Source organism: Heloderma suspectum, chromosome 5, assembly GCF_057233095.1.
Source record: "Heloderma suspectum isolate Gila_16-S chromosome 5, 16-S_ref, whole genome shotgun sequence".
NCBI classification, from domain to species: Eukaryota; Metazoa; Chordata; class Lepidosauria; order Squamata; family Helodermatidae; genus Heloderma; species Heloderma suspectum.
This window is the reverse complement of record NC_139462.1, coordinates 97,852,276-98,103,355: the sequence shown is the minus strand read 5'-3', so window position 1 is coordinate 98,103,355 and position 251,080 is coordinate 97,852,276. Positions and strand designations below refer to the sequence as shown.

At 43.4% G+C, this 251,080-nt stretch overlaps 1 protein-coding gene across 1 annotated transcript; it reads right to left on the bottom strand.

The window, feature by feature from the left end:
- Positions 1–31,857: 31,857 nt before the first annotated feature.
- CORIN (corin, serine peptidase) lies at positions 31,858–231,807 on the bottom strand. The gene is made up of 24 exons (XM_084860315.1): positions 231,723–231,807; positions 230,849–230,878; positions 207,392–207,539; positions 206,086–206,230; positions 195,739–196,173; positions 169,736–169,946; positions 139,314–139,495; positions 126,746–126,859; positions 115,914–116,021; positions 114,029–114,139; positions 113,504–113,620; positions 104,291–104,398; positions 100,523–100,754; positions 94,841–94,986; positions 93,144–93,251; positions 87,471–87,584; positions 78,615–78,725; positions 76,500–76,629; positions 47,619–47,741; positions 45,708–45,757; positions 43,800–43,974; positions 41,183–41,454; positions 33,935–34,068; positions 31,858–32,040 (listed from the first exon to the last, which is right to left on the bottom strand). The coding sequence occupies exons 3-24, from the start codon at positions 207,425–207,427 to the stop codon at positions 31,858–31,860; spliced, it is 3,345 nt and encodes a 1,114-aa protein (XP_084716441.1). The 5' UTR covers positions 207,428–207,539; positions 230,849–230,878; positions 231,723–231,807.
- Between the last annotated feature and the right edge of the window lie 19,273 nt (positions 231,808–251,080).

Genomic DNA, 251,080 nt, shown 5'->3' with positions numbered 1-251,080 from the left:
TCTAGAGTCTCAGACTGAAGCCTTTCCCGTCAGCTGCTACCTCTTCCTTATAACATAGGAGCAGAGAATGTCTCCCCCCGCCCCAATTGTTTGCTGTTTTCCCAGCTTTTGTACAGTTTTCCCCCATTCTAAAGGGTTGAAATGCTTCTCCTAAGGCTCAGTTACTGACGATAAGAGCTTTAAGCCAGAAGACATAACATCAGAAGTGCCATAGTGGATCAGACCAAGGGTACATCTAGTCCAGCATTCAGTTCACACAGTACAGTGGCCAGCCAGCTGCCCATGGGAAACCCACACGCAGAACATGGGTGCATCAGCACCCTCCCACCTATGTTCCACAGCAACTGGTGCACATCGTCATACTTCCTTTAATCCTGGAAGTAGTGTCTAGCCATCTGGACTAGTACCCACTGATAGCCTTCTCCTCAAGGACTTTGTCTAACCACCTTTTAAAGAAATCCAAATTGGTGGCCATCACTCATTACACTCCTTGGGGGTGGGGAAATAAAAACTACTCCGTACAGCATGGGTTGAAAACAAAATATACGACACTTTTTATTTACGATCTCTGACTCCGAACTATCTACATTCCAGCGACTGGCTGGCCTCACTGCTGCTGGTCCTGAGGTGGGGCCCTCTCCCACTCCAGGGCCTCCAGTCTCTGCCTCATTTCCTTGTCTGTGGAAGGAACGAACATGAAGCCTCTTACTTGCATGTCAGGATGACATGGAGAACACAAACACACACAGTAACACACAGTCCGTATTACTGCTGGTGACATCTTCTGACTACGTTTCCCTTTTATCTTTAATTTGGCTAATAATATGATCATGCTCATACAGTTCCTGCATCTTAACAACATATCATGCAAGAACCTGGGCAGCAGAGTCAATGCCATTGCATCAACCCTTGGACACCCATGCACCAGCAGCCCCTTCCCTGTGTACAGTAAAAGATGTAAAGTGAGACTTAACTTTCACAACTCAGGCACTCCACTTTCTTGGCGAGTGCCACCAAACCCTGCTGCCAGCCGCCGGTGTGTCACTGCTGGTGGCTCTTACAGGACGCAGGGGTTGGCTGGTGTAGCTTCTGGCGTTGTCATGGGCAGGGGTGAGCCAGCTTCCACTCTATCTTCTAGTGGTGCATACTCCAAGATGACCCATATAGTAAACCCCAGTAGGGCGGAATTGGTCTGTGGATGACTGTAAAAGTCACCCAGTGCCAGCGACTGATGTTGCGTCATCAACAAAGGAACAACCATAAACTGTCCCCAGAGTAATATCCAGTTTGACCCTTAACCCTCTGTAGGTGGCTTACTACTTGGATTTCCTATGGGAAATATGGGTAACATAGTCAGGAGAGGAACTTCGCCAAAGAAGTCCAGCACCGTTGGTCTATATAACTGTGCTGTGGCTATGCAGCTGCAGCAAACCATGTTCTGGTGTACACATGACAGCTATACATAATATACAGGTCACTGGTACTGCTTACATCTACAGATTCTTTTAGGAACCACTCCTGCCTTGGGAAACACAGTACCTGCACTCAGGGACACGTTTATTTGAAAACCAAATGCCATGAATGAAGCACGCTTTCAACATTGTCTGCAGCAGCATTACGCATCAGGACAGTGAATTCTAATTTCATCCATACCTTTGATCTTAATGGAGCCAACTGTCAGGTCTGGCATGGGCAGCAGGTGTCCTTGGTGAGAACACCAACCAGGAGGGATGGAGGTAGGTGGAGAACAGAGGTTCCCTGCACAAGGGTCAGACCCAAACAAGGTGTGGCAGAGCCAGAGGCAAAAGCAGAGTCCAAACAGACAGGTGTCAAGAGCCAGCAAAGCAAAGCAAAAGCAAAAGCAAAAGCAAAAGCAAAAGCAAAAGCAAAAGCAAAAGCAAAAGCAAAAGCAAAAGCAAAAGCAAAAGCAAAAGCAAAAGCAAAAGCAAAAGCAAAAGCAAAAGCAAAAGCAAAAGCAAAAGCAAAAGCAAAAGCAAAAGCAAAAGCAAAAGCAAAAGCAAAAGCAAAAGCAAAAGCAAAAGCATAGCATAGCATAGCATAGCATAGCATAGCATAGCATAGCATAGCATAGCATAGCATAGCATAGCATAGCATAGCATAGCATAGCAAAAACCAAGAATGAGCAACTGCATACGGGGCTGCTACCACAATGACTCATGTTGCTGTGGCAAGGTTTGAAAGGCAGAGGAAGCTGTTTATAGGACTTCCTGAGGCTCCCAGCTGGTCTGCATTAGAGGACCTAGGAGCACCTGCAGGGCCAGGGCCTAATCCTGCAAATACCGTGAGCCAGGCTGCCTTCTATGTCTGGCCCCCAGGTGGAGCTGCAGAGCTTCCCAGACTGAGCAGATCCTGACACCAACACTGCATCAATGGACACAAATCCGCTACAGTTATCTAAGTTCCCTGATGCATTAGCAGCAGGTCAGTCTGTCTGACTGTGCATCATGATTAATAGCACAACACCACCAGGGTGGGTGGCCCGCACTGTAACTTCATGCCACATGTGGAGCTTGGGGTGGGCCTGGCAGGAGTGGCTCAATATTTGGCAGGGGGGGGCTGCAGGTTCTTTTTTGCACTTGGTTGTACATCCCCAACTATTGCCTAACATTTCTTAAACGAAGAAGAAATTAAAATTTTTCTTTTGTCACATAACTATCATTTCTTTATTTATTACCTTTCCAGACTGCCCAATAGCCAATACTGTCTGGGCATTTCAGGAAAAGTACAACCGCAGGTATAGCCTAAAAGAGTATAAAATATCAAACAAACAAACATGAAAACATCTACCTGGCATCTGGCATCGATGAAAGCATGGTATACCAGCCGCCACCCAGATGTGCTGTACTCGCCTATAAAATGGAGGAGCATTTTCGGGAATCTCTTGCCCTCTGGAGCAGTCCAAGCCCAGGTGGAAGTAGTCGGCCTTTATCCTCTTCCACCTGGACTTCAGCTAATCAGTGGTCCTCCGATAGCCACTCCTAGCCATGCTGCTCTGGATGGTCAGCCAGTATTTGTTGCTCCGGCAGGAGCTACTTCCCACTAATAGAGCCACTGTTGAGCTCCTCCTAATATTGATGAGGAGAGCTTTCACTTCCACCTCTTCCCACATACGACAGCTGGGCACTTCTGACCCTGCTAATTTGCCCCAAATCAGGCATTTATTTTGCGCAAATTTTCAGAATATGGGAAGGTTGTCTTCTGCGCAAATGAGGAATTGCCATATGTGGATACTTAGTTTTGGGTAGTCACCCTCACTTTCCACATCCTTTCCCTTCTGTGCCCTCCCTGCCTTCCCTGTGTACCTGCCCAGCCACACAGGACAGTCAGCAACAGGCAGGCAGTAGCCAGTGCTGGAAATGGGAAAAACCAGATGTCCGCATTTCCCCAAATGTGATTTTCTTTGGAACAACCATTTTGACCATTTCTCAATCACTACAGTATTCTTTGCTTATTGGGTTGAAAGATGATGAGAAAGTAAGATCCACTTGCTCAGCAATCAAGCAGTACTGTTCATCTGAGAAGTGAGGGCAATCGTCACCTCTCCTTTGGTTTAATAATGCATTGACATGACAAGGGACCCTCCGGGGACCAGGCAGTTCACTTTTGTCTGAGAGTCCGCCATTCATTCTCTTGCAGACTGCTGGGGGAGGAGAAGGTTGATCAGTCACATCCGTTCTTCATCATCATCATCACCATGTTCGGCTGTTGAAGGGCAGGGGACTGACTGAGCTGCTTGCTTTCTGTATGTCAGTAGGGATGTACAAAAGTCACTTACCTGTTCGCGGATGTTGATGGTGGGGGGGAGGCATTCCGTCCCTCCCCCCGGAATCCTGGCCAGCCGGCTCCGCTCCGCAGGGATTCCGCTCCGCAGGGACATCCGGCCGCTGGCTAGCAGGGACGCAAATGGCGGCGGCTGTAGCCGCCGCCGTTTGCGTCCCTGCAGTCAGCTGTGATAGGCTACGTAAATGTTTATGTAGCCAATCACGTCTGACTTAAAACAACAACAACAACGCGCGTACGCAAATGGCACGTCTCAAGATTTACGTAGACTAAGATGGCGAAAATAAGGGGAACGCAAATAGCGTAGCGGAATAAGGGGAATTCACTGGCATTCGGCCTCCCCGAGATCCGTGGCGGAATTCTATGACATCCCTATATGTCAGACAGACTGCTTATCTGAATGGAACAGGTTCCTTTTGTTTTGTATACCAAAACACCCCTGCTTAAGAATGTTAAACTGAACCCTTAACTTCTTGCTTTCATCGTTCTTGACTCTAGTGTTGTCTCCAGAACACTGTGACTTCACTGTAGTCATGGATTTCAATGGAGAAATACACAATTTTGAACACTGTTGGCCTTGCCCTTGACTCTGTGTGTGTGCGCGCTGCTCTCTAATTTTAGAGAAATAAAGGGGCAGGAAAAGACAATGTGGCTGTGGCTACCATTCTTAATTATTTCCTCCGGTATGAAACCAAACCAACACAACTAAGCTATTTGCGTTCCCCTTTATTTACGTAGACTAAGACAGCAAAAAATAAGAAACGCAAATGGCGGCTGCCGTAGCCGCCGCCATTTGCGTACGTGTTTTTTTTTTTAACCCAGACGTGATAGGCTACGTAAGTCTTTACGTAGCCTATCATGGTGGAATACAGGGATGCAAACAGCGGCGGCTACAGCAGCTGCCATTTGCGACCCTGCTACCCAGCGGCCAGATGTCCGGCTGCTGGCGGAGCTGGCCGGCGGCTCTGCGGAATCCCCGCGGAGCAGAGCCGGCCAGGCAGGACTCCGGGGGGAGGGATGGAGCACCTCCCCCCCTGTCGAGGATTCCGGGGGGAGGGACGGAGCACCTCCCCTGCCACCGCGAAGCAGATCCGCGAAACAGTAAGTAACTTTCGAACGTCCCTAGTGGTTGCATCTGTGCTGACACGCAATGCTGTAGCAGCGGAGCGGGGGAATTCCAAGCACTGGGAAAAGAACTGAGGCATAACATTGGGCAGGGTTGTCCTCTTGTCCCAGTTCCTGCCTTTCATTCTTGCCCTGGCTCAGCAAGGCTCTGTTCAAGTACTGAGTTGTCTGTGTGCTGCTTATGCTCTTTTAGTTGTAAGTGAATTGCCTATTCCCCATTCAGTTGCTGATATGTTTTCTCTGAATTTGTTGCTCCACAGCACCTCACTTGAACTTACCTAAATTGCAGTAAATTGGGCAGTCTGATTTCATTTATGCAGGGGAGGTCCAATTTCCATGCTGCATTTAGAGTCAGACAATTTCACCACTGGTTCTCTGGGTGGGGCAGAGGGTCCCCCTGGACTTGTGTGATTCTCTTCCCCTGTACCCCTCATTATCCCATCTTCCCCTGATCGGGCAACATGGTTGCACGCATGATAGAGTGTCGTCCTCCAGGGCACTTAGTAATAAGAGCACTTTGGGAGGGCAAATGTAAAATCCTGTACTTTCAGAGCTATGCAGATAGAAGCTTTATTTGCACAATTGAATATTGGTGCAAAAAGTTTATTGGGGAGGAGCTTGCCCATTGAAGTTTGCAGGACCATTACTCCCTTAGCACAACTACCCTTTCTGCCTCTGTGTGTTTCTCTGTAGGTCTCCCTTTCGCACTCTCTCTCCCACTTTGTCATGTTGAGTAGCAGTCCTGTTCTTTCTCCTCTTAAAGCAGATTTTTGGGGGGTTCATTCAGGTATGTACAGTCATAATTGAATAATGATGTCTTTTGTTGCTTACCCCTTTCATTTGGCCCCATACATTGTCGACAGCAACTTTCCATGGGAATAACACCAAAAATCAAGGGCACACCCTGCTCAGGGTGGGTTGGGGGATACAGGATGTTTTTTCACTGGTTGTGGCTCTGTTTTCCTATGTGACCTGCAGCACATTTTCCACTTGAACTACCAAGGGCTCTTCTTCGCATATATTCTTTGCTTTGTTCTTAAGAAACACGTCTCTTTTTTTTTTGCAGCTGCATCACCGCTGACTGAAGCATCTGATTGACTTCCATACTTCTCCTTATGTGTTCTACTGCAATAATCACTTGCAATGTCCTTTATCCCAGCACAAGAAATATATTTCAGTGTGGCCTCATATCCAAATTCTAGCATTGTAGTAGTGAATATTGACATTGTTTCAATGCCCCTTTATTTTGAGCATAAGATCTGCAAAAAGGGACGAGAAAGCTTAGCAATGCCATCAGCAACGCCTACCTTCGCCTCGTCCACATTATGCAAGAGATATTCTTAGCTCCTCCTTCCAAAACCAATTTTTGCCTTGGGGCAGGCAGCCCTAGCGCCAACTACATTCCACAGATAACCGTTCTCTTGCTGTCGTTCAGTCTTTCCTACTCTATCTGTCTCTTGTCTCCTTTTAAAGAACTGGCATTGCTGAGAACTAAGGATATGTTAAAGGGATGCTACGGAGAAGAAGCGCAGCAATCAAGTATGTCTTAATGTTGTATGGTCAAGCAAAGCATGCATGCTTGTAGCAGCTGTTATACTTTGATCTCACACATCAGCACCTCCCTTTTTATGCAAATGAGGAAAGGGGGGTGGATGGGGGACTGGCGCTAGGGGAGAGCAGGGCTAGGGTAAGAAAATGAGCCCAATTCTCCCTGTATGCACCAACCCCACATCCACTCCGCCTCTTTTCTCATTTGCATAAGAAGGTGAGCTGTTGATGTGAGAGATCAAAGTATGACTGTGATACCTATTGTTCTGAACACATATTCGTTGTTCAGTAGGTCTGTACGGTTGTGAAGTGGCACAGAAATGTATTCATAATCTTTAAAAAAAAACACTTACATTAGGACTGGGGTGGAAAATGAGCAGCCCATAGGCCACATGCAGCTCCTGCAGCCCCCCAGTGCGACCTCTACCACCCCCCAAAAATTCAGGGAGACCTCCCCCAAAGTCTATAGAAACCTCTTTTCACACAAAAAAGGGCTGCTGGGACAAGCTAATTTTTACCCTTTGGATGCTTTGGAGCAGCTCTGGATGCTATTTTGGTTTTATTTAATTTTCCTTATTTTCAGCACCTGCAGGGCAGGGAGCAATCTGGGGGTGGGGTGGGGGCAAAAATAGCCCCTGGACCTCTCAAACTCCTGAATTAGATGGAACTCCAGCCATCTGGCTCAGAGGTTTCCCCGACCATTTCAGGAAACTTTAGTAACTGGACCATTTTGATACTGTTTTGGAATCCCACCTGAGAAATCCTTGAAGCTCAAATCCCATCATATTTTGGTTAGAAGAAACATGGCATTTCCAGCTCTCCATACTGCCAATCCAGCCTGCTGGATTGTTTCTGAATTTATTTGCATTTTTAAGAAAGCTGCTATTGTTTGACATAATTGACCTGATTGTTGTCATAGGTGCCACTGGGATTGAAGATTGCTTGCAAGATGGTGTTCCTGAAAGCATAGAGGCACTCCGAAAAGCAGGGATTAGCATCTGGATGCTGACAGGCGATAAACGTGAGACAGCCGTCAATATGGAATGTTCCTGTAAATTACTGGACCCAACTGACAAAGTCTTCACCCTCGTGTCTGATAGTCTGGTGCGTGTGACATTCAGTTTTTCCACAGCAGGATTTTACCACAAGAATGTGTTTGTGATATGAATGAAGGGCAGAAGGTGACAGACTTGGCCGTGGCTAGGAGACGGTCCTCGTTGCACCAGAAAACGCCAAGAACAAACATGTCCACTGTGCCATTCCAGTTGCTTCAGATAAATTCATTTTGTAGTTGAGGGAAGCTGCAACCCTCCGCATCCCACCCCACTGCTGCTGCCCCGTTTTTTCGTGACCAAAGCCTCCACATTGGGCTGTTCAGTTTTGGGGCTGGGTTCATTTTGCTATATTGAACCCTAACACCAGCCTTTATTTTTTGTAGGATGAACTTCATAAATTAATATTTCACACATGCACCTTACATTAGTAAAACAGTTAATGAATGTGACAGCTATTGTAACATAGAGGCAACAGTTTTGGATTCTTCCTAAGGCAAATAGGAGCCTTTAACATACCGTGTGTGGCAGCGCAGGGCGAGTCCCTTTAGGGCAAGACAAGGAGGTGGGAAAATAAATTCAGACATAGACTTGGATGGGTTAAATAACTGGCCGCAACTTTAGTGGTCCAGCTTGGAATAGAGTTGGCGGGGGCATAAGGCGTGGATCCATTAATCGGACTACCCACCTGCAGTCCAGTACCATCAACCTGGCCTGCCTGCCAGGTAGGGATGGGGGAGAATTTCTCCCCGAAACTTCGGGAGCCGAGTGCCAACGTGTTCGGCCCCCCGAAGTAGTTTCGGGGAGAAATTCTCTGCACCCCCCCTGCACCCCCTGCCCGGGACGGGACTTACCTTTCCCGAATGTCCCTCCCGGTGGCGGGTCCCGGTGGCGGTTCGTCAGGTCTTCAACAGGGGCAGAGGCGGCAGCCGGTCTTTCGACCGGCTGCCACCACCGCCATTCCAATAAAAGTAAAAAAAAAAAAAACGCCCCCATGAGAGGCTACGTGACGATTAATGTAGCCTATCACGGCTAGATTTGCAAAGTCAGCCGTGATAGGCTACGTAAATCGTCATATAGCCTATCACGGGTGACTTTAAAAAAAAAAGCGCGTACGGCTAATGGCGGCCCCCATAGGGAGCCGCCATTCACGTTCCTTATTTGGTCGCTGTAGTCTACGTAAAGATTATGTAGACTACGGCGAAAATAAGGGCAATGCTATTTGCGTTGCCCTTATTTTCGCCGCAGTCTACGTAAAGATTTACGTAGACTACAGCGACCAAATAAGGAACGCGAATGGCGGCTCCCTATGGGGGCCGCCGTTTGCGTACGCGCTTTTTTTTTTTTTAAGTCACCCGTGATAAGCTATATGATGATTTTGCAGATCTAGACTTTGCAGATCTAGCTGTGATAGGCTACGTTAATCGTCACGTAGCCTATCACGGGGGCGTTTTTTTTTTAACTTTTTATTTCGCGGCCGGGCGAGGCGAGGTGCCTCCTCCCCGGCCTGAATTTCGGGGGGAGCAGCGAAGCGCCTCTCCCCCACCGCGAAGCAAGCTGCGAGACCAGGTAAGTGGCTTTCGTGCACTCCTACTGCCAGGTGCCTCATTGGGGGACAGGCGTCAGAGGCACACCCCATGGCACAGACCATTGAAGTGAGCCCCTTTCTGCCTCGCTGGGGTGTGGTCCAGATTGCAGCCCCACGCTGAGCTTGGTCTTAATACCACACACACACCCCACGGTCCCTTAAGGGGACCCCCTCCTTAAGGGGAAAAGGGGATGCCCAGTCCTTTTCCCCTTTCCAATGGATCCATCCCAATGCCTTTCATGCCTACGAAGTTGTAACTTAGAACTGAAAGTTTTATAACCAACCTTACAGTTATACTTGTCAAGCCAGACAAATCCAGATAACGCTGAGTTAATATTTTTGCAATGGGGAAGGCGAAAACCCTGCACCACGGTGCCAATCTGTGTGCAGCTAAAATTCCTTCCCAGCCCCGTTTGCCAGCGATGAACCATAATCCATAGTTCCCCGGGGGGGGGGGGGTGTCGGTAAACAGGAAGCCCCACTCTTAACAGCCTCTGGCGGACTAGAGGGAGGGAAGTTTTCGCTCCAGTCCGCCAACAAAGCCCTCTTCCCCTCCAGACAATTTAGTCCTGATTGGCTCCCCGCCTCCCACGTGGGCGCACACTTGGCGCCGCTGCTGTGCCTCAGCTGCCCCCTCCCGCCCCCCCCCCCATTGGGGCCATGCATCACTACATTGCTCCCCAGGTGAGCCGGGAGCTGCATTTTTTTTTGTTGCCAAAAATGGAATGTTACTTTTTCACATCCAAAACTGGGAGATGGCTACATTTTAAACTATCTTTCTCCCTGACTTTTCCTTTTCATATCATACATAAACACAATCCACTTAAAAAAAAAAAAAGTATTTGCAATGATTTACTCAAGAAATAAGCAGGCATTATGCATTCTTGAAATACTCCCCAAACCCAACCCCTCTGTCTCTTGCCCCATGATGGAGAAATCATATGAGAATTCATTGAAAATGACACAGAAGAGATGATAGTGAAGCCTGGCCAGGCAGGGAGGCTGTTGGGCTTACTGAATTTTGAAAGAATTTTATTCTTGCTACTATTACTATTATGGCCGTTTCTGGGACAATGTCAGAGCAGCTCTCTCTAACAAGGTGCACAGTAGTTCCCTCTGCAAAGAGCTGTGCAAAACCTATAGCTTAATCACTTTTATAATAAGCAGCGTTTGTAATTCTTGATGAAGCAAGATTCATACACAAAATATGGCATATTCAGAGCCATTTCTCTGGAGAATAAACCAGCAGAGGATGTGGGGCAGACAGATCTCTACTCATGTACAGCATTTTGTATATATTTACGATGATTATGTGAATGTAAGAAACACTGCCAATGCTTTTATTTATGTAAGAAATAGTATTACATTTGTTCGTTTCCAAATAGATGTTTATATTATAACATTTGCTGAGTTATAGTAGTAATATACTACCTACTGTGGTGTGGCCCCTCCTCTCTGTTTCTGTAAAAAGATGTGTTTTGAGACAGCAGACCTATCGGTACCTGCTTGAAAGGAGGCTCCATCAATACCAATGTAAACGTGTTTAGGATTGGGGTCTTGGCATACAGCTCAACTAGGTATGCAGCTAAACTGGGAATGTTCTGAATTCATTTACATATGCCTCCTTCTGTGTCAGGCATTGCCTCACGCCTTCAGTAATAAAAAAAAATTCTAAAAAATATTACGGGTTAGATCCTCTTCAGGCTCTCCTACATCGTATCTTGTATCTTACAAGGAAGGTACTCATTTAGTCCACACACCAGCCACTCCACAATCCCATTCAATGTCCATCCTTATTTATACCTCAGAGTTTTGTTTTTTCGTAGTCAACTGTGATTGCCATCATCTGAAGCCCTTTATAACTAAAAGATGGCTTTCTTCCAGATGACTTTCAGGGGGCAAGTGAGGACTCATTCCTAAAAGGGTTTCTAGCTCGCCTTGCCACAGCTCTATAGTCATCTCTGTTGAGTATGCAGCTGTGGTTACAGGTTGTTGTGACCTGATTTTGTGCCACTGTGGCCAATTCAAATATGCTGTTTCTGATATGGTACAGTCCTCTTACATGACTGAGTATATCCTCTCACAAATAAGGCAGAGATCTCAAAACATCTGACAACACTGATTTTTACTAGGGATGGCGCAGGTGCCCGATTCCATCCAGGAATCCAGTGGAAACCCCTGTGCCCGCATCCCCGAGGCCTGCTTGCTGAGACTGTGCCTCTGCTCACCCCCTGCCCATGCTCAGCAAGTGGCCCGCACTCACCCCAGTGGCCTCATTGAGCTCTGCAGTCGCCATTTTGAAAAATAAAATGGTAACGCCAAAAATGCATATATTTGTGTATGCGCATGTTTGCATATGCAAAAATGCGCATTTTGAAAAGAATTGCATTGTCAAAAATGCACAAATTAGTGCAGATGCAAATATACACATTTTTGCAGTCGCCATTTTCTTTTTCAAAAGATGGTGACTGTGGAGCTTGCTGGTGTGAATGTGGGCTGCTCGACAAGCACGGGAGGGGCTGGAGGGCAGTCCAGGGACTGGCGAGCGGAGCAGGGGCTGGCGGGCACCCAGATGCGGGTGGGTTCAGACATCCCTAACTTTTACAGAACAAACGTTACCAATGTTATTCTAATCACCAATGTTATTCTTTAGCCTAGTTACTTATAGGCCAGGAGCCACTTTGCTTGTTATATTACTTACACAGAACACACCTCTGCAATGTGAAGCCCATGTTAAGGATTGCACACAATTATTTATTGGAAAATCATGAGGTTCATGCCTCCCCCCATCCCTGCACTGTCCATATGTTGAAGAAAGTGTGAGGGGTTTTGCGAGGCCGCACAGGCCCACCCATTGATGTGCAAAAACACTTCCCTGACATCCATATGTTTGAACAGCATGGGAAAAGGCCCTCCATGGGTACTGACACATAAACATAGAGCTCCTCCATATGAAGACGGACTCTGGAGGCATCAGGGCTCCGGCTCCTCCTCACAGGATTGCTATTGGGCTTCCCAGAGCTTTGCAGGGATGGCCACCAGAGTTTAGTGGTAGGCAAGGTGAAGTAAATGCCATGAGGTAGCGCAGAACTCTGATGGCCAGCCATGAAATGGCAGAAACAGAGGGGAAACACAGGCAGGGAAAACACTGGAGAAACAGTCCTTGACCAGGGTCAGTGAGGTGAAAGACACACCCCTGTGCAGGGCTTTCATGCTGGAGTAAATGCAGAGGGTGGTGCACACCACAACAGAAGCACAGACAAGCCAAATTAAGGAAAACAATTGGACTAAAAGTAGTCTCAGAAGAACCAGGTTTTGGGCACGAAACTCTGGAGTGGCTGCGAGATGCCCATGACGTCATGCACCTCAGAACACAGCAACCTCACAGTAAATTGCTTGTGGACATGCACGCACGCACCCCCGATGGTGCATTCTGGAAAGCCAGATGTTTCATATAAAAGTTGCTAGGAACAAAATCCATTATCCTATCATCATCCAGTTGTTTTCATGTCATCATCCAAGCCCATGGTGGGAGCTTGATTTTGGGACTTCAGCACAGTTTATAGGAGGGGGAATTGCATATATATACACACATACATGTCTACCAATAAATAAGTAAATACTGACATCATTTTAATTGTTCTGTTTTTATTTGCTTGCAAAATGCCAAGGGTTAGGGGTGTGTGTGTGTGTGTGTGTGTTTTAAACAGATACCCTTTTAGAAGAGACAAAGAGTGCTCCTTCCTTTAAAATGCTGCAAGCAGTGTGTTCCAGGAGTATAGTTACAGACTTCTTAAGGAATTTAAACCCTGTGAGGTTTCTGAGGAGCACTCTCAAACTGATGCTGAAGTCCATAGAAAGTTTGATCCACACATAGTAGTCTCTTTGGCTTTAATCTAACTAAACCAGTTGAAACAGCTTGAACTTTCGTCACAACTAACTAGTCCTGTTGCTTACGGTGGGACTTACAGAGCAATCTCTTTCTCCCCCATCCCTCCCCATGGCTGAGGACCTACTCGTCATCAACAACAGGCAACCACGCTCTGATGGAACTGCCATTTTAATTTCTCAGTGCCATAGTGTCACTCTGGGGCAAGTCATGCAACTAGGGCTGGACCTCAGGGCTGAAATCCAGGGCCCCCAAATGACCACCCAGAGAGTGTCCAGTGATGGGGGCTGCAGCAAACAGGCCTGGTCACAGCACCCAGGCGAGCATGGGCATGCCGAGGTCCACTGGGGCTGACTCCGCTTGCCACAGCTTTTCTTCTAAGTTTTCAAAACATTTTATAGTCCAGGGCAGCCAAGTACATGGTTAAAGATGCTAAAGTTATTATTTTAACTTTACAAGGACATTATCCTTCCACACAATAAATTGATGCTTATTCCCAAGTAAATGTGTTTAGCATCAGGGCAGCAGAAGCAAATTCCATTTTAGTCCAGTAGTCAGGTTGGTGCTGTGATTTCAGTAAGTTTAAAATGCAAAGCTGCACATGCTCTGAGTATTTCCTTAAAAAAAAAGTATGAATCTTCAGGACCCTGATCCACTCCATCAAGGCTACTGATGATACTATGATTGTGAATGAACACTGCAGTTGTTCTCAGTTTTCTATTATGGAACTAAGTGCCCTACACATTTCAGTTCTACAGCTGTAAGATGACCAATGTCAACAAGAAGAAAACAATTACTAACACAAAATGGCTTTACAATTGCATCCCCACTGTTGGTTCGTTAATATTTTCCTTAAATAACACTTAAAAAAAAAAGAAGAATCTGCATTTATAATTTCAGGGACATTTTGTCCCTTTATAAAGCATTTTAGCAACTGTAGAAGCACTTCAATCAATTTTGTACAGATTCATTTCCTGGAGAAATAGGTATATGTAGTCAGCCTCAAATGCCGTGATCACAGTGATGTTGGACTGAAAAAAATATTCTGAACCATCCCTAGTTACATTAACTTAAACTTTTAACTTTTGCTTAATCACTGTGTTCAAGGATGTTCTTTCCAGTGTGCCACAAAAACACACATTCTAACAGATGTAAGTAAAGTTAAATCAATTGTGAAATTCTGCATATGTGTAACTGAAACCACAAAGAAGCTGGAAGCATTTTTAGTTAATGTGCTGAAGTTATGCCACATCAATAGAATGACCAAATAAAATTAAAAATACATATTTATATACTGCTGAAATGTAGAAGAAAAGGCAACTGGCTTAGACTAACATAATAGACATAGTAAACAAATGGAATACTTGGCTTCATTTGTGACTATTGTATGTTTACAATGAGATTCTACATGGCCTTGTATAATGATCTAGGCAACCAGTACAAGAAAGGACAAATTAATTAAAGAACACTGAAACTGGCCAGCATTCACCACTCCAGCCCTACGTTTATCCACCATTTTAAGGGTTCATCGGCATTGCTGTTCCTTTGAGCAGACTGTTGTGTCACTGACTGTTCAACAGAGGTATGTAATGCAATAGTTCCACCTATTGACCATTGAGGAAATAACTATACAGTACACTTTAGTGCTGTTTGCTTGATGCGAAGGTATCTTTGAAATGGATCCGTTAGCTGTTGTGATAATAAGGTGTAAATAAGATCTCTTTGACAGGAATAACCATTCCACAATATATATTTGCATTACAAAAATCACCATACTTTCATGGATCCTAGATATTATTACTACTCCCAGGTCCTCACACACTTCACCTTCACCAGGGTAGTAGCCATACCTTGACTGAGGGTGCTTCCAGACCAGGCTGTTCTTGTACAAACACCCTGCTTCAAATACAGAATTTTACAGGGGAACCAGATGACCTTATATTCTCTTTGTAAACCTCCCATGTTTTCCCACAGCTTCTCTCATCTTTTTTCTTACCATGAAAAATCTGTTAAGAAGGAAAAGACAGAATAGGCACACAATGTGTTTTGACTGGTAGCACTAGATGCCCTTTGTCTGGAAGTATCCTGAGTTTTAAAAAAAACAACTAATTCCTTCTCTTCCTGCCCTAATAGTTAATCAGCGCAATGGAAAACTTGCTCAAAACCCCTATTCAGAGGGATCTGCTAGTACAAGGGTGGGAGTGGAAACTATTTTTGTTCACAGATATATATATATTTAAAAAATAAATACATGCATTTTTGCTCAATATGGGTTGAAATAAAAACAGACTCGTTTGTTGATATGACAAGGGTTGCACATGCTGCTTCACTGGTGGCAGTAAAACAATATTGGAGCATGAATCCTATCAAAGAAAGGGGACTCCCCTCTTACCATTATTGAATACAATGGATTGTTTATGTACGATCACCCATGTGGAGAAAAACTACTGCATCAGAAAGCTGACATCTGGTACTTTAAAACCCACATAAAGTATTTGCATGAACATACATAGAAAAAAACAGTATAAAATACAGGTGCTATATATAGAAATATATTTTCTCTTCAAGAACGTTGTGGAGGAAATTGCTGGGAAATGTACTGTTTTTTGCAGCAAAGCATGTCAAACCTCAACACACAGTTTTCTAGACAAAGTGATAGCGAAGATATAGAGCTAAAAAACAGAACTGCCAAAAAGACAGAGAGGCGGGCGGGGCGAGGGGGATCTCACACACAGTAGCGTAGCGGCAAATTCAGAAGTGCAGGGTCCCTTCATGACAGTCACAGCCACGCCCACTTCTAAGATTATACAACTGTGTAAGATATACAGCCTTCAACTGGGATCCAAAAACAGTGCAGCTGAGAGTAAGGCAGTGGACATCTGAGAAAACATGCAGGGGTGTTAAAATCTCTTTCACGCACTCCCTCACTCAAACACAAACATTTTAGGTTTTCAAAATATGATACTCTCTGGAAGCTTCACCCTCTCAACTTAGCCCTTATGGAAAGATCCCTTCTCATTTAAACAGCCCCCTTGCACACTCCCTTAGCACCCCAACATTACCCATTAGCCTTTCCTAGGCTCCTTCATTATATCTCCCCCCCTCCCTCTCCAACAGAAACATCCACACACGGAGCTGGATTGAACTACACACACACACACACACAAACACACACACACACACACCTTCTTTCTCCCCTCCTCCCAGCTGATTTTTTTCTGTTTCCCTCCCCTTCCCCAGGGTTTGTTTGCCCGGCGGGTACATGCCAACCTTGTACCAAAAAGTGTAGCTGACAGAGCAGATTGCATCTGGCAATTTCACTTACTGTAGAAATTAATGTTCAAGAACTAACAGTGCAATCCAATGGGTGTTTATTTTGAATTACATGTACAGAGAATTTGGGAATGCAGCTAAGGCTGCAGTCCTATGCACACTTACCTGGGAGAAAGCCCAATTGGCAACTGAATATAGTGGGGCTGACTTCTGAGTAAACACACATAGGACTGTTTGAGAAATCCTAAAAACTGGCACAAACCAACTCTTACAGTGAATATCAATAATTCCGTAGCTGAACAAGACATCATCTTGCTTCCCATTTGCACCACCCATCTGCTTCCCTCTTTTTCATGTACATTAAGATGTGAAACTTTTCCATAACATTTCTCCACCCCCCTTGTAAAGCACAAAAAGGCACCAATCCTAAACACACTTACTGAGGGAGCTGGTGTATTGCTGTGGCCCTGTTCTCCTTTCCTGCCCTGGGATTGTGGGAGTGGGATAGGATGGTGCTGTAGCTGGCTCTGGCTGCTGGTACTGGGGTATAGTTTGGAGAACTGCTAAGAACAAGTTTAAGCATCAGGAGTTTTAAGGGTGATGCAGTAATGAGACCCCCCCCCCATAAACAAACCTCAGTTAAGGGTATGTAAATCAGCTTTATGTGTGTTTTTTAATAAAAGGTGCAAAACAACAGGAGCATATTTTCAAGAGAAGGACAAGGGCCATTCACATCTCCACACCTTTGCTTCCTAAAGGCATATTATATCTAATGGTGTGAGGGAAAAGGAGAACATAATAATAATGATAATAATAATAGTTTGTATAATCAAAAATTAAGTTTCAAACAGCTATGTAACTTTATATTACAAATTAAATTTAAATTTTAAGCTTCTAGGGGCAGAGACCTGACTTTTTTGCTTATGATTCTCTGTAAAGTACCACTTATATTATAAACACAAAAGTCTGTGCATCTTCTGGAAGCAGCTGAAGACATGTTTTATTCAAACTGTCTTTTGGTGACCAACAACAGGGAAAGATAAAGTATATTGATTAGCGTATTGTTACCAGTCCTGAGTAGGGATGTACGAAACACCTACCTGGTTTCGCGCTGAGGCATCCACAGTGGTGGGGAGGCGCTCCGTCCCTCCCCCCAGAATCCTCCCTGGCCGGCTTCGCTCTGTGGCAGGTCCGCAGAGCTGCCAGCCAGGGCCAGCCGCAGCTGGAGTTCCAGCCGTGGCTGGGCCGCTGCGGCTGCAAATGGCGGCCGTCGTAGCGGCTGCCATTTGTGTCCTTCCAGGCTGCCGTGATAGGCTACATAAGTATTTACGTAGCCTATCACGGCAAAGAGCAGGCACGCAAACGGCGGCCACTACGCCATTTGCGCACCTGCTCTTTGCCGTGATAGGCTATGTAAGTATTTACATAGCCTATCACAGTAAAGGCAGCTATGCAAACGGTGGCCATTTGCGTGGCTACCTTTACCGTGATAGGCTACGTAAATACTTACGTAGCCTATCACGGCAAAGAGCAGGGGCACAAATGGCGTAGCGGCCGCCGTTTGCGCCCCTGCTCTTTGCTGTGATAGGCTATGTAAATACTTACGATAGGCTACGTAAATACTTACATAGCTTATCACGGCAGCCTGGAAGGACGCAAATGGCGGCCGCTACGACGGCCGCCATTTGTAGCCGCAGCAGCCGGCCGAGACCAGCCACCGCCGCCGCCGCCCCCCCAAGTAAGCTTCATCCTGGGGGGATTCCGCGGGGGGGCGGGGGGGAGGCCATTCTGCCACAGGTTTCAGGGGCCCGAATGCCAGTGCATTCGGCCTCACTGAAAACCGTGGTGGAATTTTCCACCATCCCTAGTCCTGAGCCATTGGGATGAAGTAGACTACACAATCAATTAATTAAATAAATAATACATCAGATATGGACAACAATGATGATGTGTGTGTTTTTCTGCCTCAGATAAAATAGTGGCCCTATTATATAGATAGAATAAAGTCTCATGGTCATGGGGCTTACTCTCAATTATGGGGACTTACTCTCAAGTAAGCACAAAGCAAATATATGGAGGAAATTAGTGTGTGCGTGCATGTGTGTGGAGAGGGAGAACAAGAGAAAAGCTGCTTTACTTAACAAATTTATTTAAAGACCATTAGTGGTTGCTGGTAATGTGCACTTTAGGCCATCACCCTCTGCAGGAACAGCCAAGAAGAAATGCAGCAGGCTGCAGCCTTCCCCAACCTGGCACCCTCCAGATTTGCTGGACGACAACTCCCATCAGCTCCAAGCAGCATATTGCTTGGCATAGCCATAGCATATTGGCTATGTGGGGGCAGGTTGATAGTATTTGCAGACCAATACATCTGGAGGGCACAGGGTTGGGAAAGGCTGGGTGAGAGATGCGATGGAAAAGTTCTACAGCCCCTGCCCAGGGCTGTGCGGCAACAGGCAAGGCAGCCGCTGCGTTGGGGCTCCCAATATCCACATACATGTCTTCTCAGAAGTAAGCATATAGGTTTCAGTGGGGTTTATTCCCAGGTATTTTGTATCCTTTTAATTTCATTTACAAAATTTATTTTCATTTGTTTTTCACTCATATAGACATCCTCCTCCTTCTGTCTGCCCTCCCCTCACCCCACTGCCTTTTTTGACTCCCGCCGCCATTACCACCCAACCAACTGACTGAGCTGACTCAGTCTGATGTTGGCCAGCGTGTTCTCAGGTGCGTTGTGTTTGCGTGCTGGGTTGCCGCCACTCTTCAACTGGCTGGGCTTGCTGGGGGCACAGGACGGATGATCAGGATCAGTGTCTCCAGCAAGCAACTTTGCCTGGCCCATGTGCTCCCATCCTTCCCCGAAACTGGGTGGCGATGTCTCAGGTGCAGGTGTGGCAGGCAGCTCCTCCATCTCTCCATCTCTCCATCTCGGAGGGAGGGAAGGCAGGCTGCAAGAGAGGGTAAATAAACCCTTTGCCTGGGCAAGGCTGCCTTGCCCAGGTGGGCTCTCTGGATGGGGGAGGGGCAAATTCACCACTCTTCCTGCCCCATGCCTGGCACTTTGGGGAGAGTAGCTGCTGCAATAGCAACGCCCGCTCACAACAGCATCTCAGGCTCTTCCAGCTGCCTGCCCCACAGCAGTAGGCTGGGAGTGGGAGGGACCCGGCTGAGACCTGGCTCTAAAAAAAGTCCCAGGTTTTCAACCCAGTGAGACCCCCACCACCACTGCACCTCTGCTCACAGAGGGCCAAGGGACAGGAGTACCTGTGAACTATGGGCAGTGAGTGAGTGAAGGCTGGGGAACTGTGCACCAGGGGAGCAAAAAGGCAATTGGGTTAGGGGAGGACTGGATTTGCCTACATGTCCCCTTATCTTTGTCTGCATATCCCTTTAGTTTATTTTAATTCAGCTGCTTTTTACTGTAATCCTACATCCTCTACCTGGGAGTAAGTCCTACTGAATTCAGTGGAACTTACTTCTGAGTAGACATGCAAAGGATATGAGGCCCTTGCATCACAAATTAAAATGGTTCATAGGATATTGATGTAGAGCCTCCATGGCTCACAATTTTCAGTCTGATGCACAAGTAAGTTCAAGCAATCTATTTAGGTCTGAGAGAGGACTGAAATGAAATCTTACACAGATTCAGAATTAATGAAGCCATTGAGAAGTCTGTTTCCCGCCTCCCAGCTGAGCAGAGCATCGCAGAGCAAGCTGCTCCAGCTGGTCCAGGGACTACAGAAGCAGGCAAGCTCCCAGAGAGCGAGCGAACAGAGCGAGCGAACAGGGGGAGCAAACAGGAGTTGGCCAGGGGAGTTGCAGTGGTTGAAGAGACAAAGGAGACAAAGGAGACAGAGGCTAAGAGGTAAGTGGGTTGCAGGAAGCCCAGGGGGCTGCCCTTTATCCTTCTGATTGGCTGTGAGCTCACCAGGTGCTTCGGAGAGCTCCAACTGAATTGGAGGGGTGTGGCCTGAGTACTCCCAGCAGCTGACTGGGCGGGAAGCTTCAGTCTGTTTCCCGCCTCCCAGCTGAGCAGAGCAGAGCAGAGCAAGCTGCTCCAGCTGGTCCAGGGACTACAGAAGCAGGCAAGCTCCCAGAGAGCGAGCGACCAGAGCGAGCAGACAGGGGGAGCAAACAGGAGTTGGCCAGGGGAGTTCGGCAGGGGAGGTCAAGGGGGAGGCCCCTAACATTTTTTTTTAATTATTTTTATTTTTTATTTTAACTAACTTTTTTCCATTTATTTGTCTTGTAACACACGCTTTCACACCAGTGGGACTCTGCTTTTAACCTCTACTGAGTAGAGGAGCAGGCACAGGCTAGTCTAGAACAATCACAAAGCTAGACACAAAAAGGGAAAAGAGGCTATGGAAGGACAAGACTCTCCAGTGGTGGTGACCTGCAAGGTGTGTGCAATGTTTGTTTTCTTGCCTGAGAACAACATGGCCTACACCTGCAACAAGTGCAAGTTGATCACGCTGCTGGAGGAAAAAGTAAGTGGACTGGAGCGGCGACTGTTGACCCTCCGGGGAATAAGAGAACACGAGAGTTCTTGGACAGAATGGGGGAACTACAGCAGCAAAGGGCAGACCAGAAGCTTGAAGAGCAACAGCGAGATGAGGCAGTGGGATATGCTGAGGTGAAGAAAAATGGAATAGAGGATACTCCTTGGAAAAGGGTGACAGTTAGGAGAAGAAGAACTAGTCGCCACTCTGCACCAGTGGAAGCAGTGGAGCTGTGGAACCGATTCCAGGTACTTACGGATGAGACTGGAGGACAGCCTGCAGAGGAAGAATCACAGGGGAACCTGCATGAGAGTGAGCAAGAGGCTGAAGGTCAGTCAAGCAGAGGCGATGAAACCCAGGCCTACAAGAACAAGAAGAGAAGAGTGGTAGTAGTGGGAGACTCCTTGCTGCGTGGGATCGAGACCCAAGTATGTCGCGAAGACCCATGGACTCGCCAGGTATGTTGTCTCCCGGGAGGACAGATTAGAGACGTGACTGAAAGGTTGCCTGCACGCATAAAGCCCACTGACAGGTATCCCTTTCTTCTCATCCATGTGGGAACAAATGATACCGCCAAGCGGAGCTACGAAGAGATCACGTCAGACTTGAAGCTTTGGGAAGGAAACTCAAGAACTTTGGGGCCCAGATAGTTTTCTCATCCATCCTTCCAGTAGTTAGAAGAAGGATAGAAAGGGAACGAAAAATACTCCGGGTGAATGACTGGCTACGAAGGTGGTGCCGATGAGAGATTTGGATTCTGGGACCATGGGCTATACTTCCTGGAAGATGGACTGTTGGCTAGGGATGGGTTGCACCTCACAAAGGATGGGAAGAATGTGTTTGGCCACAGCATGAAGAACTTCATCAGGAGGGCTTTAAACTGAATCCCACGGGGAAGGGAGATGTAATGTTGGGGGTAACAATGGACGTAGGCGCATGCACTGCAATGGAGAGAACAGCTCTGATAGCGCCCAATAATAGTCTTCAGACACATGTAGGAAGAAAGCCAGACTATGAAGCACATGGTCTTCGATGTCTATATACTAATGCCCAGAGTATGGGAAACAAACAGAACGAACTTGAACTCTTAATACAAGAGGGAAATTATGACCTGATAGGTATAACTGAGACTTGGTGGGATGACTCTCATGACTGGAATACAGCAATTGAAGGATATAACTTGTTCAAAAAGAACAGGAAGAACAGAAAGGGAGGTGGGGTTGCACTGTATGTGAAAAATACATATCTCTGCACAGATATACAGGAGGAGGAGCTTGGTAGCCCCATCGAGAGCATCTGGGTTGAAATAAATGGAGCAAAGAATAAAAGGAACCTGGTGGTCGGAGCCTACTACTGGCCACCCAATCAAGGAGAAGACGAGGATGAAACTTTTGAAAAGCAAATAGCCAATGTTTTAAGGAAGCATGATGTAGTAGTAATGGGGGACTTCAATTTCCCCGATATTTGTTGGGAGACACATTCTGCAAAACATGGCCCCTCCAGGAAATTCCTGACTTGTGTGGCGGATAACTTCCTCCTACAGAAAGTAGAGGAAGGAACTAGAGGATCGGCTATCCTTGACTTGATCCTAACCAACAGAGATGACTTAGTGGATCAAGTAGCAGTTACAGGAACTCTGGGGGAAAGCGACCATGTTGTACTTGAGTTCTTGGTTCTAAGGGAAGCAAAAGCCGAGTGTAGTCAAACGCGTACCCTGGATTTTAGGAAAGCTGATTTTCATAAACTCAGAACAATGATCAGTAAGGTCCCATGGCAAGCGATGCTAGCGAGAAACGGAGTCCAAGATGGGTGGGAGCTTTTAAAAAAGGAAATTCTCAAGGCACAATCACAAGCAATTCCAACAAGAAGAAAAGGTGGAAGACAACAGAAGAAGCCAATGTGGCTTCACAAAAAGCTTAGGGATGACCTGAAAACAAAAAAGGACACATATAGGAAGTGGAAAGAAGGCCAAGTAACAAAGGAAGAGTACAAGCAGATAGCACAGAATTGCAGGGATGGTGTCAGGAAGGCTAAAGCTGAGAATGAGCTGAGGTTAGCAAGGGATGTTAAAAACAACAAAAAGGCTTTCTTCAGCTATGTGCATAGTAAAAGGCAGAGGAAAGAAATGGTGGTTCAGCTATTAAATAAGGATGGCAAAACGATAACAGATGACAAAGAAAAGGCAGAGGTGCTCAATTCCTACTTTGGCTCAGTCTTCTCCCAAAAGAGGGTCTATGACCCCCCTGGCAAAGGCGAAGTACAGGCTGAAGGGGCAGGATTGCAGCTTGAGATTGACAGGCATATGGTCAAGGAACACCTCATTACTTTGAATGAGTTCAAATCTCCAGGGCCAAATGAACTGCATCCTAGAGTCATAAAGGAACTGGCAGAAGAACTCTCAGAACCGCTGTCTATTCTCTTTGAGAAATCATGGAGGACGGGGGAAGTGCCAGATGACTGGAGGAGGGCTAATGTTGTCCCTATCTTCAAAAAGGGTAAAAAGGAGGAACCTGGGAACTACAGACCAGTCAGTCTGACATCAATCCCTGGGAAAATTCTGGAGCAGATCATAAAGCAATCCATCTGGAAGCACCTTGACAACAATGCCGTGATTACTCGAAGCCAACATGGATTTGTCAAAAACAAGTCCTGCCAGACAAATCTGATCTCATTTTTTGATCAAGTAACCTCCCTTGTAGACCGTGGGAATGCTGTAGACATCATATACCTCGACTTCAGCAAAGCTTTCGACAAAGTGCCCCATGATATCCTGATGAGCAAACTAGCTCAAAGTGGGCTAGATGAAACAACGATCCGGTGGATCCACAGTTGGCTACAGAATCGGACTCAAAGAGTGCTTATCAATGGGACCTTCTCAAACTGGGGAGAGGTAACAAGTGGGGTACTGCAGGGCTCAGTCCTGGGCCCAGTGCTCTTCAACATTTTTATTAATGACTTGGAGGAGGAGGTGCAGGGAATGCTGATCAAATTTGCAGATGACACAAAATTGGGCGGGATAGCTAATACTTTGGAAGACAGAAACAAAATTCAAAGTGATCTGGAGCGCTGGGCAGAAAACAACAGAATGGCATTTAATAGGGACAAATGCCAAATTCTGCACCTAGGAAAAAGAAACCAAATGCACAGTTACAAGATGGGGGATACGTGGCTCAACCACACTACAAGTGAGAAGGATCTTGGAATTGTTGTCGATCACAAGCTGAATATGAGCCAACAATGTGATGCGGCTGCAAAAAAGGCAAATGCTATTTTGGGCTGCATTCATAGAAGCATTGCTTCCAAATCCCGGGAAGTACTAGTTCCCCTCTACTCAGCACTGGTTAGGCCTCATCTGGAGTACTGTGTCCAGTTCTGGGCACCACACTTTAAGAAGGATGCAGACAAACTGGAGAGGGTTCAGAGGAGGGCAACAAAGATGATCAGGGGACTGGAAACCAAGCCCTATGAAGAGAGACTGAAAGAACTGGGCATGTTTAGCCTTGAGAAGAGAAGACTGAGGGGAGATATGATAGCACTCTTCAAGTACTTGAAAGGTTGTCACAGAGAAGAAGGCCAGGATCTCTTCTTGATCATCCCAGAGTGCAAGACACGGAATAATGGGCTCAAGTTACAGGAAGCCAGATTCCAGCTGAACATCAGGAAAAACTTCCTGAGTGTCAGAGCAATACGACAATGGAACCAATTACCTGGGGAGGTGGTGGGCTCTCCCACACTGGAGGCCTTCAAGACGAGGCTGGACAGCCATTTGTCAGGGATGCTCTGACATGGATTCCTGCATTGAGCAGGGGGTTGGTCTCGATGGCCTTGTAGGCCCCTTCCAACCCTACTATTCAATGATTCAATGATTCAGTGAGAATGTGAATATTACTTTCGGAATTATGAAAATTATGAGCACTTTTAGATTTAGCTTTTAAATATGTCCTTGAGAAATAACTTTAAAAATAATTAAAATCTTACATTTTGTTTATAGAGGTTAAGGTTATAAAGAATATTAAATATCTTGTTAGATTCCATTTTAAAGTTAAAAAAGAAATGAAAAGAAATCCAGACCAATTAGTATCCATAACTGGGAATTCTGAGGGGGAAATTTCAAATGAAGCAAATGTGCATTTTTGCATGGAAATCTGAATTAGGAGAAATTGCCCAAGAATTCCACCCTCCACCTTAGGGATGTCGGAGAATTTCTCCACGAATCTCCAGGAGGTCGAATGCCAACGCATTTGGCCCCCCAAAATTGGTGGGGAAATTCTCCGCCCCCCCGCCCTCCCCTGGGATGGGACTTACCTCGTGCGAATGTCCCTCTTGGCGGCGGGTCCCGGCAGCGGGGCGGCGGCAGCGGCCGGTCTTCTGACTGGCTGCCGCTGCCACCATTTCCAAGTAAAGTAAAAACAAAAACAAAAAACGTGATAGGCTACGTAAAGATTTACGTAGCCTATCACGGGTAGATTTTCAAAGTCAGCCGTGATAGGCTACGTAAATCTTTACGTAGCCTACCATGTTGTTGTTGTTGTTTTTACATAACTTTTTTCTTTCGCGGCCGGAGAGGCGGGGCACTCCCCCCCCGGCCAGAATTTCGGCGGGGAGGGATGGGGCGTCTCTCTCCCGGACAGAATTTTGGTGGGGAGGAACAGGGCACCTCCCCACCCACCAAGAATTTAGGGGGGAGAAACAGAGCACCTCCCCCCCCCGAAAACAGCTGCGGGACCAGGTAAGGGACTTTCGTCCATCCCTACACCCAGTCCCCAGTTCATTTCAGCTCTAATTCATTCTCACTGCAATCCAGGGGACACAATTCACACTTTGGGAATTTACCTGTCACTTCATTTAGCTAGGGGTTTTCCTTCCGTACATATGACAGATTGATCTGCCCCAAACTGGCCAGTACACATATGATAAAATATGTAGACATCCTCACACTACAGGCATACTAGTATTTTGTGCTCTTTGGTGGCTCCATGCACATGAGAAAAGTGCCACGCATACATTCAATCCTTGCTGGAAGAAAAATCCGCTACCATTGCTGCTACCGTAGTTTAAATAATATTGCAATTAGCCTGTTTTGTATGACTGTATTCACAGGCACATGACTGTGTGGAGAATAGTTAACATGAAATGAGCCATTTTCCATGAACGTGGCCATATTTTTTCTGGCAGCTGAAATCATGAAGGTGGTCACCATAGACAGTTTTCTTTATGCAGTAGTGTACCACATACATAGTCACATGGAGGCATTTGTCAGTGCACAACTTTCTATTGAAATGTAATATTATCTTTGAAGTCCAGGGAAGAAATTTGCACAGTTTTGCTGTCCCTCAGTCCCACAGTTCAAACACAAACATATAAAGGCTTAGGGTTACTTTTTTGTTGAGAAAATGAGAAACAATGCTGAATCACTTACAGTTTTTCAATCCACATAAATAGTAACATTTAGCAATACAGTGGACATTGTCTATTACACACTGCATAAGGTGCATCAGAAGAGAAGAACACAGTTACAAGTCCTACTCTAACAGTAGTCTGGACTATGTGGCAAGGTCCAGCAAAGTATGACCCAGCAATAAAATTCCAAACTTGTCCCGCAGCTTTATTGTTTCAAAGCCCTTTTCAGCTTTGAAAAATATGTTTCTGATCTCTAGGTATGAAGCCTATGAAAGGCTGTCAGGAGCACCCTAGCTGCCTCTTTCAGTCTACTCCGGTAGCTAACTCAAGACACAGACAAAAGGATTCTTTTCAAGGCTTTAATCCTTTTACAACTTAATGACGCTTTCAGATGCTAATCACCAGCGACTAAGCAAGGACCAGCAGAGTAGCCTATGCTCCAGGTTAGGCAGTTGGTCCCCGTTTGAAGGAGAATCATGGGAAGACCCTGAACTTATGGGCTAGGAAGAGATCCTCCCTCTTTCCCTTGGGTCCTCGGGACGCGACCATTGCTTGCGCGCCAAACGAGCGCTACGCCTCCTTTCCGCGCCCTCCAACTGTCGTCGCTCCCGGCATCGAGCATCCAGCAAGCCCCCTCCAGCACTCTCTCGCTGCCAGGGTCACTATCTCTCTCAGGAATGCTGGCAGGAGGAATCTCTGCCAGCTGCTGTGCCTGTGAGAGATAAGCGCGTTCCTCTCCCATGGACTGCTGTTCCTCCTCAGAATCAGAACTGCTCTGGGGTTCTATTGGCTCAGTTTCCACCCTGACAAAGGCATTACTGGGCTGTGTTTGCAGGGCAGGCCCTCTGTGGATGTAGAAGAGAGGACTGCAAAATGGTCAACTGTCTCGTTATTGTTTCAGGTGCCACTCCTCAAGATGGGCTGTATCAAAGCAGTGTAAGGATGGGACAAATTACGGTGAAGACGGTACTGAGTCAGTGAAGGTTTCATGGCAGCCTCCAGAATGGAGCAAATCAATTTAGTCTGGAACCAAATGCAGCCAGGTGAGGCAAGGGTTGGTTTACCCTATAATGCCCGCAAAGGAATGATGGCAAAGTGGCTGCCCTGCATAGCCTCACCAGGAAGCTGCTGCTCTGTTGTACAGTGAACTTTAACCTGTCTTGGGGAGAAGCCCCAGAAGCCTTATAGCCTTTCATTTTGCATGAACTTTGTTAAAAGCCTTGCTGGAGTCACTCCCACCACTGCAGACTAGCTTATAGTCAAAAGCTGTCCTGCTTGTCTGCCATTGGTGTTTCTCTTCTGACAAGACAATTGTCTCCTGCCAGGTCAAAAGGGTAACAAGGTAATAAAGTATCCTGATATAGGTGTTCATGAAAGGATAGAGATGGAAGTGTGCCCATAGTATGATCTTGATACTTGAAACAATGGATCCTTGATGACTAGAGAGTATGTTGATCTTGACTGATCTCTTTTGTTTTCACTGTCAATCAAGGGCATCAGTCTGAACTCCCTGACTAAAGACAGAATAATCTTGTACATCCCTGAGTGCAAGATAATTTCCAAGTGCCGTATGGACTGGACTCATTAGAAAGGATTCTTCTTCCATTTGATCAAGAAGCCATGTCCAATGAGGCAGCCTGCTATTGTGAATGTATTGTGCATTGCTTACTCTCATGATATGATCCTAGTCATGAATAAGAATAAATCCATACCTCCTGCTCCCACAGTAGAACCATCATTGTAATTAACACTTTGTGAATGTCCTGAGTGAGGTGGAGAGCCCAAATGGCAAGACCAAATATTGTTAATGCAGCTTATTGAAACAAAAGCAAAAAAAACCCTCCTATATGATACTCATTGGCACATGGAAGCAGGCATCCTTCAGATCTTTTCATACCATGATACATTGTTGTATCACAGCTAATGTGATTAGGATTTCCGTGCAAAAGGATTTAAATATCACATACTTGCTTGGATTTTCAGACCAGAATAAGCCTAGCATCTAATTCCATCATGGGGACCAAATAAATTATTGAATACATAGCCATGCTTCTGACCTAGCAGAACTGTCTCTAGGTGTGGGTACAGGAACTGAATTATGGCCATGTCCTCTGGGGGTTTTGCCATGTCTTCTGGGATACAGAATGCAACAAACATTTGCGGGGGGGGGATCTACAAATTCTATGATATAACTCTTGGAGATGGTCTCTATGACCCTTCCGCCCTGGGACACACTCAGGAGAACTGAGCCTCCCACCATGTGGAGGAAAGGCCGACACCAAATCAATTGTATTTCTTCTGTGGATGCTGGGAAGTATTGGACTTCTCATTCTAGTCCCATAGCAGTCTCACAGAACAAAGCTGCACCACATACCTTGAATATGGTGAACATGTCTTAATTTCCCAGATGCAAAAAGGAGTAGCGCTTGTGAATTGTGTTATTAACTCCTAGGGACCTACATTTTTCCATCCATTCAATCCATAATAACTGTTAAAAAAAAAAAAGGCATCCAAGAGGTACAGCTAGCCTAATTCCTGGTGGTTAGCTGTCAATGTGTATCTGTGAGGAATAAACAGTAAAGGATTGGTCTGCTGGGGGCACAACTAGCCCCAGGGTACTAAAAACATAAACATTCTATCCAGATAACAAGGAGACTGGGGAAGCGGTACCTGCACACTCACCCAGCACTTGCAGGAGCTCCTGCAAGAGCCGGACAAGTGAGCTTCATTCATCCTTTTCCTTCTTAACATGGGGAAGGCGAAGGATGAGCGAAGTCGGACTGAGTGAAGTTTGGCCTGCCCTGCACTCTCTCCCCAGTGGGAGAAGGTGCAGAGCAAGTGAAGCAGCTTTGCTGCATGTGGGCCTTCTCCAATCGGAGAAGCCCTGTGCACAGCAAAGTTGGTTCTCGGAGGTTGCATCAGGAGGATCATCCTTTGAATGCATCCATTTGGAACCAAATCACACCCCTTTGACATCATTCAGCCTGTAGAGGGTTTGGTGAGGGGGTCATTCGGCCTCCCACCCAATTTTGGTTGCCTTGCCTTACAAGCACCCCATAAGGTAAGTCAGTATTATTATCCCCCACAATGCAGATGGATGGGGGGACCGAGGCTGAGAAAGAATGCCTTTCCTGATGCTACCTCATGAGCTCATGGCAGAGGCAACATTCAAACCAGGGACTTCCTGATCTGTAATCCAGTCTCTTAGCCATTACATTGCCCACCTTGAAGTCAAAGGAGAGCACAGGTATTCCTTCAGTGGCTGGAGTAGTAGAGGCTCTGGTGTTCGAGCAGGTGCTTTGCCCTATTGGGAAGCTCCTGGCAGGAAGGGGATGCCAGGAGTTTCTTCAAGATGAGGAGACTGCCCTCTTCCTTGGCTAGGTCTTGCATTTGAGGAGGGGGTGTAATCTCTGCTAATCTCATGAGTAATCCTCAATTTCAGAATCCCCATAATCAAAGAATATGTGGTCCATGAGGTTTGTTCTGCTGCTTCATGAAGAGTATCCCTTTTCCCACTGAACCCAGCACATGATTTGATGGAAGTGTGCCAAGGCCTGATTATATGCTTGTGGTTTTAATGTTCTATATATTTTAAATTGTTTTATTGTGTGTTGTTTGGTTTTAATTTTTGTGAACCGCCCAGAGAGCTTCGGCTATTGGGCGGTATAGAAATGAAATAAATAAATAAATAAAATATGCTCGAGGCCCCTAAAATAGTTGCAAGGAGAGCATCTGATTGAAGGTGTGACTGACTGTTTCACACAAAGAGTGGACAGCTACCTCCATGCCTGCCTATTTTTCTCCCTCTACAGCTGTGTCCTTTTCTATAGTTTAGGCCTGGTTGCTGTACTTTAGCATAGTTTTAAAGCTTTAGCCCCTGTGGGAAAGACAACAGACTGAAGGAACTGCAGGTCACGGTGGGGGTTACCTTGGCTTCTGCTGTCCTAGTCAGTAGTCAGCCCCTGTAAAGATGGTCTTGGGGTGCTTCCAGATGGAGGGCTCCTAGCACAAGCAATCAAAAGGCATTGTGCAACCTATTCTGTCTATCCTTCCTTAATGGATTTTTTTTTCTGGTAAGAAAAACAATGGAAGAAGTGGTGGGAAAAAACAGGATGGATATATATTGAAGACAACATAAATTGAAGATGTAAACTTCCATGAGATAGTTCAATTACATAATAAAAGCATTGTCTGGAAGAACCCATGATGTGCTGCACTGATTCTCTAGGGTTGGGTGTGAGGCACAACAGCAGAAACAGGATGCAATATATGAGGGAGAAAAGGCAACTCTAAGGGGACTGCATGGTGTCATCTCCGTGTCATAAGATCATGAGGTGAGCACTGGCTGGGAGTATGAGGGTTTGCTCTTGCAGAATACTGCTGATGTGAACTGGATGAATCTTTTCTGCCTCTTGCTGGAAATTTGTTGCTAAGCCTTGAAGTCTGCTAAGTGAAACAGAAATATTTAACTCAGTGTTGTGACAGAAGAAATTTGGGAGGCTGCAGAAAGGGGCACGGTGTTCCTAAAGACAATCTCCAATCAATTTATGTCTACACTTTGCCTCCTGCTGGCAACAGAGGAATGTAGTCCATTTTGTGGAGTGGTACTGCACCTGAGACAATCTGGATAAACTGCGTTTCAGCATAATTGTATATGTGCCATGTCTAGAGGGTTGAAAATTGTCTGCATTGCCTACTAGAATACTTCCCTTGAAACTCTGCAGGAGGTAAATTCCTGTCATATATTTTAAGCAAGACAGCTTCCTGGATTATGAAGCGCAAGATTTATTCTCTACTAGAGGTTAGAGATTTGTATATAGCCTGTAAAGTGTTGGTATTATTCTTAGCAGCTGTAAAATTGCATGGAAATGGTTTAATCTAGTATTGTGGATTACACTGGTGATTCTTAATTTAAAATCTGTTAGTCATTTTGATGGTAATCCTTATTTTAAAATGATTGGTTTATTGTTGCCATAGTAATCAGGCTTACTTGGTTTGTATTAAGTTGTTTTCCCTTGAAGAGAAAGAGAGATGGTCATTGGATTAAACAATAATCTGTATCCAATATATGCATAATTCATATGCTCATCTAAAGCACCCAATTCTGTTAAAGTGAGTGAACACAAAGTCCAGCACATGAAAATCAGGTTGACCAGAGACGGGGCAAGCTGAAGTTTTAAAAAGGGCTATGTTGAATCCATGTGCCCATCACTTTTGCAAATGTACAGATTCTTCATTGCAAGAGATGGAAGCTGAATATATATATATATATATATATATATATATATATATATATATATTTATATAAATTCCTTGATGTTTTAGGAAGTTAATACTTCTGCAGAACCCCTAATTTTAAGTGTCTGAAAGATATCATATTACATTAGAAACTGGTTGACTCTTCCTTTAAGCATTTTGTTGTGCATATACGTGAAAGGCAACACAACACAGCTAAAGAAAAAAGTCAGAAAATCATTACAAAAATATTTGATCGTTACCCAGAAGCACCTTTGGCACCAGAGGATGTACAAATTCTTTTACGTTGTTCCATTGTCTGCCATCTCCAACCCACAGAAGCTATAATTCACCAGATTTCTTCAGTGCAGTATCTCCATTGTTCCGGTGCTCTTGGACTTTGCCTTTTGTCAGTCAGCAGAGCATTTCTATCCTGAAGAATCAGCGGAGCAGAAATGTGTGGATGTAGATTTGCCTTTCAATCCATTCAACAAAGTGAGAAACATTGCTGTAAACTCCAGGTCCCAATACTTTGGAAAAGCAAACAGAGCCCCAAGAAGTTAAACCAAACAAAGTCCAGCGTCCAGCAGGCTGCTCACACACAAGAGGTCCTCCACTGTCACCCTGTAATGACATAGAGATTATTTCACAGCAGAAGGCTACTCATGCAAGGGAATGTCAAAGGTGGCCGAACTAAAAGTGTTACTGTGGTTGTTGAATGAATCCTATAAGCTGGAAGAAGTGGGACGCTTGTAATTGATGATGGTCTGGCATCTCCAGTGAAGGGGGTACAGTCAGGTAACAATCCTGACCATTGGCCAAAGGATTACCAACAGTGCTGGGAGCTTACTTCCCCTCTGCCCCAGCAAAAGGACTCCATCAGCGATAGGTGGGTGGTGGCAGTGTATGGCCCAAAGTGTTCCATAGAAAAATTCAGGAAAAGCACTCTGTATCAGAATCAGACTGAGACTCCCAGAAAGTGGGCAACTACCCTGGGAAAAGGGAGAGAAGTGCTCAGGGAAAGGAGATCTTTGGTTGTGGCACAGTGGCACTGCTGCTGCTCCTCTAGTCAAGGGTGGGGAGGCAGCAAAGATGCCAAGAGTATCCACAGGAGGCAGAGCTAGTAGGGATGAAACTTCTTCCCTTTCACAGGGCAGGTGGGACATGTTAGAATAGAGTGCGCTGGCAGCAGCGGGAAGTGCAATGCAAATGGCAGAAGGAAGAGAAAAACCCAGCAAAAGGAAGGCTAGCCTGACATTTGGACCCATCCAACTCTTCCTGTTTCCACTTTGGCACTGGTGGATCCCAACTTGAATGAGCACAGTGCAAACTGGTGAGATGGCGTAGAAGGTCCAAGGAGGGAGTCCAGCCAAGAGTGTTGAACCAGCTAGAGGGAGAGGACTTTGCCTTTTAAGTCGAACTGTGACTTTTTGTGCTGGGGCATAGTAAAACCTCAGCAGGTATAGAACAAAGGTTATACAGGCAGGCAGCTTGTCAAACAACTGCAGACATTCCATCCACCTCTCTTCGAAGTACGAAACTAGAATTGGGTGTCTGGCACATAAAATACATAACACTCTTGCTCCATTTTTTTTCCTTTTCCTGTCTGTTTTCTAACTGCAAATATTTATGAAAGCCACCCAGGGCCTTAGAGACAGGGCAAAATTCAAACCTAAATTGAGAAATGAACAGATTTGGGAGCCAGGGGTCCTCATACTTGAAAGGTATGAGTACTGGACAAAGGCTAGGTTTTTACAGAACAATCTAATACAGTATTTATTCATTTTATTTATATTTGCCTTTCCTCCATGGAGCTCAGAGTGGAAGCTTAGCCTCAAAGCTACACTGTGAAGTAGGTTAGACTAAGAGACAGTGACTCTCCTAAGGTCACTTAATGAAAGATTCTTCACTAGGGATGTTGCAGGCACCTGATACGGGGGTGGAGTCCAACAGACCCCCCGCCCCCCACTCGGCCCCCCGTTTGCGGGCTGCACAGTACTCACTAGACCCATCCATGAGCACTGCACAGTCCGCAAGCATCCAGCAGCCCACCCATTTCTTCCCCGGAACTGCCCATTCCTGCCAGGAATGTTGCTTAGATCACCCTTTACGGCTGCAATCTACGCAACATTCTCTTCCTGGAAATGCCTGAGCTGCCATTGTTGTGCAAGGAGCAGGCGGACCCCTGGGGCTTATCAGTTGCTCGGCGAGCACTCAAGGAGCTTGTATGGCACGGTGCACGGGCAGAGGCTTGGCAAGTGACTGACGGCCTGTATGGAGGTGAGTCCATCCATCCTTATTCATAACTGAGCAAAAATTTGAACTTGGGGCTTAAACCTAACAAAATAGCCACTGCATCACATTCGTTTCAGATCATGTGATCTAGCTGCTTTTTGTACTATTGTGCTAATTTAGGCAAATAGCAATAAGCTATGGCTATGATTTTTATACACCTTGTCTATGTATGTGTGTGTGTTTTAAACACACACACTTCTTTTTTTCTGCAGAACTGGCTTACCATGCAAGAGTCCACAGTGCCAGATTCATAGCCTGCGCACAACATCCTGGCAGTGATGGTCTTCATATCAAAGTACGACTGGCACTGTTCTAAGGAAATGATACGAACCTCTCCCTCCTGAAGTTTGAAAGGCACTAAACAAGGGAAAAAGACACAACTTCTGTCAAATCATACAACTGTATAAACACAGTTATCCTAGCTATGCTGTTCTGTTGTGCGAAGGAAAGAGGTGATCACCTCTCTCTAAGCTTTAGTATAGCTTAATAGCTAGCTTTCACTCTGCATAACAAACACTCTCTTCCAACAACCTAAGAGATGACTTTATACATGGACTTCACCAGACGGTTGACACCAAAATCAGATTGACTACATCCTTTGTAGCCAAAGGTGGCGGACATCTATGCAGTTGGTAAAAACAAGACCTGGAGCTGATTGTAGTTCAGATCATGAACTTCTTATTGCACAATTTAGAATCAGACTAAAGAAAATAGGGAAGACCAACAGATTAGTTAGATATGAGCTCACTAATATTCCTCATGAATATGCAGTGGAGGTGAAGAATAGATTTAAGGGGCTAGATTTAGTAGATAGGGTCCCAGAAGAACTATGGACAGAAGTTCGCAACATTGTTCAGGAGGTGGCAACAAAAAACATCCCAAAGAAAAAGAAAACCAAGAAGGCAAGATGGCTGTCTGCTGAGACACTGGAAGCAGCCCAAGAAAGAAGGAAAGCAAAAGGCAACAGTGAAAGGGGGAGATATGTCCAATTAAATGCAAAATTCCAGAGGTTAGCCAGAAGAGATCAGGAATTATTTTTAAACAAGCAATGCGCGGAAACGGAAGAAGATAATAGAATAGGAAGGACAAGAGACCTCTTCCAGAAAATTAGAAACATCGGAGGTAAATTCCAAAAATGGATATGATCAAAAACAAAGGTGGCAAGGACCTAACAGAAGCAGAAGAGATCAAGAAAAGGTGGCAAGATTATACGGAAGATCTGTATAGGAAGGATAATAATATCGGGGATAGATTTGACGGTGTGGTCAGTGAGCTAGAGCCAGACATCCTGAAGAGTGAGGTTGAATGGGCCAAAAGAAGCATTGCTAATAACAAGGCAGCAGGAAATGATGGTATCCCAGCTGAACTGTTTAAAATCTTGCAAGATGATGCTGTCAAGGTGATGCATGCCATATGCCAGCAAATTTGGAAAACACAAGAATGGCCAACAGATTGGAAAAAATCAACTTATATCCCCATACCAAAAAAGGGAAGCACCAAAGAATGTTCAAACTATCGAAGAGTGGCACTTATTTCACATGCCAGTAAGCCAATGCTCAAGATCTTGCAAGGTAGACTCCAGCAATTCATGGAACGAGAATTGCCAGATGTACAAGCTGGGTTTAGAAAAGGCAGAGGAACTAGAGACCAAATTGCCAATATCCGCTGGATAATGGAGAAAGCCAGGGAGTTTCAGAAAAACATCTATTTCTGTTTTATTGACTATTCTAAAGCCTTTGACTGTGTGGATCATAACAAATTGTGTAAAGTTCTTGGTGGTATGGGGATACCAAGTCATCTTGTCTGCCTCCTGAGGAATCTGTATAACGACCAAGTAGCAATGGTAAGAACAGCAGACCACGGAACAATGGACTGGTTTAAGATTGGGAAAGGAGTATGGCAGGGTTGTATACTCTCACCCTACCTATTCAACCTGTACGCAGAACACCTTACGCAGTACGTGCTGGGCTTGATGAAGCCAAGGCTGGAGTTAAAATTGCTGGAAGAAACATTAACAAACTCAGATATGCAGATGATACCACTTTGATGGCTGAAAGCGAGGAGGAGCTGAGGAACCTCATGATGAAGGTGAAAGAAGAAAGTGCAAAAGCTGGGTTGCACTTAAACCTCAAAAAAACCAAGATTATGGCAACCAGCTTGATTGATCACTGGCAAATAGAGGGAGAAAACGTGGAGGCAGTGACAGACTTTGTCTTTCTAGGCGCAAAGATTACTGCAGACGCTGACTGCAGCCAGGAAATCAGAAGATGTTTACTTGTTGGGAGGACAGCAATGGCAAATCTTGATAAAATAGTTAAGAGCAGAGACATCACACTGACAACAAAGGTCTGCATAGTTAAAGCAATGGTATTCCCCATAGTAACCTATGGCTGCGAGAGCTGGACCATAAGGAAGTCTGAGCAAAGGAAGATAGATGCTTTTGAACTGTGGTGCTGGAGGAAAATTCTGAGAGTGCCTTGGACTGCAAGAAGATCAAACCAGTCCATACTCCAGGAAATAAAGCCAGACTGCTCACTTGAGGGAATGATATGAAAGGCAAAACTGAAGTACTTTGGCCACATAATGAGAAAACAGGATACCCTGGAGAAGATGCTGATGCTAGGGAAAGTGGAAGGCAAAAGGAAGAGGGCTCGACCAAGGGCAAGATGGATGGATTATATTCTGGAGGTGACGGACTCGACCTCGGGGGAGCTGGGGGTGGCGATGGCCAACAGGAAGCTCTGGCGTGGGTTGATCCATGAAGTCATGAAGAGTCGGAAGTGACTGACCGAATAAACAACAATAGCTAGCTTGGTCTGTCAATGTTCCGAGAGCCTGGTCTTCTGCCAAACTGGAATCTGAGACCATAGTTTTGCCAGGGACTCTGCACACCAAAAGAGAGGGAAAGCAGTTGTTTTCAATATGGCCAGAGAGAAACAAACAGGTTTTTTTTCTGAGAAACAGCTTTGAGAGGCTGCAAGTTTATGCGGCTGCTTTTGTGGGGACTGACGCTACTTTGGTAATATCTGTCCATGTGCCTGCTTGTTTACCACTTGCTCAGAAACAAATATTTTCTCATATTAAATGTACAAAATTTCCTGTGAGAGATATATTCCATTGGAAGATTTTAGGAAGAGGCTGGACAAGCATCTGTCATGGATTTTTCAGGTGTCATTTCTTGCATCAAGGTAGGGTTTATGGACTAAATGCCCCCACAGTTCCTTTCATCTACATTTTATTGTAATTATGTGACTAGCTGATAATAAACCAAAAAAGCCACAGAAAAAGCATTCAGTTTTCTCCATAGACAACATAGTATATAGACATACGCATTTCAAAAACCTTACTCATCACTTAAAGCATTGTTTAGGCTCTAAACTTTAGAATTCCAGTTGAACACATTCAAGAGATATTGTAGATGTTCATTTCTTCTCCAAATCTCCTGGTCTTTCTAGACACGTCAGTGGCAGTATGGGCTGCCCCCAAACCCCACTTTCAAACAGGTGCCTTGCCATCATGTATGCAAATGGCTAACCACAGGACTGGTTCAAGACATTTTGCCACTCCATATGGCTGTACCACACAGTCTAATAGAGGGATCCCTTCCACTGTCACTACACATTGGGATGTGTTTCTCAGCTGACAAGACACTTGTTGTTGTTCAGTCGTTCAGTCGTGTCAGACTCTTCGTGACCCCATGGACCATAGCACGCCAGGCCTTCCTGTCCCCTGCTGTCTCCCGCAGTGTGCTCAAGTCCATATTCATTGCATCAGTGATGCTATCTAGCCATCTCATCCTCTGCCGTCCCCTTCTCCTTTTGCCTTCAGTCTTTCCCAGCATCAGGGTCTTTTCCAGAGAGTTTTCTCTTCGCATTAGGTGGCCAAAATATTTGAGCGTAGCTTCAGTATCTGTCCTTCCAATGAACACTCAGGGTTGATTTCCTTTAGGATGGACTGATTTGACCTCCTTGCAGTCCAGGGACTCGTAAGAGTCTTCTCCAGCACCACAGTTTGAAAGCATCAATTCTTCGGCGCTCAGCCTTCCTTATACTCCAGCTCTCACAGCCATACGTTACTACTGGGAAAAACATAGCTTTGATTAGACAGACCTTTGTCGGCAAGGTGATGTCTCTGCTTCTTACTATGCTGTCTAGGTGTGCCATAGCTTTCCTCCCAAGGAGCAAGCGTCTTTTAATTTCATGGCTACAGTCACCGTCTGCGGTGATCTTGGAGCCCAAGAAAATAAAATCTGTCACTGCTTCCATTTCTTCCCCTTCCATATGCCAGGAAGTGATGGGACCAGATGCCATGATCTTCGTTTTTTTAATGTTGAGTTTCAAACCAGCTTTTGCACTCTCCTCTTTCACCCTCAACAAGAGGCTCTTTAGATCCTCTTCGCTTTCTGCCATTAGGGTGGTATCATCTGCGTATCTGAGGTTGTTGATAATTCTCCCAGCAAGCTTAATTCGGACCTGTGATTCATCCAACCCGGCGTTTCTCATGATGGACTCTGCATATTAGTTAAATAAGCAGGGCGACAATATGCAGCCTTGTCGTACTCCTTTCCCAATTTTGAACCAATCGGTTGTTCCATGTCCGGTTCTTACTGCTGCTTCTTGACCCTCGTACAGGTTTCTCAGGAGACAGGTAAGGTGGTCTGGTACTCACATCTCTTTAAGAATTTGCCACAGTTTGTTGTGATCCACACAATCAAAGGCTTTAGCATAGTCAATGAAGCAGAAATAGACGTTTTTCTGGAATTCTCTTGCTTTCTCCATGATCCAGCAAATGTTGGCGATTTGATCTCTAGTTCCTCTGCCTCTTCGAAACCCAGCTTGTACTTCTGGTAGTTCTCGGTTCGCATACTGCTAAAGCCTAGCTTGTAGGATTTTGAGCATAACCTTGCTGGCATGTGAAATGAGCGCAATTGTACGGTAGTTTGAACACTCTTTGACGTTGCCATTCTTTGGAATTGGAATGTAAACTCACCTTTTCCAGTCTTGTGGCCACTGCTGAGTGTTCCAAATTTGTTGGCATATTGAATGCAGCACTTTAACAGCATAATCTTTTAGGATTTTAAATAGCTCAGCTGGAATACTGTCATCTCCACTAGGTTTGTTGTTAGTAATGCTTCCTAAGGCCCACTTGACTTCACTCTCTAGGATGTCCGGCTCATGTTCAGTGACCGCACTATCATGGCTATCAGGGACATTCAGACCTTTCCTGTATAGTTCTTCTGTGTATTCTTGCCACCTCTTCTTAATCTGATCTGCTTCTGTTAGGTCCCTGCCTTCTTTGTCCTTTATCATGCCCATCTTTGCACAAAACGTTCCCTTGAGATCTCCGATTTTCTTGAAGAGATCTCTAGTCTTTCCCATTCTGTTGTTTTCCTCGATTTCTTTGCATTGTTCATTTAAGAAGGCCTTCTTCTCTCTCCTTGCTATTCTCTGGAACTCTGCATTCAGTTGGATATGTCTTCCCCTTTCTCCCTTGCTTTTCACTTCCCTTCTTTCCTCAGCTACTTGTAAAGCCTCCTCAGACAGCCACTTTGCTTTCTTGCATTTCTTTTTCTTTGGGATGGATTGACTTGCTGCCTCCTGAACAATGTTATGGACCTCCGTCCATAGTTCCTCAGGCACTCTGTCTATCAGGTCTAATCCCTTAAATCTATTCCTCACCTCCACTGTATATTCATCAGGGATATGATTTAGGTCATACCTGAATGGTTTAGTGGTTTTCCCTATGTTCTTCAATTTAAGCTGACATTTTGCAAGAAGCAGCTCATGATCTGAGCCACAGTCAGCTCCAGGTCTTGTTTTTACTGACTGTATAGAGCTTCTCCATCTTTGGCTGAAAAGTGCATAATCAATCTGATTTCGATATTGACCATCTGGTGATGCCCATGTGTACGGTCGCCTCTTGTGCTGTTGGAAAAGAGTGTTTGCTATGATCAGTGTGTTCTCTTGGCAAAACTCTTATTAGCTTTTGTCCTGCTTCATTTTGTACACCAAGGCCATGCTTGCCTGTTATCCCAGTGATTTCTTGACTTCCTACTTTAGCATTCCAATCCCCTATGGTGAAGATGACATCTTTTTTTGGTGTTCGTTCTAGAGGGAGCCAGTGTGATGTAGTGGCAAGGGAGTTGGACTAGGAGCTGGGAGATCCGGGTTCTAGTCCCCACTCGGCCATGGAAGCTCACTGGGTGACTTTGGGCCAGTCACAGACTCTCAGCCCAACCAACCTCACAGGGTTGTTGTTGTGAGGATAAAATGGAGAGGAGGAGGATAATGTAAGCCGCCTTGGGTTCCTTGCAAGAGGGAAAAAGGCGGGGTATAAATGCAATAAATAAATAAATAAATACGGTGTTGTAGGTCTTCATAGAACCGATCAACCTCAGCTTCTTCGGCATCAGTGGTTGGGGCATAGACTTGAATTACTGTGATGTTGAATGGTTTGCCTTGGATTCGTACTGAGATCATTCTATCGTTTTTGAGATTGTACCCCAGTACTGCTTTTCCCACCCTTTTGTTGACTATGAGTGCTACTCCATTTCTTCTAAGGGATTCTTGCCCACAGTAGTAGATATGATGGTCACCTGAATTAAATTCGCCCATGCTTGTCCATTTTAGTTCGCTGATTCCCAAGATGTCGATGTTCAATCTTGCCATCTCATGTTTGACCACCTCCAGCTTACCTTGATTCATTGATCTGACATTCCAGGTTCCTAAACAATATTGTTCTTTACAGCATCGGATTTTCTTTTCACCACCAGACACATCCACAGCTGAGTGTCCTTTCGGCTTTGGCCCAGCCGCTTCACTCTTTCTGGTGCTACTTGAAAATACCCTCTGCTCTTTCCCAGTAGTATATTGGACACCTTCCAACCTGAGGGGCTCATCTTCCAGTGACATATCTTTTAGCCTTGTGATACATTCCATGGGGTTTTCTTGGCAAGAATACTGGAGTGGGTTGCCATTTCCTTCTCCAGTGGACCACATTTTGTCAGAACTCTCTGCCATGACCTGTCCATCTTGGGTGGCCCTGCATGGCATAGCTATGGCTTCACTGAGTTACGCAAGCCCCTTCGCCACAACAAGGCAGTGAGCCATGAAGGGGGCAAGTCCCTGTAACGAATAGTCCTTTGGATCCTGATCATGGTATGTATTTACATATCTGCAGTCACCTTTCGCTATAGTCATGAATAGCTATTCGCAAGTCCTTGTAACGAATAGCTATTCATGACTATAGCGAAAGGTGACTGCAAATATGTAAATGCATACCATGATCTGGATCCAAAGAAGGGATCCTGTGCTTTGGCTGGGGTTACTTTACACGTTCTGAGATGTCATGCTCAAGAAAAGTTGTTTCATTATGCTTTGCAATAGTGGATTCCCACTAGAGCCAGATAACTGACCAAGGTTGGCAAAAGGTAAATAAATTAGTATGAGAATATGGAAAACATTTATCTTACTTTTGTTGCCCATGTGTCCCCAGCCAGTGATATAGCAATAGGTATTTGGCTCAACTAGATGCTCCCTGCTGGGTAGGCAAACTGGCCTTACGTAGCTTGTCTCATTGATGTCTTCATTGAGTTCCACAATGCTTATATCATAGTCCACTACAGCACGGTTATAGCGAGGGTGCAGTATAATTGTTTTCACCACGCGGGTCTGCATGAAGACTGAAGGATGATCCAAGTTGTTGATGCCAAATACTACCTTCCATACAGCAGGGTTTTCTCTCCTTGTAAAAAGGAAATAAATAAGATAGGCAGCTCTGAATTTAGTTCTTTACAAGGAGAAACTTACAGCTGTCACTGTAAAAATGACAGTGCTATAAAAATGCTATAAAAATACCAAACCCATAAGTAGAAAGATGGAAACAGGGCTCTTCCAAAAGCAAAAATGAACTAGCTTCAATTAGATAATTACGGGAGCAATCCTATAGGGATAGGTGGCCACCTCTGGAATCAGAGGCGACTGCCTATCCAATGCAGGGCAGGAGCAGCACAGAGGGGACCATCTGCTCTGCACTTCTCCTGCCCTGCATTCACAGCTAGACAGCTGATTTCGGCTATCTAACCACGGGAAGTAAGAGCGGGGGTGGCGGCGGTGGCCGGACAGCACATAGGATGCGTCATACCAGCATTTCCACCCGCCCCCAAGAACTCCCCTTCTACGCCACTCCGCACTGCTCTTATGAGCGTGGGGCCATTCCGTACTGCCTCCTGGGAACCGACCTCAGAGTGCATGCTCCAATGTCGGTTCCCGCCTGGGAACCGACCTATCCTATGGCAGCCTAGCCTCTGACTAGCGGCCATAGGATTGTTCCCTAAGTGAATGAAAATGACAACTACTTCACTTCCTATCTTATGTAAAAATGATGAACACTGCTGTTGATGAACATATCAAGTAATATGTTCTGAACAGAATAATGGGTGGGATCCAGGCTAAGTTAGCCACATTTAGGTCCCATTGAAATCAATGTAAAAAGTTAGTCACAACTAATTTAAATCCCATTGATGACAATGGGACTTAAGAACAACTAACTTTTTTAATCTTATCTAATATGGATGTAATATAATATGTTCAAATATTCTAATGAGATAACAATATCCAAATATAATATCATATAATATCCACTCATTTAGCTGTGACATTTGTATCCTACCCTTCCTCCAAGGAGCTCTGCTATAATTTGAGATACAGGCATTACTGAGACAAACACATGAATGGATCACTTGTCCAACACTAAGTAGAACTGGTGTTTTAAATGCCTTTAAATTGTTTGATTGCAACACGAAAGCTATTATTGACTGATAATGTGACATGCAAAGGCTAGCAATTTAAAGCATAAAGATATTTCTGTTCTCATGAATAGCTTCATCTGTACTGTGTTGTGGTTTTCATTCCTCTGAGAACAAAACAAGGAAATACTTTTTTAAAATTTAAAATGCATATCAAAGGGCCAATAAAAAGTCATAATGTAGAAGTGTTATCTAATAATAGCAAATTAACCATGCGTTTAAAAAATCCAGGCGCCGCATTCTGAGTACTGCATTTCAAACTGATCTATAAAAGTGGTTCATTATAAATTATATAGGAGGCATGTGATGTTTTTATGTGTGAGAACAAACGAACTGTGCTGATTTCTAATCAGGCTACAGCCGAAGGAAAGAAGTGAATCAGGCCTATTCCACTGGCTCTGCTGAGGGATCAGTTGCCTTTGGTTCTGCCTCAACTGTCACCTAGTGGCGGCCTTTCTATCAAGCTACTTGAACTGTTTCCATCTCATCTGATTATTATAAGAACTGTAACTTTAAGAACTGGTGCCAGAATTTGCTTTTTTTCCTCCTCCTTCCCCAACCTTTTTTGTTGTGTGTTTTATTATCATACACTGGAGGACAAGAATGGTCTTGTTTTTGTTGTTGATATGTAAGCTGCTCCGGGAGCCTTTTCAACTGTGAAGTGGGATAAAAAGTGATTTAAATAAATAAATAATCAATCAATCAATCATTCAATCCAGGAATGAGCAGGGAATCCCTAATGCTCTTATTCCAGAGGTTTGCATTAAAAAAAATTACAGAGTCTTTCCCAGGCCAGAAAACAGCTAACCAGTCCTTTCTCTCTCAGTACCTGGTCACAGTGCCTCTCACGCAAGGGTAAGTATACATTGTGCAAAAAGTGGGGCCCTGAATGCCAGGCCTTGTATTTTATTTATTTATTCAAACATATATTCTGCCTTTCTATGCAAATAATACATGTGGCTAACTAATATAATAAATAAGAGTCACATAACCAACATTCACATAATCAGCTGCAAGATTCTAGGAGGTTACTACAGCTCCTGATGGAGATCATGGACATTCTTAACTCTGTGTCTAAACTCCATGTGGAAACTGCTTTGAAATGTCAAAGCAGGCATTAGTCACCACATTATTCAGCACAATCCCCATAACAAGTGCATGTCTTCCAGCCACAGGGCTTAATTCTTGGACCAGCTGAAGGCTGTGGAACATCACAGTTTAGGAACCCTTTCTTGAACTGTCATTGCTACCCAATCAGTAAAGTGTTCTGTGCACTACTCACCCTTCAAAGCAGTGTGCCACTGTCAAGACCCATTTCTTTGCTATAAGAACACAGCCACATATATGCCCACTGGGCTCGCTCTGCAGGGAGCACTGCCATGGCCACCGTCCTGGGCGACTGGTCCTACCACCAAGGATCCTCTTGCTCATGCGAGCTGCAGGGCGACGCCCGCAGTCTATTAAGGAACATGTTATGATAATAAGTACCACAGTATTCAGTGTGCCTGCCTTTTCCTGAAAGCTAGGTACAAGCTCCAAAATTACTTCAAGAGTATCTTTAAGAAGGAAGTAGAGTTACTGAAGATGTGATACTAAGCTAAATTTATGAATTAGAACATAAGAACCACCCTGCTGGAGTAGATCAAAGGTCAGACCCAGCATTACTTGGAAGGACTGTGGGGCATTTGCTGAGGCCCCAGGGCATCAGGAGGGCCCACTAGAAAATCCAACTATGCCCTATCCTTTGCTGGGTGTCCAAGCCCACCCTTCCCATTGCCCCACAAACTGCCAAGTGCCAAATGTCCATCTAGGAGTATCCATTCATTTCCTATGCATTGCAGCTAGGGATGTCAGAATAATCTGCACTGGAACCAAATGATTTTCATGAATCCAACCCACAGATTCCTCAGCAGACCGGCTTTTCCCCTGTTGGGTGTATTCTGTGGACTTGTGAACCAATTTTCTAACTTGCCCAAGTTTTATGCAAATGTCATTGTAGAACAATAGGCACAATAAAAAAAAAACTGGCCCCAAATGCACATTTCTCCCATTTGGGGGAATTTGCACATTTTCACATTGCACAAATGTGAATTTGCTCAAATTTGGAAACAAAAAAATCTGATTCCATCAATGGGGGGATGACAGAACGAAAGGTACCTGACAGTCCATGAAATACAGACAGATTTTACACAATCTGTACATCCCTAATTGCAACCCCATGAAAATCACCCTGTGCCATGACCATTTGGCTTTTTAAAATGGAATAGATCGTGGGGTGGTGAAGGAGAGAGAGGATATGAGCATGTGGAGGGGGTGAGGGAAAGAGAACAGGAATGTGGCGGGGAGGGGGGAGAACAAATGTGTGAGGGAGAGGGGGGAGAGAGAACTGTCTGAATCTACTGCCAATCAGTTTAATTGAATAACCCTGAGTCCTAATATTATAGGAGAGGGAGCAAAATGTCCATCTATCCACTTTTTCCACACCCAAGGGAAGCTTCAGGTTTGCAGAAGTACAACAAATCTTTTGACAAAAAAACAACCAAAACAAAAACAAAACCAAGAGGGCAAAATCAACCAAATGACAACTGTGCATGCTCAGTGGACCATGGAAGGGAAAAAATGGAAAACAGGAGGATGCAAGATGGAATGGAGCACCCTAGAAGGAGGCAGGGTGGAAGAACGGGTGAATTCCACACTGCAACATTTTTTTACAGGTCTCACTTGTCAATAGCTGGTTAGATGGAACCTTCAGGTTCACGGGCAATAAGCTGTTACATAGAAGCTGTGAGAAAGCAACAGCAAGAGAAGGCTACTTTAAGAAGGCTGCCTTTAAACCCTGCTTGTGGGCTCCTTTGAGGCATCTGTTTTCCACTGTGGGAAGCATGATTATGTCCTAAATGGACCTTTGGCCTGATCTAGCAAGGATCCACCTACGTTAAGAACATAAGAAGAGCCATACTGGATCATACCAAGGATCCATCTAGTCCAGCATTCACACAGTTCACACAGAACTAGATGCTGATGGGAAACCCACAAGCAGCACAACAGCATCCTCCTGCACCCTCTCTTACAAAGAATTATCTAGACTCTCAAGTCAGCACATGCATTCTTAGACATGAGTGGGGCTTATTAGTGATTTGAAAGCATCTACCTAATTTCCTCCTTCATGGTTAGATGTTCTGCATCTTACCTTCTTTGGTGCAGAGAAGAGAAACCATACTCCTGCTTCTGCATGGCAATCTGGATGAAGAAATAATAGCTTTTTAAAGGAACAATTGCATCAGTATATATGTGGCTTTTGTTTAGTATGGGTTATGACATGTGAACTGGGGGCCAATCTAAATGGAAACGTTTCGAATTAGCTCTTTCCACAGTAGACACAGTGCTGCATTCCTCCGCTTTTGCGGTGTCTACGGGAACTGAAGCTGCAGTAGTTGGGGTGGGGTCCCACCACAAATAGAAATGTACATCAGCAAATGCGCAGATGCGGGGCAGCCAGTGAGCGGAGGCTTGCTCCCCCTCCCTCATGTGTTCAACAAAGTGCAGTGGAGCACTTGCTTATGAGCAGACATTTATGACAAACCTCACGTACCCCAGATTCACACACACATTTATGTGGCAGGCAGGCAAGCAGGCTGCTGCCGCCTGGAGACTGAGCAGAATGAGCAGGAGAGCAGGAGTGCAAGAGCGCTGAAAGCAGAGAGCGCAGAGCCAGGAAGGAGGGAGAGCGACTGGCACGTTGTCTTTGATGTATATTAACTGCCCTGGCAATCACCCTTTCTTAGCTGAGCAGCTTCAAATCAACAGGCAACCACCATTTCTCAGCTGTGTTCCTTCCTAGCTGCACAGCTTCAAAACAGCAGGGCTGGCTCCCCCCGCTCCACTCCCAAGTCCTATGACTATTTAAAGTGAGAGGCATATTTTTAATTTTTCAAAAACAGTATTTCAGTGCTATGATGGCAAGTCTTCAGACAAGTCTACACAGGCATATTTTTCACTTTTGTCAGCTTTTTAGCACCAAATTACAAGCTGTGGTGATATAACACCACCCCTTCCATGGACACAGACAAAATAGTTATGATGCAGCACAATATTTCTCTACACCAACATCACACCACAGAGCATGATCCTGCAACCTATGGTAGCCCACTACGGTTCCTTTCAAGATGAGAACAAATGGAGGATATGGGTGCTTGCCACTTTGGTACTTCCAAAGAACAGTTGTGGTAACTGAGTTCCTGAAAAAAAGTCCTTCTGGAAGTGTCCTAAAGATATGGACAGCTCAAAATTGAGATTCACTAGTGACACCACAGAATCAGAACAAACTTGTAAACATACTGATCTGATAACTTTTAGTAATGCTTACATAGCTTACATAGCATCATCATATATTAGTAATGCTTACATAGCTTACATAGCATCATCTATGTAAGATGATGCTAAAATTAATCTTTTAGATGAATTCATCACTAAAATTCATTGCTTTTAGTCATAGGCCATTGCAAAACCACAAAGCTTACATACATGGAAAACATTTTATATTTGTATCTTAGCGTGCTTCCAGACAGAGGGGTATTAGCACTAACAACCAGAAGGCATTGTGCAACTATTCTGTATTTTATTTTTTAACGGATTTTCTGCAGAAAAAAGATGGAAGAACCTATGGGCAAATACTGGAGAGTTATAAGACTAAGATGACATCAAGATCCCCTGGAAAATTCTGTGAAATTCGGCAACCGATGGCAAAATAAAAGCCTCGTCTGGAAGCACTGTTTCCGGGTATGATTGTACATGAAATTACACCTTAGACAATGGTTGGGGATGCACATTCCCATTTTCACTGCAATGCAAATGGAAGTGCACACCAAGATTGACACTTCATAGTGCAAAACGTAGATCACATTAGATGCCTCGTATCTGAATGGATATTGCAATGTGGGTATGTACTTGCATCCATCCTTCCCAAGGTTCTTGATCCAGCAAGGTGGTCTATGTGAGAAAGCTACTTTCACAAAGAGATCTCCCACACTGCATCAGGATTGGTAGACTACAAGTTAGTCTACTTACACAGAGCAACAGTAGAAGGGGAGCAATTTCTTACCCTGTCACTAAAAGGCCCTGTAATGTGGATGTGTTTTTGCTCTCCCAGTCAGAGTGTAGATTCAGCCATTTCTCATGATGTGGCTGCTTATAGTCTGGAACCATTTCTGTCACAGGCAGCCCCCTGAAACAAACACACATCCAAGTCGCTTAGTACATTTGTTTTATCAAAACCTGAAACTTTACTGAAAGATTATGCTTCAGTGTCTCAAGTTACAGAAAAAAATATTCCATGTGCATACCAAGGAAAACACTTGCTCATGCTAAGGCTGCATGCAAGGAACACAATGTTTAAAAGCTCTTTACTGTACGCATAGTACTCAGCTGTGAAGAATGCCACTCACCCTGCCCTGCAATGCAGGGCAGGCTAGAACTCACCTCCCTTGACTTACTCACAAGTAGCTGCCACCATTCACTTTCATTCATCCTAGGTTTGGGCAAATAAAGAACCCAGAATTGAAGGTCAATTACCTGAGAGGAGGGAAGCAACTCTTAGCAAATTCTCACCTGGCTATATCCAGGCAGAGACCAATCTATGTTTTCCTTTACCTCTCCTTCCCAAGCATGTAGGATGGACAAATGGTCTGGCACATAGGTGGGATTGATTCATTGGCTATGCAAAATATCCAGTTCAAGTTCCCAATTAAAGGTTTATTAAAGCTTAAGATGAGGTGAAAGGAGAAATAAAGAGAGTAGCATAAAAATTAAGCAGTTCTAAATAACCCTATTCTAGACTGACTTTCATAGGATCAGTATTCTTACTTGAAGATGCATGGGTCTCCTCACAATATTTGACAGACAAGATCATAGGCAAAACAGTTCCATCTTAATCTCTGTACTCAAGGGGGTAGGGTTGACATGGAGGTAAGGATTAACCTACCAGGTAAGTGTAGCTATCTTTGAGGGAGGAGTTTGGGATGCTACACTTAAGGCATCGCAATCATCATGTATTATTTATTTATTTATTTATTTATTTATTTCTATACCGCCCAATAGCCGAAGCTCTCTGGGCAGTTCACAAAAATTAAAACCAAACAACACACAATAAAACAATTTAAAATATATAGAACATTAAAACCACATATTCAATTTATAACCTGCCTATATACAAAACAGTCTAGGCAGCAAACAGGGTTAAAAACAAAATTATACACACAAAAAACAAAAACCACAATACAGCCTAGAAATAGTATATAACAATCAGCAAAAAGAAATAAGGATTCTAAAAAGGGAAGGTCTGCCGGAATACTAGAGTCTTTAATTCCCGGCTTTAAAACATTCAAAGAGGACAGTAGGCGCATTTCAACAGGAAGGTCATTCCACAGCGGTGGGGCAGCAAAAGAAAAGGTCCTCTCACATGTGACTGCCAGTCTCACATTAGGCAGCTGCAGCAGATAACCCTCAGAAGACTTTAGTGGTGGACTGGAAGTTAGGGGAGGAGGCGCTCCCTGAGGTACATTGGACCTTGACCATGCAAGGCCTTAAAGGTAAGAACAAACACTTTATATTTTGCCCGGAAACAAATTGGTAGAAGGCCCATGTTAAATGGGTGATCAACCCATAGTAGCCTATCAAAAAGAGGTGTGAAACGGAGCAATCTCCTCTCTATTCCTTGTAGATGGGACCCACCTAGGGGAAACTCCATCCTGTGTATTTGGGATGATACATAACATGATGGAAATCTTGGAATGGAGATCATAATCATGGGGGTAGGGGGCAGGTAGAGAGTCTTAAAGGGACAAGTGTCATGTGCTCAGCATATGCAGGGTTTGCATACTAAAGTTGCTGTCACCAGGGTCTTCCAGCATCGGAAGGCATATGCTACATGCAAAGTGCTTTTAAACGTTACACTCCCCATGTACAATGTCAGCATTAAGGGTTTTCCTGTGGCTCTCACATGGGGTAAATAATTTCTAAGTCAGCTCTTAAACAGGCAACTGAATTATATCCTAGTTCTGTATATGTTTCAGGGAAGGGTTTGCCAAAGTTAGACCAGATAACATTTTATTATATTGTAACAGAGAAAATCCAGGAGAAGGGATTACAGTGGGAAATGGAAATCGCAAGCATTTTCTCTAGTGACTCAAAGCATAGCTCATTTTACTTTACATCTGTCTAATGCATTACTGTTTTGTTATAACGTTAATGATCACATTTAATGTTTGTCTCTCCATGGATTTCTTCTTCCTGGCCATTCTTTTCTTATCCATTATGTGTCAGTCAGTCTAATTCCCATTGCTTTTATAATAAGATTATTATCAGGAGTATTCATAGAGTGGAAGGTTTTATTTTCCTTAAGCTGATCAAGAGAACTATTCAGACAGAAGAATATCTCAGATTGTATTGAAATCAGGATTCTCTTTAAAAAAGCCTCACAAGCAAGTAATCAGATTTGGCAAGTCTGCATGTCCAATTTCTGTCTCCTTTTGCCTTTGGGCAACTAAAATGTAACTTCTGTATTCAAAGCTTTCTGTGACAAGGCCATTCATGCAAACTCTTAAGCCCTAAGGGGTGTTGTTGGTTCATCAGGTACTAAAATTTCATTAACTATTCATTCCCCTTCTATACTCCCCTACTCAATTAATTTACACCTGGAAGAGCAATGAGATTCAGTCTAAAGAACAAACTTTTAGTGTGCAATCCTTTAGACAGAAAAAACTCTCTACAACTCCCAGTATTCTCCAGCCACTGTCTAAACAGATTGCACCCTAAAAGATTTTAGAACATCTTTTGTAGGACAGATACCACAGTTGAATTTACAATAGGAAAAAACAACATAATTTAATGTTGTACTTTGATTCTGTTTACTTCTTTTATTGTTCCACTCACGTATCCTGCTGGACATAGAATGGTATATGAATTTTGTAAATAAATAAATAAGTATCCTGCAAAATTATTTCCATCCCACTCCAGAATATGAAATTACTGTTAATAAAAGAAGCTATATCTGCATTGTCACTGACCTCTTAATCCTCAGTTTGGATGAAGAAAGAACCCTTGGTGCCATATTTCACGTTAAACTTTTAACTGTACACAATATTTTTTTAGCTATGCACATATTTTAGCGTATAACTAAAAATGTAAAATGTAAAACATAGAATATGTTTGCAAACATGTGAATTGAATAGCCTCTGCATAAAATAGTAACCATGCTCACTAAAGAGCTGGGATTGACTACAACTGCCTGTTGAGTGCATTCTTCGTGGAAAATCCCAGGTTTGCCTCTACATACTGTGCAAAATGGCCTTTGCTCTAAGTGCTCAGAAAAAAGTTATGCAAAAGTGTTTCATTTTACTTGGGGCTATCTCCTGCGTCTAGAGGATAGTTTCCCTAAAAATGACAACTTTATTTGGAGTGGAAAGGGGGAAATTATTATTTATCAAGGCAATCAACAGATTAAATATTTCGAGGTGAGCCAATTGTGCACTGCAATCCTAAGCATGCTTACTTAGAAAAAGGCCCCGTGTTCAATTTGGCTTACTTCCAGGTAAATAAGGATAGGATTGCATCCCTAGCTCCTCTAAACTATCCTTCCTCAATCTGGTGCTCTCCACATAATTTGACCGCAACTCCTACTATTCCTAACCATTGGCCATGCTGGATGGGGCTGATGGGAACTGTAGTTCCCATGTGGAGGGCACCAGGTTGGGGAAGGCTATTCTAACCACAGCAGCTGCAACTTAGATATGCATGTGTGCCAGGTTCTTGCAGGTACTGGAGTTCTTTAAGCAATTCTGCATTCAACAGAACTCCATAAGAAACTCTCAGACATGTTTAAACCTGACTTCCTGTTTGGCAGGGGAAGCTGAAGACAAGGCCCAAGCATTAGGATAAGAGAGGGCACACTTTACTGGGATCTAGAGAGCCAGTGGTGCAGCCCAGGCTGCATCTCCATTACTATGAGTGGAAAAATTGAGGCCAACCCAAGGGTAGTGGGAACTAGTGCTGCTGGTAGGATTTACAGGCTCCAAATACATGTGAATAAACATCTAGGGTACAGTGAACACATACTCGCATACACCATACTTCCATGCCTGGCTTTAAATACAAATCATGAGATTGTACGTATGGGATGGGATCATGGTATGTGTGTGGGAGGATACCCATGTTGCAATTTTGTACTGGACCCCCCAAAATGATGCTTGGGCCCTGGCTAAAAAGAGAAAAGGATTTTTATTTTTATTTTTACTGTGGCTTCCTGCTTTCTGTATCTTCTGGAGGGCATTCCAAGAGATTCAAGTTAGCCCCTCCCACTGGCTGACAGGCAGGATCCAGCAGGAGGAACTACCCTTCCTTCCCATACGGGACTGAAAGAGCCAACAGCCCATCAACCTAGAACTCCAAACTAGGAAAATAACGTAACAGGACAAAGAAAACCAAAAACAAGCACAAAGACACCAACTATAATCTTATGAAAATGAGAATGCATTACACAAAATCGACAGGAAAAAACTGACTCCAAAGACCTTATTTACCATCCCCCACATGCAAAGTGGAGATGGAAGCATCATTTTTGGAGGAAACGTAGGTACACTGACTTACCAGGGTGGGTGAAATGTCCTCTAGAAGATACAAAAGATACAGAAAACAAAAACTTCCCTTTCTCCTGTATCTTCTGGAGGGTATTCCAAGAGATTCAGGATGCACCAAAGCAGTCGTTCCCTGGGTGGGATAAACAGTGTACCAATCATTGTATATACACTCTCTGCAGATCCCACCTACCAAAGGCAGCCTCTGCCAATGAGAAACCATAAATTCTATCATGCTTAGCAAAGGTGTGCAAGGAAGCGCAGATGGCCAACTTGCAAATCTCTTCCATCAAGTGGCTGTAGTAGATGCCCCTTTGAGGAGTGAACCATTTTCCCTGAAGGGGGAGACTGCTTCAGAGATTGATAAACCAAGATAAAACACAGCCACCTGGAAACAGCAAAAAAAGAGACCTTCTTACCTTAGGAACTATCCTGATGTGAATCATAGCTTCCACTTGACTAATGGCTCCTGCCCTATCTAGGTAAAAACTGGGGGCCCTATCCAAGTTGTGCCAAGCCTCTTCCTGGAGATTGACTGCAGTAGGCCAAAACAAGGATCTTAAGAGAGCAAGTGGCTAGGGATTCAAAGGAAGAAGCCATAACACCTTAAGCACCCAATTTAAATTCAGCATAGGAAATCCATGAACCACAGGAGGATTAAAAAGTGCTACTCCTCTCAGAAACCTCAACATGGGGATGGCTTGCAAAGTATTCCCACCCCCTGCAGCCCAAGACACTATTCAGAGGTGCAACTTGGTGGCTGAGTGTGCTGGTACCGAGCTACTTTAGCAGACCTGTCTGGAGAAATTCCAAGACCCCTGACAGGTTATCCTCCCACAGTACTCTACTCGGTTTATTGCACCAAGAAAGGAAGACCTTCCAGGTGTTGTTGTGCACCCTGTTAGTGGGCCTGCGTCAAGAAGCCAGAGCTGTTCAGAACTTCTCCAGAGTAGCCAAGGTGGCCGAGCCTCCAGGCTGATAACTGCCTGAGTGGCTACTGACCTTCCAAAGCAGTGAGAAAGGAACTATGAGTGGTCCACACTTTCTCTGTCACCTATTCCAGACATAATGTAGAGGGATGGGGATGTGTATATGTTCCACAGGGAGATGCCTAATCACTCATGCTTCTTCAATAACTAATTTGGTGGAACGCTTGAAACTATGCTCTGTATCTACTTAAACAGACAACTAAAAATGAATTACGATGACACTGCAAAGGGCTGATTCACACATATGTATTCATCTCTTGACAAATGCAGCATCAAATGATGACTTGCATGTACAAATGAGCCACTACAGCTCAAATGCTGCAAGCAGCATATTCATATCACCTCGGACACAATACTTTCCTAGCTCACCCATGCATATATATATTACTTGATTTCCCTACATTTGATAACTGGTAACTGCATATGTGACTTGACTGTATTGAAACTCAGGGCCGATCTACACTTATGGGTTTTTTCACTTCCAATGAGGTTTCACCGCCCGTCTTTCACACTACGCAGTACCCGCCTTGAATTCGGACTGGAATTTCCCGCTTCCATGCTCTCACTTTCAATACCCTGATATCCTGGTATTTGCGAGCGGAGATGGGTTAAAGAAGACACAGACAACAAGCTTGGGTTGAAAATTGGGCCACATTTATTGAAATAGCTGCAAAGGGGTAACTAGGACGGGCATCTAACTGTGTCAGCGGCTAGCTGGCACTTCTTGGGCGAAAACACACCCAGCCTGAGGGGTGGCGGTGATCTCGCCATCCCTCGGGACTGCCCCTTCTGAGGGAGGTAGACCTTCCGGTGTCACCCCCAACCCAGTGCCGCGAAACACCTGGGTGAGTGAGTAGGGTTGGTCTCCCAGGCAACCCTTATCCCCCCGCCGAGGCGCACAACCTGTTCGGGGGGCCTCAGGCGTCACCTGTCACCATAGGGGGCCTCTGCATGCACACCATCCCTACTTTCCTGTTTTTGCCTGTCCTAGCCACCACAGGAGTCACAAGCCTAGAGCTTGTGAAACTCCCCCCACCTGCGCAGAAGAACTTCCCGCAGGCCCCTTTGCAGATCAGACAGAAATATGTTATACACTACATGAGACAGGCGGACACTGTCCGTCCTGTAACGCTCCCTCCATGTCCACAGAATTCCCTGGTGGGTGGTGCATCCATCACCTCGTTCGCATAGGCCATAAGCCATTTCTCTGTGCACTTTCAGACGTGCCCTGCCACTGGCAACGTCATTCCATTCCTTCCCATTGATCCATGGGAGCAGTGAGGGCTGCAATAGGCTACTTCCGGCCAGGTATGCCAGACCACCTGCATCTCAACCAAGGCCTGTTCGATCAGGTCCTCACCTGGCTTACAGCCGAAGTCATTCCTCTCAATGTGCAGCACCTGGACCTGTGGAGGAATATTGATAAACTTTGGTGGAACAGAGTGAGGAGGGGACTCCCACCGTATGCCATGTCTGTGAAGCCACTGGATCTTAATGTGACGGGGTGACAAAAGCTGAAGTCTGAAGATGACATACAAGCCCTTCATGCAGCTCCATACATCATAACGTGCTCATGTAAGAGCACCCCTACCAGCGTACGACGAGTCTGCTGGTCTAAGGAATAAGCACATTAGGGCAAGCAAGGCGAAAATTGTGTCAGGAAGAAGTGGACAACTCGTGAACGCAGGCCGGAATGCTGTGAAGCCCCATTTTCTAACTGCCATAACATGCCTGAAAGAAACCTCCAGCGGCTACCATGGAGACTGCTTCAATGTAACAGTGGGTTCTGACTGTAAATTACCTAGGCCTAGCGGGGTAAAGCTAATGTAGAATCTGCCCAAATTGCCTTTATGTCAACAGTAAGCCGTTGAAGTGATAAAATGTAGGCCCCTCCTCAGACCCGCGGCATTCCCTAAAACTCGTAAGGTGCCGACTGGACATAACTCATTGCCTTGCGTTTGGCCATGGGCCACTGCCGTGCCCTTGCCATACCGATCAGTTTGATCACCAAATACGTAAATGGGTTACACTGGTCCAGACCTGTATCTTGAAGCATATCGAAGGCCCTCCGGGACAAGTCGGCCTTGGGAGCCCAAACCAACACTGAATTCCAAAGGAAACATTTTACTGTAAAGCTCAAATGGAGGGCTGTTACCCCCGGAGCCCGAAAGGGGTATCTGGGGAGAGAGGGTGGCTAATTTACTAAAGCAGGCAACATCTGTGCCCTGTCAGTGAATCCCACCGTTATGGGCCGGAAGGCTAAATGGCCAGCTTGCGACTTATGGACCCAGATAGTCTGTTGTTCCTTAAGGAGGTGCAAAATTGCGGCCAATGATCTATAGATAAGGGCCATGAGTCCTATCGCTGAAGCTTTGTCAAGTGCGCAGCACCCCCTACCTGCTGTGTCGCAGGCGGCTCCTGTACGGAGAGCCATGGAATGCAGGATGGCTTGCCTGGCTTCAGTATCCCAGACTCCCATGGTACTGCAAGGATGGGATTTGGGAAAGGAGCACCCACGAGGCTAAGGCCCGGAAGACGTTGACCTAATTTTCTGACAATTGGGTTTGCCTAACCCGGTACCTGGTGGACCCCGAACCAGATGTTGTAACACCAACTCTGGAGCGCGAACACACTGACACATGACATGACTTTCAAATTTCAGGAGGACAGAGAATGAATAATGAGTTCATGTTGTCATACTGAAAGGGGGGGTGTTACTTACTTGGCTGTAAGGTCATCCAAAATGTGCTTAGTGGCGGCAGCAGCCTCCACTCTACAGGCCGTTACCCATAGCACGATCGGACCTGCCCTAAGAATCTGAAACCCCTTAGGGTAGCGGCGGAACCATGTGAATCCGCAGTCCGGCTTTGAGTAGAGGCTCACGCTTCCGGAAGGAGGTGCCATAAAGCCTTACTAAGTTAAAGCCATGCCTATGGATACATGCACACAGCAGAAGTGACCCTGGTTCGATGGTGTGGTAGCCGCAGTCCCTGCACTGCTCAAACTGAGCCGGCGCGAGAAGGCACGGTCAGGGGCCGCTACCCTAGCAGTGAAAAGAAGATGTCCTACCATATCTTGTATGGCCCCTTAAAGGAAAAAACCCTAGGAAGATGTATAACTGCTTGGAACTGAGCCTAAAGGGCCTGAAAGTTGTCCTGAGGGAGGCGAGAATAACGCCTAAGGGTATCGGATTGGCTTCCCTGAATGTTGATGTGGGAGACAGGCCCTCAGCCTTTTGTGAGCTAAGGAACACCGAGGTAACAGGAAAGGGGAGCAATACTTGCGTTAGGTCAGAACCTTGACCACCATCTTTGGACTCCCTGTAGCAAATGCCCATCAGGGACCCGTGGCCGGGATCCCAGACCAAGACAGCTGCCTCAATGAAGAGGTGTGTCACACTGACCAGAGAAGATCAAGGATCTCGTGATTAACTGACTGACACTCAGGGAAGAGAGGTTACAAATTAGGATAAACTCCCTAGAGGATTTCCTGGGCACCATTTCGAAAAGGGAGATCCCTAGATAACGGGTGTGGAAAAAAGGGGGGTGGCATAACCCTTCTACCATTACTTGCCTTGTTAACCTCTCATGAACCTGTCGACGCCTGGCGAGGAAAATCTTGCTTACGAGGTAAGGATGGCATATGTTGACCTAACAAAGGGGGGAGGGGTCCTAGAACCTAGCATAAAACCGTGTTCCAAGGTAAGATGCGTTCCTCCAGTTGGGGTAGCATCTTAAGCCGGAGTAGCGGCGCCAACCTAACCAGGCATGGCCAACCCGAGCTTCCCACTGCCTCGGCCTTTCCCAGGGGGACTCTACCATCCCCGGGCATTGAACAAGAGGTGCATGAGGGCTGACTACTACAAGGGAGCACCCACGATGGAAACTGCACGTGTCTTGGGAGCATGTGCCCTTGGGGCTGTATTCCCAGCACAAACAGCGGTGCTGAAGCAGCGGACCCACCATAGTCCTAGGGCCAGTGCTGGAGACAGCCAGGTGAATGTGGCCACTGCCAGAACTGACGCCGAACCCGGCCGGGAAGGAGTCAAAATTGGAACAAGAGGTCCTGGTCCAACAGGTCCCTGCGCCGAGAAGGGCAATGGCAGCCCTCCTGCGAAAGGCCTCAACCTAAGCCAGTCACACACCTCCTCAGGTGAAAATCATTACGAGAAGGAGTAGCGCTGGTAACATTACAACTCGCCAACTTAGCATAGGGATCTGATATGCCACTTACTGCAGGTAAGTGGATGCCCGAGTGGGCGGGGGCAGGCAAGGTATCCCAAATTAATCCAGCAAAACCCTGTAAGATGCTGCGTTAAGCGGCTGGGGTTACTGGGGTGTGACTGACGGAGCTGCAGGCGGCAAGGGCGTCGTATAGGGAGATGACATTGGGAGGGACAGCTGCCCCAGGGAGGTAAGCTAAGGTGGCAACCCCACAGCCCTGAAGGTCGCCTGTCTGGACAAGTGGGGCAAAGTGCAGTCATCTCACCCATATCCAGGAGCCAGGGAGACGATGCCACTTGCAGTGCTCCTGACGGAGATGCCCTATGAGGGCGAACCGCCTCCAGCTGTGGTGCGTCGCCTGGGCGAAACCACAAGGAGGAGGAGGATGCTTGGATCATTGCTAACAGAGATGTCGCAGGAAGGTGGAGTGCTGCCATGGTGAACCTGCGAAGCGAGGTGGAAGTAGGGTTGGCGGAGAATTTCTCCTCGAAACTTCGGGGGGCCGAGCGCCAACGTGTTCGGCCCCCCGAACAAGTTTCGGGGAGAAATCCTCCGAACCCCCCCCACCCCCCCCCCGGGACGGGACTTACCTTCGCCGAATGTCCCTCCCGGCGGCGGGTCCAGCCGGCGGTTCGGCGGGTGTTCGAGCGGGGCGGGAGCGGGAGCCGGTCTTTCGACCGGCTGCCGCCGCCGCCATTGCAATCAAAGAAAGAAAAAAAATGCCCCCTTATAGGCTACGTGACCATTCACGTAGCCTATCACGGCTAGATCTGCAAAGTCAGCCGTGATAGGCTACGTCAATCGTCACGTAGCCTATCACGGGTGACTTTAAAAAAAAAAAAAAAGTGTGTACGGATAATGGCCGCCCCCATAGGGAGCCGCCATTCGCGTTCCTTATTTGGTCGCTGTAGTCTACGTAAATGTTTACGTAGACTACGGCGAAAATAAGGGCAACGCTATTTGCGTTGCCCTTATTTTCGCCGTAGTCTACGTAAACATTTACGTAGACTACAGCGACCAAATAAGGAACGCGAATGGCGGCTCCCTATGGGGGCCGCCATTATCCGTACACACTTTTTTTTTTTTAAGTCACCCGTGATAGGCTACGTGACGATTGACGTAGCCTATCACGGCTGACTTTGCAGATCTAGCCGTGATAGGCTACGTGAATGGTCACATAGCCTATCAGGGGGCGTTTTTTTTTTTTTTTTAACTTTCGCGTTCGCGGCCGGGCGAGGCGGGAAGCCTCCTCCCCGGCCTGAATTTCGGCCGGGGCGAGGCGGGAAGCCTCCCCCCCGGCCTGAATTTCAGCCGGGCCGAGGCGGGAAGCCTCCCCCCCCAGCCTGAACTTCGCGGGGGGACCAGCGAAGCGCCTCCCCCCCACCGCGAACGTCCTTTGAGGACAGGTAAGTGACTTTCGTCCACCCCTAGGTGGAAGGCCTCCATGGTGTCCAAGTGTACTGAACCCAGAGACGAGCTGAAATAGAAAGAAGTAGTGAACGTTGGGTCTGCTGTCACGTTCACTTAGGCCGGACCACCAGGGGTTTCTTAGGCCTGGCTGGGGAAGGGATCTCTGAAGAATGCTCAGCAGCTTCCAAACGAGCGAGAATTGACGCCAGAACCGGGTCCGTTTCATCAACAAACTCGGAATCAGGCCTTGGCAGCGATCTGTTGGGAAGGGGAGGTGAGGCCCTACCCCTCTCGTTCTTTCAACCTTGGCCCTTCTTGGGGGGCATGATGTAGAAAGGGAGGTAAGCTTGGCACGACATTGGCAAGAAGAAGCAAGGGCCCAGGACCCCAGACCCAGTCCAACACACCAACTACCACTCATTAAAAGTAATGTGGCAGAGGTCAAAGCACATAGAAGGAGGTTCCCGTGGGCTACTCACTGGGCACCCCAGGCAATAGGCAGCAGTGCCGCTACTACCGCCAGACAGAAGGGGCACCCTCCGTGTCTGGCAGCGGCTAGAGAGTTGAGTGCCAACAACATAGACCCTCTTTATGTATGGCTCTATGTGTTGACATGTAAGACACTGTGTGTCTAGCCATTAACCTTATTAGTTTATAGGGGAGGAGTGGAGAAACTGCCCCCCCCCACTGGCTCTGCCAGGGGTTCAGGTAGGGGTTTCAAGCCCTACCTGGAGATGCCAGGTACTGGACCTGGGATCTTCTGCAAGCCAAGCAGGGGCACAGCCCTAAACTATACCCCTGGAAAGGAGACTAGAACCCGGGTCTCTAACGTCCCAGTCCTGCGGTTGTCGCCTGCCACAAGCCCAGCGCCCTAGAGGTGCAGCAAGGGCCCGCGGCCACAGGAGCCACTCCTGAGCGTGGGCATCCCCAGCCAAGAGCACCCGCGACCCGGGAGCCGTGGTGGGCGGACTACGGGGAGCCTTGGCTGTGGTTTTGTTTGTTTGTTTGAAGGCAAAAGGAGAAGGGGACGGCAGAGGATGAGATGGCTAGATAGCATCACGGATGCAATGAATATGAACTTGAGCACGCTCCGGGAGAGAGCGCAGGACAGGAAGGCCTGGCGTGCTATGGTCCATGGGGTCACGAAGAGTCGGACACGACTGAACGACTGAACAACAACAACAACAATGTATGTATTTATTTGGGGGGATGCACATGCCTCCGCCGTGAGCGCCCCACGCTCACAGGAGGCGGCAAGAGTCAGCACCAAACTGCTTGGCGCCCCAGCCTGCAAGACCGCCAGTGGGGAAAGAAGCGGAGGGGCAGGCACGCCGTCGCCACAAGCGCCGGCACCCCTCAGAGCCAGGAAAAAGGGAGAGAACAAGCCCCTGATCAGTGCAAGGGGCCTGATTCCCTTGCGGGGTCCCATCCAAAATTCTGACCGCGGCTGACCCAGCTTCACTTCCCAGATCAGATAAGGGCTAGCTAGCACCTCTAGCCCTCTGCTGACTGCTCGCAGCCACCGGCGGCCTGCTCGAGCGCACGCTGAAAAAAGGGGGCGCGGGCACTCAGACGCCGCCCCGGCGAGGGAGCGGATCGACAGACGCTGTAAATGGGCGCGCGCCCGTGCAGCCGCCGTCGCTCCCGTCGGGGCGGTGAGCGCCAGCCTAGGGGGGGCGACTCCCGCGCACATGCGCCCCCGCCGCGAGCGCCGGGAAGCCCAAGGCCGTGGCCACGCTGGGTGGGCGCTTGGCCACCACCCTGAGCGCGCACTGGCATAGCTGCGGGCGCTCCATCGGGTGGCAAGCGCCAGCCGAGGGGGCAGCGCCCGCGCACACACGCCTCCGCCGCGAGCGCCATCAACTCCGGGGCTGCCGCGGCGGAGGCGTGCAGCGACTGCCTGAAGAAGAAGCGAGGAGCAGGAGAGGTAGGTTTTGGCGCGTAGATTGCACGCCGAGTCCAGGTGGCTGGCAAACGACGAAGGCGGTCTTCAGGAGGCAGGTGTTTTCTGTGGTTTCCTCTCTAGCTGCGTCAAGCCAGAGAGCTGAGATTGGGAGGGGGAGCTGAGTTTAAGGCAGCTCAGCCTGCCCCTCCCTGCATGTTGGTGCCACTGGGGTGCACCAATCAGAGGCCCCTACGTCTTGTCACCCCACCCGCCCGCAATGCCCCCCCCTTTCAGCCAGACAAGCTGGCGCCGGGGTGAGGGCATTTCCCCTTAACGTGCTCTGATTTTCTGCCTTCGCTACCATATCTGGTCGTAGTCCCCTCCCGTGCCTGTCCATATATGGCGGTGTTTGTATTTCCCTCCTGTCCAATCACAGCTCTCGACGGCCCCATGTCATCTTCCGGCTACCGATAGCATAGCTTCCTCAGCACTCAGTGTTTCCTCAGCAACAAGCAAAGGGCTGGATGTGCGCGAAGCTTTGAATCTTCAAAGATCATGCCTGAATTAGAAAGAAAAAATCACAGAGAAGCCACGATTCTTCGAAGATAATGCCCTAATTAAAAAAAAAAAAAATCCAAAGCGGGCGATAGGATGGGATAAAACTTAATCTCATTTGAAGGGATAGAACAACCTCCTGCTCAATGCAGGAAGCCTGATTCCCAGGCGGTCGCCCATCCAACTACTGACCGGGGCCAACCCTTCTTAGCTTCCAAGATCAGACAAGCGTGCGCACATCCAGCCCCTTGCTTGTTGCTGAGGAAACATTGAGTGCTGAGGAAGCTATGCGATCAGCAGCCAGAAGACGACATGGGGCCATTGAGAGCTGTGGGAGTGGAATCAGCAGAAACAGGAAAAGTTTCTGATCCTCTAATGAGAGTTGCCGTCTTTAAGAACAGGAAAACAGCACAGCACTCGACTGTGAACCAAGCTCGTGCAGTCGATGAAGCACCGCAACGGGGAAAATGGCTGAGTGTGGATAATCACGTTTTAATGCAAGAGTGTTTAACCCAACAGGACACCGAATTCATTGTGAAGGTGGGTGCAATGTAGATCAGCCCTCATTGTGTTTGAAGTGTAATCAAGTTCGATCTGTAGTGTTAGATCTAAGATGGTTCCATTCATGAAAATCATAATTTGATATTGCAGTCATCAAGTGATAAATGTGCATGTGTGAACCAACCCCAAATGTTGGTTAATCAAGTGTTGAGAAATCAAGGGAACTTTGTGTGAATTAAGTTTTAACTATTTTGATACTGGCTTTGTAACTGCAGTAATTATTGACTACAGAATAGAAAGTTATTTGGGATGCTCAAAACATCCCATAAAGAAACATAAGGGGAAAATCCTGAGTAACTAGATTGCTTTTCCCCCATAAAGTTTTTTTAGCTAAAAATTAAAGACATGAGATTTGATCCATGTCAATAGTGAACTTTTTTTTCCCCCAAGGAGCGCTCCTCCACAGCATATTCCATAAATACATTTCTGGAGAATAGTCCTGAGGAAAGAAATCAGAGAATAATGAATAAAATCTCTTTAAACCCTCCAAGTTTCTCAAGAGGCAACTACACCCTAAAGCCCATTGGAGTCTATTTCTTAGTTTTAGCAAGATTCCTTTTAGAATGATTTAAAACAGGTACTAGCCTTTGGCCATACAACTTGCAGATGAATGAACAAAAGTGGTATTTTGGCAAGGCTCATTTGTCAGGGCAGCCAGATGGAAATAATCTCAGTGGACCTAGTAAAATGAACTAGATTCAGGTCATCCCACTGGATGTTACTGACTTCATGGCTTATTCATCATGCATTTCTTTGGTACATTAAAATTATTAGTTCTTCCACGAGCCATCTAACATATTCCACATGCACACGGAAAACTGTTCCTTGCCTTCTGCTGACACGGTGCAGCATGTTTACTTCTGATCTCCACTGGTGATGCTGCCAAAGTTCAGAACTGGGGGGAACTGTAGAGTTTATCCCCAATCCTAGCTCATTACAAGCTGAGCCCAAACTCCAATGAAGTTCTAACCCAGCTCATAATGAGTTCACAATCACGAATTCATGTCCCTACCAAATGATTGCCTTTGTTGTCTTCTCCAAAGACTTACCTGGCAGTGACAATGACAACAGAAGTACCTGCAGGAGGCCTCTGTGTGAGGTCTGAATTCCTTCCTGACATCTGGAACTCTGAACTGCCAACGTCTCAAGAGCCAAGAACTCTGGGAATCTACATTTCCCACAATCCCTATTCATCATAAAACAAACTGGTACAGGGGAGAGCCATTCCATTAGGATTACCATGATTGTCTTGAATAAATTTGCCCACAGGGCATGAAATATAGGAAGACAGATAGGCATAGACTATAGAATATGGGAAGACTAGTCTGAGAAAGGAGCTATACCTTAGAGAACTGTTGTATGCTCTAAAGAAGTAGAGGTACATTAGAAGTGCAACATTTTATTCAAGGCAGCAACTGGGATGCACTCCCTCATCCCATGCCTCTGCAAAAACATACAAAAGAACTTGCCATTTAAATGTGTGTACTATTTTTGTACTACCACATGCGTATTTAACCACAGTAAGTTCTTTTTCATGCAAGACATCAGAAGCATGACAAGATGAAGTGCAAAGCTTGGGCTCAAAGCACACATAAAGCAAAGTTTTATGATTCTTTCCTCCACATTTTTTTAAAATTACCAGAGTAGTAGTAGTAGTTGTAGTATTTATTACATTTCTATACTGCCCAATAGCCAAAGCTCTCTGGGCGGTTTACAAAGATTAAAAACATCAAAAATACAGTATACAGAGATTAAAAGCCATTTACATAAAAACACACAAACAGACAATATACACAAGAGAACAGCATCTAAAACAACTTCAAACAAGCAATCTCAAGCAAACAACCAACCATAAGACAATCCAGGATCAATTAAAGTAAACTGGGGCAGGCTGTTAGTTTATGGTTTAAAGCCTTTAGTAAGAAACTATGGGTTTCATCACACGGTAGCCTTCTTGTGGGTGCAGTTTGTTGTGTTCCATTTTTTTCTTTAAATGCAGAATTTTACAGTATGTACCACACTGCAGACGTTTTCCTCCTGCCCTATGTATATAACGCAATCTCATGTTTGCATACCTACTTTTCACTCCTCCCTGCTGCCACATCTTCCTCACCCCTCCACCACCATTTCCTTCCTCCCACTTCTGGTACCCTCTGTGGGCCGGTGAGCAGGTGAGTCAATTCATCCGTGCACACACCTTTTTTAAAAAAATGAGAAGGAGGAATTGTGCAAGACTGTTATGCTGGAAGTTTGCAAACATGGATTTTTGAAAGAAGGTAATTCCAGAAGTGCGCAAGCACCGCACCATCAAAAGAAAAAAATATGGGGAAACAGCCATGCTTTTACTACACCAATCGGAAATAAAAAGACACAAAGGGGAGTAAAATTGTGCTATATGGACATGCCCATTCAGAAACATCACAGTAAAGGTTCACAAAACAGGGTAGACAGCAGTGGTTCTTTATTGTACTATAGCGCACCAGAAAAAAAATTGACAGCTTTTCCCCGTTGTGAAAAAACACAGGCAAAGCAGGTGGAAATCATGGGGTGGCTGCAGGACCATGGACAGCTCACAAAATCAGGCAAGCAGGGCAAGGTAATAACCTTAAGCACCTCATCTGATTGAGCCCTACATCTATTAGGACTTTGTTATTATTGTTTTCTTCTCAGGGTTATTTCAGGCAAAACCTACACTTGATCTTCGAATTAAGGATATTGATGCACAGTATTCTATGACTGCTACTCATGAAACTTGCTCTCTGGTTCATCTTGGCTTGCCTTTTAATTGTATTAACAATCACTCCAATTATTTGGATAACTTAATGCTTCCAAATATTGGCTGGTCTTTTCTAGGGCTAGGTTTTATTATTTACCCTCTGCCTTACTGGATGGCTGTTCGGGGGGATTTCCTGTCTACTACTACTACTACATTATCTTTGATGGAGCAACAGAAACTTTAATATATGTTTTTTCCTGTATGTAATTTTTATAAAGATAAGCAAAATAATTACTCACTCCTATTTTATTAAAAGACCCAGAAAAGACTTCTGCGTGGTACTTGGTAGTTTTGTTGACTGAACAGAAGCAGTTGCCAATTTCTCTTTTTTGTTGTAAAGACTCATAAAATAATGTTATTAGTTTAAGTGTAGTTTGGGCTTTTTTATCTCAGTACTTAACTACTTTTATTCTGTATATGTATTTATACTTTCACCTTTTTTAATGACAGAGTGCATGTGTTTTGATGCTCTGCTTTGTCTTTTGATAGGTCTGTGACTGTACAATAAACTTTGACTGATTACAATACATCAGGAGTTTCAGTTCTATCACCTGAGGTTTGAATTGGGATAAAGGTTTCTTTTTAATCACATGTGTTAATTAGCTTACTAATGTCAGGATGTCTGTGTTATTACCAACAACTGTTTTGTAAATGACCACCGTCAACTTAATTGTCACTTTCTATACTTTCTGCATTTGATTTCCATCTGACATCAACATGCTCTGACTCTTCAGCATAATGTGGCATGCCGATTTGCTGTTGTTTTACCAGAACCTCTACATTTTGTTGGCCACTGTTTTATCTTAGCCACAGCATTTCAGTCCCAGAAAAAAATGAATTATTTTAGTGCAGTGCCATCTGAGAAATATCAAGGAAAAAGAGGACGGTATTTTGGATTTTATTTCTAACCATTTGTTCTTTCCTGTGGATATATAACTGAACAATACTCTCAGCCCAGCTCACACCCATAGTTAATGGGAAACACACAGGAGCATTGTTTTCCCTAATACCTCCTATAAATTTCTTTCTCCCACCTTAAGAAAAAAAAGTTTTCCAGATTTACCCATTTATAACCTGAATCTTCCTCAGAGACATAAAAGTCATATATTTTCAGACCTTAACAAATGTTTTGAGTAGTTTAAATTTTTATATGTAGAAAATTTACCTAAATGTAATTTTCCTAATAAAGGAAAACAACTTAGAGACCTGTCCTATGGTCCCTAAGCGAGCATCCCAGGGATCATAGCATGGCTCAGAAAACCCCTTCCAAGGTCAGAGACAGTGCTCTGACCACAGAATGGGAAGTCAGAGATCCTACCCCTGCCCCCACCCCCTTCACAGCTGGCACGGAGAGTGAGAGCACCTCACTTAAGTTCGGAAAATTGACCTTGGAGAGGGGGGAAAGGGGGTGTTCCGGTGGGCAAGGAGGGGAGGAGACTGGAGGGGCCAGGATGCAATTTATCCTGAGCTTTCTCCAGCCAACTTCCCTCATGTTCCAAATATAGGAGATCGAAGGACGGGGAGGCAAAGAGCGCATCTGTTCCTTCTGCCTTGCCACTTTCAGCCCAGCAGGGCACAGGACTCTCAGAAGTGTCCAAGTTCAGGGGCTTCCATGCAGCGAGGGTGCAGTCCACAGTATTGCACCCTTATTTATTTCACTGAATATGCATTTTGAAATAAATATTTTGCTCCCCATTCCTCCCAAGCATGGGGAAGTTCAATGATTCCACAAAATCAGCTTTGAGTGAGATAGCACTGGAGACCAATATTATCAAAATGGCCTCTTTATTTACAAATATACTGATCAAGCTGTTATTATGTAGGTACAGAAGTAAGAAAATCCAATGCTAGTTCCCAACAACCCCATGAGCTTTTAGTGTAGAAAAATCCAAACTGCTTCTCCAACTTTTTTCCTGCAAAAGGTCAAGGAGTTCCACCTTCAGCTAACACAATGTCCCATTGATCTGCTTCTCAGAAAAGAAAGAGCGCAGGACCACCAATCTAAGCTATTTTGCCTAGCCATAAAACAAGGATGACTTTTATTGTATTATTTTATTATTTAGGGGTATATTATTTAGAGATGATCTACACATTCATAATAATTCACATGGGACTGTAATAGGACTGCAGAGTGTAGGAACTATATTCCCTGACAGTCTGCTTCTGCACTGTGACCTGGGAAAAGCACTTGTTCTTCTTCCCCTAGGAAAGGAAGAGAGAAGTGAGACTGGAAAGGTAGGATGCAGGCAGAGAGTAGGGGTGGACGAAAGTCCCTTACCTGTTGTCGAAGGATGTTCGCGGTGGGGGGGAGGCGCTTCGCTGCTCCCTCCGCGAAGTTCAGGCCAGGGGGGGGAGGCTTCCTGCCTCGTCCCAGCCGAAAGTCAGGCCGGGGAGGAGGCTTCCTGCCTCGCCCGGCCGCGAACGCGAAAGTTTAAAAAAAAACAAAAAACGCCCCCTGATAGGCTACGTGACCATTCACGTAGCCTATCACGGCTAGATCTGCAAAGTCATCCGTGATAGGCTACGTCAATCGTCACGTAGCCTATCACGGGTGATTTTAAAAAAAAAAAAAGCGCGTACGCTAATGGCGGCCCCCATAGGGAGCCGCCATTCGCATTCCTTATTTAGTCACTGTAGTCTACGTAAATGTTTACGTAGTCTACGGCGAAAATAAGGGCAACGCAAATAGCGTTGCCCTTATTTTCGCCGTAGTCTACGTAAACATTTACGTAGACTACAGAGACCAAAAAAGGAATGGGAATGGCGGCTCCCTATGGGGGCCGCCATTATCCATACGCGCTTTTTTTTTTTTTTTAAGTCACCTGTGATAGGCTACGTGACAATTGATGTAGCCTATCACGGCTGACTTTGCAAATCTAGCCGTGATAGGCTACGTGAATCGTCACGTAGCCTATCAGGGGGCGTTTGTTTTTTTTTTCTTTGATTGCAATGGCGGCGGCGGCAGCCGGTCGAAAGACCGGCTGCCGCTCCCGCCCCGCTCGAACACTCGCCGAACCGCCGGCCGGACCTGCCATCGGGAGGGACATTCGGTGAAGGTAAGTCCCGTCCCGGGGGGGGTGCGGGGGGCGGGGGGGGTTAGGAGGATTTCTCCCCGAAACTTGTTCGGGGGGCCGAACACGTTGGCGCTTGGCCCCCCGAAGTTTCGGGGAGAAATTCTCCGCCATCCCTAGCAGAGAGTAGGCAGAAACTCAGGGAAGACTACAGTCTGAGAGCTGGAATCCTTCCAGACACAGGGCTCCTAGCATCACCAGAGAAAAGCCATTGTACTGCAATTCCATCTTCTTTCCTTAATGGATTTCTGCAGTAAGGAAAAAGATGGAAAACATGGTGGGAAAATATGGGAGGGCTATTACTGGAACATAACAACAAAATCTGTGAATGAGGCAAGGCAATGTCACCATAAAGCTTCATGTGGAAGCACTCCTGGTCTCTGAGAGCAGGTGAAGCATCAGGGGAGCTTCTGGGAACTGGAGAGGAAAGATTTATGCATTTGAAAGATTTTTATCTCACCAAAGGGACTTCTGAGCAATAAGTATCAACAAAAAGAACATTGTAACAAAGCAAAGCTAAAAACAGCTCTGAAACAATAAAACAGCTAAAATCTCACAGCACAATCTTTTACATGTCAACTCAGTAGTAAGTCTCACTGAATTCAATGGGGCTTACTCCCCGGTAAATGGAGTAAGTAAATGAGTACAAGATTGCAGCCTAGAAGAAACAGGCATTAAAATAACAGAATACACTAGGGATGGACGAAAGGGACTTACCTCGTCCCGCAGCTTGCTTCGCGGTGGGGGGGAGGCGGTTCGCTTCTCCCCCCGAAGTTCAGGTGAGGGGGGGGAGGTGCCCCGCCTCGCCCGGCCGAAATTCAGGCCGGGGGGGAAGCGCCCCATCCCTCGCCGGCGAAATTCAGGCTGGGTAGGAGCGCCCCGTCTACCCGGCCGCGAAAAAAAAAGTAAACACACACACACACACACACGACTAGATTTCCAAAGTCAGCCGTGATAGGCTATGTAAATTGTCATGTAGCCTATCACGGGTGACTTTGGAAAAAAAAAAGCGCGTATGCAAATGGCGGCTCCCATGGGGACCGCCATTTGCATTCCTTATTTTGGCACGTCTAGTCTACGTAAAGATTTATGTAGACTACCGCGAAAATAAGGGCAACGCAAATAGCGTTCCCTTATTTTCGCCGTAGTCTACGTAAATGTTTACGTAGATTAGACATGCCAAAATAAGGAATGCAAATGGCTGCGCCCCATCGGCGCCGCCATTTGCGTATGCGCTTTTTTTTTTCAAAGTCACCCGTGATAGGCTATGTGACGATTTACGTAGCCTATCACAGCTGACTTTGGAAATCTAGTCGTGATAGGCTACGTAAATTGTTACGTAACCTATCACGGGTGTGTGGGGTTTTTTTACTTTACTTTTTTTTTTTGCAATGGCGGCGGTGGCGGCCGGTCAGGAGACCGGCCGCTGCCCCCGCCCCCGCCGAACCGCCGCCAAACCGCCGCCGGAACCTGCCGCCGAGAGGGACATTCGCCGAAGTTAAGTCCCATTCCGGGGGGGGGGCAGGTGGCCGGCGGAGAATTTCCCCAACACTTTCAGGGGGCTGAATGCATCGGCACTCGGCCTCCCGAAGATTTGTGGAGAAATTCTCTGCCAACCCTACAATACACTCAGTTAAAACACCAGGTCGAAAAAGAAATTTGTTTTGATTTGGCATATAAAGCTCATAACTGTAGGTGCCAGCCATCCAAACCTGGTGGGGGGATTCCACATAAAAGGTCCATTCTACCCTCCCCAGTCCACCTAGCCTTAGCCAGTGGAGAAATTCAGAGATGGAGCCAAATGGGTAGGGATGTACGAAAGTCACTTACCTGATCCCGAAGCTTGATTCGCGGTGGGGGGGAGGTGCTCCGTCCCTCCCCCCCGAAATTCTGGCCGGGGGGGAGGCGCCCAGTCCCTCCGGCCACAAAATCTCCTCTCCTGCCGGGACACAAATGGCGGCGGCCAAAGCCGCCGCCGTTTGCGTCTCTGCAGTCAGCCGTGATAGGCTACGTAAATGTTTACGTAGCCTATCATGGCTGACTTAAAAAAAAAAAAGTGCGTATGCAAATGGTGGCGCCCATGGGCGCCGCCATTTGCGTACGCGCTTTTTTTTTTTTCAAAGTCAGCCGTGATAGGCTACGTAAACATTTACGTAGCCTATCACGGTGTTTTTTAAAAATCTAACCGTGATAGGCTACGTAAATCTTTACGTAGCCTATCACGTTTGTTTGTTGCTGTTGTTTTTAACTTGGAAATGGCGGTGGCGGCAGCCAGTCGGACGACCGGCCGCCGCCACCGCCGCCACTGAACCGCCGCCGGAGCTGCCACCGCCACCAGGGACATTCGAACAAGGTAAGTCCTGTCCGGGAGGGCAGACCATTTCTCCACCAATTTTGGGGGGCTGAATTCGCTGGCATTCGGCCTCTCCAAGATTCGTGGAGAAATTCTCTGACATCCCTACAAATGGGCAAGTTTTTCATTGAGTTACTCTGGTCCCAAACCACACAGCTTTTAGGTTACAACTAATACTTTGAATTGCACCTGGGAAGCCAGTGAAGCTGTTTCAAAACTGGCAAGATGCATTTGGCATAATGCATAGCTGTCAGCAGCCTCACTGCTACATTTTGAAACAATTGAAGTTTCTGCGAGGTCTTCAAAGATAGCCTCTTTTGCAATGCATTGCAACAGTCAGACCTAAATGCTACTAGGACATGGATAACTGTGGCCAGGCTCCCTCTTTTAGGAGGAGTTGCAGTTGCTGCACCAGTCTATGGGGGTATCTCCACAAGCAATTTACTGCGAGTTTGCTGTCTTTGGAGGTCGTTTGGGGCACATGACATCATGACCATCTTGCAGCCATCCCAGAGATTTCTGCGGAAAAAATGGTTTTTCTGAGTCTACTTTTAGTCCGATGTTTTCCTTAATTTGGCTTGTCTGCGCTTCTGTTGTACCAACCCTCCGCATTTACTTCGGCATGATAGCCCTGCCCAAGGGTGTGTCTTTCACCTGGCTGTGACTTCACTGACCCTGGTCAAGGGGTGTTCCCCCAATGTTTCCCCTCCCTGTGTTTCCCTGATGTTTCTGCCATTTTGCAGCTGGCTATTCAGGAGTTCTGAGCTACCTCGTGGTATTTACTTTGCCTTGCCTACCACTAACCTCTGGCAGCCATCCCCCCAAAAAAACCTATAGGTGTGCTCTGCTACACAGCCTCTATCTTTAAAAAAAAATCTTAAAAGCGCAACGTCAAAATAGCGGATTGCCACTCCATCGCTTTATCACAGTAATGATCTTGCCTTCTCATTGCAAGCAAGGGGAAGGAAAAAGACTTCTTTGTGAAACCAGTCCTCCACAGCTCCCCCACACCCCAGTTCTGCCGCATCCAGCAATCTGCTTCAAATTCATTCTTCAAATTCAGATTCAGCTTGCCCATTTTGGAAGGGATCTCCATATCATCATCATCATCATCTTAAATTTCCTCTTTTTGTTTCTCAGAACTCCTCTGGGAGATATTGGCTGCAATTCTAAACCCACTTACAGGGGAAGAAGCCCCATTGAACACAATGGGGCTTACTTCTGAATAGAGATACATAGGATTGCAATGTTCCCCATTTCTAGCTGCCCCCAATCCAATCTTGCCACATCCCAGCAATCTGCTGCAGAGTTATTGCTTCCCACTCCATTTTTCCCCATGTGTGCACTTTTGCCTACTGCTTCCACCACCCCTTTCTCCCTTCCCCTGTTCGCAATGAGAAGGCAAGATTGTTATGGAAGGCAAGATCATTACTGCGATAAAGCAGAGAAGTGATTTTACATAACAGAGAAACTACAGAACATCGCATTGTGGTCTAAGAGAGTAATGGAGAATGCGAAACAGTGCTTTAGGGTGAGTTACTACAGTTAGCCTTCAACCCTCTCACTGCAGGGGAGTGAGAGTTATTTCTTCCTTCTGAGTAAACATGCACAGAAAGGTGGGAAATGTTAAAGATTGAAAGCAGGCTAACTAAAGTGATTGAGTGTTCCCACTAATGCAGTAATGTGAGGGGTCGCTGCTGTACATTTAGTCTGCTGCTATTGCAATATTGTGGTTTTAGAGGGAAAATAATTTTTTAAAAAATGGATGGGGAGGGTCAGACATAGGTTGGGGAGGGTGGGGGCACTAACACACACATTGGCCAGAGAAAGCAGAAGGGGCAGAACAAGGTGAGAGTGGGAGGGTGGGTTCAGGCTCTCTAAATGATGACATGGACAAGACTGCACCCAGTAGCCACTCAAACAATTCGCAGTAAACTGTGTGTGACCTGTCAAGTGCCCCAGACTAGCTTTGGGATAATCTGGGTTTTTGACCCCCAGGTGTCCCCAGACGGAGCAGATTCAACTCCAGTAAAAGCTGCAACAAAGTGGAGAGTGAACCAAACCCGTCGCTGTGGACATTCCCCTTAAGATGTGAAAAGTGATTCATGCCATCAGTGCCACTTGCGCATCCAAAGTAAGGGCTGGATCTAATGGTGCTCCCAAACTGTGGGCTTGATCCTTAAGAGGGAGCATATTATTTACTAAGTCTTTTCAAATCTAAACATTGTATAATAATTTATTAAATGACACCCTGCCCCGGAGTCTCAATCTAAAAGTTTAGCATGGGGAAAAAATTTTACACCAAGAGCATATATGATTTGATCATTCAAAGATAGCGTGTATATTATCTAAGGATCAGCCTTTCATATCCTGCCAGAGGAAATGTATTTTCTCTGCAAAGAAAAAAGAAGAAACCCCCCCAAACGTCTTGCTTACTTTGAACAGTGGTACACCACAAAACAACCTCATTTACTATAAAAGAGTTTTCTACACTAAATATGACATCTGTGTGCTTTATGCCATAACAAACTATGGTTAAAACAACAACAACATCATATTATTTCAGAAATTCAACTTACAAAGAGAAGAGCAGCTCAAGTTTTATTTTGCAATAAGCAAAATAAGTCTTTATGTCCTCCCAGCTGCTTCAGAGGTCAAGTTTACAAGAAGCATACCATAACTTCAAACATATGGATGAACCTAACATTAGAAGAAACCTTTATTTATGTTGAACATGAATCACTTGCTCACTTCAGCAAACACAACCAAACGAAACCAAACCTAATAATCCAAAGAGAAACTTGGATGGTATTTAAATTCCTGCTTCCAACAAAATTCTCATAAAATCCTAGTTTAAGGATTTTCCCCAACAGAACTGTTAAATGATCAAATAATTTTTAGTTGGTTAATCACCTGCCTTGTAACTGATTGACTGAATTTAGATAAGTTGACTTATTCTAAAACCTCAATGTATATAGCTTCCTGAAATACTGAAGTATGTGTGAGATTACTTACAATTTGATAACCCAAAGCTACCACTCACTGTTAGAAAGAAAAGTTAATATTTTCTTTTTCAATACCTACTGCAATAACATACCAAAACTGCCTCAGAATATAAACAATAGAGCCTTTCATCTGCAGGCTCCCACCAATCAATCAACCACAGTTTAGTCTACTGATCTACTAATTAAAGTATGAAGTACAGCTGTTAAATTTTATGCATTTGTCCTATGGGTACATCCATGAATCTCTGCTGGGTCTATAACCCAGGGTCATCCCATGAAGTGAATGGTGGAAAGTTCTGGACAGATAAAACCAAGTACGTTTTCACAGTGTGCATAGTTAAACTGTAGAATTTGCTACCACAAGATGTAGTTATAGCCACCAGCTTGGATGGCTTTAAAAGAGGATTAGACAAATTCATGGAGGATAACACAATCACTGGGCCTGTTCTCATTAACAGGGAGGGGAAAATAAACCATGGTGGCTTATTTCCCCTGCCGTGCTTGCCAGTCACATGTTGGGGGGATTTGCCTTGCTGGCGTAGCTTGCTGTGTCATGTGAACTTGGCAAAGGTGGCTTGTTGCCATGGTTAACAAGCCACCCCAGAACCCTACAACAGCCCATGGATTCTGTTAACCACGGCAACAAGCCACCCTCTCCAGGTTTGCATGCCAGCAGGGGTAATTACACAAATCCCCCAGCATGTGACCAGCATGCACAGCAGGGGAAATAAGCCACCGTTGCTTATTTTTCCTCTGTGATCATGCGAACCCCATCAATAGCTGGGTTCACATGATCAGCAGGAGAAAATAACCCACCATGGCTTCTTCCCCCGCCCCCACATGGGCTGCTCACATGCCCATCATTTGCCTTATTACCCGCAGCACAGGTTATTATGTTTTCAGAACCCGATGTGGTGCACAGCGGGTGTGGCTTCTAAAGCACCTCACAACCCATGTTTTGTTGTAGGGGTTGTGTGATGGTTTAAAAGCCACCCCCATTGTGCACAGTGCTAGGTTTGGAAAACACGATAACCCACGCTACATCACAAGTAATTAGGCAAATGGCGGGGATGCAAGCAACATGCATAGGGGCAGGGGAAGAAGCCATGGTGGCTTCTTTTTCCCAGCTGATCGCGCAAACCCAATCATTGACTACTAGTCATAATGGCTATATATTATATCTGTTACCTACAGTAACAGAGGAAGAATGTTTCCGAATATCAGTTGCTGCATTATACAAGCATGGGGGTACTCAACTGTGCTTATGTCCTGTTTTGGGGCTTCCCATGGGAATCTGGTTATGCACTGTAGGAACAGAATGTTGGACTAACTAGGCCTTTAGTCTGGTACAGCACAGCTCTAAAAGAAGGTGCAACAGACAAATTTACTTCTGAAATGAGACCAATGTAACCAATAGAATAAGTTCATGGTGTGGTAGAGCTACTTACATGTACCAAGCATTGTAGCAAGATGTATTCAGACCTGAGAATTATTAACATGCTCTTGTGTCACTATATTGTAGTGTGGAAGAAAAGTAACACATGAGCTCTCCTATCTTTTCAGATCTTCTGAGGGCCTAAACTTAGGTCCCTCCTCCCACTAAACAAAATCAATGCAGGCAAGAGACTTGCCTTTCTCAATGATACCTCCAGATGTATAGAACATCCTCTCAGTAGAAGCCCACAGATATCAGACACTTTGACCTTCAGAAATCAAGAACATCATCACTCTATTTCAGTAAGTACATTTTTAAAATATTTTATGTTGGATAGTAGTTGCTTACAATTAAAATTAAATTTGATATATTTTTGGTGATTTTTAATAATGTAAGGAGCCTTGAACTAAATATAATGAAACCTGACACCAAACTTTCCAAAGACTTCTACATTTGTGTGTGTGTGTGTGTGTGTGTGTGTGAGAGAGAGAGAGAGAGAGAGAGAGAGAGAGAGAGAGAATATCATGAATAAACATGTGTGTGTACAGCCTATTACTATACCTGCCATTGCATTTGGCACAGTTGGGTTTGTGGGGAGCAAGACAGTGGCAGAGAATAGGTTTGGTGGGCCAAACAGCTGTCTGGCCCCTTTAAAGAGGATTGTGTCATGGAGATGAAAGTCAAGTACAATCATGTGAACTTCCCCAATTACTGAGATGTTCTGAGGAGGCATTACTTAAGAGTTTTGCACATATCGTAAGATGAGTGGTTGCTTGGAATAGGGCTTCTCTCTGACGCTGATGCTGAGAAATGCACTCCTCAGAGAAGCTTAATAAACTACATTGCTTTATATTTTTATGCAGCTAATAAAAGAAAACGCCTTTGTTTCTCCCGCTTTGGTGGGATATTTAAGTTACTTTTTCTGTCAATATATGTTGTTTGGGTTTTGGGGTACTGTGTTATGGATTTTCTTGTTCGGTGCTGCTGTTTCTAGGATTCATCTTGGCAAATAATACTGTTTTATGCACCCATGTGGAAAAACAGTAAACAATTATTAAAATAAGGAAGAAAACAAACATTTTGACTAGTAAAATGCTGGAATAAAATGAAGGAGCACTCCAGTATCATGTGTAACATAGTAAGCAACTTTAGCAGTGCTAGATCTGTCATATAAGCAAAATTAGACAAATTATTAAGCCACTTTCTCTGATCCTCTAAGCAAATAAGTACTAAGTGTCTAGACAATATGGTAAACTTCTTCAGACTACCATGGCCCTACCATTCCACAAGACTAATAGGCAATGTAGTTCATACAACTGGTTCCCCATACTCACCAGGGAGATTCCTTTTGCTCCCAGTATAATACTGTAGACTTGAACCAGATGCATGGCTAAACCTAACTCCTATGCAACAGTTATTTGACTATATTCTTTGGTATAATCGTCACAGGCAGTTCAATACTTTGCCACTATAGGGATGGTAAGTTAATTGCCCTTTCAATAGCAAATGTCGGTTTGTATTCATATCTGACATATTTATATTTCCCTTGTTCAAATTAATTTTAATATTTGTTTTGATTCTGAAATTCTCTTAAACATTTCTTTGATGGAAGAAGCTTTGCTAGACTACATTTATTGAATGGTTTGAGGAAGACACTAACCAAAGTTGAAGGACAATTCCAGATTCTCAGATCCTCAGTTCTTAAAAGTGATAACCATGGTTTATTATGCAGAGAAACATGAGACAGCAAATGGCACCATATCAGGTAGGTTAACTACTTAAATTTATTGAAGTTAAAGGAAGAAAAATGCAACTGTCTATTTCACAGAAAACAAACTATTTGCTAAATAATCATAGTATCAATAGTACGTGATTCCAGGGGCTCTATTAATGTGGTGAACAAAAGACCCACACACATTACTGAACACATAATATTCAGTTCCAGTTGTGCTATGCTAGCAGAAAGAGGTAGCAAACGAAGGAGATACCATGTTTAGAGATAAAGAAAATGCCACGAATTCAATCCATTCTAATCAAACTCATAGTCACAGGCAGAAAATTTTATCAATGCTACAAACTACTGACCTTACCCTAAACCCATTTGTTTGCATGCCAAATGGCTTAAATTTTCTTCCCATTCATCAGCACATATGTGGTAATTGGTAGCTGACCTGTGAACAGTCAGGAACATCAAGGAGCTCCTGTTTTCAAACAGGGCCACTGTGAAGAAAAAAGGACATGTAACTTTAATATACAAATAGGAGATTAAGGGCTTATTTATTTATTTATTTAAAATATTTATATACCACTCCATATCTAGAACAAATTTCAGAGCAGTGAACACAAAAAATAAAACAGTAAAATAATAAAAAGATTAAAACACCACATTAAAATTATACTTGTTTAAAAAACACAATGCCAATAAAAACCATAACTTGTCAATTAAGGAATGCCTCCTGGAACAGTGCTGTTTTCAGGAAGCTCCACAAACAACACAGTGTTGGTGCCTGCCTGACCTCCAGAGGCAGGGAGTTCCAATGAAAGGGGGCCACCACACTGAAGGCTCTTCTCCTGGTGGACTCCAATCAGGCCATAGATCCATGTGGAACCACCAGGAGCAAGCCCTCTGATGACCTCAGTGACCGGGCAGGTTGGTAAGGGAGAAAGCACTCTCTCAGGTATCCTGAGGCTTAGAAGTGGCTATTTCACTTGATTTCTGATCACTTAAAGATTGGTTTACCAATGTGTGAGCACTGAAAAGCAATGAGGGTGAATATAGTCAACCATTTTACCACACATCAACATGTGATGATACAGGCTGATACAGTGACCCCTACAGAATATTAAACTATCCCAGTGTGAACCCCCTCATGTTGGGGTAGTTTGGCTTGCAGAACATAAAAGAAAGTTAAATCTGCCCATTTTTCAAATATCTGGGTTGTCTGGAAGGGGTCCCAAAAAGAGTCTACAAGACGGTCACGGTCATTGAATTGGGGCTCCAGTCCAGGCCCCAATTGCTAGGCATGCATTAAAAATGTATGTCTTATAGTTTGGTTAATTACCCAAGATGGGTCTCCTTACATATGTTCATGAAGACAAAGAAATGGAACTCAAGAGATGGTTCCATCCATGTTCATGTTGACTACTGCTTTAATTCTAAAGTAGTTTATTGAAATCAGTGAAATATTCTGAAATACATATTTTATGCCACACATCGATTACAACATTTCAGATTTTAAAAATACTAGATCTATATTTATGATTCTTAAATGTCCCAGGAACAAATTGTTCTGTGAAGCCATCACATTAGTTCTGTTTCTGATCAATAATATATGTAGTGACGGAAGAATAACACTGCAAAATTAAGCACTCCACAGTGAGTCATATCTGCATGGCTACGGAAAACGTAAAGAGCCAGGCTTGAAGAACAACTGGTTTCCATCCCTGGAAACTACTATATCAAAATACATGCCAGCCACTGGTTTCCAGAAACGGGCAAAGACAGGAGTCAAAAACTGTTCTGCTTTCCATATATTAGAAGAAAATCATTCTTCCAGCAGGGGGTTTCTCCATCCGTCATTTTTTATTATAAAGGTCAGTTAATATCATCGCCATTGTAGGACAAGAATAGTTTATTTATTTGTTTTCAATAAACCACCAGACAGATATCTATTTTATACTGAAAATAATTTGCCCAGCATCAGACTATAGCAAAGGCTTTATGCAAAGAAATATGTTGGCTTCAATAGCATTCTACGTACAATGGATCCAATTATTCACTAGTGAAGAAAAGAAATATGGATCATGGCACCACCTATTTCAGTACTGTTATGCCCTGTGTGAAATTTATATTTGGGGTCTTGTTTTGTTTTTTACTCTAAGAGCCCTGTGGTGAGAATTTGTTTTAGTGGTGCATATATAAAACTATATATTTTTCTAGACTTATGCATTAAGAGGGGAATGTATCTATGTTCTTCTGTTCACTTGTTCTGTCTATCTGGATACTAGTTCCTTCACAGCCATGGTGGACTCATTTTGTGGTTTTCCTAAAGTCTCTGTTTCCCAGTTTTAGCTTTACATCTATAAAGGCAGAAAGAGGTAAAGGCCTACCTTACAGGAATATAGCACATTTCTTTGCTAATTTCCAGAATCAGCCAATTACTTCAAGCACTGGGTTTTATAATTGCGCAGATGCTAAAACTTACCACAGTTCCATTCATCTGATTTGTCAGCACAGTCTATCTGCCCATCACACCACCACTTACGGGGCACACAGTCATGGTTGGTGCATGTAATCTCATCCTTTTTGCAAAATGCTGCCATGAAAAAAATGAATTGGGAGAAAACAATCTTTAAGAATGAAAAGTAATGCCTTTGATAAAGATGAACAGTACATCTTGAAGGAGATATAGCTTCTTCGCTGAACCTGGAATAGTATTTTCTGAATAGGAGAGCAATAACAGATTATGATCATTGAATTCGCTTAGTTAGAGGTGAACTCTCAGGTGAACTCTTAGATGTAATTCTCACATAAACATCAACCATTGTTTAAAAATGCCCAGAGTTGTTTCAATTTCTGGTTTGTTTACCTGATCAAGGGGCTACTCAAAGTCTGATGCAATTAACTGACAATAAGGAACTGAATACGTAGAGCTTTTTGACTCTGTAATACTTATGTAAACTTGGTCTACACAACTTGTGTCTCAAACTGAATGCACCCCAACAGCCATGTATGATGGCTTTCTATCTTGATATTGCAGCACTAAGAAGGCAGAAAAAAACAGAGGCTTACTGAGCCCCTGTTGGGCCATCATACAGTCAGGGCCAGAAATATTGGAACAAGGATAACTGTTTTGGCAGTTGGACTCTGTACACCACCACATTGAAGTTGAAAGGATTCCACAAAATCAGTTGAAAGGAAACACACCCAGATGGGAGCGAAGTCAGGACTTTCAGCTGTAATTCAAGGGGTTTGACAAAAGTGGGGCACGAACCATTCAGGACGGACAGCCGGTAGTATACACACACACCCATCGTTGGTGGCTCATAAGTAATGGAACAAACCAACATCATTTGAAACTTAAGGATCGCCTTTAATACCTGGATGAAAATCCTTTGCAGTCAATGACTGCCTGAAGTCTGGAACCCATGGACATGACCAAATGCTGAGTTTCCTCCCTCAAGATGCTTTGCCAGGCCTTTACTGCAGCTGCCTTCAGCTGCTGCTTGTTTGTGGGTCTTTCTGCCTTCAGTCTTGTCTTCAGTAAGTGAAAGGCATGCTCTATTGGGTTGAGATCAGGTGACTGACTTGGCCACTGAAGAACATCCCACTTCGTTGCCTTGAGAAACTCTTGGGTAGCTTTTGCTGTATGTTTTGGGTCATTATCCATCTGCAAGATGAAGCGGCGTCCTATCAGTTTGGCAGCATTCGGCTGAATCTGAGCAGAAAGTACAGCCCTATACACTTCAGAATTCATCCTGCTGCTTTTATCAGCAGTGAGGTCATCAATAAAAACCAGTGACCCGGCTCCATGGGCAGCCATACATGCCCATGCCATAACACTGCCTCCACCATGTTTGACAGATGATGTGGTATGCTTGGGATCATGATCTGTTCCTTTCCTTCTCCATACTTTTCTCTTCCCATCATTCGGGTACAAGTTAATCTTGGTTTCATCAGTCTAAGGAATCTTATTCCAGAACTAGGCAGGCTTTTTTAGGTGTTTGCTGGCAAAGGCTAATCTGGCCTGTCTGTTCTTGAGCATTACCAGTGGTTTGCACCTTGTTGTGAAGCCTCCATATTTATATTCATAAAGCCGTCTCTTGACTGTAGATGTTGACAATGGCATTCCTACCTCCTCAAGAGCATTCTTGATCTGGCTAGATGTTGTAAAAGGGTTCCTCTTCACCATGAGCAACATTCTACAGTCATCCACTTTAGTTGTCTTCCGTGGTCTTCCAGGCCTTTTGCTGTTGCTGAGCTTGCCAGTTAATTCCTTCTTTTTCAGGATGTTGCAAACTCTTGTATTGGCCACTCTCAATGTTTTTGCTATCTCTCTGATGGGTTTATTTTGTTTCCTCAGCCTAATGATGGCCTCCTTCACTCGTATGGACACCTCTTTGGACCTCTTGTTGGGAGTTCCAGTGAACAGCTACCAAATGCAGATGTAACACTCAGAACCACCTCCAGGCCTTTTATCTGCTTGACTGGTCATGGGGTACCCAGGAAACAGGCCACACGTGGCCATGCAGCTGTTTGTCAGCCATTCGTTCCATTACTTATGAGCCACCAACGATGGGGGGGGGGTGTATGCCACTGGCTGTCCTTCCTGAATGGTTAGTGCTCCAGTTTTGCCAAACCCCTTGAATTACAGCTGGAAGTCCTGACTTCCCTCCCATCTGGGTGTGTTTCCTTTCAACTTCAATGTGGTGGTGTACAGAGGCCAAAAGAGTTATCCTTGTTCCAATATTTCTGGCCCTGACTGTATATGGCTCATGGGCCGCATGGGCTGCATTGAGCTTGGTGGGTTTCAAGGCCTGAGATACATAATAGCACATGCATGTTCTCAGGTTTGCAGAGATAAATGGGAGTTAACAATTCAGTGCAATCATACCATGAACCACTTAGATATATATTTTTAGATGTCTTGGCATATAAATTGATTAAATAATAAACAAGTAAATAAAGATCTGACAGTGATTGAAAGAGAATGAGATAGTATAGCTAAAAATCCTTTGTGACTCCATGACTACATAAACAAAAGGTTTATTCAGGATAATAACCATGAAATAGTTGGATATTCCAAATTATGTAAAAATGTTCCACCATGAAACCTCTGTATGGTGGGATCCCAGGAGAGGTCTAATGAGGGATAAGTTCTTTGGTCACTGTGAACTAGCCTATTGTTGATTACCCAAAGGGTGTAAGCTGTGCCATCCAAGAAGCATTATACTCCTTCAGACAATGGAGTTCTATGGATCCCCACACTGCAGTGCTGAGTAAAACTGGTGCTTAATAGGGGTGGGAAGAAACTATTCATCTGATTCCTCTCTAGGATTTGTCATGGAAAGGAACAAACAGTTCTGTATTATCTTATGTGCATCTTCACGGCTATGTTTCCAGCATTGTGGAATTCAAATCTTTCAAAAATAAGTAAACACAAGGAAATGAAAGGAAAATGGTGCATAATCTCCCTCCTTCATTTGAATTATTTCTGAAGCATCTAGGCCAGATAGACTGACCACACCATTTTTAAATTTGTTGTTGTTCAGTCGTTAAGTCATGTCCGACTCTTCATGACCCCATGGACCATAGCTCGCCAGGCCTTCCTGTCCTCCGCTCTCTCCCGGAGTGTGCTCAAGTCCATACTCATTGCATCGGTGATGCTATCTAGCCATCTCATCCTCTGCCATCCCATTCTCCTTTTGCCTTCAATCTTTCCCAGCATAAGGGTCTTTTCCAGGGAGTTTTCTCTTTGCGTTAGGTGGCCAAAATATTTAAGCTTCAGCTTCAGTATCTGTCCTTTCAGTGAGCACTCAGGGTTGATTTCCTTTAGGATTGACTGATTTGACCTCCTAGCCTATCACAGTATTTTTTAAAAATCTAGCCATGATAGGCTATGTAAATCTTTACGTAGCCTATCACTTTTTTTGTTTTTTTTGTTTTTTTTACTGGAAATGGTGGTGGTGGCAGCCGGTCAGAAGACTGGCTGCCGCAGCCGCCGCCACCGAACCGCCGCCGAACCGCCACCAGAGCCGCCGCCGCCACCAGGAAGATTCGCCCAAGGTAAGTCCCGTCCCAGGGGGGGCGGGGGGGCAGACCGTTTCGCCACCAATTTCGGGGGGCTGAATGCGCTGGCATTTGGCCTCCCTGAGATTCATGGCGAAATTCTCTGACATCCTAGGATTTTCTTTTCACCACCAGACACATCCACAGCTGAGTGTCCTTTCGGCTTTGGCCCAGCTGCTTCACTCTTTCTGGCTCTACTTGGAAATACCCTCTGCTCTTCCCCAGTAGTATACTGGACACCTTCTGACCTGAGGGGCTCATCTTCCAGCGTCATATCTTTTAGCCTTGTGATACGTTCCATGGGGTTTTCATGGCAAGAATACTGGAGTGGGTTGCTTAGGGATGGCGGAGAATTTCTCCCCAAAACTTCGGGGGGCCGAGCGCCAATGCATTCGGCCCCCCGAAATCGGCGATGAAATTCTCCACCCCCCCGCCCCCCCCGGGATGGGACTTACCTTTGGCGAATGTCCCTCCCGGCGGCGGGTCCCAGTGGCGGTTCATCAGCCTTTCGTTGGGGGCGGGGGCGGCAGCCGGTCTTCCGACCGGCTGCCACCACCGCCATTACAAAGTAAAGTGTAAAAAACAAACAAACCCCATGATAGGCTACGTAACGATTAACGTAGCTTATCATGGCTAGATTTCCAAAGTCAGCCATGATAGGCTACATGAATTGTTACGTAGCCTATCACGGGTGACTTTGAAAAAAAAAAGCGCGTACGCAAATGGCGGCGCTCTATGGGCACCACCATTTGAATTCCTTATTTGGTCCCGGTAGTCTACGTAACGGTAGTCTACGTAAAGATTTATGTAGACTACAGCATAGTCTACGTAAATCTTTACGTAGTCTACCGGGACCAAATAAGGAACGCAAATGGTGGTGCCCATAGGGCGCCGCCATTTGCGTACGCGCTTTTTTTTTTTCAAAGTCACCCGTGATAGGCTACGTAACAATTTACGTAGCCTATCATGGCTGACTTTGGAAATCTAGCCATGATAGGCTACGTTAATCGTTACGTAGCCTATCACGGGGGGGGGGGGGTTGGTTTTTTTTTTACACTTTTTGTTTCACGGCCGGGGAGATGGGGCGCTTCTCCCCGGCCTGAATTTCGGCCGGGCGAGGCGGGACGCTTCCCCCCCCTCGCCTGAACTTCGGGGGGAGAAGCGAACCACCTCCCCCCCACCGCGAAGTACCCCTGCGAAAAGGTAAGTGACTTTCGTACATCCCTAGTTGCCATTTCCTTCTCCAGTGGACCACATTTTGTCAGAACTCTCCACCATGACCTGTCCATCTTGGGTGGCCCTGCATGGCATAGCTTATGGCTTCACTGAGTTACGCAAGCCCCTTCGCCACAACAAGGCAGTGATCCATGAAGTAGGGATGGCGCAGAATTCCGCCATGGATTTCAGTGAGGCCGAATGCAATGGCATTCGGCCCCCCGAAACCTGTGGCGGAACAGCTTCCCACCCCCCACCAACTCGTGGAATAGCCCCAGGACGAAGCTTACCTGGGGCGGATGTTCCGGCGGTGGCGGCTCCAGCGGCGGCTCCGGCAGCTGGTCTTTCGACCGGCTGCCACAGCCGCCATTGTTGTCCTGCTCTTTGCCGTGATAGGCTACGTAAGTATTTACGTAGCCTATCACGGCAAGCCAAAAAAAAAACCCCAAACAAACAGCGTACGCAAATGGCGGCAGCTGCGGCGGCCACCATTTGCGTTCCCTATTTTTTGCCATTTTATCCTACGTAAATATTTACGTAGGCTATTACGGCGAAAAAAAGAGGGAATGCAAGTAGCGTAGTGGGCGCTATTTGCGTTCCTCCCCCCATTTTTTTTTTGCCCTAATAGCCTACGTAAATATTTACATAAGATAAAATGGCAAAAAATAGGGAACGCAAATGGCGGCCGCTGTAGCCACCGCCATTTGCGTATGCTGGTGTGTGTGTTTTTGGCCTGCCGTGATTGGCTACCTAAATACTTACATAGCCTATCATGGCAGCCTGGCTGGACGCAAATGGCGGCTATCATTTGCATCCGCAGCAGCCCGGCTGTGGCCGGAACTCCGGCTGCGGACGGCCCTGACTGGCTGCTCCGAGTAGGGATGGCGGAGAATTTCTCCACGAATCTCTGGGAGGCCGAATGCCAATGCATTCGGCCCCCCGAAATTGGCGGTTAAATTCTCCGCCCCTCCCCCCCCCAGGATGGGACTTACCTCCTTTGAATGTCCCTCTCAGCAGCAGGTCCCGGCGGCAGTTCGGCGGCGGTTCGGCGGGGGCGGGGGCAGGAGCGGCGGCCAGTCTTCCGACCGGCTGCCGCTGCCGCCAATACAAAGTAAATGTAAAAACACACACACACACACACGTGATAGGCTACGTAACGATTTACGTAGCCTATCACGGCTAGATTTCCAAAGTCAGCCGTAATAGGCTACGTAACGATTTACGTAGCCTGTCACGGCTGACTTTGGAAATCTAGCCGTGATAGGCTACGTAAATCGTTACGTAGCCTATCACATGTGTGTGTTTGGGGTTTTTTACATTTACTGTTTTATTTCGCGGCTGGGGAGATGGGGCGCTCCTCCCTGGCCTGAATTTCGGCGGCGAGGGGTAGGGCGCCTCCCCCCCGGCCTGAATTTCGGCCGGGCGAGGCGGGGCGCCTCCCCCCCAGCCTGAACTTTGGGGGGAGAACCGAAGCGCCTCCCCCCCACCGCGAAGCAAGCTGCGGGACCAAGTAAGGGACTTTCGTCCATCCTTAGCTCCGAGGAGCCGCCGCGGAGCGGAGCCAGCTGGGCAGAATTCCGGGGGGGAAAGACCGGATCGCCTCCCTCATGTCGAGGATTCCGGGGGGAGGGACGGAGCTCCTCCCCCCCCACCACGAATCACATCCGCGAAAAGGTAAGTGACTTTCGTACATCCCTACCATGAAGGGGCCATTTTTAAATGCTAACATGCAATTCATCAAATTACCCACAATAAAGGCATTGCAAATGCATGAACTAAGGATGCTTTAAGTGACATATAAAAAGATGCGCAGGGAGACAGAAAGCAAAACCAAAATAAAAAATATAACATCAAACAAAATAACAATTTCAAGACTGGCTTGGAACAGTATCATGAATAAGTGCAAAAGAAATAAATACCAAAAGCATGGGAAAAGACCCCTCTGTTAAAGAATTGTCCTCTTGGAAGCAAAAGAACCAATAATTATATAAAAAATAGACTTAGGTTAGTTTCATAATTGCTGCTTAAATGGAGTTTAGCATTTATGGGATCAGTAGTAAGTAGAATGAAAAAGATACATTGACTAGAATGTTCATTCAATTTACAAAGAGCAGACTTCTATTGCAAAATACATCAGTTGTACATGTGTTCTTAAGGTGGAATCCAAGGGGGTGCTTATGCTCCCGCCGATTCCTTTCCTCCCTGCCAATTCCCTTCCTGCCCATTCCGGTGGGTTCCGCTGATTCCGTTGCGCAAGTGGGACCCACTGCTCACAGAAGAGAGATATAGCACTTCCTTGGGGAAGCTCTGAAATGAGCAGAAATGCTCATTTCTGGAAGGAAGCAGGTTGGCAGAGCTCCCTTGTTTCATGTTGCCCCAGAAGTGCTAAATCACTGTTGAGCAAATGGTGGGGGTCACTTGTGCAGTGCAGTTAGTGGGGCGGAAGTGCCCCATTGGATTTTGCTCTTTGTATCACTTGTGAAAATGACTGTGGTATATCAATGTATTGGGTAGTACCTCCTTAAAAGCATAATGCATTATTCATTTCTAAAAATGCCAAATTTTGTAACTTGAAAACCCAGTTCTGCAACTGGTATAAATTACACAGATGGAATAAATGTACATAAATTAATTATAAGAAACTAAGAAGTGCCCTGATGAATCAGACAAAAGTTCCATCTAGTGTAGCATCCTGTTCCCATCAGTGGCCAAACCAAAGCATCCAGGAAGTCCCCAAAAAGGGCTTGAAGGCAATACCCCTCCCTTGCTGTATTCTACTCAGTAAGTAGAATTCAGAAGCATAATACATTCAGAGGCTTAATATGTTGCTGCCTCTGAATCTGGAGGTTCCACCTTCCTAGCTGGTTTCATGCTTCCTCTGTGTTTGTACAATGTCATGGACACTGTAGTCTTTTTAGTTAAGCCTGATAACACATAGTGTCATCCATGCTGCTGATGATGAACTGTTCTGTTTAATCCACAGCCATAAGTAAAATGTGGGGCTTTCCCTCAAAAACTTCTCTCTCTGTTCTAGAGTCTCAGTGATTTATTGAATATGGCCACTGTTGCTCCCAGAAACCATAATTTGATGAGCTTGTTTATATTAGTGTAAATTTTGCTAGATTATCAGTGTTTAGGGGGATGATACGTTACCCGGTCTGTAATATACATTCTATCTGAGCTTTTGTTATGGTAGTTTTAAATAATCATCCAGAATGAATTAATCTATTGTACAAAATAGGAAATATTTTAAATAGAATGTTGACATTTATTTTAAAGAAAAAGAAAAGGAGGAGAATCCCCCTCCTTCTCTTACTATCCTACTAACCTGTTGAATATGTGAAATAGAACTAACATTAATGGGTGATTGTCAGAAAATAAATAGGAACTTGAGTGCTGTTTGGAACCATTATATGGCCCAATGCATGGTTGACACCCCATTTCCTACTAACAGCACACAGAATGAAGGGGAATTTCCCAAAGATGTACCCATTGGCTTTGGTACAAACATAGACTTAGTACTCTGGAATAAAATCGAACATCTAGAGAACTCTGTTTCCATTTTTCTTCCTCTAAAAAAAAGAAAAGAAGATAAAGCAAAGTTCTAGCCCTCACAGTTAGAAAAAGGCTTGGATATATCTTTGTGCCCTCATATCATGGGGGGAACGGAAACAAAGAATGACAAGAGGAACAGAAAGTCTGTCAGCAGTAATTGATATTCAGATGAAAGTATACCACAAAAGGGAATATCAGGACACAGAGACAGAAAGGATGGCAGAGAAAGAAAAAAGAGGAAGGGAACAAGAATGAGAACAGGACAGAGACATCCAGACAAAAAGTCATTATACGGGACAGAAATGGGGGAAAGGAAGAAAATGTAGCAGAGACAAGTGAAGGTAGAAGGACACCTAATACAAAGGAGGAAATGAAAGGAGCAGAAGGATAAAATGAAAATATTTTGCTAAGAATTTGCATATTTGTCCTTGCCCCTCTTAATGTTAGCTTTTAACTGGTTGCATAAGGATGCAATTCAGGCACTGTGGTATAAAGCACTTACAGCAATTTGTTTCATCCATATTGTCAGGACAGTCTGGAAAACCATCACATATCATTGTATGCTTGATACACAGTTTGCTTGATGGACATTCCCAAAGACCTCTTTCTTTGCAACCTAGAGGCAAGAAATAAAGGGCATTACAGATATGTAGCTTCAATGACAAATCATTCACAATGTCTTACCAAGAATGGCTTAACAACTGAGAGAAAGATTACTAGAATATAAATGCATTAAATATATATCCCTACCGACCTTTGAACAAGGTTATATGTTCTCTTCTTGTTTATATGTGTGTATCTTAAACATACTTATGATAGCACTTCTATCAGTAATGGGGTTTAGTAATGTGCTTAAATAAATTTAGAAAGCACATTTTCAAATATTTTTAATTATGTAGTTAAAATATATTATTAACCAAGTAAAGACCTGAAAAATACAACAGAAAGACTGCTCTAACAGCATAGTCCTATGCATGTTTACTCAGAAGTACGTCCTACTATGTTCAGTGAAGCTCTTATTCCCAGGTAAGTGTGCACAGGATTGGAAGCTCAATCACGCAATTTTATTCACTAAATTGCACCACAACAAATTGGATGTTCTGCATGCTGATAATAATTATTATATACAAACAGCCTAAATAATAGGATTGGAAGAATGAGAGTGTCTGCCTTTGTTGTTTGCTGTGGTTTTATTTGAGTGTATTTATTGTTTTGATGTTGCTGGCCACCCTGGGAGTTTTTCAACCGAATGATGGCATATGAGGACCACAGGATTTGGAAGCTCTCCATAAAATAACTAGTTTGTGCCCAGTTTAATGCTGATAATGAAGTGGATCCAGACTTAGTCTGGATCAAATCCACTAATTTTCTCTTCTAGGTGGTGTGGTGCCAGCAAAGGAAATTGCCATAAAAATAATTTCCCCTGCCCCCATACCTCTACCACAAACACAATTATCTCACAAGATTTCTGTGGAAGTTTCTGCAGGTTCCAGAGGAAAGATTTCCCAGAGCATTTTAAATACTGCAAGAATTTCCTGAAGAAGTTAAAAATACTCTGAGAATTATCAGAATAACTTACCACAGTAGAATACCTTACACTACCTCCTGCAACAAATCATACAGTGAATCCCAAACTAAATGCATGTGTCAAAGCAGACTTTAAAATATGTGATATCTGACCTGAAATTTAAGAAGGCATATGTAAAGAAAGATCCATTGGGTGCTTTAAATTTTCAAAACCCTATGCAGCAAAAGAATCCTTGCTTCCTTGGTAACTGCTATGGAATTTTGCAGAAATTCGGGGCACTGTCTAGCCAAAGTTAAACAGTTCTTATTGATTTCCGTGGGAGAACTGTGCATGTGCTTAATTGTCCCACTGAAATAAATAACATGTGATTTTGTATTAATAAGCCAATCATTCTCGGTATTTCTAATGAAACATCTAGAATGTGTTAAATGAGAAATTTAAAGAGAGAAAAGAAAGGATAGGAGGAAATAACATAGAAACCTGAAGCAACAGATAAGGATGGAGAAACGTACACAGTAAAATTGGAGAAATGTCAGCTTTCTGAGAATGATATGCACCTTTCCAGGGGTTCATCATTATTCAGTGAACACAGCTGCTGTCTCCTCCAAGTGTCTTTACTCAGCTGGACTGGTTTTATAATAAATTCAAGATGAACTCTTGTATAACCATGTCACTCTTTTGGTATTAAATTCTTAGTTTGTCATATGGAGGAAATTAAGGCATAGCACAGTTCTATAAAATATTTATCTTTCTACAGATTGTATGCAGATTGGGGCTTGCAATCATTTTAAAGCAGCTCATTTCAGACTTGAGATGTAGGAATGGGTTGCTTTGCTTAAACAGATCATTGGCAATTGTGTGAAATAAGCATATGGATGGAGAGAGCGAAATGTAAAGTGGCACAACAGCAAAACAGTAAGGAGGTTCTGAATCCACTATGGATGCAGTCAGAGTTAAGTTAAAATATATAAGAAAGATATATACAGAGTAATCTCAAAATATATTTTAAGTGCTAAAGAAAGAGAGGCCCTCAACCATCTTCGAATTAGAAAGGACATATTTATAAAAGCAACTGATAAAGGAGGAGCTGTTGTTGTGAAGAAGGCTGAGGATTATATTTCTGAAGGTCTGAGACAACTAAATGCATTCCAAACTACCACTCTTGGTATCCATTTAACATCACAGCTACTGACGAGGGCAGAAGCCAAAATGTTTAGCTCTAAACATATTTTGAAATTACTCTGTTGTTATTTATATATATATGTACATATATGAAAGATTGACTCACACTACAAATATGACATATAATAACCCAAACATCATTTAATAACTAACAGAGTAGATTGAGAAGACCTGTGATTAAGGTTATTAAGTGCAACTCTCCCCCTGTTGATCAGTATGGGGTGGAAAAGTTTAACCAACCAGAAATCTGATGTTTGCATCTAGGACTGAAAGATTAATTCTGTCCTGTATAGAACTGAAACCTAAAATCTATTCCTGCCATTCAGCTCTTTGAGATATATTTTATAGGCATTTCATGAAGAATGAATATTCCTAAGAAGTAGCAATCATATGATAATTACTATAACTCCTGAGAAAAAAATGGTTGTGTGAATCTGCCTACAGAATCTCATGTCCGGCTGTGTGTAGGGAGTTTTGGACCAAAAGCGGCCTGCTCCTGGGTAGCTACTAGTAAGCAATGGCAGAAAAGTTGCTTGCATGTAAGATTTCTTTGGATAATGCTAAACCATAAATTCAGTCTATAATAGGTTGAATGTTTCACATGCTCACATTTTAATTTCTAATGTATCTTATTCTAAGGGAAGAGAGTGGGTGACAATACAATAAAGTGAACAACACAATAAAGTAGTCATGTAGTACATCATGTTACAGCAACACATGGGCAAACTCATTCAATGTAGTTCCATGGAATCATCTACATTATTAGAATGGACCAACAGATTCTACTGGATTCTGGCAAAATGAAGTTTTTTTCAGAGCCCATTTGGATACCTGTCGTGCCAAGCTGCAGAAAACCTTAATAGCCTCTAGTATGTGTCCAAAATTCATCATCGCCCCCCCCCCACAAATGTGTTGCTTGAGACAGTTGTGTAAGGTGAACCCATCTCAAGATCAGATCAGACTTACTGACAGATATATGTGAAATTAGTTCTATGACAATTCACTAGTAATGAGTGATCCTGTTAAAAAGAAGGCATTATTTACAACACCCTATTAACTGGCCCAATATGAATCAGCAGAATACAGTAGGTTTCTCACTCTGCAATTAAATGCTTAAGGCTACAATTCTATGCCCACTTTCCTGAGAGTAAGTCCCATTGAACTCAATGGCACTTACTTCTCAGCAGCTGTGTATAGAATTGCACTCTAGAGAAAAGCCAGTGCATTAAAATCCCCTTGAAATCAAGGACACTTACTTAATTTCAAGGGGATTTTAGTGCACTGGCTTTTCTCCAGATTGTATCTATCTACACAATGTCAACTACACAAATAAGGCTCAAAGACCTTTGATTGTTGTCCTCTGTTTAGAAAAAGAAAAGAAAGAATGTGAATGAGGACAGAGTAGCTTTCTAGAACTCTGAAAGCATTCCCTTGTTCTTCAGTAATAACATTAGCTCTGGTCAAAGAAATGTCACTCTGACAGCTGTAATTTTCTAGCAGATGCAGTCTCCTATATTTATAGAAGCTGATAATAATTCTGTTGACCATTAGAAATACTTGTCTTGGAGATACAGAGAAAGGAAGGGCAGTTCACTATTAAAGAGTACCTTATGTAGCAAACAGAATTTCATAACTTAAAGCCACGTAGCATTAAATGCTGGAAAAATATGTTACTTAATTGTATTCCCATAAGTATAACAAAAAATCAATTTGCAGAGGAGAAACATTAACTCTTTGAGATGCGGAACAAATTGATAATGTGTTCTTGGTGCTTTTTTCTTTTAAAAAAATTGCAACAAAAAAACAAAGCCTCATCCATTATTTTCTACTCAATTATATATCCCACTATTCATATAATGGGGCATTATCTCATGAATTACACCCAAACTAGATGAGACAATGGGAGATCCATGCAGTTTTTTTCACAGTGAAAAGCAGCCGCAGGTGGCCTTGATTAGGGATGGGTGAGAAATTCATTTGGTTTGCATTTTAATATGAACTTATCAAATTCACACTTCCTGAACCTATACACAAACAAGAATACTTATGCAGCTTTATTTTCACTTTTTAAGATTTTATGATGCAGTTTGTCAATAAAAAATGTGCACAAAAATGTATATGTTCTGGGAAAGTGTTATATATATATATGGAAAGTCTGCACAAAAATGCTTTATTTAAGGGGGAAATTGCTTGCAAGAAATGTGTGTATTTGGAAAAGTGCATGCAAAAGTCCATATATTTTGGGAAGTACATGCAAAAATGTGTATATTTTGGGAAATGTGTATGAAAATATGTACAATTTTCTAAACTACTGATGCAAAAATGGGATGGAATGAACTTAACATGGGTGGGCGGGAAGGGAAGGGAAGGGAAGGGAAGGGAAGGGAAGGGAAGGGAAGAGAAGAGAAGAGAAGAGAAGAGAAGAGAAGAGAAGAGAAGAGAAGAGAAGAGAAGAGAAACTGAGCAAAAATCGAGCTTGAAAGATTCGCCCATCCCTAGCCTTGATTCAGATGAGGGCTGCAGCAAAGGAGGAAAGAGGTTTAAATCTTTCCCACATATCCTTGCCCCCATACCACAGGATAAACAAGCATTTCAGAACCTCTATTTCTATTGGGGAAAAGGGAAAATTGGTTAAACCTCCCATCTTCCTGTACCCATGGCGTGCTGAATTTAGAATGGGGCGGTCTGCTTTGAGATGATAGCTTAGCTATGAAGCTTACTAGGTGGCCTTGGCCAAGTCACTCTCTTAGCCTAGCCTGCTTTAAAAGAGCTATTGTGGGGATAAAAAGGTGGAGGCCCCAAGTATGCTACACTGTGCTCCTTGAAGGAAACATGGGATGCAAATGAGATTTTAAAGGTTTGTCCTTCTGAGTTGAATAGCATCTGGATTATATTTTTACTCCTTCTGCACATCTATCATATTTTCTGCTTTGTCTATATCTATAAAATACATTTTTATTACAAGCAAGGAAAGATACCATAGCATTGGTTAATAACCATTGGCCTGGTTCACACATAATGCTAAGCCATGGTGTAGTTTGTTGAAATTTGGCTTGTTATCTGTGTGAACCCGTCCCTGCAAATAAACCATGGTTTGTTAACCAGCTACAAACTACAAATAGAAGCCATGATTTGTTGTTGGCTTACAAAGTCTGGCTTGTTTACACCATGAACGGACCCAGAACCCTGGCTTATCCATGGCTTGGTTGTGCTGCAGATGCACCCCGCAAGAGCAGCCTGAAAATGAAACCACTCTGAAAGCTGGCAAAATGGGCAGGAGAGAAACAAACAAAAAATAGGGAATACAAGCCATTCTTTAATTACCCTGCAAGACAATTCATGGCTAAAGCAACAAACCATGGTTAACATAAACATGGCTTAGTGTTATTTGCGAATGCAGCCATTGATTGTCCTTGACACCCAACTACTCTGCAGTCAATACAATGTCTTGTTTAGTTCATTTACCACAGTTCTCTTCATCACTATCATCTTCACAGTCTGCCTGCCCATCACATCTTCTGGAGGCCAAGACACACCTCCCTGAACGGCATTTGAAGTGGCTGGGTGAGCACTCTGCCAGGAAAACCACAAAATCCAGTCAGTTAAATTGCTGTCACCATTACAGAGTGAAAAGCGATACAAAAGAAAAAGAGCTCATAGCATGTCCTTTAGCCATGGGGAAAGCCCAGCTTCTTCCTAGTTTGTAACTGAAACGACAGACATGCATACAAGCAATTCGAACTCTGGCTCAGCTGTCAGCTTCGCCTCCCCCCTATTCTTCAAAACAGCTTTCTGCCTTAAAAAAATTAATGTCATATGAGTGTTCATGCATTTATCACCTTATTGATTAAAAAAGAAACACATTTAAAGGGCAAAACAGCCCCAGGGACTTGTAAAAGGAAGGTTCCTTGGTGACATTAGGTGGGTCAGGCTGTGTAAATCAGCACCATGCACAGCCCATATCTGCTGCAAAATCTAATTTTGCATAAATGACCTTTTTCAGGACACTACGCTGAAGAGGAATAGGTATATTTGGAGCTATCTATTTAATTTGAAATGTATAACTGGTGACATAGCACAACAATGCATCAGTGCAGCTAACAAAAATATAAACATAAAAACATAAAATAAATACACATAAAGACCCTCAATAAAACATAATTCAAAAATAAACACATTAAAATTACAATTTTGAATGCTTAAAATATCAGGTTCAAAGCAGCATAATACAGCAAAAACAGGAACAACTAAACATTAACCTCACCCCACCCCAAATACCTTCCAGAATAAAAAGGGAATAAGCTAACCTGTCAGACTTTTCTGGCATGGAACTCCCCAAGTAGGAGAATGACCATTACCTCAATATAGCTTCAGAAAAGGACAGGATTTAGAGCAGCAACTCTTCTGAGGGTCTTAGTGCGTGGTGGTGGACCTTGTTTGGCAAACACGGCTGGGCCAAACCCATTTAGAATAATGAATTAATGGCAGCAACACCATTCTATAAATGTTACATTCAACCATGTACATCTTAGCACTGCTGCCTTAAAAGGTAAGTAACAGGAATAAAACAGATGGCCCTGTCCTGACGCAACGTGAGCCACTGGCGTCAGATAGCAGATTTTGGATACTGCTGAGTAAGAGACAGACAGATCTGACTCATAAGGCATAATTCACCAAAACATTCTCCTTAAGCCCATGCGGTAGTACAACAGATGCACTACAATACCCTTGCATAGCCCCCATTCACTTCACTGAGGCTTTTGATGTGTGAAGAAGGGGAAAGTATTTTACTATTGAAGTAGGCTATTTCTTTGAGTTGTTTTGATTACATTAAATGATATTAACAAACTGCCTGGCAATTTTCCATCCTAAGCAAGTCTTATTCATATTAAAGCAATTTGGCTTTGCTATCCCGTTACTTTTTACTCTGGCTACCATTTGTACTCCTTAAATCCAATAACTTTATCGTCCAGTTAAGAAGGTGGAACTTTAAAAAAATATTCCTATTTTCCCCTTTCACAAATGTGAGAGTCTTCCTATCATTTACTTAATTTACATATAACTTGACTGGAGGAGGAAGTTTAAACATCAAGTACTGAAATGCTTCTCCATAAAACTCAGGTATTCAATATCCCTGTTTCAATATCTGAAAATTAAGTAACCTTCCACATCTTCATCAGGTGTTAGACAAGTTTGGTTGTCTAAGTTTTCTTCTGGGAACTGGGAGCAATCAGTGTCTTCTGGCCATTGTAAACCTACAATTCCAAGAACGGACTCACATCGTTCCTTGGACTGTTCACAAAGTGCCCTGAAAAGATAAAATTGGGTTGGGGGCGGGGTGGGGGGGAAGAGAGAGAGACAGAGAGATGTTGAGTGGATAGCCTTTTTTCCAAACCAGCCATTGCCAATACATACTAAAATTGGTTATGGGAATTAAAATTTAAAAAAACACATAGCAGAAAAATACATTAAAATCTTTGATGGTATATTGACTATACAATCAACAACTCAAACTTAAGATTTTCTGACTTGACATATAATAACTCAGAATGATATATATCAACAGGTGTGCTCCATATGCTTGGAGAGGAATGCACATAGAACTTCTTATGCACATCATTTGATTAGTTCCCCCCCTCTCGTATCAAAACCCATCAGATGGGTTATTTGGGGGCTGCCCATAAGTATCATACAGTGCCAAACACATTGGGTAGTATCCAATTGGGGCCTTGCATGCTGGGCCAACCATGCTGGCCCAGTCTGCATGCAGTTGTGACAGAGCGCTTCCAAGGGCAAGCCCCCAGACAAATGAAAAGGTTGTGTCCCTTCGAGAAACTAGCATATGTGCTCATTTGGGGGCTTGCTCCAGGAAGCTCTATATTGTGGCCACGTGCGGACAGGGGCCAGTGGGGCTGGGTCCGTTGCGACTGGGGCCCAGTGGGCTGACTGCGCATGCAAGACCCCAATTGGATACTATGCATAGATTTCAGTCTGGTTCAGAAGCTTCCTACATCTTCCATGGAGAGAAGAGAGCAATGTGATAGAATGGTGTACTGAGCATCATGCAAATAGGCCCATCAGCATCTACAGCAGGGGTGGGCAACCTGCGGCCCTAGGGCCAGATGCAGCCCTTGGCCTAATTTTATGCGGCACTCACCATGCAATCAATTCAGACCTCTGGCAAGAGTGATTTGTCCCTTCCCAGACAGTCTGCTGGGTGGGAAGGGAGAGAGAGAGAGAGAGAGAGAGAGAGAGAGAAGGGATGGTAGGAAAAGAAAGAAAAAGAGAGAAGGGGGTAGCAGAAAGAGAAAAGGCTCTGGCTCTGCCCATCACTGGCTTTGGCTCTGTTTACCGCTGATGTGCAGCTCCCAACAGATTACACTTGAGGGAGTTTAGCCATCAACAGAAAAATAGTATCCCACCCCGATCTACAGTGTCAGATTACAGCATAGGTCAGCTTAAGCCATGATGCCATTTTATGGAGACCTGAAAATACTTTTATGTAGATGAGAAAGAAAAAGAGATTAAACCAGTATCACGTCTATAACTTTCAACCTTTTAAAATTCCACTTGTTACAAAAACAGCCCTTTTCTTTTGAAAGTCTCCACATGTGGAAGCCTTTGTACATGATTATTTTGATGGTTCTTTATTGAGTCTGTTCTTTGTTCATTATAACTATTTAAAGTGGAGTAACTAGAAACAGAACACACTATATTATAAGAAACAATATGTCATCAGTGCCTATAATGGCTCTAAAACACTTCAACCATTATTTGCCGCAGTTTGTAATTGCAAATCAGACATGCACATGACAAGTATTAGGCCCTAGACAAAACACACATTTGCAGTTTATAATGTCTCATGGGATCTTGCTGATTCCTCTGGAATCACTTGTCAGTGCCAAAGAAATTCAAACCATTATTTAAATTGGACTTGTGACCAAACCTGGATGGGACCAGTCTATTCCTATACAAAGCTGCAATTCACATCCACCAGCAACACTAATTCTAACCATTTCAGGGCAGTGCAGTAGATGTTGGACTTCACGCAGGAAGACCTAGATGCAAATTCCTTCTTGGCCATGACGCTTGATATTGTTGTGAAAATAAAATGGAATAAACCAGTGTTTCTTAAACTGTGGGTTGGGGCCACCAGTGGGTCTCAGTCAACCGTCAGGTGAGTCTCAGTGCTGCAGACTGTCCAGTGCCATAATAGTAATAATAATCACGAATAAAGAGGAAGGGATAAGAGAGGGAAGCTGTAATGGGAGAAAGAGAATGTAAAAGCAGCAGGCTGTAGGGACGAAATAAACTGGCAGTTGGGAATAGGGTACAAGTTATGTGAAAAAAGAAGGGAGAAGAAATTACAGGAGATGGGTAAGAAGACTTTGAGAGGAATGGGGTGGGGGGAAGGAGAAAAACAAAATAAAGTTTTGTCTACTTAGAGGAGGGGCCCCTAATGTTTTTGGGTCAGTGGACATATTTGGAATTTTGCAAGAGTGTCATGAGGTCTCTCACAAAATGGCTGCCATGGAGGGGCTTGCTCATTCATAAAATTGCTGCCCTGGTGGGCATAGCCAATCACAAAATACTCATTTCCCAGAAAGCAAACTGATGAGGCCACTTGAAAAGTTACTAGTCCAAGAACCTAAGTACAACGCAGAGGTGGGGGAATCTGAGCTGCAAAATGCAATACACTCTTTTGAGCCCAAATAAAAAATTTGAACACAGATAAACGGCAGCACATTTCTTTGCAGCATTGCAATCTCCCAATTATTTAAAACAATCTTAAGAAAATAAAATTAAAATCAGGAGAGGCAGGGAGCCTGGTGGGCGCCAAGAGAGACTTCTAGAAACAGAAACCATCGAAATTGTGGTAAAAAGTCTGGATTTACTATCTGAGCTTAGATACCATGTATTGCATGTACTGTCATGCACAAACAGAAGAAACATATTGTTACAGAACAAACTAAAAATCTGCATGCTAATAAGATAATTAAGGGAAAATTATATTTGGATATTCAGTTTCTCTAATACTATGGTTATTTATGATCATACATAGCAGCCTTCCCAACCTTTCATGCTGGGAATTATGGGAGTTGTAACCCAACACATCAGGAGGGCTCCAGGTTGGGAAAGCTGCTATATAAAGCAAGTATCACAGGGGTGCTGAACTGCTTTGTACTCTGGGGCCGGATTGCCCCCCACCAGGCCCACCATGGTCCGGATGATGTCAGAGGGTATGGCTCTGCCTCCTGACCTCATCCCCCCGCTTTCTCCCGTCCATGCTATAAGGAGGCACAGAACTACGGAACCAATGCCCCACCAATTTCTTTCCACCCCACCAATTCCCTTCCACAAGTGGTGGTCCCGCCAGTTCCACTGCACAAGTGGGACCCCCGCTTACACAAGGGAGATTTAGTGCTTCCCTTATCTGAGTTCTGCTGACCTGCCTCCTTCCAGAAACGAGTGATTCTTCTCATTTTGAGCTGTACCCGGAAGCACTAAACTGCAGTTGTGCAAGCTGTGGGGGCTGCCCCATGCCTCCTCCCAGCACAGAGAAAGGGATCCAAGCAACCTCACATCCCCTAACTGAGATCAGAAGTAGCAGTGGGGATGAGGAGCGGTGGGCGGGGGAACATGCCCATGCTGTGGAGAGCGGCTACTCCATGCAGGCAAGTCCCAACACCCAGGCTGCCCTGCATCCCTATTGTACAATAGGGATGAGGGGCGTTGGGATTCACCTGTACCATGGAGAGCAAGCGTTCTTCTGTGTGGGTGGCTCCCAGACTCCCAGTACCCAAGCTGCCCCACTGCTATCTCCAAGCTGATGCACACCAACAGGGTAATCCCCACTGATCTCCAGTCTCAGACGGGAGGTAACAGCAGGGGGACACCCTCCAAGGAAATTCCTCCAGGGAGTGAGGTTTGGAACCTAAGTTCCGCACCCAGGAGGAACCCCCCAGAGGGGTTTTGTTTTACTTGATACAGAAAAAAATGATAGAATCTGAAGCAAGCGACAAGCAAGAAGATGCCGTGCTGCCAATATGTTGCAGGAGCAATGAGCTTAGCAGACTTCAAGCAGAGCTGTGCAACATCTTTATTCTCCAACATCTGAAAGAACTTTTCTAGCACCAAGTCCTAAGAGTGTTGCTTTTTAAGTAACCTATCCAATGATATCATCACTAACGTTACTAACTTTGAATCCTGGAACTAAGAGATTTACAGCAGTGTGAATTGGCAGGATAACAATTTTATTTAAAACACTGTTTCAAAAGTATTTCATTCATCATTCTAAAATATATATATTTCAAAATAGGTTTTTCTAGTTCCCCCCCAAAATTCCATTTTTTTCAATTTCAGGCCTTGGAAATAACAGAAGAAAGGTAGTTTTTTCCCCTTCCGTTTTTCCGGGTTCTCCTCCCTCCCCTCAAACCTTCACAACTTTACCATTAGTAGCAACAAGATGTTCAGTTATAATTCCAAAGAAGAATGAGTTATGTATTATTTCAAACAAGATTACGTGGGCAGGGACTACTCAGTTGCTTTATACTAGCCTAGCTGTATGTGGACAATGGACACAATTCCAGTTTTAGTTAGGGAAAGGATATCCAGATTCATGTCGTCTCAGCATCACACCAGCAGTCAGTTCGCTGGCAATGTAGACATGCTCTAATGGTAATAATATGTCCTACTGAGATGAGGAATGTCTTGGTTACCTTACTAGTTTTCCACAATTCAGAGCTAATTTGACATTAATTCAGCAGACTTCCTCTGTCTGTATTACCAACCTCTGGAAATGTGTGGGCAGCAGTAAGGAACCTGTATCATCGTCATCATTTAAATTTTACCACTGTGCCAGTGTCCCCTATTACAATTGTTTCATTAAACAGAAAGTCAAACACCCACCCACCCCAATCAGTTTACTGATAGTTGTTTACTGGAGTTCCCAAAGCAGAGTATATAGCAGATAAGCAGGAAGGAATACACCATGTCCACATCAGAGAAGGTTCAGGATTAAAGGGATGAAGAAAAATGCCATAAGAGCAGACCACTAAGAATGTAAGAATTGTCTTCCTAAGATTCATTTAATCTAACACTCTGGTTCTGATAGGGGCCAACCAGATGCCACTAAGAGCTCATGGGCAGGGTATGAAGATAATGGCCACCCCCTCTTGTCTGACTCCAGCATTTAGTATTCAGAAGTACACTGCCTCTGAACAGAGAAGTGTATCTGGCTCTCATGACTACAGATAATTGACAGACCTATCTTCCATGAATCTACTTAAAAGACAAGCAATAATATTAGGCCAGGGGTCCTCAAACTTCTTGTCCTGGTGGGTACATTTAGTATTTTGAGAAACTATCATGGGTGCCATCACAAAATAGCTGTGCCATAGAAGGTGTCCACTCACTAAATGGCTGTACCATGGTGGGGACAGCCAGTCACAAAACACTCATTTCAGAAGGGGCATTTGGGGGGAAAGGAAGTGGAGATGGTAGACGGCTACAAGCCATATGCTTTACTTTGTAATTGCTCAAGGTAAAAAGGAAAACCCAAACCCAATTTAAAAAAAAATATGAAAGGGACAGGAAACCTTGGTGGGCACCAAAGGAGGTTCTGTGAATGCACTTGTGCCCACCAGCACCATGGTGGAGGCCCCATCATTAGGCTTTACTGAATATAAACCTAAGAACCAACATGGCTTTGGTTTACAATATTGTAGCAATACTGTATAGAAATACAATATGGATTGTATTGCTACACTCCATGGCACTGTAGGCACAATGAAAGTTGCATTGAAAGGCAGTTAAAAGAAATGCAGGTAGCTATCAAATATTACCTGCATGGTGGGATATGTTGATTTGTTTGAAGATCACATTTTGGCACCAAGATTGTGCAGGCAAAAAACATAAGGTATTTGTAACAGTTAGTCTGAACCAAAGCTGGGAAGAGGGAGGATTCCCAGCTGATGGAGGCTTCCTTCTGTGTCCGATGGCCCAAGTAGTTGGGGTAATTAGTATAATTATAAGGCAGGTTCATACACAGTTCCAGCGTAATTGGTTCACACTGACCTGGTAGAGTAAAAAAGAAATTATGTTTTAAAATACAGAAACAATTGTTTTAGAATTAACTAGTAATCATCACTAGAGTGGATCATATCTTACACAAGGAATTGCCAAAACACAGAAGGATATTTCTTTTTCAAAAACTGAAAATGTATCCATATACAAAACTCAAATTGAAGCAAAAAAAAAAAATCACATTGAAATCATTATGCATACATGCATTTATTTATCAATTACAATCATATTCAAGAGTCTATCTTATTCTAATTCTGAATGGATAAAAACACAATTATGGACAAGATTCCTTCAGAAATTAATAAGAACTCCACCTAGTTCTGAAAGTATCCACTCAGTTCTGGCTTCTCTCAAATTTAGCAGAATAAGCTGGCCTTTCCGAACACGGTGACCTCCAGCGGTTTTCATCCTCAACTCCCATCAGCCCCAGCTATCATGGCTAATGGTCATGAATGCTGGGAGTTGTGATCCAAAACATCTGGAGGGCACCAGGTTGGTAAATGTTGAAATAAGTTATTCCCCCCATTTTAGTTAATTACCAAAGTTTCTTAAACCAGCATTTTAACAAATAAACTTCAGCATCCTTCCGAAGCCATGCTATACATATCCTTGGTACTGCCGAAACTATTAGATAAAGTCACAAGCTTCCTTTTTAATCATTTCTTGAACCTGCCTCAGCAAAAATGCTTGAAGATTTTTTTGACAGATTATATCCAAACATTACATGAAGCATAAAAGGGGTTGATTTGGGGGCAGGCTCATATATTCCTTTTAAACCATAGCTCTTCCAACAGTTACTTTAACTTAAGTGCGGTTTTTTTAAAAAAGTGTGTCATGCCATCTAGAGATCTTTTTAGGGCGAAAAAAGATACTCCATATTATTTGCCAACATCTCTCTCTTTTCCACTGTTTTATTCAGGTAGCTTCCCGAGATCTAATTTCCAATAGGATCTGATAAAACTTTAGATACTCTGCCTTTTACTGCAGGTTTCTCAAGGAACTGCTTTTCAAACAATGAGCTCTTTCTTTAATTAACCAACACCAAAATTCCATGGCTCAACTCCCTTCAACCACGGACTTAATTGCTAGACTCACCCTCCTCTCTCCACCCAGAATCTAAAGCTGTGCTCCTCTTACACCTCTTTTCATTGTCTCCTGTGCTAGTTTTCCTTATCAGTGTACCTCATAAAATATGGCCAATTCATTGCAATCATCTGGAGACTGTCTTGTGTAATAAATAAATAATTCTTATTTAACCACTTGCCACACTGGTCTATCACTTTCACCAGGCTACCACAAACTACCAAGGACTGCCCTGTAAAGGGCATTTGAAGTGCCAGCCCACAATATTTCCATACGTGAGAGATAAAATACAAATTATATCTTCCAACAGTAGAAAATATAATAATAAATCACTGACAACTTACTAACCTGTAATGGAACCCAAAATCTGCTTCTACTTCATTCTGCCTTTGACCTGACCACTGCAAGTACTGATTAGCTGTTAAAAACTGCTGTGAGCTGCAGCATCCTTTAGCTTGGCTGTCTTTCCAACTTGTTGATTTCTTAGGTGGAGGGAGTTGGTTTGTTTCATTTTAATCCAGGGGGCAATTGCCTGCAAGCCTGGTTTATATTTTCATTCGTGTTACCTTTATTTCATACAAAAAAGGATTCCACCATGGAATATACTTGCTAAAAAGTATACCATAATATGAAGCTGTTTCTTAAGTTTAATTATGAGTGAAGAAGCAATTTATGAAAATTTGGCAACCCTAACGAAACATATATAAATAATCCTCACATTATCCTCACAGCCTCACAATATCCTCACAGCCATCTTTAAAAATTATAGACTATATCTTCAATGACATTTTACAGAATGAAGACATATTCAAAAAGTTATTGTTACGGATAAGCATTTTCTAATTGGATTAAAGCTGTTTAAGTGATGCAAATCCTTCAGCTGATTATATTAAACGTTCTTTGAAGACAAAGAAAGGAACTTTTTTAAAAAAATACATCATATGAGGATGTGGTGGTATCTGGAAGCCACTCCTAAGACTGACAAAAGACAATTTTAAGACATAATCTTTTTGCCTTATGTCTTGTTTATTCATCTGTTAACTTTTTATCTTTACCATTTCTCTTGGAATGTTACATTTCTTCCCTTTTTTCACTAATTTTGGACCTACTTCCCATCTCAATCTGACACAAAGGACAGTATCCAAAACCTCCACTGTTCCCCTTGCTTTCGTGATGCAATGGGGCTTTTGCACTTCTAAAAATAACTCTTTCCAAATTGTGGAAATCCTTGTTTCTGAAGCAGAACAGATCAACATGTTCCAGAAATGCATGTTTCCTCTCGTTTCAGGTTATTTTTAGAAGTGTGAAAGCCCCTTTGTATGAGCAGTTGCTCCCACAAGCGCATGGACACAATATGACACTAGCCCAAGTAATGTAGGAACATACTGTGGTCTGGGACCATGACTGAAATAGAAGCACAGGGAGCTGCCTTATACTAGATCAGATCATTAGTCCATCTAGCTCGATACTGTCTATATTAACTGGCAGTTGCTCTCTCAGGTTGTACATGGATGTCTTCCCTAGCCCTATCTGGAGTTGCAAGGATTGAACCTGAGACCTTTTGTGTGCAAAGTATATGCTTTACTACTGAACTACACACCTTCTTACAATCCAGTTCCATACAAAAGTCCACTAAAGACAACTGCAAAGAAGTCACTAACTGGGTTCACACAATACGATAACCCACACTCAAGACAGAGATTGCAATGAGTGTGTTTTTTCTGTTGTTGAACCGTGGGGTGTTGTGTTGTCTGAATCCAGTCACGCTAACAAACCATGGTTTAACTATGAACAACCCATGAAGAGAACACATGGTTTGTTGTTGGGTTGTGAACTTTGGGTTGTTTGTGGTTAACAACCCACATTTCAACAACCCATGGTTCAGCAACAACCCACACTCAACCCATACTCAACCTTGAGTGTGGGTTATTGTGTTGTGTCAACCCAGATGTGCAGTAAAGAAAATGGGCATATAAATCCAGGCCTATGATGCATTCACTTGACTTTGTTTGAACCATGTGTACTTAAATTGAAAACTGCAGACTCATGACCCAGCTCTAGCCCTCTTTCCTTCATGTCTGATTGTTCATGCTTTGTTGCTTTCACAACGTATTTTGAAATGCTGTTACAACAATGAATGCCCAGTTAGAAGAAGAAAAGACATAAAGCATGTGAAGAATAAAAACTTGGAATCAGGAGTCACAAGTAATGTTTATTGCATCTTTAATATGATAATGTATGACTAAATACCTTTCTTTTTGGTTTGGTCTAGTCAAAACTATTTCAGCACTGAAACATATGACCAATAATCATCAAATGTAGCTAAAACAAAAAGATTATTTTCTTCTGACTCCTGAAGTGCACCATCATCAACGCAAAGAACACAGAGATTATTGAAAGCATGCGCAAGAGATATCAAAGGCACAAAGCAATACCCTACTCACTACAGTTTGCTCGGCTATTATTCATATCACAGAGAGGAGAGTGGCTACAGGAATCAGGACAGGAAGTAGAAGTACATTTCTGATCTCCTTCCTGACATGGCGTTTGACCTAGAAGGATAAAATAAAATCTTACAATAATTGCTGAATAGCAAACAGTGCAATAATCAGTGCTAAAAGGTCGTTTCCAATGTTCTATCTCCTTGTTGCACTCCAGCAGTGTGGTGCTAGAGCATGACAGAGAAATAAAAGATCTGGCTTCAGGAAGGAGAAAAATCTGTGATGGCCAGATAGCCACCTGAGCTCCACTGAAGGTGGGGGATAGCTGTGCTGTCCCTCCCTTCCCAGCTGTGATTGTTTCTGACTAGCAATCACAAACATAGGCCATACTCATAACAGCCTGCTCAACAATTTGGCAGGGCATACCTTCCTTCATCTTCAGCTGTACTAAAGAGCATTGACGTAGGAGTAAGGGTGATATGAATAGTGGCAATAGCAGTGATTCTGTAGAAACCTTAACAATGCAACACCATCAGATAATACCGATTGTCAACTTGTATTCCACCTTTCCATAGAAGAACCAAATTATCATAACAGCATTCTTGCCTTGCATATTAACTCAGGTTCATATGTCACTAGAACACGAATGGGGGTTGTATATGTAATATGGCACCCGCAGATGCCGTGGCTCATCATGAGTTAAATAACACACGATGAACCATGGCATGTCATCCAAAACTGGTCACTGTGAACAATTAAAAAATAATAATCTGCTAAGTGTCAGTGTAGTTTAGTTGCAACACTTTACCTCAGGTTTTATCCATGTGCTTGTGAGTTTAAAACCTGCATACTCCCACACCAGAGGCCATCAGAAACTGTACCTCTGAGAATTAGTGTGGTATAATGAATACAGGGCTGATGCAAGGCTTGGGTTGACCTTTGGCATAGTGTCAATGATGCCCCCTCCCCAGTGCTGCCAATGATGCACCTCATGGTGCTGGTGCTTCCGAGGGACCACAGTAATGGCAGGGAGTAGGTGGCCCTGGCAGTTGCCCAAGCATGCCCGGTGCTGACGCTGGGACTGACTGTATCAGCCCGTTCGGCTTGGTGATAGAAAACCTGCATTTACCAGTGATTTCTGCTTAAGGAAACAAGGACAGCTGGCATGGGCAAAAGACCCCTCCTCTTGGGATGGGGAGGCAGTATCCTATTCTTATTTCTGGAGGGGGGGAGCCTCTCCTCAGATGTTTCAGTAGGACATAGGATTCCAAAAAAAGGCAAACTCAAAAACTGAAGAAACTAAGTGAACAAAATCTAACCCATAGAGACCCCAAGCAGAACTGAATGGGAGTCTCTGAGGGGAACTACCCAGGAATGGTAGAAATTCTGTTGTTGTTCAGTCGTTAAGTCGTGTCCGACTCTTCATGACCCCATGGACCATAGCACGCCAGGCCTTCCTGTCCTCTGCTCTCTCCCGGAGTGTGGTCCTCATCTCCTGAAAGTCAGAACCACCACCAAATACGACCACCAAACATTCCCTTGAGGGACAGAATGAAGGGGAAAATGGAGAGAAATTCTGGTGCCCTTTGAAAACAAAACCTACTTGCCTATGTTCATGTAACTGATTATTTGAAACTGAGAAATGGGCCAAAGAATATCCAAAGGAGTGGTAGCAGATGAGGTTGAGGGTAGTGGGTGTCAAAGGATGCAAAAATAACATATGCTGAAGTTTGTAAGTTCCAATTTGTAAGTCACCTCTCTCTTATTATCCTCAATGGAAATTTTCTAGGGAATTCTGTAGGTGCCTGTACTTAAATTTTTAGATGAGGCAGAAGTCCTGTGGATTATCCACTAGTTTCTGCACCATTGTTTAGCTATGTCCATAATTTTACTGTTATTGAATTATTGGAAAATGATCATCTCCCTATTACTATCAAGTATTGATGTACCTTTATGTAAAAAGGATAACCCTTGTATTAATCATAATAATTATTTACTTATAGACATTAAAGGCTTAGGTGAATAGAGGTGGTGCATTAACACATTTCTCAATATTCTTTGATTCTCCTGAAGAATAAATGTAGTGTGTGATCAAGGCTTCTAATATAGATACTGCTTTATCAGCATTTTCTCATATAGGAAATCTTCTTCAGGAGAAATTGTAATCTTATGTTAAATCAAGGACTAGAAATAAAACTACAATTATATAAATATAGATAACATTTATATAATTTAATAAATATAATTATTAAAGTTAGGGAATTTAAATGGAGTGATAGAAGTGTAAGGAGTGACCTAGCTAAGAAACAATGGCAAACAATTTATCACAGGTAGGGATATACGGAGAGTGTAAAATCCGCTCTGTCTGTGCTTTGTGGATTGTCAGGCGCTTTTTGTTCTGTCATCGGGTCATCCACTCTTAGACGGATGTGAATGTGTTCTTTTGCCATGCAGAAAAATACGCAAATAATTTCATAAGAGGTTTTGTAATGATTTATATAATTTACCTTAGTACATAACTTTTAGCATATTGTCCCCCATTCCATTCAACTTTTCCTCAGCAGAAACTTGCATATTTTCCCATGAATAAATACACGTAAATTTTGGGAAAGTAAACAAAAATCCCAAAGTCCACAAATTCCACACGGCCTGAGGGGGTCACTCCACAGTGGATTCCGCAGGTCAGATTCTTAGAAATCTGAGCTCATTTTAGTCCATCTTGAATTTTTCCAGCAGCCCTAATCACAGGTATAGATGAAGTAACTGAAAAGTACCTCTCTGGAATTTTATATGTACACAGATACTATTTTAAGAACTGCTGTCTCAGAAGAAACATAAGGCCCAATAATAAGAGTGGGAAGGTCTTATACATGCCTCTATAGACAATAATTCAACAACTTTCTGGACCGTACTTTCTGGGTCTCTAGGGATTACTCAGTCATGGCTTGCTGTATTATTCAGTCAAGGTCTGGGAAATACAGTTCCATACAATATTTACTGCAGTTGGACAATCTTCTGATTTAAAAGTGCCTTTCACAATGCCTTGAGACCTGCTTTCCTGGGCTCCCATATTAGTACTATGGATTATCCACTAGTTTCTTCACCATTGTTTAGCTATGTCCATACTTTAGTGTTGTTTTATGATTGAAAAGTGATCATTTCCCTATTGTTATTACTTTCTAAGTAAATAGTGAATTCACTCACAGTAAACTCACCCATCACTAGTTACAGTATATCCAATGTTAGTCTAACTTAAGTCCCATTCATTTCAATAGGTCTACTCTAAGTAGGACTAACATTGAATAAAACTTTATACAATGAACCACTTTATACAGTGATCTCCTGTCTAAATTCAGCATGTTCCATACCAAGAATACCTTCAATTCTAGCCTAGGCTTCAAATTTATAGTATAAAAATCATGCATATAGTTTACCAATAATCAACAGAAGACAAACTGGCCTATAATTATTGTGATCTGATCTAAGTCCTTGCTGAAAAATGAGATAACTGTTGCACTACTCCATGTCACAGAAACACAATCTGTTCATGTTATGTGCATAAATAGAATAGCTAGCATAGGAGCTCACCATGATATATTAACCTTTAGGATTTCAGGTAAAACTAAAGAACATAAGAGCCATGCTGGATCAGACCAAGGTCCATCTCGTCCAGCATTCTGTTCACACAGTGGCCAAACTAGCTGCCCACAGGGAACCCACAAGCAGGACATGAGTGCAACAGCACCCTTCCGCCCAAGTTCCCCAGCAGCTGGGGTACATAGACATACTTCCTCTGATACTGAAGGTATCGTATAGCCATCATGACTAGTAGCCATCGATAGCCTTCTCCTCCATGAATTTGTCCAATCGTGTTTTTAAAGCCATCCAAATCAGTGGCTATCACTACATTTCTGAGTAAGCACTCTGTCTACAAGGAAGCAATAATTTATTTATTTTTTTAAATGCTAACTATGTCAAAGACAAATTAACATATTAGCATGTCCCTTTCTTGAGGCATTAACTTCAGAAAATCTGTTGCCATTTTAAAATGTTTTAGCAGTTTGAAGGTCAAACACATACGTGGATGGAGCTTTTATATGTTTTAAAGCAGGATAATTCTCTTTTGGCAAGACGATGGAAGGCAAGCACCTGCTAGAGAACTCGTATCATGTAGGAGCTGAAAGTATAAAGCTGAGCAGTATACAGTCCAAATCTTGCCTCCATCACAAAATAACTAGATGGCCCTAAGCCACTATTCCCTTAATTCATCTGCGTGAGCTCGCATGACAGTTCTCCTTTAATACGAAACCTCATTTTGTGAATACAAGTTTTTGTACATATGCAATATCAAGGTACATCTTGGAAGCTGTAGTTTGGAATCACATAGTGTGGCATGATGTCATGCATCACCACGTTATGTGCCCCCTTTCTGACTGCCTGTGTGATGATGTCATGGGTTTCATATGCAGCTGCTCTGCCAGGATCCTCATGAAAGTTGGATGATACAGAGACAGAAAGATTCTGCCTGTGTGTGTTGAGTATCACTTCCAGGTGAAGCACAGCCTGTGATAGAACCAGACTGTTCTTTTTTTAAGTTAATCAGAAAACCATGCAATAGTATAGAGATCATCTAAGCCAGGGGTCCCCAACCTTTTTGGGGCTGTGGACACATTTCAAAATTTGAGAAATTTCTATGGGTACCACCACAAAATGGCTCCCAGAGAAGATGTGGCTAGTCACATAATGGCTGCCATGGAGCCTGGCTAGTCAAAGGACAAATAATTCACATAAGAACTTGAGTACAAACAGAAGGGTCAGAATCCCAAAGCCAATTCACATTTTTGACCCCACAGAAGCACAACAAATACCATTTAAGGCTGCAACCCTATGCATGCTTAATAGAGAAAGAGCAAGGCTAAGGATCAGGATGGAGGGGAAAACAGCAAGAGAAAGAGCAAAGCTAGAAGGAGGAGAAACAGCAAAGTAAAACAGTGTGTGTGTGTGTGTGTGTGTGTGTAAGAGAGAGGGGGGGGGAGAGAGATAGAGGGAGGGAGGGAGGCTAGCGACTGGGAGGGGAGGAAATAGCAGGAGAAAGAGCAAAGCTAGAAGCTGGGAGGGAGGGAGAAATAGCAAACCAAAGGTATAAGAAGGGAGAGAAAGAGCAAGTCTAGAGGCTGGGAGTGGGGGGGGGAGAGAGAGAGAGAGCAGAGGGCAAAGGTCTATGTGGGTAGAAGAAGATGGGGCAGGACTGAAAGCAACGCTTTCTTTCTCTTCCTGCCTGCTGATCAATGGCAGGTTCAGGAACAGGAAGAAGAACCTGATGGCCTAACACTTTTCAAGTATTTTGTATTAAAAATAAGTTTTTGAAGGGAGCAGCAAGTGGAGAGCTTTGCAGGCACCACTGGAGATCTCCACGCTGGGGACCCATGATCTAAGGAGAGTTTTGATAACACAGGTCACGAGGGGCATCTGAAAAGAAGATTCCCTAGATATGGGTGATGTTTGTGTACTTGCTTATGAATAGGGCCACCAGAGCTCATATTGCAGATGACTTTTTTCCCTGGTGAGTATGATCTCACTATCCCACACACATTGAATTTACCCACTTTGTCCTTTGTGTGAATTTGCCATGGTACTTTCCATTCATACTCTGAAGCTTTCAATACACAATTCCAGTATCAGCCTTCCCCAATCTGGTGCCCTCCAGATTTTGTAATCAAAATATTCAGATCTTCATCTGGGTTGCTATTTCCAACTATGCATCCTGGACCTTGTTTGTTTCTTTGAGAGCATTTCTACTGCAGGCTACAATCCTGCAACTTCACTGGGGCTTTCTGCTTCTGTTTTCTTTGCAGGATTATGACAGGATCATTTAGACAATGAGTATGTGATGTGGAATTGAAAACTTCCTTTCTCAGCAATTCTCTATATGTTCAATGAAACACCATCTAGTAGCTGAATTTAGGGATGTACGAAAGTAACTTACCTTTTCACGAAATGTGATTCGAGGTGGGGGGGAGGCGCTCCGTCCCCCCCCCGAAATTCTGGAAGGGGGGGAGGCGCTCCGTCCCTCCCCTCCCGAAATTCTGGCCGGGGGGGAGGCGCTCCGTCTCTTCCCCCCCGAATCCTGGCCGGCCGGGTCCACAAATGGCGGCGGCCGTAGCCGCCGCCGTTTGCGTCCCTGCAGTCAGCCATGATAGGCTACATAAATGTTTACATAGCCTATCACGGCTGAGTAAAACAAACAAACAAACGCGCGTACGCAAATGGCGGCACCCATGGGCGCCGCCATTTGCGTTCCTTATTTTGGCACGTCTAGTCTATGTAAACATTTACGTAGACTACGGCGAAAATAAGGGGAACGCAAATAGCGTAGACGCTACGCTATTTGCGTTCCCCTTATTTTCGCCGTAGTCTACGTAAATGTTTACGTAGACTAGACGTGCCAAAATAAGGAATGCAAATGGCGGCGCCCATGGGCACCGCCATTTACGTACGCGCGTTTTTTGTTTGTTTGTTTTTTACTCAGCCGTGATAGGCTACGTAAACATTTACGTAGCCTATCACGGTATTTTTAAAAAATCTAGCCATGATAGGCTACGTAAATCTTTACATAGCCTATCTCGTTTTTTTGTTTTCTGGGTTTTTTTATTGGAAATGGCAGCGGCGGCAGCCGGTCGGAAGACCAGCCGCCGCAGCCGCCGCCGCCGCCGCCGCCGAACTGCCGCTGGAGCCGCCGCCACCAGGAAGATTTGCCCAAGGTAAGTCCCATCCGGGGGGGCGGGGGGGCAGACCGTTTCGCCACCGATTTCGGGGGGCCGAATGCGCTGGCATTCAGCCTCCCCGAGATTCGTGGCGAAATTCTCTGACATCCCTAGCTGAATTACAGTGCTACGCTAGCTTTACACACTGGCAACATCCTGCATTTTTTTTTATTCCAGCTTATCTCTGATCCTTTTGAAAGTGGGATAAATGGGGAAAAACACAGGAGACGTCCTGGAGGTTGATGACGTCATGTAAAGGACCCTCAAACTTCCATGAGTGGCCAATCACGAGCTGGCAATAATTCACTCATGTAGAGAACCCCTAAATATATATCGCATAACCCTGGAGTAGTTTGCAATTAATTTTAATTTGGGCAAGCTTTTGTAAGACAGAAGAGTTTTGGAGGTACGCTGTTTTATTTAACAAATATTTCTAAAATTATACTTGTAAGGCAAGTCTCAAGGTATCAGAAGGCTGTAAACTGAAACTCATTTGAAAAATCTCAACTCTGCATTCTCATCCCATATCCCTATGGAAGTTCCCTTCTCAATTCATTATAAAACTAGTATCTGCTAATTATAGCACAACCTAAATAGAATTCCTATAAACACCACATCTTTGGACAACTTTGTACACACACCCATGGGGACCCCTGTACTGGTCTGGGTTTCTATTTCTACAGAATGAATGACGGTAGTCATGTCAGCCTATCCCTAAATTGCATTTCCTTAAGGATCATATGGAAAGGAGACTGTTTCAAATCAGCCATGTGGTGAGCTAATTTCATTTGTAAATTGCACTGACTGAATGCCACAGTACTAAAGGGACTTCTTCCAATTCTGTTCATGGTTTCACATATGCACTGTTTTCTTCCCTGCCATTTCTGAAACTATTGTATTTATATAATTATTTACATTTTCCCCTCTTCAGCTTATCTCATACATTTAGGATGGTTATACTCTTGCATTGATTTAAAACAGGCAAAGCCATCCACTTCTATGGGTAACAATCTGGATTGGGACCATGGCATGTGGGAAAGGTGGATTAACCCTTTCCTTCATGTGGTTGTCTTGCCAAAAATGGCCCTCCCAGAGCTGCTATTTGAAACCCAAGTTAACATTCCAGCAATGGCACCATTTCAGCAAATGCCATCTTTGAGGGCAAGTAGCTTCAGAGCAGGGGGCAAATATGTGGGGAAATGGTGCAGGAGAAGATGGTGATGTTTGTTCAACAAACATCACCATGCGCTGCAGTTCTGATCTGTATCCTCCCCACACCCCCAACTGCTACTTCTAATTTTAAAAAAACAGCCTTGGAAGAGGTGATCATGTGGCCCAAGTATCATCTATTTAGGGCCTAAGCCATCACAGACTGAATACCCCAGATAGAACTTGCATATCATTTTAAATGCAATTCATACATTCAGCTGTAGATTAATTATTGAAAAGCAAATTGATGGGCACACTTGTGTGAAGAGGCTTCCAATGTAGTTCTGTCTCATCTCACAGCTCAGTCATCCACACCAACAGATCTACCCTCTTTAATCCTAGTCCCTAATTAATCATGTAGAAATGCAGAACTAAGATGCCTCTTCTGTTTCATTTTTCTATTAGAAGTGCAGTTAGTTTCATGCATTACACAGTAACAAATGCTTGATAGCAAGTTGTAGCTCATACTGGTTCTCTGACAGATGGTCTTTTATACTACAGATGTTTGTTGCACTTGCACCTAGCATTTGTACATGTGCACTTAAAATGTCTTAGAAATACATCTGAAAAAACCCATGCATAGGTGAGAAGGGATTTGAACCTTCATCCAGACCCAACACTCTAGCCATTGCCCCACACTGGTTCTCAGATGTTTATGGCTGGTTGTTGTTCCTCAGTGATGAATGAGAGAGACATTGGCCCACATCCCCTTCTTCCATCAGATGCAGCAAGACAGAATTCTCAGCTTAAAGGTCATGCTGTTTGTTCCTCCATGGATGGATGGACAGACAGACAGACAGACAGATGTACACATTGTATATGTCTGTCTGTGTGTGTGTGCATGTGTGTTTCTCCACATACATGGAGGAACAAATTTAAAAAACAAAACAAAAATGCACTGCAACACAAAGATATCGTAAGGCTACAATCTCCCTCCCACTGCAGCTAAACAGCTCTCTGTCATAATCCTCATTTAAACATGTCAGAGTTGTGCAATGGGACTGCACAGAAAACACTTCCAGTGGATTGTGCCCTAAGACATGAATGGTCTGACAGAAGTCAAGAGACAGATAGTACTTAGTAGTAATAATAATGGTATTTGGAAGATACAGTGAGTTATTATGCATGAAAGAACTCCACTCTCCCCTAAAATACAGAAATGTAACTATTTATTTACCAAATGAAGGTTTTAGATATTTTCAACTGTAAGTTAAGTAGAGAGTGACATGTGGCCTTCCCTTACTTTGACTGCAGTTCTCTTCATCACTTCCATCCTTACAGTCATTGTCTCCATCACACCGGAAAGCACTGGGAACACATTGTCCATTTCTGCATTCTGCCAGTCCCTGACTGTGGCATGCTGGAAAAAACAAGAAGGTATTTTTAAAAGCTCCCCAATTTATTTATTTATTTATATATATATATATATATAAACACTTATTTATCCATGTATTAGCTATATTTGGATAAACAGATCACAGAAGCTTGATGATTACAATACATTTTAATTTTTAAATACATTGGTTAAAATAATAATGAACATGAGGAAAACAATACAGCAAATTCATACTGTTATTAACATAGTAATACAGTAAATCCCTACTATTATAACATAATAATAAACACTATATTTAATTGCACACTAAATTCCGAATAAGACAATCTCCCAGAAATCAACATATATATTTTCAGTTTTTATTTATAGCAGCACCTTTCTCCACTGCTTTTAAAATACTGATACCGAGACTTACAAAATCAGACAACTTACAACAGTTCGCCTCATCTGATTTGTCTGTACAGTCATGGTCACCATCACACACCCAGTCCATCAATATGCATCTCCCATCTCCACATCGGTGTTGTGTTACTGGATTACAATCTTTATGAGAACAACATTGACCAAAAGGAAGAACCAAGACAATTCTTTGCATTATTCATTTTCTAAATGGGTTGAAATATATTTGGTGCAAAGTGAAAGTTGCTGTTCTTTTGACAGACAGATTTTAATTAAAAATTATGTATGTATGTATCCCAATAGGTGAAGAACACATGCTTGTTTGCTTAATCCTCAGAATGTTGCTGTTGTTGTTAGCAAAATCCTGGGGATTAAGCTGACGTGCATGTGTCTCTCACCTTGTCAGGGTGGACACTGAGCCCATGGAGTCTCAGAGTAGTTCTGATTCTGAGGAAGAGCAGTCGCTCCTGGGAGAGGAGCGCGCTCCTCTTTCCCAGGGCCAACAGCTGACGGAGATTCCTCCCACCAGCATTCCTAGCTTAGAAAGCAGTCCAGGGAGTGACCGAGCGCAGATAGCAGACTTGGTGGATGCGCGACGCCGACGCAGGGAGCAGCGCCAGATGGAGGGCGCGGAAAGGAGGCGGAGTGCCCGGTTGGGGCGCAAACAACGGCTGCGCCCAGAGGATCCAAGGGAAAAGGGGAGGGACTCTCCCTAGTCCTTAAGTTCAGGGGTCTGCCAGTAATTCCCTTTCAAACGGGGACCAACTGTTCCAACTTAGGGCATAGGTACTGTGCTGCTCAGATCTAGTTGCAAACGGTATAGTTGTTAAGTTGTAAAAGAAGAATAAAGCTTTAAAAGGAATCCCTTTGTCTGTGTCTGGACTTGGCTACTGGATTAGACTGAGAGAGGCCTCCAAGGAGCCCTTGACACACCTATTGGGATACATACTAGTCTGCTGGCGGTCTTTGGAGAAATAATAATAAAGACTCCGAAGAAGTTTGGAAGAAATTGTTTCCTTAACTAACTCTAAAATACTTTTTGTAAACTCCTTTCTCTATAAGAAGGAAAATTAATTAAAAACATATGGTGAATACATACTTTGCAATAGAGTTTTTCTTAGCTATAGGGTTGTTAGAAATTGAATTTCCAGTTGACTGTAAAAAAAGAAAAGAAACCCACCTTTGCCCAGCCAGCTTTGGACATCCGGTCACCAATTACCAGACTGGAGAAGAGTAATCCTTTTTTTCCACACCATTTATTTACTGAATGCCACTGAGTAGCGGCAAGGAACTTGTCTGTCTGTCTTGCTCAAGGCAGTGACACAGGCAGCCCATGATGGTGATGAGCAATGGCACTTCGTGCTCATGCTGGCTGCTTGAATCCACTCTCTTGCTACCACCATGATAGCGAGGCGAGCCCACTTGCTCGAGAGACAAGGTCAGTCCAGTGTCGTAATTAGGGTAGCTTCAAATATAATAACTAATATAAAATTCGGTAGCAGTAAAGGTTAAAAGTAAGGAGGCTTGAAGTACTGTGATGGTTATGAGAAATGTTCATTTACAGATTATGGGTTCTTGATGTAGGTGGTTTTGGCTGGCTAAGACTATTCGTGGGAAAAGTCAGCAAGATAGAACACGTAAGGAAGCTGAAATTATGTCAGTGCCTATATAGACGTTTGAGAAGTCTAGAAGTTGGTTTAGCCATGTTAGATGAAATAAGGTAAGTAATAGGTAAGTGTAAGGTGAAAATATTGAATAGTTGATTAACAGGAGTACTGGACCAGCATTGCTACCTGCTCTGCTTGTCTGCCATATGCAGCAACCACCCAGGGTTGGTAGGATGAGTGGTAACAGTGCAGGGGCAGGGGGGGGGGGATTAATCTATTCCATTAGAAAATATATAATATTTTTTATTTACCACAATTCTGTTCATCACTTAGGTCTCCACAGTCATCATACCCATCACAAACAAAGGTGTAATTGAGGCATTTTCCTGTGTTGCAGCGGAAAACTCCTTCACTGCAGTCTGCAAAACAAATATAGTTTAAAACTGTTGCTTAGTTTCACAGCAGCACTATATACCAGAATTTGATTTGAGACAGGCAGGCCTCAGGAAGCCCCAGAAAAGGACTGAATCTTGAAAAGCAAAATATTAAAGGGATTGCAACCTTATTCCAAACTAATCTCCCGGTTAACATTTTAATGGACATAGGTTCTTTGCCAGTTTGCCTTCAGAAGCTCCATAATAAGCAGAAATCAACAAGGGAAGCAATTTCTTGTGTATAACTGCAATAGTAGAAAACAAACACCACCTGTAGATTTCTGCCTATTATGCAACTGTTAAAGGCATAAAGCCTCTGCTCATAGAGAAATGTAGCCACTCTAATCCCATCTCCTACAAGCATCTTTCATGGGAATATTACATAACCTGCAACTGATTGTGACAGTGGTAAACATGTTTTTAAAGGATTATGCAGCTTTAGCCAGGGTTGTGTCTACTCTGAGCTAAAAAGACAAGAAAAACTGAGTGTTATTACCTGTATAAATTAGGCAGTTTAAGCAAATTGAATATAAGTGCTTGTTTTGTGTAATCTATCCTACTTCTGCCAGTTATGTGGAGGAGAAAGGAGCTCTGAAAAGGCTCTGAAATCCCACCCATCAACCATTAGAAATCCCATGGAGTCTTCTTCTGGCTTCAAAGATTTCATCAAACATTGCTTACACATTTTAAACCTATTTGCACAACTATTAGAGCTAGGAACTTGTTTTTTAAAACTAAAACCAAGAAAGCCATCTTGAGGGCCTTTGGGGTGGAAAGACAGAGCAGAAATGGGGAGGGGGACTGCTTAGGATGCTGAATTCTGCATTACTACCACCATGTATGCCTTTTCTACACAGTATACATGCATCCCTATTTTTATTACTATTACTACTTTTTATCTTGTCCTTCCTCAAAGGAACTCAGGATGGTACACCTGTTCTCCCCTCTTTTATCCTCACAACAACCATGTGAGCTATTCTAAACTCAGCTCAAGGACACAGAGTTATCTTCATAGCTCAATAGGGATTTTAACCTAGGAGCTTCTCCACATTAGCAAAAATCCCGCAGCATTACTGTGGCTTTGTCTTCCAGAGTCTTTGCAGGTTTAACATTCAGCACAATACACGTGGTTTCTTTGCCAGTTTCCTTCCCATACGTTTCATTTATACCGCCAGCAGATGGTGCTGTTTTATTGCACGATTTTGATTTAGTACAGCATTTTCAGGATTTTACAGAATGGCAGATTCCCTCCTGAAAACGGTGGAAGATGCATCGGAGGTTGATGACATCGTGAAAAGGACCTGCAAACTTCCATGAGTGAACAATCACACATGATAAATGCCTCGTGTAGAGACACTTGAAGTCTCTCCAGTGAACAGCCAACCAACTTCATAGCCACTATGCCACAATGGCCCTCCAAGGCTCAAGACTGCCTGCAAGTTACACTAGCTGAGCTGGAAGTTCCAGTCCTTGCATCCAGATGATAGGGGTGTCATGGGAAATTTTGAAGTGCAGGTACTCATAGAACTAGTCCCCATAGCCACACCCCCAAGGAGAGTCCAAAAAATGCAGGTAGCTGTGTTGATGCATATCAACAAACCAGTTATAGCAGTTCCCATCTCCACCAGGAGCAGGCCTTTTGTAAAGCTAATGGGTCTTAATTGCCCATTCAAGAACAAGCCACCTAAAATACTTTGCATTGCAACATGGATAGCTCACAGTAATATATTGCTGCTAGGAAAATCCATCCTTCACCCCCCAGCCCAGCTACTGTGAGGATTGCAGCTAAGTTCAGAGGGAACAAGGAAGCTTGAGGGGGTGGCAGATGATGTCATTATCCCTGCTAATCACAACATCCCAGCGCTCTGACTCTGAGAGCCTTGGCCCCACTACAACACTGCCCTGACGTGTGTGGGTTGGCTGTAGTTACTTGGTGCAGAAGACTAGGCCAATGATAATTTTCTATTTACAGTTAGGTTTTAATGCAGGACATCATTATAAAAAACAATTTCCCCATTTGCAATCTGAAATGGTACAGTCCACCCTACCACCTCCTTCTCCAGCATGTGTAGGCCAGACTTCAAGACACATAGGCTGGGTTCACACAACACAATAACCCACCATGGGTTAGTGTGTTGTCTGAAGGCAGCGTGTTTTCTGCAGAGTGGGTTAACATGTTGTCTGAATGCAGTGCATTTTCCACAGGGTGGCTTGTTAACCATGCAGTGTGGTTTATTTTTCTCGAACAAGCCACCTTGAAAACCCATGGCTTGTTGGGTTCTTCGGATGGTTAACAAGCCAGACTGCGTGGTTAATGAGCAACTCTGCAGAAAATGCACTGCATTCAGACAACACAATAACCCACCCTTCAGAAAAAGCACTGTCTTCATACATCACAATAACCCATGGTTCAACAACAACCCATACTTGGGTGGGTTAGCGTGGTGTGTGAACCCAGCCTTTAGTTTTCATGAGCCTTTCTTCATGGAGTGCTTTCTGTATAGGAAGATTATAACGTTCAAAGTAACCCAAAATGAATTTAGGGTAGGAGCTTCAGGCTGCAATCTCATCTGAGAGTAAGCTACCATTGAACCCAGTGAGGCTTACTTCCAAGCAGACATGCATAGGATTGTGCTGTCAATGTACTGTCAAGGAAACAGTTGCAACCCTGGTCTAAAGCCAGGCTCTCCCCTAGTATATTTTTATGCTGTTTTTGTATGGTTCTGGCACATATATTTAAGCTCATTTTTGTGAACTTGTACAAATTCCTTTAGTTTTGGTGGCACAACAAAATAATGACCAGAAAATATGGCATGCAACTCATATTTTCCCCAGTGCTGGCTGGAGATTGCTGGGAGTTGTAGGACTTTTTCTGTCTAAACATGTATATGATTGTGCCCTTAGAAATTTCCTGCTTCAAATCTAACCTCACCATGAGCCTTAGGTAAATCACTCTCTCTCAGCCTCAGCCCTACTTTTCTATCTACAATATGAGGATAATAATGCTAGCCTACCTTATAATAATCCTATGCACACTTATGTAGGAATACGTCCAGTTGAACGTAGTGGGATTTAGTATAGCATTGGACTACACCTTTATTATTAGACTACTGTCCCAAAGTGGCTCAGGGCATCTTAGAAGAGGCTGTCCCATTTTATCCTCAAAGCAACCCTTTAAGGTAACATTGAGTTGAAAGAGAATGAATTGCTCACAGCCACCCAATGAGAGCTTCACTAAACATTACACACAAATGCATGTAACAAAACCCCAGCAGCCACAGTTTTCCTGCTTAAGGAGAACAATTTGGCAAGGATGGAGTGCCCAAGCTGCTCCAAGTAATTTTTGCCCCTACAAGGTCATGGGTTTTCAAGGATAAACACACATTTAGAACCTACTGGGAGTGGGGAGAAATACTATGGGAGAGTGATTTGGAGAAGTGGCTGGCAGTAAAAGGGTTAAGCCACTTCTCCATTCCAAATTACCCCCTCCTGTCAATACCTTCATTATGGCCTGAGCTTCCTGGCTGAGAGGGATTTAAAGCCTTGTCTCCCTAAGTCCAAGGCCAAAATATTATCCAGTAAACTGCATTAAAGCTAACTTCCACTGCTGTTAAAGAGTAAGGAATGGAACGGTTCACACTTTTCTGGTTTTTACAGAATGATCTATATTAAGCTCTGAAAGAACATAAAGAATGAAAGCATAGTAAATACCAAATACATAAAATCCTAAACATTATAAACTGAATGGAAATATGTGTGCTCTGTAGATAGTTTCATACTGAGTAATGCAGCACCCAGCTTAGTTTGAAATTCAGTGTATTGTTTCTCTGAAAACTGTACCAGCATGAGGTATCCTGGCAGTTCTCTATGTTTACCCATCCCTATGTTGTAACAAAGAGACTGCTACTTCTTCATGGTCGGCGTTGGTTTTTCTTTCTTTCCTTTAAAAAAGTCTGTCATTTTTCTCTCACCCTTTGGCTTGTGTGCACACTTTGAATTCTTATTTACAGATATACCTTCAAAAGGGAGGAATAGGGCCAAACTAGAGGCAACGCCTTGCCTCTTGGGTAACAGACATGGACAGATCAAAGCAGGTATCATGTTTCTTTATCCCTAAAAAGATCTTGTAACAGATCACATTGCCACTGAATACATATAAAGGAATCCTTTCCACATCTTCCCCCCATCAATATATACAAAGCAGGGTTGCTCTACATAAGCCACGGGTGGGCAACATGTGGCCTATCAGCTGCATGCACACCCTGCTGCCTCCCCTAGTGCCCCCAAATTCTGTTTAATTCTTTTTTTAAAATGCTGTCTGTAGTAGCTCCAGAGCTCAAAAAGTCAAAATTAGGTTACAAACAAGCTAATTGGCTTGCCGCGTGTTGCCCAACCCTGGTTTATGTAGGGCTTTGTACATATTGAGGAGGAAAGGTGTGGGAAGGATTCCTTTATATTTATTCAGTGGCATGGGGCCCTATTACAAAATCTTGTACGATGCCCTTGAGATTGGTTCTGCCCTCAGAAGTTGCAGCTAGTGCAGAATGAGGCAGCTAGATTGCTCAGTGGAGCTTCTTACATATTATTCCTCTGCTGAAACCTGTGCTTGTTGTTCAGTCATTAAGTCGTGTCCGACTCTTCGTGACCCCATGGACCATAGCACGCCAGGCCTTCCTGTCCTCCGCTCTTTCCTGGACTGTGCTCAAATTCATATTCATTGCATCGGTGACGCTATCTAGCCATCTCATCCTCTGCCGTCCCCTTCTCCTTTTGCCTTCAATCTTTCCCAGCATCAGGGTCTTTTCCAGGGAGTTTTCTCTTCGCATTAGGTAGCCAAAATATTTAAGCTTCAGCTTCAGTATCTGTCCTTTCAATGAGCAGTCAGGGTTGATTTCCTTTAGAATTGACTGATTTGACCTCCTTGCAGTCCAGGGCACTCGTAAGAGTCTTCTCCAGCACCACAGTTCGAAGGCATCAATTCTTCGGCGCTCAGCCTTCCTTATAGTCCAGCTCTCACAGCCATACATTGCTACTAGGAAAACCATAGCTTTGATTAGATGGACCTTTGTCGGCAAGGTGATGTCTCTGCTTCTTACTATACTGTCTAGGTTTGCCATAGCTTTCCTCCCAAGGAGCAAGCGTCTTTTAATTTCATGGCTACAGTCACCGTCTGCGGTGAACTTGGAGCCCAAGAAAATAAAATCTGTCACTGCTTCCATTTCTTCCCCTTCTATATGCCAGGAAGTGATGGGGCCAGAAGCCAGATCTTAGTTTTTTTAATGTTGAGTTTCAAACCAGCTTTTGCACTCTCCACTTTCACCCTCAACAAGAGGCTCTTTAGATCCTCTTCGCTTTCAGCCATTAGGGTGGTATCGTCTGCGTATCTGAGGTTGTTGATAATTCTCCCAGCAAGCTTAATTCTGACCTGTGATGCATCCAACCCGGCGTTTCTCATGATGGACTCTGCATATCAATTAAATAAGCTGGGCGACAATATACAGCCTTGTCGTACTCCTTTCCCAATTTTGAACCAATCGGTTGTTCCATGTCCGGTTCTTACTGTTGCTTCTTGACCTTTGTACAGGTTTCTCAGGAGACAGGTAAGGTGGTCTGGTACTCCCATCTCTTTAAGATTTGCCACAGTTTGTTGTGATCCACACAAAGGCTTTAGCATAGTCAATGAAGCAGAAATAGACGTTTTTCTGGAATTCTCTTGCTTTCTCCATGATCCAGCAAATGTTGGCGATTTGGTCTCTAGTTCCTTCCTCTGCCTCTTCAAAACCCCGCTTGTACTTCCGGTAGTTCTCGGTTCACATGCTGCTGAAGCCTAGCTTGTAGGATTTTGAGCATAACCTTGCTGGCATGTGAAATGAGCGCAATTGTACGGTAGTTTGAACACTCTTTGGCATTGCTCTTCTTTAGAATTGGAATGTAAACTGACCTTTTCCAGTCTTGTGGCCGCTGTTGAGTGTTCCAAATTTGTTGGCATATTGAGTGCAGCTCTTCAACAGCATCATCTTTTAGGATTTTAAATAGCTCAGCTGGAATACTGTCATCTCCGCTAGCTTTGTTGTTAGTAATGCTTCTAAGGCCCACTTGATTTCACTCTCTAGGATGTCCGGCTCAAGTTCAGTGACCGCACTATCATGGCTATCAGGGACATTCAGATCTTTCCTGTATAGTTCTTCTGTGTATTCTTTCCACCTCTTCTTAATCTGATCTGCTTCTGTTAGGTCCCTGCCTTCTTTGTCCTTTATCATGGCCATCTTTGGACAAAACGTTCCCTTGAGATCTCTGATTTTCTTGAAAAGATCTCTATTCTTTCCCATTCTATTGTTTTCCTTGATTTCTTTGCATTGTTCATTTAAGAAGGCCTTCTTGTCTCTCCTTGTTATTCTCTGGAACTCTGCATTCAGTTGGATATATCTTCCCCTTTCTCCCTTGCTTTTCGCTTCCCTTCTTTCCTCAGCTACTTGTAAAGCCTCATCAGACAGCCACTTTGCTTTCTTGCATTTCTTTTTCTTTGGGATGGATTGAGTTGCTGCCTCCTGAACAATGTTACAGACCTCCGTCCATAGTTCCTCAGGCGCTCTGTCTATCAGGTCTAATCCCTTAAATCTATTCCTCACTTCCACTGTATATTCATCAGGGATATGATTTAGGTCATACCTGAATGGTTTAGTGGTTTTCCCTACGTTCTTCAATTTAAGCCGAACTTTTGCAAGAAGCAGCTCATGATCTGAGCCACAGACAGCTCCAGGTCTTGTTTTTACTGACTGTATGGAGCTTCGCCACCTTTGGCTGCATAGGACATAATCAATCTGATTTCGATATTGACCATCTGGTGATGTCCATGTGTACAGTCACCTCTTGTGCTGTTGGAAAAGAGTCTTTGCTATGATCAGCGTGTTCTCTGGGCAAAACTGTATTAGCCTTTGTCCTGCTTCATTTTGTACACCAAGGCCATGGTTGCCTGTTATCCCGGTGATTTCTTGACTTCCTACTTTAGCATTCCAATCCCCTATGATGAAGAGGACATCTTTTTTTGGTGTTAGTTCTAGAAGGTGTTGTAGGTCTTCATAGATCCGATCAGTCTCACCTTCTTCGGCATCAGTGGTTGGGGCATAGACTTGAATTACTGTGATGTTGAATGGTTTGCCTTGGATTCGTACTGAGATCATAGAATCATAGAATCATAGAATCATAGAATAGTAGGGTTGGAAGGGGCTTACAAGGCCATCGAGTCCAACCCCCTGCTCAATGCAGGAATCCAAGTCAGAGCAGCCCTGACAGATGGCTGTCCAGCCTCGTCTTGAACGCCTCCAGTGTGGGAGAGCCCACCACCTCCCTAGGTCATTGGTTCCATTGTCGTATTGCTCTAACAGTCAGGAAGTTTTTCCTGATGTTCAGCTGGAATCTGGCTTCCTGTAACTTGAGCCCATTATTCCGTGTCCTGCACTCTGGGATGATCAAAAAGAGATTCTGGCCTTCCTCTCTGTGACAACCTTTCAAGTACTTGAAGAGCACTATCATATCTCCCCTCAGTCTTCTCTTCTCAAGGCTAAACATGCCCAGTTCTTTCAGTCTCTCTTCAAAGGGCTTGGTTTCCAGTACCCTGATCATCTTTGTTGCTCTCCTCTGAACCCTCTCCAGTTTGTCTGCATCCTTCTTAAAGTGTGGTGCCCAGAACTGGACACAGTACTCCAGATGAGGCCTAACCAGTGCTGAGTAGAGGGGAACTAGTACTTCCCGGGATTTGGAAGCTATGTTTCTATTAATGCAGCCCCAAATAGCATTTGCCTTTTTTGCAGCCACATCACATTGTTGGCTCATATTCAGCTTGTGATCATTCTATCGTTTTTGAGATTGTACCCCAGTACTGCTTTTCCCACCCTTTTGTTGACTATGAGTGCTACTCCATTTCTTCTAAGGGATTCTTGCCCACAATAGTAGATATGATGGTCACCTGAATTAAATTCGCCCATGCTTGTCCATTTTAGTTCGCTGATTCCCAAGATGTTGATGTTCAATCTTGCCATCTCATGTTTGACCACCTCCAGCTTACCTTGATTCATTGATCTTACATTCCAGGTTCCTGTCAAGGGCTCCTTGGAAGCCTCTCTCCATCTAATCCAGTAACCAAGTCCAGACACAGACAAAGGGATTCTTTTCAAAGCTTTATTCTTCTTTTACAACTTAACAACTCTACTGTTAGCAACTAGATATGAGCAGCAGAGTACCTATGCCCTAAGTTGGAACAGTTGATCCCCGTTTGAAGGAGAATCACTGGCAGACCCTGAACTTATGGGCTAGGGAGAGTCCCTCCCCTTTTCCCTTGGATCCTCTGGGCAACCAGATCCTCTGGGCAACCGTTGTTTGCGCGCCAACCGGGCACTACGCCTCCTTTCCGCGCCCTCCATTTGGCGCCGCTCCCTGCGTCGGCGTCGCAGATCCAGCAAATCTGCTTCCCGCGCTCTCTCACTCCCTGGACTGCTATCTATGCTAGGAATGTCGGTGGGAGGAATCCCTGCCAGCTGTTGGCCCTGGGAAGGATGAGCGCGCTCCTCTCCCAGGAGCGGCTGCTCTTCCTCAGAATCAGAACTACTCTGGGATTCTATGGGCTTAGTGTCCACCCTGACAGTTCCTAAACAATATTGTTCTTTACAGCATCGGACTTTCTTTTCACCACCAGACACATCCACAGCTGAGTGTCCTTTCAGCTTTGGCCCAGCCACTTCACTCTTTCTGGCGCTACTTGGAAATTCCCTCTGCTCTTCCCCAGTAGTATATTGGACACCTTCCGACCTAAGGGGCTCATCTTCTGGCATCATATCTTTTAGCCTTGACATACGTTCCATGGGGTTTTCTTGGCAACTGGAGTGGGTTGCCATTTCCATCTCCAGTGGACCACATTTTGTCAGAACTTTCTGCCATGACCTGTCCGGCTTGGGTGGCCCTGCACGACATAGCTTATGGCTTCACTGAGTTACGCAAGCTCCTTCGCCACAACAAGCCAGTGAACGGGAAAAACCTATGCACTGGCTGCCAATTAGCTACTGAGCCTTGTTCAAGGTGTTATTGCTGGTTTATAAGGCCTTAACCAGCTCAAGACCAGATTATCTGAGAGACTGCCTTCTTTTGTATAGGCGGCCCCAGTCCCTACACTCTGAGGGGACAGCTCGCTGACCATACCACAGCCTAGTGAGGTTTGTTTGGCCAAGGTGCGGAGGAGGGCCTTCTCAGCTGTAGCACCCCCCACATGGAGCCATCTCCCCACTACATCAGGCAGGATCATCGTGTGGAGTGCCTCTGCCAATAGCTGAAGAGACATCTGTTTGCACAGGCATTTGCCTGACTGCTAGTGTTGTCAGCTACCCCTGGTTACTTTAATGAGATTGTATAGTTTTTTTTATCATTGTTTTGTAGTTTTAATGATTGGTTTTATTGTATTTTATCATGATTTTATCTTGTGCACTGCTTTCAGATTTTTTTAAAAAATGAAAAGCAGTATAGACATTCTATGAAATAAATAAATAATAAATCATTTTGACCCTTTGGGTGCTCCATAGCCAGTACGGATACCATTTTAATTAATTTTTACTTAATTTTTATTTATTTTCCAGCAACGGTGGTGGTGGGGCCCATGGGACAAGAATGGCCACCAGGCCTCCTGAAGTTGCCTACCTGTAATAAAAGCAGTTACCATCTCTTTGCTGTATTTCTGCCATAGCACCCTTCTTCCACATTTGAGAATCCAGACATTTATTGCATGTATTGCTTTATAGATCTTCGTCCATATAATGTATTTCTTACATTTGTATTAATGCCGCCTCAGTGGCATACGGAAGCTCAGATCATATTGGATCACTATAACTACAGCAGTATTTCTCACACCAGCAGCCAGACAGAGAGTTGCTCATGCTGAAGGTGAATATGAGACAGTAGTGGGGGCTCTTTTCTCACCAGAAATGCTAAAAAGTCGAGGGGTAGACAAGTGGTCTCCGGTCTTTCCTGCTTGTAAGGAGAGCTGGTGGGTCGTAAATCCTGAAGGAGCTGTTTTCTCCTTCAAGATTTAAGGGGCAGATGAATATTTGCTTACATGTGCTTGCTTACTAAGTGTAGAAAGTATAATCCAGCCTTTTGCTCCTTCTCATCTACATGGAGAAAAGGGATGTGGTTCAATGCACCATGCACTGGAGAAACCACATTTTCTTTTCCACAGCACCCCGTTTATGGACAAATATTTTTGTGATGACCTTCAAGGCTAGATCAAAAATAATTTTGCAAGCAGGTTGTTTTGCATGTGCTGCCAACAAAATCACCAAAAGCATATAAACTGAGGGCTTGTTAAGAGGGTTATCTCTTTACAACGATAGCCTTTGTGGGAGGATTACTCAGACATTTAAAAAGAACTGTCTAAAACAACTGTGTGTCTTTGAAGAAATGTTAGCTGTTTAACTACTAATGAAATCATGCTTTTTAAAACATAACATTTAAAAGGTCTCAACAAGTACATTCTGCGGTCAGGTTGGGCAAAGGTAAACAGGCTCCATTGATTTCTGAAAGAGGTCAGAGCTGGGCATACGTAAATCCTACGCAAAGCTGTTATCCTGAAACAATAGGTGACTTTTGTTTCTAAGCCCCCATCTGAATAGCTGCAGTGTTGTTCTTTCCAGACACAAATTATATAATGCATTTAAGTGACATACTGCAATGTGCCTCATCGCTCCAGTCATCACAATCATTGTAGCCATTGCATTGGAGTATCCCTGGGATGCAAATTCCACTTCTGCACAAGAAGCTCTCATCCTCTTCACAAAGCACTGAAAAATGAAAAACAAGGAAGAGCAAGATATTTTTTTCTCAGATTAAAAAGCAAAATCTGTTCTCAGTCACAACAAAAATTATTTCTGATTGATTACAGCTGCTGTTAAATTGGTCCAGTCAGGTAGAATTCAGGCCCACATATATTGGTATTAGAGAGTCAAGAATAAAATTGAATCACAGCTAGTGTGTAGATTGAAGCTACCATCACATCCCAGCATATCATGCCCATGCTGAAAGAACAGCACTGGCTGCCAGTTTGTTACTGAGCCAGGCTCAAGGTATTATTATAAGCTCTAAAAACCTAGAGCCAGGTTAACTGAAAGATCGTCTTCCCCTATATAGATCCATTAGGCCACTACAGTCTTCAAGGGAGGCCTTGTTTCCATACCACCTCCTACAGAGTCCCATCTGGCAGCTACACTGCAATGTGTCTTCTCTGTAGCAGTGCCCTCCCTCTGGAATTATCTCCCCTCTGCCATAGGTCAGGCACTGACAATCATGTGCTTTCGAGGATTGTTTAAAAAAAAATAACACTTGTTTACCCTGGCTTTTCCCAAACATTAACTCATTTTTAATGGGGTTGTTCTGTTATAACTATGTATTGTTTTGTAATTTGTTGTAAACCTCAACAGGATGTTTTACGTAGGAAGATGTATATACATATTTTAAAATAAATAAAAATAATAAATACGTTCTCTACTGTGGTTCACTTAGGGTAAACAAGACACAAGCAAGAGAATGAATATATGCAAACAACTCACATAAATTATCCTTTTTCTCCAGTTTAGGAAGAGTCCAAACTTTATTTCAATAACAGAAGTTTAAGCAGGTTCTGACTATATTTTTAATCTTTGTAAACTGCCCAGAGAGCTTTGGCAATATATTGGACAGTATAAAAAGTAATAAATAAAAATGAATGAAATGACTACCCTAATCATGTTTATTACAAGAAAACTATATCATGTTCCTTGAGCAATTTCTGAGATTCATGACAAGAAATATGAGAATTCTAATGAGAATATTACAATATATAATATATAATTATTATATAATTATAATAATAATTATATTATTATTATAATAAGAGGATAATGTAAGGATAATGTAATAATGTAATAATGAGGAGGATGTAATGAGGATAATGTAATAATGAGGAGGATAATGTAAGCCGCCTTGAGTTCCTTGCGAGAGGGAGAAAGGCGGGGTATAAATGCAATAAATAAATAAATAATAATGAATAAATAAATGCAATAAATTGCAATAAATAAATAAAAATTTATTTATTAATAAATAAATAAATGCAATAAATAAATAAATAAATAAATAAATATAACTGTAAAACTACTATTAAGCAAAGATTCTTGAAGGAAGACTTTATTGCATTTAAAAGATATAACTGTAATACTGGAAGGATCATCTATCACGGAAATTGGCTGTGGTGGAAAGACCTTTTCTCCATAAGCTATCAAGAACTTCACCTAAATGAGGTAACCAACTGATGGGATCCCACTCTTGAGCTATTAACCCAGGATTTGGCAGATTATTTATTTATTTATTAAATTTATTAATCGCCCATCTGGCTGGTCACCCAGCCACTCTGGGTGTCTTGATGTCACAAGACTAAGATTTGTATTCTTGTATTTTGAAAAAGAAAAAAAGAAAAAGCCTTGTCTGTTCTTAACATATTCACATGTGATCGTGTACCATTCAGGCTATTACACCTAGATCCAAAGTTATTACCAGTCACAAGTGGAGAGAAACCCTTTCCCCAAGAAATGGGCAAAGTATATTTAGCAAACAATGCTCCTTTTCTCTACAAAACTGCTACTGTATCCTGATTATTAAAAAAGATATAATCTTCCTGTCTTTCCCATCAGCATCCTGAAAACAAATTCTAGACATAAAGTTATAAATGACCACATGAAAGACTGACAACTGAGTCTTTTAATTAACTTCAAATTAAATTTCTTTTGCAGCAAGTTGCCCTTATTGGAAAGGTATAAAATAATGAAATGTAACTACTTGCATCACTGCCTTTCTTATTTCATAAAGATATAACCACATGTCACTCTTGCTGCCTTTTCTTGTGAAAACGTTTATGGGCTGTTATATTATCTTTGTCAAGCAAAGATACTGCTTGGTTAATAAAACTTTTGGGGTTCAAGAACCTTGCCCTTTAACTTTTAAGGAGCCAAAGTCATTTTTTCCTTGGGGAAGATCAGCAAAATAGTTGAATCACTATATGGATTTGATAGTTTAAGCTCAATTACATCTTTCCTTTGTAATCTGAATACTAGAGACCAGACAAGTGGGGGGAGCAGACAGCAATACACTGGAGGCTTTAAAAAACAAACCTATCTAAGGTTCCTAGTAGATAAGATGGTGGGAGATCTGGGATCAAACCCTCAGTTATTGTTGTTTTAAGTTAAATGCACTTGCAGGGAGCCCAGATCATATCAGGGTCACAGTGCAAACAAAGGGGTTAAGCCTTTCCCAGTGCCATTTCTCCATCAAGATCAATTCCCCCGATGCTAGATGCCCCATGGGATGAAACATACAAGAATCTCTCCTTTTTCAGTGCTGTTAACACAATCCAATTCAGACCCTTAGCTACTTTTACTAATAAAAAAATGCAGGTGTTCCGATCACAGATCTCCTGCTATCAAATCTCGATTGACCCTCCATTAAAATTGAGTGAATCAGAAAGAAACCTGTATAAATGAAACTAGGTTGGATTAAGGAATATCTACCAGGATAACAAGTGCAGCGCCAAACATGGTTTGAGGGGCAAGGAGACAGGATGGATGTGGTCTATCAGGATTTGATTTCCCTGGTCATATATCCTGGCCTACAGTCTGCCAGTTTCAAGTGTCTGTACCTGGCACTGGGAACATGAGACAGGTTAGGATCCTGTTAGTGTACCATCCACCCCATGGCCTAACAGTCTCCCACCCAAACTGCTGGAGGTCTTGGAGGTCATATTGAGGACCCCAAGGCTTTTGGTCTTGAGGGACCTCAGCACATATACAAAGACACCTTGTCTCACAAGCCCACCAGCAAGATCTATTATACTGGTGGGCACAACAGCGAGGCTTTTTGGTGGTGTTTCGGTATTTCTGGAACTCATTCCCGAGAGAGAGAGAGAGAGAGAGAGAGAGAGAGAGGCCTTTAAAACGCTTTCATTTCAGTCTGATTTTAATTAAAGTGGTGATCTGGGTTTCTAAAACCACGGATGTTTTTAGTTTTTACCTGTTAACCAAAGGTCTGTGCTGGTTTTGTATTGTTTTAAACAGCTTCTTTTAGCTTCGTAATTGTATAGAGACTGTTTTTATATTTGTGTTTTATGTTTTAATTGTTTGTGTGAGCTGCCTTGGGGTCATAGCTCAGTGGTAGAGCACATGTTTTGTAGGTGGAAGGTTCTGAGTTCACCCTCTAGCACCTCCAGGTAGGGCAGGAAAAACACCTGCCTGAAACCTTGGAGAGCTGCTGCCAGTCAGGGTCAGTAATACTGGGCTAAATAGGCCAATGGCCTGACTCCTAAGGTAGCTTCCTATGTTCCCATGTTTTTTAAGGCAGCTCCCTTCCTACTTTTTTTTAATTGCAATGGTCTAATCTATGATACTTCCTGTTTCCAAATACAAGAGAAAAATCCGACAGATCAATCCACACTACATAGTTAGCCACCAAAACTTTTATTATTGCAAGTTTGCATTAAAATGTATCTTGGTTGACTCTTAAAGCTACTGCATAGAACAACCGTACATACAACTGCCTTTTCCAGTAGTTGCACATGAACATGGTACACTGGAACTGAGAAATGCATATATGGTGCAAATATGTTGGGTTAATTAACAGTTAATGAACTGCTTTGTGATATGGCTATGCTTTATATCTTTCTGTTTGCAGCCCAGAAAAAAATGTGCAATACACAGAAGTCATGACACAATTTACATAAGAAAAAAATCAGTTCAGAAAATGCATAACCAAACTGGTGCCTGCCATGCATCTACAAGTGTTTCATTTACACTGCGGTTACCAGTATCTCAGCTATTTTTCTTCCTACATCATCAGATTTAAAGCAGCTGAACAGATTATGTGATCCCATGACCTGACTGATCACAACTCAAAAGAACGGAATTATAAAGGCTACTTTTCATTTTATCATATTGCCATCTGTAACATTCTTTAAAATGACTTCTTTTTCATGAAGTAGTGAGAGGCCTTTATGCCTTGACAAACACAAACACACATACAAAATTATTGCCTAACTGGCCTCATCTCTTCACTTGATTTAGAGTGCAATCATATGCATCTCTACTCAGAAGTAACTTCCATTGACTTCAGTGATACTTCCAGCATTATTCCTTGATTTAGAATGAAATACCATAGAATATTAAAATAAAGTTTAATGTCCAGGTGGCATGAACACTTCATTACTTTTTTAAGCCTTTCTGGTCTTATCATAAAGTAAATATGGATTGGACTTCATGGGCCATTTGTATTCACTCAGAATAACTTATTGCATTGTGAAGGTGAGTCAGTTCTACAAAAATCAATGAACGATTTACATCCTGCTTGTTCAAATGCTGTTCAGGTCGTTACACAATAATGCTTGAATACAACATTAATAAAAGATCAAACATTTAAGAATCAGTAAGACATACTATATCTCATATTGGGACATACCTTCCCAACCTGGCACCCTCCAGATGTGTTCAGTTACAACTCCCAGTTGTCATCCAACACATCTGGAGGGCACAAAGTTGGGGAAGCCTGCTGTATCTTAATAAAACCAGACACTCAAAACTTTTTCAGCAAGCCTGTAGTCCTTTTCCAGCCCAAGCTGGCAGGAAGAGCCCAGCCCAACTAGAGTTGGAGTTGCCCAGCCTCAAGATTTGCCTCATACGTCCAAGCTTTTAAGCTCCTATTCAGCATTCTTCAGGGAAGAGGAGTTAAATCTCAGGATAATGAGACAGGAGGGAGAAGTTGCTCTCCTCACATCCCTTCTACAGCCTTCTCTCCCATTCTAAAGTTTAAACTTCTCCCTATTTTTTTAGCCAGTTCATTCAGTCTCACTGTCTTTGTCATTCAGTCTGTGGTAGACAGTGAAAGTGAGAGCAAGACATCATGGGATTCTCTGCACAAAGCTTTTACTGCGCGCTCACAATTGGTCACTCACGGTAGTTTGCGGCTCCTTTACATGATGTTGTCAACTTCTAGGAACTGTCCCATGCTTTCTGACCATTATTGTGACTTTTTTCTTTATGGGGAAAATGCAGTATTTAATTAATAGCAACCCCAACCGGTCATATATTCCTGCAGTTCTGCTATACCAATGCCATACCACAGCACCATCTAGTGGCTGTATAATGAAACATATGGAACCTTCAGACAAAGGAAATCCCCAGAAAAAAGGCATGTGTAAAGGAGCCAATCTTATTCCCGCAAAGAATCCAGATGCAGAAGCCCTAGTAAAGGTGTGGGATAAAAGCCTGGTGTAAAGAACCCCCAAGTTAGGTATAATAAATATATTTTGAAAACACTTGGGAAAGACAATAATCGTCCACTGGGAATTAATTAGAAATAGAGGGTTGGGGATGGGGGTATTACTGAAAGCCTCGAGACTTCAGTGGTGAACTCATTTTCTTAGGCTGTGCAAGGGTTGCATTATCATTTGTGGTAGCCTATTGGCAAGTGGAACAAAAGCTAGTTACCTGTCACTCCACAACCCATGCACAATCCCTCATCTTTTATTCATTTATCATTCAGCATGATAATTTTATTCAGTAGTACTTAGGACTTTGAAGGAGCTCTCTTTAGGGGCTCCAAAGATGCTGAAACTACTCTGGCTTCAATTCTGTGCAAGCTGTGCTCTTTTTCTCAGAATAAATTAGCAGCAGCAGTGCATATCCACATTAGGAATCTCTCACAGGCTGATGTTGCCTCGTAGAAAGAAAGAGGAAAAAAAAGCTTTCCAGCAGAATCTCTCCAGTCACTAACTAGCTCTCCTTTTGAGCTAGCTTTCTGCAAAATTCCAGAGTTTTCAGAGCTTGTTCCACAGTTTATTAATAAAGACATCCTGGAACAAGACTTCCTTGTCTTAAGATGACAGATGGCTTTTACTTGAAAAACAAGACACAGATTTATTTTAGGAAAACAACAACAGGACCTATTTGTTTTAATTTGATACGTTAACTCTCCACCACCCATCTTATCTTTTTGCCCTTTAAGAATCATAGATGAAACTGTGTCTTAGCCAATTTTTCTCGGGTCCCATGTGACTGGAGATGAATAACTCTGTCCAAAAGCAAGTTTTCAGGCTTCATTTTCTCATGATGTTCTTGTGAAGCCCACCACCACCACCGACACCGCCAGATTGTGCTCATATTTCTTCAAGAGGTCCATGGTGGCATATGGGAAACCCTTTTCCCAGCAAGGTGTTTGTGCCTTTAACAGCTGCATGGTAAGTAGAAATGTAAGCAAGTAATGTAAGCTTTCCCCATCACCACATCTCCATTCCCAGGGAAATTTGAATTTCTGCCTACCATGCATACAGATGACCTGAGAGAAATACCCTCTTGCCAAAGTGATTCTCCCTTATCCCCGGCATGTGGTCTCCTCTCCTGCACCATTTTGGCAAGAGCAGGAGGGAAGGCATGGGATCAAGCTAGAGCAGGATCATAGAGGAACTTCCTTCCACCATAGATCTCCTAAGAAATCTGAGGTCTGAGTGAGTTTCTGACAACCTTAATCTTGGCAGGAATCTACATGGCGACAATTTCTGAACCATTTTGTGGTTATATCATATTTTCATTAAATTGCTTTCATCCGTCAGTGGCACATGAAGCAAGAAAAGCAGAGTATACACTACCTAAAACCCTGCTTTCACAGGTCACATGGCACAGGTCACAACTTCGGGGTTGAGTAAGCGGAGTCCAGCGAGTAGAATTGAATGTCATCAACTGCACAGGTGCTGCTCAGCCAATGAAAGAGGCTTGTTCCCCACCCATGTCCAGACTCTCCTGCTCAGGGAAGTTTAATGGAAGTGCTGAATTAAATTTATCCCACACCTCTCCCTTCTCGTCCACCATTGGGATATTGCGAAAGGTTAAAAGAGTGCTACTGCGATATTGTAAATGGTTAAAACAGCATGGCTACAGATTGTGAATGGGTAAAGCAGGCTAGTGTGCTATTGTGAATGGGAAAACAGTGCTACCATGATATTGTGAATGGGAAACTAATGCTACTGCACTACTGTGAATGGTTAAAACAGGCAACACATTGTGAATGGGAAAACAGCGCTACTGTGATACTTTGAATGAAACTGTGCTACTGCGAAGTAGTAGAGAAAGGAAGCCTCTGTCCAAAAGCACCCTACTGCGAATGGGGAAAAAGAAGGAATGGGGGGAGGGGCGGTCCCACCCCTTGACCATCACTGCCAAGTCACAGCCAGGATCACAGAAACAACCCTAGGCACGCCCAGGATTTAATGCGGGGGGACGGGTCACACTGCAATGGTACTGTGCAAGAGCCAAGTTTAAGGAAAACAACGCACTAAAGCAACTTTGCAAAAATGCACGGTTTCCAGAGGAAAGCTGTGGGGTTGCTGCAGATTGACAGCAGCGTCACCTGTCACAAACAATCCCAATGTGCTCTTGCTCTGCACTAAATCAGCCATCTAGATTGGGCACTAATGTTGTTTGAATCCAAATTACCCTCTCTCCAAACTCACCTTACTTTAGATTCCTCCATTATGGCAGAAAAATGATTCCTAGCTCTTATGATGGTCCAACGGTCTCCCAATTCTAGCAAGCAACATCTCCATCAAGCTGATGGCACAGAAAGACACTGGGCTTTCCACTATTGTGTTCCATATATTCCACATTTCTTCTCTCAAGACAGGACTTCTATTGTAATGATGCTACATATTATACATTTAGTGCAATGTACTGTAGCTGGGGAAATATTATCACTTCCTTTTTATAGGAATTAAGTATATTGTAATTGCTGTGTGGATTGAGGGTGCACAAGTATGACAGGCACTTACTGGATTTCATTTGCAAGTGACAAGTAACACAACCTATAGACCAGCTAGTTATGAATCAGTTTTTAAAGTGTCAAATAGGAGCAAGGCTTATCCCAACAAAACAAATGCCTGAACCATTTAGTAAATCTTGTGGTTTAGTGTATTATATTTATCTATTTTGTGGCAACGCCATACCCCCACTACAGTTAGGAACCAGGCTGAGAGTGAACTGAGCAGCATTTATGTTTTGTATACCTACGGTTCCCACCAGAAGCAGTTTTGCAGAACGTATAACATGAGAATAGCAGAGGCAATTAAAAATGGAGAGGGAAGCTGGGTGTGTTTCCCTCTTCCTTACAGAAAACTGAATATCCAAGCTTCTTTCCCCACCTTGTATGTAATGGAGATACAATTGCATTTAATTATTTCTCTATCTCCTTGCCAGTTAACAGCCTTTGCTTCTTAACAGTGGGAGAGAAAAATACTTTCCTATGCATGCAACATACTATCCATTTTTCTATTAGATAGTTAGATGATAAAATCCATGCCAGGAGAGCAAATTAATTATCATACTGAACCATCTGGTATCCACACAACTGGCTGCATGTTATAACAGACGTTTCTAAATGTTTCCCAGTGTTATACATCATAGCTATAACATCTACAATATCAAACAAAATTTTCAAAGAACAATTAGGTATTTTACTGAAAATTTATGAAACCATTTGCTTGAGAAAAATATTCTAAACGTTCTTCAGAACCAGATATAAGCTGGTAGTAATTTTAAACAAAGCTTCCTGTCTAGTCAGTGCCTCAGGATTCTAAAAGGTACATGAACAAAATAGTGTTATTATCTTGCATGAAATGAAATGAGCTCAGCTGGCCTCCAAAAATACACCCTTTGAGCGATTTCCTGATCTATAAATTTCGTTTCTGCATATTCACAGATTAGAAAAACTCAGCAGAAGTTGATTTGCATCTATTATTTTTTTTGCCAGATGCGCCAGACATACAATATATATCATGGAGTACAAAAAAAATGTACATCACATAAATATAATTTTACATGCTAAAAAAATTAATAAATACCCAGAATGAAAACCATAGATTTCCAAATCCAATATAAAAACAGTGCCTAATTCTTCTTTCTTTACATAAAACTGAAAACAAACCCTGACCAAATTCTTTTTCACATTGCTAAGGGCCTTCATGTTACGCTAAAGATAGGCTACAGATTTCCACACACACACACCTCCCCTGGGAGAATGTTATAGCACTAAGGAAATGATCTGCTGCCACTTTATTTGCAGTGCTGCTCATGCACTGAGGTTCTTCTGTTGAAGTGATCTTGCTGACAGTTTAAAATTAACATCCGAGAGCAAGTAAATAAATTAGTAACTATTTTATCCCTAAGAAAAGTATTTTACTATTGCCTATGAGAATAACTTACACCCCCACACTCAAATATATAAGATTATATAATAACAAGGAAGGACAATGTTTCCTAATCACTCAGGGTCTTTACACAAACTGTCATGGGATGAAGAAAAGATATGGTATATTCAGTCATGTCCAGTTAAGAAGGGCCTCCCTAGATCCTTAAAATTCCTTCATTTTATCTTTACCATGACAGCCACATTAGCCCCAAGCCAGTAAAATAATACCTTGTCCTCACATAATGGAAAGAGGGGTTGCTTTCTATACAGGGTATAGTTATAATGCTATCCACAACTTTAAAAAAAACTAGACTGGTTGAACATTCCAGTGCTAGCTTCGCACCTAGGGTAAAAGTACACTAGGTAATTCCTAAAGTAAAGTCTTATCAAATATGAGCAGGGCAGTGCAAGGTGAAGGAGTACCTGTGCTTAAAAAAAAAACACTGGAAGAGCAGCTTTGTTATAGCACCCCAGGATACACAGCCACCGAGGATATTAAGAATAGTTCACAAAATGTGTGTGTATGTTTCACAGAAGATTATTCTGTTTCCGCTGCTAATATCACAAACAGAAACCAGTACATGCCATAACATTGTCACAAGCACATCTGACACAATAATCAGAAAGTAGTCATGGATATGGATATTTTATTTGGAGAAGTAAACAACTGGATTATTTCCAGGTGCAAAATGTAGCACGTTCAGTGCAACAGAACTTCCACTTGGAGGGAAGATGTCTGGACTCTATGTGGGCATTTACTGCGCTCAGGTAAAGTTCAGGGGATGGCAACAAGGTTCAGAGGATGGCAACAAGGGTGAAGACCTTCTAGATGTTGGCCCCCTTCTAGATGTTGGCCCCCCAATTATGGAATGCTCTCCCCAGTGAGACCTGGTTGGCGCCAACATTGTCACTTTTTCAGCACCAGATTAAGATAGGCTGTGTAATGTATCAGTTGAATTGCTTATGATTGTCACTGAAGCTTAATTGTTTTATGAGGTGGTTGTATTTTAATGGATAACTGTGGTTTTCAGTTTTGTATGTTTTAATTCTACTGTACGTCACCTTGAGTCTTACTTATTTTTAGAAAGGCATTAATGTTCATAATCATAGTTGTCATCGTCATCATCATCTAATCGTACAGGTCACTAAAATGCTTGGTTCCTTGATGTATTTTACTGGTCTAATCAAAGTATATAAGGTATCCTTCTTGTTGGCTCCAGCCTGTCAGCAGTTCAACTGGTAAGAACAAGGGGAAGGGCCAGTTGATATATCTCAGTTAATAAATAATTATTTATCAACCATCTTGCCAGAACTGCTGTTTCCTGACATAAAGGAATACTACAATTATCTGGTGTACTGATAATTTACCTTCTGAAAAAATATGGACATGATCCAGTGAAAGCTAATCACTTTTAAATCTAAAACTGTTCATTCTGAAACAGTTTTCAAACAATTTAATAATCTGCAAGATCAGCCTTTGAAGCTTCACATCTTCAGAAATCAGGTCACCCAACACTTAATCTGCTTTTCTCATTAATCATTTCTATATTGTCTACTGCACTTTTAAACACTATTCCCAACTTTGGTTACTCAGAAGAAGACAAGATACAAGGGGTATGGAGGAAGGACTAAAAGAAAAATATAACTAAAGCATTTTCATTGCTAAGGAGGTGCATTTCTGACTCACAGTCATTTAAATTTTGTTTTTCAAAGTATGTGAACAAGGTTAGAGGGATCAAGACTGATGAAACATGACTTGCACTCCCTTGTATGCTGACAACTCATTGAAAAACTTGTAGAAATATTTATTCCAAACCATGCAGCTGAATTCTCAATTCTTTCTGTTTTCTTACAACAGTTGATATCTCAGACTTTATGAAATACATTTATTTTATATATTACATTTATAGAAATGTATGAGAGCAAATGAATGAATAATGGATCAATGGTGTGTGTGTGTATGTGTGTGTGTGAGAGAGAGAGAGAGAGACAGACAGACAGACAGACAGACAGACAGACAGACATAGTGTGGGGTGGCTCTGGCCCTGCCCATGACTGGAATGTGCCCCCACCCTGCCCAACAGGTTATTCCTGAGGGAATACAGACCTAAGGAGGGGAAAGGTTGTTTAGACAACATTTGAGCTAGATGGGCCAGTGGTCTAGCTCAGTATAAGGCAGCTGCCTAAAAGGGGAACTGGAGTAAAGGGAAGTATGACTCTTTCACCCACTGCGGGCGACCACACATCCTCATATGTCTATTTCTAAAACATATGTTTACATGATAACATTATGACAGTATAACAGTAAAACAATTGCAAAAATTAATCTATTTTAAGTCAGTGTTACATCAGTGAATGAAAAGGTGTCTCTGCCCAATTTGGGGAAATCCCCGCTTCCCCTGCATCACAGCCTGTCCCATTCAACATGGTGCTCTGGCTTTATACATACACAAAATGTCTGTGTAACATTTTGAGGGATCTGGAAGGGCTACTATGAGGAGGATGGGATTAGAAGTCTGCTTCTGCCAGCCCAGCAGTACGGATCCAATGTAATGAAATGAGACACCAAAGGTAACTCAATTTCAGCTAAGAATTTGGCTAGCTTACATTTTTCCTCTTCTGAATGTGTCTACAATTTCTTTAGTAATCCAGAAGGTTAATTATATTTTTATCATCTTTGGGCAGAGCTACATGTTATATCATGTTCTTTTTTCTGTTCATGTTTCACCAGAGGAACAGCTGGGTTGAAGGGGCTTTTTCCATTTGTTATTTTTCTACTCAACATTTCCTCCATCTGCTTCTTGCTGCGTGGGGGTGGGGGTGATGATAATTACCTGGAGATTTTGTAAACTGAAAACAAAGAAAATTTCAGAGAAAAGATACATATGGCTGTTTGTAACATGTATTTTGGTCCTTATATGTATGACCTGTACATGGTGCATCACACAGTTTTACTCTAGCTAACAACATTTTACAAAAGAAACTTACATCGCTTTCCTTTTTCTCGTTGTGGGGAGAAGCAGACCTTGGTGATATTGCTGTTTTCAGTTTTATTTTGGAACTGGGAACAGGCAAGGAACTCAGGCCAAGAAGAATTCACCATCCCAAGAACTGGTTCACATCCTTCCTTTGCAGCCTCACAAAATGATCTACAAGGCAGGAGTCCATGACTAAAAATAAAAACAAATACCAAAGATTACTGCCCTGTCAGCATGTAAAATTATTTTGACTTGGGGAAAAAGGCACAAATCAGGAGTTTTATTTTTAAATGAAGCAGATGCCTGGGTTTTTCTATGGCATAGAATTCTATTTCACAAAATGTTCATGACTCAATAAAAGGCCTACAGCTGAAATAAATTTTATATGAAAAATCATCCAGAATAGCAAATAGTGGATCTGAATTGTGTAATTCAAAGCTATATTATTATTACTACTATTATTACTACTACTACTACTACTACTTTATAAGGCACCTAATAAAAATAGTTCACAAACTTCAGTCTGAGGGGTAGAACTGGGTAGGTAAAACGTTTCAGTACTAAATTTGAATTCTGAAACTTAAAGGAAATTTAGGTTTGGGGGGTAAAATGTCAAGCTCCAGTTTATGCTTTTATATTCAAAACATTTAAAGGTAGTGATGACTTCTGCAAGGAGGCTCAGAGATTTCATACCTGAAAGAAAAACACATTTCAGAAAAGTAGCTAGATATAAATCCACATAGTTCCTCCTTTTCTGGAGCAATAGGAGCAGCATTAGAGGGTATGGTGTTTCTACTATGAATTTTACCTACAGACTAGAGCACACAGAAAGATCGGGAGGCTGCTGCTGTGGAGAACAGCTATTTCTTATGGCCATTCCTTGGGTGGATAACAAGGCCTTAAGCGCAGCACAAGACCTTTCACTTTCAGACAACAATAGCCACATCCATGTTTCCTGGGAAGCTATACTACTAGTAGGGGAAAGGAAACAGGAACGCATCAAGCTGGGCTATGCAGAGACTTTGGTATAGATTTCAGTTTGTTTTAGGCTGTTTGGAGGGCACCAAGAGATAAGTTTCAAAGGCAGTAGGAAAGTAGCTCAGACATATTTAAAAACTGATCAGTCTAATAAATTCTGATCCTGATATGTATTTATTTGTTTTTAAAATCATATTTAGGACAGGTACTTGTGTCAGAATAAAAGCCAAAAAATGTTAACCATGAATTAATGTTCCCCTGCACTACTACAGAAAAGTAGTTTTCTAGCAGAAAAAAAATGGTCTTAAAAATATAGATAAAAGGGAGATAGGCACTTATTTGTCTTGCTCAATTCCCTTCAGACATTTCTAGGTCCTGCCCTGGAATTACATATTGGCAAGCACTAATATATTCCAAGTTCTCTCACTCTCCAAAAATAACATTCTCTCACAAATAGAAAAAGAGTTATTTAATTACTTGCTTTGAGGAGGTGTTACTGGCTGAGATAATAGGGCTTTAAATGGCAGCACGCAGTCAACGCTGTAAGCTGGCAGACCTTGTCAGTGGGAGAAGTTACAAGTCATTTGATGTTGCTTTCCCATACACCACAGGCAGAGACCTTTTACATGATGGTGAAATGTTTTCATCTTCATCACACCACAAAGCAGTGGTGAAAGATACTATTTTGAATAGGAGAGTTGTCTTGCCAAGTAACACGTAAGCTGCTATTCAAAGATGACTGCAGAGTGTCACAACTGGCAAGGTTCAAGATAAGACCGTTATCTCTCAGATTCACTAGTGATGTATGTAAAGTGCATTTAGTATTATATAAAAAGTGTTTCAATCAACTCTACAAAATATTTATAACCCCCTTTAAAAAAAGAAAGAAAAAAAGTACATTTGTTACAAATACAGCTGCACAAATGTATTTAGAAAAAGACTACATTGATTAAAGTCCAGTATGTACTTAACTCTCATAACATCAATAAAGGATGATCATGACTTCTCTATTGTCTATGTTTCTTACCAGAAACTGCTTTTCTGCTGAAAAGAAATATCCAAGGTGGCTCACAAAATCTCAAAAAGACCATAATAAAATATATCTGAACAGCAAAGAGAAAATCAGCAAAAACAAAACACAGAAAAAAAACTATCGCCAAAGCCCTTCGAAACAGAACAGCACTCACACGATGCTAAAAGACCAGGACTGAAGGCACCAGACATACCTCTCAGGGGAGGGAGTTCCAAAGCCTGGATACAGTGGGCAGCTAAGAGGGCCCCGTTCCACATATCTACCCACCTAACCTCTGGGCTTTCTTCCAAGTTCCGTCCTATAGAAGGACACATAAGAGATACCTGCCTAACCTCAGAACTACTGTGTATATCAACATGTCATGATACAATATATTTGCAAAGGGGCACAATTTACAAAATTATTATTGCAACCCTGAAAAACATAACCTTTTCTCAAAATGACACCATTCACCAAAAGAGGAATTTCAGAGGAAAACTCCAGCACCAAATTGCTGAATTACAACTAATAATGAAGTCTAATTCTATTCATTTGGGCTTGAATAGAGAAAGTGACCTCTTATCCCATTACAGGCATTAATTTACTTAGCAATGCTATAGCATTGCATTCTCATCCATTGCTGCTGTTGTGGATGGTCTGTCTGCTTATTTTGTAAACATTTAAGCTTTAATTGAATTGTCACAGGTTACTTGTTACATTTCTTTGCCATTTAACCCCTTCTGTTCAAAATTTTCCCCTTTACAACCATGTGAATACCCGCCAAGAGAGGATACGACTTCATTTCTGATGACATGGACTCTAGTCTACCACAAAAGCTAATTTTTTATTCTTTTATGGTACGTTGTTGTTTTTACAATCAAATATTGGAAGAGTAGCTAAGCTGTAGTAAAAAGCACAATCCAAATAGCTGCAGCTCTTACCTGTACAACAAAAACAGACTGTCCTTCATTCACTGAGGGGGGGCGGGAAGAGGTACTTTCAAACTTCATGTGTCAGAATACAAAAGTTCCATGAAAAGTGTGGAAAGGGTGTTAGATGGCATTTTCTACCATGTAGCTTTCAGTGCAGACAGTTAGAGCAAGGGTGTTGAGCCTCAGGCCCACAGGCCAAACACAGCCCTCTGGGTTCCCCAGATGGCCAACGCCCCTTCCCCTGACCACTGAGCATTTGGTAGTTTCCTGGCTTTTTGCAGTTTTTCACCACTCTAAAAGGCTGAAATGCCTCTTCTCAGGTAAGTTACTGGCAGTAAGAGCTTTAAACTAAAATGTGCTAGTATTTTTGGTATTTTGGCCCACCCCCTTTTACCTTTAGCTCCACCCACCACTGGAATACAGCCCCCAAGAGCTTCTTTGAAATTTAATTTGGCCCTCGGGCTGAAAGAGGTTCAACACCCCTGAATTACTCACTTATTTTACTAAAAATGTAAACAAACCCATGTAGATTTATTATATAGTTTCACTCTTACAGTGGTAGGCTACAGAACAGGAATTCCTTAATTTGATTTACTTTTTATGGATTTGAACAGATTATGGCGTGTGGTCCTTTTGTAGATTTCTGGAAGTGTTTTATTTGTCTCTTATTGGATGAGTTAATGTCTCAGCATTCACATCTATACAGTCATATATTTAGAGTGTCTAAAAGAAAATGTATGCATAAATGAGTTCAAGCATAATAATTATAAATGGGTCTCTCATACAATAATATGTTTGCATGGGTTATACAAACAATTTCATAACCATTTAGAAATTGTAGGGCTCATAAAGGAGAACTGTATGATAATTAGATAGGTTGGCACAGCTTATGATCTGGAAACAATCAAAATGCTAACTGTAATATTTACCATGACACTTGGCACAACTACAATGTTTGGTCATTTAAGCTCAGTAAAGCAAATCAACATGATCTTAAACAGCGATCAGATTCAGTGCATATATACAGTCATGTGAAAAAGAAAGTACACCCTCTTTGAGTTCTATCGTTTTACGTATCAGGGCATAATAAAAATCATCTGGTCCTTTTGTGTTTTTTTTGTTCAGTCGTTCAGTCATGTCCGACTCTTTGTGACCCCATGGACCATAGCACGCCAGGCCTTCCTGTCTTGCGCTCTCTCCCGGAGTGTGCTCAAGTCCATATTCATTGCATCCGTGATGCTATCTAGCCATCTCATCCTCTGCTGTCCCCTTCTCCTTTTGCCTTCAGTCTTTCCCAGCATCAGGGTCTTTTCCAGAGAGTTTTCTCTTCGCATTAGGTGGCCAAAATATTTGAGCTTCAGCTTCAGTATCTGTCCTTCCAATGAGCACTCAGGGTTGATTTCCTTTAGGACTGACTGATTTGACCTCCTTGCAGTCCAGGGCACTCGTAAGAGTCTTCTCCAGCACCACAGTTCGAAAGCATCGATTCTTCGGCACTCAGCCTTCCTTATAATCCAGCTCTCACAGCCATACCTTACTACTGGGAAAACCATAGCTTTGATTATGCGGACCTTTGTCGGCAAGATGATGTCTCTGCTTCTTACTTTACTGTCTAGGTTTGCCATAGCTTTCCTCCCAAGGAGCAAGTGTCTTTTAATTTCATGGCTACAGTCACCGTCTGCGGTGATCTTGGAGCCCAAGAAAATAAAATCTGTCACTGCTTCCATTTCTTCCCCTTCCATATGCCAGGAAGTGATGGGCCAGATGCCATGATCTTAGTTTTTTTAATGTTGAGTTTCAAACCAGCTTTTGCACTCTCCACTTTCACCCTCAACAAGAGGCTCTTTAGATCCTCTTCGCTTTCTGCCATTAGGGTGGTATCATCTGCGTATCTGAGGTTGTTGATAATTCTCCCAGCAATCTTAATTCCGACCTGTGATTCATCCAACCCGGCATTTCTCATGATGTACTCTGCATATAAATTAAATAAGCAGGGCGACAATATGCAGCCTTGTTGTACTCCTTTCCCAATTTTGAACCAATCGGTTGTTCCATGTCTGGTTCTTACTGTTGCTTCTTGACCCTCATACAGGTTTCTCAGGAGACAGGTAAGGTGGTCTGGTACCCCCATCTCTTTCAGAATTTGCCACAGTTTGTTGTGATCCACACAATCAAAGGCTTTAGCATAGTCAATGAAGCAGAAATAGACATTTTTCTGGAATTCTCTTGCTTTCTCCATGATACAGCGAAAGTTGGTGATTTGATCTCTAGTTCCTCTGCCTCTTCGAAACCCAGCTTGTACTTCCAGTAGTTCTCAGTTCGCATACTGCTGAAGCCTAGCTTGTAGGATTTTGAGCATAAAAATTAGGTAAATGCAACCTCAGATGAACAACAACACATGACATATTACACCGTGTCATTTGTATTTGTTCACTCCCTCAACAATGAGATTATGGTTAAGTATCAACATCTTGATTGAACCTGTATATACCAGATGTTAAAAATAAATGCACACTACCATTTACGATATTTTTTAAAGTTAAATGCACTTGCACTTAGGACATGGGACAATGTTACACAGTATTTGGAAATGTATTTGGATAGTTATATTAGTAAAGATAAAATCAGCTGTCAGAGTTCTGACTTATCTTTTGCACATTCCAAATGGAACAAAGGATATTTTTGCTGTCAGGAGACCATTCCCACAATGATTCCTGTGATAAAATCCTCCTGGACTCTTACAGGAAGAAAGGCTGCATACCTTTCAAACCAGATTCCTTCCTGATATTGATCACAATCCTGCTCTTGACAGTAGATGTGGATGACAGCATGGATACTCTACACATGTGAATGCTTGCTCAAGACTATTCAGGCAAGTTGCATGTGTTGATCCTGATCGAGATCCTGGAGATATTGCAGTTATACTGGGTACATCTTCAGCAAAGGAGATCGTTAACTTGTCGTGGTGCTGAAGCTTGAGCATCTCAATGACGTCATGAGCTAAACCGTGAAGGGACACCCAAGACGGGAAGGTCATGGCAGAGAGGTCAGACTAAATACGACCCCTGGGGAAGGAAACGGCAAACCACCCCAATATTCTTGCGATGAAAACTAAATGGATCAGTACAACCAGAGATATGTCGGTATACCATCGGAAGATGGGACTCCCAGGTCGGAAGATGGTCAAAATGCTACTGGGGAGGAACAGAGGATAAGTTCAACTGGCCCCAGATGTGATGATGCAGCTAGCTCAAAGCCGAAAGGACGGCTAGCAGCCGATGGTGCTGGTGGTGAACGACGAATCCGATGTTCTAAAGATCAACACACCATAGGAACCTGGAATGTAAGATCTATGAGCCAGGGCAAATTGGATGTGGTTATTGGGGAGTTGTCAAGATTAAATATAGATATTTTGGGTGTCAGTGAACTGAAATGGACTGGAATGGGCCACTTCACATCAAATGACCACCAAATCTACTACTGTGGACAAGAGGACCACAAAAGAAATGGAGTAGCCTTAATAATTAATAATAAAGTGGCTAAAGCAGTGCTTGGATACAATCCAAAAAATGACAGAATGATCTCAATTCGAATTCAGGGTAAGCCATTTAACATCACAGTGATCCAAATATACACCCCAACCACAGATGCATAAGAAGCAGAAGTAGATCAGTTCTATGAGGATCTGCAGCACCTTCTGGATAGTACGCCAAAAAAAGATGTTATTTTCATTACAGGAGACTGGAATGCTAAGGTGGGTAGTCAAACGACACCTGGAATTACAGGCAAGCATGGTCGGGGAGAACAAAATGAAGCAGGACATAGGCTGATAGAATTTTGCCAAGACAACTCACTGTGCATAACAAACACTCTCTTCCAACAACCTAAGAGATGACTTTATACATGGACTTCACCAGACGGTCGACACCGAAATCAGATTGACTACATCCTTTGTAGCCAAAGGTGGCGGACATCTATGCAGTTGGTAAAAACAAGACCTGGAGCTGATTGTAGTTCAGATCACGAACTTCTTATTGCACAATTTAGAATCAGATTAAAGAGAATAGGGAAGACCCACAGATCAGTTAGATATGAGCTCACTAATATTCCTCATGAATATGCAGTGGAAGTGAAGAATAGATTTAAGGGACTAGATTTAGTAGATAGGGTCCTGGAAGAACTATGGACAGAAGTTCGCAACATTGTTCAGGAGGCGGCAACAAAAAACGTCCCAAAGAAAAAGAAAACCAAGAAGGCAAGATGGCTGTCTGCTGAGACACTAGAAGCAGCCTAAGAAAGAAGGAAAGCAAAAGGCAACAGTGATAGGGGGAGATATGCCCAATTAAATGCAAAATTCCAGAGGTTAGCCAGAAGAGATAAGGAATTATTTTTAAACAAGCAATGCGCGGAAGCGGAAGAAGTTAATAGAATAGGAAGGACAAGAGACCTCTTCCAGAAAATTAGAAACATTGGAGGTAAATTCCAGGCAAAAATGGGTATGATCAAAAACAGAGATGGGAAGGACCTAACAGAAGCAGAACAGATCAAGAAAAGGTGGCAAGAATATACGGAAGATCTGTATAGGAAGGATAATGATATCAGGGATAGATTTGACGGTGTGGTCAGTGAGCTAGAGCCAGACATCCTGAAGAGTGAGGTTGAATGGGCCTTAAGAAGCATTGCTAATAACAAGGCAGCAGGAGATGATGGTATCCCAGCTGAACTGTTTAAAATCTTGCAAGATGATGCTGTCAAGGTGATGCATGCCATATGCCAGCAAATTTGGAAAACACAAGAATGGCCAACAGATATGAAAAAATCAACTTATATCCCCATACCAAAAAAGGGAAGCACCAAAGAATGTTCGAACTATCGAACAGTGGTACTTATTTCACATGCCAGTAAGGTAATGCTCAAGATCTTGCAAGGTAGATTCCAGCAATTCATGGAACGAGAATTGCCAGATGTACAAGCTGGGTTTCGAAAAGGCAGAGGAACTAGAGACCAAATTGCCAATATCCGCTGGATAATGGAGAAAGCCAGGGAGTTTCAGAAAAACATCTATTTCTGTTTTATTGACTATTCTAAAGCCTTTGACTGTGTGGATCATAACAAATTGTGGCAAGTTCTTGGTGGGATGGGGATACCAAGTCATCTTGTCTGCCTCCTGAGGAATCTGTATAACGACCAAGTAGCAATGATAAGAACAGACCACGGAACAACGGACTGGTTTAAGATTGGGAAAGGAGTACGGCAGGGTTGCATACTCTCACCCTACCTATTCAACCTGTACGCAGAACACATCATGCAACGTGCTGGGCTTGATGAAGCCAAGGCTGGAGTTAAAATTGCTGGAAGAAACATTAACAATCTCAGATATGCAGATGATACCACTTTGATGGCTGAAAGCGAGAAGGAGCTGAGGAACCTCATGATGAAGGTGAAAGAAGAAAGTGCAAAAGCTGGGTTGCACTTAAACCTCAAAAAACCAAGATTATGGCAACCAGCTTTATTGATAACTGGCAAATAGAGGGAGAAAACGTGGAGGCAGTGACAGACTTTGTCTTTCTAGGCGCAAAGATTACTGCAAACGCTGACTGCAGCCAGGAAATCAGAAGACGTTTACTTCTTGGGAGGACAGCAATGACAAATCTTGATAAAATAGTTAAGAGCAGAAACATCACACTGACAACAAAGGTCCACATAGTTAAAGCAATGGTATTCCCCGTAGTAACCTATGGCTGCGAGAGCTGGACCATAAGGAAGTCTGAGCAAAGGAAGATAGATGCTTTTGAACTGTGGTGCTGGAGGAAAATTCTGCGAGTGCCTTGGACTGCAAGAAGATCAAACCAGTCCATACTCCAGGAAATAAAGCCAGACTGCTCACTTGAGGGAATGATATGAAAGGCAAAACTGAAGTACTTTGGCCACATCATGCGAAAACAGGACACCCTGGAGAAGATGCTGATGCTAGGGAAAGTGGAAGGCAAAAGGAAGAGGGCTTGACCAAGGGCAAGATGGATGGATGATATTCTGGAGGTGACAGACTCGACCTTGGGGGAGCTGGGGGTGGCAACGGCCGACAGGAAGCTCTGGCGTGGGCTGGTCCATGAAGTCACGAAGAGTCAGAAGCGACTGACTGAATAAACAACAACAAAAACTGGGTCTATCCGGACATAGAACAACATGGTAATGATCTCTCACACACATATCCTGCCAGAGCTCTTACTTACTCTCATGCACATCCTGCTTGCACCTGGAATACACAGTAGGTATTCTGGTCCTATGTATAACTGAGACCTGGATGGGCAAACAGGAAGGAGTTAGTCTGTCCCAGTTGTGCCCTCCAGTGTACTTGGTTCAGCATCAGGGCAGACTTGAGGGAGTGGGAGGGGGGTTGCTGAGGTCTATAAGAATTATCTCTCTCTCTCTCTCTCCAAGCTCTCTTCCTGTCTGACTACTAGGCTGGAGTGTTTGTATCTTCTATTGGGCCAGCAGGACAGATTGGGGATTCTGCTGGTGTACTGCCCACCCCGCTACCCAGCAGTCCCCCTACCTGAGCTGACAGAGGTGGTCTCGGATATGATGCTGAAGTCCTCCAAGCTGCTGGTTTCCGGGGAAATAAACATTCATGCTGACGGCACCTTGTCTGGGATGGCTCAGGATTTCATGGCCTTCTTGACAATCATGGGACTGTCCCAACATGTCACTGGCCCAACACATGTAGAAGGGCACACTCTAAACTTGTTTTTTTTCAGCCAGTCATGGGGATGAGGATCTGAATGTGGGGTCCTTTTGAAGCAGTCCCTTTGTCATAGTCAGATCACCTACTGTTGATATTTAGATTGATGGCAGCTTTTCTGTTCTGCAAAGGTGGAGGACCCATTAAAATAGTCTACGCCCAGAAGCTAATGGATCCAGAAAGTTTCCAGAGGGCTCTAGGCGGGTTCTGGTTGATATGGCTGGTGTTCCTGTCAAAATCCTGGTCAATCTGTGGAATGCAGGAATTATCTGAGCAGTTGGCATGATTGCTCCTGAGCACCTTCCCCACAATAGAGCTCATACGGTGCCAATGGTATACCCTAGAGCTAAGAGCAATGAAACAAACTAGGAGACAGCTTAAGTTCAGTTGGAGGAAAACTCCCAGTGGATGTAATTGAATATTGGCAAGTGCCTATACTCAACCATATTCACAGGCAGTGAAGGCAGCAAAAAAACATTATCTCTTTGCATCTATTGAGTCTTCTATGTGCCACCCAGCAGAGCTTTTCAGGGTTGTCCAGGGCGTATGTCATGCTGGCCCTAAGGACACTATGGATCCATCCAAGGGCTGCTGTGATATGTTTCCAAAGTACTTCCAAGATAAAATCTCTTGCATTAACTGGGACTTTGAGTCCAGTGTTATAGCAGGTGAATTAGGTGAGTTATCCAGTACACAGTCTTGTCTAGTCTCTTTGGATGAGTTTCAGTTGGTACAGCTTGAGGACATTGACAAGGTGCTTGGACAGGTTCATGCAACCACTTCCATACTGGATCCTTGCCCCTCTTGGCTTATAAAAACCAGCAGGGAGGGAACAGCAGGCTGGGCCAGGGAGGTGATTAATGCCTTCTTGTGAGAGGGCGTGGTCCTGAGCTTCCCAGAAGAGGCATGTTGAGCCCACTCCTGAAGAAATCCTCCCTGGACCTGGAAGATCTTAGCAACTTTCAGCCAGGAGATAGGATCCACCAAGGGACAAACTGATAAAGGCAAAAGCACAGGTCACTCATGTTGTTTTCTCTCTTAGTATTTATTCAATAGAATGCTGCCAAAGAAAGCAAGCTCGGGGGGGGGGGGCTGGAGTGGCACCACCATACTCTCTGCCTTGTACCAAGGGCATAAGCAGCAGAAAGCCCAGCTCCAATCCCCCAGCATCAGCAAACCCAAAGAGGGGCAAGGCGAGCAGAGTTCGTAATAATGCAGAGAGACAGGACAACAATGCACTGTTGGAAGGCCCAATGCAGGCACTGAATTGTTTCAATGAGCACATGGAACAGATGGCAACATCCTCTCCAAGGGCTCCTACAATCAGCCCACAAGGGCAGCACAGCCATCTGGACCAAGCACCACAACAGCACAGCCCTGTGCAAATAGGCCAAGGGGGACCCCAGGGAACAGCAGGAGGTTCAAGCGAGGAAGAGACTCCTACCACCTCCAGGGCAGGCAGGGCCAAGGCCAGGAAAACCCAGAAGAGACAAAAAGACAAGAGAGTACCCAAGAAGCACAAGGGGGGAGACACAGACTGTGGGGGAACATCAGGTGAGTCCTCCTTATCAGAGGAGGGATCCCCAACACTGGCCAGGGATTACTGGGAAGCAAGGGCTCACACTCCTGGCCTCCCTGGGTGGGCATTGTGCCGCAAGGCAAAGAATGCAAGGGGAAATCCCAGGTAGATGTGGGCAACAGGAGAGAGCACCTCAGATAAAGCTGCACATCACCCTTACCTACAGGGACAATGAAGATCCACCCAGCATTCACCTCTTACAAAAGGTAAGGGAGCACATCTTGGGTGGGAATTATGTAGATATGTTCTCGTCGTTAAAACCCGAGATGGAGGAAGCGAAAGGTGAGACAAAAGGGAAGAAGGGCAGCAAGGTTGGGCGAAGAGATGAGGTGGAGAGGTCTTTCTTTAACTGGCTTGCAGGCTACAGGATATACATGGGAGTAGTAACATCAGCCTTTCTAGAGAGAGCATGGTATTTAATTAATCATTACTGCACAGTGCTGAGGACTCAAGCATTAGCAGTGACAGTCCAGCTGTTGAATATGTCCAGGCCTTCTGCAGACGAGCATCTCACAGCCCCAGTCAAAACGAGATGCCCTTCATAAGGTGTGGTGGGAGTTCAATCAGGGCAAGTATCAAAGAGCACGGTGCAAATTCCAGCATGACTGTGAAATCTGCTTGGGCCTCCACCCTTGGGCTTCTTTCTCACAGACCTGATGGGGCCAGGGCTCCTTTTCAGGGGCCAGAGGATCAGGGGGTAGCTATGGGACAAGGGATGGTGCACGGCTACCTGTGCTCACCCCCAGTTTGGCCTCAGCCCCTAAGAAATAGTGAACCAGGGATGGGGGCAGGGGCAATGGAGATGGCAGACATACCAACTATTCCAGATGCCCTTTGCCCCCTTAGACTGCTATCTGGACAGGGACCCAGTAAGTTATCTATGGGAGGGTTCACACAGGGTTTCCACATCCCATTTGCAGAGGAATGTATAGCCACAGATGTACCAAATCTTAAGGCTGCTAGGGACATGCCAGAAGTTGTGGCAACCAAGATAGAGAAGGAGTGCAAGGTGGCTGACCCTTTCTCTGCACCTCCAATTTCAAATCTTGGGGTTTCACCACTAGGAATTGTGCCCAAGAAGTCCCCAGGAGAGTTCAGACTTATCCATCACCTATTGTACCCAAAAGGGGCCTTGGTCAATGATGACATACCATGTGAGCTCTGCTCAGTACGGTATGCCTCAGTTGACCAAGCAATAATCATAGTGAAATCTTGTGGTAGAGACACCTTGATGGCCAAGTGTGACATACAGTCAGCCTTCAGGCTGCTATCAGTGTACCCACAGGACTTCATCCTGCTAGGTTTCAAGTTTGATGGCCAGTGGTATGTGGATAAGGCCATGCCAATGGGATGCTCAATAGCCTATGCAGTGTTTGAAACATTTAGTACCTTCCAGGAATGGACAGTTAAAGTCAGAGTAGGTCACCCTCATATCACACACTATCTGGATGATTTCCTCTTCACTGGGGCTGCAGACATGGGTGAGTGCCAAGTTTTCGTACAAGCCTTTCAGAGCATGGCCCAATAGTTAAGGGTCCCACTGGGACAGGATAAAACTGAAGGACTGGCACAGAACTGGGGCCAATCTGCACAGCAGACATAATGCAGAGGCTCGTTCATTGGGCTCATTCATGACAGATGACGCTGATGCCAATCCATAGCAACCCTGCCGCTTCCCTCTGGAAAATACACATTTTCCAAATGTCCTTTTAGTGCAACTTTTCCTTTAAACACACTTCCTGTGCAGTTTCTCCACAGTTTGCCCCATCTCCCCGCATTAAATCCTGGGCATGTCTCTGTGACCTGGCAGTTCAAGGGGTGGAGCCACCCCATTCCCCTCTTTTTTCCCCATTCACAGTAGTGGTGTAGTGATCACATACCATAATGCACTAGTTTCTTTGCCCGTCCACCTTATATAGTCTGCTTTTCACATTGAGAAAACCGCACTGGGGCTCTTTTAATCTTTCACATATCCCAGCGCTGGATGAGAGTCTCTGTGAAGCCCCCCCCCCCTTGTGTGCATGTTTACTAGGAAGTAAGTTTCACTCCCCAGTTAGAAGTAAATCCTATTCCTCTGCAGTCTCAAGCAGGGGAGTGATCCCCACTGAGTCCAATGGGACTTACTTTCAAATAAGCCTTCATGGGGATCACGCTCAAGGTTTGCTTTTTCTCAAGATACAAGACGGGGATTCACCCCAATGCTGAATGAGAGGGGAGAGATGTGAGGTAAACTACAGGGGCTTACTTCAGGGCTTCCAGTAAACTTCCCAGAGCAGGTGAGTGTGGACAGGGGCAGGGAACAACTCTTTCATTCACTGAGCAGCAGCACCCTACGGCGTTGATGACATTTTTCATGAAATCAGCTTTGGCCTGTCAAAGTAAGAAAAGCAAGGTTTTAAGTAGTGCATACTCGGCTTTTCTTGCTTCATGTGCTGCTGACAGACCAAAGCCGATTTCATGAAAACCCAGAGAAAACCTGAAAGTGCTTCTCATTCTGTTACCATGAGGATTGGCCCCTGGTCTATTTAGGCATACAGTTGGATGCAATAACAGGCACTTCCCGCTTGCCACCAGACAAGCTAGCTGCCATGAAAGAGCTACAGCTTCAGCGCCAAAAATGCTCTTTGAGGGAAATGCAGACCCTCTTGGGCCACCTCAATTTTTCATGAAGAGTCATTTCACCTGGCAGAGCCTTCTGTGCCTGCCTGGCAGGGTCAACAGTCAGAATCTCGTCACCACACCATAACAAAAGGCAAGAAGGAGGAATTGAGGGGATGGCTGAGCTTCTTGTCTGAGTAAAATGGCATATCATTCTGGCAAGATCATCTTGAGGCGGGAGTACAGTTACATATTCAATCAGATGCTTCAGAGTGCTTGGGATTTGGGGTCTTCTTCAAAGGGTGTTGGTGTGCAACAAGATAGCCAGCCCACTGGCATGATGCAGGCATCACATGAAACCTCACTTTCCTGGAACTTTTTCCCATCCTGGTGGCAGTGTATACCTGGAGAGAAAGATTCAGGGACAAGCAGGTGCACTTCTGGTGTGACAACCAAGCAGTAGTCAGAGCTATCAACAGCCAGACATCAAGATCAGACAGAGTCATGCTGCTAGTCAGAAAATTTGCGCTGGCATGCCTGCCAGCCAGTATCCTGTTTTCAGCATAACATGTCCCGGGTGTGGATCAAAATTGCAGATGCCCTGTCTCGGTTCCAGAAGGAGAAATTCCAGTCGTTGGCACAGACACGAGAATCTGTCCAGACCCATTGCCAGAGGAGCTGGGGGCACTTGGAAGCAAGCAATAATTCAGGGAATATTTAACTCAGTCTCAAAATCTACACTGTGCTCATACACATCAGCAGCCAACACATTTAGCACCTTTGCCATCAGCAGGGGAGAAGAGGGCACCTGGCCCCCATCCGAAGCAATGGTCTTACAATATCTGGCATCCCTATGGGATCAGGGCCTTGTGACCAAAACCATGTTCATCCATTTAGCAGCCATCTCCTTCTTCAGTAAGTCACATGGGGGGCCAGATCCCTGCACTTCTTCTCAGGCTAGCGGGGACTTAGAGGGCTGGCACCGGGACAGACCAGCAAGTCCTGATGGGAGGAGGCCCATAACATTTAATCTGCTAGCTGTTCCATAACATTTGATCTGCTAGCCAAGCTGTGCCATAAGGCCAACAAGCTGTGCTGGTCTGGGTACAAAGCCAAGTTCTTCAGGGCAGCCTTCACCTTGGCCATTTTTGGAGCATTATGGGACATAACTGGTGGCAGCATCTAACTCAGATAGCTCAGGATGGACCGTAGATGTTCAGGACATGACAATACTTTCACAGGACGTACGCCTTAAGATCAGTCATTCAAAAACTGATCAAAGGGGGAAGGGCTGGCTAGTTCACCTGAAGGAGTCCCCATCAGAGGGCCCTTGCCCCCTAAGGGCAACTAGGAATTTTCTAGCTGTACAGCATAGGAGCCCAGGTCCATTCTTTATACATCAGGACCTAACCCCACTCACCAGATACCAACTAGTGAGTATACTACGTGCTGTTGCAGCACCTTGGGCCTCCCACCTCATGAGTACAGCTCACATTCCTTCAGGATCGGGGTAGGCACAACCATAGCCAAGTGAGGTATGCTGGAGACTAGAATACAGGCAATTCGTGGTTGGAAGTCATTGGCCTTCAGATCCTACATTTGAGTAAGGGCCTCTCATAATTGATTGTATTTGTTTTATAGCTGCAGAGCGTAAAACCACGTCAGTCTGGATCTGTGCACACAGCATTGCAGCACGCATTATGGAATGGACAGGGCATCAGCTTAGGCCTACATCAAGGGATAAAGCTTATCTGGCTGTGCAGGAGGGGCATGATCTGGGACAAACTGAAAACAATGGTGTTAGAACATGCCACAACACATAGCCACCCTGATGCCATCATCGTACAATTGGATGAGAACAATCTGGGGGTACATAAAGGGCTTGATTTGATCAACACAGCTTGGAGAGATATCCTTGAGGTGCAGCAGCATCTGGCAAGTTTAACCATAATATGGTCAGAACTGCTGGGGAGACACATCTGGAGATGGGCTGAAGACCTGGCAAAAGTAGATGTGTCCAGAAGGAAAATTAACAAGGCCATGCGGCATTTCATGGAAGCTCAACGTGGGTGGGCCATCAGGCACCACAGCATCACATTTAGTTGGGAAGAGAGGTACAGGCCAGATGGCATGCACCTCTCCAACATGAGCAATCGGCTCTGGTTAGATGACATCCGATATGGCATCAAAAATTGGCTACAGCATGGTGGCTGCAAGTGTACCACATCCAGGGTGGAGGGAAAGGGGTTAACATTAGTGGTCTGCACAGTGGGGCACCTCTGACCCTTCCACGCACCACTAACACTCCTGCCAGACAGGCCAAGAAGGAAAATCGGACAGCAGTCAGGCTGTCCAATGGCAGGATCTATGCCTCCACCAATCTTATTCAAAATAAAGTTGTAGCCAATTTAATAACCCATTTAAGTTGGTGTCTCTGGTTTGTTCCTTTCATCCATCGCATGGACACAATTAGATGCTGCGCCACACAGTGAAACACAGGGTTTCTGTGCCCTGACAAAGCCTTCCTGCTTGTGATTTTGTACAATAAAACTCATAGGAAGTTGTGCTTAATACTACACTATAAACCAGTAGAATTTTCAGACAACTAATTCCATAAGAACCTCAAATAATAAGGAATAGGTTTTTTTTAAAGATTAATGGGTCTGTATTTTGATATTTGACAGTAAATATATACGTTAATCCTTGACAATCATAATTAGAGCAAGTGGTCCATTTGCTTCCACAGACTCCCTCATATCTTTCACAACAACATGCTTTTTCATTTCAGCTTTTCAGCGGCCCTTATCACTTAGCTCTTTGTCTTCTTACCACTCTTCATCTGACACATATCCAAATTCCCAGCCCCCTCTAGGAGCTTTTAATAACTGCACCCCTGATGTGGTTTCCACCATTCACTTCAGTGCCACTTCATGATATTTTAATTCATGGGTTTGATACTTCACAACACTGAAGGATGTCAAGAGTTTTCTTTAATTTTTAAAATAATGGTAATTTAGCTAAGGCTGCAATCTTACATACACTTGTGAGTATGTCTCATTAAACATAAGGCACAATCCTATGCATGTTTAGACAGAGAAAAAGCCTATAGTTCCCAGCACGGGCATTGCTAGGGTCTTAAAAGATCCGGGGCATAGGCCCCTAACACAAATTTGCATACACACACACACACACACACGAGTCTAAGCGCACGTCTTATGTGTGTGTGTGTGTGTGTGTGTGTGTGATGGGTGCATGCAGTGTGCTTGCATGTGTTTATAGATTACATACATACATACATAAGAAGTGTGCACTGACCCCCCACCCCACTTCAACTCAGACCCCGATTCAGCATTTTGGAAAACATCCCACTTCTGCTCTCTGGCCAATTTGTAGTCAGACCACTTCAGCTCAGCACCAAACCTGAGACAAGGTTTGGAAAAATGAGTCTTTATGCTTTCTGTTGACTACCATGGGAAATTAGAAAAAAAAACTGTAACTTTTTTCTCTTGGTCAGAACCGGATAATTTCAGACATAGTAGCCCCCTAGAAGAGGATTACACCCGCCCAATGTAAGAAAAATAGGTGCAGGGTTTATATTTTGATTTTCTTTTAAAGGGAACTGCCAATAACATTTTAATTCCATGGAAGAATTGGATAAACATTTCAGGATTCATTGTCCCATCAGAGGAGATCATGTCTGCCAAATTTCAGAATGATAGCCACAAGTAGGGATGTACGAAAGTCACTTACCTTTTCGAAGGATGACATTCGTGGGGGGGGGAGGCGCTCCGTCCCTCCCCCCGAAATTCTGGCCGGGGGGGGAGGCGCTCCGTCCCTCCCCCCCAAAATTCTGGCCGGCCGGCTCCGCTCCGCGGGGATTCTGCGGAGCCGCTGGCCGGCTCCGCCAGCGGCCGGATATCCGGCCGCTGGCTAGCAAGGACGCAAATGGCGGCGGCCGTAGCCGCCGCCGTTTGCATCCCTGTAGTCAGCTGTGATAGGCTACGTAAATGTTTACGTAGCCTATCACGGCTGATTTAAAAGGGAAAAAAAAGCGCGTACGCAAATGGCGGCACCCATGGGTGCCGCCATTTGCATACGCACTTTTTTTTTCTTTTAAATCAGCCATGATAGGCTACATAAACATTTACATAGCCTATCACGGTGTTTTTTAAAAATCTAGCCGTGATAGGCTACGTAAATCTTTACATAGCCTATCACGTTTTGTTTGTTTGTTTTGTTTTTAACTGGAAATGGCGGCGGCGGCAGCTGGTCGGAAGACCGGCCGCCGCAGCCGCTGCAGCCGCTGCAGCCGCCGCCAAACCGCCGCCAGAGCCGCCGCCACCAGGAAGATCCGCCCAAGGTAAGTCCTGTTCCGGGGGGGGTCAGGGGGGCAGACCATTCCGCCACGGATTTCGGGGGGCCGAATGCTCTGGCATTCGGCCTCCCCGAGATCCGTGGCGGAATTCTCTGACATCCCTAGCCACAAGGGTTTTTGTTCAAGGGTGGCCTTGACATTTTGAGGTCTCCAAAAGAAGACATACTTATCTCCCCATGTTCCTTGTGGACCATTGTTCTGAAAATTACCGACAGCCTAGAGTTTTCCCTAAGTAAGAAACCAGCAAAGTTTCGGAAGGATAGGTGCAGCAGTTCATGTGGAAGGGGAGTTCTCCGATTTCGGGGATGGAGTGATTTGCTTTCCCTTCCATTCACCCCTTCCCCAATAGTTTTTGAGTAAATTTGTATGAAAATGCACAGGTCATTAGAGGTGTTCCCCAGGCAAGAAACCTGCAAAGTTTCTGAAGGATATACATGCATCCTAATTTAGAATTAGTCAAACTTATTTACATTTCACCAATGTTAGCAGCAGGGGAACATGGGTGGGAAGGTGCTGTTGCACTCATGTCCTGCTTGTGGGTTTCCTATGGGCATCTGGCCACTGTGTGAACAGAATGCTGGACCAGATGGACCTTGGCCTGATGCAGCATGGCTCTTCTTATATTCTTATAGAGAGAGTGTCTCTGAGCATGTGTAGAATGTTTTTCTTTCACCACTGAGCACTTACATTCTCCCTCTACCAATTCTATTCCACTCCATGCAACCATCTCTCCTCATCCTACCACCCTCCAGCAACTCTTCATAAAAACAGATGTCTTGTTTTGTGCAACTCCTCTCTACCTCCTCCTTGTTATGCACAAGCTGTCATTGTATGTCTCACCCCATAACTTCATTTGTGCCAAGACTTCACCGGGATTCAGCCAATGAGTCTGTTTTCAAAACTAGGGCTAAGTTATGGAGAAACTCTGAGCACGCACTGAGTGCCTTTCCCTCACCACTGAAGCTAGAGTTCATGCAAAAAAACCCCCAAAGCCACAAATGACAAAACATGCATAGGACTAAGTTGAAAGGGTAGTCAATTAATTAGACAGAATTGGGTAGGCACTGTATTAAGCCTGAAGTACCATGCTCACAACTCAGGACTTATTTCTGAGTAAACATGCAGAACATCAAGGTGCAAACCTCTCTGCAAAAGTAACTTGTGTTGGAATCCTATGCACACTTTCCTCATTAAACATAATGGGCCTTCTGAGTAAGCATACGTAGGCTTGTATAAATGAGCAGCATTTATCTCCCCTCCACTTAAAAAACAAACCAAAAACTCATTTTTTTTTATTAAAGCTTTCTGTTTATAGGAACATAGGAAGCTGCCTTATGCTGAGTCAGACCCTGGGTCCATTACAACTTCTCTTAACTGCCAAAGAGAATTCTCTTTAAGAATTCCCCAAGATATGCTCTGGGTGGAATAAAGAAGAGAAAGAAAGAACAGGATAGGGGAGGGAAGAAGAAAAGAAGAATGGTAATTGGATTAGGGATGTACGAAAGTCACTTACCTATAACGAAATTTGATTTGCGGTGGGGGGGAGGCGCTCCGTCCCTCCCCCTGAAATTCTGGCCAGGGGGAGGCGCCCCGTCCCTCCCACCGCGAATCCTGGCCGGCCAGGAACGCAAATGGCAGTGGCCGTAGCCACCGCCGTTTGCGTCCCTGCAGTCAGCCGTGATAGGCTACGTAAATGTTTACGTAGCCTATCACGGCTGAGTAAAAAAAAAAAGTAGCGTCTACGCTATTTGCATTCCCCTTATTTTCGCCGTAGTCTACATAAATGTTTACGTAGACTCGACGTGCTAAAATAAGGAACACAAATGGCGGCGCCCATGGGCACCGCAATTTGTGTACGCGCGGTTTTTTGTTTTTTTTTACTCAGCCGATATAGCCTACGTAAACATTTACATAGCCTATCACAGTATTTTTAAAAAATCTAGCCGTGATAGGCTACGTAAATCTTTACGTAGCCTATCACGTTTTTTTGTTTTGTTTTGTTTTTTTACTGGAAATGGTGGTGGCCGCAGCCAGTCGGAAGACTGGCCGCCGCAACCGCCGCCAAACCACCGCCGAACCGCCGCCGGAGCCGCCGCCACCAGGGAGATTCGCCAAAGGTAAGTCCCGTCCCGGGGGGGCGGGAGGGCAGACCGTTTTGCCACCGATTTCAGGGGGCCGAATGTGCTGGCATTCGGCCTCCCCGAGATTCATGGCGAAATTCTCTGACATCCCTATAAATGTGCACGGGGGTGGGGAAATTCCCTAAGCCAAGTGGCTCCTTTCAGAGAGGTAGTACTTCAGAGGAATTTAGGAGGCTGTGGAGGGTTTGTAAGGATTACACGTACTTAAATGAACTTTATGAGGTGAGGTGGCTGAGGGCTTTTTCTAGCTTTTTTAAAACTGTGGAACCTATTTAAAAGCCCCAGCAGTTTCTCAATCATGACGTCACATAGTTCTAACCTTCCTTTTTGGATTATTTAAGTCCTACATCTATTTAGGAGGAATTAAAGTGGAGGGAGAGAAAGAAGTTTGTGGAGACTGATTGGATCCTTTGCTGTACTGAAGCTACTAAACTTCGGCATAATCCAAAGGTTCCAGTTTGGGGCAGTAAAATCAGATGCTGTGTGAAATACCAGTATTTCACATGGCGCTCTTTCCCTTCCTTCTCCCTTTTCAAAATTTCATTGCAGGCAAATTCACAACAGTGGGCATGATAAGAGCAGAAAAGAAAAGTAGGGGGAGAGAGGTTTTTTGCACTTCAAAAAAACCCGACACCAGAGATTAGGGATAATGACCTCCTAATGGTCACTTTCTCCTTCATGGCTCACTGCCTTGTTGTGGCGAAGGGGCTTGTGTAACTCAGTGAAGCCATAAGCTATGCCATGCAGGGCCACCCAAGACGGACAGGTCATGGTGGAGAGTTCTGACAAAATGTGGTCCACTGGAGATGGAAATGGCAACCCACTCCAGGATTCTTGCCAAGAAAACCCCATGGAACGTATCACAAGGCAAAAGATATGATGCCGGAAGATGAGCCCCTCAGGTCGGAAGGTGTCCAATATACTACTGGGGAAGAGGAGAGGGAATTTCCAAGTAGCGCCAGAAAGACTGAAGCGGCTGGGCCAAAGCCATAAGGACACTCAGCTGTGGATGTGTCTGGTGGTGAAAAGAAAGTCCGATACTGTAAAGAACAATATAGTTTAGGAACCTGGAATGTAAGATCAATGAATCAAAGTAAGCTGGAGGTGGTCAAACATGAGATGGCAAGATTGAACATCGACATCTTGGGAATCAGTGAACGAAAATGGACAAGCATGGACGAATTTAATTCAGGTGACCATTATATCTACTACTGTGGGCAAGAATTCCTTAGAAGAAATGGAGTAGCACTTATAGTCAACAAAAGGGTGGGAAAAGCAGTACTGGGGTACAATCTCAAAATTGACAGAATGATCTCAGTATGAATCCAAGGCAAACCATTCAACATCACAGTAATTCAAGTCTATGCCCCAACCACTGAGGCTGAAGAAGCTGAGATTGATCGGTTCTATGAAGACCTACAACACCTTCTAGAACTAACACCAAAAAAAATATGTCCTCTTCATCATAGGGGATTGGAATGCTAAAGTAGGAAGTCAAGAAATCACCGGGATAACAGGCAACCATGGCCTTGGTGTACAAAATGAAGCAGGACAAAGGCTAATACAGTTTTGCCAAGAGAACACGCTGATCATAGCAAACACTCTTTTCCAACAGCACAAGAGAAGAGTCTACACATGGACATCACCAGATGGTCAATATTGAAATCAGATTGATTATGTACTTTGCAGCCAAAGATGGAGAAGTTCTATACAGTCAGTAAAAACAAGACCTGGAGCTGACTATGGCTCAGATCATGAGCTTCTTATCGCAAAATTTCGGCTTAAATTGAAGAACGTAGGGAAAACCACTAAACCATTCAGGTATGACCTAAATCATATCCCTGATGAATATACAGTGGAGGTGAGGAATAGATTTAAGGGATTAGACCTGATAGACATAGTCAATGCAATGTCAGGCAATGCCAAAGAGTGTTCAAACTACTGTACAATTGTGCTCATTTCACATGCCAGCAAGGTTATGCTCAAAATCCTACAAGCTAGGCTTCAGCAGTATGTGAACCGAGAACTACCGGAAGTACAAGCTGGGTTTCGAAGAGGCAGAGGAACTAGAGATCAAATCACCAACATTCGCTGGATCACGGAGAAAGCAAGAGAATTCCAGAAAAATGTCTATTTCTGCTTCATTGACTACGCAAAAGCCTTTGATTGTGTGGATCACAACAAACTGTGGCAAATTCTTAAAGAGATGGGAGTACCAGACCACCTTACCTGTCTCCTGAGAAACCTGTATGAGGGTCAAGAAGCAACAGTAAGAACCGGACATGGAACATGGTTCAAAAATTGGGAAAGGAGTACAACAAGGCTGTATATTGTTGCCCTGCTTATTTAATTTATATGCAGAGTCCATCATGAGAAACGCCGGGTTGGATGAATCAGAGGTCGGAATTAAGATTGCCAGGAGAATTATCAACAACCTCAGATACGCAGATGATACCACCCTAATGGCAGAAAGTGAAGAGGATCTAAAGAGCCTCTTGTTGAGGGTGAAAGTGGAGAGTGCAAAAGCTGGTTTGAAACTCAACACTAAAAAAATTAAAATCATGGCATCTGGCCCCATCACTTCCTGGCATATAGAAGGGGAAGAAATGGAAGCAGTGACAGATTATATTTTCTTGGGCTCCAAGATCACCGCAGACGGTGACTGTAGCCATGAAATTAAAAGACACTTGCTCCTTGGGAGGAAAGCTATGGCAAACCTAGACAGCATAGTAAGAAGCAGAGACATCACCTTGCTGACAAAGGTTCATATAATCAAAGCTATGGTTTTCCCAGTAGCAATGTATGGCTGTGAGTGCTGGACTATAAGGAAGGCTGAGCGTCGAAGAATCGATGCTTTCGAACTGTGGTGCTGGAGGAGACTCTTACGAGTGCCCTGGACTGCAAGGAGGTCAAATCAGTCAGTCCTAAAGGAAATCAACCCTGAGTGCTCATTGGAAGGACAGATACTGAAGCTGAAGCTCAAATCTTTTGGCCACCTAATGCGAAGAGAAAACTCCCTGGAAAAGACCCTGATGCTGGGAAAGATTGAAGGCAAAAGAAGGGGACAGCAGAGGATGAGATGGCTAGATAGCATCACCGATGCAAATATGGACTTGAGCACACTCCGGGAGAGAGCGCAGGACAGGAAGGCCTGGCATGCTATGGCCATGGGGTCATGAAGAGTCGGACACGACTGAACGACTGAACAACAACAATGGTCACCTTAAGCACCTTCTGATTAGGATCTCTAATCCCCTGGGTGACTTGACAGTTTTTACTTTTTGTTTTAGACTTCGAGAAAAGGAAAATTTACGCATGGCTAGCAAAAAGCCACTGGATCTAACTGTCTGAAATTTGGTAGGTTCAGTCAACTCCATAGGGTCTGCTAGGTCCCCAAATTCCATGAATTTATGTGGAAGCAGAAAAAAATATAGCTCTTTTCTTTGACACATTTTCTTGGAAAAATCAAATTTTACCTGTGGCTAGCACAAAAGCCACTAGACCTAACTGTCTGAACTTTGGCAGGCTCAGTCATCTGTATAGGGGCTTCCAGGTCCCCAAATTCCATGCATATATGTGGAAGCACAAAAAAATATAGCTCTTTGCTTTGACAGATTTTCTTGAAAATAGAAAATTGTACCTGTGACTAGCACAAAAGCCACTGGACCCAGCTGCCTGAAATAAGGCAGATTCAACCAGTTCCATGGGAGCTACCAAACCTCCAAATTTCATGTATTTATCATACAAACTAAAAAAGATATGGCCATTTTTGTTTTCCAATGCAAGTCAATGGGAAAATGTTAAAAAAAATGGCAATTAGGACAGCTCAAAAGATCCAGGTCCTAGCTTGAAAGATCCAGGGCCCATGCCCAGGTGAGCCCTCTTCTAACAACACCCCTAATTCCCAACATACCCCAGCCAGGATTGTGCCCTTAATGGGACTTACTTACCTCTGAGTAGACATGTATAGGCTTATGCTACAAAACTGCTCTAGTAGCATATCATAAACATTATTGCTGAAATTCAAAGAGTTAATGTTTAGGCATGTGTAGTGGTATCCTTGAATCTGAACAGCTGACCATCACGTGTCATATCAGAAACTTTTTTGAAACACACACAAGTTTCAAAAGTGGCTCATCAAGATGCACTGAATGAGGATTTCTGTTTGAGAAACACAACTCCAAAGCCACTTTGAGCATGCAGAACAATGTGCATAGTTCTTTGATCCTGGCCAATATTACTATTAAGAAAAATACATAATTCTGTAACATTTTTGCATGTATTCTTATGACTTTGCAAATGGTATATATGCCAATAGAAAAATCTGAAGCTTTGCCTCTTAGATAGAAGCATTTCAAAATGAAAACTAGGAAACATATAAAACATCTTCTAAAACAGGTATAGGCAGAAGGCAGAACTCCATATGCTTTGGACTTTACCTTCCAGAAGCCCCTGCCAGCCTGGCCAATGGTCAGGAATGCTGGAAGTCCAAAACATCTGGAGATTTACCTTCTGCCTGTTCTAAAAGCTAAAACCAATATGCACATATTTGAATGTATAATTTTACGCCAGAAATACATGCCATTCATTTGTTGGCATCTTGTGATTGTTTTGGCAGGCATCAAATGCAAAATATCATAAGCTGTCAAAAACTAAATACCCCTATATGAGCTCGTGTGGTGTAGCAGTTGGAGTGTTGGACTGGGACTCAGGAGACATGGGTTTTAGTCCTCATTCAGCCATGAAGCTCAGTGGGTGACTTTGAGCCAGTCACTGACTCCCAGCTTAACCTACCTCAGGCTTGTTGTGAGCAAAAGGTGGAGAGGAGGAGGATCATATACACCACCTTGAGCTGCTTGAAGGAAAGGCGGGATATAAATGTATCAATTATAAATATATGTTATCCATCATAAATACAGTCAGATATTAAATATTGTTATATGTCACTATCAAATAATTTCACGTACTAAATAGATTGCATATGATTGTCAATGATCAAATACTGAAATCAAATATAATCAGACACCAAATATTCGGCAGTTGAATATTCAGAGAATGTCTGCAAAACCTTTTAAGACAAAGTGGGCACAGAAAATCTTTGAGAAAAAAATGGGATCTAATTTATTTCAGCTCTATACATTTCACTCTCTAACTCTTAAGCTATTACAACTGAAGCTAAATTAGGGCTTTCTAGATAAACAGTGACAGTATACCCCAAACATGCCTTCACACAACTAAAGAATTAAAAGCAAAGTGCTCATAAAATGATGAGACATTGCTTTGGGCAAGTGGGGGAGAGTGACCTTGTTGTTGTCTTCCACTTCATTTTTGGGTCTAAATGAGCACTCTCATACTGCAGCGGTATAACAGAAGAGTATTTAGCTACTAATGCACTAAAAAAAAAACACCACACAATAATTTTAAATGCCAAAAAGGCTTGGGAATGGATTTTCAGTATATTTGTCACCATTCACATGAATTTATTTCTTCTTCTTTTTTGCAGAGTTTTTATTTATTTGCAGCAGTTTTAAAATGTGCAAAAGATTCTATATACTATTCTCAGTTCAGGTAATTCTTTCTTTATATCATTCCAAAGAAATCTGTCAAATAACTTCCATATTATATCTATTTATAAATAATAATATTAAAAAAGAAGACCTACAAACACAATCAAACTAGTACCAAATAGCTCCTAAAAGTAAATAAGGTTGTATTAAATACTGAGCTTTCTCTTTCCAATATAAAATACAAAGATTTCATTCTTCCCTAAAAGTATGATTTACTAAGCAACATTCTCTCTAAGAATTAATAGATTTCTTCCTCTTCCACTGAGAGTTATATTAGCACACTGGCAGAAAGTAAAATTCAACACATGGAAAACTAATATCTTTAATAGTTACTTATTTTTGCTTATTTAAATATAATGTTAATACCCTCCAGTCAAGGGGTTGGATCCAGGATCTGCCTTCTGCAACAGGAAGAGACCTTTTGTGAGGAAGGGCTCTACTCACAGAAGGTCCCTCTGCCTGACTTTTGGGGATTCCCCCTCCCCCCTATTCAGTAGGGTCTCTTTGTAGCATTTGCAGGCAGCTGTAAGCAGGGAAGTCCACTTCTGTCAGTACAGTTGATCCAGCATAAATCTGGATCCAACACAAACAAAACAGCTAGCCTGAATTGTAGACTTATGAAGATGGTGTAGGATACAAGTCAGCTCATACTTTGTATGTGGTAGGGCTTAAATTCAAATTCTGGTGTTTCATTTTTAACTAAATTTTGAATAAGGTTGATTGGAAAGACATCTAATAACCCCCCAATTATTCAAAATAAGGTATTAGAAATTAAGAAAACCGCGTACTTCATTAGTGGGTCATTTTATAGAGAAAGATCTTACTATAGGACAGCCTTCCCTCAACCTGGTGACTACCTGATAAGTTGGACTGCAACTCCCATCATTCTCAGCTGGCATAGCCATTCTGGAGAGCACCAGGATGAGGAAAGCTAGTGTCACAGATATAAAGTTCTGAGCAGCTGAAAGAGTTAATCAGGGGAATGATAAGATCCTATTCAAAACAAAGTTGCAGTGGATTTTGGAATTAAAAACTTTGGCTCCACAAAATGGAAGTGAAGAATCAGATTTCTTTCCTCTTTTGTGAGTAATGTGTGTGTAGTTTTTGCTTTGATGATACTCCCTGGAGTTACTTGTTAGGGTGATAATTTGGCAATGATTCCTAAGTCCCTGAGGGATTGGCAAGAACTGTATGTTTTACCAGATGGATATCTAGGGTGCAATCCTATTGGGATAGGCAGCTGCCTCTGAACTCGGAGGTGACTGCCTATCCAATGCAGGGCAGGAGAAGCGCGGAGGGGATTGTCCCCTCCATGCTTCAGCTGCCCTGCATTTACGGCAGGACAGCTGATTTTGGCTGTCTAGCCATGGGACCTTGGAGCATAGGAAGCGGCAGCCCGACAACATGTAGGGTGTGTTGCACTAGCATGTCTGACTTCCCTGCCCCGACACACCCCAGGAATGCTCCGTTTTTGCTGCTCCATCCTCCTCTTCCAAGCGTGGAGTGCAGGGCTGTTCCATGCTGCCTATGAGGCAGCACGGGAGGGGGTGGAAGTCAGTTCCCTGGGATTGCTCCCTCCATCACTTGTTTTCACAAGTTACTTTTATTGCTGCCCTTGAGTTAAGGAAGTTCATATTTTTTAGAGATCTTTGCAAGTATTTTGTATAAAACCTTTAGATACATGTAAGTAAATATATGCTATTATTTTTAAGGTGTAGTATGAAAAAAATGTGCACGTGTTAAATAACATTTATTTCCTGTTTTATTAGTTGGTTTTTGCTTGTTCCATTCATTGTTTTTTATAAATCTCATAAAAACAATTGTCAGTTTTTATAGATAGCCCATGAAGAAGGCCTTTTTGGCCAAAATATGTTTGGCTTGGAAAGACTTCTGTCTGTGACCCTGAAGAATTAGATTTGCCAGTGTGGTGCTGCAGATATATTGCTGGATCTTCTTAGGAAAATCTTTCTAACGGTGCAATCCTATACATGTTTACTCAGAACTAAGTATCGTTAAATTCAATGAGACTTACTGTCAGAGCCCAGCTTCAGCACTGCAGTGGGCCTTGTAGTTTATAGCTAAGATTTGATTAGAAATAGCCTGGAAGGGCTTGGGCCAATTCAGCAAGCCCCCTGTCTAAACAGTGTGTCACTGCTCAGCCCTCCAGCATTGACACTTCAACCTGGGCGACCCTTCTGCAAACCCCACCCCACCTCTGCCAGGTTCCCACAGACAGCTTCCATCCTCCCTGCCTGCCAAGGCCAGGCCAGCAGGTGGCTGGAGAGTAGGGTGACTCCCCCTAGCTCTGCTCTGAGAACACTGACAGAGATAAATTCATACAGATTCTGACATTCCAGAGGCTGAATAGTCCCAAGCCTCCCAGGCTACTTCTAATCAAATCTTAGCTATAAACTACAAGGCCCACTGCAGTGCTGAAGCTGGGCCCTGACACTTACTCCCAGGTAAGTGCATATAGAATTGCAGCCTAAGAGTCTATACGTATGCATGACACCCATGAAAATATATTCACGTATGTATGTTCATCACTTTTTGACTGTAATGTCTTGTTGAGTCATAGATTAACCATAATTGGCATAGTTTTTTGACAGTACTCTTTTTCATTACAGATTCAGGCCCCTTCCAAATCATGTTATCAACTTATTAATATTTCTAAAATATGTTTTCTTGTCATTGTGGATACCACTGAAACAGTTGTTCATTCTCTTATTTTATCTAGGCTTCACTAATGTAATACCCTTCTCCTTGGTCTTCCTTTGTCCTATCTAAATCCACTGGTATCCATTATTCACTCTGCAGCTCATCTCACCGTGAGCTGCCAAGTAAGAAATCGCCATGTTTCCCCCCTCCTTTTCCTTTTATGCTGCTTCCTTTCCTCTATCATATTCATTTAAAAAGTTTTACTTTGTGCTTGCATTTTGTTATTCCTGTTATATTTCTTATTTAATCTTCTACAGCTCTATGTTCACTGGTACCAATCTCTTACTTAGGCCAAAGGTTAGTCTATTCTTGTCTAATGTCTCTGTCAGCATCCAGCTTCTTTGGCAATACTTTATCTTTGGAACACATTGCCTCCAGGACTTCATATGATAGAGTCCCTCCCACTCTTTAACAGGTGCCTCAAGACACATATATTTTTATGTGTCTTTTCTAATTAACTATTTTAATATAGTCTGTCTCTTCCTCCATTGTCTCCCCTTACCTGTTTCCTCTTTCCTTTTCCTCATGTATCTATTTATTTAAATTGTAGGCTTTGTTGTTGTTAGTTCTTTTTTTATAAACCAAACCCTTCTATTCTTCTAGGCACATAAGTAATCATCATCATTATATTATTATAACTTTCATATCAGCCAGCGTCAACCAAATATAATACTTTTCAATGGAAACTGTTCACACAGTGGACTAAGAAGCAAGTGCTGAGCACATCAGAGAACGTGCATGTATATATAAACTTGATGTAAGTCGGAAACGCTTCTCCTGCTAGAAAAAAACTTGATTTTGCACACCATCAGCAGCTGTAAAGCATAATTATGGGAGCATGACTGGAGTAGGGATGCCAATGTCTGACTTCAAAATGGCTTTTTTCTTTAATGGCTACATGGATGGGAGAAACTGAACAGGTATACTAACATTTTTTGCTGGAGCGCTGCATAGCCAAATGCAGATTGTGAATTCAGGGTGCAGCAGGCTCCACCTCCCTACATAGGCTCTGTGCTGACACAATCTACACATATGCCAGTTGCATGCATGATATGGGACCCCAAAGACCCCTAAGCAGACATCTGATCTATATAAGGCTATTAATGGAAGACGTTGAACTTCTCCCTGGCATGCAGTTATTAAAAATGCAGGAAACCCCTATGAAACTAGGCAATAGCTACTTGAGATGGGTAAGAATTCATTTATATTTAAGGTAGGTAAGGATTCATTTATATTCAAGGTGAGTAATATTATCTGGGGAAGAAGACAATTGGTTTCATAGGCTTTCTCAAAATGCTACATATTTAATTCTGCCATTATGTTACATTAAATGGGGATTACAAGCACCTAACTGTGGCTGGATCAGGCCCATAATCTATAACAAAATAATTCACATACATTATTTGATTCAAATTGTTATAATCAGTAGAGGCTAAAAATCAGTAGAGGCTAAAAATCAGCCAGAACTATAAAGGGGCTATCCAAGGTGCTGAACCTATGGCTGGTTCTGACTGAAACTCAGAATGGTTTCATAGCCCCACTGAAATCGAAGCCACCAGCCTCCACTGGTTATAATAACACTAAGTAGTTGTTCCCGAGCAATCACACTACAGTGTGTTCCTTGCAGCTCACTTAGCTTGGCAGAAATGTGTTGGAGATAGCTAAGGACAACAAAGTTGTTTCAGGAAAAATGTCATAAGGCTTATGTCCAGGCTCCTTTGCCATGATTAGGTATCCAGTATTCCTCTATAACTAGTTCTAGTCACTGACCAACTTTGGTTTCCAAATACCTGTCATCGCCATCACTGATGCACTCGGGAAGAGCAAGGCTACATCCGAACAGCATGATGTGTTGATAGCAGCTGAGCCGCTTGAGATAGCTGAAGAACTTGAGAAATTTTTCCATTTCAATGCTTTTGACAATGGAAAGGACTGGTCTTAAAGTGGTGCTGTTATATGGCAGCATTTGGCACTGGCTGTAGGTTATATTTATGCAGGAACCTGTGAAATGAGAACACATTTGTGACATGAGCCAACAACATTATTATATTAGAAGGCAAAAATGTCTGGCTAGTTCAAATCATCAATATGTGGCAATTAGGCTGCAATCCTATACACCAGTGATGGGGAACCCTAGGCTGGATCAGGTCCATGAGGCTTCCCCACCCAGCCTGTCATGAACATTGAGCAAAATGGAACTTATTTCTGTATAAAAATGCACAGGGTTGCACTGTTCTTCACACAATGAATAATTAATTTATGGAATTCAAGATGTGGTGATGTCCAGTGGCTTGCATAGCTTTGAAAGATATTTGTTCAATGGGACTTATTACATGGTAATAAATGTGCATGGGTGCCATTTATGTTGTCTGTCCTGATACTACTGCCCATTCATTTAATTTGTGTAAACCTGAGTTCTAATATTGTGGGGGAGAAAAACTTATCTCGATCCGATTTCTTCACACCATGCATACTTTCATGCCCTCCATAATCTCCTCTCTTACCCATCTCTTTTCTAAACTTAAAAAGATCTAAATGCTTTATTTTTTTCTCCCAAGGAAACTGCTCCATCCACTTGAATATTTTGATGCTTTTTTCTACACCTTTTCTAACAATGTGATTTGTTCTTGAGACAGGTTAACCAAGATTCTAAATTCAGCCACACTGTAGATTTACATAACAGCATTATAATATTAGCTATTTTATTTTCAGTCCTCCTCCCAATAATCCCTAACATGGAATTTGCCTTTTTCACCATTCCTTCAACCTGTGTTTATGTTTCTAGTGAGCTATGCACCACAACCAATATCCCTTTCCTGGATAGTCACAGCCAGTTCAAGGCCCAATCTACACAGCCCATTTAGTGCAGAGCAAAAGCGCATCAGGGTTGTTCATGACAGATGAAACTGTCACCAATCCACAGCAACCCCACAGCTTCCCTCTGGAAATAGCTCATTTTTTGCAAAGTCATTTTAGTGTGTTGTTTTCCTTAAATGCAGCTTCCACGTGGTTCCACTGCATTGTCCACCCCCCATTAAATCCTGGGCATGCCTAGGGATGTTTCTATGACCTAGCTGTGATCTGATAGTGATGGTCAAGGGGTGGGGCTGCCCCCCCCCATTCCCTCTTTTTCCCCATTCGCAATAGGGCACTTTTGGACACAGGCTTCCTTTCCCTACTACTTCACAGTAGCGCTGTTTTAACCATTCACAATATCGCAGTAGTGCTGTTTTAACCATTCACAATATTGCAGTAGTGCTGTTTTAGCCATTCACAATATCACTGTAGCGCTGTTTTCCCATTCACAATCTGTAGCCACACTGTTTCAACCATCCACAGTATTGCAGTAGCACTTTTTTTAACCTTTCTCAATATCACAATGGTAGAGGAGAGGAGAGGGGTGTGCAGTAAACTACAGGGGCTTAATTCAGCGCTTCCATTAAACTTCCCTGAGCAGGGGGAGCATGGACACAGGCAGGGAACAAGCCTCTCTCATTGGCTGAGCGCATTCACATGGTTGATGACATTCAGTTGTACTCACTGGACTCTGCCTACCCAACCCTGAAGTATGGCAGTCTCAAGTACTGTGAAAGTGGTTTTTTAGTTAGTATATACTCCACTTTTCTTGCTTTGTGTGCCACTGGTAGCCCAAATCAATTTTATGAAAATCCAGATATAACCAAAAAATGCTTCAGAAACTGTCACCATGTAGATTCCCCTCCAGATCTAATCAGTGTATATGGGAAATTAGGATCTTTTGCTGCAATGTGCATCACTGTATACTTATACTGCATCTTTTTTGCTATTTTATTGCCTATTCACCCAGTTTGGAGAGATCCTTTTGGGAGTCATCACAGTTCTCCTGAGATTTCACCATTCTGAATAACTTTGTATCATCCACAAACTGACTACCTTACTACTCACCCCAGACTTCAGATCCAAGTAAGATAAATAGTATTGGTCCCAATGCAGATCATTCACTCTTATGAAGTAAAAATGAATATCACGTAAATGACTTAGAAATAAATTGAAAATTGTATTAATTCTAAACGTGGAAGAAAAAGTGGCTAAATGTCCCGTTCCTTTGGCCCCCTCCTTCCTCATGCACACACACAAAAAGAGAGGCTTCAGTCTCACGCCTTTAATTCACTATCAACACATTCATTACAGGTGCAAATCTTCAAAGACTCTCAGGCTACAAAGGAATACAGCTGCTTCATTTACAAATGACAACAGGGGGTCCAAATGGGAGCTACAATGTTGCCAGCTGTTTGAAACAAGAACTTGCTGGCTAGAATAACTTAGGGAGGGATGCCCCTCCCTTCCAGTTATGCTCCCCTACGTCGACCTTCACACATCGCCAACTGGGTGGACCGTCTGAGCTCCACCTCTAACTTTTCCCGCTTCGCTCTGTGCCACAGTCTAGCATCCCTCAGGTCACACTCCACACTCTCCTCCTCCTCCTCCTCCTGGGTTCTCATGGAGGAGGGCAGGTTCAGGCCCAGCCATCTGGGTGTTAGCATTCTGAGAAGCACACCTATCCATATCTGAATAGGGATGTACGAAAGGTACTTACCTTTCGCCGATTATGCTGATGGTGCAGGGGGAGGCGTTTGTCAAGGGCTCCTTGGAGGGCTCTCTCAGTCTAATCTAGTAGCCAAGTCCAGACGCAGCCAAAGGGATTCTTTTTAAAGCTTTATTCTTCTTTTACAACTTAACAACTCTACAGGTAGCAACTAGATCTAAGCAGCAGCATCCCTATGCCCTAAGTTGGAACAGTTGGTCCCCGTTTGAAAGGCAGTTACTGGCAGACCCCTGAATATAAGGACTAGGGAGAATCCCTCCCCTTTTCCCTTGAATCCTCTGGGCACAACCGTTCTTTGAGCACCAACCGGGCGCTACGCCTCCTTTCCGTGCTCTCCATTTGGCGCCGCTCTCTGCGTCTGCGCCGCGCATCCAACCAGTCTGCTATCAGTGCTGGGTCACTCCCTGGACTGCTTTCTCATCTAGGAATGTTGGTGGGAGGAATCTCTGTCAGCTGCGGGCCCTGGGAAAAAGGGCCGCGCTCCTCTCCCAGGAGCGACTGCTCTTCCTCCGAATCAGAACTACTCTGGGATTCTATGGGCTCAGTGTCCACCCTGACAGCGTTCCATCCCTCCCCCCAGAATCCTGGCCGGGGGGGGAGGCGCTCCGTTCCTCCCCCCCCCCCGGAATCCTGGCCGGACGGCTGTGCTCCGCAGCGATTCTGCGGAGCTGCCGGCCGGCTCCACCAGCAGCCGGACATCCAGCCGCTGGCTAGCAGGGACACAAATGGCGGCGGCTGTAGCCACCGCCGTTTGCGTCCCTGCAGTCAGCCGTGATAGGCTACGTAAATGTTTACGTAGCCTATCATGGCTGACTAAAAAACAAAAAACGCGTGTACGCATGGGCGCCGCCATTTGCGTTCGCGCGTGTGTTTTTGGGGGGGGTTTTAGTCAGCCGTAATAGGCTACGTAAACATTTACGTAGCCTATCATGGTGTTTTTTTAAAATCTAGCCGTGATAGGCTACGTAAATCTTTACGTAGCCTATCACGTTTTTTTGTTTTTGTTTTTTTTTAAACCGGGAAATGGCGGCAGCCGATTGGAAGACCGGCCGCCACAGCCGCCGCCACCGAACCGCCGCCGGAGCCGCCGCCACCAGGAAGATCCGCCCCAGGTAAATCTCGTCCTGGGGGGGGGCAGACCTTTCCGCCACCAATTTCAGGGGGCCGAATGCGCTGGCATTCGGCCTCCCCGAGATCCGTGGCAGAATTCTCTGACATCCCTATATCTGAACTCACTTGGGAAGATCCTTCCCCCGGTTCTGGCTGTTCCCCTTCTGAATCTGAACTGCTAACTATCCATATCCATATGCTCAGAATCAGTCCTGACACTAAAATGGTATTTCAGCCACAGAAAGTAGCAGTAGAATAGACTAAAGTGGTTCTGTCATCCCGTCAGCAAACGGAGCTCAAACAAGAGGCCTGAGTAGGAAACCTGACAAATGTGTCCAAGACTGCACCATTCAAGTGGTGCTTGGGTCTTACTTAATCACGCTATGTGCATTTCTTAGTTTTTCTAGAAATACAAGGAGAGCCATTTGCTAAAGCCCTAGCAGAGCATTCATCATCATTGTGACACAGCACATTTGGAGGATTTAAACAAAACATTCAAAAAGCATAATTTTCATGCTAATTCTCATATTTGAGCTCCCGCATAGAAGCCACAGGAAAAAGCTTCCACAGAGAACCATATTATGTGAAAGCCATTCAACATATGGATTGTCCCTAATGGATCAAGAGTTTCCAATCCAGTGCCAGCTACCTTCATTAATGTTCTTCACATAATGGGATGGTCTACATGATAAGTGGCTCCAGCCTAAGTAACAGAGGTTCCAACCATACCTTGATTTGAGAGAAAGGAGAAGTACTTGAAAGTTTTCTTTATAGCCCTCATATGGAAACATTTCCAGTTGCTTCCATATGGTGGCCATAAAGAAAACTCCTTCTTTCTCTTAAATGAAGAAGCTGATACTTTTCCATCCAAATTGTCAAGAACATTATATGCCAAAGTGTCTACCACTTCCTGACATCCAGGGTGTCCTTTGAATTCATAATCTTTTCATGCTTGACTTCAGAATAACCCTGATTAAGCCTAGACTAATAATTTATTTATTTATTTATTGCATTTATACCCCGCCTTTCTCCCTCTCGCAAGGAACTCAAGGCGGCTTACATTATCCTCCTCCTCACCGTTGTATCCTCACAACAACAACCCTGTGAGGTAGGTTGGGCTGAGAGTCTGTGACTGGCCCAAAGTCACCCAGTGAGCTTCCATGGCCAAGTGGGGACTAGAACCCGGATCTCCCGGCTCCCAGTCCGTCACTCTCACCACTACACTACACTGGCTCTCATAATCCTCAATTGTTCAAATTGCAACGTATCGAATATGATTATTTTTTGTTACAGTCGGAAACCTTGTCTCTGGGGGGGGCGGGGGAATAATGATATGTAGAACTAAGCTTGGGAGACTCACATCAAAAAGCTTTCATTTCCTGCTTAAGTTTCAATCATACTGCTTTTAGTAACATCTCACTTTTTCCTAAGATTTGTTGAGCATTTCAGTACTTATCTTAGTTTGATAGAAAAAGTTATCTTCTTTGATAGGTATTTCTAAAACTGTTTCACAGTACAATTCCACACATGTGTCAGAAGAAAGTGGGGGGGGGGGCGTGGCTCAGTGGTAGGGCCCCTGATTTGAATGTGATGTAGAATGTCCCAGGTGCAATCCCTGGCTTCTCCAGGTATGGCTAGGAGAAAATCCTTCCTGAAACCCTGGAAAGCTGCTGCCATTCAGCGTCGACAGTACTGGGCTAGATGGACCAATGGTCTTACTTATAAGGCAGCTTCCTATGTTCCTAAAGCCTCAGTGAGTTCAATGGGGCTTACTACCAGGTAAGTGTGTAGAGGATTGCAACCTAAATAGGTATACCCAGGATTAACCTAGTTTGCTCCTTCCATCATAATGTCGAAATGGAACTTTATCTGTCCATTTTCTGACGTAGGGCCTAATTGCATCTTACATTAAATGTCACTTGCAGTAACATCACAGTTGTACAAAAACAACACTAGTACAGGGAGCGGTTTTTATCAGGACTTGTAGCATGTAGGGAGAGGAGCCTTCCTTTCCCCACCACAAACCCAACGAAAAAAGTGTGTCCCTGAGCTGCAAATAGTGTTAGGAATAAATTTCCCATCATGAGATCACAGCAGAGAAGGGAAGACTTTAAACCTTCCCTCCCTGAGCGCTGCAGTCCCAATAAAAATGGGGAAGGGAGGGGTTGTCCCCATGCTTAGTTGTTATTATTTTTAACTCTGATGTCACGGTAAGCAAATCATTTAACGTAATATGTAGTTGGTGATCTTATGTTCTTTGAAAGCCTACTCTCAGATTTTTTTTTCAACTGTGAAATTCTTATTTCTTTTAGCAGTCTCCCATACTCGGAGGTGGTCATGTTTCTGACTTCTATCCTACATGTGCCTCACTAGGTCATGACCAAAAACAATTTAAGGCATAATTCTGTGTATATTTAGACAAAAAGTCCTACAACTCCCAAAATTCCCCAGCTAGCTTGGCTGGCTGGTGGAGGAATGCTGGGAGTTGTAGGACTTTTTTCTGTCTAAACATGCATAGGATTTGCCCTTACATCTCAATTCTGTAAATATCTACTCAGAAGAAAGTCCTATTGAATTCAGTTGGGCTTACTGCAGTAAGTGGTATAAGACTGCTGCTTCAGTTAATCAGAAACATTAAATACTTAGAAACATGAAAATAATTCTTGTCATATACCTGAAACTCCTACTAAGTGCTTTCAAGAATTCTTTCTTGCTCTGTATGTAGTAGGATTTATTTTTTGACTGACTATCTTAACTACATTTTCTTTTGGTATTCCATTCTTTTCTCTTCCTTATATTTTATGTCCAAGTTTCCACAGCAGCTTACAGTCTCTTAAATAGGCCACTTAGGTTAACTTAGTTTTGTATTTCTTTGCCTTTTATATTGCAAGGGTTCCTCAACAGTGTTCCTAACATAAGGATGCAATATTTATTTCAACATTTTTTGGTACCTACACACTTCATTTTATATGTAGCACATTTTTACAATTAAAATCTCAGATCATCTTTTCCTCTATAACCTCCCTGCCCCCAACATGATCTTGTGTTCTAACAAGGTCCTGCTTGGAATCCCATTTCTAGAGAGGTTAGAATGATGGTTGGAGAGTGTCAGGAATGAATCTGAGCGTGTGGAGATAGCTAGCAGCTCAGATTCAGAATGGGAACAGCCAGAACAGGGGGACACTCCCTCCTTAGTGAGCTCAGATATGGCAAGGCCTTCTTCTCAAGACCTTGGCACACAGATGACTCGGGCTGAAGCCCCTCACCTTTCCCTCCTGTAGACATCATATACCTCGACTTCAGCAAAGCTTTCGACAAAGTGCCCCATGATATCCGGATGAGCAAACTAGCTCAAAGTGGGCTAGATGAAACAACGATCTGCTGGATCCACAGTTGGCTACAGAATTGGACTCAAAGAGTGCTTATCAATGGGATCTTCTCCAACTGGGGAGAGGTAACGAGTGGGGTACCGCAGGGCTCAGTCCTGGACCCAGTGCTCTTCAACATTTTTATTAATGACTTGGAAGAGGAGGTGCAGGGAATGCTGATCAAATTTGCAGATGACACACAATTGGGTGGGATAGCTAATACCCAAAATTCAAAGTGATCTTGATAGACTGGAGCACTGGGCTGAAAACAACAGAATGAAATTTAATAGGGATAAATGCCAAGTTCTGCACCTAGGAAAAAGAAACCAAATGCACAGTTACAAGATGGGGGATACTTGGCTCAACAACACTACAAGCAAGAAGGATCTTGGAATTGTTGTCGATCACAAGCTGAATATGAGCCAACAATGTGATGTGGCTGCAAAAAAGGCAAATGCTATTTGGGGCTGCATTAATAGAAGCATAGCTTCCAAATCCCGGGACGTACTAGTTCCCCTCTATTCAGCACTGGTTAGGCCTCATCTGGAGTACTGTGTCCAGTTCTGGACACCACATTTTAAGAAGGATGCAGACAAACTGGAGAGGGTTCAGAGGAGGGCAACAAAGATGATCAGGGGACCGGAAACCAAGCCCTATGAAGAGAGACTGAAAGAACTGGGCATGTTTAGCCTTGAGAAGAGAAGACTGGGGGGAGATATGATAGTGCTCTTCAAGTCCTTGAAAGGTTGTCACAGAGAGGAAGGCCAGGATCTCTTCTCGATCATCCCAGAGTGCAGGTCACGGAATAATGGGCTCAAGTTACAGGAAGCCAGATTCCAGCTGAACATCAGGAAAAGCTTCCTGACTGTTAGAGCAATACGACAATGGAACCAATTACCTAGGGAGGTAGTGGGCTCTCCCAAACTGGAGGCATTCAAGACGAGGCTGGACAGCCATCTGTCAGGGATGCTCTGACTTGGATTCCTGCATTGAGCAGGGGGTTGGACTCGATGGCCTTGTAAGCCCCTTCCAACCCTACTATTCTATGATTCTATGATTCCTCCATGAGAACCCAGGAGGAGAGTTAGGGGCGTGACTTGAGGGATGCTAGGGTCCGTCGCAGAGCAAAGCGGGAAAAGTTAGAGGCAGAACTCAGACACTCCACCAAGTTGGCTATGCATGATAGACTACATAGGAGGGAGCAACTGTAAGGGAGGGGCATTCCCGCTAAGCTAGTCTCACTGGGAAGTTGTTGTTCAAACTGCCAGCAAATTCTCTAACTTCCACTTCAGCTCCTCTATTGGTATTCCTAATTACGTGGAGTAGCTGTTTCCTTTGTAGCCTGACAGTTTCCTAGAATTTGCATTTGTAAAGAAACTGGTTGTTAACTAATAAAGTAGTGAGCCTGAAGTCTGGTATCTTGGAGTATGTTGATTGCGAAGGGGGAGGACGAAGGAATGTGAAGCTTTTCCAGTAGGGTACTTGAGGGTGTTGAACAGCCTTCCCCAACCTGGTGCCCTCCAGAGTTGTCATCCAACACATCTGGAGAGAACCAGTTGGGTGACATCTGCTCTAGAGAAATCTCTCAAAGCAGATACAGCAGTGCTGTTCCTTGCCATACTTTTAGAAAAATTGTAAAGCCAATTTATAGTCTAAATTAGAAGTTGAATAGGGGAGGTTCAGCTCCTGGGTCAGACTGCTGTTAATTGTGATTTAATTAAATGTTTTTAAAACATGTACTTTGTCAGGGCCCAAGCAATGAGCCGGGGTGGGCGGACACTTTACTCAGGTCTAGTAGTTTCCAGCCTGGGCTGCAAGACCATGACTATGGACAAAATGAGACTAAGTGTGGTATGTTAGTGAGAGTGTTGGATTGCAGAGACCCAGGCTCAAATCCTCAGTCAGCCATGAAGCTCATTGTGTGACTTTGGGCCAGTCACCATCTCTTTGCCTGACCTACCTCAGGCATTGTGAGGATAAATTGTAGGGAGAAATCGTTTATGCCATCTTTAGCTATTTAGAGGAAAAGTAGGATAACAAAGCTGTAGAGCATACATTTCCCTGCATCTATATGGAGGCTGTCCATCTCTCACAAGATGTTGTGAGATTTGCAGGAGTCAATCAGAAGTAGTATGGCCCAGCTCAGCCCAAGAATAATGCTTGCAGAGAGGAAACTCCACAATAGGGGATGGCAGACTTCAGACTTGCAGGATCTACTTTTTTTTTTTTTTTTTACTAGAACCTCAAGATCCCTCAGGCCTCAGCTGGAACCTGGTACAAAAGATGTAAACCTGGAATGAGAGAATTTTAATCCCAGGAATATGCTATGAGTATCAGAACTGAATGGAATTTATAGGCCTTCCATATGACAATCCACTTCTGATTATTCCAAGCCTTCTTCATTTAAGCAGTATAACTTAGGGTGGGGGAAACACATTGTTGCTTCTACTGCAGATCACTCAGAGGTCTACCAGAAGGTCCCAATTTACGTTCGGCCCACCCTTGCTCAAGAACCTGTAGTTTGAGAGACAGAGGACAATGTACACAAGGATTTTCCCCATCATTGTAATGCCTGGCTAGTTTGTGCAGCACACAACGCACTCCCCAAACCTTGTTCTCCTCTTGCTATTTTTGCCCTTATATCCTGTATTTCTTCAGACTACTTTTATGACGGTTTTTTGATGTCTTGGGGTTTCTGTGCAGTATAAATTCTAGTGTCTGGTAAGCTCATGACACTATGACTTATCATGGTTTGTGTGGCTTCAGCCTACAGAACTGTTTCGGCAACTTTTCTTTCCACCTTCATTTGCAGCAGCGGGAGAGTGAAGGAAGGTGCATGGGGGGGCGGTCTGTCCTGCATTTGCTGACCATCATCAGTGGGAAGCATCAGTCATTTATTTTTAACAGTATTTGCCAATGTGCACCTACAATGCGCACAGAGCTCTGCAACTGTGAATAACGCATCTTCATACTAAATTGTTCCTGTGCTGGTACAGAGTTTTGTAGGTGCACATCGAAAAATATTGTTAAATAAATTAAATGACGGATCATGCCCCTTATGCAGCACTATAAGCAAAACTGCAGTGTCTTTGAGAAGAAGGGCAGCAATCAGCCTTCCTCAACAGCTTTCCCACCTCCCCTCCCCACCCCTGAAGGACTTCCCCTCTCCTCCTTCTCTCTTTCTGCCTTGCCCAGTGAAACTGAGAATAAAATCAATGCTGCTGTCCCCCTGCCCCCCCATCTCTCTCTCTCTCTCTCTCTCTCTCTCTCAGAATTCGGCCACATTGGCTTCAATGGTGTTTACCCCCAGTTAAGGAGAGTTCCAAGCAGGGCAATAAAATATTGTGCTTGAGATATAACAATAAGGAAAGGGGAGCGTGGCTTTTGTTTTGGTTTGCAGAGCAGGCTGGAGAATGCTTTTTGGTGGAGGGGAAAAGAGAACATAAGGTGCTATGTAGAAATACTCTCTTCTCTAGTTAAAGTAATGCAGACCTTCACAGGTGCACATGCATTACACAACGTAAACAAAAAGAAGCCCTGAGACAGCAGGGTTCATCTTACAACCATCCCTTCTACTTCTAATGCAATAGAAATACTACAAAGTGACATGTGGCACAAATTCACATTACAAAGTGACACAAGTGACCTTTCAGATTTCTCACACAATTACAACACTATCCATTAGTGTATGGCACTTGATCATATTGTAAATACAGCAGATACTACACTATATTCATTAACGTTTGCTCACAAAGCAGCAATTGTATTTAGGGGGGAAAACACTACTGTAATGCCTCACAAACACAAAAAGCTACAGTGTAGATCCTGGCAGAGAGAAGTGTGCTACACTTATGTGATATGTCTTCTCATGAACTACAAGTTGTTTAAGTTGTAAGTAGAAAAATATGGCAAAAGCTAGGCCTATAATAAAAGCTTCTTCTGTCTAAAGTGAGGCTGGGAAATGTTTGCTTGGAAACAGATTCCCTCCAGGGGGGCTATTCTCCTTAATTTAACAGTTGTGAACTACTTAGAGAGCTTCAGCTATTGGGAGATATAGAAATGAAATGAATGAATGAAAGAATGAATTAATTAATTAATTAACTTCCCTTCCCTTACCCATGTTACACAAGTCCCAGTTTCTTAGTCATTGCTGGTATTTCCTGGGCACAGGCAGGAGAAGCCAACAGGATGCAGCACCACCACCACCACGACAATAATAAGGGTCACTGAGTTTCAGAGACACTGGGAGCCAATTCTGTTGATATGGTTTACAGGCCCTACACAGGAGTAAATGAGTTCGGTCTCTGCTGTACAGAATGCCCAGAAGAACACAAAAGAGAGGCCAAGAGAGGACATGTTTGCATAACATTGGTACAGACTAATTTATAGCTATAAATGCAAATTTAGAAATATTTACCACAATTTAAATAGAAATATAATATATCCCACGAAAGTGACCCAGGTGACCCATATGCCTACTTGGTCTGCTGTCCAGTTAGTTGCTAACTGTTAATAGGCTTTGATGTGGCAAAATGTAGTACAAGTTCATCCAAATCCCGTGCTGTAGTAATGTCCTTATTATATCTTAAAAGAACATGATCAGATTTACGTTCATGTAGTACTGACAATCTCTGTGGATGTAAAACTGCTGTTAAATGAGAAAAGCAGCTTTTGACTATTGCAGTACTGCTCAGAATTATCAATGCAGCCTCAACCAAAAGACCAAGGGCCGATCTACTCTTACGGGTTTTTTCTCTTCCAATGAGGTTCACCGCCCGGCTTTCACACTACGCAGTAGCCACCTTGAATTGGAACCAGAATTTCCCGCTTCTGTGCTCCTGCTTTCAATACCCTAATATCCCGGTATTTCCCCTTAATGTGCTCTGATTTTCTGCCTTCACTACCATATCTGGTTGTAGTCCCCTCCCCCACCTGTCCATATACGGCAGGTATGTATTTCCCTCCTGTCCAATCACAGCTCTCGACAGCCCCATGTCTTCTTCCGGCTACTGATCGCATAGCTTCCTCAGCAGTCCCTGTTTCCTCAGCAACAAGCAAAGGGCTGGATGTGCGCGCGCTTGTCTGATCTCGGAAGCTAAGCAGGGTCGGCCTGTTGTTTTTTTGGTTTAAATTAAGGCATTATCTTCGAAGGATTGTGGCTTCCCCGCGATGGTTTTTTTTTTCTAATTCAGGCATGATCTTCGAAGATTCAAAGATGTGAAGCTTCACATCTTCGAATCTTCAAAGATCATGCCTGAATTAGAAAAAAAAACTTCGCGGAGAAGCCATGATTCTTCAAAGATAACGCCTTAATTTAAAAAAAAAATCCAGAGCGGGGGATAGGAGGGGGTAAAACAGTCTCATTTTAAAGGATTGAACAACCCCCTGCTCAATGCAGGAAGCTTGATTCCCAGGCGGTCGCCCATCCAACTACTGACCAGGGCCTACTCTGCTTAGCTTCCGAGATCAGACAAGCACGCGCAGGAAAACAGCAGGAAAACAGTACACGCTCGAGTGTGAACCGAGCTCGCGCATTTGATGAAGCACCACAACGGGGAAAATGGGTGAGTGTGGATAATCACGTTTTAATGCGAGAGCGTTTAACCCGATGGGACACCGAATTCATTGCAATGGTGGATGCAATGTAGATCAGCCCCAAGTCCAGGATATGCAGTTCCATTTTTTGTGAGCTCATCTGCAAATTGCACCAGTGATGGTCTTTCTTTTATAAAGGAGTTTGCCAACTCAATCTCCAATTTTAAGTTTTCTTGCTCTTTGCATTTGACTGAGTTATGTTTCAATATTTGATATAGTGGAGTCAAAACATTGTCTTCATTCCCATTTTGGACCAAATACTTCCAAGCTGCTAATATAACAGTATTGTCTCTCTCCTTCAATCTATTTTCCAGTTCGTGAGCATAATGGTCAATAATATTGTTATAAAGCCTTCTGAACTCTAGTTTATTTTCACTCCTTTCTTCGGAGTTAACACCGCCACCATCAACAATACTGTCAGAAAAAAATTATGGGAGTTTATGATAGGGAGGGCAAGAAATTGCAGGCTCAGCTCCCCCAGACACCAGTCTGCGGATCTTCATGCTTGCCCAACCCGGCGCACACCGAAGAGGGCAAGTGTGGGGATCCCCAATCCCTCGCCAAGCTGATTTTATGCAAATAGGAGCAGTAAAGTGACAATTTACAGAAGAGTACAGATGTAAATGGCCACTTTATGACCACTACTTGCACAAAATCAATCTTCACAAAAAAGGCTGAGCTGCCATTTTTATACAAAATGGCAGTTCAGTGGGGAATCAGGTGGCCATGGACCGGGTGGGCAGCTGGTGGGGGTCCAGTGAGCAGCACACAACCCAGACCATGGTGAGTTCACCCATCCCTAGTTTATGAAGACAGTTTGATGGTGCTTCAAAGTCAGCAGATTCATGTTTTCTTGGCTGCTTCAAAAGTCCTGTTGAAAACCATATAATTTTGCATTTCTTGCAACTGCATCCCAACACAGTCAATAAGTTTCAATACTGTGTCAATATCTATATTCTTCTGCTGCAGCAGTAACATTACGAACTTAAGATATCCCAGTACTTTTAGTATAATTTCAGTAAGAAAGGAAAGACTAATGATCTGATTGAGCAGTCCAATAGCTTCAGTTTTTAGATGGCCAAAATTTTCACGAGGGGAAGATACACTGATTAATTTGCATGTGGAAAGAATGAATTATTTGTCTGAATGTATAATCGTAACTGAATTCAAGACCATCATTGATCCAATAGATGTTATAAAGAACTCCCTTTATAAATCTGAGCAACACACCTCTTCTTAAAAAAGATGTAAAACTGTTTGCATAAGTCAAAATATTTCTTTATCTCAGGTATAGCCTCCATCGCATGTACTATCACCGAATGGAGTTGGTGATTCAAGCAATGAAAACTCAAAATGTTTCAGGCAAGTTATTTTTGAGATCAAATTTGAATACCACCAGATGTGCCTTTCATGACATATGTTCCACCATACAATTGAGCAATTACTTTGTCAAAATTAAACTGTAAGCCAGCCAGAGTTGGCAAAATATCAGACGTTATACTTTGAGCACTTCGTGAACAAAGCTCTAGAACAGCAACACATCTTTTTGTTGGCTTCATGCTTACAAGATATTGGACAGCAATTGCTACATCTTCAATGCCTTGTTTGTCCCTAGTCTCATCAGCCAACAATGCAACATATGAGCTTTCATTAATCTGCTCTGTAATAATTTCTACAACTCTTTTAGCCATAATGTAGATCATTTCATTTTGGATTTCAGCATCTGAGGGAATTTTTTCCACAATTTCTTGCATTTTTTTATTTTTTCTCACAGAAAATGCAAATAAATGTAAAAAGAGTCCACTTACATCTACTCCTAATTTTTCACGGGCTTAATCATCCCTGAAAGACAATCAGTTGATAACTAAAAATTGAATTACTTCAGCAATACACTTCACATAGTATCGGTTATTTTTTATCACTTGACTACGTTTTTTTCTGAACAGTTTCTCCTGATAATTCTTGCTTTTATTGCTCCAGAAAATTATCCATTGCACTTTTATGGTCTATTCTTTCCATGCTTAGAAAGCCGTTTGCCTGTTTCTGCTGTATGCTTCCAATCAGTGTATCCTGTTCTTAGAAATGCTCAGTCAGAGTCTGCAACAGGAAATTTTCTATAAACAAAACAAAATGCAGCATCTCTGAATACTCATTTACTAAGTAAGTAACTATTTACTGGATTACTCCAACCATTCCCATGGTTTAAACCAGGAAGACTGGACCAGACATTGAAGATGCTGTATATGATGAAATATGAGGCTGTATAAGCGTAGAGTCACCTAAGGGCACAATCCTTTTGATTGTGCCCTCAGTGCTCGTAAGCCTCTGCATTTGGAGGCTTATGAGTATCCAGTGCAAAGCAGGAGGTGCAGTGGAGGCAATCCTCACCTCTACCGTGCTTCCTGCTCTTCATTTTACCTTATCTTAACTCCAGCCTCTTGAATTCATGAGTTATGGTGCCATAATCAATACTTTTCTAATTTACTATATTTCATCATACCTGTTTATGTATGATGTTAATACAATAACTGTTGCTTTACTTATGAAGTAGATCTTGCAGTAAATTTTTCACTCTACTTGCCAAATATGTAGTTCCCTAAGTGTATATTAAATTGTTCAAGCAATAGTTTTAATGCATGTATTTTTTCACTCTCTCAGTGATATACTTGAACAGATTGTGTGCATTCATATCTGAACCACTGTGCTGAATACATTTCCACCAGATGCATGTCGTCTTGGATGAAATAAAGTCTTAAAAAGAAAAATATACTTGGGTGAAAGACAAAGTCTGAAGAAGCAAACTGTTTGGCAATTGCACCGCATGACACTGTCAGGGTCATAACTCAATTAAATCAAAACCAATATTCACCATAATGTTCATAAAGCACACACTGGGCAATCTTGCCCCCACGGTGCTACTACTTCTTTGATCCCAGTTGGATGCTCCAAAAAAGAAGACGAAGAAGATTAGAGAGTCATGAAGTCTATTATTTCCTTCAGTACAGCACCAAAATAAGGTATTTCTTATTCTCACAAAATGAAGATGCTGGCATCTACCACTTTCTTTCAAGAACAAAATAATCAAGCTAAGGAGTAGCAACAAGTGGAATAATACAAATTAATCCAACAAAGTTCAACTCCAGATTCCCTTAATCTGAACAACTACAGCAGCCTTACTAAACATGCTAAAGCTTGAGCAGCTCTTACTTGTGGCTTGTAAACAAATGTATTGCATCACATCCTATAGCCTTCTAATTTCTCCAGATAAGTTCACATGACCTCTCTCTTCCGTGGAATTTAGCCAGCCCTGCACTGTCACAATCCACAACTCTAATCCTGTCATTGCTCCTATAATTTTTCTTGCTGCCAAGGTTTAAAAGAACCATGCTGTGCAATGTAGCGGACCATCAGATGTATGTCTTGCTCACACTCAGAGGCCAGGCTGAAGTACTTTCTCCAAATTTATTTACCCAAGGACTAAAATTAGGGTTATGGCTTGTTCCAGCCCCGCCATAAGCTCTCTTGCCACCTGACATTCTCCACTCTGTCACCATTGCCCCCACACCAGCACTGCTGCATTGTGCATTGTGGATCCACCCCTTTACCACAACTGTGTGAGCCAGAGGGCAGGTGAACTCTCAAGTGCTGCGTTGGCCAGAGGAAGTGGCTTTTCAGAGATCTGGCCAAAATCCCTGACTCTGATGGCCAGCCAGGCATGGTAACAGGACACACCTCCCACAGTTCCTGGCCCTGAGGAAAGACCACTCAGAGCCAGGCATTTTTGCCTGGCTGGCTCTCTGAAGAGCCACACCAGACACTTGCTCTGGTCCACATGGTTCTAGAGAAATCCCACCAACCTCTGACACTGACAATTTTCTCAGCACAAGCCAGAGGCTGGGTGACTGAGAGCAGCCACCCATCCCCTGTTTTGCTTAGAGAGAAACAGAGGGTGGGCACTGCTCTGGAGAGCTCTGCTGGCTGCTCTCTCACTGTAGCATTTGCCATATCATCAAAGTGGGAGTGGTGGGGCATTCTGAAGCACCTACTAGTGTCACCAAGTGGGCAGCTGCTCCAGAGAGCCCCGTAGGCCCCACTCTGACAAATACCATGCCAGGAGAACAGCTGGTGGAACTACTGGACGCACTAGTGCTGGGCCCTCCTGGCAGAGATGGGGGAACTGGCACAATTCCTTACTCCTCCTGCTTCTCTACCTAAGGCAGAGGGCTAGGGCTAGGACAACAGATTCATCAAAGTAATCTAAAAGCACTTTAGCTGGAGTGATCTTCATCAACATGTAGCTCAGATTAAGATAAGGTTTGGGTGAACCCTACGCTCTACTTTACCATGTGATGACGTAATCACTGAAATGGGTTTGCCCATGCAATTAACATGAGCAATACACCACCCAAGAGCACCCATTTTAGGTCACCAGCTCCCTGTTCTTGGTGCACTAATGACTGTTTTTCTTCCTTCACTTTGGATTAAATTATCTCTCCGTATTATGTTTACATGTTACAGAAGAAATTACAACATTACTGGTAGACTGCCTCTGGCTTCCACTAAATTAAATGTTTGTGTTTTAAGCTAGTTTTATTTTATAAACCTGCAAAACACACATTCAACAAATATTTCTATATAGAGAACTATTTCCTGAGACTACAGTGAAAAAGTATAATAATTTTCATTGAGTTCTCTCTTTTTTTCCCTCCTATCAAGCTGCTTTATAGAATGCCCCATGTAAGAGAAGACAGAGAAGGAAGCAATTAGTTTCTTTCTGCTTCCAGGGCTTGGGGAAAGAAGCTGAGGTAATGGACAGTATCCACTGCTGTCATAGCACTAGCACTAACAATGTTGCACTAATGTAAACCAATGGTAGCACAACGCTATTAATGCTTGCTAAGCAAAGGGGGAAAACAGTGATTTGTTCCCAAAGTTTGGCAGCATGGTTTGCCATTGAATTTCACGGCTGGCGCTGTGGCAGCAATGAATACTGCTCAATGGCTTTAAAGGCTGTTTTTATAGTACTGTAAATATTAGTTTTTAGTGTTTATTGCTCAACAACTGCCAAGTTGTGCACAGAGGAGAATGAAGAAATGGAAACAGCCTTTTGTTTCTGCCACTTTGAATGGTTATTATGAGTCTCAACTAATTGCTGCCTGCTGTTTAGTATCTATGTCTGTGTAACACAACGGAAGCAAGAAAGGGATGTCAACAAAACTGTACGTGAAATTATTATTTTTTATTATTATTATTATTAAATTTATTAATCACCCACCTGGCTGGTCACCCAGCCACCCTAGGCGATGCACAGCATACAATAAAAGAGTCTAAAACAATAAAACAATAAAAAACAACAATAAAATTAAACAAACCATACGATGGAAGAATATATCATCCTCTGTATACACGTTAGAACCAACAGAAATTACCAAAAAGCCAACAAAGATGATTTGCAACCTTTTAAAATTAATATCCAAACCAGACATGAGTTTCAGAAAGCATCTTTTCAAGCACCTTTTCAGTGATGCTTACAGTGGAACAAAACTGAAGTTTAGATATGCCCCTCTTACAGGAAAAAGGAGGGAAAGGATGTAATTTGTCTCACAAAGGACAATGTTTTATATATAAAACAAAGAGAGTTGTGGTGTATTTGTGCATGTGTATTGTTCCTAAATCAAATAAACCACCCCGCTATGGTCTGCCATGAAAACGCCAGCGCAAGCGGCGTCCCTCTAGGGGTCAGTAATGACCCGGTGCTTGCACCAGAGGAACCTTTCCTTTCCTTGAAGTTTCAAGCTAATCGCTGTATTATGCAGAGTGCCCAAAAGTTGATTACAAATATTACACAGTTATGAGTAAGCTGAACATTTTTATTACTATTCCATTACTAGTCCAGTACCAGTTGGAGAAACTTCCATCTTCCACAGCAATGCTGATATTTTGCCACTGGCTCACCTCCTTTCTTTCTTAACTAAAATATACATATAGGGGGTGTTGACACAAGTTCTAAAATTTCCCAGCATTTTAGAACTTGGGGCATCTCTACACCAGCCTAAAATCCTGCATTTAAAACGGGGCTTTATGCTTCCATTTTAAATGTAGGATCACAACGACTCCCTTTTTCACGTGCTTCCTTTCCCCCTTCCCCTTTCCCCTTCCTTCTCCCTATATCTGGGTCTTCCATTATCTTTCATTGATCTCCTTCCTCTTCTTGCCGCTTTCCCTCTTTTCACAGAGGGAACTCAAGCGGAACACAACGGGGTAATTTGATAGCTCATTATCTACGATCTATTTAAAAACAGAACAAAGGGCATTTAGTGCAGGAGATGCCTTGGAGGTTAATGGTGTCATGTAAAGAGCCCGCAAACTTCTATGAAGGAGCAATCTCAATTGCAGGATAAAAGCTCCATGTGAAGAAAATCTTGGATGAACACGGCAAGCCCTTAACACAACATGATAAAACAAAAGGTTTTTTGTTAAGTGAATTGAGATACATATGGTATCATGTGATCAAAACAACAGAAATGTAATCAGGCTTATAACGATCTACTTGAAATTAAGAGAATGGTAATATAGTCTTAGAGATGTTATTGTATTAAGCGGTATAGCAATATTATAAATATATAAATAATAATAAATATTCAAACTGATCATATTACAGAACAGTATGATAAGGATTTCGTCCCATTTTTCTTTTCTGAAAACAAAACATGGGGAAATAGTGGGTGGACAACAAAAGAAAGCAAGCAGCATACAAATTCACACTTTTGCATTATGCCGATGCTCCCTATAACAGCAATTTCCAAACGTGCTTTACAAGGTAATTCCCAAATCAGTATGTCTATTGAACAGTAAAAGCCGATAGGTATCCCTTAACGAACTCATTAGAGGTTCTGACACTTGTGGTGTAGGACTTCCAAGGCTGGAGCCAGATTCTGTATGCACTGGATTCCTTGCAACCTTATTGGCTTTTCCCACATATAACCAGATGGAGTATTCTGGAAATTTATTACAACTTGGGAGATGAGGTAGCCTCATCTCAGGCAGCCTGATTACACATAGAAGCAGCCACTAGCACAGAACAGCCAGTGCAAGACCTCATCTCTGCTATACGAAGAGTGGTATCTCTTTAAGTGCAGTGTTTCTAGGTCTGGTTGCAGAAGAACTCAGGTTTTATCTACCAGCTGCTTTTGATCAGTTACTCTTTCCTTATTTTTTCCCTATTGATTTGCTCTGCATGTGGATAGTAAGCAACAGGGTAAGGAACTGTAATAAATTAAGGAATACCCTATCCAGGTGCACTAAATAATGAAGATTGCAAAATGAGAAAGTAAAGTTTCAGTTTAATATTTCAGTTCTAGTTTTGAGGGCGTTTCTGGAAATCTCATTTGACATCTAAGCTGACCGTGTATGTGTTTTATTTGTTTATAGGTATGTCCACAAATAAGAAGGGGTACCCTAGATTCATATTCATATTAAAGTAATGCTTTTGAATTTGAGGAAAGCCTTTCCTAACCTGGTGCCCTCTAGATGCTTTGTATTTCAACTCCCATCAGCCCCAACCAGCCTGGCCAATAATCAGAAATAGACCAGACCAGGCGGGATTTATTAAAAATAGACGGGGGGGCTGATAATCTTAGTTTAGTTGTTGATCTAGTTGCTTTAAACTCTGAAAGAACTGACCAGGCAGCCATCATTTCCTTGGATGCAGAAAAGGCCTTTGACAAAATTCATTGGAAAATTATTTTTATTACATTGACTAATTTTGGTTTTCCTATAGAATTTTTGAAATGAGTTAAACTCTTATATTCAGCTCCAAGAGCTAACAACTCTTGTAACAACTAACAGTTTATTTTTGGCTTTTTTTTTTTTTACTCAGGCGGGGCACCAGACAAAATTGTCCACTCTCCCCATTGATATTCAACTTATGCTTGGAACCCCTGGCATGTGCTATTAAACAAAACAGTGGTATTCATGAATTCGTCCATTTTGGATTAGAATTTAAAATTAGTCTTTTTGCTGATGATCTTTTGTTGTTTATCTTGAAACTCCAGTCGTGGGTTCCAGCTTTGATGAAACTGATTAAGACTTTTGGTGAATTGTCCAGCTATTCAATTAATTGGTCAAAGTCAGAAATAACGCCAGTTGGGCATATGATATACTCTAGTGTACCCAACTGGCAATTTTGAAGGTGCCCAGAGTTTATTATGTATTTGGGAATAATTATCCCTAGAGATATATCTCAAATGATTAGGTTAAATTTAAACAAGTTGATTAATGATATTTCATGAGATATAGATAGATGGGCATCTTTAAAGTTGAGTTTATGGGTTAAGGTGAATACATTTAAGATGAATACCGTACCTTGATTTATTTACGTTATACGTGGGATCCCTATACTTACACCTGGCTAATATTTCCAAAAGTGTAATGCTTTGTTTTGTAAATTCTTTTGAGGTTCCTTTCCACCACTAATATTTCTGAAAAGGATGCAACTTTCAATTAATGAAGGCAGGTTTGGTTTTCCAGATCTAGCTATGTACCATCAGGCCTTGTACTAAATGTTGGTCTTTTCCACTTAGATTAGATTTTCCACCTTGGTCAGTGTTGGAATCTTCTTGTCTGGAGCTTCTCTTTAAATGGACGGCATTAGGTTCTCAGAATATTAAGGTAGGCAGAGCTCCTCCCACAATTTTGGCAGTTGGTGTGGCATATAATGTCACGTCAATTACAGTTTGACCCATTTTCCCATGCTAAATTGACTTAATCCAGATTTAAGAATTGGATTGGAAAATCCAGAATTGGATTTAAGAATTGGAAAGAAAATGTTTTTTATGGAGGATCTCGACAGATAAAATGTTCTTTACCGTGTATCAATTTGTGGGGGGTGATGATGAGTTCTTGTTATTTTCAACTTTGCGAGATCAATTTGATTTGCCTGCTGCAGCAGAATGGCAGTACTTGTAATTGAAACATTTGTTGGTATCTAGATTCAGTCCTGCTGCTTTTACTGCCTCGGAGTCTTCTTCGCTACTGGAAATATTAATTGAAGCTGATCAGATATATCACCCTACGATTCATGTTTATAAATATTTATTTTCAATGGAAGCAAAAGCCAAGTGTAGCCAAACCCGTACCCTGGATTTTAGGAAAGCTGATTTTGATAAACTCAGAACAATGATCAGGTCCCATGGCAAGCGACTCTAACGAGAAAAGGAGTCCAAGATGGGTGGGAGTTTTTAAAAAAGGAAATTCTCAAGGCATAATTACAAACAATTCCAACAAGAAAAAAAGGTGGAAGACAACAGAAGAAGCCAACGTGGCTTCACAAAAGCTAAGACATGACCTGGAAACAAAAAAGTACACATATAGGAAGTGGAAAGAAGACCAAGCAACAAAGGAAGAGTACAGGCAGGTAGCACAGAATTGCAGGGATGGTGTCAGGAAGGCTAAAGCTGAGAACGAGCTGAGGTTAGCGAGGGATGCTAAAAGCAACAAAAAAGCTTTCTTCAGCTATGTGCATAGTAAAAGACAGAGGAAAGAAACGGTGGCTCAGCTATTAAATAAGGATGGCAAAATGATAACAGATAACAAAGAAAAGGCAGAAGTGCTCAATTCCTACTTTGGCTCAGTCTTCTCCCAAAAGAGGGTCTATAACCCCCCTGGCAAAAGCGAAGTACAGGCTGAAGGGGCAGGATTGCAGCTTGAGATCGATAGGCATATGGTCAAGGAACATCTAATTACTTTGAATGAATTCAAATCTCCAGGGCCAGATGAACTGCATCCTAGAGTAATAAAGGAACTGGCAGAAGAACTCTCAGAACCACTGTCTATTATCTTTGAGCAATCATGGAGGACGAATGAAGTGCCAGATGACTGGATGAGGGCTAATGTTGTTCCTATCTTCAAAAAGGGAAACCTGGGAAATACAGACCAGTCAGTCTGACCTCAATCCCTGGGGAAATTCTGGAGCAGATTATAAAGCAATCCATCTGTAAGCACCTTGAAAACAATGCAGTGATTACTCAAAGCCAACATGGATACAAATCCTGCCAGACGAAACTGATCTCATTTTTCAATCAGGTAACCTCTTTTGTGAAGTATGGGAATGCTGTGGACATCATATACCTCGACTTCAGCAAAGCTTTCGACAAAGTGCCCCATGATATCCCAATGAGCAAACAAGCTCAAAGTGGGCTAGATGAAACAACGATCCGGTGGATCCACAGTTGGCTACAGAATTGGACTCAAAGAGTGCTTATCAATGGGATCTTCTCCAACTGGGGAGAAGTAATGAGTGGGGTACCACAGGGCTCAGTCCTGGGCCCAGTGCTCTGCAACATTTTTATTAATGACTTGGAGGAGGAAGTGCAGGGAATGCTGATCACATTTGCAGGTGACACAAAATTGGGTGGGATAGCTAATACCTTGGAAGACAGAAACAAAATTCAAAGTGATCTTGATAGACTGGAGTGCTGGGCAGAAAACAACAGAATTACATTTAATAGGGATAAATGCCAAGTTCTGCACCTAGGAAAAAGAAACCAAATGCACAGTTACAAGATGGGGGATACGTGGCTCAACAACACTACAAGCAAGAAGGATCTTGGAATTGTCGTAGATCACAAGCTGAATATGAGCCAACAATGTGATATGGCTGCAAAAAAGGCAAATGCTATTTGGGGCTGCATTAATAGAAGCATAGCTTCCAAATCCTGGGAAGTACTAGTTCCCCTCTACTCAGCACTGGTTAGGCCTCATCTGGAGTACTGTGTGCAGTTTTGGGCACCGCACTTTAAGAAGGATGCAGACAAGCTGGAGAGGGTTCAGAGGAGGGCAACAAAGATGATCAGGGGACTGGAAACAAAGCCCTATGAGGAGAGACTGAAAGAACTGGGCATGTTTAGCCTTGAGAAGAGAAGACTGAGGGGAGATATGATAGCACTCTTCAAGTCCTTGAAAGGTTGTCACAGAGAGGAAGGCCAGGATCTCTTCTCGATCATCCCAGAGTGCAGGACACGGAATAGTGGGCTCAAGTTACAGGAAGCCAGATTCCGGCTGAACATCAGGAAAAGCTTCCTGACTGTTAGAGCAATACGACAATGGAACCAATTTCCTAGGGAGGTAGTGGGCTCTCCCACACGGGAGGCATTCAAGATGGGGCTGGACAGCCATCTGTCAGGGATGCTCTGACTTGGATTCCTGCATTGAGCAGGGGTTGGACTCGATGGTCTTGTAGGCCCCTTCCAACCCTACTATTCTATGATTCTATGATTGTATGAATGAATGAATATGATACCAGTGGTTTACCGCAGGAATGGAACAGGGAATTTGAATATCCTATTTTGTTTAATCAGTGGACTGCCATTTTGGCATCTGTATCGGACATCTCAACAGATCTTCAGTTATGCCTTATCCAGCAAAAACTTTTGTTTGGTCTATTGGACGCCATAATGCCTTTTTAATAAAGGTTTGTCAAATTCAGCTAACTGTTGGAGGTGTAATGCAGTAGTGTTTCTCTTATTCATATGTTTTGGAAATGCCCAATAGTAGCCCCCTTTTGGGAGGAAGTTATTATACAGATACATTTTGTATTAGAAAGCTCTTTAATATTTACTGATGTAAATGTTCTTCTAAATTACTTACCTGCTTCTTGGAATGTAACACGTGGTCAGCATAAATGGATCTTTCACGCCTTTTTGGTTGCTAAAAGAGTGATGCTATGATACTGGAAGGATAAAAGGTCACCGCCTATAATGCAATGGATTGAAGACTTAATGATGCTAGCAACATTTGAAAGAGTTGTGTATAGGCGTAACTTGCAAATGGGCTTATATGTGGATATTTGGTCTGCTTTTACTGAAGTTTATGTGTAACCTATTTTTTTTCCTTTTTTCTCTTTCTAGAATATTGTAATAATTCGAAACTGAGGGTTTTAGAATATGTTGTTAGAATATGTTGTGTGTGTTTTTGGTTTTGTTATGCTTTTTGTTTGTTTTGTTGAAATTCACAATTAAAAAACTAATTTAAAAAAAAACTTCCATCAGCCCCAACCAGCCTGGCCAATAACCAGAAATGCTAGAAGTTGTAGTTAGGGATGGACGAACTTATCCGGATCCACCTCACGTGCCGCTTGATCAACCCCCACCAGCCACCCAACCCTGTTTGGCAGGGAGTGCAAGCCGCTGGGTGGGCTGGGGGTGCCAGCGAGCAGCTGCCCACTCCGTAGCTGGCCTACCATTTTCTGAAAATGGCAGCTCGTTCTTTTATGTAAAGGGTTTTTTACACAAATGGTGGCTGTAAATAAGCCCATTTACACAACATTACAGGCGTAAATGGTCTATTTAGGCATAATGGCCCCATGCTGAACATAGTTGGGCAGCTGGCAGGGTCCACAGACTCCAGTCCAGGGGGCCGAGCAGGTGGATGTCCGTCGGACTCCACCCCCACCCCTCACCCCAGATATCCGCAACATCCCTAGTTGTAGTCCAAAACCTCTAAAGGGCACCAGGTTGGAGAAGGCAGCACAAAGATAAAAATCCTTCAATCCATCTAACATTAAATCCATTTAAATAAATGGGTCTTGTTACCTAGCTATTTCCACTGATTTAAATAAGATTCAAGAAAGACTAATTTAGTTGATATAGAGCTATTAATTATAACATGATCAACAGGCTCCAAATGAAGCAAGGCAGTTGAACAAACAGACAATTTTAAGAAGTGAATGGGTCGATTACTTCAACATGACATGCTTAATGTACTTTAACATCATAACATGCTTACTGTTCCTTGCTAAGTGATGGCATATGTTTGCTTTTGATTTTCCTAAAATAAAGAGCTTAGTCTGCTGCCACACCAGTTGGGATCTGCAATAACTCACCTTCAGTTCTATAAACATGTATCATGTTCACAACAACCAGTTAGCTATCTAACTATGAATGGTTCAACATTAAAAGGAGGTTCTTGTCACAGAATAATCCAACTGAGGAAATATATGTCAAGAACTACCTTGACTTACTTATATTGCTTTGTATCCATAGGTTTGTGAAGTATACCAGTCATAAGACCACTAACTGTATATTTTTATCTTGCTTGTGTCATCATTAATTAAGGATTTGTATTAATATGAACTTACTTTTTTTCAAATCCATTCTTTGCACAGCTGATGGATTTGTAGGTTTTAGCATAGAGAAAGATGATGTCTTGTCTGTAATCTTCATAGGTGTGTCTGTGGACCATGGGGTGTCTTCTGTTTGGACTGATGACCAGGAGCTATCTCCAGGGGCTTTGGTCAAAATCCTTTCATCTGTAGGACTAGTTTTCAGTAGTGGAGTTTGAGAGACAACCTGTGTTGCTCCCTTACGTATACTAAAGTTTTTATGTATTTGGTCAACATGAAATAATGGGTTTGTGGTCCAAGAAGGTGGCTGCATTTTGTTGCCCATTGAAGGAACCACATTTGAACCACTTTCAGTCATATTTGAAAAAGGAATGTCAAGTATCTCAGTGTCACCATCAGTGCCAAATAAGTCACTTCCATTTGAATAGAAGCATTTTTTTCCCAACACACCTGCATGGAAGAAAAATAATAAACAAAATCAGACCGCATGTCAAAATTCATTAACAAGAACAAAGTTTCCACACACTCCTATTGTAAGAGACAAGCACTTGGAAACTATGGAATATAGGAAAAGAGAAAATATGTTTGTTTTTCATTCAAGGCATCACTGTTATGTGGCTAGAAATAGTTTTCCTTCCACTGGATAATTTACTAGTCTTCACATTGTCAGCTGTATATTTAAAAAGCCACTTTACAGCTCTATACATATGATATTTTCTCCATAATAACATTTAAATACAATGTAGACATTGTTTGCTATGTACAGCGTTATGCAATTTGAAGTTCAAACCTATAAACAAATTCATGAGCTATCTGGGTCCTGTTTTGGTAATCTGGATTCCTTTTTTCAAAAATACAACCCACATTTTATGATGGCATATATTTATAGGTTGGAAAATAATATATGTCTCAATACAGTTGAGTGTGGATGCTCTGTTTGAGTGCAGAGGAGTTCTACAGGGCATTGAGCCCTGTTTCTCTACCATCACTTGCCAATGTGAGCAAACACCAGGAGTTGTGAATTTCAGCCCAAGGGCCAAATTCAATTTTCAAAGAATCTCTTGGGGGCCACATTCCAGTGGTGGGTGGGGATGAAGTCAAAGAGGTAGGGCGAGAAATGCAAAAAGAATACAAAAAATACCACCATATTGTAGCTTAAGCCCTTACTGCTAGTAACTAAGGCTTATGAGAGGCATTTCAGCCTTCTAGAATGGAGAAAATACTGCACAAAAGCTGAGAAACCACCAAACCATCAGTAATTGGGGGAAAGGGGTTGAGGTCAGGGGAAGGGGGCATGGCCATGTGGGGAACACCAGAGAGCCAGATATGGCCCCCAGGCCTGAGGTTCCCCACCCCTGGTGTAAACATACAGACAGCATGAGGAAGCATTGCAAGGAATGGTTCCATACACACCTCCCATATCCTTATGGAGCAGGCCATCTGTTAAATGAAATGAAAGTTAGTTGTACTCTAGAGCTCCCTTCCCCAGTCTCATGTCCCCCAGATGTGTTGAACTGCAACTCCCATAATTTCCAGGTTGGGGAAGGCTGTTCTAGATCATTAGTAACTTACATGGTACATGGAGGGAGGACTGGATGAGGATTTTCCATTCCCTGCAATATTCCCTGGTATAGGGTGTAAGAGAAAACAAGAGTTCTCTGGGATTCCTCTGTATCAGCTCTGTTTTTACCCACGTATACTTTGTCTTTGTAAATACAATATACTTCACAAATCAAAATACCTTCTACACCTATTGTATGGATATTTGATACATTATAATAAAAAAGACAGACCTAGTTATGAACATTTTACTCTTGCCAGCTGCTAGTAGAAATATAGCTTATGATTTATTTGTAAAGACATTTGACTTTTACTTAGGATTGCATAACTGCAAACTCACCACAGCAGACTCATTGATCCCAGGGTAATCATCTTTAGTTACTAACACTGTGCATTTTATTTCTAAAGCATCAGCTATCACTTAATTGTTCTTATTATGCATTTTCCTACTGAATTCTCTCCACCTTTATTTATATGAGCCAACAAGACAGCATACATAATATAAATGTCCGTGTGTAAATACATACCTTTAAGGGAGCAATCCTATCAGGATAGGTGGCCACCTCCAAACTCGGAGGTGACTGTCTATCCAATGCAAGGTGGGCGGAGCGCAGAGGGGATCTTCTCCTCCACGCTCCAGCCGCCCTGCATTTGCGGCTAGACAGCCTATTTCCGGCGTATAGCTGTGGGACTTCGGAGTTGTGGGGGGGGGAGGCTGGACAATGCATAGGAAGCATCATACCAGCACTTCCACACTCCCTGCTCCTGGGAACTACCCCTTTTGCCCCACTCCACACTGCTTTTCTGAGTGCAGAGCCCAGGGACAATCCACACCACCTACGAGGCGGTGGGGGAGGGGGCAGGGAGGCGGTTTTTTGGGAGCCAACCTTGGAGCATGGGCTTCGAGGTCAGTTTCCCAAAACCAAACAATCCTATGGCCATCTAACTCCTGTCTGGCGGCCATAAGATTGCACCCTAAGGTACATATAATTATAGTAAATTTATATATATAAATGCTTTCAGGTGTATGGAAAGTCATTTATAAACCAAAAGTGACATATAACAAGAGAACAGATAATGAAGTTAACAATAATGTTTTTATATATACATTTCCCAGAAGAACTGCTTCACAGGGAGAAGTTATTGAGTTCAGCTTTCTTAGCACATAGATGCAATGATGTGGCAAGTTATGTCTGTAAAATTTTTGCCTGTCACATAGCTGTTAAAAGAAGATAACCACTGACATGGTTGAAAAGGTGGCAATCTTTATTTACTAGTTTAATTGAAGTAGGATATATATTAGAAGCATAGACCATACTGGCTGGAACTTCGTATGTTTGTATAAAATGAGATACATACCACACACCCATGCCTTTCATAACAATGCTCTTTCAGCTAATATAATGACAGATGTGCAGCATTCTTCTCTCTTTTGAAGCAATATTTTGCTAAAGATATGGAATATTTTAGCCTTCTAAGAAGCACTGGCAATTCTGTAAGCAAAGTTGAGTAAAGCTAAAAGGAACCTACATGCTTAGAACGACCATTATCTGAGCAAGGCATTTTCATAGTCAGAAATTAAAAAGAAAATATGTTTGCCAAAAATATTATTGGAATCAAGCAACAGACTCATCTTGGAACTGAGGCATGAAGGAGGGGCCTGTTCTGAGATGCCATATCTTTCTGGCCCAATATGCAGCACTCTTCCTTGTCCTTGATTCATATATGCTGATATAAAAGCAGGCATTTGCCCCATGTACTTCTAAACACATTCTCCACAACTAGGAACATAGTTCCTGCTTCTCTAGCCCTGTCCACACATTTAATGAATGCAAGGGGAGGGAGTGGGATCACACCAACTGTCCCCCAGTCTCCACATGTTCAGACAAAGGTGTGGACAGAGCATACCCGTGTAAGGTCTGTCTACACAGTGAACTCTGCGAATGATAGGGCCCCTAATGATTTGTACAGAGCCTACATGTGTACAGCTGTACACGAACAGGCTCTGTTTAGACTTTCAACAAACACACAGGAGTCAGCAGGAAAGGCCAGCAAACACAATCCCCCTCCCCGCTTTATGTATTCCATGAATGCAGGTATGTTGTCTGAAAAGGTCTTCTGTTAGATAATAAAGACAAAATCATCATCCACTAAGCACTCTTGCCACCTGAGGTGAAAAAGAAGATGCAATGCTGCCACATCACACCGCTGCGCCTCCTCGCCCCCTGCCCCCTTTCCATGCCTCCCTTACCTTTGCTGCCGCTGCACTGAAACTATGGAGAGCTGCACAGCCAGAAGAAGCAGCCACAGGGCTTTTGCGGGAGTTTGCACAGGGCTTCCGAGAGCACTGTGGCCGCTTCTTCTGGCCATGTATGATGACGGAAGGAGAAATGGGTGGCTGCTGCTGCTCCAGAGAGCCTGTTGGCTGCTCTTTCACTGCAGCAAATGCAATGGGGGAGAGTGGCTGGCAAGGCTCTCCAGAGCACCTGCTAGAGGTGGTGGCAGCAGGCCCTCCTGGCAGTGGTGGCGGCGCAGTTTGCCGCTCCTCCCACCGCTCCTCCAGCTCCGCTGCCTGATGCGGGCACTTCACCCTGCTTCATGGGTGAGTCAGCGCTGGTGAATAACATGCTTGTACATAATATGCTTGGCAGGAATAGATCTAAGTACATGTCTGGAGAACCTACTGCCTCCTGAGGTGTGGAGGTCCAGAAGCTGGGGGAGCTGGATGGAAGTGAGAAGGAAGAAACAGGCTGGGCTGGTTTACTTGGCATGCCTCCCCACTCCCTCCCATCACTTCCCATTCAGTTAAAGTAACATGCAGGGGCAACCCTCAGCATCTGCCACAATCGCTGAACAGAAAATGAGGGGAGTGAATGGAGATGACCAGGGAGGAGTCAGCTGGCCCAGTCTATTCCCTCCTCACTGCCTCAGTTACTTGCTATTTTCCTTCATTTCTACAACCTCTATGCCCTGTCCTCCAAACAGAGACAGCGGGGCTGTGCTGTCTGTGTTTTTTCTTTCTCTTTCTTTATCCCCATCTCCCTTTGCCCCATATTTTTCTTTAAAGTGCCATAAATAAAAAAAGGAAATGCCAGTGGTACCACTAATGCAAACCAGCTTCAATATAATTTGCTTATAGTTCCCAACCCACCAGGTGAATATGACTGACTTTGAGAAGATATTGGTCTGAGAATTAAAAGCAACTATTGAATGAAAAGCAACTATTTCGTATCCCAAACTGCTGATTATTTTCCAAAAACCGCATCAGCCACTTGAGTCACACCAGCTCCTCGGGTGTTCTGTTGGTACTGGCCCATAATGACTTGTATATAAATATACCAATTTTACAACATTGTTACCTTATTTTAATGGGGATATTTCCAGTTCATTATAATTTAGTGATATCCAAATCTGACATTCTTTCCTAGTTATAACAATGTAAGCTGAACAGTTCACGTGCCATTTCTCCCTGAAGAGGTGAACCATTATGACACCTTTCACTCATTTACATTTTCACTTCATAATGAAATAGAGCAAAAGATATGTAGGCTTCAGCTGTAATGTTAAATACCAAGAAATATACTTTGCATATCCTGTTTCTACTTGGATGCTTGCGTGATCTTAATCCCCTTCAGCCTGTTGTCTGGTTAAAGATAGATCCCAATACTCAGTTATCAATCAGTACAGTAATTCCTCTCAGTGTTGACTTGCTACCAGTAGTTCTCTCCTAAACCAAATATACAGAGAAGAGGCTACGACAGGCTCCTGTTGCAGATCATCCCCTGAAGTCAAAATAGAGTAAATAGAAAGTTGTCCTGACCTTTGGCAGTGGTAGTAACATTAGCTAAACATGCATTTATTTATTTTTACATGCACGCTAAAGTTTGAATATAAGCCAAATCTGTTAAAACCAATGGTAATTTTCTCATTAATTTCAATGGCATGTCAACAGAAGCTTCTTTCATTTCTGTGTGGGGGTTTTCAAATCAGTTAATATTATCTCTTACCATTTTTTATAGTTCAGTTGGCCAGAATTAATATGTCCTTTCACCAGCCAAATCCTTACTTCTTAACTCACTTCCAGTGCCCATATATGTGTGTGTGTCACAGATCATAGAAACCAGGCCATGAAAGGATAGATATTAGAACACACATGAATATGCCAGTATAGTATCTCATTCTGAGTGGATGAAACATGCCTCATTTCAGACAAATAGGTGGAACTAACGTTTGAATTTTTTTAAGGGAACTGCTAATACCTATTTTATTTCTTGGCAGAACTAGATGAAATTTTCAGGAAGAATTGCTCCTTCTGAAGGGATGAAGCCTGTCAACTTTTAGACAGATAGGTACAGAAGGTTTTGTGCAAGAGCAGCCTTGGAGTTTTGAAGAAAGGATTCATTCCCTCACCACCACTGCCTGTGTTTGGAGGGGAAATTGGTATGAATGACATACATCTAAGGAAGAAACCTACAAAATTTCAGAAAGATAGGTTCAGGGGAATTTGTGCTAGGTTCCTTTAAAGGTGATTTGGTGGGAAAACTAAAAAGGGATTTGATTTTTCCTCCAACTCAAGTGAATTGAGCAATTCCTCCATTTACTTTAATAGGGAAGGAAACTCCCCTACCAAAAAATGGCTGGAGGGGGATAAAAGCCCAACCATGCCAAGGACCATGTTGTCTCAAAGGTCCTTGTGTGTGTGGGGGGGGGGATGTTTGACCCCACTCCAGCCATTTTTTGACAGAGCACCTTTTCCTTTCTTATACAAATGAATGGGGAAAATTGCTCCATTCATTTACAGAGGGGGAAAATAGCTTGGTGAGTTCCTCAATTTGACACCTGCAGGCACTGCTGTAGAACTTGTGCACACTCTATAGTGCAAGGGAACCTTTGAAGTCTGGGGTGCTTAAAAAGGGGGTTCCCTTCCTTTTGTGGGCAATTTGCTGTGTCTTTTATTGTATGACCGTTATATACACAATCACAACATACAAAGTGTTAAGACTACTGCTTGTGCAATCATAACACCCTTGCTGGTAAATCCCTCAGAGCACCTCCTCACTCTATATTCTTTCAGTCAGAGAGGGGGCAACCTTCTTATTTTTCTTTTAGACTGGGAAACCTAGGTCATCACTAGGCTTTGCATTAAGCAATGGGAACAGAGGCAGCAGAGGTGGCAAGACCAGTTCTCTCCCCCACCCACCACATACAGGGTCAATCTAAATGGAAACTTTTTGTGAAGCGATTTGGGCAAAATCCACATTTTCATAGAATCGAATTAGCTCTTTCCACAGTACAGGCAGTGCTGCATTCCTCCGCTTTTGCAGTGAATATAGGAACTGAAGCTGCAATAGTTGGGGTGGGGTCCCACCACAAATAGAAATGAACATCAGCAAATGCGCAGATGCGGGGCAGCCAGTGAGTGGAGGCTTGCTCCCCCTCCCTCGTGTGTTCAACAAAGTGCAGTGGAGCACTTGCTTATGAGCAGACATTTATGACAAACCTCACGTACCCCAGATTCACACACATACTTTTGTGGCAGGCAGGCAAGCAGGCTGCTCCCGCCTGGAGACTGAGCAGAATGAGCAGGAGAGCAGGAGTGCAAGAGCGCTGAAAGCAGAGAGCGCGGAGCCAGGGAGGAGGGAGAACGACTGGCACGTTGTCTTTGATGTATATTAACTGCCCTGGCAATCACCCTTTCTTAGCTGAGCAGGCATCCACCATTTCTCAGCTGTGTTCCTTCGTAGCTGCACAGTTTCAAAACAGCAGGGCTGGCTCCCCCGCCCCTCTCCACTCCCAAGCCCTGTGATTAGGGATGTACAAAACACCTACCTGGCTCCACGCCGGGCAATCCGCGGTGGGGGGGAGGCGCTCCGTCCCCCCCCCCGAAATCCTGCCTGGCCGGCTCTGCTCCGCGGCCAAGCCGCGGAGCCGCCAGCCGGCTCCTGCCACCCGCAGCCAGACATCCAGCTGCTGGGCAGACCTGCAGGGACGCAAATGGTGGCTGTCATAGCCACCGCCATTTGTGTCCCTGTATTGAGCCGTAATAGGCTACGTAAATATTTACGTAGCCTATCACGGCAGGGAGAAAAACCCCAGCGTATGCAAATGGCAGTAGCCGCCACCATTTGCGTACGCTGGGTTCTCCCCCCCCCCGCCGTGAAAGGCTACGTAAATACTTACATAGCCTATCATGGCCTCCGCAGGGACGCAAATGGCGTCCCTGCATAAGCCGTGATAGGCTACGTAAGTATTTACGTAGCCTATCATGGCTATGAAGAGGAGGAAGCGAATGGCGGCCGCAGGATGGCCGCCATTCACAAAGCAGCGCGGAAGGGAGCAGGTAAGTGCTCCATTTCACGCGCCTTTCGTGGGGTGGGGGCGGCGGGGACTTCATCCCGCGCGCCTTTCGGGGGGGCAGGAGCTTTGTTCTGCAACGGATTTCGGGGGGCCGAATGCACTGGCATTCAGCCTCACCGAGATCCGTCACAGAATTCTCTGACATCCCTACCTATGACTATTTAAAGTGAGAGGCAGCGACTGAGCCAGGCTTTCTCAGCTGTGCTCCTTCGTAGCAGCACAGTTTTAAAACAGCAGGTCTGGCAAAGTGGAACTAAAGGCAATGAGTTGCTTTTGGGCAGACATGTTTACCACTCTGTTCTCCCCACACCTCCGCCCCACACTACTGTCCTGTCTGCCAATCAGCGCCACTTCCACCAGCCCTCACTGAAGCCCGATGAAGTCACACAGACTCCCAAACAGCACAGAAGCCACTGTGACAGGAAAATCTGACAGAAAATGAGTTTGAAAAAAACCCGGATTTAGGGCAAGAAATGCTGGGCTAGCTACGGAGAGCAGCGTGAGTCATCAGACACTATCAATTCAGGGTGGGGTAGAACTGGAGTAAAAGCCCCATGTAGATGGGGCACACACACACACAGCTATACTCCCTGACTGCCTCAACTTGTGTGAGGCCCCCTATTGCAAGTTGCAGGCAGGCACCACCTTGAGCAAGAAGGTGTTGCGCTGCCTTCCCTCAACGGTTAGCCAAAGAGACAATGTGTTGGAAGAGGGAGCTCCTCCCCTGCTTGGGGAGTGACTGTCAGTAGCATATATTACGAGCTCATATTATGCCAGTACTTTTCCAGCTGCACTGGCTGCCGGTCCATTTCCGGGCCCGATTCAAAGTGCTGGTGTTAACATTCAAAGCCCTTAACGGCTTGGGGCCAGGTTACCTGAAGGATCGCCTCCTCCCATATGTGCCTGCCCGGATCATCATCAGCGGCCCTTCTCCGTGAGCCCCTGTCAAAGGAAGTGAGGCTGGTGGCTACTAGGAGGAGGGCTTTTTCTGTTGTGGCACCCCGGCTCTGGAATGAGCTCCCTAGTGAGGTTCGCCTGGCGCCTACATTGTACTCCTTTCGGTGCCAGGTAAAGACCTTTTTATTTTCCCAGGCACTTTAGCTTTCTAAATTTTTATCTTTGCTGTTTTAAATCTGTATTTTAAACTCCTGTACTGCTGCTAGGTTTTATTGTGGTTGTATTGTTATATTGTGGTTTTAATGTTCTATATATTTTAAATTGTTTTATTGTGTGTTGTTTGGTTTTAATTTTTGTGAACCGCCCAGAGAGCTTCGGCTATTGGGCGGTATAGAAATGAAAAAAAAAAATAAAAATAAAATAGTCATCCAGTGAACAGGCAGCAGTAGCCACAGGCATCTACCAACCAGCACTGGCTCCCAAACCATTCTTGGTAGCCCTGAGCACTGCCACTGCCGCTACTGCCACAGACACAGAATACAGTAAAAACACAGGAGCAGCCTCTGTTATTTTTGTCCTACATTCCTCCTAAAATCGCTTTGACTGGAAGTAAAAAGGAGAGCCTTGATAAAGTTATTCCCTGATCAGAAGCTAAAGCTGTCAGTCACAAAATTACATCCATTCCTTTCGCTCCCCCCCCCCCACACACACACACAAACACCAGGTATTGTCCTCATATGCAGAGTTTGAAGGAAAATGTATTTTTTTTTTTAAATGCAGATAAACTGAGTGCTTCCAGACAGAGCGCTCCTAGTGCTACTAATCAAAAGACATTGTTTACCTATTCCATCTTTCCCTCCTTAATGGATTTTTTCTGATAGGAAAAAAGATGGAAGAAGCAGTGGGAAAATATGGGAGGGTTCCCAATGGAAGCTGACAGTATGTAGAACCCTGTAAAATTCTGTGCTTAAGGCAGGCCAACTGCAGGATAAAAGCCTCATCTGGAAGCACCCACTGTTTGTGTTTTTGTGTCACTCCAAAGCTCCAAATAGCTCCTGACACTTTCAAGGAGACCCAGATTCACTTCAGGGTGGTTTGGAGGAATCTTGCTTTGCTTTGGACAATCTAAAATCTGCTCAAATCAGCTCAGAATTCATCCAAATCCAATGCTCACCTCTAGTAGATATCAATGGCTATAATCCTTCTCCCTGACATGCTAGGTTTGCAGAGGCAGGAAATTTTTGACATGCGACCCACTACCAGCATTCCAGTATGGTACCATTCCAGTAGACTTTAATACATGATTCTCCAGAATGTGCAAATCGGACTTTACTGCATGCATAGGAGTTGATATGACCAATGGATCAGAGAGAATATAGTTCCAGATAGAGCCCCTTGATGCAATATTATCCTTGCCTATCAATACAGAGATGAATATCTCAGAAATGTTTTCTTATAGTGCTATCTTGCATTATCAAGTTAAATTATTGGTAAAATCCAGTTTGTTTCTCTTTTTTGTCCTTACTTACATTCCATAGTACTACTCACCTACAAATGAAATAAGGATCACCAACAAAAGTATAAGAGCACAGATGCATGGAATCAGTATTAATAACAAGAGTCGAAAGTATTTGGCAGAGGCCAGTTTCTGAGAACAACCATCTTCCATATTATCTTCATCTGTTATGGGGACCTAAAATACAGAGACACACAGTTTTAAAATTCTGACATAAAGTAATAACTAAATATGGCTAATATATAATGTAAGAGTACCACTATAGCAAAATAAACACCATAAAACAATTGTACTGTTATGATGTTTAAATTTTATTCTTGTTTTAATGTTGTATTGATTATTGGAATTTTATATATCCACTTTTGGTGAAAGGTGTCTTTAAAAAAATTTAAAAATTAATTTTAATTTTTAAAAATAAATAATACTTATGACATTAATGCATTGAAATATATGCCATGTTTTTAAAAAAAAAAATGTATAAAAGGGATACACATTAGAATTGGTTTGAAAACTGTGCTTCATTTTCATAGAGGAAAAAATATTTTAAGCAAATATAAAATAAGATATATATTGTTTTTATCCAAAAGACTGGAACAGCTATCCTAAAAGATTTATTTTTAGAAGTGTTTAATATACAATGTGTGTTCCCCTGCCTTTAAAAAAAGAACAGAAAAGAATCTGTATTTGTTTTTTAAAAAAATTTCTAGGACTCTAAGGCAAATTGTAAATATTTTATAAGGTCTTTCAAACAGTACATTATTAATCCCAGACAGCCTCTCTCTCCTGAAAGCAACTCATCAGTCAAGCAATTTCCGAGCAATTATTCAACTTCATGGCCAGGAAAATCATTTACATTAAAGCAGGTTTCTTTTGCAGTAGATGCAGCCCAACAGTGGTAGAATAAAAAATGAGGAATTTCTCCCCCGCCAAAACAACGTTTTATCCCAAATATCTGTGTTGAGGGGGGTGTCCTTTGGCAGACCAAGTTCCATATATCATTTGGTTAAGATATTTACCTTTCTTGTAAAAGCCAAAAATAGGGACTCAATCCACTTGGTTCATTCCGTATAGTTTTGTCAGGTTCCAGCCATCCACCAACCAAAACAGGAAAAGGAGTGTCCTTCCACCCTTAACAAAACCAAATCTTCTCCCTTTAGCTTATACCACCTCCACTGGCAAGTATGAATGATTCCTCCCTCCCCCTCAAATCAGGACATCTTCCCCAGTCATCTCCCTATCTTGTCGGCAACAGCGAAGAACTAAAGTCCAACAGCAACAACAAAACACAATTTGATTAAAATTTGGTAGGGCCACCAAGATTCAGATAAATTTGCTTACCAGCCATATCCAGGCTTTGGGCCATTCTTTACCCATCCTGGACTTATTTCATAAGAAAGAAATGCCATTACACAACAAGCGGGTAAAAACTGCTTGATACTAGTCCAACACACTATTTATTAAGTTTGTCCAGAGCCAAGATGACCTTCTGAAATACGTAAAGGCAGAAAAGTTATAGATTATTTATCAAAAATTACTCCTGAACAGTACAGAAATTAATCCACATTCATATGGTTAAATTATGCACGCTAAATGCGCACAAAGACAGAATAAAATTGTTTTTGTTTGCCTGCCATAATGGAACCAATAAATGTCTGATGAGCAATTCTTTAAAGTCTACCTGGAAAAATTGAAAGGGACCATTCAGAGAACACCCACTGTTGTTTTATTAAAAGCTCTAGTAAATACTAGGGCTATAGAAACTTATTTTCTACAACTTCAAACATTGTTGAATAATTACAGTAATTGTGGAATTGGCAGGAAATCTTTTAAGAGCAGCAAAATTAGTTATAGCTGACAAATGGAGAATAGCCAGCACTCCTTTAAAGGAATGGATTCATAAAAGATAGGACATTGCTTCTACGGTTAAATGAACAGAATTTGTTCTCCTGTGTGTGTGTGAAAAAAAAAAATGTTTTGAACAACTCCTGATGCCATTTACTTTTATATGAAACAAAAATATAATTTGAACATTAATTAATATAGAGCTTTTGCATTATTGGTGTAAATTTCTTATATGGACACTGCATTGTTATATATCATTTAATATGAAAGTTAGGAAAATGAGGAAGACTTAGAATTCTGGCTAGTTATTTAGAATTGATAGTTATTTAGAATTACTTGAGCATTATCTATTCATTTTATTCATATTGTGATTTTTGGAGTGAATTTTGTGGTATTTGTATGTTTTGTATATTTATAATAATACTTTTTAAAGTAGGGGGAAAGAAAGAAAATTCTAGCAAATACTAGGGCTTAGCAAACTGGTATTATTTCCTACAACTTCAAACATTGTTCAATAACTACACTAAAAACTATGGAGATCAAATTGTTGTTGTTCTTTGGTATTCTTTTATAAACTGAAATATCTATGATGAACATGCATTCATCACTGAAAACAGCATGCAACATTTAGTTTGGAAAAATGGGTAAAGAAGACGTTGTTGTTCAGTCGTTAAGAAGGGTCCGACTCTTCGTGACCCCATGGACCATAGCACGCCAGGCCTTCCTGTCCTGCGCTCTCTCCCGGAGTGTGCTCAAGTTCATAGTCACTGCATCGGTGATGCTATCTAGCTGGCATGTGAAATGAGCGCAATAAATTGTACAGAAGTTTGAACACTCTTTGCCATTGCCCTTCATTGGAATTAGAATGTAAACTGACCTTTTCCAGTCTTGTGGCCACTGTGGAGTGTTCCAAATTTGTTGGCATATTGAGTGCAGCACTTTAACAGCATCATCTTTTAGGATTTTAAATAGCTCAGCTGGAATACTGTCATCTCCACTAGCTTTGTTGTTAGTAATGCTTCCTAAGGCCCACTTGACTTCACTCTCTAGGATGTCTGGCTCAAGTTCAGTGACCGCACTATCATGGCTATCAGGGACATTCAGATCTTTCCTGTATAGTTCTTCTGTGTATTCTTGCCACCTCTTCTTAATCTCATCTGCTTCTGTTAGGTCCCTGCCTTCTTTGTCCTTTATCATGCCCGTCTTTGCACAAAACGTTCCCTTGATATCTCCGATTTTCTTGAAAAGATCTCTAGTCCTTCCCATTCTGTTGTTTTCCTCGATTTCTTTGCATTGTTCATTTAAGAAGGCCTTCTTGTCTCTCCTTGCTATTCTCTGGAACTCTGCATTCAGTTAGATATCTCCCCCTTTCTCCCTTGCTTTTTGCTTCCCTTCTTTCCTCAGCTACTTGTAAAGCCTCATCAGACAGCCACTTGGCTTTCTTGCATTTCTTTTTCTTTGGGATGGATTGAGTTGCTGCCTCCTGAACAATGTTACAGACCTCCGTCCATAGTTCCTCAGGCACTCTGTCTATCAGGTCTAATCCCTTAAATCTGTTCCTCACCTCCACTGTATATTCATCAGGGATATGATTTAGGTCATACCTGCATGGTTTAGTGGTTTTCCCGACGTTCTTCAATTTAAGCCGAAATTTTGCAAGAAGCAGCTCATGATCTGAGCCACAGTCAGCTCCAGGTCTTGTTTTTACTGACTGTATAGAGCTTCTCCATCTTTGGCTGAAAAGGACATAATCAATCTGATTTCAATATTGACCATCTGGTGATGTCCATGTGTAGGGTCGCCTCTTGTGCTGTTGGAAAAGAGTGTTTGTTATGATCAGCGTGTTCTCTTGGCAAAACTGTATTAGCCTTTGTCCTGCTTCATTTTGTACACCAAGGCCATGCCTGCCTGTTATCCCGGTGATTTCTTGACTTCCTACTTTAGCATTCCAATCCCCTATGATGAAAAGGACATCTTTTTTTGGTGTTAGTTCTAGAAGGTGTTGTAGGTCTTCATAGAACCGATCAACCTCAGCTTCTTCGGCCTCAGTGGTTGGGGCATAGACTTGAATTACTGTGATGTTGAATGGTTTGCCTTGGATTTGTACTGAGATCATTCTATTGTTTTTGAAATTGTACCCCAGTACAGCTTTTTCTACCCTTTTATTGACTATGAGTTCTACTCCATTTCTTCTAAGGGATTTTTGCCCACAGTAGTAGATATAATGGTGACCTGAATTAAATTTGCCCATGTTTGTCCATTTTAGTTCGCTGATTCCCAAGATGTGTCGATGATCAATCTTGCCATCTCATGTTTGACCACCTCCAGCTTACCTTGATTCATTGATCTTACATTCCAGGTTCCTAAACAATATTGTTCTTTACAGCATCGAATTTTCTTTTCACCACCAGACACATCCACAGCTGAGTGTCCTTTCGGCTTTGGCCCAGCCGCTTCAGTCTTTCTGGCTCTACTTGGAAATTCCCTCTGTTCTTCCCCAGTAGTATATTGGACACCTTCCGACCTGAGGGGCTCATCTTCCGGCATCATATCTTTTAGCCTTGTGATACGTTCCATGGGGTTTTCTTGGCAAGAATACTGGAGTGGGTTGCCATTTCCTTCTCCAGTGGACCACATTTTGTTAGAACTCTCTGCCATTACCTGTCCATCTTGGGTGGCCCTGCACGGCGTAGCTTATGGCTTCACTGAGTTACGCAAGCCCCTTCACCACAACAAGGCAGTGATCCACGAAGGGGAAAGAAGACATGCTCAGAACTAAATGAAATGACATTTGGAGAGAAGTTCCACTATGTTCTCTGTTGCATCATGAAACATAATGCAAGGCTAAAATGGTACACATAGTCCAGCTTTTAGTCCACACAGTCTTCACTTTAGTTCACTTCACTTTAGTTCACATGGTCTTCATTGCTTTTAACAAATGTCATTACAGCATATCATTTTACTAATAAACTTTATAGTGCAGTTAATGTAACTATTATTTAGGTGGCAAAATAAGCCTGAAAATAGTATAGACACCAAAAGCCTGAGTACAAAATCAGGCACCCTGTGGCTGAACAAGAGCAATATATATATTATTTATTTATTTATTTATTGCATTTATACCCCGCCTTTCTCCCTCTCGCAAGGAACTCAAGGCGGCTTACATTATCCTCCTCCTCACCGTTGTATCCTCACAACAACAACCCTGTGAGGTAGGTTGGGCTGAGAGTCTGTGACTGGCCCAAAGTCACCCAGTGAGCTTCCATGGCCAAGTGGGGACTAGAACCCGGATCTCCCGGCTCCCAGTCCGTCACTCTCACCACTACACCATATGTGGGAGCATGTTCAGTTTCCCCTTCATGGATCACTGCCTTGTTGTGGCGAAGGGGCTTGCGTAACTCAGTGAAGCCATAAGCTATGCCGTGCAGGGCCACCCAAGATGGACAGGTCATGGCGGAGAGTTCTGACAAAATGTGGTCCACTGGAGAAGGAAATGGCAACCCACTCCAGGATTCTTGCCAAGAAAACCCCATGGAACGTATCACAAGGCTAAAAGATATGACGCCGGAAGATGAGCCCCTCAGGTCGGAAGGTGTCCAATATGCTACTGGGGAAGAGCAGAGGGTATTTCCAAGTAGCGCCAGAAAGAGTGAAGCGGCTGGGCCAAACCCGAAAGGACACTCAGCTGTGGATGTGTCTGGTGGTGAAAAGAAAATCCGATGCTGTAAAGAACAATATTGTTTAGAAACCTGGAATGTCAGATCAATGAATCAAGGTAAGCTGGAGGTGGTCAAACATGAGATGGCAAGATTGAACATCGACATCTTGGGAATCAGCGAACTAAAATGGACAGGCATGGGCGAATTTAATTCAGGTGACCATCATATCTACTATTGTGGGCAAGAATCCCTTAGAAGAAATGGAGTAGCACTCATAGTCAACAAAAGGGTGGGAAAAGCAGTACTGGGGTACAATCTTAAAAATGATAGAATGATCTCAGTACGAATCCAAGGCAAACCATTCAACATCACAGTAATTCAAGTCTATGCCCCAACCACTGAGGCCGAAGAAGCTGAGGTTGATCGGTTCTATGAAGACCTACAACACCTTCTAGAACTAACACCAAAAAAAGATGTCCTCTTCATCATAGGGGATTGGAATGCTAAAGTAGGAAGTCAAGAAATCACCGGGATAACAGGCAGGCATGGCCTTGGTGTACAAAATGAAGCAGGACAAAAGCTAATAGAGTTTTGCCAAGAGAACATGCTGATCATAGCAAACACTCTTTTCCAACAGCACAAGAGGCGACTCTACACATGGACGTCACCAGATGGTCAATATCGAAATCAGATTGATTATGTCCTTTGCAGCCAAAGATGGAGAAGCTCCATACAGTCAGTCAAAACAAGACCTGGAGCTGACTGTGGCTCAGATCATGAGCTGCTTCTTGCAAAATTTCGGCTTAAATTGAAGAACGTCGGGAAAACCACTAAACCGTTCAGGTATGACCTAAATCATATCCCTGATGAATATACAGTGGAGGTGAGGAATAGTTTTCAGGGATTAGACCTGATAGACAGAGTGCCTGAGGAACTATGGACGGAGGTCCGTAACATTGTTCAGGAGGCAGCAACGAAATCCATCCCAAAGAAAAAGAAATGCAAGAAAGCCAAGTGGCTGTCTGATGAGGCTTTACAAGTAGCTCACGAAAGAAGGGAAGCGAAAAGCAAGGGAGAAAGGGGAAGATATACCCAACTGAATGCGGAGTTCCAGAGAATAGCAAGGAGAGACAAGAAGGCCTTCTTAAATGAACAATGCAAAGAAATCGAGGAAAACAACAGAATGGGAAAGACTAGAGATCTCTTCAAGAAAATTGGAGATCTCAAGGGAACGTTTTGTGCAAAGACGGGCATGATAAAGGACAAAGAAGGCAGGGACCTAACAGAAGCAGATGAGATTAAGAAGAGGTGGCAAGAATACACAGAAGAACTATACAGGAAAGATCTGAATGTCCCTGATAGCCATGATAGTGCGGTCACTGAACTTGAGCCGGACATCCTAGAGAGTGAAGTCAAGTGGGCCTTAGGAAGCATTAGTAACAACAAAGCTAGCGGAGATGACAGTATTCCAGCCGAGCTATTTAAAATCCTAAAAGATGATGCTGTTAAAGTGCTGCATTCAATATGCCAACAAATCTGGAACACTCCACAGTGGCCACAAGACTGGAAAAGGTCAGTTTACATTCCAATTCCAAAGAAGGGCAACGCCAAAGAGTGTTCAAACTACCGCACAATTGCACTCATTTCACATGCCAGCAAGGTGATGCTCAAAATCCTACAAGCTAGGCTTCAGCAGTATGCGAACCGAGAACTACCGGAAGTACAAGCGGGGTTTAGAAGAGGCAGAGGAACTAAAGATCAAATTGCCAACATTCGCTGCATCATGGAGAAAGCAAGAGAATTCCAGAAAAACGTCTATTTCTGCTTCATTGACTACGCTAAAGCCTTTGATTGTGTGGATCACAACAAACTGTGGCAAATTCTTAAAGTGATGGGAGTACCAGACCACCTTACCTGTCTCCTGAGAAACCTGTACGAGGGTCAAGAAGCAACAGTAAGAACCAGACATGGAACAACCGATTGGTTCAAAATTGGGAAAGGAGTACGACAAGGCTGCATATTGTCACCCTGCTTATTTAACTTATATGCAGAGTACATCATGAGAAATGCCGGGTTGGATGAATCAGAGGTCGGAATTAAGATTGCTGGGAGAATTATCAACAACCTCCGATATGCAGACGATACCACCCTAATGGCAGAAAGCGAAGAGGATCTAAAGAGCCTCTTGTCGAGGGTGAAAGAGGAGAGTTTAAAAGCTGGTTTGAAACTCAACATTAAAAAAACTAAGATCATGGCATCTGGTCCCCTCACTTCCTGGCATATAGAAGGGGAAGAAATGGAAGCAGTGACAGATTTTACTTTCTTGGGCTCCAAGATCACCGCAGACGGTGACTGTAGCCATGAAATTAAAAGACGCTTGCTCCTTGGGAGGAAAGCTATGGCCAACCTAGACAGCATAGTCAGAAGCAGAGACATCACCTTGCCGACAAAGGTCCGTCTAATCAAAGCTATGGTTTTCCCAGTAGTAATGTATGGCTGTGAGAGCTGGACTATAAGGAAGGCTGAGCGCCGAAGAATTGATGCTTTCGAACTGTGGTGCTGGAGAAGACTCTTACGAGTCCCCTGGACTGCAAGGAGGTCAAATCAGTCCATCCTAAAGGAAATCAACCCTGAGTGCTCATTGGAAGGACAGATCCTGAAGCTGAAGCTCCAATATTTTGGCCACCTAATGCGAAGAGAAAACTCCCTGGAAAAGACCCTGATGCTGGGAAAGACTGAAGGCAAAAGGAGAAGGGGACGGCAGAGGATGAGATGGCTAGATAGCATCACAGATGCAATGAATATGAACTTGAGCACACTCCGGGAGAGAGCGCAGGACAGGAAGGCCTGGCGTGCTATGGTCCACGGGGTCACGAAGAGTCGGACACGACTGAACGACTGAACAACAACAACAACAAATGTTCAGTTTCCTTGTGAGCATGAGCAGGGCAATATGCATTCTGATGTGAGGCACCTAATACAGCTCTCATTTGTACTACATAGGTGAGCACACATTTCTATCTGCATTGAAAAACTGATGGGAATGTGCATCCCCAACAAACATCTCAGACTACACATGTATTGTTGCATGCTAGTTTATCTAGAGTGAAACCTTAAAGAAAAAACTGGATATAATAACCTATCTGGCAACATTGTTCCAGTCTTTTTCCCCATTCCATAAAAATTAGAGATAAACATATTTCACAAACATAAAATAAGTACTTTGTTTATATATATACACACACACACACACACACCACGATAGGCATAACACAAGCAAGGGCAGAGATTTCCAAACTGGAGAAAAAAATAACTGCAGTCTATACTCACTTTTGACATCAGCCAAATAAAGCAGAGCATGATAGATTAATTGTCCCCCTGTGTTGATCGATACATTGCAAATTGAAACAAAGATGGTCCTGTTTCCTACATCTTAATTCCAGTAAGTGAGCTCTCATTTATAATTAACACTTTGTTATTAGAATGTAATTAGTACCATATTGATAAATTAAAATGTCGTTATACAAGAAATATTTCTTTGTGCAGCTGAAAATAGCTAAGGAAACTACTGACAAGCTGGTTTTCACATACTGTTATTGTTATGTGTACAAATGGTATTAATAATACATTTCCTTTCAAATATTTATTTTATAAAATATAAGCAGATGTCTGCACAGTTAACCTTTGATAAACCACTGAGATTAACATACTTAAAAAAATATAGAGGCACTGATTTGCAACTGTCAGCCCTGAGGCAAAATATTGAGAGGTATGACCTGGTCCCCTGAAATGAGAGAGATTGCCATGATGACCAAACTTCATCTGCATTATGTGGCTACATGGGATTTGTGTGAATGTTCTGGGATATATTCCCAGTTCATCTAGGGCAATAGAAATGTCTGACAGGCCCAGCTACTATCCCATATGAAATGAGAATGGGGTGTGTTCCTACGTGCAGTGTCTTAGCAACATGCTAGTGTTTCATGGCAAATTCATAGATAAATACATTTTATTACCATCATTGATCAGCACCTTACATGTACAATACTTACACACAACATGCATAATTATACAGAAACTAAAACAAAACAAAACCCTAACATGACCCCACAGTATGAGCCAGGTGTAATAGTACTATTTGATTAAAAGTTTGTGACAAGAACCAGCAGCTGCACAAAACCTGACCACCTTATCTGTAATCTGAAAGTCCTTATCAGAAAGAACAGAAAAATAAAATTCATTTGATCTGCCTGGCAATTTTTTTTTTTTTTGTAAAACAGGTGTAATAAAAACACAGCAAATTTCTCAATAAAAAGAACAATATAATAAAACATGCCCAACAGTTTCCACTTCCCCTCCACTGCAGGGGCATGTACATTTGTGGTATGGGACTTTTCAGTATCTTTCCTCTAAAAGCATAAATGGTAAAACATTAAACTGAGCTAATGTAAAGGCTTTTCTAAATTTGAAGATTGTTAATTGGTCAGATAATTTGCAGGCACAAGTACCTCATTCCCAGAGAAGTGATATTTTGTGACAGAACTTAAATAATTCTGTAGCTCTGTATCTCATATTTGTAACTTAATAGTTTAGCTTTAAAATATCAAAGGGCTATTAAACTGCCAGCTGTAAACCTATAAGCTAGTAATTCTCTATCAACAACTTTCTCTGTGTTGATTGAAAGGGTCAATCCTATAAGGGGGTGGGGGGGAAACAAGTTTGAGCCAAAAGTTTATCAAATCCATGCATGGGTCTCCATAGAAATTAGGCCTGCCTCCAGTGGCAAATTCATAGGATTCCTTGAAGGACAGATGTTTTCAAAATTGGCTTTAATGTGTACCCTCTATGTATTTGCAAAAATTGTCCCTGTCAAGGCACAATTTTATTTAGTTTTTATATTTGTATTCCATTCTTCCTCCAGGGTACTTAAAGGGGCATTTTAGACTCACAACAATCTGATTGGGTACACTAGTTTGTAACAGGCCACCCAACAAGTTAAAGAGGGATCTGAAGCTGAGATTTCCAAATCCAAAAATTTAGTTACCATGCATCCTGGAACAAGATATTACTGACATCTGGATACACAGTTACTGAATACAAAAGTAGAACTGAAATTATATTTATCTCTTGTTCTCCCAAAGCATGCCATACTATGATTATCTAGCCTTCTGCAGATCTCATACTTTACATCTTTTGGAATCTGAACATGAAAAAGATGTTGTTGTTGTTCAGTTGTTAAGTCGTGTCCGACTCTTCGTGACCCCATGGACCATAGCACGCCAGGCCTTCCTGTCCTCCGCTCTCTCCCCGAGTGTGCTCAAGTTCATATTCATTGCATCTGTGATGCTATCTAGCCATCTCATCCTCTGCCGTCTTCTTCTCCTTTTGCCTTCAATCTTTCCCAGTATCAGGGTCTTTTCCAGTGACTTTTCTCTTCACATTAGGTGGCCAAAATATTTAAGCTTCAGCTTCAGTATCTGTCCTTCCAGTGAGCAGTCAGGGTTGATTTCCTTTAGGATGGACTGATTGGACCTCCTTGCAGTCCAGGGCACTCGTAAGAGTCTTCTCCAGCACCACAGTTTGAAAGCATCAATACTTTGGCGCTCAGCCTTCCTTATAGTCCAGCTCTCACAGCCATACGTTACTACTGGGAAAACCATAGCTTTGATTAGACGGACCTTTGTCGGCAAGGTGATGTCTCTGCTTCTTACTATGCTGTCTAGGTTTGCCATAGCTTTCCTCCCAAGGAGCAAGCGTCTTTTAATTTCATGGCTACAGTCATCATCTGCGGTGATCTTGGAGCCCAAGAAAATAAAATCTGTCACTGCTTCCATTTGTTCCCCTTCTATATGCCAGGGAGTGATGGGGCCAGATGCCATGATCTTAGTTTTTTTAATGTTGAGTTTCAAACCAGCTTTTGCACTCTCCACTTTCACCCTCAACAAGAGGCTCTTTAGATCCTCTTCGCTTTCTGCCATTAGGGTGGTATCATCTGCGTATCTGAGGTTGTTGATAATTCTCCCAGCAATCTTAATTCTGACCTGTGATTCATCCATCCCGGCGTTTCTCATGATGTACTGTCATATAAGTTAAATAAGTAGGACAACAATATACAGCCTTGTCGTACTCCAAAGGTTGTACAGCTAATTTGAGGCTTATACTCTGGTGCAAAAGAGAAGTTGGAATTGTCAATGCCCTAGAAATTAATCTGTTAGATGCACTAGAAAGCAATGGGGTAAAACAAAATTGACTTTTTAAACTTTTATTCATTAGAGAATAAATTTGTATTAAGACATTAAATATTTACATTTTTATTATTAATTAATGTGCTCCTGCTTTTTGTATGGATTCCTTCATAAATCTTTTTCTCCAAGACCGAGAATTGGACTGGTGGCTCATTCATAGACTGTTGTACTTAAAGGCATTTAATAAAGATGCAACAAATTCATTGAGATGCCTCTGTCTTGTCAGAAAAAAAAGATACAACAGACCTAAGTGACAACTTCTCATTTTATTTTCTATATTCCTTCCCATAGTTCTTATTTTCTTTACCCACTTTCCCTTTTCTCCCTTTTTCCTTCTCCTTCCTTGTTTTGATTAGAATTCTAGGATGTATAGGTAGCAGAATCAGTACCATTGACTTGAAGTCAGAGGGCGAGTTCAGACAATCCACAGGGAAAACAACACAGCATTGGTTGTGCAACTAGGATTACCCTAATTACCTGTGCGACGTTGCAGGTTGGTGTGTCTCCCGAACCCAGCACAGGCACAGTTCATTTTCACCCACCCTATAACCCATACTGCAAAGCGTGGGTTGTAGGGTTGGTGAAAATGAACCAGGTTCAGACGACATGCCAATCCATGACACGGCACAGGTAGAGTAATCCTGGTCCTGTGAATGGCGCATGTGGAAGCAGGGGAAACAACTGACACTGCGTTGTTTCCCTCACTGATGGTCCAACTCAGCCTCACAGCTGGCCCTCTCTTCCTTTCTTACTCTAAACATTAGAGTAAGAAAGGAAGAGAGGGTGAGCTGCATACTACATAGAGTCAAAAGTAAGTGTGCAGGGCCCCAATTTGGATCAACCCACCACCCGCTTGTTTTCTGAAATATACACACATACACCAATGGGGGCCTATTTTCTTCTTTTATAGTCTGCATTGAAATGTACAAAAATTGGGACTCATGGGTTCCTTGATGATACAAGTATGAGTGAGGTACCAATCTTCTTAGAGCATGGGGAATCATGTTTTCAATGGTGATAGGCTCAGAACCTCTTCAGTTACAAGTTACAGGGAGAAAACAAAATGTCCACCACCTAAAACAGGCTTTCCCATTTATTCCTGGGTTCCTTGATGATACAGGTATGAGTGTGATACCAATCTTCTCGTTAGAGTACAGGGAATCACGTTTTGCATGGTGATAGGCTCAGAACCTCTTCAATTATGAGTTACATGGAAAAAAACAAAATGGCCACCACCTAAAACAGTTTTTCCCATTTATCCGTGGGTTCCTTGATGATACAGTATGAGTTTGGTACCAATCTTCTCATTAGAGCACAGGGAATCAGGTTTTGAATGGTAATAGGCTCAGAACCTCTTCAGTTACGAGTTACAGGGGGAAAACAAAATGGTGGTCAGAAATTTTTAAAAAATCATTCATTGTTACTGGAAAATAGTTATTGTGGCCTATTTTTGTTATTATTTGCATTGTAAATTGTTTATTGAGGGAAATATTGCCAAAACAGTGCAGACATCAAAGTATGAAAACAAAACAGTCACTAAATTACCCAAATTACGTAATGTAATCCAGCACCCTAAGGATTTTAAATGATAAAAGTAACAAGCTATAGTTTGCACAGATGTTTGAGAAATGCCATCTCAACAACCTCCTTAAAGTAATCTCAGATCCAAGGCTTTTGTGTTCAAGAAAAAAGTCAAGTTAAGATCCAAAATCGTTTCATTTATCACCTAAGGTCAAACAATAAATTTATTTACCATCATCTTTATCACCACAATCATCATCACTCTCATCAGAAATACCATTCAAGTCATCCACTTCTTCATCTTCAACCTCTCCCAAATTATTACATCAATCAGGGTCTCTTTCACAGTTTCAAATTTCTGTACACTTGAGACCATTAGCCTGACAGGTGCATGGAGGAGAACACTTCCTCTGCGTGCAGGAGAAGTGACAAAATTCGAGTATAAGCTCCAGAGCACAGGGCATTGTACAGACAACTGGTTTGTATGTATTCCCAACTTTTCCCCATCCTAGTTCTGGGGTGGAGGAATATTAGGGGCCAACCTAAATGGAAACGCTTTGTGAAGAAATTTGGGCAAAATCCGCATTTTCACTGAAACAAATGAGCTCTTACTACAGTACACACAGTGCTGTATTCCTCTGCTTTTGCAGAGCAAATGGGAACTGAGGCCACATTAGTTGGGGCGGGGTGGGTGAGTAGAAATGAATGCCATCAATTGTGTGGGTGCAGAGAGGACAATGAGCAGATGCTTGCTCCCCCTCCCCCTATGTTCAACCAAGTGCAATGGAGGACTTGCTTATGAGTAGGCATTTATGACAAACCCCACATTTTGTCATAAATTTTGTCATAAATGCCACATTTATGAGGCAGGCAGGCAGCTGCTGCCACCCGGAAACTGAGCAAAACGAGCTGGAGTACAAGAGGTGCTGAGAGCAGAGAGCGTGGAGCTGGTGAGGAGGGAGAGCCACTAGCACATTGTCTTTGATATATATTAACTGCCCAATCAACAGCCTTCCCCCCTCCACAACATGGGCTCAATGAAATGCTTCTAAGTACACATTCATAAAAATTACCCGCTCCGGCATCCACCCTTTCTTAGCTACGCAGCTTCGAATCAACAGGCGTCCATCGTTTCTTAGCTGTGCTCCTTCGTAGCTGCGCAGTTTCAAAACAGCAGGTCTGGCTCCCTTCCCCACTCCTGTACTCAATCAATATTTAAAGTGAGAGGCAGCGACTGAGCCCACATTCGCAAAAGCACAGTTTCAAAGCTAAAGAGCTGGCTCCCCTCCACACTCCCATGCTCAATCAATATTTAAGGTGAGAGGCAGTGACCGAGCCCATGTTCACAACAGCACAGTTTCAAAGCAGCAGGGCTGCTCCTGTACTCAGCAAAGTGGAATTGAAGGCAATGGGTTACTTCCGGGTAGACATGTTTACCCCTTTGCTCTCCCCACGTCCATGCCCCAGCAACTTTCCCTTCCACCAATCAGCACTGCTTCCACCACCCTGTGCCAAAGCCAGCTGAGGTCACACGGACTCCCACATGGCACCGAAGCCATCATAACAGGAAAGTCTGACACAAAATGAGTTTGAAAAAGCTCCAGATTTAGGGCAAAAAATGCTGGGCTAGCTACATAGAGCGGCATGCATCATCTCACATGATTGACTTGGGGGTGGAGTAGAACCAGAGTAAAAGCCCCATGTAGATGGGCCCTAGGATGCTAAATGATATCATGATTCCACTGGAGAGCCTGAAGGTCTTAGTAGGGCTGGTGTAGTGCTCCTTTAGTTGGAGGAAGGCTATCATTGTTACATTGTTTTTTGGTGAATAGCCACCACCTTACAGCTCCTATATTAGTCATTGTTGTTACTGGTATGTAGAGTTGGCAAACAAAGGCTTCTAAAGCATCCCAGAGATCTTCAGGAACAGACAGAGTGGTGCCCAGTTTGGCCAAAGCTTCTAGTAACTCACTATTCACCAAATGAAATGCCTTCCCCCACTTTAGTTTCACCATGGGCCGATCTACATTGCGCCCGCCATCGCAATGAATTCGGTGCCCCGTCGGGTTAAATGCTCTCGCATTAAAACGTGATTATTCACACTCACCCATTTTCCCTGTTGCAGTGCTTCTTCGAATGCACGAGCTCGGTTCACACTTCAGCGCTATACTGTTTTCCTGCTGTTTTCCTGCACGTGCTTGTCTGATCTCGGAAGCTAAGCAGGGTCAGCCCCGGTCAGTAGGTGGATGGGCGACCACCTGGGAATCAGGCTTTCTGCACTGAGTAGGGGGTTATTCTATCCCTTCAAATGAAATTAAGGTTTACCCCCTCCTATCCCCCGCTCTGGATTTTTTTTTTTTTAATGAAGGCATTATCCTCACAGAATCGGGGCTTCTCCGCAATTTTTTTTTTCTAATTCAGGCATGATCTTCGAATCTTTGAATTTTCGAATCTTTGAATTTTCGAATCGTTGAAGATCATGCCTGAATTAGGAAAAAAAACATCACAGAGAAGCCCCGATTCTGCGAGGATAAAGCCTTCATTTAAAAAAAAAAAAATCCGAAGCAGGGGATAGGACGGGGTAAAACTTAGTCTCATTTGAGGTAAATTTTAAACGAGGTAAAACTTAGTCTCATTTGAAGGGATAGAACAACCCCCTGCTCAATGCAGGAAGCCTGATTCCCAGGCGGTCACCCATCCAACTACTGACCGGGGCTGACCCCGCTTAGCTTCCGGGATCAGACAAGCGCACGCACATCCAGCCCTTTGCTTGTTGCTGAGGAAATGGGGGCTGCTGAGGAAGCTTTGCAATCAGTAGCCGGAAGAAGACATGGGGCCATCGAGAGCTGTGATTAGACAGGAGGGAAATACAAACACCGCTGTATATGGACAGGCGGGGGAGGGGACTACGACTGGATATGGTAGTGAAGGCGGAAAATCAGAGCACATTAAGGGGAAATACTGGGATATTAGGGTATTGAAAGTAGGGATGTTAGAGAATTCTGCCACGGATCCCAGGGGGGCCGAATTCCAGTGAATTTGGCCCCCCAGAATCCATGGCGTAATGGAGCCTCCCACCCCTCCACCCCACGAAAGCACCGCGAAACGGAGCCTACCTGGCTGTGGCTCCGGCTGCAGCTGCGGCTCTGGCGGTGGCGGCGGCTCCAGCTGCTGCCGGGCTGGTGCAGATGCAAATGGCATCCTGAGTAGGGGACACCATTTGCGTCCCTAAGGTAGCCTGTGATATCATGGGCTACCATAGGGACGCAAATGGCGTCCCCTACTCAGGACGCCATTTGTGTCCGCACCAGCCCGGCAGCGGCTGGAGGCCCCGCTGCGGGTTGGCATGGCCGCAGAGTGGAGCAGAGCTGGCCAGGCAGGATTCCGGGGGGAGGAACAAATCACCTCCTCCCACCTGCAGAACCCGGCAGAACCAGGTAAGCGGGGTTTCGTACACCCCTAATTGAAAGCGGGAGCATGGAAGTGGGAAATTCCGGTTCCAATTTGAGGCGGGTACTGCGTAGTGTGAAAGGCGGGCGGTGAAACCTTATTGGGAGCGAAAAAAGGCGGTAAGTGTAGATCCAGCCCAAATTAGCATATGAACCTGTCACATCTGCACCAGATATTGCATGTAATCCAGGGAATGCAGAAGTTTTTAGTCGTCCTAGTGCTTTGTAGATAGGAGCTAGTTCAACATATCTTTTCATTCCATGACCAAGATAACTGCCAAACTCCGGTGGAAGAATGGGATTGCTCGCCGGGGAGAGCAATCCTATGGTTGCTAGACAGCATCTAGACAGCCATAGGATTTTTCGATTTCTGGGAAAAAGCTTGATTCCAAGCTTGGTTCCCAGAAACTACACTCCCCAATCCTTCACCCTCGTAGGCAGCACAGTTCTTCCCCATCTTCACACTTACAATTACTTTGAAAAAAGTAAAGTTCATGCTGACTAAAGTTTGACTTAATACTTATGTCCAGTCTGCTTCTTGATGCAATTAAAAATCTTGAAATCAAAGACATGTCAGTCTTTATAGCTACTGTTTTCTCTTTCAGAGCAATGTTTACTTTCTTCGCTACTGATTTACATATTTTCAGTTCACATTTTTTCATTGGCGCCCAAACGTTTATGTTACTGGTCTGTACTCGCTGCTGCACAAAATTATCACAATTCTTAACTAACTTCTGCCCCATGGTCCAAGGAAACCTGCACTTCTTTGGGGAAGACACATTGAGTGAGAATGTGAATAAGCTCTTCACTTTCACATTGAAAAGGGGCTGTCAGTGTTTGAAAGGCTTCCTTCAGTTTCAATATGTTGGAATACTGATGTTGAGCTTTAAGGGAAACTGCATGATGTTTCTGTTGTTGTTCTGAAGTACTTCTCCCAATCATTTTTCTGTTTCATTTGCAATTCGAGTCAATTCCAGATTAGCAAGGAAAAAGTGATTCCTAGCATTGTCATTGCATTGTCATCAGCGGTGTAGTGGTGGCGGGTTGCGCCGGGGCATCACTGCGGCACTTTCTTTGAAGCCAGCCCCCAGGTGGGTCACAGTCTGCTAGGGAAGGAGGAGGAAGCAGAGGGAGTGCAGGCTGCTGCCTCTTGGCTGCTGGCCAGGCAAAGGGAGAGAGAGAGAGAGAGAGAGAGAGAGAGAGGAAGCCTGCGGGAGCTCTGCAGCCTCCTCTCGCCCCCCCTTCTCCTCCTCAGCTCTTGGCTTCTCCGTCCATCCCTGCTCCATGCCTGCACACCTGGGCGCTGCCCTCGTCTCCTGCAACACTGGCCACCTGTTCAGGGCTGCTGCTCACCACAGCAGCAGCAGGAGAGTGGGCAGGGGGGTGCTGCCACCATTATTTACTTATGGGGCAGGGCAGATGGCTGGTTTGTGCCAGTTTTTAGGATTTATCACACAATCCTATGCATGTTTACTCAGAAGTCAGTCCCGCTATGTTCAGTTGCCAATTGGGCTTTCTCCCAGGTAAGTGTGCGTAGGACTGCAGCCTTAGCTGCCTTCCCAAGTTCTCTGTACATGTAATTCAAAATAAAAACCCATTGGATTGCACTGTTAATTCTTGAACATTAATTTCTACAGTAAGCAAAATTGCCAAATGCAACCTGCTCTGTCAGCTACACTTTTTGGTACAAGGTTGGCATGTATCTGGGCAAACAAACCCTGGTGGAGGGAAGGGAAACAGAAAAAAATCAGTTGGGGGGAGAGGAGAAAGAAGGGTGTGTGTGTGTGTGTGTGTGTGTGTGTGTTTCAATCCAGCTGGGTGTGTGGACGTTTCTGTTGAGGGATGGGAGAGATATAATGAAGAAGCTTAGGACAGTCTAATGGGAAATGCTGGGGCACTAAGGGAGTGTGCAAGGGGGCTGTTTAAATGAGAAGGGATCTGTCCATGAGGGCTGAGTTGAGAGGTTGAAGCTTCCATAGAGTATCATATTTTGAAAACCTAAAATCTTTGTGTGTGAGTGAGTGAGTGAAAAAATTTAACACCCCTGCATTTTTTTCTCAGATATCCAATTGAAATACCACTGCCTTACTCTCAGCTGCACTGTTTTTGGATCCCAGTTGAAGGCTGTATATCTTACAAGGTTGTACAATCTTAGAAGGGGCGTGGCTGTGAGGGGGCGTGGCTGTGACTGTCATGAAGGGACCCTGCACTTCTGAATTTGCCACTACACTACTGATTGTCATTAAGTGTTATACCAACTAGTCCTCCTTGAACTTTTAGCTTTCTGTTTTGATACTCAAGTGCCTCATCAGCTCCAAGAGCAGAGAATGGCACCACACTTCTGTTAACCACCCACTTCCCTTCCATGAAATGCTCCCAAATGTCTGGATTGGTTAACTTCAGGTTATCCATTTGGGAAAGGTACAAAGTAATCATCTGTGCATTATTTTGTTTATTGAATGCAAAGAAGTACGTGTTAAATTTATGACGGGAGGTCAAGCCTAGCATCCAGTCTGGTCGCCAGAGGAGAAAGACATACTTATTATATTTGACCTTATCATAATACAAGTAAAGACAATTAACAAGAATTTCCATTTCAAGTCATCTGCACAGTGTCAGAGTTCCTAGGCACACAGATTCAGAAGAATTCCAAATACCTTTTCTATCAATCAAGAAATATCTCAGTGATGCCTGTTAGATGTAGCTATCACTAATAATTAGTGGTTGTATCTTACATTTACAGTGCTCCCTCTTATAAAAGAGGAAACTTTTATAAGGTCAAATATAGATGGAATTTACCCCTAACAAAGATATATAGAACCGATAATGCAAACATTTTTTGTTGGCAGTATGTGAACTTGAGGGCAACATTTTTTATTGTTGGGGGGCTTGCATGAAAGTTAATCAAGTTAATATAAGTTGGAGGGATGAAAGTAATTAACTTAATTATCTAGGATTATATTACCAAAGGAGTTGTCTGCGTTAAGGGCCTAGTGGAGATGAAAAAGCTGAACTTGCTTATAAATGTTTAAATGACTGAATGTCTAGAAGTAACTCTAAATTACTTTCTACGTTGAAATTGAAGGTTGAGGGAACTGGAACATTTTCAAACTGGTATCATTTGCAAATTTAGTATAGATATGTAGCCCAATAATATGGATATGTAAACCAACCAGCCACCACCACCACCAGATAAGATAGTCTGCACTGGTTAGGTAATGAACTTGAGTAGCTGAACATGAAACGTTTTCCCCCAATAACTTATTTATATTATTGCTCAGATTTATATGCTGCTTTCCACAGAGGTAACAATGCAGTGAACATAAAATATAATGGCATCAAAACAACATAATATAACAATAAAAACAACACAATACAAATTAATCAGTGATAAAACTGCACACTCTCTTCGCTACAAACCATAGCTGGTTGGGTCACACTTCAGGGAAAGCCTGTGTGAAGAGTTTTAAGAAGGTGTCTAAACATCAGAACTCTGGGGACCAGTCTAATGTCAGTTGGTAAAGTGTTCCAGAGGGCGGTGCTGCAACACTAAATGCTCTACTGCAAGTGCTTCTGAGGCAAACCTCAAGAGCTTGTGGCACCCTCAGAAGTGTTCCATCTGATGTTTGCAGGCATAAATACTGAAGTACTCCCTAACGTAATCTGATCCCAAATTGTTCAGGGCTTTATATGTTAACAGCAAAGCTTAAACTTGGCCTGGTAGCTTATTGGCAGCCATTGCAGATCTTTTAGCAAGGGTGTAGCTTGCTGTTGGAAAGATGCCCCAGTTAGCAGCCTCACTGCTGTATTCTGCACCAGCTGCAGCTCCTAGACCAAGCCTAAGGGTAGTCCCACGTAGAGCGCATTTCATTAATTGAACCTTAAGGTCACCAATGCCTGTACCACTGTGGCTAAGCTATCAAGGCCCAGGAACTGCTGTTGTTGGTGTACCAGCTGAAGCTGATAAAAAGCACTCCTAGCCACTGAAGTTACCTGAGTGACAAAGATGAATCCAGGAAAACCCCCAAAGTACATAGCTGCTCATTCAAGGGAAGTGTAACCTCATCCAGAACAGGCAAATGACCAATTTCCCAGGCCTGTGACTCAGCTACCCACAGTGCTTCCATCTTGCCAGGATTCATACTCAGTTTATTGGCACTCATTCAGCCCACTATTGCATTCAAGCACTGCTCCAGAGCCTGCACAGCCACACCTGATTTAGATGTTATGGGAAAACAGAGCTAAGTGTCATCTGCATACTGATGAGATCTCACTCCAGATTCCCTGATGACTGCTCCCAGCAGATTATATAGATGTTGAATAGCATTGGGGATAAAATAGTTCCCTGCGGCACCTCATAGCACAAATGCCACGGGGCCGAGGTGCACTCTCTCAACACCACTCTCTGAGACTGATCCCACAGGTAGGAATGGAACCACTGAAGTACAGTTCCCCTGAGATGACACATGTATAAATTGTTATGTGTTTGGGTTCAGTCTAAATTACCTCCAGGGGTCTCTTTCAGTTCAGTGCTGCTGAGTACAAAGAGGCTGAGGATTTCCCCCAACAACTCTGACACTTGAACAAGTAAACTTTGTCCTACAGGGCCTGATGGAGTAGAAGAAAATGAATCTGGGGAAGGCTGAATTTTAGACAAAGGGAGAGCGGCTTTTGTCTTGCAAATGAAGATCTGCTGGGCAGCTGAGAGGAAGCAAGGTTGCTTGGAGTCCTATTGTTGTAGGCCTTCATCCTGAGCACAGTGTAAATAAACCTTTAGAAAAGAAACACCACAAGTCTCCAGTGCTCTTCTTCTAGAAAACTGAAATCCGAATAAGTGCTGAAGCCCCTACAAATTCACCCCTCTGAGGACTAGGGTGCAGGAGTGTAACACTGGTGTTAGGAGCAGGGGATTAGTGTTTCCTGGAAGAGGAACTGTGAGCCAAGGTGTACCTGTGCAAGAATGGACAATGAAACCACAACATTCCTGGAGCAGATGAAGCTGCTGTTCCAGCAGGCCTCATCCCTGCACATAGAGGCCTTGAAGCAGCAGAACCAGCAGCTCACCAACAGCCTCAGGGCCAGTTTGGAAATGCAGGTGAAGCAGCTGCTGGAGACTTCACACCAAGATAACAGAGCCATATTAGACCATCAGCTACAAGGAGTTAAGGCTGACCTAGATGCCCAGTTACTGGGCTCCCAACCTGGGTTGGAAAAGAAAATTGAAGAAGTGGATGGGAGACTGACAAACTTGAGCTCTGAGACATTTGAAACAGTAGCTGAAAATCCAAAGGCTTTAGTCAACTTTGAACTAGCGCACCAGGAGGAAAATCACAGAGTTGCAGGAATCAGAAAGAAATCTGCAGGAGGTGAAGCAAGAGGTGAAGCCCATCACGGGAATAAGTGGCTTGGTGGACCAGGAGCCAGCAACTGTGAGTAAGAACCTTCCTGTTGTGGAGTCTTCTACCCCACATGATCCCCATAAAGGGCTGGAAAGAAGGGAGCAGGTCCCTTCAGTAAGAATAGTTCAGAAGCCCACTCTTTGTGATGGTAAGATATCGTGGGAAGCCTATCTTTCCCAGTTTGAGATAATTTCCCAGATAAATGGCTGGGGCAATGGGCAGAGAGGGAGATTCCTGGCAGCCAACCTGAGTGGATCAGCTCTATACCTCTTGCAGAATTTGCCACCAGAAAAAAGGCAGAATAATCCAGATGTAGTAAAAGCCTTAGATCTGCACTTTGGAGCAATGCACCAACCTGAGCTGGCCAGGATGCAGTTCAGGAGTTGCAGGAGGAAGAAAGAAGGACCCCTCCCAGAGGTTGCTGAGGATCTCGGATGTCTTGTGGGAACAGCATGACAGAATGCCAGAGAGCAGATGCAGGAGACACTAGCAGGGGACCACTTGCTTGATGGGCAGAATGATGTGGGGCTTCTGCATGAAAATCATGGAGCGGCGCCCCAAGACCTTGCGGGGAGCAGTGGAAGTTGCTACCAAGATAAAAGTTTTCTATGTAGCTACTGACATAGTGGGGCAGGGCCTGGAGCCTGACTCTAGAAGCCTAGGAACGAAGGCTTTGCCTAAGTTGGGTGACTCCACAACTACCGCCACTGAAAGCAGGGATGATGCAACTGCACAATGCATTAGGAGGCCTCAAAGAAACAGGAGAACATCCCAAAGACTAGATCTCTGAGTTGGTTTATCCGCTGAACTCCGTCTTTGTTCTGTACACTTGTAGTGTTACTGGCAATTTTCATTGATTTTTGTTGGAACTATCCTGTTAGGTTTTTGCTAAAAGGTTCTTCCATGTTTTGCTTAACCCTGTGCATTTGTGTCTTACATGACAAACTCTTATTATGGGCTGCCTGTTTGTTTGTTTGTTTGTTTTCAGTGGTCTGAAGTCCAGACTTCTTGGGAAGGGGGAACAGTGTCATGTGGCTGGGGTCAGTCTAAATTACCATCAGGGACCCCTTACAATTCAGTGCTGCTGAGTACAAAGAGACTGAGGATTTCCCCCCAGCAAATGGAGGAGGACCATGTAAGCTACCTTGTGTTTCTTGCAAGAGGAAAAAAGACGGGATATAAATGTAATAATAAATATGTTACTACTAATAATAATACTAATACTAATAAATGATCTGGAACGAGGAGTGAGCAGTGAGGTGGCCAAAGTTGTTGATGACACCAAATTATTTAGGATTCTTAAAGCAAAGTGAGATTGCAAAGAGCTAAGCGATATCTCCATAGTGGGAGAATGGGCATCAAAATGGCAAAAGCAGTTCTATGTAAGCAAGTGTAAAATGATGCACACTGAAGCAAAAAATCCCAACTGCATATATTCGCTGATGGGATCTGAGCCAGCAGTGACTGACCAAGAAAGAGATACTGGGGTTGTGGTTGACAGCTCAATGAAAACATTGACCCAGTGTGCAGCTGCTGTGAAAACGGAAAATTCCATGTATTCCAAGGCATAATGAGGAACGGAATTGAAAATAAAACTGCCAAGATCATGCTCCCTTTATACAAATATAGTGTAACGTCACTTGGAATACTGTGTACAGTTCTGGTCATTGCACCTAAAAATGGATGCTGCACTGTCTGAAAAAGTGCAGAAAAGACCAACTAAAATTATCCAAGGGCTGGAGAAAGTCCCCTACAATGAAAGGTTACAAAATCTAGTATTGTTTAGGTTACATAAAAGGTGAGTGAAGGGAGATATGATAATTGTATATGAAATTATGCATGGTGTGGAGAAACTGGATAGGGAAATTTTCCAGAATTTATTCCTGTAGTTGGTTTATTCATCATGAATATAAAAAATAAAGGCTTTTGTAATCCCATTGTGATTTTTAAATGTGCAATCCTATTTGAGTAAGCCCTGTTGAGTTCAATGGAGCTTGCTCTTAGGTAAGCGCATAAACTATGGAATTCGCTGTCACAGGATGTAATGATGGCCACCAATTTGGATGGATTTAAAAGGGAGTTAAACAAATTCCTGGAGGAAAAGGCTATCAATGGCTACTAGTCTTGATGGCTATGTCTTACCTCCAGTACCAGAGGCAGTGAGCTGGGGAACATGGGTGGGAGGGTGCTGTGGTGCTCATGTCCTGCTTGTGGTTTCCTACTGACAGCTGGCCTGGTCGGCCACTGTTTGAACAGAATGCTGGACCAGATGGACCCTTGGTCAGATCCAGCAAGGCTTTTCGTATGTTCTTATGTAAGTGGGTATAGAATTGCAGCTTAGGAAGCCTTTCTGGGCTGGCCTTTTTGCTTCACCCATGATTCCGAGATGGTTAAACAAAGGATTTCTGGCTTGTTGTGTTCAATGTGCATATGGTTTGTTGGGTTATAAACTTGACTTGTCCAAAGGGACCCCATTTTTAAAGCCTTTATAGCATGTTTGATTTGATGCTCCTCCTTTTTGCACTGTGTTCTTGTATGCACCATGCAATGTGTAATGAGAAACTGCTGTGCAACATGGCTTTTCCAACTTGGCTCTGTTTTTCCTCCTCCCTCCCAATCCCCTTTTTGTATTCTGTCTTTTAGTTTAAAGCCTGTGGACAAGGGCTATCTTATGTCTTACCTTTGTAAGTCGCTTTGGGTGACGTTTGGGCTAAAAGGTGGAATAAAAATGCAATAAATAAATAAGCTTGTATGGAATTTCAATCTATTTCTAAAACAGAAGAAAAACCCTCTCTCACTCAAAAGTGTTTTTGGAAAAGTGATTGGCAATGTGGAAGCTTCTGTGATAAAAATTAATTAAACATTCTGAGTGGATGATATGGCATACTTCTGATTCTGCTGTACAAAAAAATCCTGCATAACTGGGAAGTTGGCACTTTTTTTTTTAGTCCACAGAAATTGTCCTGAGAGGATGTGAAATTACTGTCCTTATATTTGCCTGACTTGAGCCAGAAAGTCATGGAGCAGAGGAGAAACTTTAAGAGTGTGTTGAAACATCAGTGCCCCAGTGCCTTGCAGCATTTTCCCATCCCCTCAGCCAAATCATGCCCCTCCAACCATTTTCTTCATTTGCAGGTGTGCAACTCTTTTTATGAGTGCAGAGATAAATATATGAAAAAAGTATCAATGCACCAAAATGAACAGATGAAGGAGGGGGTGCCCTAATGGAGACAGCAGCTCCTTGTCAACCCAGTTTCCCAAAATTGTCTCCTTCATTCAATAAATTCATTAAAGCTGCAATTCTATACATGGCTTCTCAAAAGTAAGCCTCACTGAGTTCAATTAAACTCACTCCCAGGTGTGTATAGGAGCAGCAATGATCAAACACAGAGAAATTATGCTTTTAAATTACAATCCATATTTAAATAAAGAGAAAGAGACACCACCACCACCCCGCAAAGCAAGCAAAGTTGTTACCAGTTTGCACAGAAAAAGTCTCAAAAAGCACACACACACCTCCTTTTTTCCTCTTCAAATAAATCAAGAAATCATACCTACTGCCTCAATCATGTTTCATGCTCTCTTCAGACTGAGACTATAGCACTTCAAAAGGGGAAGGTTTAAGGTTCCCCCCATTTCTCCCCGCCCCGAAATACCACCCCCTCATGGGAGTGGGGGGTGGGAGATGGTTTAAAAAAAGAAAAGAAAGCTCCATTGGAATCAGTTAAGCCTTTTTTTTTTCTTTTTTTAACCCTAGAGGAGAGACATTTCGGGATGAAAATGGGTGGTGGAGAAGACGCTTAAACCCTCCGCTCACAAAACACCATGGTCCCAACACACGCAGCGCTCTCAGAAACGCTGATCACAGACACAGAGAGATTAATTTTATTTCAATTCCCCGCCATCATCAGCGGCAATTGTTTAAAAAAAAAAAAGTAATGCCACAGTCATCAGCCAGAGAAAAATCATGTAAAATTCATCTTTAAATAAATATCTTGGGAAAAACAAAACTCAGCCACCCGTTCAAGCAAGGTCGTGTTTTTAAAACATAATGCTGCAATCCTCTACACATTTACCTGGGAGTAAGACCCATTGCACACAATGGAACTTGCCTCTGAGTAGCCATGCATAGGATTGCACTGTGAAACGAGCAGTAGCAATGACCAAATACAGAGAAATCATGCCTTTAATTTAAAAAAAAACATATTTAAGTATAATAAGAGTACTAAGAGATCACCACACACAGCAAACAAGAAAGCACAGTAGTTCTATTCTAACCCGTAGGATTGTTGTGCTGGAAAGTAAATGCTTTTCGTCCACGCTACAGTTACTCTCCCCGCACCCGCACCCCCCCATGTTCCAAAACAGCTTTAGGTGGGAGAGAGGGAGACTGCACAGAATGTGCGCGTAGTTATGAGAGCCCCATAGACTTTATTCATTGTACGAATAAAAGCAATTTTTAAAATAAGTAAATGGATTTTTTTTAAAAAAAAAAAATCCCATTCCACCAACTACAATAAAGTAGCAACAGGAAACCACTGATGAAAACAAGGTACAATTGCTTCAGAAATCGGGGGCAAATATCCTTGCCAGCCCTGGTTTTCAGTTTCATTTTGATTGAACGAGATTTTTTTCTTTTCCATGTTAAACTGCTCTCCCTCCCTCCCTCCCTCCCTCCCTCCCTCAATCTCTTACCAATCTTCCTGAAATTTTCAGGTTATGTAAAACCGACATTTCTTTCTGGCAGAGGTAAATTTCAGGAATACTGGTAAAATTGCTCTGATTTTATGAATGTTAGAACGACCAACCCCCTCATTACCCCTTTATAATGGTTGCAACGCTTATTTTACTGACAGAGCCTTAACTACCAGCCGGACTGTGACTGGTAAATAAACAGGGAGCAGTGCCTGTGGAGTTTGAGATAGGGAAGAGACAGAGATTGGGAAGAGATCGGTAGTGCCTAGGATCTGTTTATAGGATCTGAGTGGTGATTGAGTGTGTGTAGAAGATAGGAACACAGACAGTTTTAAAGTGACATTACTGTTGATCTGTTATTTATGTGCAAGAGGAGAGTATAATGGTTATTTTACTGATTCACACCTTAATTCTGTAAATATTAAATATGTATCCGGTTTTCAAAATCCTATGCCTACGGTTCATGACTACCAAAGGGCAAAAGAGAATAATATATGTCAGAATAAAAAGCCAGAGTGTCCTCACAAGAGAAGTAAAGGTGTTGGACCTGAGGTAAAAGTCCTGGTGGCAGCATTACTGTGTGTGTGGTGAAAGACGTTGCCTGCTGTGAGAAAGGCCTTATAGAAAAGGTATTCACTGGTAAGCAGGCAGGAATGCCACAGTCCCCAATACCCATCCCACAAAACTGAAATAAGACAATAGCATGGTCGATAGTCACAAAGAGATCAGGCAAAAGGAGCAAGGTTGCACTCCCTCTCTCAATAAAGGTCATTCAGTAGGGTGACCAAGGCCAATTTGGTTCCAAAACCAGGCCTGAACTCAGAATGGAAAGGGTCCAGATAATCAGTTTCATCCAAGAATGCCTGCAGTTGCCCCACCACAACCCTCTCAATCACCTTACCTAAAAATGGTGTGTTCACGACTGTAAGATAGTTGTCGCAAATCTTTGGATCCAGGGTGGGCCTAATCAGGAGCTGTCACACTACAGCCTCCTTCAAAGCATCAGTCACGACTCCTTCATACAGCGAGGCATTAACCTCACTCTGGACCAACCCAGCTTAATATAACTTCATACATTTCTATTTCAAGTTATTTTTCCCAATAACTTAATAGAATTATTTTATTATTCCACTCAGTGCTGAAACAGGGAGATAACTTGGGCCATAGACACACCCAAGCATACCTCTCCTTGACCATATCATATAGTTGTACCTGTTCCTTGGTAATCTGAGGAATCAAGAGCAAAAAAAATGATTGGGTTGGCATCTAGAGTGCAGATGGCAGGAGACTTCTTATGAGCCCAACTGAGCACAGGTAAGATCCCACCTTAAAGCAGGTTAAAAAAAAAATTACTTCTCTGCAACATTGCAGCTCAGCTGTTTCTGATGTCCCACAGCAATGCAGATGTCCCATAGGAATCCAGTGGGACAGGTACTAGAGCCCTGTCCACTGAATTTTACTCAAAAGCCAAATTTGCCTTGCATTTTGCAGGTAAAATTACTTGCATTTGCACTGAACTGGATGCCATTGTTATGACAGGGATGAAGATGGAGATCGCTAGAGCGCCATCTAATCATGTTGTTATGGTTACCTTTCAGCTTGTTCAGCCTGAGGATGTGGATAAGCTACTTGGAAGTTTGAGACTCACAACTTGCTCTGTGGATTGTTGCCCATTAAGGACCTTGAGACCTGCAGTAGAATCCAACTAAAGTCCTACTTAGAGTAGGCCCATTGAAATGAAAGGGACTTAAGTTAGTCATGACTAACTTAAGTCCCATTCATTTCAGTGAGTCAACTCTAAGTAGGACTTTAGTTGGATTCTACCCCTGAACATCAGAGGTGGTAAATGCTTCTATAACAAAGGGTGTTGTTCCTGCTGTTCTTCAAGAAACGATATTGCTGCCCTGACCAATTAAATCTAGTTTAGACCATATAAACTTCAACAACTAACATCCAGTCTCTAATCTCCCCTTTGAGGTCATGGTGCTGAAGAGGGTGATGTAGTTCAGCTCCAAGTAGTTTTGGAGGAAACTGACTATTTGGATCCATTCTAATCTTGGTTCCAGTCTGATTTTGGGATGGAAACAGCCTTAGTTGCCTTGGTGTTTGAGTTACACCAGGTAGGAGTGTAACCCTCATAGTCTTGCTGGACCTTTCAGTGCCACAGCTTTTGATACCAGTGACCATGGTATCCTTCTGTCTCACCTGACTGAGCTGGGCTTAGGAGACATACTGTTACAATGACTCTGGTCCTTCTTGGATGGTTGTTCTCAGAAGGTAGTGCTGGGTGAGTTCTGTTTTGCCACATGGCCTCTTGCTTGTGGGGTGCCTCAAGGTTCCATCTTATCTCCCATGCTGTTCAACATCTATATGAATGTGCTGGGAGATGTCATCCAGAGGTTTGGGTTGCATTGCCATCAGTATCCTGATGGCATGCAGCGTTACCTCTCTTTTCCACCTACAAACGCCAGAGAGGCTGTGGAATTCTTCAAAAGGTACCTGGATGGATGAGGGAGAAGAAGTTGAAATTGAATCCAGAAAAGATAGAAGTCTTGGGCTGGGAGGTCTGTTGATCTGGATAGATGTGTTAATCTGGTTCTATATTGGGTTGTATACCCCTTGAAAGACCAAGTACACAGCTTGGAAGTGCTATTGGACTCATCACTCTCTGGAGAAGCACAGGTAACAACAGTGACCTAGGAGTGCCTTCTACCAGCTCAGCTTGTATGCTAGCTGTGGCCCTTATCTGGAGTGCCAGGACTTGGTTTTGGTTACTAGCTATCTCTAAACTGGACTACTGCAATGTGTGATTTATATGGGGCTATCTCTGAAGGCAGGTCAGAACTTTGTTGGTGTAAACTGTGGTAGCCTGAATGCTAATGGGGGCCAGATAGTCGGAAGATGTGGCATTTCTTTTGCACCAGTTGCACTGGCTGTTAATGTATTTCTGGGCCCAGTTCTAAATGCTGGTATTAACTTTTAAGGCCCTAAATGGTTTCAGACCAAGTTACGTTAAGGACTGCCTCCATCTTTATGACTCTGACCATAATCTACAATCTTAGTCAAGGTTCTGCTCATGTCCCCACTGGTGAAATCAGTTAGGTCGGTGAGCACATGAGACAGGACCTTCCCGGTGGTGACTCCACAGTTGTGGAACATTCTTCCAGTAATCCAGTTAACACTTGCTTGGCCTCTTCAGTTCTGGCATTCAAGAAAGCCTTAAGGGTGCAAACCTATGGGGATAGGTGGCCGCCTCCAAACTCAGAGGCGACTGCCTATCCAGTGCAGGGCAGGAGAAGCACGGAGGGGATCATTCCCTCTGCGCTTCTCCTGCCCTGCATTTGCAGCTAGACAGCCGATTTCAGCTATCTAGCCGCAGGAAGGCAGAGCAGGGGGGAAGGCTCTGTCATACTGGCATTTCCGCCTTCCCCGCCCTGGAACATCCCCCAGAACACCCCATTTTGGCCACTCCGTGCTCCTCTTCGAAGCGCAGAGCGAGGCAGCATGGAGGAGGGGGGAGGTCAGTTCTCCAGGAACCGACCTCAGAGCATGGGCTCCAAGGTCGGTTCCCAAAAAAACCACATATCCTAAGGCCATCTTAGGATTGCGGCCATAGGATTGCTCCCTCCATGTATCTTTTGATTATTACATTTCCTGAAGTTAACTGAATGGTCTACAGTAGTTTCATCATCTATTTAGTTGTGTCCAGTTTATGCTTACATATTCTGCCTAACGTTCCATTATTTCCAGTTGTTGTATGCATTTCTTTGTGAGGAATTGGCCCTGAAAAGTGACTAATAAGTAACTGGAATAAATAAACTGTGATTTTGAACTGATAATTAAGACATTAAGGGCACAATCCTATGCATGTTTACACAGAAAAAAGTCTTACAACTTACAGGACTTTTTCATGTCTAAACAGAAAAGTTGTAATTTTACTGTCTAAACATGCATAGGACTGCAGCCTAAATATTAAAAACAGATTCCAATGCAATTGTTTGATATTACTTCTATCCATAGTAAATATATTTCTCTGCCTGTTATATTTTAATATTTATACACAGTTTGACAAATCTCCATGATAACAAGAACAACAATAAAGAACCACAAAATAGCTCCCTTGGTCATTCACCTTTCCACAATGCTCTGAGCTGAGCCTAAGTTCCCTAAATTGCAGAACATATTTTCTAAACAGTTCAGCACATCTATCTTTAGCATGGCCCTTCAGTTCAGTCTTGCTTACATGCATTGTAGTTCTGATCTAAATTAATGTCTTATATCAAGGAAAATATGGAGCAACACACATACCAAACTTGAACAAGGGCGCTTACAATTAAATAGAGCTGTATGGTGAGATTCCTGACAATTGTTATTATAAATTATAGGGTAATGTCTCTACCAGGGAAAACCTTATTTTTGTTCATGTTTCTTTTGACAAATGCGAATATGGAAAATATGTAATTAGCAATATTACTTTAAATCAACATTAAAATGGGCCTGACAACCATGTTTCACATGCCAAAGTGCAAGAGACTGTTCACAAAGTGATACAGATTAATAGGCCTGTGCACCGATTCGGATTCAGAAGTCCGAAGCATGGCAGCCATTTCATGTACTATCCACCATTTTCTGTCATAGGCCTAAGGAGAAGGACTTCCCCTAGAAGTGATGTATGGAACTTGGTGGTGGGAGGGGGGGTTGATGAGGAGCTGGCTCATACAGGGAAGTAAAAGAAAGGGAATTAAACCCAATCCTCCCTCATCAACCCCTCCCCCTGAGAAAACTGGTTGGGTGTATAGTATGCAAATGACCCAAAGTTTATAAAGTGGGCACGGTGGATGCGGGGTATCTATAGCATGACAGGCAGAGTTCAAGAATCTAATTGAAATGCATTACGTTGCATTTTATTGGCTGAGGGCAGTCCGCATTCCCTCCCATGACCACCAGGGGCACTGTTGTTGTTTAGTCATTAAGTTGTGTCCGACTCTTCGTGACCCCATGGACCATACCACGCCAGGCCTTCCTGTCCTCCACTCTCTCCCGGAGTGTGCTCAAGTCCATATTCATTGCATCGGTGATGCTATCTAGCCATCTCATCCTCTGCCGTCCCCTTCTCCTTTTGCCTTCAATCTTTCCCAGCATCAGGGTCTTTTCCAGGGAGTTTTCTCTTTGCATTAGGTGGCCAAAATATTGGAGCTTCAGCTTCAGGATCTGTCCTTCCAATGAGCAGTCAGGGTTGATTTCCTTTAGGATTGACTGATTTGACCTCCTTGCAGTCCAGGGCACTCGTAAGAGTCTTCTCCAGCACCACAGTTCGAAATCATCGATTCTTCGGCGCTCAGCCTTCCTTATAGTCCAGCTCTCACAGCCATACATTACTACTGGGAAAACCTTAGCTTTGATTAGACGGACCTTTGTCGGCAAGGTGATGTCTCTGCTTCTTACTATGCTGTCTAGGTTTGCCATAGCTTTCCTCCCAAGGAGCAAGCATCTTTTAATTTCATGGCTACAGTCACCATCTGTGGTGATCTTGGAGCCCAAGAAAATAAAATCTGTCACTGCTTCCATTTCTTCCCCTTCTATATGCCAGGAAGTGATAGGGCCAGATGCCATGATCTTCGTTTTTTTAATGTTGAGTTTCAAACCAGCTTTTGCACTCTCCACTTTCACCCTCAACAAGAGGCTGTTTCGATCCTCTTCTCTTTCTGCCATTAGGCTGGTATCGTCTGCATATCTGAGGTAGTTGATAATTCTCCCGGCAATCTTAATTCTGACCTGTGATTCATCCAACCTGGTGTTTCTCATGATGTACTCTGCATATCAATTAAATAAGCAGGGCAACAATATGCAGCCTTGTCGTACTCCTTTCCCAATTTTGAACCAATCAGTTGTTCCATGTCCGGTTCTTACTGTTGCTTCTTGACCCTCATACAGGTTTCTCAGGAGACAGGTAAGGTGGTCTAGTACTCCCATCTCTTTAAGAATTTGCCACAGTTTGTTGTGATCCACACAATCAAAGGCTTTCGCGTAGTCAATGAAGCAGAAATAGATGTTTTTCTGGAATTCTCTTGTTTTCTCCATGATCCAGAGAATGTTGGCGATTTGATCTCTAGTTCCTCTGCCTCTTCGAAACCCAGCTTGTACTTCCGGTAGTTCTTGGTTCACATGCTGCTGGAGCCTAGCTTGTAGGATTTTGAGCATCACCTCGCTGGCATGTGAAATGAGCGCAATTGTGTGGTAGTTTAAACACTCTTTGGCATTGCCCTTCTTTGGGATTGGAATGTAAACTGACCTTTTCCAGTCTTGTCTGTTGAGTGTTCCAAATTTGTTGGCATATTGAGTGCAGCACTTCAACAGCATCATCTTTTAGGATTTTAAATAGCTCAGCTGGAAGACTGTCATTTCCGCTAGCTTTGTTGTTAGTAATGCTTCCTAAGGCCCACTTGACTTCACTCTCTAGGATATCCAGCTCAAGTTCAGTGACCGCACTCTCATGGCTATCAGAGACATTAAGATCTTTCCTGTATAGTTCTTCTGTGTATTCTTTCCACCTCTTCTTAATCTCATCTGCTTCTGTTAGGTCCCTGCTTTCTTTGTCCTTTACCATGCCCGTCTTTGCACAAAACGTTCCCTTGAGATCTCCGATTTTCTTGAAAAGATCTCTAGTCTTTCCCATTCTGTTGTTTTCCTCGATTTCTTTGCATTGTTCATTTAAGAAGGCCTTCTTGTCTCTCCTTGCTGTTCTCTGGAACTCTGCATTCAGTTGGATATATCTTCCCCTTTCTCTCTTGCTTTTTGCTTCCCTTCTTTCCTCAGCTACTTGTAAAGCCTCATCAGAGAGCCACTTTGCTTTCTTGCATTTCTTTTTCTTTGGGATGGATTTATTTCCATACATCACCCCTAGGGGTAGTCTTTTTCCTTCGGCCTGTGACATGAAATGGTGGATAGTACACAAAATGGCCGCCATGCTTTGACTTCCGAATCTGAATCACTGCACAGGTGTAGAGATTAATATATAATTTGCTTCTACAATCAATTGGATTAGAAGCCAAGTAAAGGGTGTACTTTGGATACAGAAGGAGTGGTGATTGTGTAAGGAAGCAGGAAGGGAGAGAATGGACTGAATTTTATGAGGTTAAAGAGATAAAACTATGGCAGAGCAGTCACTTTTTCTGCTTTCATTTTAAACAGGTGTGTAATGGCTGAAATTCAACATTTGAAGCTCTTCCAAACAGAGATGTGGAAAGTTCCAATGTCTGTCTGTCTTGCAGGTGTTAGGCACAGGAGTTTGACCAGAAATTTAAAAATGTGCCTACCCTAAATTTCCTTGTTGTGACACCCCCGAACAGCGAAGCTGGCCTTTGTTTGGATGGTGCGTTGACATTTTCTCACGTGAAGCAAAACTCAAAGTGATACCTCTCCCCATTCATTTTTTAAATGTCAGACTGGCAGGAAAACTGCGTCTCCTCTAGAATCTATCTGGAAGCGCTGGCCTTCATCCGGAAATATCTTTGGAGCTCTCAAATGGCCGGGTTAATGCGCTTTGAGAGGGCAATATGCCACTCTGGAGGGGAGATGGAGGTGAACGCTGGCAGCGCTGGGTACCACGGCATGGGCGGGAAATAACCTTTCCAGTCTCAACCCTGCGCTGAGGCTCTGGAATTCTTCCCCAGCGGCGCCGGATTCCCTGGTGGTGCGCTATTTTTACGGTGGTATTTTTTTGCCTCAGACTTTCCATTGCACAGGGGAGCGCTGAGCCCCGGGAATCTGGCCATAGCCGGGCCACAACTATTTATAGCAAGGTTTGGGGAGGTGGCGGGGTTGCCCGTCCGGCTGCTGTAGGCTTCCCTCAGCTCAGTCAGAGAGGAAAAAACGATGCATCAACAACACAAGGCAGGCAGCTCCCGAGATAGTTCAGTTTCAGCTGGCATCTCTCAGGGAATCCCCTGCCCTGCTCGCCTTCCCCTCCAACCCCGTGAACTGCAGTCCGCGCCCGCGGCTGTCGGCAGCCCGCTCCCGCGCTTTTGCTGAGGGACAATCTAAACTTTGCCGTCTCCTCCGGAAGCCGTCGTAGACAGTCGTGCCGGTTATACCCGGCTTCGAAAGTATTTATACCAAAATATAAATAACAGTGCTGCTTAGGGAGCCGCCGCGCTTAAGAGGAGAAAAGGCAGGGGAAAGTTTCAGGCCTGTTGAATTTCTGTCTATTGTAAAGCAACCATAGGAACGCTGCCCCCTCCCCCCGGCACACGGACATCCCCGAAAACACTCGCCCAGGGGGGAGGCTGGAAAACCCAGGCTCGTCACATAGGCAGCATGTTTTCTGAGGGGTAAACTTTCTCTGCCCCCCCCCCATGTCAGATATGATATATGCTTAACTCCACTGGAATGAAACGGGAAAGCAGGCATTTCCCACCCCCACCCCACTCCATCCCCCACACATGTTATTGGGATGAACAGTTTCCCACAGATGCTCTGTTGAAAAAAGTCCAACAGATACAGTTTCCCCCAGCATGGAGATGCCATGATGAAAAAAGTTTTTTTTAAACTTGATTTGTGCGGGGGGGGGGGGGCAGGGGACACTGCAGCTCAGTACTAGTGACCCTTGCTTCATATTAAGTGAGGAGGTACAACCATAGACTCCAATCCAATTTCTCTGCAACCTTCGTTAAGTGCAGCACACAAACTAGGCACAATACCCCAGATGACCTCTGGCTAGTATAGAATAAAGTTAGCCTTTTTAAAAGCTGCATTACACTGCTGACTCATAAGAACATAAGAAGAGCCATGCTGGATCAGACCAAGGGTCCATCTAGTCCAGCATTCTTTTCACATAGTGGCCTTTTGACAGGAAACCCACAAGCAGGACATGAGGGCAACAGCACACACCTGCCCATGTTCCCCAGGAACTGGTATACATAGGCATACTGCCTCTGATACTGGTGGTAGCATAGATCTATCAGGACTAGTAGCCATTGATAGCCTTCTCCTCCAGGAATTTGTCCAACCCCGTTTTAAAGCCACCCAAATTGGTGGCCATCACTATGTCTTGTGGTAGCAATTCCATAGTTTGACTATGTGCTGTGTGAAGTACTTCCTTTTATCTGTCCTGAATCTCCCACCAATCAGCTTCATGGGATTATTAGACAGGGAGAAATTGTCTTCCTATCCACATTCTCCACACTATGCATATTTTGTACACCTCATATTTAGCTTGTGATTGACTACAATCCCAAGATCCTTCTGACATGTACTACAGTCAACCCAAGTATTCCCCCCATCCCATCCCATCCCATCCCATCAATCATGAACTCCAGTCCTGACCCCTACTTACATGAGGCTGCACACACTTCTCCTTTTGGAAGAAGTCAGAGAAAATAGGGAGTTGAGCAACTCCATCTTCTCTTTGGCACCTGTTAACATTTCATCATTCTTACTGAACAGTGAGCCTACCATTTCCTTCCTCTTGCTTTGAATATACCTGGAAAGGCCTTTTATTGCTCTCAGCCCCTCCCACCAACCTTAGTGCATTCTGAGCTTAACTTTCCTGACAATGCCTCTAGAAGTCTAGGCTTGTTGTCAGTATTTGTCCTTGGTGAGTCCCCTTTTATTTTTGGCTCCTTGCTAAGCTTTTTGTGCAGCCACATTGACTTTTTAGGTGTCTCCCATTTCTCTCTCCCATTGGAATTGTTTGTGATTGTGCCTCCTTCTTCAGGAGCTCCTACCCACCTTGGTCTCCTTTCTTATTGGTATATTAGGCCATGGAATCCATTTCTCTGAGCTTATCAAAATCAGCTTTTCTGAAATCCGAGATACCTATTTGACTATGCTCACCTTTGGTTTTCCATAAGATCATGGATTCCAGCATTATATGGACATTATCCCCAAAGTTCCTGCTGATCTTCCCTATTGATTACGTTCACACTAAGGATAGCTGATTCCTTCCTTCCAAAAGAGGAAGTTGTCAGCAAGACATGTCCACAATTTGTTAAGAACATATAAGCAGAGCCATGCTGGATCAGACCATCTAGCCCACAATTCTGTTAACACAGTGGCCAACCAGCTGTTGACTGGGAACCCACAGGTAGGCCACAAGTGCAACAGCACTCTCCCTTCCATGTTCCACAGCAAGTGGTATACATACTGCCTCTTGTACTGGAGGTAGCACATAGCTATCAGGACTTGTAGCCATTGATGGACTTCTCCTCCAGGAATTTGTGTAACCCCCTTTTAAAGCCATCCAAATTGGTTACCATCACTATATCTTATGGTAACTAATTCCTTAGTTTAATTATGTTGGATATTCTATGCTTAACAGTTTGTCTTACAGCAAATATCAAGGTATCTGATGACTACTCATTCTTGCTTCCTGAAACATCTGTAATTTGTTTCAGGAAAGCATCATCCACATCCTCTCCTTGGTGCAGCAGCATGTAGTAGACTTCAATCACAGTGTTGCTTTCATATATTTCTCTGTTTATTTTTACCCAGATGCTCTCCACAGGAACAGATACAGCTCTCCACAGGTCTACTGTGTTCACTCTCTTGCAATGCTGTGCAGGTAGGTGTACACAGATCTTCATATTTTGACAGATGCTACATGTTGTTGTTGTTGTTGTTCAGTCGTTCAGTTGTGTCCGACTCTTCATGACCCCATGGACCATAGCACGCCAGACCTTCCTGTTCTGCGCTCTCTCTCTCTCCCGGAGTGTGCTCAAGTCCATATTCATTGCATCCGTGATGCTATCTAGCCATCTCATCCTCTGCCGTCCCCTTCTCCTTTTGCCTTCAATCTTTCCCTGCATCAGGGTCTTTTCCAGGGAGTTTTCTCTTTGCATTAGGTGGCCAAAATATTTGAGCTTCAGCTTCAGGATCTGTCCTTCCAATGAGCAGTCAGGGTTGATTTCCTTTAGGATGGCCTGATTTGACCTCCTTGCAGTCCAGGGGACTCGTAAGAGTCTTCTCCAGCACCACAGTTCGAAAGCATCGATTCTTCAGCGCTCAGCCTTCCTTATAGTCCAGCTGTCACAGCCATACGTTGCTACTGGGAAAACCTTAGCTTTGATTATACGAACCTTTGTCGGCAAGGTGATGTCTCTGCTTCTTACTATGCTGTCTAGGTTTGCCATAGCTTTCCTCCCAAGGAGCAAGCGTCTTTTAATTTCATGGCTACAGTCACCGTCTGGGGTGATCTTGGAGCCCAAGAAAATAAAATCTGTCACTACTTCCATTTCTTCCCCTTCTATATGCCAGGAAGTGATGGGGCCAGGTGCCATGATCTTAGTTTTTTTAATGTTGAGTTTCAAACCAGCTTTTGCACTCTCCACTTTCACCCTCAACAAGAGGCTCTTTAGATCCTCTTCGCTTTCTGCATTCCTAGTCTATTAGGGAGTTGCCAAGCCAAATCAATAAAACACTTGTGTATGGAGACATTTTTTAATTAAACTTCAAAAGTGCCCTACAAACAAGAAAACACATTTATACTTTTAAACTTTTATTAATGTTATGCACTTATAATAAAAACACATTTACCTTCTCATATTTGCATAGCAAAAAAAGCAGATTAATGAAAACAGTGGGACTGGAGACCACATTTTCACTTTTAGGTCTTCAAAAACCACTTTGTAGTAAACCACAAAGTACTCATGCAACATTCCTAGCATTTATTTACTTACTTATTTTGCAGAAAAGGACCCAAAGTTTTTATTATGTTTTAAACCTGCTCTACAGATTCCTCAACTTATTTACATTTCTTTAAACATTTTCTGCATCTACTGCTAATAGAAACATTCTGAGTCTGACAGGCCTTTGAGAAATTAGAACAACGCTCTTCTGCAATAGACTAGTGCTTAGCTGGTCTCTGTGTATGTGTCTGTTATACATGACTCAGTAAGGGTGCAATCCTATGCATGTTTAGAGAGCAAGAAGTCTGGCTCAGGAATGCTGGGAGTTGTAGGACTTTTTTCTGTCTAAACATGCATAGGATTGTACCCTTAATCTCTCTCTTTCTGAGGCACAGCACATCAATTAGACAGCTCACAGGATGAACAGGCAAAAAAAATTGAGTGGTCAATAGATCAATTTCCTATATGTGAATACACCAGCAATCAGCAATTGGGTGAAAACAAGCACGCACAAACTCACGCTTCAGTGTATGTGTTCAGCATTTTCCGCTCCAGTTTGCTTCGTGATATGCTATTTTTCGCTTCCTAAGAAATTTGGAATTATTCTTGTTGCTGTTGGAGAGGGAAAGGGAACTGGGAAAAGAAAATCAGCCTGACATATAAAATGAGAATTATAATATACTGCCTTGTTGTGGCGAAGGGGCTTGCATAACTCAGTGAAGCCGTAAGCTATGCCGTGCAGGGCCACCCAAGACAGACAGGTCATGGCAGAGAGTTCTGACAAAACGTGGTCCACTCTAGAAGGAAATGGCAACCCACTCCAGTATCCTTGCCAAGAAAACCCCATGGAACGTATCACAAGGCTAAAAGATATGACGCCAGAAGATGAGACCCTCAGGTCGGAAGGTGTCCAATATACTACTGGGGAAGAGCAGAGGGAATTTCCAAGTAGTGCCAGAAAGAGTGAAGCGGCTGGGCCAAAGCCGAAAGGACACTCAGCTGTGGATGTGTCTGGTGGTGAAAAGGAAGACCGATGCTTTAAAGAACAATATTGTTTAGGAACCTGGAATGTAAGATCAATGAATCAAGGTAAGCTGGAGGTGGTCAAACATGAAATGGCAAGCTTGAACATCGACATCTTGGGAATCAGGGAACTAAAATGGACAAGCATGGGCAAATTTAATTCAGGTGACCATTATATCTACTACTGTGGGCAAGAATCCTTTAGAAGAAATGGAGTAGCACTCATAGTCAACAAAAGGGTGGGAAAAGTAGTACTGGGGTACAATCCCAAAAACAATAGAATGATCTCAGTACGAATCCAAGGCAAATCATTCAACATCACAGTAATTCAAGTCTGTGCCCCAACCACTGAGGCCGAAGAAGCTGAGGTTGATCGGTTCTATGAAGACCTACAACACCTTCTAGATCGAACACCAAAAAAAGATGTCCTCTTCATCATAGGGGATTGGAATGCTAAAGTAGGAAGTCAAGAAATCACCGGGATAACAGGCAAACATGGCCTTGGCGTACAAAATGAAGCAGGACAAAGGCTAATAGAGTTTTTCCAAGAGAACACGCTGATTATAGCAAACACTCTTTTCCAGCAGCACAAGAGGCGACTCTACACATGGACATCACCAGATGGTCAATATCGAAATCAGATTGATTATGTCCTTTGCAGCCAAAGATGGAGAAGTTCTATATAGTCAGTAAAAACAAGATCTGGAGCTGACTGTGGCTCAGATCATGAGCTTCTTGTTGCAAAATTTCGGCTGAAATTGAAGAACGTAAGGAAAACCACTAAACCATTCGGGTATGACCTAAATCATATCCCTGATGAATATACAGTGGAAGTGATGAATAGATTTAAGGGATTAGACCTGATAGACAGAGTGCCTGAGGAACTATGGACGGACGTCCGTAACATTGTTCAGGAGGCAGCAACTCAATCCATCCCAAAGAAAAAGAAATGCAAGAAAGCAAAGTGGCTGTCTGATGAGGCTTTACAAGTAGCTGAGGAAAGAAGGGAAGCGAAAAGCAAGGGAGAAAGGAGAAGATATACCCAACTGGAGAGACAAGAAGGCCTTCTTAAATGAACAATGCAAAGAAATCGGAAATAAAACAATGGAATGGGAAAGACTAGAGATCTCTTCAAGAAAATCGGAGATTTGGGAGCGTTTTGTGCAAAGACGGGCATGATAAAGGACAAAGAAGGCAGAGACCTAACAGAAGCAGATGAGATTAAGAAGAGGTGGAAAGAATACACAGAAGAACTATACAGGAAAGATCTGAATGTCTCTGATAGCCATGATAGTGTGGTCACTGAACTTGAGCTGGACATCCTAGAGAGTGAAGTCAAGTGGGCCTTAGGAAGCATTCCTAACAACAAAGCTAGCAGAGATGACAGTATTCCAGCTATTTAAAATCCTAAAAGATGATGCTGTTAAAGTGCTGCACTCAGTATGCCAACAAATGTGGAACACTCAGCAGTGGCCACAAGACTGGAAAAGGTCAGTTTACATTCTAATTCCAAAGAAGGGCAATGCCAAAGAGTGCTCAAACTACCGTACAATTTATTGCGCTCATTTCACATGCCAGCAAGGTTATGCTCAAAATCCTACAAGCTAGGCTTCAGCAGCATGTGAACCGAGAACTACCGGAAGTACAAGCTGGGTTTCGAGGAACTAGAGATCAAATCGCCAGCATTCGCTGGATCATGGAGAAAGCAAGAGAATTCCAGAAAAATGTCTATTTCTGCTTCATTGACTACGCTAAAGCCTTTGATTGTGTGGATCACAACAAACTGTGGCAAATTCTTAAAGAGATGGGAGTACCAGACCACCTTACCTGTCTCCTAAGAAACCTGTATGAGGGTCATAGAATAGTATCATAGAATAGTGGGGTTGGAAGGGGCCTACAAGGCCATCAAGTCCAACCCCCTCAAGAAGCAACAGTAAGAACCGGACATGGAACAACTGATTGGTTCAAAAATGGGAAAGGAGTACGACAAGGCTGTATATTGTTGCCCTGCTTATTTGTATATGCAGAGTACATCATGAGCAACACCGGGTTGGATGTATCACAGGTTGGAATTAAGATTGCCAGGAGTATTATCAACAACCTCAGATACGCAGACGATACCACCCTAATGGCAGAAAGAGAAGAGGATCGAAAGAGCCTCTTGTTGAGGGTGGAAGTGGAGAGTGCAAAAGCTGGTTTGAAACTCAACATTAAAAAAACGAAGATCATGGCATGTGGCCCCATCACTTCCTGGCATATAGAAGGGGAAGAAATGGAAGCAGTGACAGATTTTACTTTCTTGGGCTCCAAGATCACCGCAGACGGTGACTGTAGCCATGAAATTAAAAGACGCTTGCTCCTTGGGAGGAAAGCTATGGCAAACCTAGACAGCATAGTAAGAAGCAGAGACATCACCTTGCCGACAATGGTCCGTATAATCAAAGCTAAGGTTTTCCCAGTAGCAACGTATGGCTGTGAGAGCTGGACTATAAGGAAGGCTGAGAGCCGAAGAATTGATGCTTTCGAACTGTGGTGCTGGAGAAGACTCTTACGAGTGCCCTGGACTGCAAGGAGGTCAAATCAGTCAATCCTAAAGGAAATCAACCCTGACTGCTCATTGGAAGGACAGATCCTGAAGCTGAAGCTCCAATATTTTGGCCACCTAATGCAAAGAGAAAACTCCCTGGAAAAGACCCTGATGCTGGGAAAGATTGAAGGCAAAAGGAGAAGGGGACGGCAGAGGATGAGATGGCTAGATAGCATCACGGATGCAATGAATATGGACTTGAGCACACTCTGGGAGAGAGACAGCGGAGGACAGGAAGGCCTGGTGTGCTATGGTCCATGGGGTCACGAAGAGTCGGACACGACTGAACGACTGAACAACAACAACTATAGAAATGGGGAACATGATAACCGTCATCATTGTGCTTTTAAAACTCTAGATCCACAATCAGTCCCAGGGAGAAGATCCAGATCTAGAAATAGATAAAGTCTCAAAGGGAAAACTGAGTAACCCAGCGTATCTTGTCTTCACCGGGAATGGGGTAAATCCTGGACTTCCTCAAGAGATAAGGAGCAAACTCTGGCTCACGTGATAGAGATCAGATTGGCTCTAATGTCTTCATTCCAATAACGAAAACAACAATCAACAAGCCGGTTAACAAAATGCACGTGACCCCTTCTGCTTATTCGAGCCCCATTCTTTGAAGGCACCCCCTGCAGAGCCCCTGCAGCCCAGCGCACAAACCTGTTGCAGGCGCTGCTTTATCACTGACTTTGTCTGATGGGTTATGAGAATATACACAAAGGCGATTACCTTTTTTTAAAAAATGTCCCCCTCACACTTCTTCTATCTGTATTTGCAACTACCAGGACAGAAATAACTAGAAACAGTAGCTTTCCACCAGCAGCCTTTTCCAGCTACTCAATTGCTTTGGCTAACTGGAGCGCGCTAGCAGCTTTAGCACCAAAGAACCCCCACACAACAAGACAGCTTGCAAAAGGATGGAAAGGAAGTTCATAAACCTCTGTGGCGGTATTTAGCTGGCTATACTGCCGCCCTGTGTCTTTCCTTGATGCTGAAATGTATCCCAAGGATCCCTGGTTACACTAATATATAAATAAAACTCTCTCAAAATACAGGGCAGTGCAGTGAAATCATTTCCCCCTAGGCTACTGAATATTTACTTAGTTTGGCAGCGTAGACTGGACATGTTTGGGGTTTATTCCTAGAAACAAGAAGGAATTTATTGCTGGCGCAGTAACCTCTCACTTCAAATTAGCAACGGGTTAGAACAAAAAAGGGAAAGCGCGGTATGTGCATAGTTTAGATTAACATGGCCAATGGTCAGGGATCATGAGAGTTGTACTATAAACATATGGAGAACACCAGGTTGCCTACCCCTATTAAGGCGCATATAAAATTACACACACACCCCCGCGCCTCACAAGTTCATTTCACACATAACGGGGCAGTAAATCCAGGTTTCCCACACGTGCTCACTTTACATCCAATCCTGGTTCTTTGCGGGTGTTAATAAGACTTATTAGTTGTAGTTACGCTTTAATTTTTAAATACGTTAGGTAGAGGAAGATATCACCCCTCTGCAGCCCACGTTTATAAAGTTGGAATAACTGCTGCTTTCTGCTCCAAATTTACAGCCACCCATCGTGATTAAAATTCCCACATTACCCATAAACAGGAAAGAGAAAGAAAAGTAATGTGTAGTGTTTTAGCCACCGTTTTTACGACAACAGAAAGGCTTAAAGAGTGTTTAGGAACAATCGATTCAGATCGACTCGCGCTTTTTTTAAAAAAAGAAACACGTAAGTAACAACAAGTTCGCTTTATGCGGTCGTGCGGATACGTCTCCAAGGCATTAAAGCATCAGCTCTCCCAAACCTCAGTTCCCTAGCTGAGCACACACACAATAAGAGACCGTGAGGCTGCTGTCCTCGCGTACTTCAGAAATAAATCTATGGGATTTGCTTCCGAGGAAGTATTGTTGGGATAGAGCTACAAAACTGCTACAAGGCGCCGCAGGACAAGGCGGAGAAGCAGCCGCGTTTACCTTACCCGCTGATTGACGAGGACTTGCCGGTAGCGTTCTTCCTTCGGAGGGAGCTGATGCATGGCCAACATGCTCCGGTTGGTTCGCTGGCTGGGGCTGTCTTCCTGGCTGCAAACACACCGCCACAGCTATGTGGTGCCCCCACGGCAGGCTGGCAAGATCCTTCCGAGTGGGGGTGGCTCGGCATTTTGTCCGTTCAGCAATCCACACCCAACCCCTCCCCGTGATCATAATAATAAACTCAATGAGAAAACCACACATCTCCACCACCGTACACCCCCTCTTTCCGCAAGTAGGAAGAGGAGACCCATGCCGGTGGACCTATGTCAAAGACAACGGAGACAGGATGAGAGAAAGGGCGCATGTAGATGAAGAGCCTGATCGACTCCATCTTCACCACCCTAAATAAGAGACCCCGAGGTGTCAAGGCAGCAAGAGAGGAGGAAGACGAGGACATAGATCAGGCTTAAAGGAGACGCACAGTAGATTTCTCTCTCTTTCAATCACTCACTCACACCTTTCCCGCATACCTACCCGGCTTGGTATCCTTCAGTCACCTGAAACTTCACCAGGTTCTCGCAGCGGAAAAGTGGAAGCTTCCCGAAGGCTCGGGGTGCTGTTAAGCGCGCGGCAAGCTGTCGCTTCTTCCAGCGACCCTAAGGAAAGAGCCGAATCTTTCCTCGATAACCTCTTGCCCAGCCCCCCCCCCCCCGTTCTCTCCTTATGAAACAGCGTTAAGCTCTGCTAGTACGAATTAGATGTACCGAGGCTTATATAAAATCCTTTCAAAAAACGTTTTAATTTTTTTTCTTCCTCCCTCCCTCCCTCTGTCTGTAAGCCAGTCCCCAGGACCGAGCACACCTTTTAATTGTACCTACTTCAAAGAAAAATATTCTAACAGTAGATAGGGGTCACGAAACATAGGGAGATAAGACTAGATAGAGTGGAGCCTCGTTCATACAACAGTTGGTTTAAAAAACAAACAAAACCTAGTTT

Excerpts from the sequence above, each read along its gene's own strand:
- CORIN (XM_084860315.1), bottom strand. The coding sequence starts at position 207,427 with ATGGGTAAAGAATGGCCCAAAGCCTGGATATGGCTG. Across the intron at positions 76,630-78,614 it reads ATCAGATGAATGGAACTGTG|TGGCCCTGTTTGAAAACAGG; the intron begins GTAAGTTTTAGC and ends TTTTCTTCACAG. Across the intron at positions 32,041-33,934 it reads GCACTGTGGACTCTTGCATG|GGTGACAGTGGAGGACCTCT; the intron begins GTAAGCCAGTTC and ends ATGTCATTACAG.